The sequence below is a fragment of the Neofelis nebulosa genome, chromosome 6 (assembly GCF_028018385.1).
Source record: "Neofelis nebulosa isolate mNeoNeb1 chromosome 6, mNeoNeb1.pri, whole genome shotgun sequence".
Lineage (NCBI taxonomy): Eukaryota > Metazoa > Chordata > Mammalia > Carnivora > Felidae > Neofelis > Neofelis nebulosa.
This window is the reverse complement of record NC_080787.1, coordinates 42,710,527-42,934,080: the sequence shown is the minus strand read 5'-3', so window position 1 is coordinate 42,934,080 and position 223,554 is coordinate 42,710,527. Positions and strand designations below refer to the sequence as shown.

Genomic DNA, 223,554 nt, shown 5'->3' with positions numbered 1-223,554 from the left:
CCCCTCACTGCACAGAAGGGAAACTGAGGCTCTCGAGGGAAAGATGTCACCCCAAGTCCCCAGTAGAGCCTGGAAGTGCAAATTTCACTTCGTGTTCACGTTGCCTTTCCCTCTAGCTCCATCCTACTCATTTATTTCATGAGAAAATGGATATGTTCTGCGCCAGGTACCATTCTGAGCGCTGGAGACAAGCAAGAACCAAACAGGCAAAGATTCCTGCTCACACAAGGTCCCCGGACCCGGGGGAGGGGAGGGAGACAGACACAAGTCAGTCAGCCAGATGGTATGCTGAAGGGCAAAAGTGCCCAGGAGGAAACGACCAGTGAAGCCAGGCTAGGAGCACTGGGGGTGCACAAGGGACAGGGATGATGTAATTTAGAGGGCAACAGAAGGAACCTGTGCAGGAGAACCACATCAGGGGGAGAGGACCAGGCCAGAGGGACTCATCTCTCCCCGGGGAACACACACACCACTGTGGCCCAAGTGAGGGGAGTGGGGACGCAGACTTGCCCAGGGAGGGCTGCGGGGGGAGGAGCCCATCCTCAGGCTTTCTGTCCTGGGCCTCTGTGAGGTGGAAGCCTGGGACCCTCTGTGGCCATGGCCACAAGTGGCAGCTTTGCCCCCCACCGTGGGCTTTCGGATCGTTGGGAAGGACCCCCGATGCAGCCCTCGTGCCCAGCCTCATGTGCACACATCACTCCCCGGAGCCAGTCTTGCCCAGCCCTGCTTGGCTCACTCCCTGAAGATGCTGGGCCGGGCTGTGTGTCCCAGGCCCTTAGACTCAGCCGCATGTGAAGCTTTCTCATCGTGTCCCAGGCACCAGTCTCCTTCCCGCAGACCCGAGGCACTGTCTAGCGGCCAAGATGCGCGGCTCCCCCAACCCTGGCACGAGAACATGTCTGCAGTGCCCCTGTTCTTGGGAGCTTGGCCTTTTCTCTTTCTTCCTCCCCCACATTGGAGATGTCCCCCTGGGGACTTGGATCACCACTGGGATCCCCTGCCTTGGACTCTCTGGGGTGCACACTGGACTGAAGGGGGGATCAGGTACTTTGCCTCCTACTAAGAAACCCCTCTGAGCCTCAGGGTCCTCACCTAATAAAAACACAGAACAGGGGCACCTGGGTGGCTCGGTCAGTGAAGTGCCTGGCTCTTGATTGCGGCTCAGGTCATGATCTCACGGTCATGACATTGAGGCCCGCATTGGGCTCTGTGCTGGGCATGGAGCCTGCTTAAGATTCTCCATCTCCCTCTCTCTTTACCCCTTCCCCCTCCTCGGAAATCAATCAATCAAACAAACAAAAAACAAACAAACGAGCAACACTGCTTTGCTGAAGTTTTGTGAGGTTGAAAGAAATACCATTAGTGAAAGTCCCAGGGCCAATGTCTGGTGCAGAATAGGTCCCGAATAAACACTGGCTTCCTCCCTCTTCTCTAATGCCCACCTCCCTGAGGCCAGGATCCTGCCTGGTCACCTCTGTCCTTTGTGCCCAGTGGTGGACCATTTTAGGCACTCAGTCAAATACTGAGGACAGGTCTCGCTTCACAATACTTCTGTGGACTGTTAGTGTAATGACTTACCCGCAAGGAAATCAAAGAAAGCCTGATACGTACTGGCAGGACAGATATAAGCATTTCCACATCACCCACGAGGCTGACCCACCTGTCTGGTTTGCCCAAGACTTTGCTAGTGTATCACCAAAGACCCATGTCTCCCAGGAAAACTCCTAAGTCTGGGCAGATGGGACAACTGGTCACCCTCTCACCACTTCCAGCTTAACGCACTGTCTGGCTTTCTCAGGCTCCTGTTCCCAGTTCCCATTGGCAGCTTCCTTGTTCCTGAAGGAAGGAGAGAGCAGAGAGAGGGAAGGAGCAGAGAAGGGAGGGGAGAGGAAGGAGGGAGGGTAGTTTCTTTAGCCCCTTTCTAGGTGTGATGTCTAGGTCAGGCGCTGGCTGCCCCTTCCAGACATCCTCACCTTACCTGCCTTTGTCTCTCTGAGCACCAGTGCTCCCCCTGGAGTCCCAGATCAGGAGGTGTATCGTTCACGTTCTGTGCAGGGTCCCCACACCCCAGTTCTGCACAGGGGGACATGAATGGGGGCCAGATGTTTCCTGTGCAGGCAGTGGGTTCCTGTCATGGCAAAGGAACCCAAAATTATGAGGCTTGGAGTTTACACATGGCATCTGGCACATCGGCCCATCTTCCTCTCTGGAGAGACAGATAGTAGATAGATACATAGAGAGACTGATAGACAGACTGATAGCTAGATAGATAGACAGATAGATAGATAGATAGACTAATAGAGAGATAGATAGATAGATAGATAGATAGATAGATAGATAGACAGATAGATAGACAGATAGATAGACAGACAGATAGGTAGATAGACTGGTAGGTAGATAGATAGATAGATAGATAGATAGATAGATAGATAGACTGATAGATAGATAGATAGATAGATAGATAGATAGATAGATAGACTGATAGATAGATACATAGATAGATAGACTGGTAGATAGATAGATAGATAGATAGATAGATAGATAGATAGATGTTAGGTACCTTTACTCTGGAAGGTAAAGAGATCTTCTCTAGGGAAGGGGGTGGGGGTATAAGCAAATCCCTCAGGAGCTGGTACCCTCTCTCTAGCTTCCAAAGCACGCTTGCTATTTGATAACCGTCGAACAAAGCTTGATCAGTGCCCAGACCACACAGAAACGTGAAAATATCCATGGAGAATGATCTCCCCACAGAGAGGATAGTGCATTCGTGAAACAAAAATAATATGCTGTAAAAAAAGTTTGGAGAATAAGAAATCTTGTAAAGTGAAAATGCCAAGGCATAAAAATGTAAAAGGGATGAGAGAAAAAGATGAGGGTACCTTCTGGAAATCAGAACGCAATGGACGAAATGATGGGAAAGGAGAGAGAAAAGTTGTGCAAAGGGGATGAATACATGAGGTTCAATATCCAACTCATTAAGGGGTTCCAGAAAACAGGGGGAAAGAAGAAAATGGAGCATAATTATCAAAGGGTTGATGCAGTTGCCAGAGCTGGAGAGCGTGGGTCCACACCGGCAGGGGCTGGAGGGCACCCAGCACAGTAAATGAAGGTCGGTCCCATCCAGGGTGCCACCAGGGTGGGGTCTCTGGGTGTGAGGTCGTGTGGCAGGACTGGACAGTCCCCTGAGGGCTTGGCCGGTGCATTCCTTACAGAATTTAGAACCCAAATGGCCCTTCACCTTCCTCCTTCACAGCTCTGCATCCTCAGATTCTATTTCTGGAAGACCCTGAGGATCATCTGCCTCCCCTGCTTCCCAGTTTCCACCATCCTCCTGTCACCTCATCCCTTAGCTGGGCCCCAGGATCCCAGGTCCCGCCTGTCCTTGGGCTTCTTCTCACCCTGCCTCACCCACCCCTGCCTCCTCTCAGGGTCTCTTCCCAAGCCCGGAAGCAGCCAGGCTTTGGAAAGGCGCCTTATCCCCACCCGTGGAGGGGCCCCCAGTGTCCGCCTCCCACCCCATGGCGGCTGAGCGCCCCACGTGACTGTCCAAGGCAGATGTTTCCTGCTCCCTGGGGAATGCTGTGTCAGTGGCCAGGCCAGCCGCAGAGCTGACATCTCCCTGACCCACCATGGGCCCCAACCTGCTCATGCTGTTGCTGGTGGGACTGGCAGGTAAGGTGACGCGGGTGGGCTCTGGGCCCCATGGGCTCCGCTTGGTGCCCAGGAATAATTGACATCATGGTGGCACCAGCAGCATATATGTAGGGCCCTGAAGGGGGACCTCTAGGCCCCTGTGCCCCTGTGGCAAGTGGGTGGGCTGGAAAGTTCCCGGGGCTCCTGCCCCGCATAACCACATCCCTTCCTTCCCCAGGCCAGGCCTCCACCAGCTTCCCGGAAGTGCTGCAGGCCCCCGTGGGGGGCTCCATTCTGGTGCAGTGCCACTACCGGCTCCAGGACGTCAAGGCTCGGAAGGTGTGGTGCCGGTTCCTGCCCGTTGGGTGCCAGCCCCTGGTGTCCTCGGCTGTGGATCGCGGAGCCCCGGCGGGCAGGCGCATGTTTCTCACGGACCTGGGGGGCGGCCTGCTCCAGGTGGAGATGATTACCCTGCGGGAGGAGGACACCGGCGAGTACGGCTGCGTGGTGGAGGGGGCGGCGGGGACCCAGACGTTGCACAGGGTGGCCCTGGTTGTGCTCCCTCCAGGTGAGTCATTCTAGGCTGGCCATTGCCCCTCCCCGCCCCACCTGCTGCTCTCCATCCTTGGGGAATGGGGACCCTTGGGGGCGGGGGAGGGGGGAAGGGGGCGGGGCTGGGAATTGGAAGGAGAGAGTTTTGACAGCACCCCGGGGAGCGGAAGCAGAACTGGGTGAGCAGTCAGAGATAAACGAGCCAGACGGTGGGTCCCTTCCCCCTCCTGCTCTAGCGGGGGTTTCCCGGCTGAAAGGCATGTCTTCACCCATGGCCTTGGCCCGCCTCATCCCGCATTTTCAACATACTTGATGCTTTTTTTTTTTTTTTTCCTTAGAAAGGTTTTAAACAAAGTTTTTTTTTTTAATTTTTAAAATGTTTATTTATTTTTGAGAGAGAGAGAGAGAGAGAGAGAGAGACAGAGCGTGAACAGGGTCGAGAGGCAGAGAGAGAGGGAGACACGGAATCGGAAGCAGGCCGGATCCGGGATCCGAGCTATCAGCGCAGAGCCGGACGCGAGGCTCAAACCCACAAACTGTGAGATCATGCTATGAGCCTAAGGCGGGCGCTTAACTGACTGAGCCACCCAGGCACCCCTTAAGCAAAGTTTTAATTTGGGCATTTATCAACTGGAATTTGTTCTTTAAACCTCCCAGTTTATTACTCCTGCTCTAATGGGTTTGATGGCTTAAAATGACTGAATTCGGATTTTATTGAATTTTATGTCTTCACAGAGCATCTAGGATGCGCCTCACCTACATGCAGGCACATTCGGTACCTGGATTACTTCAACTCCTTTAGTTTTACTCATGAGAAAAGTGTCACTCCTGGTCCCTCCAGGGTTGTCAACCCCTATCCTCGGGAGAGAAAGTACTTTTATATAGGCTGTGGTTTTCTCTCTCAGCCGACAACTTTCTAACGTCTGAGCATTTATTAAAAGAAAATTTTAAAGTAGGAGAAAGAATTTTCCGGAGAAATTGGATGTTGTAAAACAAAAACAATGTTTTGGAGGGAAAACGGCCAGCTTCCTGCTGAAATGGAGCCTGCTCTACCTTTCTCTTAGGAATGATGATGTCTTTTTTGCCTTCACGGCTTCCTTTCTCAAGTAATTTGTGCCCAAGCCCCAAATAAGGAAATGAAGAAAGGCACTTTCCCTGCTCGTGGTTTTTTTCCCCACTTGTTACTTATGAGGACGGACTAAGGTGTCCTTAGAATCCCTCTCATCTCCGGTCCATGATTATTACTTTACATTGTAAAGTGTACATTGTAAAGGACTGTTGGTCCTAGTCTTCTCCTGTCCTCCTTCTTCCTTGGCACCGTAAGGTCTGGTAACTCAAGCCTGTAGGACAAGATGCACTGGGGAGAGGGGCAGGTGCTGGGGACCCGACAGCTGTAGCGTGTGGATGCTCAGGGCTGGCTGGTGGAGCATGGCTTTCAGGGAGGGTGTGGGTGGCTTAAACAGCACTAGGTGGGCAGGACGCATGCAGGAAGATGGGAGACACAGCATCTCCAGATCCTGGTTTGGCTTGGTGGGGGTGGTGGGGATGGTGAGCCTCTGAGAAGAAGGAAGACCACACCTGCTGAGAGTCTAGAAGGACTGGCCAGGTTCCCAAGACAGATCATCCGGCCCAGAGAAACCAGGCCTGAGTCTGACAGCCAGAGAGGTTGAGCACAGTGGTGTAGGGACAGTAGAAGCCTTGTCACAAAACTGAGTCTGGGGGTCTGAGCAAGGGTCTGAGCAAGGGTCCCTTGGCATTGTTTCACATTAGGGGTGACCCTAGAGTTCTTTAGATCCTGAGGGCAGAGCTTGGGTTGCCCCCCTCCCCCCCGGCTTGCAGGGGGTCACATGGTTGCAGGTAGGTAGAGAAGTCTAGCGGGCTATGCCCCTTTAGAGACCTGTGGATGAGCGACAGGAGCAGGGTTGTCACTGCAGGATAGAGTGGAGAGCCTATGCTGCGGTGGGGTGGGGAGGTGGGCGCAGATTACCCAGTGTGTGGTTCCGCATAGGCTGAGCAGCCCGAGAGGCCAGGGAGAGGCCAGCAGGTGAAGAAGGAAAGCAGGGGCAACAGTTGGTGGTGGAGGGGCAAGAGGGCCCCATCACAACTGGGTAAAGACAGAAAGAATCCACCTCTGATCTCCAGAATGAGGGCCCCTAAGGAATATGCCAAGCCCCCATTTGTGTTTCTTGCTTGGAACCTCTCCTTCCTCGGCCCCCCTCCCCCAGTCCCTTGGACCTCAACAGGCCCGTGACCCTATCCACACTGGGTATGTGCTCATGACTGTTTCCTTCTGACTCAGCTCCTACCCCGAAAGAGGAGGAAGAGAACTATAAGGTTGGGAGTCTGGCTGACGGCCCCTTCTCAGACATCGTGGGCAGTGCCAGCCCTTTGGAACCCAGCCAGGATGAGAAGAGGTACTGACTGAGAAGAGCTGTATTCAGGGTCCCGGAAAAGGCTGGTGGTGGGAAAGGGTGGGAAAGGCTTATTCAGAGCCCCAGGCTAACTCAAAGGGAAACCTCACAGTTCCTTCCACCTCTGGAGAACTTCTGATCAGGCAGGAGGTCAGGCAGACCCTCCTGTCCCACCTCCCCCCCCACCCCCAGTTCAGCAATGGCCCCTTTATGCCCGCGGGTCTCCAGCCAGGATAACCTGAAAATGTGTTTCTCTTCTGCTCTGCCTATGTCTGCCCTCCTAATTCCACCCCCAAATCCTCTTCTCCCAACCATGGCTCACCGAGAATTGCACCTTTCTGCTACCGCTCCGGGGCTCCTGGTGAGCAGCTTCCTGCCAAGTTCAGGCTTAAGCTCCCCTATCCCTTTGTATCCTTCAGCATCCCCTTGATCTGGGGCGCTGCGCTCCTGCTGGGCTTGCTGGTGGCAGCAGCCGTGCTATTCGCTGTGATGGCCAAAAGGAAAGGTAGGTAGCAGTCTACCTGCACACCCCAGCACAGCCCCTGCTGGTCCTGAACCAGCCAGTCTTGTAGACAATGTCAGGAGTCTAGTTCTGCTTCCCCTATAGATGGGCTTGTCTGGGCTTTAGGGGGGCCCCCAGGCCCTAGAAGTCCCCAGTTGAGGGGTGGATGGGAGGAAGGAGACTCAGTGAGAGCCAGCCTGGGGACAGACAGGAATTGGACAGGGTGGACCAGTGGAATAGAGACAGGTGACTGGAGATGGTGGGGGAAGGGTCTCAGGAGACTGGCTGAATGTTGAGGTGGGTTGGAGGAAGCTAGAAGCAGTAAGTGGGTGGGTGGGGTCTCCTGGCAGGCCGGGGTATAGCTGGTGTCCCGTGGGAGTAGACTGGAGAGTCTGGACTAGGAAAGAGGCTTCTGAAGGGAGTGAGGAATGGGCACTGAGCCAATACAGGAAGGAGACTGTGCTGCCGTCCTCTGTCCTCCCAGGGACCAGGCTTGGTGTCTGTGGCCAATCTCAGAGCAGCAGAGTTTCAGGCAAGGTAAGAGGCATCAGTGGGCCCCCAGCCAAATTCTGCAGACCTTCCGTCTGCGCGGCTCGCTGAGAGGTCCCAGGATGAGGGGGTGGTGAAAGACTGGGACCCAGTCAGAGTCCAAACCCTCTTCCTTAATGCTGTGAACTTGGTGCCAGTGGTCTTCTGCCTTCCTACCTTGGTATTTCACCCTCCCAGATTTGGGGAGAAACTTGGGGCTTGAAAATTTCAAAGTGAAGCCTTCTTGCCCACTGACATCCTCAGGATTTGAGAGACAGATCCAGTGTGGTCCTGGACTTCCCCGCAGAGGGAACTGGGGCAGAAGAAGGCATACTCTCTGCCTCATTTGTCTGCTTTTGTTACAGGCCTCCTCCTCAGTGGTCCACCACATCAGTGACTCTGGCCTTGGAGTTGATTTTCCATCGGACATACCGTATGCTAGGCTCGACTCGCCACCTTCCTTTGACAATACCACCTATAGCAACCTACCTTTTGATCCCCCATCAGAGGACTCTCCATCCCCAGCCCAATCCTCATCGCCTCCTCTGCCTCCTAAAGTCCTGATGTACTCTAAGCCTGTGACATATGCCACAGTTATCTTTCCTGGAAGGGACAAGGGTGGAGGGGCCACCTGTGAGCCAACCCAAGATCCACTGACTAGCCAAACGCCACCCAGCTAAGCTGTTCATCATACTATTACCACAGAGACCATCCCCAGAGTTCTATGCATCCAGCCAGCCAGCCCATACCCTAGATCCTTAGTATATCAGAACAGCTAGGGACTTTAGGATCTAATCTAACATCTTGACTTTTCTGATGTGGAAAGTGATACTTATATGTGATTGAGATATGCTAGGAACGAACCCCCCATGCTGGTTCCTCTGCCCTTAAACCACTGAGGTAAATAAACTCTGAATGATAATATATGAGCTCTTGATAGTTGACGGGGAAAGAAAGGGCCTGAGTTTGACTATTCACATGGCCTGGGAACTCTAAAGATTCTAGTCCAGAGTTTGTGCTATGATTTCCTGCCTGTCCTGCCAGTGAGGGCATGGTTTCATTCCTGGTCAGAATTCCGGGATGCAGTCTGATTCAAGGGGCACCAAGAAGGCATCTTCGAATGTATTTCCTGCCTTTCTCAAGATACCTGAAAGTACAGATCCATTAGCTTGAGTCTAGAAATCTCTTCTGCCTTCTGCTCTGCACCTTGTAAACAAGTGGTACCTTATGACGTGATGACATAAGATGGGAGGAAGGGGATAATGATAAATTAAGACTCAGGACAGATGGGGTGGGAAAGATGGAGCTGAGGAGTAAGATCAGAAACTGAAATAAATCCCAAGTCTGTTTCTTGACAGCACAAAGGATTTCCAAGCACCAGGAGATAAGAGACCTTTGCAGACATGTTTTATCAGAGCTGGCTCTCTCTCAGCTGGGTGGACATCTGGTAGCACTGTTCCCTTTGGCCTGAAATTTGGGGCCTGGGAAGAGCCTGGTGGAGAAAAAGCATGGCATGGGAAGAAGGGGAATGAGTGGTAAAGGTGTGGCCGTTGTTAAGTGTACATGAAAACTAGTCCAGGCTGGGGGTGGAAGGGCCTTTAAGGTCTCTGCCAGGATTTCTTCTGAAACTGTTCAATTTGGAAATATTTGCCCATATTGAGATGAGAGACAGGTGGGGAGGATGAGGTGCTTGGGAACCAAATCTTCTTATAATCATGGAGAGTTAGGCATAAAGAGGTTGTCACCATCGGAGGGGCCCAGAATTCGGTATAGGTACCTGAGGAGAGGGGACAGGCAGGGCCTGGCTCCAGCTGAGGAAGTCTAGTGATGCTATTTTCAGGGAGCTCTGGCAGGATATTTGGAGCTTCCCCTGATAGTCTCAACCTGTGACAGAACCTAAATTTACTTCCATCCCATGTGGAGGCAGCAGCTGCCCACCAATCAACTAAGCCCTCACTTTCCCTGGATAAGATGCTGGTGGGGGGGGGAGGGGTTGCCTGCTGTGGAGGAGGGGTGGTCAGGGTGGGGAGAGAATACAGGGGAAGGTCAGGATAAAGTCTAAAAAGAACGCCTGTGGGAAAAACCCTGGTCTGAACATAGTGTGAACTTTTTGGAGCCTGACAGAAGTAAATGTATATTTAACAACACAAAGGAAAATACTAAGATCCATTGGCTGGTAGAGAAAACAGAGGAGAAGGGGAAATATATGAATTCCATCATTGCTTATGGTAGAAGTCTATGAATACCAACCCAAATCTCCTTTATAAAAGTAACTTCTGAGATGAAAATACGGATCTTCTATATTTTATCATAAGAAACACATGAAAACAAAGAAAATGCAGGTGACATGACCAGCCCATTGCTTCATATCAGAAACCTTTGGAGTGCAGCTAAAGGAGTTCTCAGAGGAAAAGTCATAGCCTCAACAATAAGAACTAAGCATCCTACTCAAATTGCTAGTTCATTTTAAAGGAGAAAAGTTATATAACTAATACACAAATAAAAGAGCTTATTCTTTGAAATGAAACATAAAAGACACTGTTAGCTAACTTACTCAAAAAGGATGAAATATGAAATGACAAGGGGGAAATAATCACAGATATAAAGACAAAGAAAAAAAATAATGAGAATATTTTGTGCTGCTGGTGGTGGTTAGGGTGGGAGGAATGAATATAGAGAAAGCCTGAAATAATTTTTTCGGGTGATTGAAATGTTCTCTGTTATGACTGTGGTAGTGGTAACATGGGTGTATATATTTGTCAAAAGCTACCATTAAAATAGGTGCAGTTTCTTTTATATAAATTATGTTTTGATGAAGTTAATTAAAAAAAAATACTTGAAAGACAATCTTAGAGAAGAAAACGCTCTTTATTACACAAAACTCAGAAGCCATAAAAAAATTCATAGATACTTTAAAACTGACACATTAAAATAAATTAAGAAAAGACTGATATCTTTTTCTTCATGACAAAAGCACAATACACAAAGACAAAACACAAAATGAAGAAAAATTCTGCAACTCATACAAAGGCAGAAATCTCATTTCTCGAACACTTATAAATCAATTAAAATAATAGGTTATGGTCACAGGATATATACATATAGCTCACTAAAAAAAGGAAATATAAACAATAAAGATGTTTAACTTCATCGAAGGGAAATGCAATTTAAAAGTACATTGAGAATGATTTAAAAGAAAATGGTTTAAGAACTCAGAAAATTCTCTCTTCCATAAAAGCAACAAGAAAACTGGCAAAAATAGTCAGAATCAACCTTGTTAGAGCTCTGGAAACCAATGCCTGCACCAACCCAAGGAGTCTATCCTTATGAAAATTGGCTTTTTCCACATTGTATCTGATTCAAAACACAACTTCATAATGCAATACTTACACATCTGTGTTGATAGGCACACCATTTATTAAGATGTAACTTTTATAACACTTATAATTTGTAAGAGTGGGGAGGGAATGGTGCTATATAGGAGCAAAGTCTTGTATATTGTTGAAATTAAGCTGGTATACACGTAAACTAGATTGTTTTAAATTAAAATGCTAATTGTAATCCCTAGAGCAAGGAAAAAAAACTCAAAAACATAGTAAAAGAATGACAAGGGAATTAAAATGAAATTAAAATTATGTATTTAATATAACAGAAGACAGCGGAGGAAGAGAGGGGCAACAAGATATAAGACAGGTAGAAAACAAATAACAAGATGGAAGACATAAATCCTATCTTATCAGTAGTTACATGGAATGTAAATAGATTAAACACTCCAATTAAAAGCCAGAGATTGACAGAATGTATTTAAAAACACATGATCCAATTATATGCTTCCTAAGAGACAAACTTTGGATTCAAAAACATAAGTAGGTTCAAAGTAAAAGGATGGAAAAACATGTACCATGCAAACTAGCTAAAGAGAGGTGGAGTGACTATATTAATGAAGATAAAAGAACATTTTATAATGATAAAAAAGTCAACCCATCAAGAAGATATAACAATTATAAATACATATGTACCTAATAATAGCATTTCAAAAGACATAAAGAGGGGTGCCTGGGTGGCTCAGTCGGTTAAGTGTCTGACTTCAGCTCAGGTCACGATCTTGCGGTCTGTGGGTTCGAGCCCCGCATCGGGCTCTGTGCTGCAGCTCAGAGCCTGGAGCCTGTTTCCGATTCTGTGTCTCCTTCTCTCTGACCCTCCCTCGTTCATGCTCTGTCTCTCTCTGTCTCAAAAATAAATAAACGTTAAAAAAAAAAAAAAAAGACATAAAGCAAAACTGACAGAACTAAAAGTAATAAGTTGTAGATTAAATAGTAATAGTTGTAGATTTCAGTATCACACTTTCAACCACTGATAGAACAAGGTAGGTAGGTGAAGATTGGCAAGGAAATAGACATGAACAATACTATAAAAAACTAGACTTAACAGACATCTGTAGAACACTCCACCTAACTCCTGGAAAATACAATACATATTCTTCCAAGTATACATACAACATTCTCCAGTATAGACCATATATCTGACAATAAACAAATTCTCGATACATTTAAAATGATTGAAATCAGGGCGCCTGGGTGGCGCAGTCGGTTAAGTGTCCGACTTCAGCCAGGTCACGATCTCGCGGTCCGTGAGTTCGAGCCCCGCGTCAGGCTCTGGGCTGATGGCTCGGAGCCTGGAGCCTGTTTCCGATTCTGTGTCTCCCTCTCTCTCTGCCCCTCCCCCGTTCACGCTCTGTCTCTCTCTGTCCCAAAAATAAATTAAAAAAAAATAAAATAAAAAATAAAATGATTGAAATCATACAAAGTATGCTTTCAGACTACAATGGAATGAAATTGGAAATAAATTACAGAAGTAAATTTTGGAAACTCACAAATATGTGGAAATCAACACACTTTTAAATGGCAAATGGGTCAAAGAAGAAATCACAAGAGAAATGATAAATTCTTTAAGATGAATGAATACAAAACATGATGTAGCAAAACTTAGGGGAGTCAGCAAAACCAGTTCTTAGAGGAAAATTTATGGCTGTAGGTTAACCCCTATTTTAAAAAAGAAGAAAGATCTCGAATCAACAACCTAACTTTCTACCTGAAGAAACTAGAAACAGAAGAGAAAATTAAGCCCAAAGTGAGCAGAAGGAAGGAAATAATAAAGATCAGGGCAGAAATGAATGAAATGGAGAACAGAAAAAGAAAAAAATCAACAAAATCAGGTGTTGTTTCTCTAAAAAGATCAAAATTGACAAATTTTAGCTAAAGTTACTTACTTAGCCAAAAAAACAAAAAACAAAACCAAAAACAAAGAGAAGCCTCAAATTACTAAATAAGGAATGAAACTGGAGGGAGAACTACTGACTTTATGAGCTTAGAAGGATTATAAAAGGAAAATTGTGGACAATTGTATATTATCAAAATAGATAACCTAGACAAAATGGACAAATTCTTAGAAAGACACAAACCACTGAAAATGACTCAAGATTAAGTCTCAATATATCTATGACAAATAAAGAGGTTTAAATCATAGTCAAAAAGCTTCCCATGAAGAGAAGCCCAGGCCCAGATGGTTTCACTGGTGAACTCTACCAAATATTGAATGCGTTTTAAAACCAATCCTTCACAAACCCTTCCAAAAAATAGAAGGAACACTTCTTAACTCATTTTATGAGTAAAATCACCAATTTTACCTTGATGCAAAAGCCAAACAAAGAGATCATAAGAGAACTACTGGCCAACATCTCCTATGAATGTAGATGCAAAAATCCTCAACAAAATACTAGTAAACAGGCCCCAGCAACAAAGAAAGGATTGTAACACTGTGACAAGATGGGATTTACATCAGGAATGCAAGATTGGTTCCATACATGAAAATCAATGATATACCATATTAATAGAAAAAAAGGACCAAAACCACAGGATCCTTTCAACAGATGACAGAAAAAGCATTTGACAAAATCCAACACCCTATCATGATACAAATATTCAACAAACTAGGAAGAGCAGAGAATTTCTTCAATCTGGTAAAGGGCATCTACAAACAAACAAACAAACAAACAAACAAACAAACAAAACCCAAAAAACTCACAGCTAACATCATACTTAAAGGTAAAAAACTGAAAGCTTTGCCCCTAGGATTGAGAAGAAGACAAAGATGTCCACTCTTGCCCCTTTCACTCAATACTATACTTTGGTTCTAAGGAGTATAATTAGGCAAGAGAAAGAAATAAAAAGGAAAGGGAGAAATATTGGAAAGGAAGAAGTAAAATGATTTCTATTTGCAGATGATATGATCTTATATATACAAAATCCTAAGGAATCCACACAAAAAAACAATAGATCTAATAGATGAGTTCAGCAGTTTCAGGATACAAAATCAATAAACAAAACTCAGTTTTATTTCTATGCACCAGCAATGAAAAATTCAAAAATGAAATTAAGAAATCAATTCCATTAGAAGAGAACCAAGAGTAAAATATTTAAGCATAAATTTAACAAAAGAGTTTAAGACCTATACATTGTAAACTATAAGACATTATTGAAAGAAATTTAAGAAAACCTAAATATGTGGAAAAGATATGACATCTTGATGGATCAGAAAATTTAATATTGTTAAATTAGCAATTCTCCTCCAATTTATTTACAGATTCAACTCGATCCCTATCAAAATTACAGTTGTCCTTTTTGTAGAAATTGACAAGCTGATCCTAAGTCATATGGAAATGGAAGGGACCCTGGACAGCTAAAACAGTCTTAAAAAATAATAAAGTTGGAGGACTCACATTTCCTGATTTTAAAACTTACTACAAAGCTACAACAATCAAGGTTGTGTGTACTGGCATTAAGGATAGACACAGAGAGCAATGGGACAGAACTGAGAGTTCAGAAGTAGACCCATACATTTAACAAAATCATACATCACCAAGAGTATCATTTAAATGGGGAAAAGAGTAGTCTTGTTAACAACAAGTGTTGAGATGAGTAGATATCCACAGGCAAAGGATGATTTGAAAAATTTCTTCACACTATATGCAAAAAAAAAAAAAAAAAAAAAAAAAAGAAATCAAAATGAATCAAAAACCTAAAAGAGCTAAAACTATATAAAACTCTTAGGAAAAAACAGAGGAGTAAACCTTTGTGATTTCTAAGAGAGAACACTTAAAGCATGAGCAACCAAAACCAAAAAAATAACCCACATAAATTGGACTTCATCAAAACTTAACACTTTTGCACTGCAAAATGATAGTGTCATGAAAGTGAAGAGACAATTCACAGAATGAGAGAAAATATGTGTAAATCAAATCTGATAAGGGTCTAGTATAAGAATATATATTTAAAACTCTGAGCTCAACAATAAAAAGGCATTATAACCCAATAAAAAATGGGCAGAAGATTCTAAAAGACATTTCTCCAAGAAGATCAACAAGTGGCCGGTAAGCTTGTAAAAATGATCCACAACAAGGAAGGCCTGGATGGCTCAGTCAGTTGAACGTCTGACACTTGATTTTGGTTCAGGTCATGATCTCACGGGTTTGTGAGTTCAAGCCCCGTGGAGGGGTCCACACTGACAGTGCAGGGCCTGCTTGGAATTCCATTTCTCCCTTTCTCTCTTCTGCTCCCCCTCTCATTCTCTCTCTCTCAAAATAAATAAACTTTTAAAAAGGACACGAGTGGTCCTAAAGGAAATGCGAATCAACACCACAACAAGATACCGCTTCATACCCACTAGAATATGCCTTTATTAAGAGAAGCAAGAACAAGTGTTGGTGAAGCAAGAATGTGGAAAACTGGAACCTTCACACATTGCTGGTGGGAATGTAAAATGGTACAGCGTTTTGGAAAACAGTTTGACAGTTCCTTAAAAAGTTAAACACAGAGTTTCTGCATAACCCAACAATTCCATTCCTAGGCATATACCCAAAGAGAAATGAAAATGTATGTTCATACAAAAACTTGCACATAAATGCTTATAGTGGTGTGATTCACAATGGCCAAAAAGTGGAAACAACCCAGGTATCCATTAGCTGGTGAATGGGTAAACAAAGTGTGGCATATCCATACAATGGAATGCTATCCAACCATGAAAACGAATGCTAAACATGGATGAGCCTTGGAAAGACAATGCTAAGTGGAAGAAGTCTGACACAAAAGGCCATATACTATGATTCCATTTATACAAAATGTCCAGAAAAGGCAAATCCACTGAGACAGAAAGATGGTTACTAGGGGTTGGGGGAAGAGGGACTGGGTAGTGAATGCTAATGGCACAGAGTTCCTTTTTGGGGTGATGAAAATGTTCTGGAATTACATAGTGGTGATGGTAGCAGAGCTTTGTGATATTCTAAGAGCCACCGGATGGTATATCTTTCAAAATGGTGAATTCTATCTCCATTTTAAGAATTGCCAAAAGGGCAACAAATGGCAAGAGAAAAAAAGACAAGGCAAAAAGGAAGGAGCATCACAGTATGCCTAGTTTGTACCATTTGTGGGAAAGAAGGGTGCAGCAAAAAATATATGCTATTGCTTGCATGTGCACAGAATAATTTTTTAAGGATACACAAGGAAGTGGTGACACAGATCCTGGAGGACAAGAATGGGAAAGACTTTCACTGTTAGACACTTTTGTTCCTTTTGAATTCTGGGCCACATAAATGTATAATCTATATTTACATATAAAAATTAAACTGATAATAATTGCTGACACTGAGCGCTTACTTTGTGGCCAGGTACCGTTCTAAGCACTTTGTGTTTATTTTGTCTTCATAATGATGCTCTTTTGTTCTATTTTTATCCTCATTTACAGAAAGGGAAAAGGAAGTGTAAAGAAGATACATTTTATGCCCAAAGTAACACAGCTAATAAGTATCCGAGCTAGAATCTGAACACAGGCTGTGTGGCTCTAGGGCCTCTTTACTGTCGCTCTATGCTGCCTCTCAGAAATTTAAAGGAGTGGAAGAGAGGAGGACAGGGGGAAAGTGGGTGACAAGGAGAAAGGAAGGAGGGGTCAGAGAGAGGAAAGGAAGGAGGAGTAGGGTGGGAGTAGAGGGAGAGGAGGAAGAGCAACAAGAATAAGGAGAAAAGGGGGAGTAGGGGAGAGGGGCCAGGGAATGTACAGACAAGACAGCAGGATTTAAATGGCAAGTTCAGGGCTCCTTTCCCCAGACACTGACCTGTCCTTACAGTTCTGATCATGGTCATTTGAACAGAATATTGAAGATTGGGTACAGGATAGCCTACCCATAGGCTAGGTCCCATGGAAGCCTCTATAGCCTAGTGTGAAACTCTGGAATCACATTGGAGTTAGAATCCCACCTCCACCATTTTGTGGCTGTTTCCTGTAGTATGGCCTTCTTAAGCTTCGGTTTCATCGGTAATATGGGGATAATAAAAATACTCGCTTCGCAGAGGTGCTAAAAAGATTTAAAGAATGTATTTCAAGCATTTAGTATAATGCTTGTCATAGAGTAAGTGAACAATAAATGGTAGCTATCATAATGTTAATTAACAGGCTGTCTGAACACTAGATGATTGAGTTATAAAGTGTAAAAATCAGTGAGAAGGCAATGCTCTGTGTAAGAAAGGCCATCAAACAGATAAAGGTCAAAAGTCAAAGGCAGCAGCTCTAGAAAGGGAGAATAAAACAGAGGAGGGCTAGAGTCATATACATTTTGGCAATTTCAGTTTCACACGAGAATCCCCAAGTCACACAATGCAAAAGAGAAATGGGTTTCTCTGTTGGTACACAGCCATATGGGCCTCTCCAAAGATTCCTTGACTTTTTAGGAACTCATTACCATGTCTGCGCCAAGGGGGTAACATCAGAGCACTAGTATTGCCGGCCTTAAGTATCCACAACCTCTGTATCAGGGCTGAGTTTTCCATCTGCTAATGGATCTCGCCTTACATGAGAAGCAATCAGTTCATCTCAGAGCCTCCCAGATGTCCAGTCGACTGCTGGTTCTAATTTCTGCCTCAGTTGTGCCAGTAACTGTTAAGAGTTAAGAAAGATCTACATTTCATGCTTCAGAAACATAGGCTTTTATTTTGACAAAGACATAGACAGTGGTGAGTGTAAACGGCTAGTGTATTTAATACATATACTGTCCAGTATCTTAAAAAGGAGAACTTGGATCATTTCTTTGTGTTATATACAAGAGAACAATGGTCCCTTCAAATGATTTTTTTTAACATATACATTCTTGAATTTCTTCTTCATCTTTATTCTCCCTGACATCAGCCACTCTGTCAAATCCTGAAAGCAGGAACATAAAGAATATCACAAACCCAAAGAAAGTCCTCAGTGCTTACAAATCTAACTCATTGCCCTAGAAAAGGAGGAGATTTGCTGGGCCCTGAGGCAAGGAACTATATTCCTTCCTCTCTTTTCCTTGCCCACATCTTACCATTTACCTTCATAGATATTACATTGTGAATTCTAAGGCTTCCTTCTCCCTTAGTGACCATCCAGCTCCTCCACAGAAACAACCCAGTGGTTTAAGCTGAGATCAAGGAGGAACTTCCAATGCTTGAGGGTACAGATGTGGAAACAAAGGGCTGAGAGGCTCTCATATTATTTAACAGTATACGGAACCCCCTCTGTCTGGGCTGGGTCCAGCACTAATGAGAGGATAATTACCCGTGGAGCAAGGACTAACTCCTTACAGTTACGTTTCCCTTCTTACTTTGGAGCAGACTTTGACTGCCTGTAAGAATCTGAGGCTGTAACGTCTCTCAGACAAGGGTTCCAGGAAGGAATGCTTACTCTGTATTCCTAAATTTCCTCCGAAGGAGTTGTTTTCCTCCAGGAATTCTCCCTCTATCCAAATCCTGGTCAAGCAGGTGTCAAAAGGTCTGATGATGTCAGTCAAGGACATGGATTCTCCTTTTCCAGATCTCATTACAGAGGCTTTAAGCTCAGAGACCCACTGGTGATAGACGGGGCAGGTCACACATCTAGAGAAGAACTCCTTGAAGTACTGAAAGGAGAGGGAAGTCCATGAGTTCAAGGATGAGCAGTGTCTTCCTCCAGTCTGCTCCACCAGGAATTCTGACAGTGCACACTCACTCAGGGCTCGGGGGACAGGGAGGAGTTACTCAGGGCACAGCACGCCCAGAAAGTTGGTTTTGAGATACAGGGGAACTGGAATGGCTTAGACACAGAAGGCAGGGTGGAAGAGAGACATGTCAAACTGAGCCAGAGTGGGTCCACGGAGAAGGGCTAAACGTTAACATCTTAACGGTACTGGGTAGTAGCTGTGCAAAGGCAGAAAGTCAGGGAGTCCGGTCCTGACCTATATGCAAGAATATCTGGGAGGGTACATGAGGCATGTGGAAAGACTTTCTAGGTGGAGGAAGAAAAGGGTTTGAGGAGGAAAAAGAGACAGAAGCAGCAAGGAGAAGAGGAAGTGGGAGATGTAGGCATCAGAAAGAGCATCATAGGATCAAACTAGAACTTAGGTGTCAGGGGAAGGACAGTAGAGAAACAGGTACCTTGAGGGCTTGGCTGCGAGTCTCTGGGAGAGTATGCATGAAGACATCTTCTGGCATTTTTTGTAACATCAGCACATGGCACTCTAGGAATCGGACAAAGCCATGTGAACCAAACAGTGAGGCATTGGTTCTTTTCACCAACTGGCGAGCTTTGGAGAAGTGCTGCTCAAACAGATTCCACTGAGAGTTCTGGGCAAACCTGGAAGGAAAGAGGCACAGCTCGCAGCTCGATCCCCTGCTTACCGACCTTGGCTCTTTCACAGAACCATCACTTCTTTCAGGCCGTAAGACCCCCTGCGTGCTCAGCACTGTGATGCTGGCAAGTGGCCAAGGCTGCTGACTCACATGAAGGAGACTTAAAAGGAGACTGTGGGTTACCCAGCACTTAAATGTAACCTTCAACTTAGCTCTCAACCTATAGGCCTGAACCTGCTAAGGGACGAGAAGAACCCCTCTATAAGATGGGAGGGATGAGAGGGAAAGGTCTTTAGGAGTAGTTTAGAGATGCAGAATAGCCCTGCCTGGAGGGGTAAAAGGCAGTAGCTTAAATGACCCCCATGATGTCCTTAATTTTCTAGCTTGTCCCACCGAGTAAGACTCTGGTACCCACATTACCACATGGCCAGAGACGAGTGGACCCCCAGCATGACATTACTCTGAGAGTTCAGAATGCAGCTGTGCTCATAGCGTTGAATGAAACACAGACACTCGCCGAAGGGCCGACATAGCAATCCTGTGGACAGAGAAGGTAACCAGGTGAGGATCAGTTATCTACCGTAGGAACTGGTATAGGTGTATGTACAGGGGAGCGGATAACACCTGAAATGCAGACATCCTGAATCACAATGTGATTCCTAGACTTTAAGGAACCAGGGGTTGGAGCAGGGGCCATGCCCAAGGGACAGGCTCATGACTACCTGTGTTCCAAACACAGAGCCATATCCAAGGTCTGAATCCTTCAGGAGTATAGCAGAGCCCTACACAAGATTTACCTTTTCCATAGAGCAGCAGATCTAAGCAAGCAGAATAGAAGCAGGCCAGGCCAAGGACATCATGACCCTGGGAAATGAGCACCCACTGGCTCTCCAGCACATGGACACACAGGTCAAATCTGCCAAGAGACAGAGCTATTGGGACCAGCTAGAGAGTAGGGAGGATGGTACAGGAGAGAAGGGGATCTTACATCTTCAAAGAAGCCTAACATCTCTATATTTCCCCACCTGGGCTCTATTTATATATAAAGTGTCTGTGCCTGAGATCAGACCTGCCTCTAAGCAAAGGAAGTGGGGGAAAATGCCTGAGACAGTTTCCAGGTTCTTTCCTGAACTACTGCAATTACGTACCTCTCTGTAGAGAAATGGAGGAGGAGGAGGAGGAGGAGGAGGAGGAGGAGGAGGAGGAGGAGGGAAGGGGGAGGGGGGAGGGGGGAGGGGGAGAAAGGGGAGGATGAGGGGGAGGAGGAGGAGGAGAAGAGAAAGTGGGAAAAAGGAGGGGAAGGGGGAAAAGGAAGGAGAAGAAGGGTGAGGAAGGAGGGGGAAGGGGAGAGGGGAAGAGAGGGGAGGGGAGGGGAGGAAAGGAGAGGAGAGGAGAGGGGAGGGGAGGGGAGGAGAGGGGAGGAGAGGGGAGGAGAGGAGAGGGGAGGGGAGGGGAGGAGAGGGGAGGAGAGGAGAGGGGAGGAGAGGAGAGGAGAGGAGAGGAGAGGAGGGAGGAGAGGAGAGGAGGGAGGAGAGGAGGGAGGAGAGGAGAGGAGAGGAGGGAGGAGAGGAGAGGAGAAGAGAAGAATATGTTGCAGCTCAGATTCTGCCTTTCCATTCCTGAACCCCACACTTAAGACAATGCTTCCTGGAATGACTAGAGAAGAGACAGCCTGGCTGTAAGAATGGAACAGCATCTCCCTCTCCATTTCAGATACCCTCCCCTCTTAGGCAACAAATACAAATGGCCGAAAATGATCTTAATACTTTTTCTTCAGAAATGCAGATCTGAAGAGAACTGAGAGAACCAGAGTCTCCAGAGCTGGTTTCTTGAGGTGTCTGCATATCTCACGAGCTTGAAAACCTAAGGAGGTTAAAGAGCATTGTGTGAGGTCTAGCTGTGAACCTGGCCTCTCTAAAAGCCCTAGGACCGCCAGCCCCAAGCCCCATTACCCAGCTTGATGGAGAAGTCGAGATGGCCGAGGCAGAGCTTGGTATAGGCCAAGGCCTGCATGAGCTGGGCCGTGGCCAACAGTCCCTCCCTGGAGAACCAACATAGGCTGCTCTTCTGAATGGCCACCTGCTCACAGTGCAGCCACCTGTCCCTGTCACCCATATTCTGGGAGAATTGGGACAGGGCCACATAGGTAGAGACAACCTGCGGGTGAAACAAACATGGGCCAAAATATTCTGACTGTGCATTCATGCCACACCTCCACCTTGTCCCTTTCCTGCAGAAGAGCCCTCTGTGGTGCCTTGCTGCCCACTTGCTTGGGACCTGCCGATCATTCCCACCACCTGATCTTCAAACAAACTACTTTCTCTACTGCCCCTCTTTTTGTTTTCTGAGCCCAGACTTCCCCTTTAAAACACTGGCCAAGCTGTACTTCTGTGTTTTCTCTAATGAAGGCTTCTGATGCTTGCTCCTTAGCACTCTTCAGAACTGCTGCCTAGATGTCTAGTATAAGTATGTGCACATTTGACGTCATTGATGACTCTCTTCTTAAAACACCGTCTTCGCTAGGTTTTTGAGGACATGAGATTCTCTTTGAAACTGCTCAGTTTCTTTTGCCAATTTCTGCTTATGACCCTGAACTCCTAACATTGGAACAACCATTATGTGCCAGGCACTAATCTTGATTCCAGGAAAACAGACAATAGATCAGTGAAATATACAGAATGTTAGGTGATAATAAATGCAATGGAGAAAAATTACCTAGTTTCATGGCTTTTAGTACCATTTACACACTGATGACCCATGAATTTCTATTTCCCAGCCCAGACCTCTCGAATATACCCCACATTCATATATTTAATTGCCTACTTAACATCTCCATCTACATGTCTAATAGGTATCTCAAATTAAACATGTCTAAAACCTGGTTCCAGTCTTCCCCCCCCACCGCCCCCCACCGCCCCATCTGCTCCTTCTGCACAGTGCCCCATCCCAATTAAGAGCACTTCTATCCCACTAGAAGTCCAACCAATCTTGGGATTATCCTGGACTCTTTTCTCTCTCCCATCCCAGAACTGATCCAAGAGTGAATCCTGTTGGTTCTCTCTGGACAGAAGACCACCCCTCCCCACTTCCTCTGCCACCACAATCCAAGCCAACTATCTCTTGCCTGTATCATTTACCATAGCCTCCTAACTTGCCTTCCTGCTTCCTCTCTTGCCTCCTTCAGTTGATTCTCAACACAGCAGACAGAACGATCTTATTAAAATAGAAGTAGACTCTGTCACTCCTCTTCTCAGAACCTGCCCCCGGCTTCCTGTCTTCTTTAAAGTCCAAACCCCAACTGTTGCCCCAGAGGCCGGCACCATCAGCCATCAACCCCCTCCCTGGCTCTCTGACTCATCTCCTGGTTCAGTCTCCTCCCCTCTAGTCGCACCGGCCTCCTCACCGTTCCTCAAATGCAGAGAGCATGCCTTGTGCATTCACTGTGCCTTCTGCCTGTCCACTCTTCTCCCTCATAGCCAAGTGGCTTACTTTCTCATCTCTTCAGAGATTTGCCCAAATGTCACCTGCCCAGTGAGGCTTTCCCTAGCACCTTGTTTAAAACTGCACCCCACCCCCAGCTTCCAGAACCCCATGGCCCCCTGTCTCCCCTTAATTTTTCTCCATCAAGTTTATTACCACCTAGCATTCTATGTATTTCACTGATCTGTTGTCTGTTTTCCTAGAATCAAGATTAGTGCCTGGCACATAATGGGTGTTCATCAAATATTTATGGAACATATGGATAAAAAAGAGAGACAGACAGATGGACACTAAAATTAGGAAGATGTTTCCCTTCCTTCTTTTTTCCTAAGTCAGCAATTCTAATCCTTTTTTAGCTCATGGACTTCTTTGAGAACCTGATGAAAGCTGTGACTCCTTCCCTAACTCCCACCACTTCTGAACATACGCACAAAAGCTGACATTCAGTTCAGGGAACTCACAGATAGCCAAACCTGGAAACCCACCTAAAAACTGCAATATGAGAGATGCTGCTCAAGCATATGATCAGTATGTCCCATTAATTCTGGGTTATTGTGGAACCGTGTTAAACCCAGGAATCTCTCTCCCTAGCATTTTAGGTTTCTGAGTGAGGTCCAGCGGTAAAGCAAGGACGTGCTCACCGGGGCTCCGCTTGCCAACTCCTCAGCAGAGTTCTTTTGCATAAGAGTGGCAAGGCCAGCGAACCTGCGGCTGCTGGTCGTGGTCTCCAGGTTGTAGAGCTGCCAGAGCAGGGAGAGACAGCGCACCCGCTGCTGCAGGACTGCCAGCTTCTTCTTACTGTGAGGAAGCGCAGAGTGATTAGCGTTCCCTCAGCCTGCACCGGTGCCCAACTGTCCCTCCCCACAAAAATCCAAATCTACTCATCAGGGGACCTTCTACAGACTTTCAAACTCAGAAATGCTCCCAGGATCCCATTACTTCTAACCCCATAAGCCTTTTGAAATCATCTTTTTTTTAAGTAGGCTCCACACCCAGCATAGGGTGTGATTAATAATCATGTGCTGTACTGACTGAGCCAGCTTAGGTGGTCCAAGCTGACTGGAAAAGTTCAGAGAAGTATTTTTAAAAAGTTCATTCTTTGAATTGCTATATTGAATATATTTCCTATTATTACAGTTCAATAACTGGGTAGCAATTTAATATTTTTATATAGAACAGAAATAATATTAAATTGCTACATATATGTATATATGCCTGTGTGTGTTTGTATACAAACATACATATGTGTATCTTGATTTGAAACAGACAGGGTAACTTGTATCTTTGTTTGAAAAATACAGTGTAACACCATGCTTCAAAAAGAAAAGAAGTCCTGGGACACCTGGATGGCTCAGCTGGTTAAGCGTCTGACTCTTGATTTTGGCTCAGGTCACGATCTCACAGTTCTGTGAGTTCGAGCCTTACACTGGGCTCTGCGCTGACAGTGCAGAGCCTGCTTGGGATTCTCTCTCCCTCTTTCTCTGTCCCTCCCCCACTCATACTCTCTCTTTCTCAAAAAAAAAAAGTCCTCATTCTGCTACATTTCATTGGCTCAGAGAGTAAGGTAGAGAAACTAGGACTGTTATATGCTTGAAAAGCAGAGTCTTAGGTCAATATGGGCAACACTCCAAGTTGGGTCCTAGTTTAGTTCTCTGTGATCATAAAGGGACCGCGATAACTTGGCCAGGCTCCTCACTTCTCACTAGGGTTGTCTGGAGATCGGCTGAGGCAACAGGAACGCCAGTATTTTTCCAGGAATGTTTGTAAAAGAACACCAAACCAGGTCCAAGGGAAACTCCTTTTCAGCAGTTGAAGGCCTTGCCTGGCCAATTTTTTGGCTAGGGTGATCTGTCCCATGTTGAAACATACCTGGAGACAGGGAAAATGAGAAATGGTAATGTAAACATGGGAAGAGTACTATGGATGAGGCTCTGGACTTAACACACTGGCTCCTTCATTTGGGGCCATTTGGGTACTTGGGCTGCTGAGGTGCTGGAGTGAGTGAGCCACAGCAGGGTTTGGCTGCACTAAGGAGCACCAGGAGGACTGTGCACGCGGAAAGGAGAAAACAGGATTGTAGAGAAAACACACTCCTTTCTCATGTCCCACATGTTTGTCAGTGAATAGAGGAAGGCTGTGATTTAGAAAGTGATACTGCCAGACTGAGACAGGACTGTCATTTGAGTAGAGACTCAGATGCTTCAGATGCTATTGAATGGATCTGAAATATCACCAAATTCTTTCTCTGTCTTACTAAATAGTGCACCCACCACTGTGTATTGGGGGCGGGTGTAGGAACTGAAGAATGTTGAGGTTATCATAGCCTTCACATTTTAAGACTAAACGCTCCAAGAAGGTGAGAGAGCCTATGGTGATTCCAGAACAATCTTGGGAAGACTGCACAATAACTTCTTCTTGTAAAGGGAAAGAAATAATTATTTAACATTGCTTCAAAGACATCTGGATTGAAACACAAATAATGTGGAAATCTCTAATAATTCTTTTTGGCATTCACAGGCATTACACATGTCAGGTAAGGTTTATACTGAAATTAGTTTTTATTTAGTTTTCTTTTTTAATTTTAAAGCTCAGCTCTCTAAGAAAACACCCTCCATGGTTTTATGAAGCTATTATGTATAAACTGATAATTATGCCAACACCTTTTGCTCTGTTATTTAATAGTAGTGAGGCTGAGAAAAGTTGCTGAGCTGTCCTGAGTTATTCTTACACAATAAATAAATTCACTACTATATGTCCTTCGTAAATAGAATGTCTTATGGCATGCTTTCCCCAGAGTTTCTATTTGTTATACAAATCTCATTCCCTGGGGAAATCTGATATGATACAGAATGATCTATGAAGTATATATATTTCTTTAAGTAAGATGTAGAATGGGACATAGAGAGCTCCCATTTGTATGTAACAAAGGAAAGAGACCATTTACATTTATGTGTGCCAAGGCAGAGTACATAAAGATACATAATCTGGGGAGGGGACACAGTAGCTGAGTGATGGGGTTGAGGGGGTACTTTCAAATATATGTTCTTTTCTCCCCCCTAGATTTATTGAGATGTAGTTGACCATAATATTGTGTAAGTTTAAGGTGTACAACATGATGATTTTTTATTGATAGAACATATAATGTATTAGTTTTAGGTATTCAACATAAATTTTTTTTCTCGATGAGGACTTTTAATATCTATTAGCAATTTTCAAAAACATAATAAAGTATTGTTAACTATAGTCACTATGCTGTATGTTACATCCCTAGGGCTTGTCTTATAACTTGAAGTTTGTACCTTTTGACCACTTTAACCCAAATTTTGTCCACCCCCCCAAACTGTCCTAAAATTAGTTTACATATACTCTATTGAGCAAAGGGCATGAATAAGCAATTCACAGAAAAATAAGTAACTGATAAACCGATAAAAATAATGTACCTTATTAAGAAATACATATTAAAGTACAATCTAACTTTCATCTACGGATTAGCAAGTTAAAAAATTTTTTTTAACATTTATTCATTGTTGAGAGATAGAAACTGAGCATGAGCAGGGGAGGGGCAGAGAGAGGGGGAGACACAGAATCTGAAGCAGGCTCCAGGCTCTGAGTCGTCAGCACAGAGCCCAACGCGGGGCTCGAACTCACAAACCATGAGATCATGACCTGAGCCAAAGTCGGACGCTCAACCGACTGAGCCAGCCAGGTCCCTGGATTAGCAAGTTTAAAAAAGACTGATAACATCTGGTGTTAGTAAGGATGTGAAGAAATGGGGAAAATTGGATTTGATAATCAGACAGTTCCCATCTTACAATGGTTTGACTTGATTTTTTGACTTTACAATGGTGTGAAAGTGACATGAATTCAAAGAAACTATACTTTGAATTTTGATCTTTTTATGGGTAGCAACATATGATGGTATGACACTCTTGTGTGCTGGGTGGCAGCAGTGGGAGCACTCCCAGTCAGCCCCAGGATCATAAGGGTGAACAATCAATGCATTTACACTTCTGTTTTTCACTTTCAGTACACTACCCAATAAGTTACATGAGATATTCAACACTTTATTATAAAACAGGCTTTGTGTTAGATGATTTTGCCCGACTGTAGGCTAATGTAACTATTCTCACCCAGTAATGTTTAAGGTAAGCCAGGCTAAACTACAATGTTTGGTAGGTTAGGTGTATTAATTAAATGCATTTTCAATTTGTGATGGATTGGGTTTGGCTAAATGATATTTTCAACTTATCATGGGTTTATTGAGATGTAACCCCATCATAAGTTGAGGAAAATGTGTCATTTTGATGGACAATTTGGCAATATATTTATTAAATGTAAAATCATTTATCTTCCACCTTAGCATTTCTACCTCTGGAAATTTCTCTTCTAGGAACATTCTTACAAGAGAAAAAAAGAGCTATTTACAAGAATATTCACTGTAGCAATGTTTATAGTAAGTAACCTCAAATTAGAGACGACCTAAATGCATATGAAGAAGGGACTGATTAAATAAAGTTTGATACATGCATACAATGGATTACTTGGCAACTGTAACTGGATGTGTACCAACATGCAAAAATGTTCATTCAGTCTGTACTGTTGGGAATATAAATCAACTGCAGACGAAAGAGAATGTAGGATATGATTCTGTTTAAAAAATAAGAGGGGCGCCTGGGTGGCTCAGTCAGTTAAGCGTCCAACATCGGCTCGGGTCATGATCTTCTGGTTTGTGAGTTCGAGCCCCGAGTCAGGCTCTGTGCTGACAGCTCAGAGCCCGGAACCTATTTTGGATGCTGTGTCTCCCTCTCCCTGTCTCTCCCCCACTCATGCTGTCTCTCTCTCTCAAAAATAAATAAAACATTAAAAAAATAATAAAAAATAAAAAATAACAGAAAATAATAATGATATGACCATGTGTATATATTTGGTGGAATTTGCACCACATTATTAACCATGCTGGGGATAACATGGAGGTCTTTTCACTTTCTACAAATTGTGTATTGCTAGGTTTCAAATTTGTTAAATCTATTATCACATTATCACACTCGTTATTGCATACAAAAAACCCCAGAGAGATCTTTAAAAAGAAATAATAGCGGAACCCTCAAGGAGAAATAACTCAAACTTCAGGGTCACCCCCTGCCCTCACCTCTGACCGAAGACAGCAGAAAGTGGCCTCCTCAAACTGACAGATCTTCACCTTGTGCTTTTTCAAAAACGAGAAGGCTGAAGGCTGGCCCAGAAGACTGCTTGCCTTCCTCAAATAAAAGAAGGCCTCCAAACAAGACAAGGGATGGAGAAACAGAATTAGGATTTGGGTGGCGCTAGTGGTGCGATTAGGATGAAGGCTGGAGTAAGGTTGTGCTGAGGTCAAGATGTGAATTGGAATCACGGTTGGGTTCAGAGTTATGGGGAGTGGACGGCACGTGCAAGTCAGGGGCAGGGCCGGCAGCAGTTGGCACTCTTGGACTGGCACCTTCCCACTTCCTGTTTTCTCCTAACTCCCTTCCAGCTCCTTTCTCTCTCCACTTTCCTCCGTTTTTCACCCAAGTTCACTCTGACAGTAAGAAAGCCCACCCAAACTCCCCAGGTGCAAGGGATCGGCTGAGGGGCAGGGAGCAGAGCTTGCTCACCATGTAATTATCTGACAGGTCCAAGGAGGCAGCAGCGGCCTCCAGCAGGTAATAAAACGCACATGTGGCTTCTCCGATGACCAGGCAATGCCGGGTGAGCGGTGAGAGCACTAACTTCAGGATTTCCTCACAGTGACAGGGCTTTGTGGTCAACATGTCTTTCTCGGGGCTGGTCTGAGCCAGCTTCCTGTTCATCTGATCCAGGAACTCTTCCTCTGTTCTTTGTGGAGAGAAGATAAACTGAGAGTGGCCGCAAAGCAGCCACTCTTCTCTGGGCATCCCCAGGTCTCCGAACCACTTTTTCCAGAAAGCTTTCCTTTATAACTCATTAATTCTATGTTTAGCCTTCCCCTCCATCACTCCACGAGTTTTTGAAAATCAGGGACTTGATCTATTATGTCAAAGCCCTATTAGGGATTTTTTTAAAAAACCTAAAGTCAATTTAAGTACCTCACAAACTAAGTGGGGAAACAATCGCATTGAAGAGTAAACTAACAACGTATGAAATAAACACATGAAAATGACACAAGGCAACAAGCAATAATACATTTGTCTATTAGCATATCTGAACTTTGTCATAGCACATTTGAACATTATTTTACACAACACCATCTTATCCTACGATGACCCTTTCAGACAGGCAAAAACTACCTTCCTTTTACCGATGAGGAAACTGAGGCTTGGAGAGCCTGAGTGCCTTCTGAATGACCTCACAGCTACTGAATGGAACCAAGACTAGAGCTCACTTCTCTGACTCCTAGTGCAGTGAACTTTTCACAGGCATGAGTTCAAAAGAATTTAGATCTCTCTGAGATGGACATATGGGAACTGAGGAGGGCTTTGAAGAATGGTGAACACTCTGATAAGTAGGAGGATGTGGAAGCCACTTAGTATTTCAGAAAGGGGGGATTGTGTGAGTAAAGATATACAGGTTGAGTGTGGGAAGGATTCATGTGGAATACAGATTTTTGTTTGAAAACCGTAAGAAATCAGGTTGGATAAAAGGACAGAAAACTCCAGCATGGCTGGTGAATTCAAGGTAGGGATATTTAAAATTGATGGGCTAGGCATTAGAATGCCAGGAGGCACGTGATTAGGAAATGTAAATTCATTTTAATATCATCCAGAGCCAAACATAACTGAGAAGGCAAATTTTTAGTGGAGAAAACAATCTGCTATGTGTACAATGCATTTGAAAGCTATTAAATGAAGCTTTTTCTAAACATTAAGAAATAATTTCCCCACAAAGAATCAAAAATTGCCTTTCCAATTCTGTTAACTTGAACTCTGGGCTGAGTACAAGGCTCACTACTCCTGGGTGGTCAGAAGCCTTCCTGGTCTGCAGTTGAGGTGAGTGCCCCAGGTTAATAGTCACCTGTGTCTCACTTCCCGGCCCCCCACACCCACTGTCAGCATCTCCCTTTACCTGCAGTGTTCACTTGTGAAGGCCTCCTGACTTCTGCATTCTTTTGTCTGGAACTGAAAACTATCTGCAGGGAAAAAAAAGATTATCATCTTTAATTATCCATCTTTGTATTAACTGAGACATTTTGAATTCCTGACTACCTCTCCTCTGCAGCTTAGTTCATGAGCTAATTGCCTCCCCCATTGTTCAAATGGTAAGTTAAGGTTTAGTGTCAGCCTACACACAAAATACGAGGGTAGATTACAAATTCCTTAATCCTTCCAGTAGTAACTCCTCTCAAACCTCCCGAACCAGTCCCTAATTCTATTTGCTAGCGAGATGAATAAAGAATATGTCCATCTGGTTTGACGGCTACTGCTATTTTTTTTTTTAATATTTATTTATTTTTGAGAGAGAGTAAGTGAGCAGGGGACGGGCAGAGAGGGGGGTAGAGAGGATCTGAAGCAGGGTCCGTGCTGACAGGAGAGCCCGACGCCGGGCTTGAACTCACAAACTGTGAGATCTGAGCCAAAGTCAGACATTTAACCTACTGAACCACTCAGGCTCCCCGATGGCTACTTCTAACAGAAGAAATCCCTGAATACATGTGTATCAAGTTTATGACCAGATGGCAGTGGGCCACAGAGCGAGGCCTAGTGAGGAAAATCATGAGGGCACAAGATGCCATAGTCCACTGGAGTCTCAGTGGCCAGTAGGGGTTTTCAGCTTTACCTATCTGGCCTTAAACAGCCTTTATCACTCAGATTTTGACTCTTCCTCTGCAGCTGCTTTCTCACAGATCAAAAAGCAAAAACTGGGATTGATGTGGAGATATTACCATTAGGGCTCAGAAGCACTGCTGGTGGGTTTGAAAGGGCACCTCAGAGAATTGTTATAGGGAGGACTTGTGTAAAGTAAAAGGACCAGTTGTCTGATTACTGAATGATGTCAAAAAGGTAGGGTAAAGTAAGGCTAAGGAAACCAAGGAACCTGGGGTTTGGCAGCATTACCACAATACACAGTTTCCAGGGGCACCATCACATCCTAGCATGATTAGCACCCTCTAGATTTGTGCAGTACCTGGTCTTCACAGCCATCCACAGAGGCCCTGAGTGTAGCAAGCATCCTCAGGGTTTGGTTGTGCTGGGAAGGTCCTGAGCCTCTCTCATACAGACGGACCAGGCTGTGTAACCTAAAGCTGACACTGACCTCTCAAAAGGAAAGAGTCATATAGGAAATATGAATAATAGAGTAATTTCTTCACAATCCTAGACCAGGACATTCACTGTTACTTTCCTCTTTTGTCCTTGGAAAGCACAAAAGTGCAAATGCCCAAAGAGCTCATCAGCCAATGACCAATTTTTCCAAGTCACCAGTTTACCTTCACAGAGTCATCAGAATGTATAGCTAGGACAGACATTAGGATAACAGATTAACTCCCGATTTTAGTCCTTTACTACCAACAATTCACCATCTCTTCCCTACCCCTCTCCCCTGTCAACACCAGCTTCTATCAAAGTAGAAAAAGATAAGATCTGGTTGGGGCTTGACGGCTGTCTTCAATTATGGAAGAAGGCATGACTCGATTTGCATTTCCTTGATGATCAGCGATGTTGAGCATCCTTTCATGTGTCTGTTGGCCAGCTGTATTTCTTTGGAGGAATGTCTACTTATGCCTTCTGCCCATTTTTTAATTGGATTTTTTGCATTTTGGGTGTTGAGTTTTCTAAGTTCCTTATATATTTTGGATACTAACCCTTTATCAGATAATGCCATTTGCAAATAACTTTTCCCATTCCGTAAGTTGCCTTTTAGTTTTGTTGATTGTTTCCTTCACTGTGTGGGAGTTTTTTATTTTGATGTAGTCCCAATAGTTTATTTTTGCTTTTGTTTCCCTTGCCTCAGGAGACATATCTAGAAAGAAGATGCTATGGCTAATGTCAAAGAGGTTACTGCCTGTGTTCTCTTCTAGGATTTTTATGGTATCAGGTCTTCACATTTAAGTCTTTAACCCATTTTGTTTATTTTTTATTTATTTATATAATTTATTGTCAAATTGGTTTCCATACAACACCCAGTTCTCATCCTCAATGCCCATCACCCACCTTCCCCTCTCCCCCACGCCCTCATCAACCCTCTGTTCTCTGTATTTAAGAGTCTTTTATGGTTTGCCTCCTTCCCTCTCTGTAACTTTTTTTCCCCCTTCCCCTCCCCCATGGTCTTCTGTTAAGTTTCTCAGCATCTGCATATGAGTGAAAACATATGGTATCTGTCTCTCTGCCTGACTTATGTCACTTAGCATAATACTTTCCAGTTCCATCCACGTTGCTGCAAGTGGCCAGATTTCATTCTTTCTCATTGCCAAGTATTATTCCATTGTATGTAAAAACCACAACCTCTTTATCCATTCATCAGTTGATAGACATTTAAGCTCTTTCCATAATTTGGCTATTGTTGAAAGTGCTGCTGTAAACATTGGGGTACAAATGTCCCTATGCATCAGCACTCCTGTATCCTGTATCTTGGGTAAATTCCTAGCAGTGCTATTGTTGGATCATAGGGTAGATCTATTTTTAAGTTTTTGAAGAACATCCACACTGTTTTCCAGAGCAGCTGCACCAGTTTGCATTCCCACCAACAGTGCAAGAGGGTTCCCATTTCTCCACATCCTCTCCAGCATCTTAGTCTACTGATTTGTTCATTTTGGCCACTCTGACTGGTGTGAGATGATATCTGAGTGTGGTTTTGATTTGTATTTCCCTGATGAGGAGTGACGTTGAGCATCTTTTCATGTGCCTGTTGGCCATCTGGATGTCTTCTTTAGAAAAGTGTCTATTCATGGCTTCTGCCCATTTCTTCACTGGATTATTTGTTTTCAGGTGTGGAATTTGGTGAGTTCTTTATAGATTTTGGATACTAGCCCTTTATCCGATATGTCATTTGCAAATATCTTTTCCCACTCCATCGGTTGCCTTTTAGTTTTGTTGATTGTTTCCTTTGCAGTGCAGAAGCTTTTTATCTTGATGAGGCCCAATAATTCATTTTTGCCTTTAATTCCCTTGCCTTTGGAGATGTGTTGAGTAAGAAATTGCTGCAGCTGAGGTCAGAGAGTCTTTAGCCCATTTTGAATTTATTTTTGTGTATGGGGTAAGAAAGTAGTCCAGTTTCATTCTTTTGCATGTTTGCTGTCCAGTTTTTCCAAAACCATTTGTTGAAGAGATGGTCTTTTTCCCAATGAATATTCTTTGCTGCTTTGCCGAAGATTAATTAACCATGTAAGTGTGGGTTCATTTCTGAGTTTTCTATTCTGTTCTATTGATATATGTGTCTATTTTTGCGCCAGTAACAGTTTTGAGGACTACAGCGTTGTAATATAACTTGAGGTCCGGAATTGCAATGTTTCCAGCTTTGTTTTTCTTTTTCAAAGTTGCTTTGGCTATTCGGTATCTTTTGTGGTTCCATACAAATTTTAGGATGGTTTGTTCTAGCTCTGTGAAAAATGCTGCTGGTATTTTAATAGGGATTGCATTAAATGTGTAGATTGCTTTTGGCAGTATAGACATTTTAACAATATTTGTTCTTCCAAGCCATGAGCATGGAAGGTCTTTCCATTTCCTTGCATTATCTTCACTTACAATCAGGGAAATGCAAAGCAAAACTACAATGAGATATCACCTCACACCTGTCAGAACGGCTAAAATCAACAACATGAGAAACAACAGGTGTTGGTGAGGATGTGGAGAAGGGGGAACCCTCTTACACTGTTGGTGAGAATACAAAATGGTGCAGCCACTGTGGAGAACAGTATGGAGGTTCCTCAAAAAGTTAAAAATAAAACTACCCCACGATCCAGCAATCACACTACTAGGTATTTACCAAACGAGTACAAAAATAATAATTCAAAGGAATACATACATCCTGATGTTTATAGCAGCATTGTCTATAACAGCCAAATTATGGAAACAGCCCATGTATACGTGGTATATGTATACAATGGAATATTAGTCAGCCATAAAAAATGTGAAACCTTGTCATTTGCCATGACATGGATGGAGTTAGAGAGTATTATGCTAAGGGGATAAGTCAGTCAGAGAAAGATACATAGTTTATGATTTCTCTCATATGTGGAATTTAAGAAACAAAACAAATGAGCAAAGGGGAAAAGAGAGAGAGAGAGAGGTAAACCAAGAAACAGACTCTTAACTATAGAAAACAAACTGATGGTTACTAGAGGCAACTTGGGTGGAGGAATGGGGGAAATAGGTGATGGGCACTTGTGATGAGCACCAGGTGTCATATGGAAGTGTTCAATCACTATATTGTACATTTGAGGCTAATATCACACTGTACATTAACTGGAATTTACATAAAAACTTCAAGAAAAAGGAAGGCACAACTCTGAAAAATTGGTGAAGTTTCAAGAAGGTAGATTTCACCTTGATGTAAGAAGCTTTCTAACAGCTGTTGGCAATGAAATAGGCTGTCCAATAACTGAAAATGTTAAAACAAAAAGGATGAACACTAATTTAGGATGTGGGAGAAGGGCTTTGGGAAACACCCATTCACTAATCCAAACTTCTTCAAGTAACTAACTCCTATTTATCCCTGAATTCTCACTTCTGGCATTATTTCCCTCACGGGAGAGTTCTCTCCTACTCACTTTTCAGACTGGGAGAAGGGCCCCTTCTCTATGTACCTCAATGCCTAGGTATGCTATTTTCATTGCCTTTACCATGCCATATTGGAATTCTCTATTTATATATCAACCCCAAAACTGGTAATTTCAGGGACCCAGGCTTATTCATTTTGTATTCTTAATTTTAGATGAAGCATCTGATACATACAAGGGCCCCATATATGTGTACATCGTTGAATAATTATAATAATAAAAAAAAACAGTAACTAAAATGTATTGAGCACTAACCATGTGCCTGGCACTATTCAAAGCACATTATATATATTTTAACTTATTTCATTCTCATAGCAACTCTATGAAATTGGTAATTTTCCCCAATTAATTGAGGTTAAGTAACTTGCCCAAGACTGCCACCCAAAACAAGCGTAATCTCTAAAGTTCTTTTTAACTCTGGGCTTACATTTTTATTTGTGATGCTTCAGGGATAAATGGATCTTTCTGCCTATTTTTCTCCCTAATCTGATTCCACCTTTTGGATAAAGAGCTCCAAGTACATGAATAAAGAGAAGTGCTGCCCACATGTCCTCTTTCTGTCTCCTGGGTTTACCTTGGGGAGAAGGCAGCTGCAGTCTGTCTGTGATCACCTGTGTTAGTACTGAGCCAGTATCTTTGTAACTACAGAACCGGGAGGTCCCACTGCAGCTCTTAGTAGAACAGATGGCGAAACGGTGGAAGGGGACAAAGTCCCCGCCATGACAGTTCCCGCAGCGGCAGGCCAAGTCTCGGAGAAAGCAGGCACATTCGAGGTGCAGGGCTATCTGCTGTGCCCGGGGCCACAGCTCCCACGCGGCTTCCCGTAAGAGCGGCACTCCAAATTCTAGCACCTTTGTCTGAGGTAGGGATAGTTCCTCTTGTGGACTGAGAGGAGAGTCAGCATCTGAAATACAGGAAAATCCAAGTCTCCCTTAAAGGTCTGTTATGCTATCAGTAGAAAACTCCCAAACACATGCTGCTAGTTTATAAGAAAATTTTATATGTAATTCCTCTGTACAAAGTATATTACACCAATCTGACAGTGGCATATCTAGTACCCAGTACCACAGAGAAGAAAGGATCAGTGGTATGGAAGTACACAGAATAGATTTCTTAGTTGTTCTTCCTAAACTGAGTTTTACTACAAATTACTATAAGCATCAAGTCATCAGAAATGCTCTATTCAAATATAAGGCCCAAACTATTTCAAACGCAAAGGGAAATTGTGTGTGGAGTATATGTGCTTTGGATAGTCTATGCCACAATTTTATTCTTTCATGTGGAGAATTCAAGATTGCAAGCCATTTAATGTATATCTGGCTTTGTTCATGACTGTTTTGGTCCCAGATGTGTTTATTTCTAAAATTCAGAACAGTTTATCTTTTTTTGGTAAATTTCTAAAATTAGGAATAGTTGATCCTTTTTCTTATTTATATCTAGAAGGCAATAAAGGGTTATAATAAGATTTTCTGAACTAAAACACAGATACTTAAGACGGGCTTAACAAGGAGCTAGAATTCTTGGAATTAAGACAATTTGGAAAAATACAGGTTATTCACTCACTATAATCATGGCTCCTTTGTGATTAAAATGACCACCTTCCCCCATTTCTCAGCCATAGTTTTAAGACACTGAGGCCCGTGATATAGGATACTGATGTTGTTGCTGAACACAGATATTCCCTCTCAAGGCTCTGTGCTCAGGTGAGAAAAAGGGAGCAGCTCTTCCTCACCGGACTTTTTCTTCTTCTCCTCTTTGGTTTGTTCAATAATCTTGATAGAGGAAGGCACTAATATTGACTCGGCAGGAAGCTCTTGACTCTTGTTGAACCAGAGGAACACATGAATATCCACAAGAACCTTCAGCACCTGAAGCAGCTTATTTTTATCCCAGCCAGGCAGGAGGTGCTGCAATAGATCTATTTGAAAGCAGTGACCAATGACTGCAGCACACTTAACCAGCAACTGCTCCTCTGGGCTTAATTGATCCAGCTGGTTTACTGCTATTTCTGGGGGGAAAAAGAGCAATGAATGAGCTTTCTACAAACATAGGATACATTGTGTTGATAATCTGTTCACTTAAAAAAAAGGGCTTGCTTTTTGTCCTCCCCCTTCCACACTCAGTCTAACCTCTTAAAAGAGTCTTCTCTCCAAGTCCTTATTTGCCCTCATTACCCATTCATTGTTCAGCCAACAACAACAATCAGGTTTTCGCCACACCACTGAAACTGTACTCTCCGTGGTCACCAAAACCTTTTGTTGGTAGACCGAAAGCTGTGCTCTGAATCATTCAGCTATGTTAACAATTCTTCCCATTTTCATGACTAGTAAGTACCCACCCAGACCCTTTTTTTATTACTGCCCACTAAAAGTGGGGGCCAGGCTTTCTGATCCCAGAACTCACATAAGAGTAAAGATCTTAACTAACTCCAAGCATAATAGCAAATCTCTCCATATTCTGACCCATACATAAGAGCAGTAGGTATTGAACCAGTAAGTCACCAAACCCCAAATCTTGGAATAATTCGAAACCTTTTCTTTTCCCTAACAACCAATTAGTCACCCACTTATCTTCCTTCTAAATGTTCTTGTATGTTTCCTCCTAAGCAACTGTAGTGTAAGTAGTCATTTCCACCTGGATCACTAGGATACCCTGTTTGGAACATCTCCAATTTCCTCTCACTCTTATCCCAATAATATATTAACTAGCAGTAGAATCATGTATATAAAGTACAGATACAATTATGTCAGGGCCCTTTTTAATACTTTTATAACTTATGTGGCCTTTTACAATCTAGCCTTGGCATTTCATTTATGCCAAGGCTTTGCTGAATGAGCTATTTGTTTTGGCTTACAAGTTAACAAATCTTTTTAACAAATCCCGTGGACAATACTGACCTTGGGTTAACTTTTCGGCTGTTTCCCAGGATCCTGATTAGATGAGAATGCCAGCTAAGTTATCAGGTAACACTGCTTATGCTAACAATGATCTCTGATTGGAAACTGAATTTGGACCAGGACAACTGTGAATAAGCTATAAATAACTGGTGGTAAGCCACAGTTCTAGGCTTGTGTGTATTAATTCTTGTCATAGGTCATGTCCCTTGCAGATCCTGGAGTCTATGCCTGTGGGGCTGTTATAAGAGATACTAGTTCCTAGTTGGGACATGGGGCTTCTAAGCACCCATCCATCGTGGCCTCATTCCATTACACCTAAGCCATTCCTTGAGGCTCCAGAGAATAGCAGTAGAAACTGCTGTGAGGACTTCTACTAAAGAAAACCACCTGATGCTGTTTTCTGACCTGTATGCTTCTAAGTTAGTAAAGTCAATGCCAAGTAAGGCCTGTTGTAGTTGTAGGAGTGTAAACTATCGAGATGGACCTACAGACACCAGAGTGCTAGCTTATAACATTCACTGAATAGCTATTATGTATGATGACTAATCCCCTTAAGGTAGGGGCTATCATTATCCTCACTGGAGTGATGAGAAGACTGAGGCTTAGACAAGTTTATCTGAGCATTCATAGCCAGTAAGTGGAGGAGTCAGTAGTACCCAGGTTTTTCTGATACCAGAACCTTGGCTCCTAACTAACTAGCAAGGTGTTCTGTATTGCTGTTTCGTATGCATGCCTTATATTCTCAATAAGATCATACTGGACTTGAAGGCAGCCTTATTCACCATAATATTCCCAAAGAGTGCTTAATATGGTACCCTGGCCACCAGACACTTGAACAGAGCATGAAATAAACCCAACTTCCTCATTTCTAAGAAGAACGTCCCTTGTCTGACTATGCCTACTCAGATCTGATGGTTTCTTCATTCTTTATCTCAGCAGTCATTATAAACTTGCTTTCCACTTTTGATTAAACTCCTGCTATGTGTATAACACTGTCTCTTCAGTAGCACCATAGATTTTCTTAAATCTTGGCCACATTATCTCCCTTGCTTACTGCCTCTTCCAGCACAGGAAGGAAGGGAAACACAGGACATAATTTTTATTAAATAACGAGGAGACTGTCCTCGGTCATTAGCCCCAGGGAACAACAGGCTCACTCAAGTAAAATACGGTTCAAGTAGCATTACAAGTCTCTCAGGGGCTCTTTGGGCAGTGCCTGAACTTATTTCTAGAAGGCAGGTTTCTTTTTTCTGAAGAAAAGGAAGCTCACATGACAATGAGAGACCTATATTCAATCAACCACCAAATTACTAAGTGCAATGACATCTGCCATTGACTCACTTGAGGTTTTCAAGTGACCTGCCTTTTAATAATGGTGGGAGAAGCACGGTATCCAAGTTCACATCATCCTTGACTGTGCAGATATAAAGTTCCTGGTCTTCAGAGCCAGCAGGAGGAATGTTGTACATTGTGGATTTCACGGCATTGGCTGCACGAAAAGAAGACTATAACTGAGACAACACCATGCTCAGTGACTGTAGTTTTAAAAGCACAAAAATACAAGAATTTAGTCAAGAAACTAACAGGATGAAGATAAAAGAGCATTATGTTTAAAGTGGCTTACCCCTCCCATCCTGTTTTCTGATTTTCTCTCACAAACTGACAGCACTTTCCGTACAGTATGGTATCCAGCATTCTCACTCTTCCTGTTTACTTTCTAGTAGCTCTCTCTTCTATTACATCACAGCCCTAGGATGCCTTTCCAGATCTGTACATGCTGCACCCCTTCCTCCTCTCTCACCCTCCTCCTTTCTCCCATCCCCCATCCATCCTTCTCATCAGTAATGTGTAATTCTCTATTGAACTCTCCTGCTTATAAATCCTCTTCTCCTATCCCACTTCCTGGGCTGCTCAAAAAGGAACTATAATATAGTAGATTGATTGACTCCATTAAGCTCTCTGAGGCAGGCCAAGAAGGCTTAATCTTGCTTATAATGTTAGCAGGGAATAGAATAGGCACATGTCTCATAAAGGTCTGGTGATGCCATGTCAAAGAATAAACTCCAGCAGTTGGACCAGGGTAGAACCCTGGAAACTAAGCTCACCTGAGAGGGTCTCCCACTTGCTGTTCTCCTCCTCCTTTTCGAGATCATGAAAGACCAATATGTCTTTAGAGAGAAGGTCCTGGCATAAGACCTCACAGTAGAGGGGGTTTCCAAAGCACCTGTGAAGAAGGTAGCTGTGGAGAGGTAAGTAGGGGATTGCTGACTAAAGATGCCCACTTGAAGAGAGCCAAGCACAAGGGTATTTCATACTGAGGAATATTTCTTCTTTTTTTAAGTCAGTTCTTGATGATATACACTAACCGAGGTAAGCAGCAGCACAGAAATGTAAAAAGAAAAATTGATTGTTTTGAAATGTATTTTAGCAGTAACTTTTCTACTTTGTTTCTATCGCTGTTAAAAAGAACTAACATCCCCTTACCAAAGAGCCCCAGAAAGTGGCCTGACCACATATAAATGACACGTTAAGCAAGCCATCCAAGTCCTAGCTGTCTTGTGAAAACCTGGATGGATAGCTCAGGGAGGTAGCCCTTTATTGGTTTACTAGGAGATAGATAGTCTATCTTTAAATCTGGCCTCATTACGGTTATTAATGCCATTCTCTCCCCCAACTCTGGTAAGTGAGACGTGAGCCTTCTCACTTACATTATGGCACTGACTCTGCCCTTAATGAAATGCCCAGCTAGTCCTAGCCACTCACATCTGCAGCTCTTGGGGGATGCTCACCACCCCCAGTTCCCAACATGCCATTCTCAACAGTGAGGTCGCTGCCAACTTCAAAATGGGCACAAGGACAGCTTGAGAGCTCTGCAGGAAGTGCTGGGCACAGTCACACAGGGTGATGGTAGGGGTCAATGTCATCACCATGATGATGGGCACAGAGGAGAGCAATGTTTCCAAAAACTCCCAGGAAGCTGCATCCATATATTGGGCTTCGTCAATGAGGAAAATCAGCGGTGTTTCCCTCACTGCCTGAAAATAATAGCAAAGAAACAATGACAACCTCTGATTAGAATGAAGTCACCTGATTTTCAAATTTCACCATGAATTTCCCAACAGCAGTTTAAATAAAATGTTAATACAGGCTGGGGTTTTCAGAATAAAATGTGTCCTAAGTCCAGGTAATATTTTACTTCACAAATATAAAATATAACCATTGTATCTAATTTCTAAAGCAATGTACTGAGTTTCTTTGGACAAGAAAATACTCTTACTGAAAAACAAAATAAACATCAAAATATTCTCCAAATCAAATTTGAAGCTTTCAAATATTTAATTTTGGCAAAGTCTTCAAACTGTGTGGGAACGAATTCATAAGACTTTATATCCACAATTTCCAAACCAGGCTGCACATCAGAATTACCTGACTGCTTGTTAAAACTACCAACCACCAGGCCCCACTTTAAAAAAACATACTCATTTTTATCCACATTCCCCACTCCCCTGCTGCAGCAGGTACGGTGTTTACTGTAATACTTTTGTTTGTATTGTGTTCTTATAAAATGTGCGTCATTGTTTTGTCAAGCAAACTGTTTTTATGTAAATGCTACTGTATTACAGATCTCATTATTTCTCTCCTTTCATTCAGGATTATTTTTAAGACCACTCTGTGTTGCAACGTTTTCATCTATTCCCTTACTTCTAAACTTCTGTATTACACTCCCCAGTGTTCATCCACGAGTTCATGCCAATACCTCCCTCGCCTCCACAATCACTGCAGTGAGCAGACTCCCTGGGACACAGATCTAGGAGGGGAAGCGCTAGGTCTAGAGGATGCATGTTATTAAAGTTTGACTAGTTACTTCTAGGCTGATTTCCAGAATGATGGTATCAGTTTCTGCTCATAGATATTTTTGACTCTGTAACCTGGGTTAAGGCTTGAGTGTATCTGTAATTAATAGGAGGTAAAACAGCTATCCACTTGTGTTTAGAAACTACTGTTTTAAAATTAACTAAAATTTCATTATGAAACAAGGATCAGGGAAGAGCAAAGCATTTTTCTTGTATGCTGCACAACAGGATTGATTCAAGGTTAAAGATAGATACAAACAATGAAGATATCAACAAATAGGCAGGCTTAAGTCAAGGTGTGCTATGGACAGATTAAAGTAAGTACAAACCATCTCCACATAGTAAGAGTTAAGGGTATGTAGCAAAAGTACCCACCTCCTGGAGCACTTGAAAAAAACATGCCTTAACCTTCTTTTGTCTGGTCAGGTCATCCATGTGTGAAACTTTGAAGGATAAGGGAAACTAACCAAGAAAATTATTCATATATTAGCTTTTGCAGTGACAATCTAATAAAAATATACAGGTTCTCCAAAGGGAACAGAAAATGATTCTATCTTGAGTGAGAATGCGTTTCTTCTATTGGACTGGGCATAGGGACACAAATCCCAATCCAACATCAATATTTAGTTCAAAGAGTAAGATGGAAAATCCACTGGCAGTTTTGGAGAGATAGCTCCTCTCCATACCCAGACTCTGGCAAGCCCTTAAAGGGTCATGACTAAGAAGTAAAGGGACAGGTTGGACTTAGTGATGTCACTTTGGACAGCTCCAGTACCCCAGTTATTCCAAGCATACCAGAATGAATGAGCACATGAGACTTGTCAGAAAGAACTGCAACGAGTATCTCCTAACATTGTGCTAGGCCTAGGCACATGAGTTACCATGGACCTGAGAGTCAAAGTTAGGTTATTCCTCCACCACTTTGGCAAGGGTGAGTGAGGGCCTCGGGCAAGGCCTAAGACAGGGCTATGCTACGGAATTGGAGAAATTTTCATTTTCTCTATTTTCCTTTAGATAGAATGCCCTGTAGGGTTGGCAGATGAGGAGAAGTGATGGAGGATGAATAAGAATTATAGACCAGGGAATTCTTAGCCTGCTTACTCTTGGGTACCACATAAATCCTAGACCACTGGAAGCTTCTGAGATTCAGATGCTGGTTCAAGTGACATACTCCATGGTCAGGGTTAAAGGACAAAATATTGCAACCGGCTTGAGAACACATGGATACAATTGCTGGGGATGCTCAACTGGCCAGTATCACCCAGACAGATTTAGCATTCTCACATTTATACTGTGATCTCTTATACTACTTCCTTTAAAATGTATGTGCAAATCACATAAAGTACTGTAATTATCATTTCACGGGCAAAAAAATTTAGGCTCAGACTAAGAGATCTGTGCCATGACATATGATTAGTATTGGAGCCAGTCCTAGAATCTATTTTCAAAAAAGAGAAAGTCTGGGTTTTGGTGTCGAAGGGATTTCAAATCTCAATCCTGCCACTGCTAACTAAATGTTCTTAAGCTATACAGATATGGCCTAAGGGCATTAGATTAGAAAACAATTTGGAGTCCAACTATTCATCAAAAATAACATCAGTAATCCAATTCAGAAAGCCACGGCTTTCATTACCTTCACAAAGAAGAGGTCATTAAAAAGACAGTGAAGAGGTTCCTCCACCATCCCACAGAGCTGTTTGTGTAGGCACTCCTGGCGGTAATAGGCTGGACATGTGTCAATCTCAAAGAAGATGGCCATGAGGGTCTGGATGGCATAGAAGCACTGCTTGAAATCTGTTTCCTTCAGCTTCAATGGCAACACCCTGGTGAATGTCACTATGGTCACTGGGAGTCCCTTGACCCACAGAGAGGTTACTCACTCCACCAGCCCAAGGATGCTGAGTCTAATGACAAAAGAGTCTTACCAACAAGAGAAAGGAGCCTCAAGAGAAGCATTCAACCAGAAAGCAGGAGTCTTTACCTGTGTCCTTCTTTCTGGGCCAGGAAGTTTATTTCAGCCAACAGCTGACTTTTGCCATAGCCTTTTCCACCTTCATACAAAACTGCGTGCCCCTCCTTCTGGTGCAAACACCCCTGCTGTGCCATTCGAAAGGCTTCCAGTTCTTTTTCCCTATCTGTAGAGAGACAGGGAGTACCTAATACTCCTGTGCTTTTTGGTAGACACTCTATTATTTATTTTGCAAAGGTAATTCTCAGAATGGCTTCTCCCCTAGAACCCTGGGTAGAATCCCATTCTTTGATGAGGCTTCACATCGCTTTCCATAAAATCAACTCTGGACTATACAGAAGTGTGCTGGGCTTGGGGGTTCGCTCCGGAATTTAAGTAACAACATTAAGAATAATTAGACATCACATAGACATGGGAGCTACTGTATCTTCTTAGCTTTTTGTAAAAATTTCCATTGTAACAATTTAGTCCTCAAAGTTGGTCACTGCTATGTAAAGATAATAACCTAAGAGATACAAATTAAGACAAATATAAAGACAGGGAATACACAGTGTGGGACTTAACAGTCTTGGTGTTCTCTTTCCTGTCTCATGATGAGGAATTTCCCTCTAAAGATGATCCACAACAAGCTGAGCAGACCTCAACAGCCGAACTCTGACTTACAAAGATTCTTACTAAATGTTGGTACTTCTCAGGCACAGTGAGAAGACTCCATCTGAAGTGTAAACATTCAGCAAGGAAAAGAAATGGCAAGACTGCTTCAAAATGAACATAAATTCACTAAGAAGGCTGCTCTCTATTTTTTTAAATACAGGCTTAGAAGCATTTTGGTCTTGCATTTTTTTTAAAATCACATTTAACCGTCAATAGCTGAAAAAAATACGAATTAAGGTAGGAAAGAAAACTCACCTAACAAAGGGTGATTTTTATTTCTCTCTCTGGCCAAATGTCTCTTCCCAAACATTCTGGGGAAAAAGGACAAAGGGAAATGTGTCTATTAAAAATAGATTGGGGTAGACAGAATATATATCTCTAAGTAGATAGAGAACAATTTGTGCTCATCAGCAAGTACCTTCAGATAACTAAAAAGGCCCAGAATTCTATATAAAAGAGTTTTAAAAAATTAAGCATCTTTGGGAGGAGGTAGGGGGTAGTTATTGATTGTTCCAGGCTCAGAGAAGTAAATAAATTGTGAAGTACCCAAAGGAAAAGAAGAACATCCAGATTAGTGACCTACTGAATTCTCTTCCTGTTGGATAGCACTATAAAAGTTCACTGAGGAACTAGCTAAGAGCTAAACAAAAAAGCTAAAGATCTCAGACACCAAACCCTCCTCTTATGTCTCTTATTCCAGCAAGCCAGGACTAGAAGCATCTTCCTTTCTAGTTTCATACAAACACTGGTTATTCCTATACCCTGACTGTGTAAAAGAGAGGAGAACAAACTATCACATAATGACACTCACATACATCTTCTATGGCCAAGGTATTCATACATCTTCCCCGGGTTGGAGATGTTTTTCATCATTTTCTCTGGGAGCTTCTTGAAGTTGTAAGCAGGTAGCATGGATCTTAGATATGTTACCTCATCACAGGACACCAAACCTGGATAAGCAGTTATCATTCTGGCCACAAGGCTCACCTTTGGGCCAATAACTGTGTCAGGGAGACAGTAAAGGATAGAGAATTTTTGGACCACCTCCTCTACAATCATCCCCTAAGTCACAGAGGTAACAGGCCAATGTCCTATTCTACCTGTATATTCGTGTCTTGCTACTGCCCCAATCACACCGCAGAATACTGGTCCATTGGTGATACTGATGGAAACAAGCCTGGGGATCGGAAAAGCGACAGTGGGTAAGTACAGTTAGAAGCCTCCAAGTCAGGCACTCGATCTGTCACTCCTCAGATCAAGATGTCTAGTTTTAGAGCTCAGAATAGAAAAGGTCAGAGACTGCTGTCCGTCTACATCATATGATGCATACAAAGTACAAAGAAACAAAATAGTCCCCGTACTCAAGGAGTTTTAGTCGGGGAGCTATTATCAGTAGAAAAACTAAATAAAAGTACCTTAGATCTGTTAGATCGTTTATATATGTTTTATATGTTTTTTGAAGTACTTTCAAATTGATTACCTCATCTGATCCTTTGAGGGGTAATTAACAACAAATACGTGAGGTATGCAGGGCAAATACTTTAACCCCATTTGGCAAACAAAAACAAAAGCAAAACCCACAACTGAAGGAGCTAATTAACTTTCTTAGAGTTACATAGCAGGAGTCAATAGTAGAGTCAGAATGAGAACTCAGGCCTCCTGACTCCTAGACCAATGTTATTTCCTCTATACAATGCTGCCTCAAATAAAACTCCAAAATTAAAAGTAGATCAAGAGGTATCAGTACAGGGTTAATGGATCAAATAATGCTAGAATGTCAGAGTAAAGGAATAATCAGAAGGTCAGGCTGTTGATGGAAGCCTTCCAGAAGCAAACTAGTCTTTGGAATGTATTTTAAAAATGAGTAATATTTTCTCATTCATTCATTCATGCATGCATGCATAGGTTCATTCATTTAACAAGCACTGAGAAGTATGTATAGTACCAAGAACTGGCCTAGGTGTTTAAAATATCTTGCTCTGGAAAAGTTTAGTGTTGGGCAGAGGGAGGGTGGTAGAAATTGAGGGAGGTAAAGAGACAAATTTATAAGTTAGCAAGACAAATACTACATATTAGAGCTCAGTACAGCAAATTAACAGCAAACAGAATGGATGCATTAACTCACACTAGAGAGTTAGAAAAAGCACTCAGAAAGGAGAGGACATGACTGGACGTTTAAACTGAAGTACTGCCAAAGTGGGGCAACAGCATTGCATCCAATGGGGAAAGGCAGAGACTCTGAAAAGCTTGCTGTGTTTGTGCAAAACGAAGCAGTTCAAGATGGCTACAGCACAGACAGTGTGTTGGGAGTAGGGAAAAGTGAAGGGAAAGTGGTCCTCCCTATGCCAGGGATGGGGAAGCACTAGACATATGAATTATTTAAAAGGGGGACATATACTGTTTCAGGTGAAGCAAAGGCTCAAAGGTGGCAAATTCATACAGCAGCAAGGGAATAATCAGATTTTCTTGATGTGAAAATTTCATGTGACAGATAAGATAGGCAGATGGACAAAGGAGGGTACAATGAGGCATAAATTAGTTTCAAGTTCAATCCACATATAAGCCATTTTCGCAGAGGCATGAAAAGTGGCAACAATGCTAACATTATTGTCTCCTATTCCATCAAAACTCTCCTGCCTTGCTCTAAGGCAGGATTGAAGGCAGGATTGAAGACTCTTACCTGGGCCCATTGCTCAGGGTGGATAAGAGACACCCAAGACAAGAACCAGGCAGCTGACTCTGCTGCCACAGCAAGAGTAAGACTAAACATCTGATGTTTCACCATGCTTCCTTGGTCTGCAATGCCCTTTCTTGCTTTCTCCAACTGTTGAACTCCTTCCCTTCTCAAAAGTTGCCTGTATAGTCAAGATTTCTCTGAGACCTCTAGGGAAAACTAACTCTTTCTTCCCAGAGCACTTTGCTGCAGCTCCTATAGCATTTTATTCCTGCACTTACATTTCAGGTTATTAAAGTTAGTTGTTTACTTAGTGAAGGGGGTAGTGTCTTATTTTTCTCTACCTCCATCACAACTAGCACAGTGCCTGGCTCAAGAGTAGTGTTCAATGAATGCTTGTTGAATGAATGAGTTTATGAATGAGGTAAACTCAGCTAATTAACAAGGCTGTGGGAACAAAGCAAGTAATACTTTTCTCACTTGGTCATTTCTTGTATCTTTCTACTGCACTTTAGAATCCCCCCTTGTTCTTCCTGGCAGTCCATATTCCTTCTTCCTTTTTAAAAAGAGATTCTTCACTGATGAAAAATACACTCTTTATTCAACATATATAGAGATGAATAAAGAGGTGCTGAAAAACTATAATGATGAGATTCTGAGACTCACTCCCTGAATCTCAAAAATACCCTGGAGAAATAGTCACAAGCCAGAAAACAGAAAAGCCTGATCAATCATAGGACTCAGAGAATCCTCTTTCTTCTGTAAACGAACTGAAAACTGAAGGTGTTTCCTCGGTTAGAAAGGGGAATTTAGATGACCTGAGGTGAACAGGGTCATTGAAAAAGGAGACATGGAATGTGGTTCTGGGTCTGGGTGAGGCTGATGTGATGCAGAGAGGCATGAGCAATAGTATTCATTACTGACGACATCACACAGGCAACCCTGAGGCTACATCTCTACACTTGAATTTCAGGAGAAGGCGGCAAGCTTTAGCATCTTGTTAGTGCAGCATTTCCCAAAATACGCTCCTCAGAACATTCATTCTTCTGGATGTTTATAGGTCTTTCTGGAGAAAAGTGGCCATCAGGTAAATTTGGGAAATGTTGATTAAAACAAAATATAACAAATTTCTTTAAGTCTACCCAGAACCTTTGACGTTAATTTATATTGTGAACCTTTAAGAAGGAAATATACTTTGCGTATCTTCCCAAACATATTTGGCCATGAAAATCTTCTTTTCATGATTTACTAAGGAACTAATGTTACTAAATTAGTAATTACCTTCAAGGAAAAAAACACAGACCTAGGAACCAGCTTTCAGGCTCTGGTATTGTCAAGCTATGTGGCTTACCAACATAACCTCTGGATCTTAGTTTCTGGATTCTGAGTTAAGAAGAGATCATCATCACATGAAATGAACTCTCAGATTCTATCTAGCTCTTAAAATCTACTATATTCTAAAATAAATAAGACTGAAAGCATAAACTAGGCCTAAGAAATGACTATCTCATTCAGGAGTAAGGGCCAAGGGCAGGACTCTTAAAGGCCACAAGCCAATGTAAAATTCAAGAGCACACAAGGACCAGCACTAGAAGCGATGGCCCAGCACACCCATACTATAGAGATAAGTGGGAAGTGGGCCGTAGGAGTATCTGCAGATCCCATCAAGTTTAAAAGAAGTGCCAACACATATCTACCTTGGGCTAAGAGTTTGACTATCTGTGAAGCAACCTATGTATCTTTCTTATTTGTAAAATAAAAAGTTGGGTCAGATAATTTCTAAGTTACTACTCAGTACTAATATTCTATAAGAATATTATAGATATTATAATGCCTCTACAATGGTATCACATTAGTAATATATACTATGCCTTTTGGAGAGTATTTGCCTTTTATAAGAGGCAGCTGTGAGGTAATGAAAATGACACAAGATTTGAGGACAGAAGTTCTGGGTTTCATTACATGCTCTGCTATATGCTAGAAACTCCTCTTCTGTGGCCTTAGTTTCCTCATGTGTGAAAGAGGGATAAAAAACATTCACACTGGTAGCATATACTAAAGTATCCTACAAATGTTGGAGCACTATACAATTTTTATGCATTTTTGACTCGATGTTAATATTAAAAATAACTTTTCAAATCTATGTATATACCTTCCTCAGAGCTTTCTATTAAAAAAAAAGTCATCTGAAAAATTCTAATCCACATTGTTATAGTGTGACTAGTGGAAAAATGGAATTTTCTTTACCTTCACTGGGACAAGGCTTTTGTAGAAGGTGGGAGGGGGGTGGATATGCAGGTGGGAGATCAGCTCAGTGAGAATTCCAGAAAATTCAGTGGGACTAATAAGATTGAAAGCCAAGAAGGAGAGCATTAACCAGTAGTGGTCCCTTCCTATCTTGGTAATTGCCCCACAACTTCTCTTCCCACATCCCTCCTCCCTGTAGATAGGCAGCCTTTGTTCTACATTCCCACCACATACAGATATATTATTTGTATTACACTAATTTGTACATTTGCTTCTTCCTTTGCAGTGTTCTTGAACCTTGCTAGGTATATTCAGTTCCTCCCCCTTTTCCACCCACCCCATTAGATGGCAACTTATCTTCATTTTCCCTGAGTATCTAGTACATAATTCTGTACCTAATGATTTCTTAAGAGATCTTATTTTCTGACTTCCCTTAGCATGCTCCCTCCCTTTTAGGCAGATTCTGGACACTCTCAACTCCTGCTACTTGGTACTCCCTTCTACCCTGGCTGAAGAGCCCCCTGGGGCCCTGCGCCACCTTCCTCCTTACTTGGTCTCAGCAAGCTTCTCCCAGCAGAAGCTGAAGATGCTGAAGGAGCTCTCCAGGGCATGTGCGCACTCATCTGGCTTCTTATCCCCAGGAAGGCCAAAAACACAGAGGAACATGCAGCCCTGGGACAGACGACGAAGAAGGAAAAGAAAAGTTTACCTGGGGAAAGACTACGGCTTGCCACAACTGCACCAACTCCCCGGAATGAAGCCAGAGCCTTTCCCCACTGGTATCTGCTAGGAATGGTGAATTCTACAGGATTCATGAAATGGACACTCAGGGCCACATCAACATGGAGATTAAAAAAAGAAGAAATAAAATCTTGATTTAACTAACTATTCAAAGGACTGAAACTTAAAACACAAGAAAAACTGATGCCCAGAACTTTTCAAAAATTCCATTTCTACTGTATGCCTTGAGCTAAGTCTACCTGCCCACGTTTTATTCACCTATAATGTCCTACATTATGATACTGCTCTTTTCAAGCTCCTTGATTATCAGAAATATCTGATTACATTTACTTTACTAATAGAGGCAGAAAAATATTCTTTTGCTCTGACAAAGATTTTTCAACTAGAGTTGAATGGAAAAGGATATGGAAAGTAATTCTCAGGTACCCTGAAAATGAAATTAACTAGAACTTCCCATTCCTAAACTATTATTAGTTGAACTTTCAATGTCATATAGCTTGTCACAAAAGAAAAAGCAGGGAATCTGACTTACATGCGTGTTATGCGAGATACAAGACTATTATTCCTCCCTCACTTCTAATGCTGATGGGTCAAGTTTCCTTGTACTTACTTTCTCAAACATAAAGATCCGGCTCAGCTGGCCACCCCCTTTCTCTATGACTGTGGAGATGTACAGGGCAGCCTCCTGGATAAGATGACACAAATGCAACACCCATGCTGACTTGTGGAACTCTAGGCTGACCAAAACCATAGTCACGGTACGGAATTCGGATACATACTCCGTAGGCTGCCCTTCATCAATCTGCAAAGACAAAGTGAGTTATCGGGCCTGTATCTTCAACTCTCAGTACCATGTTTAGGCATTTAAATCCTATATTCCACGGTGAGTATGAGAAAAAAAACTTACAGACAAAAAACTTAAAATTCAGGTTTGAGAGGTATAGAAGATGTACCAACCAGTACACTTGGAATTAAAACTGACTTTAAACCTAATTTACTGATGAAATCTGCCAGGATTTTATGTTTTCTTTACATGACTTAGTTTGATATGTCCATTCTATTAGTCATTGTATCACTTACTACGGGATTCACATAAATTCTATATACACAATCAATGCATATTTACCAAGCATATACTCTCTACCCTGTTAATAATGTACTAGCTTATAGAGGGACAAACTGAAAAACAAATATGGCTTCCACTTTCCAGAACTGAGAAATCTGAAGTGGTAGGACATGTCTTCATAGTAACTGGTACAGACAGGGAAATCTGCTGGCATTACCATGGAGAGCAGGAGATGAACTGGATCAACATGAGAAGGTCATCACATATAAATATACACTTGTTGACATAAACACACACACACAGTCTACACGATGACTCAAGAACTAGAAAATAACCTTTTTCAAAAGGTTTTTCATTATGTGCTTCCGCAGGGTTTGTTCAAGTGCAGAGTCTGGATCCAAATCCAGGGCAGTCCTTAAAGTATCTGAGAAAAGGAAAACAAAATGTCTCCAACCACACGGAAAATTTAACTTTAAACATTTTGGGCTTGGGTAAAAAGGACCAAGTAACTTACCAGCACTTGTCTGGTAATGTGGCAGGTAATCGAGGCACTTGTCAAAATGCTCATCAAAATCAAATGCGTCAATGATCCGCATATCTCTTAACTACAGAAAGGAAACTGCTCAATTATGTGCCCAACCACCAAATGGATCACTGATGCCATTTCCCTTTTTTATCATTTATCTTTCCAACCTTATTGTTCTGCTCTATCTTCCTGGGAGCATATCCCCCACCTCCCTCCAAAACAGAGTTCCAATGGTCATTGGTTTGGTGAAGCCATATTTGACCACCACCAGAGCACTGCCCTGTGCAGTAGAAGGGCCTTTTCAGGATGTGCAATGGATGGGACCAGCCTCCTACCTTCACAGCTTCATCCTCCCTCATGATTTCCACTTCAAACATGTACTGCTCACAGAGCTTCCAGCAGTTCCAGGACAGGACAATCTCATTTGCCTGAGCCAAACGCTGAGCTAACTGGACATCATCTACATCCTGCCCAACCAGCAAGAGGTACTGTCGTTGCTCATTTCCAACAATAACCTGGGAGATCTGGCCTGCAGACAGACCTATCCAGAAAAAAAGAGACAAGTGGTGAACAGCCAAACTTAATTGGAAAATCATGAAAAGGATGGGTCTGGAATCTTCACATTGCTGTATGCATCAAGCCAATCTTGTTATTGCAGAAATATTGGGTGAGCTTACCTTCAAAAATATTACCTTGCCCCAGATTTCCTTCTGTCTTAAGCACACTTAGAGATATTCAAACAAGCCCGGGTTGGATGGGGGAAGAAGCAAGAGATCCTAGGTCTCTCAGAGTCTTCTCTTTAAATTGCTTTTGTAATAATCAGTTAGGTCCTGATGGCAGAGACCATATGGTTATGCTCAGAAACTGCTGCCATGGTGACCATACCATCCCTCCTCAATGTGTAATCAGGACTAAGTGAGAAGACAATCAGTATTTTACCAGACTTGGGCTTTGCCATACACTTTTATTCTACCTTCTGTTTTTCTTACCCTAAGGCATTTCTTACTTGCTAATATAGCTGAAAAACTGGTTTGCTTGCCAGGGAAAAAAAGGACTATATCCAAGTTAAGTCTGCTCTTAGCTAAGTTATCCAATCTTTTTACTTTCCTTCTTTTCAAAATTTTATTTAAATTCTATAGTTAACATACAGTGAAATATTACCCAGTCTAGGCTAAAATCAAAGGGAAAATAGTTTTAAAATAATAGCAGAGACATATACTTTTGGCCAACATGGCTTAACAGGTCATGAATTTAGCATAATGTCTGGAACAACTAAGAAACTAGAAAAAACACACAAAGCAACACTTTTCAAGATAATGAAGGACAATGATGCCTGAGAGATGGGGAATAAACAAGGTGAGCTTGTTTACCTTACTGCAGCTTACTGCATGGAAGAGTTTCCAGGACATCTCAGGGTGGGGAATCCCAGGTATAACCCAGAAGACTCAAGTTAGGGAAACAGAGCTAAGAGTCTGAGGGCCAAGGTGGCTAGAGTTCACAGGGCATTGTGAGTACTGGAGAGAAGTGTACATAGAGAGAATTCCAGAGACCTTTACCAGGTCCCCCACAAGTCTTGAGCTGAGTACTAATGAGTGCATCAATGTGAGGAAACTACCTGAAACCAGGGAAAGAACCACCTGAAAAGATTAGAAGGAACAATCCCCAGTATCGCACAGGGCTTGCCTAGTCTCACTGGCCATATTGTCAAACTTAGTAATTCACAGGAGATTAGGTGTAGTACTCAGAGGGGTTTGCCTCAGCAATGGGGCAAAACCAGCCCTAGACTAAACACTGCTCTGGTCCCATTCAACAAAGTTTAAAAACAAAAGAAAAAAAAATCAAGCTAACCACATCCCAGAATAATGCTCAAGAATATTTATAGAAGTATAAAAAAAAAACCAGCACCCAACAAGGTTAAATTCGCAATGTCTGGCACCCACCCAAAATAACCAGGCATGCAAAGAAAAGGAAAATATGATCCACAATGAGGAGAAAAATCAATCAATCAAGCCCAACCCAGAATAACACAGATGAAAGAATTAGTAAATAAGAAAAGTAAAAGTTATAACTATATTCCATATATTCAGGAATCTAGAAAAAAGACTAAACAAGTTTACTAGAGACACTGCAAAAAAAAAAAAAAAAGTCTATTCACTTGAAAATACAGCAATAGGAACTATCCAAAATGAAACACAGGGAGGGGCGCCTGGGTGGCGCAGTCGGTTAAGCGTCCGACTTCAGCCAGGTCACGATCTCGCGGTCCGTGAGTTCGAGCCCCGCATCAGGCTCTGGGCTGATGGCTCGGAGCCTGGAGCCTGTTTCCGATTCTGTGTCTCCCTCTCTCTCTCTGCCCCTCCCCCGTTCATGCTCTGTCTCTCTCTGTCCCAAAAATAAATAAAAAACGTTGAAAAAAAAAATTTTAACAAAATGAAACACAGGGAGAAAAACGAGAGAAACAATGAATACAAAATCAGTGAGTTGTAGGACAATTTCAAGCAATCTAATATGTGTGTAACTGGACAGAGGAGGAAGAAGAGAGAACAAATTATTTGGAGAAATAATTGTAGAATATTTTCTAAATTTGATAAAAACCAAAACTGTATACATCCAAAAATCTCAATGAGCCACAAGCACAAGAAAAATGAAGAAAACTATACCAAGGGACATCATAACCATATTACTTAAAACCAACTGTAAAGAAAAAAAAATCATAAGAGAAACCAGAGGGGAGAAAAAAAGAAACAAAGATAAAGATGAAAGCATATTTCTTATTGGAAATGCTGCAAGCTAGAAGATAGTAGAACAACAATTTTAACATAATAGAAAAAAATACCCAGCAACCTAGAATTCCATACCCACTTTCAAAAACCGAGGTGAAATAAAGATTTTTTTTTTTTTAGACATACAAGAGCTGACCCACCTCTTGCAAACCCATACTATGAGAAATGTTAAAAGTGTTCTTCAAACAGACAATAAGTGTTAACAAAGACATGGACAAATTGGGACTCTCATACATTGCTGGTGAGAAAGTAAAACGGTGCAATCACTTTGGAAAAAAGATTAGCAATTTCTTAAAAAGTTAGACCTATATCTACCATATGACCTAGCCCTTTCACTTCTACATAGTATATTTACCCAAGAGAAATAAATGCATATGTCTACTCAAAGACTTGTACACAAATGTTCATAGTAGCTTTATTTGTAATTGCCAAAAACTGACAACCCAATTGTCCATCAAAAAGTGAATGGAGAGATTTCAGGAAGATGGCGGCTTAGAGGACACTGGGCTCACCGTGCACCCTGCTGATCACTTAGATTCCACCTACACCTGCCTGACTAACCCAGAAAACCACCAGAAGACTAGCAGAATGGAGTCTCCGGAGCCAAGCGCAGACGAGAGGCCCACGGAAGAGGGTAGGAAGGGCAGTGAGGCGGTGCGCGCTGCACGGACTGGCGGGAGGGAGCCGGGGCGGCCCCCCGGCCAAGCAGAGCCCCCGAGTCTGGCTGGCAAAAGCGGAGGGGCCGGACGGAGTGTGTTCCGACAGCAAGCGCGACTTAGCATCTGGGAGGTCATAAGTGAACAGCTCTGCTCGGAAAGCGGGAAGGCTGGAGGACAAAGGGAGGGAGAGTTGCTGAGCCCCAGGAGGACAGAGCTCAGTTTGGCGGGGAACAAAGGCACTTGCCAGCGCCATCTCCCTCGCCCATCCCCCAGCCAAAATCCCAAAGGGAACCAGTCCCTGCCAGGGAACTTGCTCGCTCTGCGCAAACACCCAATGCTGTGCTTCTGCGGAGCCAAACCTCCGGCAGCCGGTCTGACTCCCTCCCGCTGCCACAGGGCCCCTCCTGAAGTGGATCACCTAAGGAGAAACGAGCTAAGCCTGCCCCTCCTGCCCCCGTGCACCTTGCCTACCCACCCCAGCTAATACGCCAGATCCCCAGCACCACAAGCCTGGCAGTGTGCAAGTAGCCCAGACGGGCCACGCCACCCCACAGTGAATCCCACCCCTAGGAGAGGGGAAGAGAAGGCACACACCAGTCTGACTGTGGCCCCAGCGGTGGGCTGGGGGCAGACATCAGGACTGACTGCGATTCCGCCCACCAACTCCAGTTATACACCACAGCACAGGGGAAGTGCCCTGCAGGTCCGCACCACTCCAGGGACTATCCAAAATGACCAAACGGAAGAATTCCCCTCAAAAGAAACTACAGGAAATAACAACAGCCAATGAACTGATCAAAAAGGATTTAAATAATATAACAGAAAGTGAATTTAGAATAATAGTCATAAAATTAATCGCTGGGCTTCAAAACAGTATAGAGGACAGCAGAGAATCTCTTGCTACAGAGATCAAGGGACTCAGGAACAGTCACGAGGAGCTGAAAAGTGCTTTAAACAAAATGCAAAATAAAATGGAAACGACGACGGCTCGGATTGAAGAGGCAGAGGAGAGAATAGGTGAACTAGAAGATAAAGTTATGGAAAAAGAGGAAGCTGAGGAAAAAAAGATAAAAAAATCCAGGAGTATGAGGGGAAAATTAGAGAACTAAGTGATACACTAAAAAGAAATAATATACGCATAATTGGTATCCCAGAGGAAGAGAGAGGGAAAGGTGCTGAAGGTGTACTTGAAGAAATAATAGCTGAGAACTTCCCTGAACTGGGGAAGGAAAAAGGCATTGAAATCCAAGAGGCACAGAGAACTCCTTCAGACGTAACTTGAATCGATCTTCTGCACGACATATCATAGTGAAAATGGCAAAATACAAGGATAAAGAGAAAATTCTGAAAGCAGCAAGGGATAAACGTGCCCTAACTTATAAAGGGAGACCTATAAGACCCGTGACTGATCTCTCTTTTGAAACTTGGCAGGCCAGAAAGGATTGGCACGAGATCTTCAATGTATTGAACAGAAAAAAAATATGCAGCCGAGAATCCTTTATCCAGCAAGTCTGTCATTTAGAATAGAAGGAGAGATAAAGGTCTTCCCAAACAAACAAAAACTGAAGGAATTTGTCACCACTAAACCAGCCCTACAAGAGATCCTAAGGGGGATCCTGTGAAACAAAGTACCAGAGACATCGCTACAAGCATAAAACATACAGACATCACAATGACTCTAAACCTGTATCTTTCTATAATAACACTGAATGTAAATGGATTAAATGTGCCAACCAAAAGACATAGGGTATCAGAATGGATAAAAAAACAAGACCCATCTATTTGCTGTCTACAAGAGACTCATTTTAGATCTGAGGACACCTTTAGATTGAGAGTGAGGGGATGGAGAACTATTTATCATGCTACTGGAAGCCAAAAGAAAGCTGGAGTAGCCATACTTATATCAGAAAAACTAGACTTTAAATTAAAGGCTGTAACAAGAGGGGCGCCCGGGTGGCTTGGTCGGTTAAGCGTCCGACTTTGGCTCAGGTCATGATCTCACCGTCCGTGAGTTCGAGCCCCACGTCGGGCTCTGTGCTGACAGCTCGGAGCCTGGAGCCTGTTTCAGATTCTGTGTCTCCCTCTCTCTCTGCCCCTCCCCTGTTCATGCTCTGTCTCTCTCTGTCTCAAAAAAAAAAAAAAAAAAAAAGGCTGTAACAAGAGATGAAGAAGGGCATTATATAATAATTACAGGGTCTATCCATCACGAAGAGCTAACAATTACAAATGTCTATGCGCCGAATACCGGAGCCCCAAATATATAAAACAATTACTCACAAACATAAGCAACCTTATTGATAAGAATGTGGTAATTGCAGGGGACTTTAACACTCCACTTACAGAAATGGATAGATCATCTAGACACACGGTCAATAAAGAAACAAGGGCCCTGAATGATACATTGGATCAGATGGACTTGACAGATATATTTAGAACTCTGCATCCCAAAGCAACATAATATACTTTCTTCTCGAGTGCACATGGAACATTCTCCAAGATAGGTCATATACTGGGTCACAAAACAGCCCTTCATAAGTATACAAGAATTGAAATTATACCATGCATACTTTCAGACCAGAACGCTATGAAGCTTGAAATCAACCACAGGGAAAAGTCTGGAAAACCTCCAAAAGCATGGAGGTTAAAGAACACCCCACTAAAGAATGAGTGGGTCAACCAGGCAATTAGAGAAGAAATTAAAAAATATATGGAAACAAACGAAAATGAAAATACAACAATCCAAATGCTTTGGGACGCAGCGAAGGCAGTCCTGAGAGGAAAATACATTGCAATCCAGGCCTATCTCAAGAAACAAGAAAAATCCCCAATACAAAATCTAACAGCACACCTAAAGGAAATAGAAGCAGAACAGCAAAGGCAGCCTAAACCCAGCAGAAGAAGAGAAATAATAAAGATCAGAGCAGAAATAAACAATATAGAATCTAAAAAAACTGTAGAGCAGATCAATGAAACCAAGAGTTGGGTTTTTGAAAAAATAAACAAAATTGACAAACCTCTAGCCAGGCTTCTCAAAAAGAAAAGGGAGATGACCCAAATAGATAAAATCATGAATGAAAATGGAATTATTACAACCAATCCCTCAGAGATACAAACAATTATCAGGGAATACTATGAAAAATTATATGCCAACAAATTGGACAACCTGGAAGAAATGGACAAATTCCTAAACACCCACACTCTTCCAAAGTCAATCAGGAGGAAATAGAAAGCTTGAACAGACCCATAACCAGCGAAGAAATTGAATCGGTTATCAAAAATCTCCCAACAAATAAGAGTCCAGGACCAGATGGCTTCCCAGGGGAGTTCTACCAGACGTTTAAAGCAGAGATCATACCTATCCTTCTCAAGCTATTCCAAGAAATAGAAAGGGAAGGAAAACTTCCAGACTCATTCTATGAAGCCAGTATTACTTTGATTCCTAAACCAGACAGAGACCCAGTAAAAAAAGAGAACTACAGGCCAATATCCCTGACGAATATGGATGCAAAAATTCTCAATAAGATACTAGCAAATCGAATTCAACAGCATATAAAAAGAATTATTCACCATGATCAAGTGGGATTCATTCCTGGGATGCAGGGCTGGGTCAACATTCGCAAATCAATCAACGTGATACACCACATTAATAAAAGAAAAGAAAAGAACCATATGATCCTGTCAATCGATGCAGAAAAGGCCTTTGACAAAATCCAGCACCCTTTCTTAATAAAAACCCTTGAGAAAGTCGGGATAGAAGGAACATACTTAAAGATCATAAAAGCCATTTATGAAAAGCCCACAGCTAATATCCTCCTCAATGGGGAAAAACTGAGAGCTTTTTCCCTGAGATCAGGAACATGACAGGGATGCCCACTCTCACCGCTGTTGTTTAACATAGTGTTGGAAGTTCTAGCATCAGCAATCAGACAACAAAAGGAAATCAAAAGCATCCAAATTGGCAAAGATGAAGTCAAGCTTTCGCTTTTTGCAGATGACATGATATCATACATGGAAAATCCGATAGACTCCACCAAAAGTCTGCTAGAACTGATACATGAATTCAGCAAAATTGCAGGATACAAAATCAATGTACAGAAATCAGTTGCATTCTTATACACTAACAATGAAGCAACAAAAAGACAAAGAAACTGATCCCATTCACAATTGCACCAAGAAGCATAAAATACCTAGGAATAAATCTAACCAAAGATGTAAAAGATCTGTATGCTGAAAACTATAGAAAGCTTATGAAGGTAATTGAAGAAGATATAAAGAAATGGAAAGACATTCCCTGCTCATGGATTGGAAGAATAAATATTGTCAAAATGTCAATACTACCCAAAGCTATCTACACATTCAATGCAATCCCAATCAAAATTGCACCAGCATTCTTCTCGAAACTAGAACAAGCAATTCTAAAATTCATATGGAAACACAAAAGGCCCCGAATAGCCAAAGTAATTTTGAAGAAGAAGACCAAAGCAGGAGGCATCACAATCCCAGACTTTAGCTTCTACTACAAAGCTGTCATCATCAAGACAGCATGGTATTGGCATAAAAACAGACACATAGACCAATGGAATAGAATAGAAACCCCAGAACTAGACCCACAAACATATGGCCAACTAATCTTTGACAAAGCAGGAAAGAACATCCAATGGAAAAAAGACAGTCTCTTTAACAAATGGTGCTGGGAGAACTGGACAGCAACATGCAGAAGGTTGAAACTAGACCACTTTCTCACACCATTCACAAAAATAAACTCAAAATGGATAAAGGACCTGAATGTGAGACAGGAAACCATCAAAACCCTAGAGGAGAAACAGGAAAAGACCTCTCTGACCTCAGCCGTAGCAATCTCTTACTCGACACATCCCCAAAGGCAAGGGAATTAAAAGCAAAAATGAATTACTGGGACCTTATGAAGATAAAAAGCTTCTGCACAGCAAAGGAAACAACCAACAAAACTAAAAGGCAACCAATGGAATGGGAAAAGATATTTGCAAATGACATATCGGACAAAGGGCTAGTATCCAAAATCTATAAAGAGCTCACCAAACTCCACACCCGAAAAACAAATAACCCAGTGAAGAAATGGGCAGAAAACATGAATAGACACTTCTCTAAAGAAGACATCCGGATGGCCAACAGGCACATGAAAAGATGCTCAACGTCGCTCCTTATCAGGGAAATACAAATCAAAACCACACTCAGATATCATCTCACACCAGTCAGAGTGGCCAAAATGAACAAATCAGGAGACTATAGATGCTAGAGAGGATGTGGAGAAACGGGAACCCTCTTGCACTGTTGGTAGGAATGCAAACTGGTGCAGCCACTCTGGAAAACAGTGTGGAGGTTCCTCAGAAAATTAAAAATAGACCTACCCTATGACCCAGCAATAGCACTGCTAGGAATTTACCCAAGGGATACAGGAGTACTGATGCATAGGGGCACTTGTACCCCAATGTTTATAGCAGCACTCTCAACAATAGCCAAATTATGGAAAGAGCCTAAATGTCCATCAACTGATGAATGGATAAAGAAATTGTGGTTTATATACACAATGGAATACTACGTGGCAATGAGAAAGAACGAAATATGGCCCTTTGTAGCAACGTGGATGGAACTGGAGAGTGTGATGCTAAGTGAAATAAGCCATACAGAGAAAGACAGATACCATATGTTTTCACTCTTATGTGGATCCTGAGAAACTTAACAGAAACCCATGGGGGAGGGGAAGGAACAAAAAAAAAAAAGAAAAAAGAGGTTAGAGTGGGAGAGAGCCAAAGCATAAGAGACTGTTAAAAACTGAGAACAAACTGAGGGTTGATGGGGGGTGGGAGGGAGGGGAGGGTGGGTGATGGGTTTTGAGGAGGGCACCTTTTGGGATGAGCACTGGGTGTTGTATGGAAACCAATTTGACAATAAATTTCATAAAAAAAAAGTGAATGGATAAATAATAGAATTCAATAGAATACTACACAGCAATAAAAAGGAATGGATTACTGATACATTCTACAACAGTCTTTAAAAATGTAAAATAATCTCTAATGACAAAAAAAGGAGATCAGAGACTTCTTGAGGATAGGGAGGGGAGTGTAGGAGGAAGGGTTATGAAAGGGCATGAGGAGAAGCATCTGGTGGCTCAGTAAGCTGAGCATCTAACTCTTGATTTTGGTTTAGGTCATGAGCCCAGGGTGGTGGGATTAAGACTCGCATTGGGCTCTGTACTGAGCATGGAGCCCGCTTAGGATTTTCTTTTTCTTTCTCTCTCTCTCTCTCTCTCTCTCTCTCTCTCTCTCTCTCTCTCTCCCTCCCTCTCTCTCTCCCTCTCTCCCCCTCTCCCCCTGTCCCTTTTCCCCACTTGCACTCACTCTCTCTCTTAAAGTCCATCAACTGATGAATGGATAAAGAAATTGTGGTTTATATACACAATGGAATACTACGTGGCAATGAGAAAGAATGAAATATGGACTTTTGTAGCAACATGGATGGAACTGGAGAGTGTGATGCTAAGTGAAATAAGCCATACAGAGAAAGACAGATACCATATGTTTTCACTCTTATGTGGATCCTGAGAAACTTAACAGAGACCCATGGGGGAGGGGAAGGAAAAAAAAAGTGAGGTTAGAGTGGGAGAGAGCCAAAGCATAAGAGACTCTTAAAAACTGAGAACAAACTGAGGGTTGATGGGGGGGGGGGGGAGGGAGGGAAGGGTAGGTGATGGGCGTTGAAGAGGACATCTTTTGGAATGAGCACTGGGTGTTGTATGGAAACCAATTTGACAATAAATCTCATATATTAAAAAAAAAAGGGGGAAAAAGAAATTTTAGTGAGTGATGGATATGTACATTATCTTGATTGCAGTGCTGGCTTCAAAAGTGTACAAATGTTATTTATGTACAGTTTCAATTATGAGTTATCCATCAACAAAACAAAAAAACAACAAAAAAATGCTACAACAGGAAAGATGCCATATAATTCAGAATAGAATTCTTCAGACTCCTCCTCAAATTGTAAATGAATAGGTCAAAGCAACTTTTGCCCTTCATTCAGAAACCCCTTAATGTTTCTGGACTTCTGTGAAGGAGCATTGTGTATAGAGCTCCCCCTCCAGTCCTGGCTCTGTCATTGATGAAATTTTTGTCTCTGTGTGCAGCTTTTTAATCTTTATCGTATTATAGTTTTGATTATGTAATACAATAACATAGTTCAAAAATCAGACTATGGAAACAATGTACCTTAAAAATTCTTGATTCTGACTTCTGGGGAAGATGGTGGAGTAGGAGGACCCTAAACTCAACTTATCCCAAACATACAACTAGATAATACTCGCATCAGGGCAAACAACCCAGGAAAGGACCCAAAGAGTGGCCAAAACAAACCCCACAACTAAATGCAGAGAAGATGCCACATTGAAAAGGGTAGTCAGGGTGGAGACCTGATGGGAACCTAAACCCATGGGTGTGACCATTGGAGGGAGGGAGCTGTGGGCAAGAAGAGGGGCAAGAAGCACACTGGGGAGGAGCCTACAGGGGGAAGAAAAATCCCTACAGCATTCGGCTTTGAAAATCAGAGGGGCTGAATTTCATGAGTGCTTATAACGGGTGGGACTTTAAAAATAAGTGGGCGTGGCTCTGAGAGAGCTCAGCTAGTGATAGGAAACTGAGCCCCTGCCCTGAAAGAGACAGCACAGCAAATAACGTGTGGAGATACAGCTTGGAAGCAGCAGTTTGAAAGGCACCTGGGGCTTATGGGAGGGAGAGTTAGTTATTAATCTCAGAGTTTGCTGAAGGACTTCTCCAGAAACAAAGGAGCTGGCAGGAGCCATTTCCCTTCTGAACCCTTCATCATAAATACACAGCCAGCTGTGAGAAACAGTGTAGTGACAGCACTTACTACCTAACATGCTTACACTACACCCTACCCCCTCTAGCCAGACAGACCTGCCTCAGTCCTGGTGCTGTGGATCCCCTTGCCCAGAAAACCCAGGCAATCCTCACCAACAATGCATCTCCTGACCTCCCATGGAGGATGCACACACCCTGTTAAAACTGCATACCCTGCCTTTGTGTGCTGTCCAGAGGACCCAGACCAGCTGGCCTCCGCAGCAGCTGTGTGCGCCCTGTAGAGGAGAACCAGTGCCACCTAGTTAAAAGTGCACATCCTGCCTGCTACTTTCAAGAGCAAGAGATGTAGCTGACTTTCCTAACACACAGAAACAGACACAGATAGGCAAAATGAGGGGACAGAGGAATATGTCACAAATGAAAGAACAGGACAAAATCACAGCAAGAGACCTAAGTGAAATGGATATAAGTAACATGGCTGACAGAGAATTTAAAGTAATGGTCATAAAGACACTCACTGGACTCAAGAAAAGAGTGGAGAACATCAGTGAGACCCTAAGGAAGAAGTAACAAACAAAAAAGAACCAATCAGAGATGAAAAACACAATAGATGAAATTAAAAATAAACTTGATAGAAGAGCAGGCTGGAAGAAGCAGGGGAGCAAATCAGTGAACTAGAAGACAGAGGAATAGAAAGTAATCAAGCTGAAAAAATGAGAGAAAAAAGAATTATGCAAACTGAGAATAGACATAAGGGAACTCAGTGATGCCATCAGGTGTAATAACATCAAGTGTAATAGGGATTCCAGGAAAAGAGACAGAAAAGGGAGCAGAAAATTTATTTGAAGAAACAGTAGCTGAAAACTTCCCTAATCTGGCTAAGGAAACAGATACCTAGATCCAGGAGGTACAGATCCCCCAACAAAATCAGCCAAAGTTATTTAGACAGTTAGATAGGAATCACAATGCCAGGAGGCACAGAGATCCCCCAACAAAATCAACCAAAGTTAGACAGTAATCAAAATGCCAAAAAGTAATGATAAAGAAAAAAAATTAAGCAGCAAGAGGAAAGAAGACACTTACATACAAGGGAAATTTCCCCCATAAGACTATCAGTGGTTTTTTTCAGCAGAAACTTTGCAAGTCAAAAGGGAATGGCATGATATATTCAAAGTGCTGAAAGGGAAAAATCTAAAGCTAAGAATACTCTATCCAGCAAGGCTAGCATTGAGAATAGGAGAGATAAACCATTTATCAGACAAACAAGAACTAAAGGAGTTCTGACCACTACATCAGCCCTACAAGAAATATTAAAGGGGACTCTTTGAGTGGAAAGACCATAAGTGAGAGTATGAAAAAGACGAAACACAAAAGTGGTAAACATAAGTATTTCTTTTTTTTTTTTTTAAATGTTTATTTTTGAGACAGAGAGAGACAGAGCATGAACGGGGGAGGGTCAGAGAGAGAGGGAGACACAGAATCCGAAGCAGGTTCCAGGCTCCAAGCTGTCAGCACAGAGCCTGACGCGGGGCTCGAACTCACGGACTGCAAGATCATGACCTGAGCCGAAGTTGGCCGCTTAACCGACTGAGCCACCCAGGCGCCCCAAACATAAGTATTTCTGTAAAAACAAAACAAAACGTTCACAAAATAAAAGGATGTAAAATATGATACCATATACCTAAAACATGGAGGGGAGAGGAATAAAGAATAGGTTCGAACTTAAGTGACCATCAACTTAATATAGACTGCTGTATGAAGAGGTTATATACAAATCTGATGGTAGCCATAAATCAAAAACCACAAATAGATATGCAAAGAATAAAGAGACAGGAATCCAAGTATATCACTAAAGAAAACCAGCAAAGTATGAAAGAGAGACAGACAGGAAAGGACCAGAGAAAAACTACAAAAATGACAACAAGTAACAAAATGGCAATAACTACATATCTAACAATAATTACTTTAAATGTAATCATTTACAATCAGAAGACATAGGATGACAGAGTGGATAAAAAAACAAGACACTCATTTCAGACCAAAAGATACCTGCAGATTGAAAGTGAGGGGATGGAGAAATATATATCATGTAAATGCATGACAAAAGAAAGCTGGAGTAGCAATACTTGTATCACACAAAATAGACATAAAACAAAGACTATAACATGAGACAAAGAAGGACACTATATAATAATAAAGGGACAATCCAATCAGAAGATACAACAATTGTAAATATTTATGCACATAACATGAAAGCACCCAAATACATAAAATAATTAGTAACAAAAAGAAAAGAACTAATCAATAATAATACAACAGTAGGAGACTTTAACACTGCACTTATATCAATGGACAGATCGTTTAAACAGATCATCAACAAGGAAACAATGGCTTTGAATGACACACTAGACTAAATAGACTTAACAGATATATTCAAAACATTCCATCCTAAAACAGCAAAATACACATTCTTTTCAAGTGCACATGAACATTCTCCAGAATGGATCACATATTAGGCCATAAAACAGGCCTCAACAACTTCAAGAACACTGAAGTCATACCAAGCACCTTTTCTGACCACAATGCTGTGAAACTACAAGTCAACTACAAGAAAAAAATCTGTAAAGACCACAAATACATGTAGGTTAAATCACATGCTACTGAGCACTGAATGGGTCAACCAAAAAATCAAAGAAGAAATCAAAAAGTACATGGAAACAAATGAAAATGAAAACACAACAGTCCCAAACCTTTGGGATGCAGTAAAAGCAGTTCTAAGAGGAAAGTTTATGGCAATACAGGCCTGGCTCAAGAAGCAAGGAAAATCTCAAATAAACAACATAACTTTACATGTTAAGGAGCTAGAACAACAAACAAAAACCAAAACCAGCAGAAGGAAGGAAATCATGAAGATTAGAGACGAAATAAATGATACACAAACTAAAAAACAATAGATCAATGAAACTAGATGGTTGAAAAGATCAACAAAATTAATAAATCTCTAGCCAAAGTCATAAAAAAAAAGAGCACTCAAATAAACTCACAAATGAAAGAGGAAAAATAACTAACACTACAGAATTACAATTATAAGAGAGTATTATGAAAACTATATGCAAAAAATTTGGAAAACCTAGAAGAAATGAATAAATTCCTAGAAATATATAACCTACCAAAATTGAAGCAGGAAGGAAGAGAAAATTTGAACAGACCCATAACCAGCAAAGAAATTGAATCAATAAGCAAAAAACTCCCAACAAACAAAAGTCCAGGGCCAGATGTCTTCACAGAGGAATTCTACCAAACATTTAAAGAAGAGATAATACCTATTCTTCTTAAACTATTCCAAAAAATAGGACATGAAAAACTTCCAAATTCATTCTATGAGGCCAGTATCACTGTGATACCAAAGCCAGATAAAGACAGCACACAAAAAAGAGAACTACAGGCCAATGTCTCCGATGAACATAGATGCAAAAATCCTCAACAAAATACAAATACTGGCAAACCAAAGTCAACAATACATCTGAAAAATCACTCACCACAATCAGGTGGGATTTATTCTCAGGATGCAAGCGTGGTTTAATATTTGAAAATCGATCAATGTGATACATCACATTGGTAAGAGAAAGGATAAAAACCATATGATCATTTCAACAGATGAAGAAAAAGCATTTGACAAAGTACAACATCCATTCATAACAAAAGCCCTCAACAATGTAGGTTTAAAGGGAACATACCTTAACATAATAAAGGCCATATAAAAAAACCTCACAGCTAACACCATCCTTCATGGGGAAAAGCTGAGAGCTTTTCCCCTAAGGTCAGGAACAAGTCAAAGATGTCCACTCTCACCACTTTTATTCAACATAGGACTGGAAGTCCTATCAGACAACAAAAGGAATAAAAGGCATCCAAATTAGTATGGAAGAAGTAAAATTCTCACTATTTGCAATGACATAATACTATAAACACTCCACCAAAAAACTATGAGAACTGATATATGAATTCAGTAAAATTGCAGGACACAAAATCTACATGCAGAAATCTGTTGCATTTCTATACACTAATAATGAAGCAGTTGAAGGAGAAATTAAGAAAACAATCCCATTTACAGCTGTACCAAAAGTAGTAAGATACCTAGGAATAAACCTAACCAAAAAGGTGAAAGACCTATACTCTGAAAACTATAAAACACTGATGAAAGAAATTGAAGGTTACACAAAGAAATGGAAAGACCTTCCATGCTCATGGAATGGAAGAACAAACATTGTTAAAATGTTTACACTACCCAAAGCAATCTACAGATTTAATGCAATCCCTATCAAAATACCAACATCATTTTTCACAGAGCTAGAACAAACAATTCTAAAATTTGTATAGAACCACAAAAGACCCCAAATAACCAAAGCAATTTTGAAAAAGCAAAGCAAAGCTAGAGGGATCATGATTCCAGGTTTCAAGTTATATCACAAAGCTGTAGTAATTAACAGTACGGTACTGACACACAAACAGACAGATCAATGGAATAGAACAGAAAACCCAGAAATAAACCCACACTTACACAGTCAATTAATCTCTGACAAAGCATGGAAAAATATCCAGTGGGAAAGACAGTCTCTTCAACAATGGTGCTGGAAAACTGGTCAGTTACATAAAAGAATGAAATTGGACCACTTTCTTACACCATACACAAAAATAAACTAAAAATGGATTAAAGACTTAAATGTGAGACCTGAAACCATAAAAATCCTAGAAGAAAGCACAGCCAGTAATGTTTCAGACATTGGCCATAGTAACATTTTTCTAGATATGTCTCTTGAGGCAAGGAAAACAAAAGCAAAAATAAACTATTGGGACTACATCAAAATAAAAATCTGCACAGTGAAGGAAACAATCCACAAAACTAAAGGCAATCTACTAAATGGGAGAAGATATTTGCAAATGACATATCTGCTAAAAGGGTTAGTACCTAAAATATATAAATAACTTACACAACTCAACAACAAAAAGACCCAAATAATCCAACTAAAAAATGTGCAAAAGACATGAACAGACATTTCTCCAAAGCGGACATATACAGATGGCCAACAGACACATGAAAAGATGCTCAATACCACTCACCATCAGGGAAATACCAATCAAAATTACAATAAGATATCACTTCGTCCCTGTCAGAACAGCTGAAATTAAAAACACAAGAAACAAGTGTTGGAAAGGACAGGGATAAAAAGGAACCAACTCTCTTGCACTGTTGGTGGGAATGAATGCAAACTGGTGCAGCCACTGTGGAAGACAGTACAGAGGTTCCTCAAAAAGTTAAAAATAAAACTACCCTACTATCCAGTAATCACACTACTGGGTATGTATCCAAATAATACAAAAACACTAATTCAAAGGGATACTTGCATGCCTACGTTTATAGCAGCATTATCTACAATAGCCAGATTATGGAAGCAGCCCAAGTATCCATCAATAGATGAATGGATAAAGAAGATATGGTGTATATATACACAATGGAATATTATGCAGCCATTAAAAGAATGAAATCTTGCCATTTGCGATGACATGGATAGAGCTAAGAGTATAATGCTAAGCAAAGTAAGTCAGAGAAAGACAAATATCATATAATTTCACTCCTATGTGGAATTTAAAACAAAACAAATAGGCAAAAGAAAAAGAGAGAGACAAACCAAGGAACAGACTATAGAGAACAGTCTGATGGTTATCAGAGGGAGGTTGGGGTAGGGGGATGGGTTAAATAGGTGATGAGGATTAAGGAGTGCACTTGTGATGAGCACTGGGTGATGTATGGAATTATTGAATCACTATATTGTACACCTGAAACAAATATAACACTGTATGTTAATTATGCTGGAATTAAAATTAAATTCTTGATTTCATCTATGTGACTGTCTACACTATTTTCCTCCAATAGTTAACTTTTATTCATTTCTTATATATCTTGCCAGTGTTTCCTTATACAAATATGAACAAACAAGAAAAATTCCTACTTTTCGCCTTTATAAAAAAGGTAGCATACCAAACACAGTGCTTTGCATCTTGCTTTTTCTCAACTATATTTTTAAGATATTGTTATAACAGAATATCTTTTTTTAAGGTTTCAGAAAAGCTGAGTAGACAAATTGTTGTTTATTTAACCAGTCTCCTGCAGATCATTTTCAATCTTTTATTACAAAACATATTGCAATGAATAATATCGTACATACAACATTTCATACACACTCAGGTATATCTATAGGATAAATATTCAGAAGTGGGACTGCTGGGTTGAAGAATAATGCATTTGTAATCCTGACAGAGATTACTGAATTATTCTTTAGAAGTTGTGCTGCTGTTGACTCTCACCAGCAATGTATGAAATGTTTATTCTTATTGCCTTATCAACACTGTGATCAGCATCTGAGTTTTTGTGTATCTATAGGTGAGAAATAGTCTCAATGTACTTTCAATTGGCATTTTTATTGAAATTGAACATCTTTTCACATTTTAAAAGATGTATTTGTCTATGTAGTATCAATTCATGTGCTTTGCTATTCTTCCCTTAAAATGTTAGTCTTCTGTTGATTTCGAGGTATTCTATTTCTAATATTCACCCTTTGTGTACATGATATAAGGTGCAAATATTTTTTTGCCAGGTTGTCATTTATAATTAGAATTTTTTATAGTTTTTTGTTTGTTTTAATGAGCACTCTTTTAGTAGCTACTACCTATCTTTAGCTGCAGGTCCTGGCCTTCTTTGGTATGGTAGATCCCAAATTTCTCCTGTATCTCCAGACTGCATTTTGCCACCAGGGTAATGATGTCACTCAGTTGATTCTGTTTCACCGTCCAGAGTGCTAGGAGCACATTCCCTACAGAGACAGAAGACAGGCTAACAGGGATTGAATGTCTGGGTTCACCTGATCTGGGCAGAGCCCCCAGTTATGCAGAAGGTATCATACAAGGTGTTAGGCGAGGTTTCTTGGACCTGTACATTATGCTTGGTTAAAATACTGCCTTAGAACCTCAAAACGACTCATCATACAAAACCATGACGAGGCAGAAGCTGAAATGTTCCTAATGTTTAAGAATACTTTTTTTAAATATTAGAAATATTAGAGGGAAGAATCTTCTCCTAAGGAATACTTTTCTTAAATATTAGAAATATTAGAGGGAAGAATCTTCCCTCCACCAGTATACTAATAGAAAGGGAAGGGTACTAAGAGGTTCATAAAATATAGGTTCATGTTCAAATCTAATTTCAAGGGTGGTTTAATTAAGTTTAACTTAAAAAAAGAGGCCAAGTGCTCGCTTCGGCAGCACATATACTAAAAAAAAAAAAAAAAAAAAAGAGGCCAACTCTTTGGCATATAGCTGTTAATGTTAATGATCCTAAGAGTTCTCCAGATAGGAGATTTTGACTCCTCCCTATCTTACATATAGCCTCTGCTCTTGAGGACAAAGTTTCTCATTAATTTTCTCATGAATGCTTTATAGGCACTTATTTTTCTGTCACTCAATCTAAGCAAATTGTTAGGCACATATGAACTTAATACAGGCAAGGCTTTTCCGCTAGATTGAGAAAACTTTTGAGGTACAGAGTGTGTCTTCTTCATCTTTGTTTCCCCAGGGCCTAGTACATATTAAATAATCAAACAATGCTGATTAATAAACAAATATGCCAAATTCCACCTAAATGCAGTCTTCCTCACTTACAGTCCTTTAACTATTCAGAAAAACTGAAAAATACCTGTGATATTTAGGATATCTCCTCCAAAACACAGCACATCTGAAATCAAGGAGAGAGAGGGAAATGCATCAAAATCAGATATACTAGGGGCACTTGGTCTTGGTTTTGGCTCAGGTCATGATCTCCTGGTTTGTGAGTTTGAGGCCCAAGTCAGGCTCCACAGCTGGCAGTACAGAGCCTGTTTGGGATTCTCTCTCTCCTTATGTTCCTCCCCCACTCACACTGTCTCTGTCTCAGTCAAAATAAATAAATAAACTTAAAAAAAAATCAGATATACTAGAGCATGGCAGAATCATACATGATCGAAAAATTGACCTATTCTGAGTTTTTCCTCATATCTTCTCTGGTCTATTTATTCACTCCAAGGTTCAGACTCTTTCCCTTCGTTTCTCCCCAAATCTGTTTCTATCTCCATATTCTTTTTTTTTTTTTTTTTTTAACATTTTTTTATTATTGAGAGACACAGAGTGTGAGCAGGGGAGGGGCAGAGAGAGGGGGAGACACAGAATCCGAAGCAGACTCCAGGCTCTGAGCTGTCAGCACAGAACCTGACACGAGGCTCCAACTCACAAACCATGAGATCAGGACCTGAGCCGAAGTTGGACGCCCAACCAACTGAGCCACCCAGGAGCCCCTCTATATCCATCTTCTTGAAAATGAAAAAACTACTACTGTTCTCTTTAAAGCCCCCCCCCCCCATTTGTGTTCTGGATGCTAGCCCCTCCCATCCTTTCAAGAACTTCACTCCTTATCTCCTCTACTGGATCATTCCCATTAGTATCTTAAAAAACAAAACCAAAAAACAATAAAATTAACCCACCTATCCTTGACTTTACTTTCTTATTAGCTCCATTTTCCTGCTATACTCCCAACAACAAAAATTCTCAGAGTTGGCCATATACCATTTGTTCGTCACATCCTTTTCACTCTGAAATGTTTTCTCTACCATTCTCAGCATTCTCTAATCTGACTTCCAACTCCATCACGTCACTAAAATTCTCAAGATCATCAACAGCATTCATCTTGCAAAATTCAATATTTTTCTCACATCACACTATACTTTATACCTTTCATTTCCAGCCCAGCCAGCCATAGCCCTCTTCTCCTAGAGACACTACTTCTTTGGCTTCAGGGACACCACAGTATCCTAACTGGGTGCTTTACAGTTTCTTTGGTAGGTTCTTTCTCTCCAATCATAATCTATCCTGGTCAAGTCCCTCAAGCCTCAGTCTTAGGCTCTTTCTCTTTACTTACACTCTCCTCATGTGGACTCAAACAGTTTTTAACTTTAAGTAACATCTTTATGCCATCGACTCACTTTTTGTCTCTAACAGAGATCTATTCTCTGAGCTCCAGTCTCAATCATAGCTACCGACCTTCATTTCTCCATTTGAATGACTTACTGACATCTCAGATTCAATATATTCAAAACATAACCCTTGATTTTCTTTCTCAAAGCCCAGTCTTGCCCATCTTGGTTAAGTGACACCACCATCAATTCATTATGAAAGCCAAAAACCGTAGTCATTTTCCTCTCCACTTCCTGCTGATATCAATATATCAGCAAATCCTGTCTGTAGAACCTGCAAAACACATTTCAAATCAATTCATCTCTTTACAGCTCTGCTGACTTATCTCTAGACAGATGGTTTCAACCTTGGCTTCAACACTGGAATAGCCTGTAAAACTGAAAAAAAAAAAAAAATCCTTATTCCTGGGCCTACCTACCCCCCAGGTATTCTGATTTAATTGGACTGGGGTGAAGCCTAGACATCAGGACTTTTAAAAGCTCCCCAAGTGGTTATCTAATATGCTGCCAAGGTTGAGAACCACCATCCTAGACCAAATTGCCATCATCTCTCCACAGCTGCTACAACTGCCTCTTCCTGCTTCTGTTCTTACCACCTACCCCCCCATCAGCTCCCTATAATCCAGTCTCCATGAGGTAGTTAAAATAAGCTTTAAAAAAACGTATATCAGATCACAACACAACCCTGCCAGAACCAGCAGTTTCCCTTTGTACAAAAATAATATAATCCAAACTCCTTGTAGCCTACAGAGCTCAATGATCTCCAATCTTACCTCAAATCACTCTCCTCCCTGTGAGCCATGCTCTAGCCACACTGGCCTTTCGTTCCTAGAACACGCCAAGCTTCCTCCCATCTCAGAAGCTTTGCACTTGGCCTTCTTCTGCCTGAAGTGGTTTACCCCTTGTTCTTCACAAGGTGTTCCTCTCATCCTTTATGTCTCAGCTTAAACACCTTCTCAGAGGAGCCACCCTACCTAACAGAAAATCTCTCACTGTACAATTCTTTTTTTACCATTACACTCTTATTTCCTTTGCATAATACATAACCTATAACTATCTTGTTTACTTATTATTTGTCTCTTCCGCTGACATGGACAATCCAAGAGGGCAGGTACCATATCTTATTTTCCCCTGTATTTCTAGTACCCAGCAATTCCTGGTGTTATAATACATACATAATATATAATTTCTATCTCTCTCTTTCATCTAAACTTGATGAGAAAAATTTAAAGATCTTTCATAAACGTTCCTCAGGGGTAAGGGGTGAGTGAAATTGACAAGTTCCTAAAGAAGATGCTACAAAGTAAGTATTCTGGTGCATCTCAGAATTATGGACATGACTGTATTGGTACTGACAGTAAAGGAAGGGAACGTTACATAAGTACTAAAGGACTAGAGTAATTTCTGTTGGGCAGAAGTTTGGCCAAGATCTTTGGCCCAGGGCATGATCTGATGGGCAGATTTCAGATTAAGACTGAAATCTCCTCAAGGGCAGGTTTTTGCAAACCTTGCACGTTTCACAGTGCATATTACAGAATATGTACTCAATGTTTACTGCACACGTAAGGAGCTGTTTTTTTTTTTCCTCCCGGATTAGGCAATTTTCCACAAACTTAATGGCAGAAAATGAAGAAGACACTCATTCCTACTTCACAGGATCAGAATGCAATAAAATGGGAAGGTGTTTTGTAAATTACATCTGATATAAACATAGGGGCACATTGCATTATTGTTAGAAGAGACAACCAAAGGAATACTTTATTTAGAAACAAAATATAAGCAGCAAAGTAAAAACTCAAATTAGTATTTTCCTCCCTTTCTGAACATCAAGTCAACAGGATGTGAGACTAGGTAGAATGGCAGATACAGGCAAAAATCTAGCTTGTTAGTGGCAAGAAGAAGAAATAAAAAAGATGGTTAACACTGAAGGAATGACCCTGTAGTATTTTTTAAAGTAGCCCAGCCCCCCTTTTGTTACAAACCCTCGGGAGCCCAGGACCACAACTCCTCGCTTCCCTCCAATAGTCACTCACGCTCCACGATGTCACTAATGTAATAACTGAAGATGTGGGCCAGTTTGTCCATGTCATGTTCCGACTTGCAGGTCAGGCTGAACCTGTCCATTAATGCTGTAAACCCTAGCCGACAAAACAAAAATTACGTTAGCAGAACTTTCGGGCTCTATTCCCTCTACGCCGCAGGCCCAAAGGAAGCAGATCTCTTGCAGGTGAGTAATTTCATTATCCTTGGAACAAGTGTTACTCAACGCAGTCAGGGCCACGCTGGCTGCTATTGCCTCTGAGAATCTGGAGAGACACCCCCTCTGCGTTTCCAGGAGTTGCAGATGAAGATTCGCCCACAAGCACCCCTTTCATCTCTAGCCAGCTACCACTTCTGCCATACCCTCTTACGCTCCCTGGCCAAGGGAAAAATGGGAATGACATGGGGGGATGGATAAAAGCTTTATGGAGAGCCTAGATGCTGAGCTCCTTGAGGTCAGGCACCTTAATCACTCATCTTCAGATCCAAGACACAAACTCCATAAATATTTAAATGAGCAACTCTCAAAGTAGCTGCTGGATCTCTAATTCCTAGAGCGGTGGCGGGCACACACTTAAGGACGGACTCAAAGGAGGAATTTACTGAGCGAATAAAAGAACTGGCTGAAGCAGTATGCCTACTGGGAGAAGTCGTGGATTCAAAGCCTCCCATATTGCCCTGTAAAAGTCCTTCCCCTTTTCTGGGTCTTTCATTAACTTAAGGGTTCCACCAGACCATCCCGAAAGACGTCTCCCCGCTCTTAAAAAGACCGTCCAGGTTTCCCGAGGAAGCAGCAGCGACAGCGCGACTATGCTGCTCTCCTGAGGCCAAGCCTGTAACCGCCCCTCTGGCAGGGCGGGAGAGCGACGCTCCACCCCTCACCCGTCACGTGGACGCCAAGGAGGACGCCCTGGGCCGTGGCGAGCTCGGGTTCCGGTCCTCGGGGCTTCCTGAACACCAGCAGGTCGGGAAGCAGCGCCGCCAACCGGGCCTCTACGGGCCACAAAGAGGGAACCGCCGCCCGCTCGCCAGTCGCCATGGCGGCGGCGCGGTTGCCCGCCAACTTACCGGAACCGGGAGGGGGGGGGGTCCACGTAGCAGCCAATCCGCAACGACAGCCCTGGCAAGTTCCTCCCACCCACCAATCAGTGCAGGCTTCCTCGGGGCCCCGCCCCACCTGCTTCTCGCGCCTGCGCTCTAGCTCCTGCCTCCCAGGCAACAGGCCTGAGTGCAAGCGCTTTAAAAGGAGTCGGGGTGACACTTAGAAGTCTCGAAATATGGAGCCTCTGACTTTGGTCCAGGGCATGATCTCCCGGTTCGTGGGCTTGAGCCCCGTGTTGGGCTCTATGTGGACAGCTAGCTCAGAGCCTGGAGCCTGTCTACAGATTCTGTGCCTCCCGCTCTGTCCCCCAGCCCCACTCACACGCTCTCTCAAAAATAAAAAGCAAACAAACAAAAAAAATCTTGAAACGCGAAGATGCTTCTACAATAAAACATCATCGCAGATAGTGTCAATGGGGGGGGGGGTCTTTTCCTATCACCTCTGAATATATAAGGACAATGTTCGATTGGCATCTAACGCAAACTCAGTGTGTGTGTGTGTGTGTGTGTGTGTGTGTGTGTGTGTGTTTTAATACCCTTAGGCTAAGGTTATTTAAGTCAGTCCTTTCCCCCTGGTTAGGTAGTGTCTCCTATTTCTTTTATCTGCCAGGACGGGTCTATTGGGTGTCTCTAGCTCCTTGCTCCCTGCATGTTAATAGCGTATCCGAGGTTGCCCTTCAGTTGCTCAGATTCTTGGGAGAACTCACATTACTAATAGGGTGAGTGTGTTGTGAATTTTTAACAGGAAAGCATCCTTGTTTTTCTGCAGAAATAAAAGCAAAATCTAAAAATGCATCTTCATTATCTTTAGTTCTATAATACCTAATCAACACCTATCACTGTTTCGGTGATAACTTAAAAGGGTTCATTTTGTGCCTGTAATTACTTCATCAAATTCTGGTTAACACTTTCAGTAGTAAAGCCAAGTATAGATCTGCACACAGGTGACGGGAAAATACCTCCTTAGCAGGGTGGAGGGCCAAAAGGGAAGAAAAAGAGATTAAGGGGAGACACACAACTAAGAGGCCTGCACACCAGAAGTTTAACACTGTTCACAGAACTCCTGTGTCTGTCTACAAAAAGCACAATTTCAACATTACAAACACAGACCAGAACCCAAGGAATGTCAAAATTCAAATCACTTTTTAGTATTTTTACAAATTTATTTTAAAAAATAACAATTGCAATGACATCAATGATTGATCATCTGTACTCCCCCCTACTGCTGGGAGAAAAACCTTTATAGTTGAGTCCCAAAGGAAAATCAAGACATTATTATCAGGCACCCAACAGCCAGAAAAAGTTCTGTTGGTCCAGTGGTATAGACACTGACATGTTCAATGTACCAGTGCAATTAAAATATATACATTTACAATTATCTTGCCAAAAAAAAAAAAGCACTCAAGAAGTGAAATAACTATGCATTAAACCAATTATTCACTCATCCATTCACTCTTTCTGCATCTATGAAGTCATCACTACAGTTACAAGGACAAGTAAATGAACTTTTAGTAACAAAGAAAAAAATCCAAACCTCAACCCACCACTTTGCGGGTTATTATGGTGTGCTAAAATGGCCACAATAAAAGGGCCATGAGCTATCTGAGCAGTGACAAAATGACAACTGAAGCATTTTGTTTCAAAGAAAGCAAAACTCAAACTCATGGAAAAAAAAAACTGCAACAATATGAGGTTGATATTACTATGTACAAACTTACAGACACAAATAAATAGCATTTTAGAACTGCTGTTGGCTTAGGTCTGATGACTTTCTTTCTGAACTCTGCATCTTAAAGACTCCTGAACAAAACAAGGGATTGAAATTCCTCATTGCTTTTAGTAAACTAGCATCTGAAAAACTTGGGGCTTACTGAATGAAGTCAATGTCTGAAACCTAAGTCAAGAGCCAGAAGTTTCTAGTGAGCCTACCAAAGGGTGGGCCTCTCCTTATCTCTGGAAGCCAGGGCAGATGACTTAGATTCCAGGGACTAGAGAGATTCTTTCTTTCTTTGCATAGCTCTGTACCTCTATTTCTACCATTACAATTATTTCCCTTTGTGATATTTTCTTCAGAGGTTTAACTTCTTTTCCTTCTTAATACAATTAGGGTGAAATCAAAGAAAGTGCCAATCTTTGTTCTTGGTTATTTAAACCAAACCCAAATGTTCTTCAAAAGAATTCGGTCTTCCTTGTTATAGAGAAAGCAGCGACTTTTTTTCTGAAATCCTATCAGAGTTCCCCAAGGTTCAGCATCTAGTAAAGAAAATCGATTTCTGAGGCACAGTCCATTCTGGGAACTGTGGCCCTATTCCTGACCCTGCGGGCCATCACTACCACCAGTCTGTAGCTTATCCCCAGAAGGTGGATGCAATGTAAAAACCTTTCTGCTGGACAAGCCTATGTAGAAAAAGGGAAACATGGAAACTGGCACCAAAGAATCAGCTTCCAGGGGAATAAAGAGAATGTTTGCTCTCTGGGGCCAGCACAAAACAAAGTGCTGCAGGAGTGAAGCCAACATTCACCTTAAACTCGAGCAGGTAACCTGGAGTATGTCCAGGAGAATGTGACTGAATAGTGCTTTCCAGACAGAAATTGTCAAAGACCAGTTCTTGGACTTCTCCCTTTCCATGCGTTGTAGTTGAACTGTAAGTTATTCTTTTCATAATCCATCCCATGCATCCATCCACTGGAGAATCATGCTATGTGACAACACATGGGTATATATACTACCCTCTCTTCTTCGCTAGACTGAAACACATATGAACCCTTCTATTCCCCAACTGCCATCACAAAGCCTATGATTGAAAATCTCTAGTTTGGCTCTCTGTTTAGGAGTTACTACAAATGTCCTCAGCACTCAGCACAGAAGTTGTTTTATGGTTTTGTTCTCTACTTAGGAAAGGCAGTTTCAAGGTCCAATGCCCTCTACGTTGTCTTAAAAGCAGCGGAAGCAAGAAATACAGTCCAGATGATCTGTCAACAGACCACAACTTTAAAGTCAAGGCTTTAAAAAAAAGAGAGATTCAGCAATTTATAGATTTAGTGCTTGAGTCTTGTCATTCTATCCCCAGAGTTAGCTTTTTCTTGGCTGGAGTCCAAAAATACCAACCAACCATCTGGGTAGAAAGAGATTCCTATTATTACCACAGATTAGATGAATGTATCTCAGAGAATTTATTGTTTCCATATCACGAGATGGAACTTCCTTGCCTGGAGGCCACCTCTGAATACAGAGTGTCCGTTCAGTTAGTCAGCCTGCGATCCCCCGTCAGAGGGATGGATGCTGCTTAGATTCCATGGAAGGAGCGGGCTTTGGCTTCCCTGATTGCAGTCCTGGTGGAGAAGGTTGTTCTCTGCTAAGATGGCTGGCTGGCTTCACTAGCCAACATAAGTGCTGTGTGTGTGCACTTATGTGCATGGGTCCCTTGCATCATCCTAATCCATGAAATGTCAATGTCATCAACAGTCTGAAATAGGCCCTGACTGAAAGGGCGAGACAAAGGCCTGCAACTTCAATTTGCCAGACATCACTGCAATTATAATACTGAGCCACTTATTAAAAATTAAGTGGTTTCTGTCCTGTAGAAAAGGGCAGAACGTAATCGTCAGTGTCCCATCGGAAGAGGTGATCAATTTCCTGGAACAGTGGGAAACAGTGGCGAGGAACATAACCTTGATCTGCTCCCTCACGTGGCCTGGGGTTAGGACACTCGGATGATCTGTGTCATTGCTTCTTCATCTGCTTGGTTTGGATCCTAGAGACAAAACATAATAGTGATTAAAGTCCTTTGTGAAAGCAGCAGGGAACTCATGGCTCTCACTCCCGACCATCATGGGAATACATACAACTTTGCTAAGTAAACCAAAGGCCTCTAATGCATCTAAGTCTACATATATGGATTAAAATGCAGCACCGTTAGGAAAGAAGAGACAATAAACATTTGTGTGAAAGGACTGTTAAGTGTGGCCTGGCAATCCATTTCCAAGCACTCCAGAGTTGACAGTGTATCTCTTTCTTAAGAGAATGTATGTTGTACTTACCCTTCAGGTTTAAGGGTCCTTATGTGGTCAAGAGGAAATCATGTCATGCTGTATTTTTATGCCTTGATTTTCTGATCACTGTATTTAGAGACTGAGCACTTAGCAGGGCTGGAAAGGACACTGGAATTTATTTATTTTAGCACACTCATTTTGTAGCTAAACCTGAAGCTGGATGGATAGTGATTTGCCTGGACTAGAGTGAGAAAGTCAGCTGCCCAGCTACAACTGATACCCCAATCTATTGGCTCCCATTTAACCCTTTTTCCACTAAATTCTGCCTGCCGTCTCCCACTTAAAACCTGCAGTGTTAAGACAAGGATCAGTCCTTGGAAGCTTTCTGCAACACTCCACAATAACCACTTTCACTTCTTGCACACCAAGGCTCTGAAGCTTCAACTGCCACAATCAAAGAAAAACCTGAAAGATTTCTGGAGGTAGTAGGACTGCAGCGGGGTCTTGAACAATGAGTAAGAACAATAACCAGCATTTACGGAGCCCTCACCATGCACTACATAATGTGCTAAGTAGGCACCCAATATAGCTTACTGCCTGGACTCTCCACCACAGCCCTGTTAAGTATCAACAGCATCCTACTTTACAGGTGAAGGAACTCAGGCCAAAAGTGGCTAAGTAAGGAACTTGACCAAGGTCCCATCGCTAGTACACAGAATTGGGAGAGTCCCTGGCATAATGCCCATAGATGGCACTCTACATCTGTACACCGCATGAACCAAAGAGGAAGAAGGAAGAGCTCTCAGACTACAGGTAGGAATTAACAGCACTGAAGGAAGAGTCTGTGCTCATGTGTGGATATACTGAGGACTCCTAGTCTGACACTGAAAGGGGTTGCTTGGAAGATATACAGAAACAGTTTGGGATCTGATGCAGTAAAAAATGAAAGCCAGCATGCATCCTTGAGCAGGGGATGAACATGATTAATTAACAAAGCACTAATTTAGGAAGACTGATTTGGCAATACTGCAGGTAGGCTGTAATGGTCATACAGAATAAAGTATCTGGAAATGGGGTGGGGCGGGGTGGGGGGTGGGGGGAGGAAATCCATTTATTCAACAAACATTTACCAAGTGTTTGTTCTGGACTGGGCATTATACTAAGTCCAATCAATACAATGGAGGACAAGCCTCACCTTGAGTCTCTACGTGGCTTACAGTCTAGTGAAGGAGACAATTACACAAATAAAACAAGTCGGTTATTATGATGCTCAAAAGAAAAGGAAGACGTGAAAAAATAATGGGGTAGAAGAAACCTACTCTGGCTCCAGTCTCAGATTTAAATCAAGACCTAAAAGGTAAGAAAGAGATGGTCACACAAGAAGACGGCAGTGAAGGGGTGCCTGGGTGGCTCACTTGGTTAGGTGGCTGACTCTTGGGTTTTGGCCCAGGTCACAATCTCACGGTTTGTGAGGCTGAGCCCTGCATTGGGCTCTGTGTTGATGGCATGGACCCTGCTTGGGATTCTGTCTCATTTTCTCTCTGCCCCACCCCTGCTTGCTCTCTACTTCCCTCTCTGAAAAATAAATAAACATTAAAAAACAACAACAAAAAAGATGGGAATGAAAAGCTTTACAGATTAGCTATTTCCAAGACAAAGGTCCAACAGAAGACAGACCAATGAACAGTATAGCGAGAGCATAAAGATGAAGAGTAGAAAGAATGAAGCTGGAGGTAGGGAGGAGCTGGATCACACAAGCGCCTTTTTGGCCGTGGTAATAAGCACTTTGGATTTTAGTCTAAGTGCAAACGGGAAATGGCAGAGGGTGGAACGGGTTTAACCAGGGCAGTGATGGGAGATGACACCCATTTTAAGAAGACCACACAAAGATGTAAAGAATGGACCAGAGGGGCACAAGGATGGAAGAAGGGAGGAGACCAGCAGGCTGCTGTTACATTAACTGAAGCAAAAGAAGAAAGGATTTCTCAAAACTGACAGCAGTTGGAAGGGGAAAAAAAAAGGTAACTGATTCAGGTAATATTTTAGAGGTAAAACCAAGAGGACTTTTTGAAGAATTGGACAATTCAAGCTTTAGCAACTGGGTGCATGGACATGTCACGGGGATTGAGTAACTGCTTTAGGGATAAAAAACAAAATAAAAATCAAGAGTTCTATTTCATATATACTGATTCAGAAATGCCGGTAAGATACAATCAGTGGAATCAGATGCAATACAACAGTTGCAAATTAAATTCTGGAGTTATACTGCCTTTGAATTTCAGGTGCATCATTTTATTAAGCATTTTACCTTGGGCAAACGACTTAACCTCTCTAAGCCTCAGATTCAACTGTAAAATGGAAATAAGAATTCTCACCTCATGGGGCTTGAGGTTGCTCCAAAGATTCAATGAAATAAAAAATGCTTATAAAAGTGCTTAATGTAATGGCAGGCACATAGCAGTTAAGTGTTGGCTACTGGTGGCTGTGCTACTACACTAAGAGACAATAAAACTTATTCTTTTAAAATCAACAAAGATGAGAATTTCAAGAAGGAATTAATAGTAATAATCTGCAAAGATCGTGAGGGAAAAAGGCCACTGGATTAAATACCTTCAGCGCTTTAGGGCAAAAGAGAATCTAAGAGATACAATGTTGCATTCAACATAGAACAGGTAATTAGTCCCTGGTGTGAAAGTTACAAGAGGACACTGAATGGTCCTCCTGAGAAAATACAAGGTAAAAAGAGAAGAATGAAATGTATACTCTACTTACCTGCATATGGGGACTATCCTTTTCCTTTGGAGAGAAAAACCGTCCACCTTCACCCCGCTTCCGAGCCATGGCGTGACGGTGCCGAGACTCATGCAGGTATTTCTAAAACGAAAGAAATAAAGGTACTAGTTGGAAAGAGCATAGTTACCTAATGCCCAAATTCTATGCTCTGAAGTTCAGGAGAGCTGCCATCAGAGCCACCAGGGGTAATTATGACCTTGAATTATGGAGGAAGCTTTGGAGGAAACACTAGGCAGCGGCTAACTATATATTAACTATCATAAAAATGTGAATGCTAATGAATGACAAATAAAAACGATTCCCCAAAGGCAAAGCAACGATCACTACCTACACCTCCCCATATACGCTTCAGTAATAGACCAAATGGCTGTTCAGTAGAAAGACTGCATTTCCTGACCTTATTCGCAGTTAAGTGTGGCCACGTAATTAAGTTTTGGTTAATGAGATGTAAGGAACTTCTTCAAAATTTCCTTTAAAAAGAGTGCCTTTCCACAGGACTCCAGGGTGGCTCAGTCAGTTGAGCGTCTGACTCTTGGTTTCAGCCCAAGTCATGATCTCATGGTCATGGGATCGAGCCCTGCATCAGGTTCCATGCTAGGTGTGGAACCTGCTTAAGATACCCCCTCTCCTTCTTTTTCTCAACATAAATAAACTTAAAAAAAAAAAAAAAAAAAAAAAGAGAGTACCTTTCTTGTTCCCCTTGTTCCTAGGCGGGAGCCCAAGCAGTCATCTTAGACTAGGACTAGCACACTAAGTTTATCAGAACAGTGAGACAGGAAGAGAGAGCATCATGAGGACGGACTCTGGAAATTTGCTATAGGCTCAGGATAATTTCTCTCTGGACTGAATTTATGTAAGAAAATAATTAACTCTTATTTAACCCACTGTTACTGTTTTGTTATTCTAGTTGCAGCCACAGAGAGCAATATCAAATGCTAACTTTTTACAAAAGATCACAGCTCTTTACTTTCAATTGTTTGGAAAGTACTCAAGGAAACAAACCATATGAAAGGGAATTTCAAAAGTAGAACCCTGCCCTTTCTCTTCCTTCTCCTTCCCAATGGTATACACACCCTTCTTTCCTTTGGAATTTTCCCTTCGGCCTCTAGTTTAGCCCGGGCTTGCCTCCTCTTCAGTATACGGTGGTACTGTTTGGCATTCACATAGAGAGGCTCTTCTTCCAGCATCTCTGCCCCAGGGAGAGGGATTCTTTGGATAGCAGGCACAGAGCCAGCACCAGGCACCATCTGTGTGAAGAGAAAACTACAGCTTATTAAATAGTGACACAGGAAACATTTTCTTGGTCTCTGTTAAACTTTTTTTTCTAAATGCTATAAAAAGTAGCTTTCATACAGCACTTAAATGCAGATTCCTGGAAAACATTTACACTAAAAGGTCTTCATTTTATTTATTTTTTTTTTTTAAAATTTTTTTTTTCAACATTTTTTATTTATTTTTGGGACAGAGAGAGACAGAGCATGAACGGGGGAGGGGCAGAGAGAGAGGGAGACACAGAATTGGAAACAGGCTCCAGGCTCCGAGCCATCAGCCCAGAGCCTGACGCGGGGCTCGAACTCACGGACCGTGAGATCGTGACCTGGCTGAAGTCGGACGTTTAACCGACTGCGCCACCCAGGCGCCCCTAAAAGGTCTTCATTTTAAACAAACATTCCAGATGATTCCATCATAGGGAGCCCAGAAGCCACACTGACAAGGACACCAGCACGTCCAAATTCTTGTCCACCTATGACTCCATTTTCTAGAAATGTCTGCTGCCATCTAATGGTCAGGAACAGTAATCACAGAGAATGAAACAGTACAAAGGTAGGTAGGTAGGCAGGCAGAGGTTGACCAAGTGCTACCAAATGCCTACAGTTACAGAAACAATTTAATTAACAACTTAGCTTAGTATATAATTAAATTCTAATTTTTCTAAGCAAATTAAAACTAAAAACACTGTATAAATGTCTGAGGAAACCAGGAACAGGTTCCCATGCCCCAATCCCTTCTCGACCTTTAACAACTTTGGATGGGTGTGTTGATTCTTCTGGTAGCTTCCTCCACCTCTCTGCAGGATTCTACTACTTGTTCTTAATTTACCCATTTTAGGGACCGTGTACTACTCATCTTTCCCCTTCCCTATCTTCCTCATGTATTTGTAGCACACATTTCTTGGTTTCTTTAAGAATTACAATCTAATTTTGAGTTTACTTCTTGTTTCCCTCACTGGGGGCAATGTATTTTCCACTTTCCAAAGGTCAGTAGTCTATGCCTTCATTATTTGAATTCTGAAGATTACACAAAAGCAGGTATTTCTGTTTATCCTCTGCTGTATCTCCAGCACCTAGAAGGTGCTCAGGATGAATTATAGTTCATTGTAATGTTTCTTGTAAAAGTAGATCTCTTTAAGTGCCTTAAGGATCAATTCAATCCTAAGCAGTCAGCAGCATCAACAAGCTTTATGAGAGACATCAAAGTGCAAGGTCAAAAAAACCTTCAATGACAAAAGAGACATATGGAAAGATAAATGACAAAAGAACAGTGAGGTGAAGAATCAGTTTCCTTACCATGACCATCCCTCCTGAATTGACCACATTGCCTGCCACCGGTAGTGTCACAGTGACAGTCCCCTGTCCACTGCTGGTGGTGTTGGTGTTGGCTCCTGTCTGAACAATCTGTGCTCCTGCCAAACTGGCTGCTGGGATGGTGATCATGCCTGAAACAGGGACTGTGACTTTAAGAAAATAAAACACAAAACAAACAAAAAACAGGTACACAGAAAGAAGGGAACACAGTTAGTCCCTCTTCTACCTGGCACACACTTCCTTACCCTGGAAAAATATACTACACAGCACATGGGGAGAAGCAGCACTCTCCTACTCTGCCTGGTTTGCTGCATGTAACCCAAGTAATCATGATCCTTCATATTCTATTAAGTGTCTGGATTCCAGTTCTGATAAAACTTATCCTTGAAATGGATACCTCCCTGGGTATTCCAGTAATAGTTTTCAACAGCTGGTGAGAAAGTCTGGAGGCCTCCCTTTCTGCGAGTCGGTCTGCCTTGTGCTACACTATTTTTGTATATATGAATGATCTGCCTCAGGACAGAGATTCTTTAAAGTTGTAATTTGTTTATCCTCAACTGACAATAGCTCAACCTGTCGCAGAACTAAAACTTAAAATTAAACCAAGCACTCCAGGCTCCCCAACTATCACCAGCACCACTTAAGGATTTGGCTCAGCATTTTCTATTCGAGCTCCTGCCTGGGCTCAGTCCAGTTCTTCAATCTCAGGTCTTCTCCTGAGTCACAGGAGAGCACACTTCCTGCCCTCACTGGATCTTGTATACTGCTACATTTTAATTACAAGTCAAACGTTTAGTCCTAGACTCTGGGATGTCCCTTCCAGATTTAATGATCTGACAGATGCTTCCCAAAGCTCTCAAGTTCAGTTTGAGCCATCTCCTCTTGTCTGAAGTCCATTCTCCTCCCAAGCCACACAGATTTCATGGCTCTGTATTTATGCATTATCTAGTCCTAGAACCTACCTCTATAAAAGCTCCGCGCTGCGTTTATTTGGTCACATGTATGTCTCCCATGATAGATTTAGAAGCTCTTCGGGAAGAAAATTTGTTTCTTAGTAAAGTAAGCATAGTGGGCATGTAAGTCTTTTGGACAGAAACTAATAATCAAGTTGACCGGAGAGAAAAGAAAAAGACCATAAGCAGCAAAAACACTAAATGCCAACTTGACTTCTGATCTACTTCTTCCACTACCAACTATGAAACTCCCTATTTCCAATCTTCCATTTAGAAACATTTTTTCCCAGAAAGGATCAAAAGCTTATATCATCCCCAGGACCAGTCTTTAAACAACCACAGTAGGAACTCCTACAAATGTTACTATCACTGGTCACATATTAATGACAAGAAAACAACCAATGGAGACTTAGAAAAAATTTTTGTTGTTGTTCACAAATATGTTGGGCGGAGGTCACCACAAAATTTCTGAAGTAGTCACTTGCCCCAAGGATGAAAAAGACATGCTCTCCCAAGTCCTCTGGAAATGCAGATGCACACTTACCTTGCTGCAGAATGGTGCCATCTGCATTAACTGGCTGATAGACGATGGTCTGCCCTTCAGCAGTCTGAGCCACTTGCTGGCCCTGGACCGCAATCTGCTGCTGGGTCTGAAGGAAATAAATCAGGACAATTTAACAAAGGACCCCTTCTTTTTAAAAAAAAAAAAAAAAAAAAAAAGAAAATACAACATTTGTGATGGTTTTCTTCCCCATTTTTACTTACTACTTATGAAATATTTGCCTCAGCTGTCTGACCCTTTCAAATCAGTTGTGCTCTTGTGTTGACAGAGAGAATGGAATTACCTGGGTCTGGCCAGCAGTGACTGCCGTCTGGGGCTGCTGGATGATGATCTGCTGGGTCTGGCCCTGCTGGCCCTGCACCTGCACAGCCTGCCCACCCTGGATCTGGATCTGTCCAGGTGGCACCAACTGTATCTGTGCAAGAGAACACAAAGAAAGGTTAGTACCCTGCTGGCGTTGGTCTCTTTTTGTCCTGGAGTATTAGTTATCCAAATTCCTCCAGAAAGCAAGAAAGGCTTGGAAGAAGGTAAAAGAATCTTGTTCTGCTCTCTGTTATAAATTAGACATAAGTTGTTTGCCATTGATGAAACAATGGAGGAATTTTGGCTGCTGTCTAGATACAGGATTATTTTTAAGGAATCAGAGCCAGTTGTAAAAAAGAGGATATAGAACCATGCCGGCATGGTTATATGTACTGTTAAAGCATGTTCATTTAAAAATACATTCTGAAGTATTTTTTAAAGATGAAATAATATATGTATGTTCAAAAGAATCCTTGAGAGAGTAAGGGATACAGATGCAACCAGAAGACTGATTATGTGTTGATGACTATTGAAGCTGCAAAATAGGGATTTAGCACATGGTTCTCTTTGGTTTTGTCTGTTTAATGCCTTCTATAATAGAATGTTAAAAAACAATCAAGTTATTCCCAATTTTTCAAGTGGGGGTCTATGAATATGTATATACAAAAGCTTTAAACACACAGAGGAATCAAGACTATCATCTTAGAAACCCATGCAGACATCACTCAGATTTAACAAGTTGCTTCATTTAACATTCCCTTCCCATCTAAAAGTTATTCACCGCATTAAAATGTGGTCATCCTTACAGAACATTTCACACATGTATATCCATAAAAACATATGGTACTCTTCTGCGTTTGTTAAGTTTCACATAAATAGTAACATACTGTATCTCTCTACAATTTGCTTTGATCAGTCATCATTTTCAAAATTTAGCCAGTTAACAACTAGTTCACTCATTGTTTAAAGTATGTATGTATTTTTAAGTAATCTCTACACCCACCATGGGGCTCGAACTCACGACTGAGATCAAGGGTCACATGCTCTTCTGACTGCGCCAGTCAGGCGCCCCAGAACTAGTTCACTCATTTTAATTGTCAAATATCACAATAAATGATTATGCTGTAATCTATTCATACGTTCCCCTTAATTTGGGATTTTCTCCAACAATCTTAATTTATAAATTTTATTTTATGAAAAAAAATCAATGAATGCATATCCTTGTGCAAATATTGAGTTTCTGAAGTATTAAAAGTAGGATTCCTGTGTTGAAGTAGACAGGTGTGTGGTAGGCAGCCTCTAAAATGGGTTTCCAGCTGCCTTCTGGTAATCACTTCTTTATGTGATCTTCCCCATGAGTGTGCTGCACCTACGGACTCACTTCTAACAAACAGAACATGGCAAAAGTGGTGGGACATCACTTTCGAGATTAGGTTACAAAGATGGTGACTTCCATCTTGCTGTTTCTCGCTCTCCCTCACACAGAGGGATGATAGCTGTTGTGTCACATGCTACCCTACGGAGAGGCTCACATGGCAGGAACCGGTGTCAGTGGCCAAAGTTGGGAAGGAACTGATACCCACAAAGAGCCACGGAAGTGGAGTTTTAAAGTGGATTCATCCCCGGTTGAATCTCCCTCGGACTGCAGCCCACAGTGCATCAAGAGAGACACTGAGTCAGAGGACCCAGACAAGCTGTGCCAGAATTTGTGACCCACAGAAACTGTGAGATGATAATTTGTTTTAAATCACTAACATTTAGGATAATTTATCTGCAGCCAAAGATAATTAATACACGTGTCCGATTATATTCCTCCTACATCTATTTTCCAACACCCTAACACCCAGTACTGTCTAGTGTTTGCTAGTTTTGATTTAATTTGCATTTCTAATTTGATTCCTGGGTTTGGACAGCTAAACCTCAGCTAACGATTTTGGACAGAGAGGGAACCTGTGCTTTTCAAATCTGTTTTCTTTCATTTCTCTTTTTAATGGCTATGGTTAATTTATTAGAAGTGTCATCATAAATGTGACAAGAAATCTGAAAAATATTTAAGTTTTTTATAGTTAAAAAAACTAGTAACATTTTGACTGTTGGGTGCACAGAATCCTGTTTTCATGTAACAGCAAATGTACACATTTCTTTAAGAACAAGAGAATGCATTTAGGAAGGCCCCACAACACAAAATTTCCAGCATTTTATATACAAATTCACACCTAAGCAACAGCCAAGGGTATAGAGCAAAAGTTTCTCCTAACAACTCCTTCATCTCCCTTCTCATTAATTCATTCATTCCATCACCAGACATTTTTGATCTGGGTGTTATTTCAACAGAGTAGGGATTTTTCCCCTTCATTCTGTTACTGTAGTATATATCACACTGATCAGTTTTCTATGTTGAAGCACTCTTATCTCTAGGAATAAATCCCACTTGGTCATGGTGTGTAACTTTTAATATGCTCTGGATTTGGTCTGTTAGTATTTTGAGAAGATGTTTGATCAATGTTCATAATGAATATTTTTTGGTAATGTCTTTGTTTGGTTTTAGAATCAGAATAAATGCTGGCCTCATAGAATGAATTACAAGTGCTCTTTTCTAACTTCAGGAAAAAGTCTGAGAAACTGTATTTGTTTTTCAAATTTTTGGTAAAATACACCAGGGAAGCCATCAGTGCTTTTATTTATTGAGAGATTTTTGAGTACTGATTCAAGCTCCTTAGTAATTATAGCTCTATATTCTGGTTTCTCTTCAGATCGCAAAAATCTTTCACCTTTTACTAACTGTGGGTCCATTTAGATCTTTTCAGGTTTCCTATTTCTTTGTAATTGAGTCTTGGTAGAGTAGGTTTTGATTCTAGGAATTTGTCTATTCTTTCAGTTATTCAATTTGTTGCATTTGGTTGCTCATACTTTTTTTCAAGATTTTATTTCAATTCTAGTTAGTTAACATAATGGTAAAATTAGTTTCAGGTGTAGAATTTAGTGATTTGTCATTTACATGTAACACTCACTCAGTGCTCATCCCAAGTGCCCTCCTTAATCCCTATCACCCATTTAGCCCATCCCCCTACCCATCTCCTTCTATTGACTCTCAGTTCTCTGTAATTAAGAGTCTCTTACGGTTTGCTTCCTTTTTTTCTTTTCCCTACGTTCGTTTCCTTAAATTCCACATGAATGAAATCACATAGTATTTGCACTCTAGCTCCATCTACATTTTTGCAAATGCAAGATTTCATTCTTTTTTTAAAGTTTATTTATTTTGAGAGAGCACAAGTGAGGGAGGGGCAGAGAAAGAGAGAGAGAGAGAGAGAGAGAGAGAGAGAAAGAGAAAGAGAAAGAGAAAGAGAAAGAGAAAGAGAAAGAGAAAGAGAAAGAGAAAGAGAAAGAGAAAGAGAAAGAGAAAGAATGAATGAATCCCAAGCAGGCTCTGAGCTAACAGCAGGGCTCAATCCCATTAATTTTGGGATCATGACATGAGGCAAAACCAAGAGTCAGGCTCAACCAACTGAGCCACCCAGGCACCCAAAGATTTCATTCTTTTTGATGGCTGAGTAACAGCATTCCATTGTGTATATATACCACATCTTTATCCATTTTGATGGGACATTTGGGCTCTTTCCAAAGTTTGGCTATAGTTGATAATGCTGCTGCTATAAACATTGGGGTGCATGTGCCCCTTCAAATCTGTATTTTTGTATCCTTTGGGTGTATACCTAATAGTGTGATTGCTGGGATGCAGGGTAGTTCTATTTTTAACTTTCTGAGGAACCTCCATACTGTTTTCCAGAGTGGCGGCACCAGTTTGCATTCATTCCCATCAACAGTGCAAGAGGGTTCTTTTTTCTCCACATCCTTGCCAACACCTGTTGTTTTTGATTTTAGCCACTCTGACAGGTTATCTCATTGTAGTTTTGATTTGCATTTCCCTGATGATGAGTGATGTTGAGCATCTTTTTATGTGTCTTTGCCATCTGGATGTATTCTTTGGAAAAATATCTATTCATGTCTTCTGCCCATTTCTTAACTTGATTATCTATTTTTGGGGTGTCAAGTTCTTTATAGATTTTGGATACTAACCCTTTATCTCATACATCATTTGCAAATATCTTCTCCCATTCTGTCAGCTGCTGTTCAGTTTTGTCGGTTTCCTTAGCTGTGCAGAAGCTTTTTATCTTCATGAAGTTCTGATCATTTTTGCTTTTGTTTCCCTTTCCTTCAGAGATGTCTTAAAAAGCTCTATGGCTGGGGCAACTGTGTGGCTCAGTTGGTTAAACGACTGACTTACGCTCAGGTCATGATCTTACAGTTTGTGAGTTTGAGCCCCACGTAGGGCTCTATGCTGACAGCTCAGAGCCTGGAGCCTACTTCAGATTCTGTGTCTCCCCCTCCTCACACTGTGTGTCTGTCTCTCAATAATAAATAAACGTTAAAAAAAAAAAAAGTTCTTATGGCTGAGGTCAGAGATTGCTGCCTGTGTTCTCCTGTAGGATTTTGATGGTTTTCTTACAATTAGATCTTTCATCCATTTTTAATTTGTTTTTGTGTATCATGTGAGAAAGTGGCCCAGTTTCATTCTTCTGCATGTTGCTGTCCAGTTTTTCCAATACCATTTGTTGAAAAGACTGTCCCTTTTCCACTGGATAGTCTTCCCTGCTTTGTCAAAGATGGCAGGTGACCATATTGTTGTGGGTCCATTTCTGGGTTTTCTTTTATGTTCCATTGATCTGTTTTTGTGCCAGTTCCGCACTGTCTTGATGGCTACAGCCTTGTGATATAGCTTAAAAGTCCGAAATTGTGATGCTTTCAGCTTTGCTTTTATTTTTCAAAATTGCTTTGGCTACCTGGTTTTCTTGTTTGTGTGTGTGTGGTTCCACACAAATTTTAGGATTGTTTGTTCTAGCTCTGTGAAAAATGGTGGTGGTATTTTGATAGGGATTGTATTACATGTGTAGATTGCTTTGGGTAGTATACAAATTTCTACAAGATCTGTTCTTCCAATCCATGAGCATGAAATGTTTTTCCATTTCTTTGTGTCCTCTTCAATTTCTTTCATAAGTGTTCTATAGTTTTCAGAGTACAGGTCTTTTACCACTTTGGTTAGGTTTATTCCTCGGTGTCTTATGGTTTTCGGTGCAATTGTAAATGGAGTCAATTTCTTGATTTCTCTACATTGATTTTGTATCTTGCTAAGTTTGTAATTGCTGAGTTCTAGCATTTTTTTGATGGAGTCTTTTGAATTTTCTACATAGAGTACTATGTCATCTGTGAATAGTGGAAGATGGACTTCTTCCTTGATGATCTGGATGCCTTTTATCTCTTTTTGTTGTCTGATGGCTAAGGCTAGGACTTCCACTACTATTAAATAACAATGGTGAGAGTGGACATCCCTGTCTTGTTCTTGACCATAGAAGAAAAGTTCCTAGTTTTTCCATATAGAGGATATTAGCTGTGGGTCTTTTGTATGTGGCCTTTATGATGTTGAGCTACCTTCCCTCTATTCCTACTTTGTTGACGGTTTTTAATCGAGAAAGGATGCTGTATACTGTTAAATGCTTTTTTTTTTGCATCTATTGAAAGAATCATATGGTTCTTATCCCTTCTTTTATTAATATGGTGTATCACGTTGATTGATTTGCGAATATTGAACCACCCTGCAGTCCATGAATAAATCTCACTTGATCGTGGTCAATAATTATTTTTTTTTTTTTTCAACATTTTTAATTTATTTTTGGGACAGAGAGAGACAGAGCATGAATGGGGGAGGGGCAGAGAGAGAGGGAGACACAGAATCGGAAACAGGCTCCAGGCTCCGAGCCATCAGCCCAGAGCCCGACGCGGGGCTCGAACTCACGGACCGTGAGATCGTGACCTGGCTGAAGTCGGACGCTTAACCGACTGCGCCACCCAGGCGCCCGGTCAATAATTATTTTAATGTACTGTTGGATTCAATTTGCTAGTATCTTGGTTGAGAATTTTAGTTTCCATGTTCATCAATGATATTGACCTGCAATTCTCCTTTTTAATGGGGTCTTTGTCTGGTTTTGGAATCAAGGTAATACTGGCCTTGTAAGAGTTTGGAAGTTTTCCTTCCATTTCTATTTTCTGGAACAGTTTCAGAAGAATAGGTATTGACTCTTCTTTATTTTATTTATTTTTTTTTAATTTTTTTTTTTTTTTAACGTTTATTTTTGAGACAGAGAGAGAGCATGAATGGGGGAGGGTCACAGAGAGAGGGAGACACAGAATCTGAAACAGGCTCCAGGCTCTGAGCTGTCAGCACAGAGCCCGACGCGGGGCTCGAACCCACGGACCGTGAGATCATGACCTGAGCCAAAGTCGGACGCTTAACCGACCGAGCCACCCAGGCGCCCCTATTGACTCTTCTTTAAATGTCTGGTAGAATTCCTCTAGGAAGCTACCTGGCCCTGGACTTTGGTTTGTTAGGAGATTTTTGATTATTGATTCAATTTCTTCGCTGGTTATGGGTGTGTCCAAGTTTTCTATTTCTTCTTGTTTCAGTTTTGCTAGTTTTATGTTTCTAGGACTTTATCCATTTCTTCCAGTTCACCCAGTTTGTTGGCATAATTTTTCATAATATTCTTATAACTGTTTATATTTCTGTTGTGTTGGCTATGATCTCTCCTCTTTCCTTCATGATTTAATTTATTTGGGTACTTTGTCTTTTCTTTTTTGAGAAGTCTGGCAGGGGTTTGTCAATTTCATTAATTGTTCTCAAAGAACCAGCTCTTAGTTTCACTGATCTGTTCTACTGGGCTTGTTTGTTTCTATAGCATTCACTTCTGCTCTAATTTTTATTTCCCTTCTTCTGCTGGCTTTAGGCTTTATTTGCTGTTCCTTAGGTGTACGGTTAGGCTGATATACATGAGACTTTTCTTGCTTCTTGAGGTAGGCCTGTATTGCTACATACTTCCCTGTTATAACTGCCTTTGCTGCATCCCAAAGGTTTTGGACTGTCGTGTTTTCATTTCCATTTGCTTCCATGTCTTTTTTTTTTTTTTTTTTAATTTCTTCTTTAACTTCCTGGTTAACTCATTTATTCTTTAGTAAGATGTTCTTTAACCTGTAAGTATTTATGGTCTTTCCAAAATTTTTTGTGGTTGACTTTCAAGTTCCGTAGCATTGTGGTCTGAAAATATGCATGGTATGATCTTAATCTTTTTGTACTTCTTGAGGTCTGATTTGTGACCCAGTATGTGATCTATTCTGGAGAACGTTCTGAGTGCACTGGGAAAAACGTGTATTCTGCTGCTTTAGGATGAAATGTTCTGTAGGTATCTGTTAAGTCCATCTGGTCCAGTATGTCATTCAAAGCCATTGTTTCCTTGTTGATTTTCTGCTTAAATGGTCCATTGCTGTATGGGGCGCCTGGGTGGCTCAGTCGGTTAAGCGTCTGACTTCGGCTCAGGTCATGATCTCACGGTTCGTGAGTTCGAGCCCCACGTCGGGCTCTGTGCTGATGGCTCAGAGCCTGGAGCTTGTTTCGGATTCTGTGTCTCCCTCTCTCTCTGCCCCTTCCCTGCTCATGCTCTGTCTCTCTCTGTCTCAAAAATAAATAAACGTTAAAAAAAATTAAAAAAAAAAAAGATCTGTCCATTGCTGTAAAGGGGGGGGGGGTGTTAAAGTCCTCTACTGTTATTATCAATGAGTTTACATTTGTTAATTGATTATATATATATATATATATATATACACACATATACACACACACACACACACACACACACACATATATATATTTTTGGGTGTTCTCAATTTTTACCTCAGGTGTGTAGCTGGATTTCAAAACTCCAAATTTTAGGGGCACAGTGCAGACCCATGCTGATCCTCTGGGGGAGGGTCTCACCGTGTGGTGGCTGGTGCTGGTTTGTTCTACACAGGATTACATGATGCTAGGAGTTTATGGTAAAGCGCAGCTAAAAGCTGGCTTCCAGGTTAGCTGCTTTCAGCAGGTGCCTCTGCTGCTATGCTAATTAATGCGGCCGCTCAGTGGCACCCACCTTCTCTTCTGTCCCAAGAAGCAGTGCCACCTCTCCTAAATGCACTCCAAAAAGCGGAACTGTTGCTCCCTGTGCAACCCAGGAGATCTTCAGAGCATGCTGTCTGCTCACAGGCCTCTGCCCTCTTCCCCCACGGGAGAACCACTAAGCCAGCCAGGCAGGATTCTAACAATGGTGTGGACTTTCAAAACTTTAGACTCTTAGCTCCACTGCTTGCAAAAACTTGCAATAACCAGCCCTTCTTCCTTTCCCAGTCAATGGTTTTGGGGAAGAGCTTTTCTTGTGCATTCCCCTGCACGCTGCTGTCTTGCTTTCTCTCTCCATGATCAGTGCTCCCTCCCCTCTGCAGCACCCACAGTTCTTTTTTCCCCCAAATCAACTCTCTGCAGCTTCTACCTTCCACTATGTGGCCATTTTTCTCCCTTTGCATGTGCAGTTCTCTCAGGCCTCAAGATTTCTTAAGTGTTCAGAATGGTTTGATATTTATCTGGCTGTGTTTGAGGGAGGATGCAAGCACAGGGTGCCCCTACTACTCTGCCATCTTAACTCCTCCCTCACTCATAATATTCCTATGATCTTTTCATTTCTGTAGAATTGGTAGTAACATCCTCACTTTCATTTCTTTTTTTTTATTAATTTTTTTAAGTTTATTTATTTTGAAAGAAAGAGAAAACACAAGCTGGGGAGGGGCATAGAGAAGGAGAGACAGAATCCCAAGCAGGCTCTGTGCTGACAGCACAGAGCCCAGCATGGGGCTCGGACTCACATCCTGTGAGATCATGACTTGAGCTGAGATCAAGAGCCAGACACTTAACCGACGGAGCCACCCAGGCACCCCTGCCTCCACCACTTTCATTTCTGATTTTAGTTACTGAGACTTTTTCTTTAGTCTATCTAGCTAAAGATTTGCCAAGTTTGTTGATTATTTTCAAAGAACCAACTTTTGGTCTCATTTGTTTTCTCTATTGTTTTTCTATTTCTTTTATCTCTGTTCTTTCTTTCTTTTGGCCAACCTTAGGTTTAATTCATTCTTTTTCTCATTCCTTAAGTTATAAGGTTAGGTTGTGGATTGTCAATCTTTCTTATTTTTTTTTTTAATTTAAAAAAAAAATTTTTTTTTTTAACGTTTTATTTATTTTTGAGACAGACAGAGACATAGCATGAACGGGGGAGGGGCAGAGAGAGACGGAGACACAGAATCGGAAGCAGGCTCCAGACTCTGAGCCATCCGCCCAGAGCCCGACGCGGGGCTCGAACTCACGGACCGCGAGATCGTGACCTGAGCTGAAGTCGGACGCTTAACCGACTGAGCCACCCAGGCGCCCCAATCTTTCTTATTTTTTAATGTAGGCATTTATAGCCATAAATTTCCCCCTAAACACTGTTTTTGCCATGTCCTGTGAATTTTAGTATGTTGGCCTTTGTTTTCATTCACCTGTACTTTCTAATTTCTCATGTAATTTCTCCTTTGATCCATTGTTTATTTAAGAGTATACTGTTTGATTTCCACAATTTGTGACTTTTCCACTTTTATTTCTGTTGTTAATTTCTAACTTCATCCCACTGTGGTCAGAGAAGATACTTTATATGCAATCTATCTAAGACTTAATTTGTGACCTGACATATGGTCTTTCCTGGAAAGTGTCCCAGATGCACTTGAGGAAAATGTTTATGCTATTGTTGATTATTCTGTATATGCTTGTCTTATCTAGTCAGCCTATTGTTTTATGTAGTTTATTCCTTTACTTATCTTCTATCTGGTTGTTCTGCCTATTGTTAAGAGGAGGAGGGTACTGACGTCTCCAACTATTATTGTAGAGTTGTCTATTTCTCCCCTCAAATCTGTCAGTTTCTGCTCCATGTATCTTGCTGGTCTTTGCACCTCTGTGATCAGAAACAGCAATCAGTGATCTCTGATTTTAGAGGACAAGGTCCACTTTGCTCACCTTGGCTCCTATAAACTGCTCATAAGCTCCTCTAAGACACGTGTGCAGCTGCCTGCTAGGGTACTGGGTAGCTGGTACTGGGCTAAAAGCAGAAACTTACTGAAATTAACTTCAATAGAAGTCTATGCCTTCCCCTGGAAGTAAAAAAGTTTTCAATAAACTCCAGAGTTCCAAAATAGTTTATATCAAATTCTGCCAATGCAATTGTTGTGTAGGTGGGGACACAGATTCCTGGTATGTCCTACTCTGCCATCTTCCCAGAATCCGCTACCTAGGTCTTCTTAACTACTTTTCCCAAAGACTCAGCTCATAGTTGGCACTTAGGAAGTAGTAGCAAATAAATAAGTAAACAATTTAGTTATCTGAATCTATTTCCTGAGTTTCAAATAGCAAGGAATACTTATTTTAGTCATTAGGTTTCTTTTTCCATCTATTCATATTCTATGCCCATTTTCCTACTGGACTGTTATTTTCGTATCAATACATAAACGTTCTTTATGTATTTTGGGTACAAACCCAGCTTTATGTGTTAATATCTTCTGCACACCTGCACCCTTTTATTTACATTTTGATATATATACGTTTTTAAAGTAGGCAAATCAATTTGGTTTTTATGTCTTTAAAAATATTCTTCTCTACCCCCACAATATAAAGAAAATTCTCCAGGAAATAAAGTCTAACAGTTTCCAAGTATGCTTTTTTACATTTAGACCTGTGAATCTACCAAGTATATAGTATGAAGTAGACATCGATTCTCTTTTTCTATGTCATTCTTAAACTACTTCTTCACTGATATTTTATACTATTTTTGTTAGATATCAACTTCCAATATTCTTGCCTTTTTTTTTTTTTTCCTCTTTCTACTTTGGTTCTACTGTCTTTATCAAGCCAAGGATCTTAATCCAAAATTACACTCAAAATTAGCATGTATCTGGACATCTGCACCTTTTCTAAGGGGATACAGGTTTCACTGGAATTCTAAAATACAGCATATAATCAAAAAAAAAAAAAAAGGTTAAAAAAAAAACACACAACAAAACAAAGGCTAAAAAATACTCTTCTATAGACTTGTACCTAGAGCTTTATACAGGTTAACAGAAAAGAATTTCTCCAGGATGGTGTGACTATAGTCCTACTTGGGAGGGAAGGCAATGAAATAAATAACCTCTCAAAGTCTCTTAAAGGCCTAAAAACCCCCTCATAAAATCACAGAATTTAGAGCTGGAATGAACCCTAAGAATCACCTGATATAAACTCCATTTTTGGATGAGAGTAAGGACAATCAAATGACTTGGCCAAGATCAGAAATCCTGTTTAATGGCAGACTTGGGAATGAAAGTCAGGTCACTGCACTCACAGTACACTATTCCTGGTGTTCTATCACACTGTTTCTATTTGACAGTGGAGAGGAAGGTGTGACAAAGAGGGCTAAGAGGAGGCCATGAGAGGAAGGACAGAAATGAAACAGCAGTAAGAAGCTGCGGCAAGCACACTCACAAAACACATTTAAAGCCTCATACATTCATGCATGTAGCAATGTGGAAACTATTTTTAATCCTAACTACAACTCTATCTTGGCAAAAATATGCCAATAGCCTTAAAAATGATCTTACCCTTTGCTCAAGCAATCCTCCCACTCCAAAGAAATTACCTTAAGAATTCAACTGAAAAATGAAGCAATCGCACTCAAACACATTTACAGTAACCTTACTCATAAAAGCAAAAAACCAAAAATAAAGCAAAAAAAAAAAAATTCTCTGAATACACTTTGCAAATTATAAATTCTGATTCATCAAATTGACCAATCATCATAAAGGGATTAAAGGTGGTAAGAAAAACTAAATTATTAATGCGATCATTTTAACTGTTAAAATGAAACAGATATACAAACCTATACACCCACGGGTGTTTGGCTATTCATTACAGAAATCACTTAGTATGTATTTCTCTGCAAATTATTTTTTACTAAAAATACTTCAATATTGACTACCTCCCCAGCCAACAATTCATCCTTTTCAATAAGGACAAAATATTCCATATATGGAGTATGATGTATTCAGCCATTTCTTTATCCTTATTGATGAAATGAACATTCAGGTCACAAATTTTTTTTTTTTTTTTTTTTGCTAGTACAGTGTTGCAATAAATGTCTTTGTACATTTCCCCATACATGGATGCTCTTCTTCTTACACAAAAGATTCTCAGAAGTGGGGCAGAAAGAGCAACAGTTTATGCTTATGTACTTAACAGCGGGATGCCTTCAGAATTTTAAATTATCTATAATGATGAGTGTTTCCTTTTCCCTGCATACATTCTAGCATGGATATAAACTCTTTTTAATTTTTACCTACTTGATAAAAATTACTCTAGTTTTTAAAAACTTGATGCCACAGAGGTGCATGTCTTGTTTTTTACCTGTTTTCGGTTTTGGAATCAGTCTCTCCTGTGGCTTTACCTAACTACTTTACTGATCTGTTTAAAGAATCCGCTTCTATTTACCCTTCCGACATTTTTGGTATTTTTCTTCTTTAATTTTAATCTACTGTCTTGCTCATTTTATTCTTTTCCTAACTTTATGAAAGAAATCCCAGCTTTCAGTTCTTTTAAAATAAAATATTTAAGGGTTATAAATTTTGCTCTAACTATAGCTTTACGGGTGTGCAATGGGATTGGACTGAAATACTTTCTTTTTCATCACCTACTAGGTAATTCAAACTATAAATTACTTGGAACGAAATGAAAGGATGACATCCCTGACCAAAAACTACAATTTCCAAAGCACACTGTGAATTCCCTCCCTCAGTTCCCAGAAGCTCTGACAAAGATCAAACCAATGAATTACTTCTATTAAACTAGACTCTCATCTTTTTGTATTCTTAACGGGCTCAAGATCATGTCTCATATGTTAGTCCTTCCCAGAAATGCCCAATTTCTATACAGCTCTGCTTTATATCACGGATACCACAAAAGTAGAAAAGTGACTGTGAATGTAGGCTGGCAAACACTTAAACGTAACATCAATTGTCTAACAGTTTCTAACAACCTCTTCTTTAAGACCTCTATTCTGATACTCTGTTCAAACATTTTTTGCATCACTCACCTGCTGCAAACCCTGTGTCCCAGACACAGGTACTTGCATGATGGTTTGACCTTGTCCACCAGGGACAGCTTGGACCATGATGGGTTGGCCAGTTGATGTGATTAACTGGCCTCCACTGACCTGTACCATTAATGGCTGCCCCTGGACCTAGAATGAAATAAAATAAGAAACAATGAAGTAACATGAGACACAAAATGGTTTTCACCAAAAGATAATCACTGGAATTATTCTGTGGCCTTGGTGGAGGGGGAAAAGGTAGGAGAGACACCAAGGAAGTAAGTCTCAAGTCCTTGTCCTTAAGTTATCTTCTTCAAAAATACTCTGTCTTTGACTAAATGCCAAGTTGAAGACTTTAAGGTCAGATATAATGAAGTATATTCAGGGTCGTCAGGAAGTCTCCACAGATATAAGGCATTTATCAGCAAGTACAGGCTAAATCCACACAAAGTACTTATCAAAATATTCAGACTATGTATCTTTTGAGACCAATATTCAGGAATAGTTTCTAGGGAAGGCTGGAGAGGAAGCAATGACGGGGGGGGGGGGGGGTAGTTGATGGTGGTGATGGTGGCTGAGTGTAAATTCTAAATGACCTGGAAGGAATAAATCAAACTACCCAGCAGAGACTGCAGGAGGCTGGGTAGCAAGCAGCTCTGGAAGCTTATGGAGAAGACCCTTTTTCTCCATAGTCTCTCAGGCATAAATGAAATACACAACTTCTACCCTCTTCATCTCACTCTGGGACTTCTAGTCCTATGGTTGTTTCAAGAGCCCACTAGGAAAAGGCCCAGAAATAGCTTCTGGTCAGTTTTCAATCTCTGTGGGAGAATTCCTCACACTGGACTCTGTGATATCTGCACAGCTGTTTCAGTTTTAACAGAAGCAGTGATAAATATGGGAATTACACACTCAAGTGTACCAAAAATCTCCCAACTTTCAAGCTCTTCGAGTAAATGGACTACTCTAGAAGTCAAGGCATTATACATGCTCTGTAACATCCTGAGTCCCAATATAAAAATACCTAACTGAATGCATTCTGGAAACCAAAAAACAAGCCATGTTAGAAGTAAAATGGAATGTTCAAAAGAACAGCTAGAAGTCCAAAACTTTCATTTACAGATGCTATCTTTGTTTTGAGGAATTATTCATAGCAGAACACAAGACTTTTCACATGACTAAAAGATTCATTCTTAATGCCATTGCAAGTATGTTTAAATAACAGTAATTGGTGAAAAGATTAATCTGCCCTAGACGAACCAATTAGATATTAAGGCCCCCTCCTCACCACCACCACTGCCAACACCAAATGCGTCAGAAGCTTCAGGAACGCTGAAATCCTAAGTTTTATAAACTGTTCAGAGAAATTCCACTTTACTTTTTAAAGGACTTTACAATCCGATTCTCTCATGTTTTCTCCTTTCCTTATCAAATTAAATTCCCTTTGCCACAGTCATGCTTGCATATACTCCATCAGAAAGGACTGTTCTGAATATTTATTACATGAATAACTGAGAGAAGTATTTAAAGTTCTTCAAAATAATGAGACCCCTAGAGGAAAGGTCTTCATCATCTCCATAAGGTGTCGCCATTTCTAAGAAAATCTACTAAGTGAGAAACCCACGTTTTAAGGCACAACTGTTCATAATTTTCTGACTACCCATCATCTTAAACTTCTCCCCTTACTGACATGCTAAACGTGTAACTGATAAACTGTTGGAAGACTCCAAGGAGCCCACTGTGTTTACGACATGAGTGATTACAACGACACATGCATCAGACAAGAAGCCATACAGTTAAGAGCATGTTACATTCCCATTCCACAAGTGGTTAATGACAATACTGTTTTATATATCAAAAAGATGAAGCAAGCATGAGAAGCATGAACAACAAGCTGTTGAAGTCAGAGGTTCGAACATAGTTTGGCAGCACCTACAAGCTTAGCCTTTTGTGGCCTAATTTATGTTCCAAATGGACTGCAGGGCATCATCAGACACAGTGGCAGGTGTGGGGCTGGGGCTGAAAGGTTAACGTAAAAGGATTGCAGCAAGGGGCATGTAACTGCAGGACGTTGAGCAGCACTAATGAGATGCCAGTTCTGCATTCTAGGTCCTACTTTGAATCATTTCCATTCACTGGAGGAAAAAAGGCAGGGCACTCAAATTTTGCCAATTTCTCAAAAATACAGTCATTTTAATCAAAGTAACGGGAAGACACAGAGAAGACTTATGCTTCTACTCTCGTTTTTACATAGGAACTGGCCAAAACATACTTCCAATTTCGGACATTTAACTTGGCCATATATAACGTTAGGGGAACTACACTGGTTAAGTAAGAGTTCTTATAGTGGCTATAAGACTTGAGACTTCTAGAAAGCATATGCCACCTCTGTCCAACCAAGAGGTATAGGATAGTCTTTGCAAATCTAATAATAAAATAGGTCATGGTTTCCCCAGGAAAGGTAGCAAAAAGGCAACAGTTAAGAGATTAACAAGATTCACTGATTAGATAAACCTTGCCAAGTACAATGATTATTTTGAGCTGAGTTGCCCTTTTAATGAAAATAAAACGCTCTCTAACTCTAGGTATTTTCTGTTCCACTATAACACAAATTCACAAAAGTTTACTATGCAATCTGATTACAGAGCTTGAGCTCCAAACAGATTCTAATGCCACTTGTAAGAATTTCTTCGTGTCACTTACACCATTTCCTTGCCAGGTATCCCCAAAGACACATAGCAGCCAAATTCAATTTTCAGGAAATGGACACTGAGGTCACTACATGACCAGGCATGAAATATGAGGAAACTGGAATCTTATAAGCCTCAAAGACAAGTTAACAGCATCAAAGACATGCAATTGACTTTGCCATTCCTGCTTGAGACCCTACCACAAATAGCACCAGACGTGAGGACAGGAGAAGTTCATGCAGTGCTTACAGAGAATCAGAGAGGGCACCACTACCTGGAGGGTCTGGACTTGCTGGCCTGAGGCGGATGCCACCTGGGCCTCAGTCTGCAACTGGACAGCAGTGACACCACCCTGCTGCTGAGAACAGGAACAGGAAGAGCTTGAAATGTATCAGGAAGGAAATGTATAGGTCAAGACATGAGAACACACCTTACCTCTTACGGGAGAGGGAGGGAGTCTTCTTTGAACAGTCCCACCCAGCGGAGGACTTTCAAACTGTACAGCTCCCTATACTGAAGCTCTTTTGTTGTGGGTAGCAAGCAGGATTAAAGATATTAGCCCTTGTCCCCCGAGTGAAACTCAAAACACACTTCCATGACTCAATCATCAAAATAGTTGTCATCATTAACACAAAAATTTTTAATGCAACCCTTCCCCCCAGAAATAAGCATTTGATCCTTCTGCTTATCGTGATTTTAATGCTCCTTTTATTTCCTCAAATGAGTTCACAACCACAAAGTTATCAGGTTTCTACAGCTTTGAAGCTACAATGAAGAATTTCTGGGACTTAAATACAATCACCAGATAGAAAGAATGAAGCAATCACTGTGAACCAAAATCATCTTCATGCTGGTCAATGCTCTCGTGTCCCCAAACTAAGATTACTTCTACTCAACTGGATTACCTGGGAAACACTGTTTTCAGTGATTTAGCCTAATATTTATAACCTCTAATGGTTAAGTTCTAACAGAATAAGAATTTGTCCATCAAGGCACTGGAGTGAATAGAGGGACCTTTGTGGAATCCCCTTTCCTAAGAAGGCGGTTGAAGGAAGCTGCCAGAGCCACAGCAGCTGTGTGGAAGGAAAGCCAGTGAAGGAATTTAAATAATTACTCTTTTAATCAAGAGTCAGCTCTTTCCTTTGATCATTAGATGGTAGATGTCCTACCATCTACTTTTCTCTATTCTCCAAATTCCCTTTTGGAAACAAAACATTCCCAATCTTGGCCTCAGGTCCAGTCAATGAATGACAAATTTCTTTTCTTCGAGGGAGAAAAACAAGTAAACTTTTTACTAAAAGGAAGCCAGGAATAGAGCGTCAGAAAATGTCATCTCTGTATAAATTCAAGAAAGGAATCTATCTTAATTAGGAATAAACCAGCAGGGAATTCCTTTCTAATATGAGCTTACCCATAAGAGTGGTTGTCTAAATATTAACCTCATGTTGATCTAGAGCTTTTCAAAATAAGCATCGTGGCGGATCGAATCGAAAACCAGTGGATTTCTTGGAAGTGGGCTATCTTGGTTTATCTACTGTGGCCAAAGCCTTAAAAGATCACAGGCTAGCTTCATCAAGAAAAGAAACAACAAAACTGAATCCAGAAAAAACGCAAAGTTCCGAATTTCCATCTGAGAACAGACTATTTTGACTTTTAGTAAAATAAAATGGGCAATTTCATATTAAACCAGGTTCCTGTAAAGAGCAAGTTCTATGTGGTTACAGACTGACTACAGACTACAGAGCTCTGAACATATGATGAGAGAAAGCGCAACAAATCCAATCTTCAAAAAGCACTTCAGCACAAGTCACCAGACCTATTATTCCTAAGATCTGGTACCTCTAAATCCCCACTTAAGCAGTGCCAGTATCGGCCCCATCGCTGTGCTGTTTAAAGCAGTTTTACGTCCATACCTGCTGCTGAATCTGTCCAGCCTGCACAACAATCTGCTCTGTCGAACTATTGCTGTTTGCTGTATACTGCTCCATGATCCCTCCAAGTTAGAATCCTGGCCACAGTGAGTTTCACTCTGGAGGTCCTAGAAGACTGCAAAACGCACTCCTATTAGAAAGGTTGGGAAAGAAACTAAGTGAGATTGTTAACAAAAGCCTCGCCAGACGATTAACATCGATAACTTACTGCTGTGCTTCATTTGTAAGAAAACTGGGGAAGAGAATAGGAAATGTTCATTTTGATATCATTTGTATCTACGATTACAGGGCACACTCACGCCAACAACATCATAATGCCATTTCACATGCCTTAAAAGTGCTTTTAGTCATTTCTTACTGGCAGCCTTACCTTTCAATACTACCAGTAGTGCAACACTTCCATCTTAGAAAAATACTCCTTAAACTACAGTGTCACTTTGTTGCAAGACCCATTTAACACTAGTTCCCAGGTCTGCACATGACTTCAGAGGAGAAACAGTTTCTTCAATTTATAACATACATTTGCTGCCTGCCAATACTATACCAAAGGGGTTACTCCAGTTCTCTACATATGGTCTGCAATTTAAAACTTCAGGGTTTATTGCTTAGTAAGTCAATTACCCAGACCTGAAATCAACCATTTTGCTTATCAAAATCTTCATTAAGTAGATAGCTCGAACAAAGGCTTATTAGCGTTTTGCATTTTAATTCAGAGGAAGGAATAAGAAGTTATAGTAATGGCAAAAATGATGTTTACAGATTAAATAGAAGGAAAGTTTTATACAACATATTGAGGCTATGAGTTCCTCTAAAAAGAACTTAAGTTTCCCTCACTCTTGCATTTGAATGCCTAGTAATAGCCTACCCTTTATTATATAATTTTAATTCTCTTTATGGCAGTTTCCAAACCTATACAAGAGTAGCGAGATCATTAATGAACCCCACACAGCCATCTCCAACTCTAACCCATGCTCAATCCTGTCTCACACAACTCGTCCACTTTCCACTCACCCCTGAGTTACTTTGAAATAAATCCCAGACACTGTATTATTCCAAAATTCTGTGAACACTTCAGCATCTATCTCTAAAGAGTAAAGGCTCTTCTTTTGTCTTTACCAGGTTATCACAATATTGTCTCTACAGTATCATTTCAAACATTACAAAATTACTAAGTCTTTAATATTATTGAATATCCAGGCCTTGCTCAAATTTATCCTTTTCACAACCCTTATCAGTTACAGACTCTTCTGAAATAAGGACATGATTAGATAAATGGAAATATTTGAGAACCCTGGATAGACTTGATTCGAAATTTAAAATTATACCAACTGCCAAAGACTAGTTCACCTTGGAAGTATGGGGAAGGTACAGGCATATATATAAGCAAAATGTAGATAAATCTTTGCCCCAATTTTTCTCTAGGCCTTCATATGTTCCAAAATTTGAATGATAAACTTATGTCAGCCAAAATGAACTGCAGGTTACATAAGCAAAGTGATGCACTACTATCCATAAATCCACACATGCTAGATGAGATTAATTACTTGCAAGCTGTCTCAATATGGTGTGAAAGAAATAAAATATATTCAAGTGCATGTGCAAGTATTTAGGAAGAAGTATACTGAGGTCTAACGTTCACTTTGAAATGCATCAAAAAATAGGATGGATTGATAGATGAATGGATAGAAATACCCGCTAAGTCAAGTATGGTACGACGTGAACAGCTGACTCTAGGGAATGGGTATGCTGGTGTTCATTGTAAAATTCTTTCAACTTCACTATATGTTTGGAAAACGTTTGTACTAAAATGTGTGCATAGCCTATTACTCATAACCAAAAGGGTAGGCAGAGTAAGAGAGCCATAAATAAGGACAGGATGACTATGCTGCCACAGCATGATGTTCTGTAGCCATATGGGAGCCAACTCACTCCCCTTGCTCTGATAGAATGCTCACCAAGCAACTATCTAATTTGGATTTACATACAGATATAGCAACAGAGAGCAAATGTGATCAGCAACACAAGTAAACTTGATGGTTATTTCTCACTGCATACGAACAAACTGACTTTCTGATTTTTATACTGGTTCACTCCTGAGCTAGTTGACAAAGCCAGCTCCTGAGAGATTCTGGGAACAGTACAGAAAATCGGGTTTTCAGCAAGACTAAGTGGCCCTGCCAGGGAAGTTAATGGTCTTCCCTGAACTATCTTGTCTTTAACTGCAGTACAATAGATTTATGTTTGTAAACTAATGACCCTTAGGTCATGATACAAAAGAGCAAAGGATTCCACTTATATGAAACCCTAAAAAGACCACAATAGTCTAGAGACAGAAAACAAGTCAGTGGTTTCCTGGGATTGGAAAGGGGGGAAGGGGTGAGGGTGGGAAGTTGATTGGGATATAGCATCTGAACTTTTTGGGGTGATGAAAATGTTTTATATATTTTTATTGTTGTGGCGGTTGCATAGGTGTATAAACTTGTCGAAGTTCATCAAAATGTACACTTAAAAAGATTACGCTTTGTGTCTAAACTATACCTTAATAGTTGATTTAAAAATTTAGGATCATGAAGGGATGTCCTATTTCAATACCTCCCCCACCCAAATCCCATTCCCGTAGATTTTTTTCCTTGATCACTAATTTCCAGAAATTTATCAAGTACATGAGCAATAAATAGAACGTCGTACAGATTTTCTTCTTACCTAGTTTATCCTGGCAATACAAACACTCTAATTTAAAGATTTTTCAATCCATTATGCCTTGACGGGTGAAAAAGGAAGCAGTTCTCAGTCTAATTCTGTCTCACATTAATGAGAGATTCAGATTGCCGCATGATACTGAGACTGCTAATGGGGAGAACGTACCCAACCGGCTTCACTGAAGCCACGTGCTCCTATCACCACAAGCTTCAGTTAGCAAAACTGCAATATAATGTGACACTGTCTTTCCTGGAGTGCTTTTCTGCCCAAGCTTTGAACAAAATTAAGTCAGCCAGATTTACTCGGTCCAGCTCTTGATCCTAACAGTTTCTCCCTCAAAAGAGCGAGTGTGTCTCTATTTTGGTGAGCACGAAAATCCCCTTCTTTCCCAATTCAAGGTGCAGAACTCTAAATGTAGCTAACTACTAGGAATCCATTCTATGTGGCTCTATACACGTTTTAAAATGAAAATTTCCCAAAACTCAACCATAAGCATGTGAAAAGCCCCTCAAAATTACCATACTTAATAATCACTACCAGGTAAAGGCTATAACAGTGCTTCCAAACTTTTTTGACCACAATTCACAGGAAGAAACACATTTTCTATCACGAATCACTGCATACATAACAGAGGAAAAAAAGTAACTGAAACAAGTTCTGTGAATACTTAGATTTGTGTAACCTAAGGTGCACATTAATATTTCCTATTGCATTATAAAAAATTAGCAGCACTACTCAGCAAATTGACTTCACAACTCAGCAAATGAGTCCTGATCTGTTTGTGAAAAGGCCGGAGAAAAAAATAACTGTCCCTCCCCTACTGTCCAAGAGATTTCTGGATTGGAGTTCCTAACTCGCTCCTTGTCTCTACTAATGATGCACCACCTGCGAGACACCACCCTCAAGGTTTCAGAAATAAAAAGAAAACCCCGACGAAGATCCTAACTTCAAAGAATCTTTAAGTTTGGTAAAGTAAAAATCTTTACTGGAACCCTAAGAGAGAAACAGGTAATATGGAGAACAGACATTTCTTCCACTTGGGGACAGTTAAGTCAAGGAAGTCCCTAGGAAAATGTGGCATCTGATCTGGTCCAAAGTGTGAGAAGGATTTATAAATGTGATGATGTGGGAAGGGGTGGAGTACTCTAAATGAAGAGACAGCATAAAAGCAAGGACAGAGTAACTGCAGGATATGAACAGCGGACTAAAAGCCCCATGTCAAGAGAAGAAAGCTAGATGCTAGAATATAGTCTCTTAAAATTCCAGGCAAAGAAGTTCTTCTGCAGACGGTGGAGGCTCTAGAGATGTGTAACACAACAGAGACCAGACTCTAATTTATAAACTGCCTTTTGGAAAGAAGTCTAGTGAAAGTGCTTGGTGGTTTTGAAGTGACTAGATGTATCTGTTTTTACATGCCAAGGTTAAAACAATATTCAAAAAGCAAACATAAATGTTTTAAAAAATGCCTTAGACATGGTGCCCACCTATTAATGTGGACAATGTCCAAAGATTAAATGAAGTTAAGATGACTTAAACATCTTTCATGGTAGAGGTAAATAGTAAATAACCTTATTTACTACTTATCATCATCTTTAAAGATGATTTTAAAAAATGAAAACAAAAAAACCTGTCTCTGAAGTTTTCATAGTGGAGAGAGCGCTGGATCAGTTTTCTGAAACCTACCAGTTGTATGGCCTTAAATATGATTATAAAAATGGGCACCATATACTTAAGACCTCCTCTATGTGCCAGGGACTGTAGTAGGTGCTTGAGTAAAAATTTCTTTTTTTTTTTTTTAAATTTTTTTTTTCAATGTTTTTTATTTTTTTTATTTTTGGGACAGAGAGACACAGAGCATGAACGGGGGAGGGGCAGAGAGAGAGGGAGACACAGAATTGGAAACAGGCTCCAGGCTCCAAGCTGTCAGCACAGAGCCCGACGCGGGGCTCGAACTCACAGACGCGAGATCGTGACCTGGCTGAAGTCGGCCGCTTAACCGACTGCGCCACCCAGGCGCCCCAAAAATTTCTAAAGTCCTAGGAGAAAAATCTCCCTTTCTGCCCCAAAACTCAGCTGCTGTTATGGAGCAGAAGCTCACAGGTCAGAAACTTGTTTTTCCAACCCTGGGGGAAAAAAAAAAACACATACTTTCAGATTTCTTCCATCTGAACCTCCAAAAAATTAACTGCTTCTGAAAATTCTTATCAAGATATACAGGCACTTTTACCAACTGGGCTTTCCAGCCTAAATTCTCATCAGAACTGCCCAGTGTCCTAGCCCATCCCGCCGGGTCCCCCACTTCCAAAGCACAGTTTGGTGCCTCCGCACATGTTCTTTTCTGTGAGTAGTGCTCTTCCATTCCTTCCTGTCTGCAGAAATTCCATTGTCCTCCAAGGCCGATGAAAAGTGTGGTAACACTGAGTCTTCCACTGAGGCTGTGGGTAGCTCACACATCAGTACTTTACAGAATTGAACTTGGCCTCATTGTACCGTTAGGATTAATTAGTCATTCGCTTGTCAATCTCCAGCAGGGAAGTAAGGTTATTTACTATTTACCTCTACTAATTCCTCCCCAGCACACAGATCGCTGCTTGGTACAAATTAACTGCTAGAGACATGGTTGTCAGCATTCTTCTTCTCACCCTAACGAAAATCCCACAACACTGTGAAGTTTCTACAAATATCCGCTTACAAAACGTTAACGTGAAGTTAGAAAGTATACAAAAGTAAATAAATCAAAAGATGCCCATGGACTGAGCTAATGGGTCAAGCCTGACACATTCAAAGGGTCACAAAAAGGTGAAAGGAAAACAACAACAAAAGAATTCTACATTCCCAAAGAAAAGAGAGTTCACAGGATGAGCAATGGAGAAGACTACTGATGTGAGAAACAAGAGTTGCTCCGGGAAAAGGAATGAGCAGGGCTGGCAATCTTCTAAGAGTGACGCTCCAGGCACCGAAGGGGCTGGCCAGCTGTACAGCCAGGACAAGAAAGGGAGACCGCTTGGTCGGACTCCAACACGGAGGTGTGCGGTTCTGCCCCGGCGAGCGGGGCGGGGAGGAGAGGAAATGACGAGCCAAAAGGGGGTGGTAACGGCGGCGGGCCGGAGACCCAGGCCGAGCGTGCACAGAGGAGGGGCGCGTCGGGGCAGGAGGGTGGGCGCACTAACCGACCCCCTCCCCCGACCCGGGAGACGGCGGGGGCGGGCCTGCAGGGCGCCGAGGCGGGGGCGGGCCGACTCCCTCTCCCCGCCGCTCTCCGGGCCCCGTGGCCGCGGCGCGTACCTTCCCCAGGCCTCACTCGCGACCCAGGTGGGCTGCAGACAGGCAGACCCAGCTCTCGGAAGGCTGGGGATCGCGGGCCCTAGCGGGAGATTTCCTGTCCCGAGGGCCGCAGCGTGGAGGGTGCAAGGGAGGGCTTCAGTATGAAGCCCGAACGACCTGAAGGAGATCGCCAAGGCCCCGAGCGTGTGTGCACCTGCGTGTATGGGCGTTCGTGGCAGGCAGGCCCACCAACCCCGAGCCTGTGGCCTAACAAATTGGGCCTAAGGGCCGGGAGAATGCGGACGCATCCCCAACTGGCACAGCCACCCAGCAAGGGTCTGGACCCAGAGGTGCTCGCTCCCGAGAGCGCCATCCCCGCGCGGGGCGGCCCCCTGCAGGCCTCGGCCGGGAGTGGCCCGGGGCGCTCACAGGCCCTCGGCCGGGGCCGCCGGCCGCCCCGCTCGGCTAGGCTCAGCTAGACTCCCGGGGCTCGACGGGCGCCTGGGCCTCTCCTGAGTGGTCAGCGAGACCCGCCAATCGGGGCGCTGGGGCCGGCTCTGGGCCGCTGGATATTGGCTCCTCACACTCACCGTGCCTCGCTCCCCCGGTTCGCTGCCCGCGCTGATTGGCTCCAGTACCGGACCCCGAAACCCAATCAGAGGCTCCAGCCGCCGCTGCCGCCGCCACTGCCGCTGCCTCGCAAAATGGCGAACCCGAACAAAGGGGAATCGGGCCTCCCTCCAACCGCCTCCGCGCAGGCGCCCCTGAGACCACGCCCCCTAACCCCAGCATCTGGTTCGCCCCACCCCCAGTTAAGGGAGCATCGCGCAGGCGTTCCCTGGAGCCACGCCCACTTTCCTGATTCGACACCATCTCCAGCAGAAGGAATACGCAGGCGCCTTCTGGACGCGCCAGATCCTTGAACTCAAACACCGCCCTAAACATAGTACTACGCAGGCGCTAACTATCTTCTTTGCCAACTGCCCACCCGCTTCTCTGCGGTGGCTGGAGACACACCCCTGGGGCTAAGGCGCAAGCGCCGTTCTTCCCCACTCGCGGCGGGCTATCTCGTTACGCATGCCCGGGCAGCGGCGGGACTTTCCACGGATTTTACCGCCGGAAGTTCGGCGGCCATTACCAAAGAGTGCGAGTTCGGCTGGCTTGCTAGAGAGGCTTGTTTCCGCCCCGCTCCCGGGTGGTGGGCGGCCATTTTAGGTGCGTGCAATTAAGGGCTGTGGCTGGATTGGTTCTGTGTCTGGGTTCGTCCGCTGCTTCCCACCTACCAGGGCTGGATCCGGAGCCCTTCCCCGCGGGGCGGGACTTCGCAACGGCCGACTCCTTTCCAGGTGGAAGGGTAACCCCGGTATGTTGGGGCTTGAGGGAGCCTTCTCTCTCCTTCCCACGGGACCCTAGGACAGGCCCTGTTCCCTCGCTGACCTGCCCTAGGGTGGGAGACAGAACAGGAGGCCTCTCTAGACTCCTTCCCCGTCCCTCCTCACGAGCAGATGGGGGCGAGCCTTCCTTGAGAGGCCTCTTTCCCTCTCCACGCCTGCGGTTCGGTGGTACAGCTACCCTGGTCCAGACACTCCTCGGTTGCTCAGCGGGACTGGCCAAGCCCCTCCTTTTGTCTCGTGTGCCGGACCCACTGGGGAAGTACTTTTGGTTTTGCAGAGAAGAGACAGTCCTGAATCCGCCTTGCCCGGGCGCGGAAAAAGGAGGAGACGAGTCGTAGGGACCGCCTTTCCTTCCCCTGGCCGAGCGGGGCGCCCCCAAGGAAAGCGCGAAATGCGAGCGGGGCCCGGCCGCCTCCAGACCTAGCCATCCTTCCTCATTCTTGCCCCAGAAGAATTTTGTCTTACTTTCTAGAGCCTGAACGAACTCCCATTCAGCGATAAATGGTGGGGGAAGAAGACTACCAAGTGGGTGGTCAGGGAATTTGAATATAATATGTTCAGGCTGCCTAAGCGTTTTTCCTTTTCCCTTCTCGTAGCTGAAGAAACACCTAAGTTCTGGAAATAGCGACTCAGTATCATGGCCGGCAGCCCTAATGAAGATCCAGACGGAAGCAGAGTGCGTAACAACTATTAACTTATTAGTGAACTGAAATTCAGAATAATTAAGGTCAAAAGCATAAACACTTTAATTAAAGCCATAATTGAATTGTCTTCCTCCCTCCCCAGCTGATTTGCTTCAGAAAGGCTGATACAGTACGAGGCAGAGATCATGATCACTTTTCTCTTACACATGCTTTAATTTGTTTTAGTTAACTCCTTAAATTCTGCAGCTTTGGTTTTATTTATTTTTTAATGTTTATTTATTTGTTTTGAGAGAGAGCGCGTGCGCACAGGTGCGCATCCCAAGCAGGCCCCACGCTGTTTTTGCAGAGTGGGGCTCAGTGTCAAATCATGAGGTCATGACCTGAGCCGAAATCAGGAGTCGGTCTCTCAACTGACTGAGCCACCCAGGTGCTGCAGCAGATTTGGTTTTAAATCAAGGAGGGGCAGTGGTGGGAAACACAATAAAGGAAAATGAAAGAAATATCTTAGTGTTTTTCTGTATCAAATAAAACCTTTCTTTCCCCTTCTTCACATTTTAGATCACTTATGTGAAAGGAGACCTTTTTGCATGCCCCAAAACAGACTCTTTAGCCCACTGTATCAGTGAGGATTGTCGAATGGGTGCTGGGATAGCTGTCCTCTTCAAGAAGAAATTTGGAGGGGTGCAGGAGCTGTTAAATCAACGTGAGTTTTGAAAAACAGCTTTACTCGTCCGCCTTGGCTAGACCGTCTTGATCACCTGTTACATTTTAATTATTAGACAGGATATACATGCAGTGGTTCCCAACCACTGAGAACTTGAACTCTTCAGATTAAGGTTTTCCTCTACAAAAATGGCCTACAGTTTGGGTCTTCATCACACCAAACTTGAATTCTCATAAACGTTTCTAATCTCTTCCTCTGTCATAAAACTTTGTTGATATTACTTCAGTTTTCTGAAACTTTTAATAACGGAAGTGCTTAACAAAGTCCATAGGTGTTAACTAGGCATTCAAGATTCTGTCTACCCATATTTTACTTACTTCTCAAAGAGGAGTTTAAAACCTCTTCCTTACGAATCGTTCCCATCACTTTACCAGTGATTTTAAACCAGAGACAGGAGTTAGAATCACATGCAGAGCTTTGGCAATAGTTGCTCAGATCACGGTCCAGGCTTACCGGGTCAGAGACTCCACTGGTGATTCCATTAAAAGTTTATAGTGCTTTTTATTGTAGTTCTTTGTAAACGGGACACCTTCCCTTCATTGAAAGCTCTTCACCAATTAGGAACTTTTACACATCTCTGTGCTCCATAATGCTTAACACAGTAACTCTTTATATGTAAAAGAAAAAGTTATTAAAAGTTTTTTAAGTGAATAAGTAAGGGTGTATTTGAAAATATGGGCAGGACGGGATAAGAGGAAAACAAGACTGAGAAAATGGATAAGAAAGCTGGAAGTTAAGGAAGGCTGATAAGAAACAAAGTGTTAACAGAGACCCTAGGTTTCTTCAGAGTTGAAATTATTGTTTAGTACTAAAGTCAACTCAAATCTGTAAAGATTTTATTTTAAATTGAAGAATGCAAATCGGTGTTGTTTTTTTAAATACCTTTCTACTATTAAATAACTTTTTTGTAGAAAAGAAATCTGGAGAAGTGGCTGTTCTGAAGAGAGATGGGCGATATATATATTACTTGGTAAGACGAGGGTCAGTTCTTACGGTGTTCTAAGGACTGGATGTGGGCTGCTGCATTTGTGTTGCTCGTGATGTTCCGTTCTAGACAGACAAAGATGGCCACAACTTCTGATCCATGCCAGCTCAGATCCAGTGGTGGTGGCTATTGGGAGCACTGCGTTAGAAAGGAGCACGAGGCTGCCTCCCAGCTCCACTGTGACAACTACCAAAAGCCTGTGTTCTAAGACTTGGAAAAATTAGGGATGTCCCCTGTGCCTTAATTCTTTCCTAATTATGGTGAGATAGAAACATATCTCAAAAGATGGATATCCCAAAGGAGTTTTTCTTTTGTTCTTCCCTCTCAAATGCAGTGCCTAGTATTACTTAGCTCTTTTCCTGCCTTCTGCCTCAATGTGGGATTCTTCCACTGTCCATATGTCCTTTAGGCCCTGGAAGGAGTGTGGCTGCTTGGTGATGGTGCTGAGTGACTTAGAGCAGCCAACCCACTACAAGTCTGATCTGGATAGCACACTGAACTGGGACATGCCTTAAGCCCTTGGGATGCTGTCCTTAAGGTCGATGTGACTTCCAGTCTTGTTTGGAACACTACCAGTTTCTTTTTGTTCTTTATAGAGAAATGAAAAGCAAACAACTGTGGTTTCTAAATAAATAGACTTAACAGGAAGTTTTTAGGTGGTATGGGTTCTTTCTTGTTACAGATACATTGCTTATCTCTTGGAAGTGGCACAGAGACTTTGACCTACCTTGTTTAAAAACAATAGACAATAGGCACGGCCTGCTAATCTCCTGGGCTTCTTGGGAAAAGGAAGAGTTATTACATGGTGCTCTCTGGGTTTCTCAGGCCCTGTTTAGTGGATTTTCCTGAGGGCCTCCCATAACTGGAAGGGACAATATGAGATTTGTCCTGCTCTAATGAATTCTGAAAGTATATAGTTTTTTAATGATCAGGATGTTGTGAGAATGTGATGGCTTTCCTTTGGCTATCATTTTGGACTAATGGAAGTTTTAAATTCATTCTTTTACTCAGATTACAAAGAAAAGGGCTTCACATAAGCCAACTTATGAAAACTTACAGAAGAGTTTAGAGGCCATGAAGTCCCACTGTCTGAAGAATGGAGTCACCGACCTCTCTATGCCCAGGCAAGGAAATCCAGGGCCCCGAATGAATACTTGTAATCGAGTGGTGACATTTGCTGTCTTACCGGGAGACAAATGACTTGAAAGCCTAACTCAAAATACAGGCTTAAAAGTGGACAAATTTAAAAGCTTTTTAACATCACCAGTGAACCAGTTGTCAGACCTCAGGCCACGTTTTACCCATTTCTTAGCCTGTGTTGAATGAATCAGAATGATTAAAACACACAGCCTGCTTAGTCGGGAGGACATGTTGTTGAGTCCTCTCTGTTGAATCTGGACATCTTCTATCTAAGGCTGAGACTCTGTTCTTGAAGGAGTAAAAGCTTAAGAACCAAATCTGAGCAATTGTGATTTTCTTCTGGGCCACTTCAGGTATCCCAAGCCCATTAATCTGGTACAGAAAAAGTTGTAAATTATCACTGCCTTCTAATCTGCATGCTTGTTTTGTAGTCCATGTGGGTAGGAGCCAGAGGATACGTCACTTATGTAATGTCTTAGACCCTAGCTATTGGGAACTTAAGGGAATGATATTGGGGGTTCAACATGCTCTTTACTTTCATTTTAGGAAATAGGCTTGGGGTCATTTCTCTTCCTGTCAGTCTAGTTTTTAGTCAGTGCTGACCATGCATGCAGGTTTGTTCCAAGCTCCACGTTAACTATAAATGTGGCTACAAGGTCCCTCATCTTACCTTGGGCTTTAATGTATTCGTGTCTTATGTATCAGAAATTGTTGGGTGTTTTTATCACAGTTTTTTCAGGGATTTAATTATGTGAAATTAGCAATATTAAGTCTTCTTTTTTTCTCCTGTAGGGATATTGAGGATCAATAAGGTAACATCTTAGAAGAAAGGTGCCCCAGGTAGTAGTAGAGTTTTATGGGCTGATTGATGTTTCACCAGGGTGTTGCAAAGACTGAAATGCAATCAGCTCAGGACTTCCCGACATTTTGTTTTGATTTCCTTTTTGCAGAGATCCTGTCCTTTGTCCTTCTTTTTACCTTCCTTCACCTTCCATTCCTTTATCATAAGCGTATTTTAAAAATACCAGCTAGTTTTTATCAATAGATCTAGAAGGATAGTGAGGTTCCCATATCACTGCAGTTATACATTTTCTAAATGTAGCCTCAAACAATTGAGAAGTGGTACCTTATTAGGCAAAAGAGAAGTGACAGCTATTGGATGTTGGGGCTGTCTAGGAACAGCCTTAGGTGACTCACAACAGGAATTAACTTGCGGACTCCCGCCATAGCTGCCTAGGTGTGAGGCCAGATCATTTGTCTTTTTGCTTTCAGTGGGTACAGCCTAAGGGAAGTGGAAAGAAGTGACTTCTCAGATAGCTTCACCACAACCAGCGGAGATGTTTTGTCTTTTTCAGGATTGGATGTGGTCTTGATCGTCTGCAATGGGAAAACGTATCTGCAATGATTGAGGAGGTGTTTGAAGCAACAGACATCAGAATTACTGTGTACACACTCTGAACAGACGGGCGCTTTGGATGTGTCCACATTTTCCTGTTTTAACCCCTACTGGACCATAGCACTGGGTGAACTGGCCTATTTAAGTCCTCGGTCAGGGGAAGTTTCATGTGAAGTAGTCTGTGTCACAGGCCAGACTTGGGTTGCTGTATTCTCATGATTGGACTGGAACTGTGGAGGAGGGATTGCTTGGGAAATGTTGCTGTGATGTTTTTTGCAAGAAGGTAAGGAGTAGATGGCCTGATAGGAGGCAAGGAAACCGGATGTTGGGCCTCTGACCCTGTTTTCTCCGGGATGCTTCCTGACTTGTTTGGCTTGCCACTGGGTGGCAGCATTGATTATACTTCTCTGCTGTTTAAGAGAAATTTCAGGAAGGATGAACATTTCAGTTAATTTTCCATCTTTTGTCATTTGTGAGTTTGCTTAGTGTTAATCTAATGTCATGTTCATCCTAGGAGAGAGTGATGGGTTTTGTTTTGTTTAAATTACAAAGATGAGTGTTCTGTTGTTAACAAGATATTTGTGGTGACAGAAATGGAAGAATAAATTTCTTTTGGGGTCTAGTGAGGTTCTGTACACACATCTGTTGTTCTGGACCTGGGTAATGGAAGATTCGCCTAAAAATTAATTGGGAGAAATCAGACAAAGGGTCCAGGGGGAAGAGCAGCAAGGTGAGAAGAAATCAGAATGGACAAGAACTGTGGGTCAGTATTTCTGGAAAGGAGGGTTTAGAATCCCTTCCTGGTGAACTCTTTCTTCTTCCACCACAAAGCTTCTGTGACTGAACGTGTATGAATTCAGCCATGAAACAAATGAGGTAACATATAGTAAATGCCTGCTGAATTGCTCAGGGCAGAGTAATGACTCAACAAATCAGCGGCTCTCAACAAAATCCTTATGAATCTTTTTAAGAAAAAGGCCCACTTCCTTCAGAAATTCTAGTTTGGTAGTTTGGGGTAGGGTGGAGGGCTGGCTATATTTCTTTGTGCTTTTAAGCAGCAGAAGGTTATGGTATGCAGCCAGCTGGGATGGAGAATAGTAAATATTAGTCCCCTTTTCTTTCTAAGCTAAGAGAGCACCACTTTATCCACTCCTGTGCTCATGGTGAAAGAGTATGTCCCCGGATTCAGTATCAAAGATGTTGGGAAAACTCGTGGAATTTTCTGTTTTACCGTTACTATGGTATTAAAACAAGGGCACCTGGCTGGTTCAGTCAGTAGAGCATGCAGCTCTTAATGGCAGGGCCTTGCATTCAAGTCCCACATTGGGCGTACAGCCTACTTGAAATAAAAAAAATTAAAGTTAGGGGTCCCAGGGTGACTCAGTCAGTAGAATGTCCCGACTCTTGGTTTTGGCTCAGGTCATGATCTCATGGTTCTTGGGTCTGAGCCCCACATCACCACGGAGTCCGCTTGGGATTCTCTCGTTCCCTCTCTCTCTGCCCCTCCCCCGCTTGCATGCTGGCTCTCTTGCTCTCAAAATAAATCAGCTTTTTTTAAAAAGTTAAAATAGCGAGATCAACTATTGATTTTCTCCCTAGAGTGAATTCTGGGTCTGTCCTGGGACTTGCTGCTTACTCAAGATAAAAGAACTGGTTTTCAGAAGGGGGTTGCTGAAACACTATGGAAACACCAGTTAAATATAATCTCTGTACTTTAGACTCGTGTTCTTATCACACTGCAGCCTGATAGGAGGCAGCAGTTTCAAAAAGTACTTCACTTTTGTATCTCTGGAACAGACAAGTTCATGTTGTTGGGTAGGGGTAGTGCAGGGCCAAGTTCATTGTTAGGCTTTCTTGAAGCTTCACTTCTGTCCACATATGGTAAAACCGAAGGGGGAGAAAGAAATGTCTAAATACACAACAGAGAGAATGAGAGTGGGATGGTAAGAGCAAACTTAGAATGAAAGTATTTTGTTTATGCAAATAAATCTTTGCTTTTGGCTCAAAACATTGATTTTGTAGGCTTCTACATTTAAAGGAATTAGGGTTAATTTTTTTCATGGAGTATGAGCCTTGATGATTCTTTGAACAAAGACTAGTCTTGTGGAGGACTGGCTGTAAGTGGAATTCTGGGACTCAGCAGGGATACGATAAAGTGCTTTGTCATTTGCATATAGTCTTGGGGTCAAATTCTGATGATTTATCACACTTGAAGCTTGGGAAGAAGAGGCATGGTCTGATACAATGAGCACATTATTCCTGGAAACCTAGTTAGAGTTTGGCAAACACCCAGAAATTCACATGTGAAATTTTGCTTCTCCATAAGACTCAAGCCTTTTAAGAAACGAGACTTGACACCATCCTGCCATCACCATCGAGTACCACATACCAAGTAGTCCTACAGTATGTGTGTCTGAACATTGAAATCCTACTTATCCTCTCCTTAAGACGCTAATTGCTTATTAGTTGGCAGTCGGAACATGGATATCTTGTAAACAGATTTCCCCTGCCTTTGTTTCACCCTCTGCCATATTCCTTGTCTTCAGAGAAGGGAAAAGGCACTCAATTACAAGTAATCACAGAAGAAAATACTGGATAAAGGTCAAGACTGGGGTGGGAAGTTCGCCTAGGAGAGTTAGTATCCTGTGTTGCCTGGACAAGCCCTGGATTAAGCCTCCCTTCCACTTTCTAATATCCTGGCTTGGCTCATAGCCTGGGAACGTCCCTATTCCTAGGACTTGTTCACTGTACATAGTAACTTCTAAATGTCCAAGTTCCCTAAAAAACCTGGTCACAGAAAAACCACACCACTTCTTTTATTAATGTTGCTATCTTTCTTTAAAAAAAAAAAAAAAAAAACAAATACACATCCGGACATATTTCAAAGATCTGCACAAACCTTGGGTCTGAGGCTCTTTGCCTCAAAGCAACCCATTTGGGGGAATAATTAGGCCCCTCAGCCCCACAGATGCCTGCGGCCCATATACAGTTGTCATTTTCCTTGCAACTCACTTTTCCCAAGAGCAGCCTTAGAGCAGCCTTAGAGAGAGCCATGGCTTAAATGATTTACAGCATGAGCAGTATATTTAGAGTCCTTGGAGGGCCTGTGCAGAAGGATTGGTTGGTGTCCAATGTTGTCCAGCTCAAGTGGTATTAGGAAGTCAGACATGTCCCAGATGGCCATACATGTCACTGCTGTCTCCTGGTGGCAGCAGGCAGACCTTAGTGAGAAAACAAGAAAGCATGTTACTGAGAGCTCTGCTGGCCCCAATGAAGAGTTTCTTTTGAGCTGAGGTCTCTGTGTGCCCTCCCCAGCAATCTGAATTTCTCCCCCAGTTGCCTGTGATTTCCACTGTTCCCAGTGTTAGGTTTGCTCTATTCATGTTTTGGTGTGGTTCACACAGGGAAAACCCCAGAAGATCTCTACTTTAATTCTATTCTCTTGAGTTAGATACATGGTTAAGTTCTATTCTGTCATTTTTTTTAAAAAGATGGAATAAGAAACGTAGGGCAAATTTTCTTTAACAAATGCCCATTTCTTAGTATTCTAATTAAGCGGAGTTGTTCTTTAGGGCTTTTAGATTACAACTGGATTTCATGCCTTTTTTTTTTTTTTTTTTTTTTTTTTTGTTTAACTGGGTACATTTTAACCTTTCCCTTCATGAACATGAATAACTCAAATACAGTACAGAGAAGCATGTTAATGGGTCCAGATAATACGGTCATGTACACTAATGGAAAGAGGCTTATAATGTGGAACATGTCCAATAATATTTTATTTTAAAATAATTTGACTTGGAAATGGACTTTCCCCTCAAACTGATTCATCTATTTTACTTCTGTTTAGATTAGCGTAAGATACAACCCTCAATTATCCAAAATTAAAAGCTCCTTTTAATCCTCCTTGAAATGCTTACTTTTTATAGTAGATTTAGCTATCTAATTATTTAACTTAATGGAAAAAACAACGTGCGCGCACAGGTGCGCGCGCATGCACGCACACACACACACACACACGCATCTCTGAAGACTTGCTGGTTAGGCAGCTGGAAGAAGTGGCCTGTGACTCGGAAAGGCATTTAAGAAGAAAGTATACTATAGTTAAAATTAAGCTACCACTCATCATTCTGGAGTCTGAGTAGGGTTTATAATTACAGTGATAGCACCTACACTAATATAATCCTCAAGGTATTTAAAAGTTTGGTATTTTCAGAAGTCACCCTTAGAAATCTATTTTTATCACTCGCCACCACTAGAGCGGTGTCATATTTTATGTGAACAGAATACCATGTGGCATTACGTGACCATATTCTCACTGAATTCAATGGGCCCTGCTTTTTGTAAAAAATGGCCAAAAATCATGTCCTCTCGGATTGGCAAATGCTCAGCTGGAGAATTATCAGGCACCCTGTGTGTATGTCTAGTAGCAGACGTCTGGCAACATCGAGCTCCAGAACGTTGATACTTCCAAAAACGTGTCTATGAAGCCACATGTTCTCTTAAGAATATTAAGGGTGAGAGACACCAAGAGTAAATTGAATAGCTTCATAGAAGCTTCATAGCTTCATAGAAGCTTCATAGAAGCATGCTGCATTCACATTTTGTTAATATGTGAATTGTTCCAGAATTTAAGTTGGAGAAGAGGGTGGTAAAGACCCTTTCTTCGTTTCTGGAGGATCTTGATCAGTAACTCAGGCCTTGCAAAGGGACTTGGTTATAGCATTTCTGCGGGAGCAAACTAGATCAGACCGAACTCAAAAAAAGTTAGCAAAGGATCTTTTACCCTCTTTCCTGAGGGTAATCGGCCTGTTTCTGTGAGAGTCTAATTTACCCTCAGCAAGAGGCCAAGTTGGCCTTAATTGTGTCCTAATTATTTGCCTAAATAGCTAATCTTTACTTCCAGTTCTATCACATCTTGATGTCTGTAGGAGGCTACTTCTGAGCTGCTGTCTCATTTACAAACATCTTTTTAACCCTTTCTATATTCCTGCATAGAGGAACTTGTTGCTGTGGTATCCCCATTCCTGAATACAGCATTTTTCTATGAGTTCCGCTGAGGTCTTCTCAAAGTAAGAAAAATGTTCTTGTGTTGTATATTCACACCGAAATTATTGGTCTCCTTCAAGGCTGAACCATTTATTTGAAAACATGAAAGCCTCTCTGGCAAAATTAATAATAAGTTGAATACAAATCCGTTTGGGGACTTTCAAAAGTACCCCAAATGAAAAAATTACATTTGAAGGAATGAAAAGCCTACATTACAGGACAATGGAATGGTAAGATTGCAATTGGGGGTGGGAACAGGGCCTCCAGAAGATGTCCAGAGTCAGTAAGTCTGGACTCAATGCCAGTGGGGGCATGCTTCTTGAGGGACAGTCTGACCATGGCAGGTCACTCGGTCTCACCAAAGCTTGAAGATTCCTGTGAACCTTTGAGTATTCCAAAGTTCTGGGGAAAGTTCGTTTGATACAACAGGGTAGGAACGAAAAGGGTTTAGGGAGACAAATTTGCAGTTAAGAGAAAAGGAAAACTTGGGATCTTCTAAAATGTGTTTACGGGGCGCCTAGGTGGCTCAGTCGGTTGAGTGTCCGACTTCAGCTCAGGCCATGATCTCATGATTTGTGGGTTCGAGCCCCGCATTGGGCTCTGTGCTGACAGCTCAGAGCCTGGAGCCTTCTTCGGATTCTGGGTCTCCTCCTCTCTCTGCCCCTCCACCACTCGGGCACTAACTCTGTCTCTCAAAAATCAATAGATGTAAAATGTGTTTACAGCCACCGCAGAGAAGGGAAATTCGTTCCTGGCCAGGCCAAACCTCCCGCACTCTGCCACCTGCCCGCCAGCTTTCGACCCAAGTTCAAGGCTAACAAGACCACAGGGGCGCCGTGACTCACGCGAGGCTGGGCCCAGTGGGCCTACTTCAGGATGTCCGCCAGCTTCTCTTCGTAGTACAGGAAGTTTTCCTGAATGTCCTCCCAGGGCTCAAAGGCCTTGGACTCGCCCTCTTCCTGCTCCACAAAATTCTGCCAGACGTACTCGAAGTCCTGGGGCTTCATGATGCGCAGCCGGCAGCCGGCCTCCTTCAACCTCCGCAGCGCGGCCTGGACGTCGGGCTCCTCCCACATGAAGAGGCGCCCAACCAGGATGAGCAGGCGCAGGTTCTTGGTCTTGCCGAGGGTCCGCACGATGCGGTCGGCGCAGGCGGCGCAGGGGCTGGACGACACGTACCAGGTGACGTTGTAGCGCACGGCCGGGTCGCAGGCCGGCAGGATGGTGTTGAAGAAGGCCTCCTCGGCGTGGGCGGCGGCGTGCTCGTCCTCCAGGTACCCGCGGGAGGCCTGCACCTGACCCCCCTTGCCCTGCGCTTCCACCACGTAGCAGAGGAAGGTCTTGTTCCGCCCGGAGCTGTACTCCACGTTCCGGAACTGAAACTTAAAGAAGTTGACGGGCAGCCGCTCCCTGTGGGGCGAGAGGGCAGAGGGGACAGGGGAGAAGAAAGAAGGATGAGCGCTTATGTCTAAGAGCAGGTGGCTCTCCAGCCTCGGTGCCTCAGACACACGTCGGCTCTCCCGGGCAAAGCCGGCCTTGCCCTGGCTAGCATCAGCGACCACACGGCGTGAAAGAATTCAGAAAGGTGTTATCTGGAGCAGGGGAGAGAATTTGGAGGTGTGCATTCAGGTCACCCCAATAGTGAGGGTCTCCAAACGCCCCACCATCCCTCCAACACACAGCACGCGCCTGCATTTCTAAAGCAGTCACTCTCTCGCGGGGGGCTACATAGCCGAATCACCCAGAGGACTCTACAAATGTCAGTGCCTGGGCCCCATGCCAAGGCAATGAAATCAGAAGGTCTGGAGGGAACCCAGGCACCAGCATTAAAAAAACAAACAAACACACCCTCCAGATGATTCTAATAGGTGGCAACGTTGGAAAAGCAGTGTTCAAATAGCAATCTTACAAAGTAGCAAGCATGTAAAATTTCTCATGATAGAGCAAGAGGAAGATTTTGCGGAACATTTCCTGCTTCCATTTCTCCTCCTTGTCACTCATGGCTGTTTCATCTTGGGCCTGGGCTGGCCCACAATGCACAGTGCCTGCCTCTCCAGGTGACTTTCTCAAGTCTGTTTTTTCCCTCAGGTGAAGGAGGGTTGTCACACAATAAGTGTCCAAGAAGCTTTTATCTTTGAGGTCAAGCTATCCAAGAGTACCTTGATAGAGTTTAGGTTACATGTAGTATTGAGTCATGTCAAAGTCAAAAAAGACTTGGGGGGTGCCTGGGTGGCTCAGTCGGTGAGGTGTCCGACTTCAGCTCAGGTCATGATACCATGGTTCGTGAGTTCAGGCCCTGTGTCAGGCTCTGTGCTGACAGCTCAGAGCCTGGAGCCTGCTTCGGATTCTGTGTCTCCCTCTCTCTCTGTCCTTCCCCCACTCACACTGTTTCTCAAAAAAGGAATAAATGTCAAAAATAAAAAAAATAAAAAAAAGACTTGGCCTCTACCCTCCAGATGCTTATAAGCTAGCAGCTCCACTCTGGCTAAGACAGCTGAGAGCATTTTAATTTTAAATGCACAGGGAGCCATGGAGGACAAGGCACCAAGGTTCTTGAATGTTTAGCCCTGATTTAGGCGGCAGCAGAAAATTGTTACAGCCTCTTGAGTAAAGAAGGACGTAATAAAAGTGACGAGAGGAGGGGATTGAGTACTGGCTTGGAGAGGCTGAATGTTTTTTTTTTTTTTCTTAAGTAATCTCTGCAGTTGCCCCAAAAGATACCCTGTGGCAACCATGAACTCTGCTGTTACTGCCCTACATGTCTTCCCTTTCTAACTCCCAGGGCTACAGGGAAATCCCGGATGCCCCAGGGCCTTGTCTTCTTAGGGCTAAGCAGCCAGGTGCCAAAGAGCTTAAAAACATGAGCTGTTTCCCTGCTGTATTCCCCACCCCCATCGCAAAATTTGCTCCACCCAAGTTTCCATATCTCTTACTGTCAAGTTCAGTTTCCACTGTGGAGATGGATGTGTTTGAGGACCTGGCCCCAGGATTCTTTTGGGTACTATACTTAGCTCTCTAAACCCCTCTGTCCCCAGTCAAATGTGTTTATTATTTACTTAACATTTGGGGAGAATGGATGGCCTAATGGTTCTCCTCTCCTACTTCAATCCCTGTTGGGAATTCATTTATAATGAGCTCTCCCCAATGAAAGTCACCCTTCAAGACCACGCCTAGATTTTACTGGCTGCTAAATGGTACCTTCACTTTCCAGAGTGGATTTTTTTTTTTTCTCCTGAGAAGCACAGAGCCTACCTTCCTTGTCCAAACACTTGATGCTTTTCAAGGCCATTTGCCAGACACTCCCCTGCCCCCAAATCTATCCAGAGCCAACCGTATGGTGGATTCTCAAAACCCTTGGAAGTATTCACAACTGTGTGGCTGGTTGGGGGCTTCACCAATAGCCCCCTGTGTGGCCCCTTGGGTTTCCTTCTGGAGCCCCCAAAAGTGTTGCTCCAACTTGGCCAAATGCAGCGCAGTGAGAGTATGAACTTGGCCCAGCAAATAGTTACGAGTTGGCTGGCTAGTGTGAGGCTGCTATTTCTCCCAGCCTCTCTTAAGCTCTGATGCTTTCCCCTCCTCCTCTTCCCTTCACAGGAGGAGAAGACCCAGAGAAACCTGAAACCCAAGGGAGAGGAAGAAAGTTCACCTCTCTATAAATATCAGTTTCCCACCCCTCTGGCCAGCAGCCCAATAGCCTACTCTGTGCTTCAGCAGGGCCTTCTGGACTAGGTGCATAAGGAAGGGAAATGCTTTCAAGGGGCAAAGGAAAGTCAATATTGAAATAAAAGTGGGAGTGTGCGGGGGGAGCTCCTGGGTGGCTCATAGGTTAAGCGTCCAGCTTCAGCTTGGGTCATGATCTCACAGTTCATGGGTTGAAGCCTTGTGTTGGGCTCTGTGCTGACAGCTCAGAGCCTGGTACCTGCTTTGGATTCTGCGTCTCCCTCTCTCTCTCTCTGCTCCTCCCCTGCTTGCACTCTCTCTCTCTCTCAAAAATAAATAAACATTAAAAAAAAAAAAAAAAAAAGGAAAGTCAGGGAAGGTCTTGGTTCCCAGTCTTTCCTTTCAGCTTGTTCAAAAACTGGGCTTGCTTGGCTTCTCAATGGGCTTCTTGGTTTTCCAGAAGGAGCATAAGGGGCAAATGAGGTCCTTTGGGCCTCCCACAGGCTGAAACAGCAGGCCCTGAAGGGGAACAGAGGTGGGAGAGGGCTGAAATCTCTCCAGGGAGCTAGACAATATGGTCATCTTGGGTGATTTTATAGAATCACAAAATAAGTCAACACTGTTATGCCTGCTAGTGGAAGGAAGGAAATAGTGACACTAATTTCTTAGATAATCACAAACATCTTTTTTTTCCTAGTAGCATGATGCCTGAGTACCACATTTACTTATAGCCCTTGCTGTCGCCCCCCAGCGGGTGTTTTCCTGCTGAAGTGGTGTGTGTGTGTGTGTGTGTGTGTGCGCGCGCGCGTGCACACGGGTTTATTGGCATGGTGGTCAGGAGAAACATGTGGGTAGCAGATTTCTTCACCTGGGCTCAGTCACTGCTTCAGGCACAGAAACCAACAGTGTTATTCCTTCCCCCCCATTCCCCCTTCTTTAAGCACCCCGTCCTCATACTTCCTGCACACAAGTCAATCACACTTCATTTGCAGAGACCCAGGCTACTGGGCATTGCAGTTCTCTAGGCAGGAAACCAAGAATCCTAATATCTGGGAGAGAACATTTGGAGCATGGTCGACTTGATGGAGGGAGCAAGGATGTGAACACATGCAATATATTTATACCGTATTTTTCTCACGTTCACGTTTAAAAATATTTGCGTTCCCTAAGCAGAAATCTATACGGTGAAAGAAAGCAACCCGGAAGGCAGCAGAGACTGGTCTGAGATTAAACATTTGCTCCAAAATAATCCATGGAGTGGAAAATCTACTCACAGGTCATTGAGTGTTGACTTGTCTCAGCTTTCCTCGCCAGACCTTTTGTGCCCTGCTCAAAAGAGGCAAGAGTTGCTGGTTTCAGTTTCCTTCTCCCTTTTCCAGACCACTTTCAAAGTGGATGCTGAGGAGTGGGCACAGTCAGAAGGAGACTAGAAGCAGAGAGTTCTAACAGCCTGACTTCCTAGAGCCCAGATGGGGTTTGCTGGGCTGCTGGCTCCTGATTTGCAATTCTGGATGGGATTTTGCCCTTGGTGAGCCCTGAGCAGCTCACTGCCTTTTTCCTGGGAGGCACTGTCTTCATGCTGGAGCTTTGACCTTCCCCCAGCCTCGGTGGAAGCCAGGGAGGCCAGAATCAGTGGCTGTCTTCTATTCTTTCTGGGACAAGCCTTCCCAACATGCTCTGGAAACCAGGGCGAGGCGTGAGAGGCTTGTGGCATTCACAGCGGAGTCGAAGGCCCTCACTCCTTGCCCTCCCTTCTCCTCTGAACCCTGCATGTCCTCTCTGTGTTCCCCATGTGGCCAGAGCCAACCTCTGGTAGCTAAAGAAGTGGTTGAAAGGAGTCACTGTCTGTGCCATTTATGTCTGTTCCATGCAAATCCCTTTGATAGCAGGTTCAGCTTTATGCAAAATCATATACAACACAACTAGAGACCAACAAAGACAAACACACAGCCAGGGGGCCTACTAGGTAGAGCCACAGTCGCTCATCACGGGGATAGAGAGATGAGGGGACAACTAGCTCTGATGCCCCAGAGCTTCCCTCAAGCATGCCGAGTTCAGAGAGAGGCACGAACCCGTGGAATTCTCCTCTACACCGAGCGCTGCTGGGTCTTCATGTATCCTGAACTTCTCTCCTCTCAGAAGCCCTCCCTACAATTAGTGCCTTATCCCGATGCCTCGCAGGGAGCCGGACATACAATAGGTGCTTGTTCGGGGCGCCTGGGTGGCGCAGTCGGTTAAGCATCCGACTTCAGCCAGGTCACGATCTCGCGGTCCGTGAGTTCGAGCCCCGCGTCAGGCTCTGGGCTGATGGCTCGGAGCCTGGAGCCTGTTTCCGATTCTGTGTCTCCCTCTCTCTCTGCCCCTCCCCCGTTCATGCTCTGTCTCTCTCTGTCCCAAAAATAAATAAAAAATGTTGAAAAAAAAAATTAAAAAAAAAAAAAAAAACAAAACAAAACAAAAAAAACAATAGGTGCTTGTTCATCAGTTCAGTTATTTACTTACTCAACAAATACCTATTGAGTGTCTATGAGGAGGTAGGCACTGTTTTTTGTGCTGGGGATAAAGCAGTTAAAAGGCAAAGTCCCTGGCCTCATGGAAGTTAAATACTAGTGGGGGAAATGGGCAGTAAATAAATGATTCCTATTCAGTAAATATTTGTTGAATATAAAAAGCCTCCCATTTATGGCTTTTTAAGATGCAGTGTGGTGATTTGGAGTCAGACAGCCCTGGGGTTACACCCTACTCCATCCATTAACTTTGGGCAAATTACTCATCCCTTTGAGGCTTGGTTTTCCCATCTGAAAGATAGGCCGAGTGATCCACCCTCTTAGAGTTTGGACAATGGTCAACACGCAAGAAATTAAACCTGGTACTGATGGATGGTGCCTTCTCTGGGCCTCAAATCTTACCCCTCAGAGCTCAATCTTAAGCATAACCAAATCTGAGCCCTTTCTACTCTTCCTTTTGTGTTTAGAGGGTTCTTTCTTTCCTTGGTGTGCTGGTTCAACACCCAGTTCTATGAGAGAAAGAAAGATAGAGAGAAAGGGGGGAAGAGGGAAAGGAAAAGAAAAGAAAGGAAAGGAAAGGAAAGGAAAGACAAATGAAAGAAAGAAAGAAAGAAAGAAAGAAAGAAAGAAGAAAGAAAGAAAGAAAGAAAGAAAGAAAGAAAGAAAGAAAGAAAAAGAAAGAAGAAGAAAAGGAAGAGAGAAAAAAAGAAAGGAAGGAAGAGAGAAAGAAAGGAAGGAAGTCAGTCGTGATTTCTAACATTTGTTGATTTCTGCAAATACTCCCACTATAGAGATTTCAAGAAACCAACATGAAGTCACTGAATGCAAAATTGGAAAGAGATGCATACAGGCCATTCTCATCGTGAGTTGGCTTTGGCACACCACGACAGTTTTTGACCTTTTTCTAGCACTTCCTACCATGTTATTTTGTTAATGTTCTTAGGTCTGCTTTCTATCTTGAGTGCCGTATTCAAGCCAGAATCGTGACAAATGGGGCATATCTCCTTATTCCTACCTGGTACGCCTTCCTCACCTCACCTCACCTCTGTCTGCTCCCTCTTCTGCTAGCTTGTGGCCCAAATCTAAGGAGCCGTGTAGACAGACCCATCCCCTCTGGGAGTCTAGGCTAGGAGAGGAGCTGCTTTGCTGACCTCCTTGATGCCAGGGTATCTGGAGAGGAAAAGAGGGGAAAGTTGTTCCCTCATCCTGTCCGTGCACAGACACACCCGCACCTCTGGGCTATTTTAAGCCATCTGTTTACCCAGAGGGGCCCAGGAGACAGATCTCCACAGCTGTTACTTATGGCCAGGAAACTCTCAGGGCTCCACCTCCATCCTGAACTGCTTTCAGAGCACCCAGAAGACTACCTTGCTGCACCTCTTTTTCTGCGCCTTGGGTCAGAGAAGGCTCTGAGTAGACCTCACAGATGGAGGCAGGTGGAGCCCTGTTTGGGAAATCTGGGACTCAGAATGAATAAGAGGCCTTGGAAAGAACACTTGGCTGGGGTCAGAAGAAGACTGCTACGTACTGGTTCTGTGGTCTTGAACAAATTACTGAGGCTCCCTGACTCAGTTTCCCTATCTGTAGAGTGGCAATAATATAAACCCCTCTCCCAGCCCTGTGCTGAGGGTTGAATGGGCTCATGCCAGTGCGAGTATATGTAAACTGGATGAATGTAAACTGGATGAACGTAAACTGCACCAGAGGATTTAACCCTTAGGACCAACCACCCTGGGGCCGCAAAGCATGTTCAACTGAACACACATGGTCTAATTCTGTTCTGGACCTATCCTGCCCCTGCACTGGGGAGATCATAACACTGCATAGAGTGGGTGTGCACGTGCTGGTGTGTGACCAAGGGCAGCACAGACCAGCAGCCTTAGAGGTCAGAAAATGGATCTCTTCCATAGGGAGCCACTGGATTGCGGCCTCCTGGCCTGGTAGCCCTAGGCCCTCCCTAGGTCTATATTAGTCTGTGCTCCTCTGTTCCTTTAATCCTAGGGGGAGGGTGACATTGGTCGGTTGGGCACGGGTGAATGCAAGTTCCAGGCTCTCGCCTGAATTCTTCCTTTAGGAACTAGGATGCATTTTCCCCTCAGGTTCTCGTAGAGATCAGAAAATATCTGAGCTAGAAGGGACCTTAGGGATCAACTTAGTGTAACTTCCTCATGTTACAAATGAAAAAACTAAGGCCAGGACTGGAAAATCACTTGCCAAGCTTCAAACAGCAAGTCCAAATGGCCACCCAGGCTCCTCTGCCCCCTGAGGACATCATGCCTCCATTTTTCCTGAAATTTCTCCTAGTGTGGACCCTCCTCTGTTTGTGGTTATTGTTGGGACTCCCATGAAGGAAGCCCGGGAGCTGAGGGAGGGAATATGGCTCTATGTATCCCCTTTTTCTTTGCCTATGATCTTTGCAGGGTCTTCTGCAAAAGGAACAGAGAGGAAAGAGGAGGAAGGACCACTTGGTGCTATTCCTGGAGATGTCATAATCTGGACAAGACAGAGGGACCCTGTATGTAGGCCTCTCTTTGGGGCCTGGAGACCGTTTGCTCAGGGTCCTTGTTCCTCTGGGCTGTGGCTGAGGGTAGAATGCCTCTTCTGCCCAGAAGCTTCTGGCCCTGGACTGTTACCTGTGCTGTAACTATTGTTTCCCTGGGAGTGGATGTGAAGAACCCGTGGGCAGATTCAATTCTATAAGGGGAAAAAAAAAAATGCTTCTCACTCAGCCTTGGGAAAGGGTGGGTCTGTTTTCCCTGTCTCAGGATCTTTCATTCCAGAGAGAAGCTCTAAAGAAAGAGTGAGAACTATACAGATAGAGGAGAGGCCCTCTCAGCAACAGAGAGAAGTCGAGGGAGGAGGTACTTTGGGGCCATCTTTAAATATGCCTGTGTCATCCCCTGTCCTTACCACACTCCCTAGGACTCGACAGCCTGTATCTGGAGAGGCAGGTGGCATCCTGGTACCAGGAGGCCCAAGCGGTGGTTTCATTCTCTGGGCCCTTGCCTCTAAGGAGCTGCCCTCCCTCCCCTGGTTAGAGGGTCCAAAGTGTCACCCCGAGAGGCCAAGCGAAATTTGCAGCTGTGTCCCCCGCAGCCCCTACCATGCATGGTAGGCTCGTGGCTGCAGGTCTGTGACCCTGACCCCTACTATTCCCATCCTAAATTCCCCCAGCCTGCCCCAGCCCACACTCTTCTAGGGAGAGGGACCCGGCCCACACCCAGGTCTCACCCTGTGACGATCTCAAAGGGAGGCAGTTCAATCAGCTCCTTCAGCTTCTCAGGGTCGTCCAGATCTTCCAGATCCTCACCGTTCTGGGAGGCGGGTGCAGCGGGTGCAGCGGCCGCAGCAGCCGCAGCGGCCTCTTCTTTCTGGGCCATGGAGGGGCTGTGGCTCCGCAGTCACTGAGAAAGGGGAGAGGTGGTGAGTTTTCCGGGCCAGGGCCTGGCGGCAGAGGCCCAAGCAGCTGTCAGCAGCTAAATCTGCCTGGGGACGACGGGAAGAGCACTGGGCAGGCCAGGCTTAGTGTTCTCACCTCCTGGCCACAGGCTTTATAACCAGAGCCCTCTGCCCCTCCCCCAGGCCCTCGCCCTCTATCTTTTTTTAATTGAGTGACAGCGGGTGCCGGGATGGGGGGAATGGAAACTCTGGCCATTAGTATCCCCTATTTATCAGGAGGCAAAGACAGGAAGCTGGCAGGTGGGGATGGCGAGCCCTGCTCTCCCTTCCCCCACTAGCTCACACATGTATTCATCCTCTTCCCCTCCACCTTACATCCTTCCCTCTGTTTCCCATGCAACCTTTCCAGCTTCACTGGCGGGGGTGGGTGGGGTGGAAAAAGGGGCCTACAGGTGAGCATCCTGAGATTTAGGGGAGATGCTCTCAGAAGTGTAAGCAGGATGAGGCTTGTGTTGAACGGGGTGCTTGTAGAGACCCACCCCCTCCCCTACTGGCGGGTTCAGGAAAGGAGCATCCTGAGACGGGGTGGGATAAGAGCTGCCAATTTGGAAAGAAACTGTGAGCTGTTACTTAAAGGGAACAGACGCCAATTTGCCTGTTATGAACCCATAATGCAGTGTCGGTTTGGGAGCCTCCAGTAGTTAGCGATATTGCTGTTTACGAGCTCCGAGGGTTTTGAAAGAAGACAGGCAGTGAGTTTCGTGGTTTATGTGTGAAATCAGACTGTCAACAGCCGTGGGAGGCAATCTGTATCATCCCGTGTTTCACATAGGGAAACTTGGACTCCCAGAAGGGCTGGTTAAGGGCCTTGCCTAAGGCCATGCAGCCCCGAAAGTGGCAAGTCAAAATTCCAACCCAGGCCTTTGTATCCCAGAGGCCAAACATTTGACCTCCATGGTATGTTCCCTCTCGGTCAGTCCTTTATTCCTTTAACAAATATTTGTTGAGTACCTACTATATGCCAGGTGCCAGTTCTGGTATTGGGACTATGGCACAGAACAAAACAGATGAAAACCCTTGCCCCCACAGAGCTTGAGGGGGCTGGACAATCAGTAAGATAAGTGATATACATATAGGCTATTTGCGGGTGCGAAGTGCCAGGGAGAAAAGGCAGGTAAGGTGAGGGGGACAGAAGTGACAAGAGGTGATGTTATATTTTTATAGAGTGGCCAGGCAAGCACTTTGAAAAGGAAACAACTAAGAGCTGAAGGTTGTGAGGGGAATAATCATATGGATATCTAAGGGGAAAGTGTTCCAAGGGGAGGAAAAGCCGGTGTAAAGACCTTGGGGAGGCAGCGTTCCTTGTGTGTTTGCGGAACAAGCAAGGACACCTGGGCGACTGGAGAGTCCTGGGAGATGAGGCCAGAGACATAAGTGTGGGCGAGATAGGTGCGACCTTATGGGCTACTCTAAGGGCCTTGACTTTTTCTCTGAGTGATATGGGAAGCCCCTGTCTTTGAACACATGAGAACATGGTCTGACTTATATTTTTACAGGATCAGCCAGGCTGCTTGGTTGAAGATAGACCAAAGAGCAGAAGCAGAGGGACCAGTTCTAAGCCTATTGAAAGTAATGAGAGACCTGGGGCCCCTAGAAAAATCCCTGAGCTGAAATAGCATTGGAAGATGGACAGATACCTTTTTGCAGATTCATATCATGGATGCTTAGCAGGGGCCACAGGCATTCATGTTTGGGGTACTGCAAATACTCTAGGACATTCTCAGGGCAGTGGAAGGGTGGGGTCACGGTCACTAGAGGTTGAAAGTGAGGAAACTGAGAACACTGGGCACTGGTCAGAACCATGCTCCAAGTGGGGCTGGTGGTGGTGGTGGAAAGGGAGCATACCTTTCCACAGTCTGACTAGACAATAGGAGTCAGGTCAGTTTGGAGTATTGGGGGTTCTCTTCCCAGAGAATCCTGAGCAGCACAGTGCCCTGTATGATGCCCAAGCATTGTGGTTTGCCTGGATGGTCATAATTTCTACCTGCTGTCCAGGTATAGTTTCTACTCATGCCCCATCCACTCCCCATAGAGCTCTGGTATCGACAATCAACCCTATGGTCACCCGACCTGATTGGCTGATTACTGAAGGCACTTGTGCAGAGATTATTTTTCTCAGGCGTTTTTCCGGGGGTGTAAAACAGGGTGGTAGTTGTAGTGCCTGAGTCCACAAAGAAAAGGCAGTGATCACGGGTACAAGGCAAACACACGTTATTACGATTCTGGTCATCACACACACACACACACACACACACACACACACACACCATTTAAATGCGAAGGGTTCACTTCCTTCACTTATTTGACCAACACTTATCAAGGGCTCCTGCATGCCACGCACTGTAGGAAATACCAAGAACACAGAGACGCAGGAGGTACAGCCTCACCGGGAGCTCACAGGACTTGTTGCAAGGGGGGCACTCAAGCATGCATCATTTCATTCCGTTCTCACGCCAGTCTCACACGGGCGGGTAATATTGGCCTCGTTTTGCAAGTAGGGACCTGCCGCTCTGGGAGGTGAAGTGATTTGCACAAGATCACACAGGGATTTAAGTCTGGGTCCTCTGAGCATACTTCTTATCCCCAGGACTGCACCCAGCCAGCTCTGATGAATATATGTCTTTTTTTTTTTTTTTAACATTTTATTCATTTTCTGAGAGACAGAGCATGAGTGCGAAAGGGGCAGAGAGAGGGAGACACAGAATCCGAAGCAGGCCTCAGGCCCTGAGCACAGAGCCCAATGCGGGGCTCAAACTCATGAACTGTGAGATCATGACCTGAGCCGAAGTCAGACGCTCAACCGACTGAGCCACCCAGGCGCCCCTCTGATGAATACATGTCTTAATCAACATCTGCGTGTGTCCCTCTCCACTTCCAGGTCACGGCTACAGCAAGGGGCTTGGAGTAACCAAGGAGAGGTCAAAGGTCTGGGCGGAGGGAAGCGAGGAGGAGGGATTTTTTTTCCAGCGCCTTATTCCCCCTGTGGGGAAGACTTCCCCCTTGAGGACAGGGTCTCCTACTTTGGCTGTCGTGTATCAGGATTGGGAGAGGGGACAAAGTCCATATCCATGCCCCCATCTCAGCTTTGATTCACTGTGTGATCTTGGCCAAGCCACTAAGCATCTCTGGGCCTCAGTGATGCCAGCTAAGTTACTGTTCTCTATTCCAGGATGGTCAAACAGATGCAAATGAGAAGAGACAGGGCTGGCTCCCAAAGACCTGTGGGGTGAAAATAACAGTGTGGTGCAAATTCCCTGACTGAGTGATGGTAGAGCTGATGCAGGGGTGGACCCAGGCTGGTCCCTTTCTGAAGAGGGGACCCCTTGCTCCCACCACACCCACATACAGTTTTTCCTTTGACACTTGGGAGAGCACCCTGGGCCTTCCCCTGGACTGATAACTGACAGCTTCCTTTTCCACTGCTCCATTCTGGCCCCTGCCCCACCCGCCATCCTTAGAAGCCCTCTGAGCTAGTCTGGCTATATATGGCACCTCCTGGGGGCCTGGTTCCTGGCTGGTCCCTGGCTCTCCTTTCCAAGTCGGACCAGTTTCCCCTGAAGGTCCCAGAAGGCAGCCACTAATCTGGAGATCAGGTGCCAGGAGCTTGGCTCCACGTCCTGCAGCTGCCAGGATATTCTTTAGGGCAGGCGGTCCCCAACCCCCCTGTTAACACTCTTCAATTCAGTAGGTTTCTATCCATTTGCCCCTCCTGCAGGGGAGGAGACTGGGAAATAGGTTATTTAGTTCAAGATCACAGTAGAGGCCTGTGTGTGGGGTGCTGGAATTTGAACCCAGCCTCCAAGTTCTAGGCTTTTCCCAGTGTGTTATGCTGCCTGGGATTCAGTAACAGTGAGAGCTCACACTAGCATGGCCCTTTCCTGGGGGCCTGACACCGGTCTAAGTAGGTCATGTCATTACCCCATTTATTCCTCACCAGGATGTTGGGGTAGGTGCTACTGTTATCTTCATTTTACGGGTGAGGAAATTGAGAACAGAGAGCTTAAGTGACTTGGCCAAGGTCACGCAGCTAGTGGTAGCTGAGCTACGTGCTGCCAGAGTCACATTGTTGCTCCTTAGACATTCAGTCCCTACTGATACCAGGACCCCTGAGGTCAGGCTCTGAGGAAGGCGGGGCAAGAAGGGGACTAGAGTGGAAGAAAGTGTTCTTCAGGGAGATTGGGCTCTGGAAGCAGTTGGTATAGGAGGGATACACGTGCACGTGTGTGTCTATGTGGGGGGTGTGTCTGTGTGTGCATGTGTGTGCGTGTGTGTGTGTGTGTGTGTGTGTGTGTAGGGGGTATAGGTGCAGAGACAAAGCAGCTGGTGAATGGGGATGGAAACCAAAAAAGGAATTCTTGTGATCTGTCCCTGCAGGCCTCAGCCCCCTTCACTCCGGGTGGCAGTGACTGGAAGGAGCCGGATTTGGCCCAAGGTGAGCCGCAGGCTGCCTCTCCCTGTCCCTTTTCCCAGGGTCATTTCAGAAAAAATTCAGGGGCTCTGGAGGTGGCTGAGGAGTAGGGGACAGGACCAGGCACAGCTCTTCCTTGGGTCTCAGTCTGCTGCCTCGCTGCCCTCGCTGGGAAGGGAGTAGAGGCCAGGAGGGGGCTAGTGGAAAATAGAAGCCTCACCAGGGGAAGGTTTAAATTCTCACTTTGTGAAAGAAGACACCTTGGGAGCGCGTTGATGGAGTGGGTGCTTTATGTGCAGGGACAGCTGGGACCCCAACAGCGCGTTGCCCCAGAGACCCAGCCTGGGCGTGCCCGTCTCTCGGTCACTACCGAGACGAGGTACACAAACAACGGGCTGCCGGCACCAGACACCCGCCTGGCGGGCAGAAGTCTGCACCCTCCAGCAACCGCTCTGTTGACATAAACACGGGGTGTCTGGAGCTCCGGCCAGGTGGGGGGAGGGGGCCCAAGGGTCTCCCAGAGGTCTAAGGCTGAGAGCAGAGAAGACACTAGAATCACCGGGCAGGGCAGGGGTTTCAGTATCCTCCTGTTGCAGGACACAACGCTTGGCTCGCCTTGCAGAACACGCTGCTCCTGGGGACTTTAGTCCTGGTCACCGTGGTCCTCCATTCCAGCAGCCACTCCCGGCACCGCCCGGCTCCTGCGGCCGGCGCTTTGAGTCTTTGAGGAAAGTGATCTGATAACAACCACGCATATTAAGGTGACTAATAGTGTTCCTCTTTGAAGGGGTGTTTGCAGGGCCAAAGAACCTACTAAGGGGAAGCAATAAACTTAATCAGTGTTTGAGAGGAGAATTTCAGCGCTTCCAATGCTCAACGGGTGAAGCAGGTGCAGCTTAAGGGGACAGGGGAGTTTTTGGTTGTCCTGTGGGCAGATAATTTCTGGGTGCGCTGGGGATCTTGGAAAGAAAGACAGTGGAGGGATGAATGAGGCGCCTGGTGTGACAAAGAGGGCTTCTCCCGGCCCTGTACTTATTGATCAACAATAAGTACTTAAAACAATCAGGGTCTTGTGCCTGTTTTCCAGAACTACAAGAAAGAGGCCTCTGAAGCTCAGCTTGGGGTGCAGGGGATAGGATGGATGTGGCCACCACAAAGGAAGACTTTGGAGCCCTGGCCCAAGCCTGACAACACTCAGGGGGCCTTACGCTGCCACCAGGGCATCGCCTCTGCCTGCCCATAGGTAAGAGGGGCCAGAGACGCACAGAGCAAACACTTCCTGCACTCTGCCCCTTCCAAACCAGGCTGACCAAACTTTTGTCCACTGGACAGACATACACCTATTGGTCTCCCTGCCTCACCTCGCCTCTGGGTGTCTCCATGCTGCAGACTTGGCAAAGGGAGGAAGAACGTGGCATTCCGGGGAGCGAAGGAGGGGCGGAGATAGAGTAGAAAGAGACGTACCTCCTCCTGGGGTTGCTGTTTTACCTGGTGCAGCTCCCCACCTCTCCAGATACTGGGGGGAAGGGCGGGATCTGCACAGCCCTGGAGGAGCTCATCTCCCCCTCCCCCCCCCGCCCCCGACCCCGCCACTCATACTCACATACCATGTGCCCACTCAGAGGCAAATGGAAAAACACCACTCAGGGACAGAGATGCACACACACATGTTTGGGATAGTGGGATCCCAGGACACGTCTAGCAGAGACATGAGGAAACTCTGACCCTGTTCAGGCACAACTCTAGGTAACTCTGGTGGTCTAGGAGGGGCCAAGGGCAGTGTGTGCTCAGAACCGGGAGGTGGGGTAGGGTGAGGTCGAGGGGTCCAGACAGATTAGGAGAGTGAGGGATTAAAGGCACCCACCCAGGAGCCAAGGAGCAGTGCAGAAGGGAATTTTAAGGGTGACATCGAGGACCGAGGATGAGAGTTTGATGTTGGAGTCCTGCCCTTTCTGGCTGTTTCTGCTCAAAGCCAGGAAGCCTCTGAGACTGGCTCATTCTATCGGGCAGTCTTGTTACTCCAGGGCTTGGGACGCCACCCAAATCCAGCTTTCTTCTAGAGCGGAGTGTCCAAAACTGGAGGTATCTGGACGCCTGGGTTTGTGGGTCGACTTGCACTGGGGAGGGGGAGGTCATGCAGTCGGCTTGGATGGACTCTCCTCTTCTTGGAGGATCAGTTAAACTTCTAGAAGTAGCTGGCAACACAAATAAAATTCCTAGCTGATATTTGTACTGTCTATATGAGATGATGACAATGAGAAATAATTCTGGGGCGTTCACTCGTCTAAGGTCACACGGCGATAACAGAGCGGGGATGAGAACCCAGGCGGTGTTCTCAATCGGTATTTATAGGTTATGTTTCTATGTCTCCAACAGTTCCACGTATAAATGAAGTTATACGTTCAACTAAAAGCAGCTTTAGGAAATTTGACGGAGGTGAAGATAAAATCCACCTGAATGTGTGACCTAAAAAGGCAGTCATTTTGTGCGTGTGACACTGGTCAGGCTAGCCCACAGGCCCGAGGAGGAGGTCACTCGCTCTCCTGGCTCTGGGGAAGTTTGGGAAATATTGCCAGGGTTTTGGAGCAAGATAGGTCTCCAACTGTGGTGGGAATCAGAACCATGTGTGCTTGGTAAACATGCGACCCCTGGGGTCCCCACCTAAAAAGCTAACATTTCTGAAGCACTTCCTCTGTGTCAGACGACTTTGTACTCATTATCACCTCTCTTCTTCCCGAGGGTTCTATGAGGGCCCCATCGCACAGCTGAGAAAAACGAAGCACAGACAGTGGGGTAAGTTGCGCAGGTTACCGGTTCATAAATGACGGTCAGTATCCACACCCAGGCTGGCCTGTCTCCGCGGCCAGAACCGCAAACCACGTCACCCTCTGCCTTCGTTCCCCAAGATGATCTGATTCCGGTGGGTCTGGAGCCGGCCTTCGACAACCGCCCCCGGAGGTCACTGGGCCACACTTTGAGAACCACTCTGGCTTCCGTTTCAGTCAGGCTGAACATTAGAGCCACCTGAGAAACTTCAGAAACTATGAATACCGTTCCCTTCCCCAAACACAGGCTTTTTCAGTGGGTCCAGAGTCGCCTCGCAGGTGTGGGTGACGTTCTGGTCAGCATTTTCTTTTAAGGGGACAGACAGAGTGTATATTTATCCAACCAATAACACATATGAAGACCTGCTCCGTGCCCTGTGCTGCACGGGGGCTGGGGACACAAAGGGGGGTGGGACACTGTGTGTGCCTTCCAGGAGCACAGGTGCCTGACACTTCTGGTGGGGCACAGCATGCCCTTTCTGGGGGGAGGAGGAAGGATGCAGCTTCCTTCTTGCTTGTTCTCCTCTGGTGAGCTCCAGAAAGAGCCAGTCTCCTCGAATGTGAAGTCCTTCTGGCTTCTCCCCGATGTGGTCCTTCGCCCTCGCCTGACAGGTCACGGCTGGTTCTCCACCCAGAACTCAGCTTCCAGAAACACAGCCCTGAGAGACCACCTATATGTGGAGCTCTCACATTTTAGAGGGAGCAGACAGCAGGCAGGAGACCCTGGAGAGTTTGAAAAACACTGATGCCCAGGTCCATCCCTGGAGAGACTGGTCAATACTTTCAGAAGTTCCTATGCAAGGCGTCTGGGCCTTCCAGCTGACCTTGTTTGGAATTTGGAGAGACAACCCCAGGGACACTCACTCCTTGCTGCCACCAGGGCCTTGAAATAAGAGGAGAAAGGGCACCTTGGTGGTTCAGTTGGTTAAGAGCCTGACTCTTGATTTCAGCACAGGTCATGATCTCACGGTTTGTGAGTTCGAGCCCTGCATTGGGCTCCGTGCTGACAGTGCAGAGCCTGCTTTGGGATTCTCTGTCTCCCTCTCCCTGCCCCTCCCCTGCTCACTCTCTATCGCTCTCTCTCTCTCAAAATAAATAAATAAACATTAAAAAAATAAAGTTCAAAGGTCTTCATCAATTAAAAAAAAAGAAACAAGAGGAGAAGAAAACAATAGGAGGGAAGAGACGAAAAATAAAAAAGGAATAGATGAAAATAAAGAAGCCAATGAGAAGATGTGGGACAAGAGAAGTCTGGACAAGAAGTCTCTGCTGAAATCACTCATTAACTCTGAGGCATTCATCTCTTTTTCTTAATGTTTTTTTCTTATTACAATAGTCATTAATTGATTTTGAAAATTAACAGTGAAAGTATATGAAAACAAAAGTGAAAAATGATCTATAATCCATCTGAACAGAGATGATCACATAAGGTCTTAATATGACATAGAGAATGTATAATATAATATATTGTATAATATTATAATAACCATAATGTAATATGGTATATGTTATACATACTATAATATTATTATTAATATATATTAATTAAAATACAATGAAATAGGTGCGCCTGGGTGGCTCAGTCAGTTAAGCCACTGACTTTGGCTCAGGTCATGATCTGGCGGTTTGTGAGTTCGAGCCCTGCGTCGGGCTCTGTGCTGACACTTCAGAGCCTGGAGCCTGCTTTAGATTCTTTGTCTCTCTTTCTGTCCCTACCCTGCTGGCACTCTCTCTCTCTCAAAAATAAAGAAAGATTAAAAAAAATAAAATAAAATAAAATTAAACTATTCTATAATAAGATGTATTATATAAACCTGGCACTTACAATTGGTATCCTTTTTTCGACTTTATTTACTTTTCTGTTTTGCTTTTATAGAACTTATCATAAAGATTTTGTGTTCCCAGCAGCTGAAAATCTAAGTCCTAAAAGACTCGGCTTGATGCAGGAGGGTGTGTGAGTGGAGCCGTGACTGGGTACCCACTTTTCCCTCCCCGTGCGCACACTCCTGCGTTCATTCCCGCAGAGGTGCGGATGATGCGACCCCTGCCCTACGACCCTAGACATCGTGTACCCAGATATGCACTTCACATCATACCCTCAAAGTTAGTAAAGGATCTTATTAATTGATATCACTAAATTAATTTATTAGTGCAGGATTAATTAATTCATATTAAGTGTAAAATAAGTTTCTTCCCTTTCTTCCCATTTCTGAAATCGGAATGAAAATTGGCACCAGGGGACCTGGGACGGTGACCACCCTGGGCCGAGTCTGGGATTCATCGCTCCCTGGCCCCCCACCTTCCCTTTCTCCAGAATAGCTCCACAGCCCTCCTTGCCATTCTCTTCTACCCCTACCCTGACCATCCTCCCTCCTCTCCTGTCCCTGGTGCCTCAGTCGCTCTTCTCCCCACTGGGCTGAGCCTGCTGGCTTGGACAGAGGCTGTCCCTCCACAGGCGGTAGGCGATGGAAGCAGTCACGGTGAGCCAGGCCAGGTAAGGCAGCAGGAGCACGGCAGCCAGCTTGTTGACGGGATGCCAGATCAATGCTGTGCTCACCACCAGCCCATAGAGCAGCAGCAGGTGCAGCAGGGCCTGGAGGGGGGGTGGGAGTGAGCAGTGGGGTCAGGGCAGTCAGGCAGGCTGCCCTGAGAACTGAGCCCTCAACCTTTCTGCACCCCAGACCCAGTGAGCCAAGTTCCTGAGGTCTGGGCACTCAGCCGGAGCTCAGAGAAGTGTGCCCACCCATTACCTGCCTGTCCTGCATTGGTCTCTTGGGCTATCTGCTCTGGGGGCCCCAGTAGTCTCACCTGCTCCTATGCTACTTCCACTGACGAACACGGTGTGCCTTACCAGACCATGGGTGCGGGCTACGAAAAAGAGAATCAGGACAGTCCAGCTGATGGCAAGCTGCACAGCATAGAGGCCGAGAGGCAGGACCAGGGGCCTCCCAAAGCCCCCTCCCAGGTCCTTCCACACCAGGTAGGAGGCATAGCTGCAGAGAGATGGTGGCAGGACACTCAGAGGGAGGGTGTTCCATGGCAAAGGAAGGGAGCCCTCGGGCATAAGGTCTCTTGGTTTCCCAAAGGAAACCCTGTGGGCTGCTATGGGTACAAGAGTGTCAATGCATCACTTGAGGGCCAGCGAGGAGGTGGTGGGGGGAGCCGGGCATGGTGAGGTGGGGGAGGCAATGGGGAAACTTGGAGAGGGGGAAGAAGAAGGCTGGCTGGAATCCTAGGCAGGTGCAGAGGGGACCCCCTCCCCCCACCCCACTTAAGCGTTAAGATGGCGCGTGCTATCCCTTTGGAGACCAGGATACAGCAGTAGCTCGGGTACAGGGCCCATGGTATGCGAAATGGGTGCTCACCCTATGACGAAGTAGATGGTTATCCACCCTGCCATCAAGACCTTGTGAGGTGGGCACCAGGGTGGCTTCTTTGGGCTGTCGTACCAACCAGATGTTCGACGGGTGAGCAACCAGACCAGGATGGGCCCCAGGTGGGGAAGAGCCACAAAGATGGTTCCTTGAGGCCGCATTCTCCTCACAGAGACCAAATCTAGGACGGCAGATGACACACTGGTGATGGGCCTCCCCCTCAGTCCTTTCCCTGTGTCTGCTTGCCTGTCTCCACCTCCTACCCAATGCTATTTCCTGGCCAGAGCCCCCTCACAGGACGTCTAGTCACAGAGGCCATTCTCCCCACCTTGGGCCAGCTCCCATCGGCTCCTGTGAGCCCACACCGGGCCCTTTCTCTGGCTTCAGTGGACTTGTTTTTTCCACACCACTCATCTGGCACACAGAGGATACCGTCCCGTATTGATAACCGCTTCTGAGTGAAAGGCTCCCTTCCCCCAGCACGTATCTGACTCCTAGAGTTCAGGCCCATGTATGACCGTCCCTCCTGCCTCCCATAGTGGGTGGCACTCGGTCAGGTACATAGCAGGCCCTTGACAGGGATGGTGCCTTAATACTGAACTCAGTCAAGCTGATATAACCAACTACGTTCAGAAAGGCAGGAGCCAGGGATCCCTGGGGGTCTTTACTAGTCAAGAACCGGCCAGCCCATCCGCCCCCAGGCTTATCTCGATATACCAGACTGGCAGACTTGGGGAGGCCCACCCAGCCTGAGCTGCTGCCCGAATTCACACTCAGCCGAGTGACACCGGGCTCCTTTCTCTGAAGGTTTCCGTCTCGCCTGCCCTTCAGGGGCTGGGACGGTCCCTCCTCCACCTCTCCCCTTCCAGAGGGACGGGAGCCACAGACATAAGCGCCCAGCTTTCCTGTGGCCTGACATCTCAAGGAAGCAATGGCCTGGTCTTTGATTGAAAAGCTGCCATACTCATTTGAATGTGGAGTTGTGCACAGACCCTCCTCCAGCCAAGACCCCCATCCATATCATTCTCAGTGTCCTGGAGTGACTGCCTACTCCATCTTTTCCTGTCAAGGGCCCCTGTCCATGTCCTGGAGGTTCCGGACACAGGGCTGACTAGCCCGCCCACCTGTGCATCTCTATTTATATTCCTCTGGTCCTCACTGTCCATTTGTTCATCTTCTGCCTTCCTGTCTCTTGCTGTCTCCCTCTTTCTGTTTTTCTGTTCAGCGCTGGAGGTGCCTCCCGCACCCTCCCCCATCAGGAGAAATCCTGTTCTCCACCCTCCCGATGCCTCCTCATTCCCAGGCCTGTGTTCCCCTTACCTCAGGCAGCACACTTCTCAGGCCAAGTGCTGGATGCTATATGTTGTGTGCAAGGCAGAGGAGGGTGGGGGATGGGAGAAGGGCGGAGTGAGGCTCCCATCTGGTCTGCCTTTCTCCAATGACAGGGTGGTGGCATTGGCTGGGGTGTATGGAAGGCTGGCTGCCTGCGTGGTCCTGAAGGGTTTCATTTAGCAGAGCCCCCCTCCCTGGTCTACTAGACTTGGCCTCTGGAGTGGGCCCCTTGATAGAAGGGTTGAGGCTTTGGCTCTGTGACACCTGGACTTCTGGGCGGGCTCAGCCTCAGGCTACAAGACTTCTGAAACCTGTGGTGTGCACATTCCATGAGCTGGCTTTGTGTCCACGGGTGGTGCAGACCCTCAGATTTCCCCAGGACTTTCCTGTAACTGGGATTATCCCCAAGGGGGGCAAGCATCAGCTTTGGAAAGGAGTTCATGATATATGGACACAGGTTATAGCCTAGTTGGCATGGGCCTTCCCCTCTCAGAACTTGAGCTTGACGGATTTTCACAAATCCCTACAACTTCATGACTCAGAGGAGAAAGCAGCCTCCTGTGTGACTCAGACAGAGCTTTGTCCAGCAAAGACTAACACCTACCCATTTCATACCTATAAAATTCCAAGCACCTCTCCTTTGCTAGTCCTTTACTCATGAGGTCCCCTTCCCAGATTGGCTGCTCGCCATTGCTCCTTTGCCCCATCTCTCCACTCTGGGGACCTGGGCACCCCTGGGAGGAGTTTACCCCATCCTCCCTCTTCTACCTTGGGGAAGGTGGTGGAGGGGAGGGGGTTGCAGTAGGGGACAGGAGGCTGGAGAATCATTAACTGAGATGAAATCAGTGGTGGTTACTTATTTTCTATGAGATAATTGGGGCGGGGGTGTGCTGGGGAGCTCACCATGGTCCCCAACTGCAGGAGGCCAGCCCTCGGTGACAAGAGTTGCCGCTCATGGAGCACCCATTTTGGGGCGAGCATTTTACAGTTATTAGCTCAATAATGACCATGCTTATCCCTCATAAGGTAGATATTATTGCCTGTATTTGACAAACAAGGGAAGGGAGGCTCAGAGGGGTTGGGAACTTGCCTAAGATTATACAGTGGACAAGTGAGTCACCTGTGTTCAGTGTCAGTAGACTGGCCCCAAAACACATTCTCTTTGAGCTGGTCTGCACATTCATTCCACAAGTCTGCCTTTGTTTTCTTTCTTTCTTTCTTTCTTTCTTTCTTTCTTTCTTTCTTTCTTTCTTTCTTTCTTTCCTTCCTTCCTTCCTTCCTTCCTTCCTTCCTTCCTTCCTTTCTTCTTTCTTTCTTTCTTTCTTTCTTTCTTTCTTTCTTTCTTTCAAGTTCATTTATTTATTTTGAGAGAGATTGAGAGAGAGACAGAGCACACGAGCAGGGGAGGGGCAGAGAGAGAATCCCAAGCAGGGGCCGCACTTACCAGCACAGAGCCCGATACAGGGCTCGAACTCATGAACCATGAGATCATGAGCTGAGCTGAAGTCAAGAGCCAGAGGCTTAACTGAGCCACCCAGGAGCCCCTCAACAAGTCTTTCTTAAATACCTGCTATGGACCAGGCTGTACCAGGAGCTAAGAGTACAAGAGCAAACAGCTGAAAACAACAACAACAACAACAACAACAACAACAACAAAAATCCATCCATCTTCACAGGGATCCTTCATTCCAGTGGCACTATCTTTCCCAGGCAGAATTTCTATGAAAGGACTCAGGTTGGCAAATAGCCCAAAGACAGCTCTCCCCCAAGTGCAGTGTCCCTGCCAACTCTGAGTGTGGGCAGGGAGCAGATAGGGGAACACCCAGTGCTGCCAGCACCTTGTGAGTCGTTAACCCTCTCAGTGCCTCCTCTGTCATCTCTGTGCAGGAAAGGGTGGAACTAGACAAGGTCTAAGCTCCTGGACCAGCAGCACTGGCATCACCCGGGAGCTTTTTAGAGATGCAGAATCTCGGGCTCTGGCTCAGACCTATGGGATTGGGACCCACGTTTTAACCCAATGCCTCATGTGGTTTGTGTGCACACTATAGTTTGAGAAGCTCCTGTTAGGGGTCCCTCTTTTACCTTCTGCCGGCTGTCGGTTCAATAGCCTCTGGCTGGGGCAGCCACTCACCAGCAGAGGGCATTGTAGGGAGGGGTTCACCTGTCCCCAGGTTTTCTCTTTCTCTGTCTCCTCCCTCCCACACCCAGACTATTAAGACCTCTGACTTCTGGGATCCTCAGCTACTCCACTCCCCTGCCTTGGCTGGACTTTGCCAATAGACAGGGACAGATTCCCCCACCCCTCTTTATGTCACTGGGAGGGAGGACTTTGCCGGGAAGCTCCGGGCCACTCCTGCCCGGATTCCCCGCCCACCTCCACTTGTCTGCTGGCCCGGTGACAGAGTCTGACTGACTGCTCTGTTTCCAGACAAGGAACTGCTATTCCTGGATGAGCAGGGGGGCCTCTGGGAGCACCCACACAGTAAGGTGAGCACCCCCTGGGGCAGATAGACATGGGGTGGGCATTGCAATGGAACCATCTGGGGTACGGGGGAGGAGCCAGGCCAGCTGAGCCAGCCCTGCCAGAGTGTGGAGAGCCTCCACTGGAGGAGGAGAGGGGAGAGGGCAAGTGTCCAGTGGGCGTGAGGACCCGAGAGGTAGTTGTATGCACTATGGAAATGTACACTACGCTGAAAGAATGTTGCCCATGACAGGTTTGGACTCATCCATCCTGGTACTTTTTACATGCTTCAATAACGAGATCTACCAGGGCTTGAGTGGGCATGGTAAAAGCCAGTGATGTGGGAGAAGGGTTGAGAATTTCCTCGAAGGACATGAGAAAAGCTTTGCAGCAGGAGCCCAGATCTTCGTGCTGGAGGAGGCAACTCCCTAGAGACAGGTGAGGGCAGCATTCTAAAGGACCCTTATCTTGGGGACCTGCTACCTGGGATGAGCTGGGGGCAGGAGCAAGACAAACTGGAGACACGGGTACTAAGGAGTCAGGGGGCCGGGAAGGTCCAGGCTACATCTAGCTGGTTATCCTGCTGTAGATTCAGGCCTACCTCCTCTTGGGGTTAGGGGGCCGATGGAGTAAGGGCCTAGCAGCTTGGAGAGCTATGAACCTGGGGGAAAGGTGGCTGAGCTGGGGGAGAGTTAATGAGTGGGCTTCCCATGAGAGGCCCCTCTAGGCTTTAGGGAGGAATATGCCAACTCTTCCAGGTTGGCAGGCTGGACAAGGAGATTCTGCTTCGTCACCCAGTGGGGTGGAGGGGGTTTGGACTCTGGTCCTTGGAGGCCCCGGGAAGGTTGTTGCTACAGAAACAAAGCAGAGTCCCTCTTTTCTTTCCTACTAGCTAGCCCATCACCTGCCACGGGTGCCTTTGTGGGCAGGGGGCGGTAGGGATATCACTCCCTATGGAGCCGAGGTTATACTGTTCGGTGTTTTTATTTATTTTTACTTTATTTGTGTTTCTTGCTCTTGCAACTTCCTGTCATCTTGAAGTGCAAAGGAAGAGAGACCCTGGGGAAAAAGAAGGGGCCTGGAGAGAGAGGTAGTGTTTCTGGAACACCGCTGTCATCCCTGTTCATCCTTCCTTCTGCCTTCGCTTGTAGCTTAATAACCCCTCATACATCCTCACCGTGGGGAGAAAACTTGGCTTCCTTATCTATGACATGGAGATAAAAATAACACCTAGCTCACAGACCACTGTGAGGATCAAATGAGTTAGGCCCCACAGAGCGCTCTAACACGGTGGCGTAGAGCAAAGCTCCATAAAAGTTAGCTGTTACTAGCGCAGTTATAATTCCAATTATCTTTAATGTCAAAGAACCAAAAGGAACGGATGCACCATAAAGGGAGGCTGACTGCTCCAACCCCCCTTTCCCACCAGATGGGGGGGTCCTGCCAGCTCATCCACTTGACTTGTGTGCCCTGCAAGAGGCTTGGCTGGGGCACTTTTTCTGCAGGGTTGAGTTTTAAGGCAAAAGGAACAACGTCACACCTTCCTCCCTGGCTACGTTTTCAAAGAGGACATGGGTGTGGGGCGGCGGGGAATAGATCCCACCCCAGTCCTTAAGCCTGAGGACACAGATGAATTTCTTCCCCTGTCTGGGAGAACCTAAGGAAAGGGGCTTGGGTTTCGTGGGCCCTGAGGAAGGAAGGAAGAAGGAGGGCAAGGGAGGAGCTGGTGGTGTCTTGGGGCAAGGCCTGAGTGCCGGGTCCAGGTGTGAGTGAAGGGGCTGGAGATGAATGGATGCCAGAAGGCTTTCTAGCGCAGACCCTAGTGAATCAACCCCGGGGATCCCGAGGACTTTGAAAGAGGCCATATATCTCACAGAACTCAGCGACAGAGTGAATGAGTCACATTCCCTCAGAAGCTCCGCGTAAGACGTCATCTTTGTCACGACTGAACTTCCCGCAGTGTGTGCTCCACGTGTTCTGAGCACCAGCCCGGAGGGGGTGGGAAAACCACGCGTGACAGCATGTAGTCAAGGGTTGCTCAATAAGGTGGGATGACAGCAGGGAGAAAATTCCGAGGGGTGAGACTGTCAAGGGTGGGTGAGCCGGGGGGAGGTGCTGTGGAGCAGGAGGGGGGTCCAGGTGGGTGGAAGAGGCAGGTGGGGAGAAGAGCGGGACAGAGCAAGGGCCAAGAGGTTGGAACTAGACAGGTGGGAGGCGCACAGCCTGGCAGGGGTGCAGGGTGCTGGAAATCAAGGGAGGAAGCGGGAAAGTATGAGCGAGAGGTGGTAGACCCTGGAGGGCCCCCCGAAGGAAGGTGTGGCATCCTTATGGGGGAGGCTGCTGGAAGGGCCAGGTTCCAGTCTGAGGCCCCCCGCTGGTAACCAGGTGAGCAGGCAGTGTGTGCTTTGGCCTGGCCTCAGTCCAGCCTCACTGGAGGCTCTCACTTGTGTTTTTCTTTCTCTTTTTGCTTCCACTTTTGACTTTGTTACCCCTATCATATTTCACATATCCCTGTGAGCTGCCTTCAGACCTTTCTGGTAGCAGGTGGGGGGGGGGGGGAGGGTGGAGGCATGAAGAAAGAAACCTATTTGGGCCAGTGCTTTGTCATCTACAAATGCTTTTCACATGACCTCGTGCTATCCTCACAATCACTCTGCTCTCAGAGGTAATTATGTTTTTGCTTTGGATAGCTCTTAAACAGAACGACAAAGTTAATATAAAAGGCTTGGGGTGGAAAATTCAAATACAGAAGAAAAGAGTTCGAGAAAACGGACGGTCCTACTTTCCACCTTCCACCCTCTCAATTTCCTGTCTCTTTCGGTAGTGATGGGTGGGAATAGTTTGGGGGTGTATCCTCTCAGCCCTGCGTTGCCCAAGACAGGAGTCACCAGCATGTGTGGCTGCTGAGCACATGAACTAGAGTACGTCCCAACTGCGATGTGCTGGAAGTGTAAAATACACAGGGATTTCAGAGACCTAGTATGAAAACAGAATGTAAACTAATGCAATAATTTTATATTGATTTCCTCTCAAAATGATGATGTTTTGAATATATTGGGTTACATAAAATATATTATTAAAATTTAATTCCTCCTGGTTTTTTCTTTTTGGCCTTTTTAACGTCCCTAGAAAGTTTAAAATTACATTTATGGCTTACATCGTTTTTACTGCATAGCACTGCCCCAGACCTTTCTCTGTAATTGACATGTATACACCCATAAATATGTATCTATACTTGTATATAGTTCTGTTACCTACATTAACGAGATCGGAGGATGTCTACTTCTCCGTAACTTGCTTTCCCCCTTAAAGATTTTTCTGTAAAGATCAAGATGGATATTCTGACATATGCAGAAACTACGGCACATTAAGCAATATGGCAAAATCTCTCAGCCAGTGACCAAGGCGGCATTTGAATTTATATCATGTAACTCCAAACCCAAGCTCTTTCTGCCTCAGAGGAGTCTAATTTGACATAATAGGCCATGGGGAGCGACGGTAGGCTCTTGAGTAAGACGCAGATAGGTGAGGTCCCGTTAAAGGAATTGATGGAGGAGTCACTACAATGAAGACAATTTGCTCCCTCATCGCAGCCGCTTGGGGGCCAAGTCTTGGCCTCCATGATGTTACAAAGGTTTACCTGGCACTGACCTCTTTTGTCCTCCAGGTTCTTGGCCTTGGCTGGCACAGGGGTGCACGGGGGCTGGCAGCATCAAATGACCAGGTGGATGTGCTCCCATGAGTGCTCCTTCCAACCTGCCCAGTTCCTACTGCTGGTGGGGGTCCCGGTGGCGAGTGCCCTCCTTCTGGTCCAGTGCCTCCGATGGCACTGTCCTCGCTGGCTGCTGGGGGGCTGCTGGAAGCTGGATAACCAAGAGGAGCCAGTGTCCCATCCCACTCCCCTACCAGAAAATGAGTCCCCAAGGCAGTGCCCACCAGCCACACTGCCGGAGATGGCTGCCTTCTACCAGGAACTGCATACACCCACTCAAGGCCAGACCGTCGTCCGTCAGCTGATGCACAAGCTGTTGGTGTTTTCGGCCCGAGAGGTGGATCACCGTGGTGGCTGCCTGATGCTCCGGGATATGGGCATCTCTCTGCTCATCCCGCCAGGTAACAGCACCCTCTCCCTTCTCAGCATATAGTTGTTCGTTGCGTGTTGTACAAGGGCATCGCGCCTAAGGGAGCATCATTTGTAGACATCGCCATAATTTTGAAAATTGTTTATATTTTTAGTATGGCTTTATTGACTCCAAAGACGGATAGATTACATATTTTTATGACAGCTTCCTGACAGGTGGAAGTAGAGTGCCTGGTAGTAACGAACGGTGTGTTATGACAATTCTCCATCAAGGAGAGTGTCTGGAGCAAGAGCACCTTTTGCAAATTTGCAAACTCCCACAAGCCCCCACTGGGCTGGCGGCATCCCTGGAAGGAAGGAGGGTGGCTTGCTGAGGCTTACACCGCAAGCTGGCTCACAGTCTTTCTCTCCTTCCACACTGCCTCGCCCAGTGCCCTGCGAGGCACCCTCTCTCTTTGGCTCCTGTCCCACCTCCCCTCCCGCTGTGGCCTGGCCCATTCTGGGGTGGTGGGGTGCCTGCCTGCCAGGCCCGTCTCAACGCTTGTTCTCCCCAGGTGCTGTGGCTGTGGGCCGCCAGGAGCGGGTATCGCTGATCCTGGTGTGGGACTTGTTGGATGCCCCGTCGTTGTCCCGAGCCCAGGGGCTGGTGAGCCCTGTGGTGGCATGTGGCCCCCACGGGGCCTCCTTCCTGCAGCCCTGCACCCTCACGTTCAAGCACTGTGCCCAGCAGCCCCGCCAGGCACGCACCTACAGCAGCAACACGACCCTGCTCGATGCCAAGGTCTGGAGGCCCCTAGGGCAGCCAGGGGCCCACACGTCCAGGGACGAGTGTCGCATCCGCCTCTCTCACTTCAGGTAGGCCTGTCGGCCCAGTCTTCCTGCCTGTGTTCTCTGTCTGCCTCACCCCCATCTCTCTGTATGGAATTGCCCCTTGATCTGTTCCAGATGCCCCACAAATCCCTTATTGCCCGGTGTCCCTTCCTGGTCCCTCTGTCCTAGTGGGTAGGGCAGCTTGTCTCACTCAAACCCTGTCCATGATTAGCAACCTGCTGTAGTCTCTCTGCCTGCCTGCAACCACAACCCCAGCCCTCGGTCTGGAAGGGGCCTGACCCATCCCCACCTTTGTCTCTTTAAAACTGTTTCTACCCTGTGCCCCTGTTCAAGACTGTCCCTGAACTGTCCAGGGCCGCCTGTCCTCTCCAGTTTTCGAAGACCCCCTCCCATCGCATGTCTGTCCTCAGCTCTGTCTTTTTAGAACCACCGGCCCTTCTGCTGCTCCTTCCCACCCCTGTGCAGAGCAGGGCCAGCTGTGTGTGTGGGTCCCCTGGGAAGCATAGTGACCCTGGAGCCCACCTCTCCTCTCTCTCGTGCTGGAGGACGCTTGATGGCTCTTCTCCCCATTCGGTGATGCTCCCCATTAAAAGTGACCTGACTCACTTTTCGTCCCCCCACCTGCCTGACTCCCTGCCACTTCCTCCCTATCCACGCCCTGCACTGCTCTCCTTGGATCCTCGCACAGGAGGAGCCTGGCGGCAGGTGCACCGGGGTCCCAGCCTCTCCTGTCACCGTCTTTCTCTGCAGCCTCTACACCTGTGTGCTGGAGGCGCCCGCGGGCCGGGAAGCCCGCAAATGGCTGCAGCTGGCTGTGTTCTGCTCGCCGCTGGTGCCGGGACAGTCCCACCTGCAGCTGCGCATCTACTTTCTCAACAACACGCCCTGCGCCCTTCAGTGGGCCATGGCCAACGAGCAGCCCCACGGTGGTCGCCTGCGTGGGCCCTGCCAGCTCTTTGATTTCACGGGGGCCCGAGGGGATCAGTGCCTGAAGCTCAAGTACATCTCTGAGGGTGAGGGAGGGGGCTTCGGGGGGGGCACTAGAGGGAGGGGTCTGGACCTCCCCCTGGGTAGAAATCTGGGACCCTCAAGGTTCTTTTGGAGACTCCTGGGCAGGCAACAGCTTCCAGGGGACCCCTGGTTTCTGTGGCTGCCTCCAGGAGCCCCAGGCTTTGCCCACTCCCACCCTCTGTGGCCCATTCAGCCCTGGCCCCTCCGTGGGAGGATAGGATGATGCAGGGGTGGGGGAAGGGGAGGGGAGGCTTTTATTGCCCCACCTGGCTGGGGGCCCGGTATCTAAGGAGGAGTCCTAGTCTTCTCTGCCCTCCTTCCTCTGTGGCACCTGCTGGTGCACTTGCTCACGGGGCCTGGGATGTCTGTGTGGTTTGTGGACAGATGCGTGGCTGCTCAGTGGGAGGCGGGAGGCCTGCGCGCTGTGTGCGTGTGGGAGGTGTGTGGTGCTAGGGAAGGCTGCTCATAGGGTCCTGGCCAGGCTCTGAGGACTCCCATCCACTTGAGACCCCCTCCTGCTTTCGCTCCCTCCTCATCCCTCCCCACAGCACCCTGCACAGAATAGGACTCCTCCAAACACTTGTGGAAGACCCCACTTTCTGAGGCCCTCCGCTCTGCCTCCTCCCCAGGTTGGGAGAACGTGGATGAGAGCAGTTGCCAGCTGGTTCCCCATCTCCACATCTGGCATGGAAAGTGCCCCTTCCGTTCCTTCTGCTTCCGGAGGAAAGCAGGTAGTTCAGGGGCCCTGTCCCCTTCCCGCCCCTTCCCTTCACCCCTCTGTGGCTCCCCATTTGGTCAGGCCTGCGTGCAGACCTTCTCTAAAAGGCGAGGAGCCACAACTGATCTTTGCGGAGAGAAAGATGGAAGGTCCTGCCCAATGTCTTCAGATTTCCAAAGCCTTACTGTGGAGTCCCTTTCACTTCCCCTGCTGTCTTGCACTGGGCCTTTCCCTCTCATGCCTGCCATGTCCTCTCCTCTTTGTAGCCAATGAGAATGAGGACTGCTCAGCGCTTACCAATGAGATCATTGTCACCATGCATACCTTCCAGGACGTGAGTTGGAGCTGAGGGGCAGAGGGGAAGGGCAGGGCCTGGAGGAGTCCTGGGCAAAGTGGGCGAGGGGTCTGGTGCCCAGTAAGTATGGCCCCAATCACATAATTCATCAGGTGGTTGGCATTCTTCCAGGGGCTTAGACCACCTGGCCTCCAAGCTACCCTCTATTCCCTGACTCTCTCTTGTCTATCCATGGATGAATCCAGTAGGAGGGTAAAAGAACCAAACCCTGGATGAAACTCTTCTCTTGGCCCAGAGGGACTTGGGCATCCAGGAGAAGTGGTTTCTTTCTAGGCTGACTATATGCATCTGAGAGATGATGTTGTGTATCTTCAGTGAGAAGAGCGACCAGGGAGAGGATCTCGAGTAGGTGGGATGGGAGTTAAATATCTGACTCTCTGAAGGGGGAAGGTTTGAAGAAATCAGGGTTGAGAATCTTTGGGGAACCATGGTGGTATCTTGGTGGAGAGTAAGCAGATAGCTCTCAGGTTGTCCCCTGCAAGGAGGAACCAAGGGCTGGGGGGGAAGGAGACACATGTGCCTGAGTTCAGGGTCCCTATTTTTGGAAGACTTTCCCCTGCGCTATGACCTCACCCAGACTTCTCCTGGTATGTTAGGATGCACCATGTTTGGTCTTCATGTCTCAGCTCCCAAAGAGCTCAGTAGGGAAACTTAAAGGTGAAAGTTCTGGGGCCAGGGAAACAGAGGGTAGGGGGTCCTGACGTCTCCCGGTAAAGTAGCTCTGGACATGGGGAATGGAGGCAGGTTCCCCAGTTTCATTCAGGGGATGTCTCATGATGCCTAAATGGGTTCCCTGACCCTCTGTTGGATCAGGGCATGGAGACCAAGTACATGGAAATCCTCAGATTCCAGGCATCAGAGGAAGAATCCTGGGCAGTGCCACCCTCTGTCTCTCAGCCACCCCCATGCAACAGGTGAGGTGGGGTGGCCTGGGCTGCTGGCTGGGGGACTTTTGAGATTCCTGCCCCAGTGCCCACAGAGGGCGCATACACAGTTCAGGGTGTGCGTGGAACGGACTGGGTTTCTCTGATCCCCCTCTCTGAGGAACCCCTCTGCCCCAGGCTGCCTCCAGAGCTCTTTGAGCAGCTGCAAATGTTGTTGGAGCCAAACAGCATCACGGGCAATGACTGGCGTCGACTGGCCTCCCACTTGGGGCTCTGCGGCATGAAAATCCGGTAAGAGGAGTGGGGTCTGCACATGGGAGAGGAGGGTGAACTGGGGTCGGGGGCTCTCAGGACACCTTGAGGACTGCAGCACAGATAAGGAAGCAACTTAAAAGTCCGAGAATGGCTACTCCCTACCCCGTTCCCCATGATAGAGCAGCTCTATTTATTACTGTATTCTCAGTACCTAGAATGATGCCTTGGCCCATAAGTAGGTGCCCAATAAATATTTAAAAATGAATCAATTAACGCATAAGTCATTGGGTACATACTGAGTGCTTGACATGCTGTGCCCGTAGAATGCACACCGTAAGGTAATGTGTATAAAGCATGTAGTTGAGTGCCTGGCACATGTTAATTCAATACATGTTAGTAGTAATGGGGGCAGGGGCAATGCAACCATGGTCTCTGTCAACAGCAATCAGTAGGAGAACAATTCTGAGCTAAGCTCCAGAACCCAGACTGTGAGTGTGGTGGTCAGGAAGGACTTCACCCAGGAGATGGGACTAGGACTGGACCCAGCTGAAAGCAAAGTGGATTTAAAAATCACCTACCTATTAAATGTTTATCAAGTACCCATCTGTGTGGAGGGAAGAGCACAACTGTTTGTGAGTGTGCTGTGTGCAGGGTGGGAAGGGGATGGGCGCACAGAAGGATGGGGGCTGGGAGAAAAGGTCAGAAGAAAAGGGCAACGCCAAGCTATGGATGAGCCCGGGGTCTGGAGTATGGGTTTGGTTGGTACTGGAAAGAGACCCCGAAAGGTTTTTGAGCAGGGGAGGGTCATGGTGAAGCCGTGGTTTCGAGCAGCTGTTTCCTGAGTGGTGGGCAGGATGTGGTGGCCTGGGAGAGAGGGAGGGGGAGGGGAAATGGAGAAGGCAATTACAGAGCATGTGAGCTGGAGGCAATTCTCTTGTCCGAGCCCTCGGTGAAGGAGGAGGAGACTGGGGCCTAGAGAGGAGTAGCCTTTGAGCCAGGACAAGCTCAGATCTCAAGGTCCGGGGCCCTCCCACCACCCAGGTGCCCTGGAAGGCAGGCAAGAGCAGGATGAGGGCCAGAGCTGGAGGGCGGGGTGGGGGGGGGGGGGGGGAGGGGTGGATCTGGTTCCAGTGCATCGCCCATCCCCCATCCCGCCAGGTTCCTGTCCTGCCAGCGCAGCCCAGCCGCAGCCATCCTGGAGCTGTTTGAGGAGCAGAACGGCAGCCTGCAGGAGCTGCACTACCTCATGACCGTCATGGAGCGGCTGGACTGCGCCTCGGTCATCCAGAACTACCTGAGCGGGACGCACGGCGGCGGGGGCGCCCAGGAGAACCAGGGCTTGGAACTGGACGAGAAGCTCTGAGCGCCCCCAGGGGGCAGGGTGGGGACCTCCTCGCAGCACTTGGGGCACCTGGGGGCCCCGACACCGAGGGAGAGCCCGGCAGCTGCTTCTGGCCGCGCCCACCGACCTCATCAGAACCCTCAGACGGTGGCTGTGGCCACCGTGAGACCAAGGGGCGGTGGGAGGGGGGGCACTGTCAGCTTCCCTGGCGCGATCCTAGAGACCAGCTTCGTGCTGCGAACGGGTCCCATCCTGGTCGGCAGGGGGCGCAGGAACCCAGGAGATGGCCCTGGCATGGCCAGCCTCCAGGAAGCTGTTGCATAGACCCAGTGGACTGTTAGGCTACCCTGTCGGCACTCCTGGGGGACTGGCCAGTTCACAAGGATTCGCTGCGCACTTAGTGATACTCCGCATCGGACTGGGTATCACGGGGAATCCTGGCATGGAGGAAATGGGGCTTGGAGCTTGACAAACCCGCAGTTCTCTTGTGGGAGTCAAGATGCCCTCATGGACGAGAGGCTATTTCCAAAACAGCAGTGCCCTGGGGTTAGGGGATGTGGGCGTGCTTTAGGAGCTGAGACGGGAGGCAGCGGGGCGTGGGCTGGAGCAGGAGAAGGCTTCATGGAGGATGCTGGAGAAAGGGTTGGGACGAGCATAGAGTGGTTCAGCCGTCTTTGGGTGGGGATAGAGGATGATGGTGGCTGGACTTACAGTAGGAGCCAAGAGTGAGCATGGGTGTGTGGGGAGGGTTCAAGGTCAGTCATGCCCGGCTGTCCACCTGTCTCCTTTGTCTTCCTTTGTCTCTCTCTCTTCCCATCCTTGCCTTGTCTTCCTTTCTTTCTGCCATTATCTCTGTCATAAAACATCGATGCTGACAAGAAACTACAAGATTAACATTTGTGCCCAACCTTTTTACCTCTTTATCTGGAACTGTGTGAGTTTTCAGTGTCTCTGGTTCCATTTTGCTGTCACCATTTTCTGCAGTCTCTGCATCCCTGAATCTGTGTGTTAGTCTCTGTCTTAGCATCTCTTTGCCTCTACCGAGTCACTGGGCCTGCCTTTGAGGGTTTCCTTCACCCTCGGAAACCCTCAGTCATTCCCCTCAGGCAAGTGTCTCTGGGCCAATGTCATGTATCAAAGGCAATGAAAGGACACTGGGCTACCCTAGGAATGAGGGTGGGGGTGTGGATTTTACCCTGTGAATCAAGATCCAATTTAGGGTCAGGAAATAAACAATAGGGATTAAAGAACACGCCATTCAGTCAACAAATATTTATTCCGTGCCTACGATGTGTTAGACACTGTACAGAAAAGAGATCAGTGGGCTGGGTCCTGAAAAGAGAACAAAGGATTTGACTGCATTCTAGCAATGTTTTTGTTTGCAAACAGGTATTGTTAAATTTTTTTTTTAAGGGCAGGCAAGCAATCTCTCTACTAGCAATTTGCTTTTGTATTTAATGAAAAGATATTAAAGCTTTTTCTATGATAAACAATATTGTATAATAATAAAATATGAAAATTTCGTTTCTTTGTTACTAACTGTATTTTGCTCAGATTGATAAATTTGGATGTGGGTATGAATGGTTTTATTTGGTCAGACTATAGCAGTCGGGGCTGCTTAGAGGCAAGCATTTGGTAGATTGTGCTTCTGGTAGGCATATCGTCTGGGTTCAGCATGGTCAATCAGGGAGGGTCACTTCCCTTTCTGTTAGAAGTGAGCCTGCAGGGTGGGGCCCTTTCACCTCTTCCCTCTTGCTTGGTGTTCCACCCTTTTGGTTGGTGCCTCGGCCTTCCCCACTTCTTGGCTCAGAAGCAACTGTCTGTCCTGGAATCCGGGTAGGGCTTCCTCCTTTTCTCCCATGTCTCTTCCTTACTCTCCACGTCAGCCCAAGGCATCTTTATCTTGTGTTCCTCCCTACCCTGGAACAAATAATTTTAAGAGTTTCAAGTCTTCTGGTGCATCAAAGTCACGGGGGTTTCTGTGCTGGGACAGGATGCCTCTGGTCCCCGCTCTAATTCCTCAGAATGGGCTGGTACTTGCAGTGCCTGGAAAAAGGAGCTTGGAAATCTACAGGTGGGTGGCAGGCGGCCCCATCCCTGGAGGGTGGATTCTTCCTTTCTTAAATCGGACCTGCTTGGTGTGTTTTTGCCAGCACCCAAAGCTGAGAGCTGGCGTGTTCCGGGGGCGTTAGGAGACTTAGCGCTCAGTCCATGCTTGAGTGCCATTTAGCACAGCTCTCTCCGCTCTGGCTTCAGACTCTTCACCCGTGGATGAAGCGACCATGTTTGAGGCTCAGGGCCTCCTTTTGATTCCAAGGGCCTGTGCAGGGATGGCTCACTGGTGACCCAGGGATATCCACTTGGGGAATTTTTCTTTGTGTATGGCCTATAAATAGCACAGCTGGTCACTGCTTGTGGCCTTACCTCTGGCCCTTTTCCTAGTAGGCCACCTGCCTGGTTCCTAAAACACCAAACTTGTGACTTCTGCTCTCACGCATGTTGTAGGGCCCGTGCCTAAACTTCCTTCTTTTGGGTTTACAGCTGGCAGGGGAATGAGCTGCAAGGATTGGCCAGGTCTGCAGGGTTAGAGGCCCCAGTGCTCAGAGGTAAACTGTGTCCTCGACACCCCATCTGCCTGCTGAGTGACACTGACACCAATGTACAGATTTGTGCTGTCTGACAGAAAACTAATAGAAAGCCACATATTTAATTCTGTGTTTTCTAATAGTCACACATGAAAAAATGTAAAAAGAAACAGGTGAAATCAGTGTTAATAATATATTTTGTTTAACCTAACATGTCCAGAATATTATAATTTCCACATGTAATCAATATGAAACTATTAATGGCATATTTTGCATCCTTTTTTTCATAAAGTATTTGGAATCTGGTAGGTAGTTTACAATCACAGCGCATCTCGATATGTATTGAACACGTGCTAAATTTTTGCTGGAAACATTTGATCTATATTTAGCCTTCATAAAATCTAGTGCTGAAAAAGTACTTTTACATAACACGTTCAACAAGCTAAAAGTTTTCCAAAAATGGAATTGGATATAAATTTAAAAATTTAAGTCAACTGAAATAAAATAAAATAAAAGTTCAGTTCCTGAGTTGTACTAGCCACATTTCAGGTGCTCAGTAGCTATGTGCAGCTAGTGGATACTGTCATGAATAGCACAGGTCCGGATTGTGGAACCACCTGGGCATAACTTTATAGTGTGCTTAACCGGTCGTTAAATCATTCCTCAAACATTTACTGAATACCTGCCCGCACAAAGTGTTGTTTATCAAAATTCGATGAAAAAGAGCATGCTTGGGCGGTAGGAGCCCCTGGGATGGGGGGAGTCAGAGAGAAAGGACACTTTTCCCCCCGACCCTCTCTGCACGTGACTCAAGAAGAAGATGGGGGACGAGGCCTAGGTAGACACCGTCTGCTGCAGGAAAGGTAGAGAGGCCATGGATTCAGAGTTGGGTGTTCGTGGCTCACCCAGCACAACAGGTCACTCCACAGTTGCTTACAGCAGCATCCACTCTGGCAGGGGATTATAGACGCGGGATTTTATTCTGAAGGATAAAGTCATTGCAGGGCCGAGAAATAGGACTGAGGTAAGGTTTCTAGGAATGATCCCCTAAACCGTGCTGTAGGACCATCCCACGGGGGGAGACTGGCATTGCTGTGGCTGCTACAACTGAGCACTAGGTAGCAGGCACTTCTACCAGCACCACCGCCGCTTCTGAGCTGGGAGTCAGACCTTATCACCACCCCTGAAGGCTGAGCTTCTGCTGCTGTTCATGTCAGTACATGTGGAAGCTCCACATGCTCCTCGCTTCTTTGCGCCACCCTTTTCCACATCAGATCTCAAGTGGGGACATCAAGACTGGCAGAGCTCAGATCATTTGCTGAATCCTAGCTGCAAAGGAGTCTGGAAATTTGAATTCTGACTTTCCTATTGGAGAGATGGGATTCATTACAAGCAAATATTCCCAAATGTGGAAGAAAGCTACCCAAAAGGCGATGGGCAGCCATGAATACAACAGATATCCACTATGGTGTGGTTAATGCTGTGGTTCCAGGCAGCAAACTCTCTTTATGAGAAGAGTCACAGTGCCAGTGTGAGTCTGTTGACCTTAAGGGCCTTCTCAATAAAGCATGACTGCACACATCCCTCAGGATGGCTTTCATGCCCAAATTTGATTCTGTGGTCTAGCATCAGACCTTGACGCGTTTCATGAGTATGCCACCAAAGCTCACCAACAGTGGCAAATTGATTTATTCCATACCTTCTATAGCCCCACATGCCGTCCTGTAACTGCAGAGGCTGAAAATTGAACATATGTTTCCCAGACACCTTGGCAGATGGAGATCCAGGGATGTGGTACGTTTAGGTTTTGCCAATTAGCTGAACTCATGCAGGGCTTTGATTTGCCATTGGATAATGTTGGAAGTTGAATAGAACATGGGGATGGTGGTTATACTGAGGCACCGAGGGGCTCCAGGACCCACCTGTTGTGGCAGCTGCTGGTAGATTTGGTAGATTCCTCAGGGGCCTGGTTCTCTGGTGTGGTGTGGGGCATCAATACTGGAAGTCATTCAGCTCTTCCAATGATTCTGTGGACTATCTAGACTCTGTAATACATCATTTTGTGCTTAAACTAGCTAGAGGGAGACTCTATAATGTACAGTTAAGACCCCTATCTAACGTGCCGATGATCCTGTCTCTGGAAAGACTGTCCTTCATTCGGTGATTACACCCTTCCTTCTTTGCTGATGTCAAAGAGTCTATTATCTCATGAGAGAGTAGTAATAGAGATGATAGTTTTCTGAAAATGTCCTTACTTGGAAAAATAAAAAGGTAGCAATCCTTTGTTGATTTTTCCTTTCCCTATTTAAAAAACAAAACAAAAAAATTTATTGGTCTTTGAAATACAAAAGCTTTGTAATACTCTTTTATGAGAACTGTCATCCTTATTCATCCTTTTTAGAGCCTTACACAGGTACGTTTGTTTATTCATCTACTTAATAAGTAGTTGACTAGTTATTATGTGCTTTAAATCATGGTGGTCCCTCATTTATTTTCCTATTTGTAGTTAATCTTCCTTATACTGGCCTTATTCTAGCCTATGCTAAGTTCTTGTTGGTAGAAATGTATGGCTCTTGGCCCAAAAAAAGCTAACATCAATACTAGCCAGTTAGTGTCATAGTGTCATAAAGACATTAGCCTGAGGACAGGATTATGCTTTAAATTAGCTATTGGCCAGGTGGGAATAGATTTGTTTTCCTAACAAACCAGGAAAGATGCAATCATAAAATTGAGAAAAATATTTAGGAAATGCTAAGTGGGTAAATATAGGATTGTAGAAAAGTTCCTTAGTGGGATAGAAAGTAAGGATGGAGATAGAGAAGGGCCTAACACCTGATCCAGGGAAGGGCCAGCCATTCTGTCCCTGGGAATCCCATAAAACATGAGGGGAGTGTGTGATGGAGAAAGGGACCGACCCAGTGGTGGCATTGGTTATTTTGGAAATCTGTCAGGAAAACATCTACATTTTGCTTGTGTCCATCATGTACCTACCCATGGGGCTTCCCCAAAGTTGGGATTTTTGAGCTCTGGCTGAAGGAGCCATCTGTGGGTAGGTGGAAGAAGTGGACCACTTTCAGCCACACGACCTGAGCTCTTAGAAGCTTCAATTTCTGGAAGATCTTTTTTTGTGTGTGTCTGTACTGTCCTTTCTGCCTATGATTACCCCCTTCTTTCTGGGCTAAGCTTCTCAGATATGAGTCAGGTATATTCCCCCTTGAGAAGGCAAACTGGTGCAGTCACTCTGAAAAACGGTGTGGAGTTTCCTCAAAAAATTGAAAATAGAACTACCCTGTGACCCAGCAATAGCACTACTAGGAATTTATCCAAAGGATACGGGGTGCCGATTCATAGGAGCACATGTACCCCAAACTTTATAGCAGTGCTTTCAACAATAGTCCAATTGTGGAAAGAGCCTAAAGGTCCATCAACTGATGAATGGATAAAGAAGATGTGGTTTATATATACAATGGAATACTGCTTGGCAATGAGAAAGAATGAAATCCTGCCATTTGCAGCAACATGGATGAAACTGGAGGGTATTATGCTAAGTGAAATAAGTCAGTCAGAGAGACAGCATATGTTTTCACTCATATGTGGAACTTGAGAAACTTACCCAAAGACCATGGGAGAAGGGAAGGGGGAAAAAAGTAGTTACAAACAGAAAGGGAGGGAGGCAAACCATAAGAGACTCTTAAATACAGAGAACAAACTGAGGGTTGATGGGGGGCAGTGGGGGAGAGGGAAAAATGGGCGATGGGCATTGAGTAGGCTACTTGTTGGGATGAGTACTGGGTGTTGTATGTAAGTGATAAATCACGGGAATCTACCCCCAAAACCAAGAGCACACTGTATACACTGTATGTTTGCCAACTTGACAATAAATTATATTAAAAAAATAAACAAATTCAATCACAGCAAAAAAAAAAAAGGATAGTCCCCTTTGAGAACAGATCAGGTGACCCCCCCCCCAATTCAGCCTTTGTTTCTTTCCTTTAATGAACTCTTTTCAACTTATTTGATGTCATCAAAGCAGAACATGGTTCCATTCTCTGGGACATGATCCATGCCACTATCACTCCAGACATTGAAGCCCAAGAGAGTAGACTGAGGATGTGCTATGAACTGAGTGTTTGTGTCCCCCTGAAATTCATATGTTGAAATCTGAACTCCCAATGTGATAGTATTAGGAGGTGGGATTTAGGGGGTAACTAGGTTATGATGGTGGAGCTCTCATGAATGGATTTAGTGCCCTTAAAAGACACAAGAGATCTTGCTTCCCCTCTCTCTGCTATCTACCATGTGAGGATACCACAAGAAGATGGCCATCTGAAACCAGGAAGAGAACTCTCAGCAGACACCAAATTGTCAGCACCTTGATTTGGGGCTTTCAGCCTCTGGAACTGTGAGAGTCAAATACTTGTTGTTTAATCCCCCTAATCTGTGTTATTCTGTTATATTCTGGTATTCTGTCTGCAGTCTGAACTAAGACAGGATGTGTGGGATGGTTAATGGCTTTTCAGAGCCATGGAACTGTGGCTACCTGGCTCTTCCTTTTTCCGAACCCAGGTTACCAATAGACCCTCCCAGAAAATTCCCTCCTGGCTAACATTTTCCAGAATTGGTTTTTCTTTCTTGGAATCAAGAACTTGGATTACTATCCCTTAACTTTATACTTAAGCCATGAAATAGCATAGACTTTTTATCAGTTATCCATTGCTGTGTAAGAAATTACCCCCAAACTTAGTGGCTTAACACAATAATTATTTATTATCTCTCACAGTTTCTATCAGTCAGGGATTCAGGAGCAGCTTTTGGTTCAGGGTCTCTCTTGAGGCTGCGTCATCTGAAGGTTTGACCAGGGGTGGAGGATCCACTTCCACAGTGAACCCATTCATGTGGCTGACTAGTCAGGGCTGGTTATTGGCCAGGGTCTCACTTCCTTTCCACAAGGGGCTCTTTACACGTCTTGTTGAGAGTTGTCATAACATGATGGCTGTGTCATTGATTCCTAGATGTTCTGATGAGGTGGTCAGGGGTAAAAACAACTCTGAGCTCTTAGGGCTTGGAACTGTTCTCTGCCAGGAGAGTCAACAACATCCTTCCTCCAAAATTGTTTATGAGTACAGGAGGCTTATTTTAATCTTGCTACTCCTGACTGTTTTGTTCTCTAAAGTAAAATAATCTTAGCAAAACTTGGAGCAATGCTGGTTAATCCTTTTTCATAAGGCTCTGTAAATTTACAGAACTCTTTGGCAATCCTTTTCAGTGGATCCTTACAACAACACCGTAAGGCAAACAGAGCTGGATGTAGTGGTCCTATTTGACAAATGAGAAGACTGAGGCCTATAGCTAACAAGTGGAAGTCAGCCACAGTGGTTAGGGTACAGTATTGGGAATCAGACAGGCCTGGGTTGCAAACCTGAACCTGCCATTTACTAGCTGTGTGACCTTGAGTGGGTTGCTTAACATCTGTCTGCCTCTGTTTCTGCATCCCTAAAATGGGCTAGCAATAGTGCCACAATAATAGTGCCAGTCTTCAGCGTTGTTAGGATTAAATGAAATAGTGTAGAGAAAACACTTAGCATAGTGCCTGGCACTTAAGAAGCACTCAGACGAGGCCAGATTTCGTATCTTAGTAGTTTGCACAATGGGCCGGTTCATTCTTATTGGCAAACACACTCATTGGTGCTTGGAAACAGGAAGAACGGACCAACCTTCCCTCTCCTCCCGCCTGCCTCCCCACAGCCCTTCCATCTCTAGTGTTTGCTCTTCCCTCCCCTTCTTCCTCAGCTATCTTATACTATCCCAATATTTGAAGAATGCGGGGTTATAAAAATTTATAGGGTTCCCATATACCTATATAGCATCCAATTTACTGCAGGCCTTCAGGAAATTGTGTCCAATAAGTACTTGTTAACTCAATCAAAAATCAAGCCATCCATGTGAATAAATGACTAGACGCCCAGCTGGCTGAAGCAGCCACACATGCACACACAGGGGAGAGATACTGCCAAGCTCTTTCAGGCTCACCTTTGGAGACCTGTTCATCCCAAGCCCAGACTTTGAGAAGGAACACCTCTGGCCTTCCCAAAAAGCAGCTTTGGTGGTAAGATGTGCGGGTCCCCTCAGACTAAAATAATCCTAGGCATGACAGCCCCTCTCAGCTCAGTTGGCCAAGATAATTCATTATCTTCTTGGATCCTCTTCTGCAGAGAACTGAAGGCTGGGAGGTTCAGTAATCTTCTTCCTAAGTGAAGGCCCTGGACAGACTCACATCCAAGTCTCTTTGTTCTAAAACATACACTGTGCTGCCACTTGAAAAGGTCTGTCCCAATCCCCACCCTTGTTAGAGCTATATCTCTGGGTTAAGTCTTGCCTCTCCATTAGATCCTTGTTAATAAAACATGTGAAACACACATTTTATCTGAAAGGGATTCAGCTCTACCTTAATGGCTAAAATTAGTTTTTCAGATCAGATAGCTATTACCTAAGGGTGAGCATTTATCCATCTGAGCATCTTTGGGCGTAAGTGTGAGAGAGAGTAGAGCAGGCTGACAGCTGTCCACCAGAACATATTTCCTTCTTTTTACTCTAAAAGAGTTGTGTTGGGCACCCATTTGTTTCCCAGGATCCCTGGAGTTAGCTGAGGCCGGGTGATGAAGTTCCCACCCGCAGAATGTGGGTGGAGCGATGTAGGGGGCTGACAGGCCCAGGGCCTGAGGGCAATAAGCATGCCACCTCCATGTTCCCATTCTCCTTTTTCCTGGCTGCAAACAGACACAGCAGCGGCTGCCCCTGTAAGGATCAGGACCACGTCTTGGGGAATGGAGGGAGCCCGGGTCACTGACTCTCTGCCTGAAGCAGAGCTGCCTCCCGACCAAAGTGCCTCTCTCCTGTGTTATATGAGAAAGAAAGAGACTTGGAACTTCTTTAAGCCACTGGGTTACTGTCGGGTCTCTTTGTTACAGCAGCCAACCTAGCTGTTAGAATTAAATGAGTCTGCCCACAGGAACTGCTCGGCACAGGTCCTGGCACACAGTAAATGCTCAGTAAATGGTAGTTCCTACTAGGACTGTATTTGTGTCTCAGAACCCTGTATTCTTCTCTGACTCTCTCAGTGGAGAGAAGGGCTCTGCTGGGCATGGGCTGCCCTGTTCTGGTGACCAAGTGTGGCCGGGAGAGGCATCTGCCCTCCTACTTCATGAAATGCTGAGAGCCTTCAGGCCAGGGCAGTCTGGAGGAGTTGGTTGGGTTTGCCAATATCAGGAGGTGGCTTCTTGGGTCCACGCCCTGGAGACTTCACACCTGGTGGAGGGGCCCCTGTGAGGCAGACGGGAGGCAGTGAGCAGGACACAGTGGACAACACAAGCAGGCTTGTGCGGGAAGCCTCCAGAGGTCCCCAGGAATCACTCAGTAGGACTTGGGGTTGGGTAGAAGTTCTGTAATAGCAGTGAGGGCAAACACTGGTGAAATATGGATGACACTTGTAGTTGGAAGTCCCTCTATAGACAGGTGAGGCTGAAAAACTTGGGTTTCCTTAAAACAAAATTACCCCCAAGTTAAAGGGTCAGCTATGGTATTTCACCCTTCTTAGGTTTGGGAGGAAGGCTACTACTGTGCTATTAATGTTCTTGTGCTGTTCTTTACTGGCTTGGAACTATCTAGAGTCTCCTCACACCCACCCTGGCCCTATATTTTCAACAGGGTATTTCTTTTTTTAAAAGTTTATTTATTTATTTTGAGAGGGAGCGAGAGAGCAAGAGTGGGCATGAGTGGGGGAGGGGCAGAGAGAGAGAATCCCAAGCAGGCTCCGCACTGTCAGCACAGAGCCCCATGTGGGGCTCAAACTCACGAACTGTGAGATCATGACCTGAGCTGAAATCTAGAGTCAGTCACTTAACCTAGGTGCCCCTCAAGAGGATATTTCTATACATATGTGTGTACGTACATATGTATGTATGTATGAATGCGTGCATGCATTTTCAGTTTTTCATTTTGAACAAACTATAATTCAATGATATTTTATCACATGTATAGATTCCTATCCCACCACCACCTCATCTAAATATCTTTTGTTTCATAGTAGGCATGAGAATGTTTAAAACCTACCATGCAGTGAGGAAGAATGTGAGCCCTGTCATGGGACAGACCTGGTTTGCAAATCCTGGCTTCTGCACTGGGTAGTTACGTGACCCCAGGCAGGAATGATCTCTTTATCTTTCTGAGCCAGTTTCCCCATCTGTAGAATGGGGCTGATAAAAATAGTACCTGCTCCCTGGGTTGTCTTGAAGATTAGATGAACTCGTTCCCAGCAGAGTATGTGCACTATGTTCTGCTATGATCAGTGCCCTGGTGTTGGTGCCTTCTGACTTTATAACTCAGCGTTGTTGATTCAGCTTCTGGGATAATTAATAAGAAATAAAAAAAAAGTAGGGCAGCCTGCATGTGAGATACTCAGCACAGGGAGGCTACACTTCTCAGCTCCCCTCCCTAGGACATTTGCCTGTGATAGCTCCATATCGATGTCCCTGCCTTCAGCCTCGCTGACTCTGTTTCACTGTGCCCCTCAGAGATGCCATGGGAGCTCCCCAGAGGCACCTTCCAACTCTTCCTCAACTTCCCTAATCTTTCCAAGGATCTTTGCAAAAACTCTCCCCTGCTTTGTATATCAGCCTTACCACCTTTCACCACTACTTACCCCCACATCCTTATTTTTTAATTATACTCAGTGGATGCAACTCATGTTGCGTGTATAATGAGACCATAATATACAGAAGTACATATGTGCAAACCAGGATTTTATTTAAGAGGAACTTGGTTGGAGAGAGGTAACTGTACCCATATGGATATCTATTTCTCTGTCTCTATTGGTCTGTCTTATCAGACTGTGAGTTCTTTGAAGGCAAAGATTCTTTATTTGAGTTGTTGAGGCACATTTTGGGCACCCACCCATGCTCAGCTCCCAAGTAATAATCCCACACAAATAATGGCACCTTCCATTGACTGAGCATCTCCTGTGTCCTTGTGACAGTGCCTGAAGCCCTAATTCATTTAACATCCTGCCCAGTAAGTGTTAAGATGATCCCCACTTCTTGGATGCAGAAAGTGGGGCTCCACATGATTAAATGACTGGCCAGAACCAGTTCTGTGTTCTCCCCAGAACCATGCACTGTCAACTTTGACATGTTGCCTCTCCACTCATGTCTGCTTGATTAAAAACATGAAGCCCCTTATCCTGCCCCCGGGATAGTGTGAAATAGTGTTATGCACCTTGGTCTTGTTTATGTCACAGGATCCTAACTGAGGATCCAATGATCCGCTGATGGGGACTGCCCACTGCCAACCATCTCACTGTAAACAGCACACGTGAGTGAAGGGACCTGCCACCCTTCACTCCTTGTGAGACAGACACTTTTGACTTTTACTTCTCTTTTATCCCATGTGCTGTCAGTCCCTAAGCCCACCCTGAAGTGCTGTCCTAGGCAAATAGGAGGAAATATGTTCATATTTATCTTGTCGAAAGCTGTCTTAGTTGCAGCTACTTCTACATGGGGCATTTAATTTTATTTATTTTTATTTATTTATTTATTTTTGGGGGGGACATTTAATTTTAAACACAGTCTCAGTGAATGCTCACATTATTATTATTATTATTCTCACACTTATTTCCCGTATGGAAAAACCAAGGCTCAAAGAGAGTAAAATTACCTGCCTAACATCACACAACTGGTAGGTTTGGGTTTTGAACCCAGGTCTGGCTCCAGGTCCAGAGCTGTTAAACAAAAGCCTGTATATTTTCAACATCTTAAGATTCAAAATATATAGAAAGGAAGTCAGTGACTGTCTTGTCTTTTGGCTCCTTGGTTCTCTTTCTCAGAGGCAATAGTATCATTTCTTCAGTGTTCTTCCACAGTTATTCTAAGCATATCAACTAGATATGGGAGTATATGACTTTTTCTCACTTTCCCCACAGTCTTCTGTACTCTGCTTCCTTCACTTAACAGTGGATCTTGAGATGTTTCCATAATTAGTTTATAGAAATGTCTTCATCTTTTTCTATAGTTGCCTAATATTCCATAATTTCTTGAACAGATGAATGGATATTGAGATGTTTCTGTTGTATGGTGAATAGCCTTGAGCTATGTCATTTCGTACATATGTGAGCGTATCTGTAAAAATAAAAATCACTGAAGCCAAGTTTTTGGGTCAAAGGGGATGCGCATTTAAAATTTGAGAGTTATTAGAGCATGTGGCTCTCCGTAATGGTTACACTGATTTACATTTCCCCCGTGATTCTTCCTCTTCATGACACCATCTCAGAACAGGTGCGAAACTTGGAAAGCAGGGTGTGCTGCTGGGACACATTTGTTCTGCCTTGCGTGCCGCAGGCATAGCTAGGCTTTGGGTCTTCTTGTGCTTCACCCTTTCCTCTCCCAGAGGGTCACTCGATGTTACCCCTGCGAGAAGGGGAGATATTTCCTTCGAACCGAAGACACAAGTGTATCTGTTTACAAGTGACTCATGCCTAGAGCATCAACGAACCCTAAGATGCTTGGCAGACTCCATGGGAAGCTCATAGATGGTGTTGGTGGTGGAGGCAGGTGGCAGGCTTCTTCAGTTAAATATTAATAATATTAAACATTTACTGTGCATTTTTTTCAGTGCTGGGAACTGTGCTAAGCACCTTACTTGGATTACCTTGTTGAAGCTTCCAGACAACAGCATCCAACATGCATACTATCATTCTATCTGTTATAAGGATACAGAAATAGAGCTAATGGGATTGAGTAAGTTTTGTAAGACCATATAATTAGCAAATGGCACCGTTGGGATTTGAGCCCTCACTGTTTGATTTCACACTGAATCACTACACTAAACCACAGCTCTTAGGAGAGCAGAGAACAATCTTCCTGACTCCTTCCCTCTCCCATGCTTGGCTTCTACCCTTTCAAGAGATCCTCCACCTTTCCCTGGCCCTGTCTCTGGGTTGTGTTTTCTCTGGAAAGACTCAGCTTGTCCCAGTCTCTTCTCCCTCCACCAGCACATTTGATCCCTCCATTGCCCCAGTCTCCCAGCTTTTAGAAACCAGCTTCCCACCAGTGCAGTGTTTATATTAATAAACAGTAACAACTACACAGGTCTCCACCGGACCTTAACTTGGCAGAATTTCAGGTGCTGAGGTGAGTCAGTGGGGGAGATCTTTTAGAGATGGGATGAATATGTGTGTGTGTGTGTGTGTGTGTGTGTGCATATGGGCATGTGTGTATGTGTGTTTGTGTGTGCATACGGGCATGTGTGTGTATGTATGTGTATGCGTGTGGGCATGTATGTGTGTGTGCATATGGACACATGTCCATGTCCACACACGTGTGTGCCTTCTGTACTTGAACATCACATTGTGTGAGCAGCCTCTGGGAGAAGGTTGGCTGAGAGGCTGCTGACAGGGTCAGGAGTTAGCTCAGGAAGCTTCTGCCTCTGTGGCAGCGTGGACTAAGGAAGAGAGTGCTCTGGTTGCTGGCCACAGCCCTCCACCTGCTGGCCTGAGCATCCCAGCAACTGGCAAATGTGATCCGGGAAGGGCAGAGGGGAGGCCCAGGTCAGCCTCGTGGCACAGGAGCAGGAGACATGGAAGGAGAAGGTGGTGCTGGGATGCCTCTAACAGCCCCATGCCTATCCTCCCTTCAATGATAAAGCTTCGCGTGGTGGCTGAGAAAGGCCAGCCATGGAACTTACCGTATGGCATCTGGCAGACGGAGCGCTCGTTGTAAAGTGGGGTCTGCAGTGCCGTCCTCGCAAGATGGCAGAGGGTGGACTGAGCTGCGCTGAGCCAAGAGATGATGTCAGCACATGGCTCAGTGCCTGGCCCAGGACAAGGGCTCAGTAAGTGTCATGATCGCTGTGGCTGTTGTATTTGTTGTTATTTTGTTATGGTTCAATGACTTCAATTCCTTCCCCTGTTAGAGCCACATCCTTCTCCTGCTCCGGAACATTTATGTCTTCTTTCCTTTCCTTTGGTTAATGGGGGATCCAGAAATGCCCAGCTGACCCTCCCGTCCAGTGAGGCCATCAGAAGCCTCGCTGGACACTGACACTGTGAGAGAGAAGGACTCGGAATGGTAGGCGTGCTGTCGTTGGAGTCTCTGGAGCCCTGAGCCAGGACCTGAGGAACCAGGAAATCCCCAGCCCTTGTCCTGGCCACGAACAGATGGGTGTTTTGACTGATTTCAAGCCAGTGGATTTTGTCTGAGAAAAAGTTGTATGCTGGGGAGATCCAGAGACGCAAGGAACACAGACATGCCAGTTGGGGCTTCTCACTGGCGCTGGGGTTCTTCGCTGAGGTAAACGACCCCAGCACTGGGAACCACCTCTGGTCACTCTCTCCCTTCCTCCCTTTCCTCCTTCCTGTTGCATCTTCTACAGTCTGGACTTGTCCGGCACCCTCTCCCTGGATTTCTTCTGCACTAGCTGAGACTTCAACTATCTCTGCTGGGACTGAGGGTTTCCTGGGAGGTGGGACTTTTGGTGCTGATACTGGGCAAGTCCCGGGAAGGCCGGGGCAGCTTGGCCACCCTAGCTTTGCCCACCACCACCCAAGTGCTGGTGTGTCTCAGATTTTTCTGCCTCTCCTTCCTCTGCCTCCTCCCCTCATACCTCCTCGCCCCCAGGAAGGCAAAGTTCTCACACTTTCAATAGCTGAGGTCCGTGTAAAAAGCCCTGGGCTCTGATGCCACCCTGGGGAGGCACACACAACTCTCCTTGCACAAAGAGAGGCTCTGATCCCTGCAGAGAAATGTCTGACGGGCTGGGGGAGGCAGTGCCGTGCAGTGGAAAGTGGCTGAGGTCGGAAACACCCTGGTCTCCAATCCTGGGACCATCACATCCTGGCAGTGGGACACTGGACAGGTCGCTCTGGGTCCTGCACACCTCTAGGAGGTGTCTGGTCCTCAACAGAATCTGAGTGCCATTTGCACAGAGCGCAGCGCAAATGGTGGGGCCTTTCAGCTTGTGCAACGTGACTGATCTGAACCGCTTTATCTCAGAGTCCGTTTCCTCAGCTTCATCAAAAGAAGATAAGACCTACTTCATGGAGCTGCAGAGAGAATTCAACAAGATAACGTGTTAGCAGGTGCTTGATAAGCACAAGCTCTTCCTTTAAAACTCCTTATGTAGGCACAGCACAGTGGTGAAGACTGAGCTTTTGTCGATTGCTAGAGTTCGAGCTGTGTGATGCTGTGCAAGGTAATCAACCTTCCTGGGCCTCATAGTCGGTGGCATAAAATGAGGATGACGGTAGTACATACTTCACGAGGCTGGGCTGTTGGATGGATTCAGAGTAAGCGAGTGTGACTGCTCTTTGGAAGACCTTATTCCTTCCTTCCTCCCTCTTTCCTCCTTTGACCCTCTGGGTTTTTCTGGACAAGGCAAAATCCTTTTATGTGCCTTCTCACTGCCCCCCAACAAAGGTGACAGTTGGGGATGCAGTGGGAGTGGGCCTTCCTAGCACGCATTTACTGAAGGTGTGCCAGGCAAGGCCCTTGCTGGAGGCCACGGAAGCACAGGGAGAGGAAGACATAGCCTCTGGCTTCGGGGTTCTCAAATGCAGCCTTGATTGGCCCCTTAAGGGGCCTTAGAGGACAGAGGTGCTGGGAGGGCGCTCCCTGAAAGGAGAGACCTTCACCTACAGGAAGCCAGAAAGACTTGAAAGTGGCCAGGGTTCCTGTGCTAGGTAGAAACTTCTACAAGGGCGTTCATGCTCTCTTCCTCTGCCTGAGCTTCTGAGGCCTTTGAGGAACTTATTTCCAGAGGCCAAGGGCAGATGATAGGGGTGAAAGATGCCATCACGAATAACGCGGGTCAGTAGTTCTCAATCCTGGCGGCACAGTAAATGTTTCCGGAGAACTACAGATTTTGATTTAAATGGTTTTAAGTGGGGCCTAAACTTTTCCTACTTCAGCTTTTAACGTAGAAAAAATTCGCATCTACAGGTAAGTTAAAGAAGAGTACAAAGAACATCTAGTGCCTTTCACTTATATTTGCCACACGTACCAATCTCTCTCTTTCCTTATATGTGTGTATATACATAGGTATATATGTGTGTATGTGTGTGTGTGTGTATATATATACACATATATGTATTATATATATACATATATAATATTTATACATATATGTTATATATATATATATATTATACATATGCATATATACATAAGTGTACTTTAAAAATATCTGGATCCTTGGAGTATAAGTTGTCGACATCATAATACTTCCCCTTAAATACTTCCACACTTGCGCAATACTTCCGCAAAGATATTTTCTTACATAACTGTAATACCATATTATACTTGAGAAATGTAGTAGTGAGATAATAATGTGTAATATACATACTGACCATATTCAATTTACCCTGTTGTCTCCAGAAAGTTCTTTGTAGCTCCCCCCACCCCTCATTCAAGGATCATTCATTTCTAGTCTCTTTGTTGTCCCTTGAATCTGGAATAGTTCTCTCCAATTTTCTTTGTCTTTCTTGACATTGACATTTTTGAAGAGTCTATGCCATTTCTGTTGTGGCACATTCTATATTCCACAATCTCTCTGATCACTTCCTCGGAATGAATTCAGGTTATACACCATGGTAAGAACACTGCATGGGCGGGGTGTGCTTCCCATTGGGAACCATTTCATGTCAGTTGGTCCTGCTGTGAGTCATGCTAAGTTCATCATTTGTTTAACTGGTGTCTGCCATATTTCTCCATTGTAAGTAATTTGTAATTGTAATTAATTGTAATTATAATTGTAATTGTAATTAATAAGTAATCTGAGGGGATTATATTTTGGTTGTATGAATATCTTATCAACCTCTTACCCAATGTTAACAGTACACCGATGATCCTTGGTCAAGCAGATGATAACACTGTAATATGGTGAATGATTATTTTCGAATTCTATTTTTCCATATACTTCATGGGCAGACTTTGTTTTGTAAAGTGTCTCCACCGTTTGAGTGTCATCATGAGTTCAAAGATTTTTTTTGATTGACTATCTCATAATTCATGACAAATATTGAAGCTCAAATTGTTCCAAATTTGGCCAGTGGGAGCCCCTTCAAGTTGGCTCCTGGGTTCCTTTGACATGTCTTCATTAGAGTTTAAGCACTTTCTGAATTTTCAGTATATCCTGAGGTTGTAAGCTCACCTTGTACTTTCTCTGCTGTAGCACTGAATCAGGCATTTCTTCCAGGAGCCCTACCTGGTTCCTTTTAAAAGAGAATGGTTTTTAAAAACCAAGATCTGGGGACTCAGTGTACTCATTATTGTTGGGATATTGTTATTTCTAGGCCTTTTCAGTGGACTGAGTGTGGAAATGCTTTTCTTTATTTTTATTTTTTTTAGGTTTTTTTTAAAAAAATGTTTATTTAGTTTTGACAGAGAGACAGAGCACAAGTAGGGAGGGGCAGAGAGAGAGAGGGAGACACAGAATCTGAAGCAGGCTCTAGGCTCTGAGCTGTCAGCACAGAGCCCGACGCGAGGTTAGAACTCATGAACCTCGAGATCATGACCTGAGTTGAAGTCAGACACTCTTGTGCCACCCAGGTGCCCCTTTATTTTTGTTTTTTAAAAAAAGTATTTATTTATTTTGAGGGGGGAGGGGCAGAGAGAGAGAGAGAGAGAGAATCCCAAGCAGGCTCCCCACTGTCAGTGCATAGCCCAACGTGGGGCTCAATCCCATGAACGCTGAGATTATGACCTGAGCCAAAATCGAGAGTTGGATGGTTAACAGGCGCCCCTAAGTGTACTTAAAAAATCTTTTTTTAAAATGTTTATTTCTGAGAGGTGGGGAGGGGGGAGAGAGAGGGAGAGAGAGAGAGAGAGAAAGAGAGAGAGAGAGAGAGAGAGAGAGACTGTCAAGCAGGCTCCACGCTGTTCAGCTCAGAACCCGACGCAGGGCTTCAACTCATGAACTGTGAGATCATGACCTGAGCTGAAATAAAGAGTCAGATGCTTAACTGACTGAGCCACCCAGGAGCCCCTAAAAAAACAAATCTTGAATTCACTTTGGTACTTCGAATTGAAATCGAACACCACAGGGTCTTCCTTCCTCTCCTTCCCACATTTCATCTTGACATTTCCTTTCTCACATAGCAAGAACGTGCTTCTCAATAATGTCACTGTACTTACTAATTGTCTCTATCCTGCAATGTACACAAAGTAGTTTTAGAATTACTACTCCAGAGGGGTGGTTATTGCCTGGGTGGTTCAGTCGGTTAATCGTCTGACTTTGGCTCAGGTCATGATCTCAAGGCTCAGGTCATGATCTCATGGTTTGTGAGTTTGAACCCCTCATCGGGCTTGCTGTTGTCAGCCCAGAGCCCACTTGGATCCTCTGTCCCCCTCTCTCTCTGCCCCTCCCCTGCTCACTCCCTCTCTCTCTCTCAAAAATAAACATTAAAAAAAATTACTGCATCAGAAATAACACTAACGACAAGTCTACTAAGTCAGATATGAGCCTTCTGTGTAGTTCTTTTTTCTCTCTAGAATATATCCATTAAGAGTATAGAGTCAGGGTACTATGGCCCAAGTTACTGGAATGTTTTTTTTCCTACATGATTTTATATAGAGTTAGCTGTTGATTTAATTTTATTTTCGAAACATGTAAAATATTTAAATGATTGAAAAACAAAAAGTATATTAAAAGGCATATACGTGGAGAAGTCTCATCCTTAACATCTTCCACTGCATTCCCACCACCTCCTGCAGATAACTGCTTTCATTAGGTCTTATTTCCGCTTCCTGACATTGTTGTTGCTGTTTTAAAATAGCATTGATCCAGCTGCAGAGGAAAAGGGGATTTTAGCTAAAGAAACCAGGTGAATCTCCCTTATGGTCTGGATTAAAAGAGGATAGTACAAAATGGCAGATAAAGTTCTAGTTGGAAATGGGAGTGGGGAGACTGGGGGGGCATACAAGACAGAAGCCATGGAAGCAGGGAGTCCTTCAGGCTAGAGAGTCTCAGAGAGACAACCCTAAAGACAATTGCCTGGGGGCTAATCTTGTAGGAAGTGAGTACTTTCTGAATCAGGGATACCTCCCCTCAAAGTGATGGAAGCAGGTGATTTCATAGGCCCTGCCCTCAGGAATAAAGCAAAGGGGATTGGAAGCATGAGCCAAGGATTATGACTTCACTCGGGCTCTTAGGGAGAGAGGTGACAAGGGATAAAGGCGGGACAGCTGTCAACAAGAGAAACAGCAGGCTGGATCCCAAAAGAGCTGACCTGGGATTCAGAAGCGGCTATGGAGGTTAGGTTTGTGTAAAATGACCGCCCCCCCCCCCCCACCTCTCCGGGTCCCCTATATGACATGGGGCAAGGGCTGAATCCAGCAGTGTGTCCCTGTTTGTAAGAACAAAGGTGGAGGGGTCCAGTGTGTTGAATGAGCCATGGGTTTTGAACATTAAGAGGAATCCTATTTATCTCTGTTGAGCATATGCAAAGATTAAGGCAAACATTGCTTAGAGAAAAATGATCTGCTGTTCAGGGCTGAAGTCACCCTGAGGGCAGTGCTTGCCTAATGACTATTTTACCTCCTTCTTCTCCAGTGAGGAAAATGGTCTTCCACTTGGAAAGGGTAGGGTAAACATTGCAAGGAGGAGATTGAAGTCACGGATAGGTGAGGAAGCAGGAAAGTCAGCCCAAGCAGCTGTAATGAACTTGGAGCCCTAAACCTGATGAATTACATCCTGCAGTCCTGGAGGGATTTGACATGTGATTTCAGAGCTGCTGTCATTAATCTTTGATAAATTATAGAGGAGGGGATTTGTGCTCAGAGACAAGAGATGGGCACATGTGCTCTTGACATTCAAAAAAAGGAAAAGAGTATGTTCTGGAAGTTACAGTGAAGTGTGCTGGGCTGTTCTCACCAGTATGGTTACAGGAAGGTGTGTGCATCTTCAGGAAAGTTGGTTTTGAGTCCCAGCTCCAATCCTGGACTAGGATGGGACCAAGGCAGAAATTTGGAGGTTAGCTCCTCATTTTCAGGACCCGGGTTGCCCACAAAGGGTCAAATCAGGGAGAAGAAGGACAGTTTGGGGATGTTCTCATGGCCCCTTGGATAGTGATACTTGATTTACCACTGTGCACCTCCAGCAACCATGTCTGTCTGTCTCAGATTGGTTTTCCCAGAAGCAGACCCTGAGATGAGGGAGTGGGTAAAGGTATTAGAAAGTGTTCCCAGGAGATATCAGTAGGGGTGTGGGGAAGTGGGACAAGGGGAGAAGGCCTACGGTTAAGTAACTTGAATTTAAATTAAAAAAAAAAAGTGAAGGCCTGGGGTAACTTTGGGTCAGCCCCACAGGGGAATTCAATAAATAATGCAGGTATCACTTCCTTGTCTTGATCCTAAAGGGGACTGAAGTTTCTTTACTCCTATATTGTCACTGATTGTTTATGGGATGCCCTAGGGGGATGTGAATTTCCAGGGACGGTAGCCTACAATAGCTCTCTGACAAAGAGACTCAGGTGCTGGCTGACTCAGGAGGGTGACTACTAGGAGCTGGTTGGGGCTCAGAGGGTATGCGGGTGGGTGCTGACTGCCTTCACACACTGCCCAGACCCACAGCCCTGGCCCAGCTAGTTGAGCCAATCAGATTCCCTAAGGTTAGCCAATCAGATTCCCTCTCCTGAGAGCCTGGAGCAGGGCCCAAGATCTGCAGGTGGAGTCTGGGCTTTGTGCAGCAGCCGTGCTCCTCCATTTGGGCTCCTGGGACATTTGTCGTGGAGTCCGACTTCTCCCCATCCTTTGAATACCGTTCTAAAACTCGCTGGAGGTCTTGATGTATGGGAGCTGCTGGCCCGAGGCAGAACCAGAGAGCTAAAAATTTGAGCATCCGTTGTAGCTGGGACCGGGCATGGGACTCAGGCTGCACCAGTTGGGAGAACCTATATGGTACTTCTGTTTGGGAGCAAACACAAAACTCTGCATGGTGTCTGTATTTTACTGGTTCTGCTGACAGCCCAGGCTTCTCATTTTGGAGATATTATGTCAAATTCCTGACATAGAGGTGGGAGCAGCGCAGTTTCAGAAGGGTGGAGTTCCTGGTATCCAGTGCCAAGCTATTTCTTTTTTAGGGAGGACGCATTAAATGTGACAGACTGAGGAATGTTGTGGGCATTGGCTCCTAGGAGTCCAGAGAGGCATTCGACCAAGTGTCCTGGCCATCCCAGTGGACAGATGGTGGAAAAATGAGGAACGAATCACTAGTTCAATCACAGCAAAGGGAAAAGGTGGCTAATATGTCAATACTGGCTGGAAAGAGGTCTCTAGTGACATACCACAGGGATCTCTGTTAGTCCTGTCCATTCGACATTGTTATCAACACCTTGGATAACGACACTACAGGTAACACAAAGCTAAGAGAACTGGAAGAAGCATCAGGTCCCAGAATAAGTTTTCAAGATGATCTTGATATCCTAGAAAACTAGGAATGAAAATAAAACTTAATCGAATATGCATTAGTTCTATACTGAGTTAAGACCAAAAAAAAAAAAGGCAATTGCATAATGATACTTGAAAATGGTGGGTGGAGAAAAAAACTTCAGAGGGAGAAGGAGGAAGTATTCCTCTTTACATATTTACACCCCACTTATTCCACAAAGGATCTTAGGGAACTTGCAAAACTACACGAAGTAGAAAAGAGCTAAAACATAGTTGAGAGAATTGCAGTAGGAGTTAAAAGTAGCAAAATAGTAAAAGCACAGTTCAGACCGATCCCCAGATGTGCACATCACCCCATCCTGTAGATGTGACAAGTCATGCGTCGAGCTCCCTTGTGGCTGAGGCAAAGAGGGAAAACTTGATTTGTTTGAGATTTTCTAGCACACATAAAAGACAAACAAACCATTTATTCAGTAGAAGCACTGCTTTTTCTATATAGTCAGACCTGAGAGAAAGATCTCTTCTGGGTCCTTATAAAAAGAGCACCTTGTGAAGCAGGGGATGGAGTCCTCAAAAGGCAGGATATCAAAGCGAATTCAGTGAAAGCAATTCTCCATGGAGCCAGGAAAATGTCTCAGCAACAGACCTAGAACGGTGTCTACCTCTCTAACTCAGTGTTTCTGAACTCGTCCTCATTATCACTTCCCAGGGAGGTTGCGGGGGGCGGGGGGGGGGAGGCGGGGGGGGGGGGGAAGGCGCAATCTCACTTCATCTCATTTCATTTCTCCCTCCCCTACATAAATTAAATGCTAAGGAGTAACATTTACTGGGTAGAGTTGAACTTAGGATCATAAAGCTTTGAAATATCTAAGGATTTTTGCTACCCTCCCTAACACCTGATTTCCACCCTCTTGGGCCCCTTCTGACCCTGAGAATGCACGTTCTACTAGGGTGGAGGACTACTTGTCCTTCACAATCCTTCTCAACACTCAACTTGCTCAAGGTGCATGCTCTCTAGAAAGTTTCTGGATTTGGTGCACTGCCCCTCCTGGTGTAGGTTTTGTTGTTGTTGTTTAACCAGTTTGACTCACTGTTGCACAACTGGGAAGTGGCTTTATTTTTCTCCATCTCTCGTTTTCAAGCTCTCTGTTGGAGTTCTCTTCCTCACCCTTTGACACTGTCTCAGGCAGAGCCTCTGTAGCTTTGGGCCCCCATCAGGTATAATAACTAGCCTTATTTTGGCTGCTTCAGCTCTCCTTCAGGCTTCAAAAGGTCAAGCTCAGGCTAAATCAAAACTTCTATCTCACACCAAACCCCAGGCTTCTCCCCGCCCTGTGCCTCCCCTCCTGCCTGAGCTAGGGACCTGCCTATGGGAGGGGACATTGTTTGCTTTTTACCACTTTCTCTCCCATCTCGCCTGTCCTTCTGGGCCTCCCTTTTGTGTGGAGCACTCCCCTGGAGGAGGGGCACATTCTGCAGAGGACTTGCTGCTGGGTTGTCACACCCAATGATGAGAGGGAAGCCACCCCCATGTCCTCTCTGTTCCTCTGCCACTGCTGGCCTCTCCAAACAGCTTCCTACACTCCTTTATAGTTCCCTGGGAAAGAAGCAGGCCTTAGCCTCCCTGTTCCAGAGCCTGGGAGCAAGGACAAGGATGCTCCTCAAGCTTCTGTCCAGTGGGCAGAGCATGTTGGCCTACTGGTTTCTCTGGTTCAACCAGTGTCCAGCTGGGCATTGAGCTCACTCTCCCCTTTTGAAGGCTTGCCACCCTCCAGGTGCCTCCCCTAGACCCCTGTGCTTTGCTTGAGGGCTGGAAGAAGCGTCTCCCTCCCTTCCTTCATGGCAAAGGGAGGGCTGGGGAAATATCCCAGCCTTTTTTACTAGACTAACAACTCTCTACTCCTAGCAATGCCCCTACTTTGGGTAGCTGGGTGGCTCAGTTGGTTGAGCATCCAACTCTTAATTTTGGCTCAGGTCGTGATCTCATGGTTCTTGAGTTCGAGCCCCACATCGGGCTCTGTGCTGTGAGTGCGGAGCCTACTTGGGATTCTCTCTCTCTCCCTCTCTCTCTGTTCCTCCCCCACTTGTGCTCATGCTCTCTCTCTCTCAAAAATAAATAAATAAGCTTAAAAAAAAGAAATGCCCCTACTTTAATGGATGCTCTCTGAACTTCTCATGTTCTCTTGTGGTGCTGGAGGTGGGATGGCAGGCCTGAATCATTCACCTTTGAATAAATCCTGTAGGTATGTTCTGATGCCTTCCTCTTTAGAGTGTGGGGGACACTTTTGCTACTGTCCTCCCCTTTGGAGGCAGTGGCAGAAATTCTGAGACTGGAAAAGTCCCATCCAATACCCCACTGGGTGTTCAAACTTCCTCGTTGGTCAGGACCCCTTCCTAGGACTTGCTTGCCAAGCTTGTTTAACCTCTAGCTCAGGGAAACCCCTTCCAGTGGTCACAGGCTGTGGCCACAGCCCCTCCTGGCTCAGGGATTGCTCCAGACCCTGCCTTTCCACAATTTCCCAGAAAGTATCTCTCTTCACTTCCTCTCTGCTGCTGGTAAGGTTAATTTCATAGCACCTCCCCCATTTTGGTGTGCACTCCAAGCTTGTTCCTTTTGTTAGGAACAAAACAGGGGAGAATTCAGAGGCTTACTTCTCCTGCACCCCCTGAGGTTGGCCCAGAAGCTCAGTTGACCTCTTCTGGTTGGGATGATGAGTGAGAAGGCGAATGGGAAGGAGCTGAATCTGGGGCTCATGAAGGAGAAGTAGGGAGAAAGGAGGTGAGGAAGCAGGTGGGGGGTGGGGTAAGAGGTGTGGGTTGGAGCTTGGAGGAAGGAGAGACATGGTCTGTGCTTGTTTTTAGGTTCTGTGGTTTATTTATTTATTTATTTATTTATTTTTGAGAGAGAGAGACAGAGAGAGAGAGAGAAGGGTGAAGGGCAGAGAGAGGTGGACAGAATCCCAATCAGGCTCCACACCACCAGCATAGAGCTTGACGTGGGGCTCAATCCCATGAACCGTGAGATCATGACCTGAGCCAAAATGAAGAATCAGATGCTCAGCAAACTGAGCCACCCAGGTGCCCTGAGACTCTGTGGCTTCTGAACCACACCGGGCAGCAGAGCCTCCGAGCTTCCAGCCCCCATTTCCCAGAAAAGGGAATCCACAGGGCGACATGTCTGAATTCTGAGTGGGCCACCTAGAGAGAGTAATGACTTTTCTCTAGTGGTGAGCCTGTGGCCAGGTAGTGAGAAAGGCTGGGTAAGAACAACTCCAGCCACGTTTTAGTTTCATGAGAGGCCCATTAATTCGTCCGATAGGCTTTGCTCTGTGGCGCTCACAGCGTTTTGTTTCTCACCCTTGTTGTGTGTCCGCTGAGGTCCAGTTGTAGCTCTGCTCCATGTTTTCTTCTCTTGGGGACCGCAGCTATGGGATAAGGCACTAAAACGTTCCTGGTCTTCATGACAGCAGGGGGAAGGAAAGCCAGAAAACCGCTACTAGCTCTTAAAACTTATGCCTGAAAGCAACGTGGGTGACTTCCGCTCACATTTCATGGGCCAAATCGAATCATATGGCAGTGGCCACATGGACGCCAGGATGGCAGTGTGTAACGCTGGATCCTGGAGACAGTGCTACAGTCTTTCATGGGAGGCTTAGATACAGCCGTTGCATGCTGTCTGAAGTCTGACAAACAAGATCGTCAGAGGAGTTGTGAAGGAAGCTGCCACGTGGGGAATTGCATTTTTCCCCGAAAGATGACTTCATCTTGTTCGATCGCCATCTTATGAAATTCTTTGGCTGTCCAGCAAGTATCGATAAGGGAAGCTGTCCAAGCACATGGCTATGAGCCACATTGCCGCATAAGTCCCTGACACACACCTACCGGCTGGCTGAGGTTTTTTCCCCCCAATTTCCGTCTCCCTGATGCCCCATCCTCCCCCTGTCCCCCCACCACAACATTTATTTTTCACCCACTTCATTCCTTCTTTGAGCTCCAAAATCCGGATGACAGTGACTCCTCTGTGGTCACCGAAGATTTTCAAACTCCTCTCTCAAGAGGCTGGTCATTTCCACTCAGGGCACTTTCTTACAATTTGTCCAGCGGAGCCATGGGGTCTTAGGAGGTCTTTCTGTCTGAGGAGCCGATTTTCTACCATAAATGTGATTCGCTGAAAGAGGTTGGCATGCTTTTTTCTTTTTATCGTTCGGAAGAATTTTAATATTTTATTAAATCATCTGGCTAGAAAAGAAATGACTAAAAACCATTGCTATGAAAGCACCTTAATAAAATAAATACCCGGGACCTATTTTTTTTTCCCCATCACCCCTTCCGTTTATGAGCTCAACTGATGTTCACCCTTGATTCACACCCAGGTTGGATCCTAAAGTGTCTGTCCTGCTCCTGTGGGGGCCGGTGCTCTCTCTGTCTCTGAGGCCCCTCACACAGCGATGAGACACCTTTCCTGGAAGGAGGTTTCATTCTGCCTCCAGGGATGTTTCTGGGCCACAGCCATAGGCAGCCCATTCCCCTTCCGGGTGGGGAGAGCTCATGAAAGAGGCAGCCTCATTTCATGTTTTTCTGCCTCCTTATCAACTGGGACAGTTTGTTTTCTCCCTCTGACTCAGGGATTCAGAATTTCAGGACTGGAAAGGGACTTCCCTGCTGTTTCCTTCAAGTGACAAAAATGCAAAGCTAGAGTGTGGCTGCCTATAGTGAGCCTTGTTACATTTCATCACTGAGAAATATTTAGAATTGTCTTTTCCAATCAGACATTTTCCTAGCCAGTTTATTTACTTGATTTGGATTTTGAGGAGGCTCATTTCCTACCATGCCTTGTTTTGTTTCTTTACTGGCCTTAGCCGGGTCTTTTGTGAGTTGGTAATTTGCTCTCTGGTCTCTTAGCAACCAGGAACTTTTCCAGCTCACCCAGGAATCAGACCTTGGAGTTGCAAAGTTTATGACAGAACCTGCTGAAGGACAGCACCTCTCCCAGAGCCAATAATTTTAAACCAATGTTTGAACAAGGAAATCAACCAGGGTTTCAGAACATGTACATTCATAAAGGCAACAGCTAACAAAACACACATCTGACTCTCCAGAATGGTTCGATTGTCTCCTGGTCCAGTCCCAGCTGGCTGAGTTCTCCCTCTTTCTTTGTGGCCCTCTACAGCACAAGGCACTTCCCCTTCCTCGCTCTTGGGCTGATGTGAAGCAGGTGGAGCCTGCCTGGAGAGAAAACCCCAGTACCCTGCCTAGAGGAGGAGGATGAGGAGGTCCTGAGTCTGCTCTTGTTATCCAGGGTGAGGCAAGCAGCTGGCCACATGGTCTCTGCCAGTCTCATTCCGGAAACATGCATTATTCCACAATTTTTGTGCCCACTATGTGCTGAAAACCGCCCTAGGGAAATGCATGGAACATAGCCCTGTAAAGCTCACAGTCTAGCAAAGACAGACATAAATCAATCAGTTGCTATCCAGTGTGATAAGCCTGACATCTATGATACACACAAAGGAGGGGGAGGAGAGAGAATTCAGCCTGGGGAGTGCAGTGGGAGCCCATGCGCATGACTGCACTGGAGGCAGAATGGGGGCTCATGGTGGTAATTGAGGGAGGAAGCAGGGAATACCTCTCTCCACCTTTAGTATGCTGAATCACATACTTCCGGCAGGGAGCCCCAAGTTCAGGTATTAGCTAGTGTGAGAGTTTACTAATTCTTGGGGTTATCTATGGCTAAAAATCACCCCAAAACTTAGGGATATAAACCAGCCACTCTTTTATTGTGCTTTTGGATTCTGTGGGTCAGGAGTGAGAAAAGGACATAGGGGATGGCTCTTCTTTGCTTCTTGGTGTCTGGAGACTGGGACACCAGGGGAGGACTTGAATGGCGGGGGGGCACCTTCGACTGCAGCATGTTGGGGGCCATTTCCAGTATAGTTTCTACACTTGGGTCTGGCAGCTGGGCTGGGCTGGCTGATGTAGGGACTTGGCCAAGACCAGCGTCTAGATTGTCTCCATGTGCCCTCTCCAACATGGAGGTTTCAGGATCATGGGACTTCTTACATGGAGGCTCAAGGCTCTGAGAGCAAGTATTCCCTGAAGGCAGAGCGGGAGCTGCATGGCCTTTTGGCCCTTGTCTTGGCAGTCATATAGCATTACTTCCATGTGGAAGCCAAGGCCAACCAGATGAAGGCAGGGGACATAGACCCACCTCTCACTGGAAGGAGGGTCAAAATATTTTCAAGTGTGCTTAAAGCACACCACACAAGGAGCTGGAGCTAGTGAGGTTTAGTCTGACTCTGACCCTTCCTTTGCTGTGTGACTTTGGGTTAGCTACTTCATCTCTCTGGGATCCAGTCTCTTTGTCTATACAATGAGGGGTTCACCTGGTTAATCTAAAATTACAAGGAGCAGTTATTACCCATTGATTGCCAAATTTTGACAATAGGAATGGATCACCAGTTGAATCATGTGGCTCACTGAGTAGGTATGATTTTTAGAATTAACCGCTGGAATGGATTTGAAGAACCACGGTCTAGCTCCCTTGTTCTACAGAGGAGAAAACTAAGGTCTAGAGAATGTAAAGGTTCAGGAGTAAGTTAATGATGGACATTAACTAAAGAATAGAACCTGGGTCCCTGAACCCATCACCCTGTGTGTTTTCTACACACCTTATTGCACTTGGAATTACGTATGGGATTTCATTCGAACATCCGCCTTCAGGAAGACATCTCTTAATAAACTTAAGGATATCTATAAGTGGCCATATGGAAATTTTCCACTGGGTCCAACCTGAGAAGCTGTTAATTGGGCAGATCTGTGCTCACTGGCTGACCCCTCTGGGGGCCTTGCCAGGTCAGAGCAGAATGACAATGGACCTGGGAGGGGGGGCTGAGAAGGGGTGAGTTTACTTCCCGTTTGGGTCTTAATTTTTTTTCATACTAGCCATATTCGGAAATGGCTCCTGCGCATATATAATAGGGTGATTGAGTTAAATGATAAATGACAAGAGAGGCCACAGCAGGTGGGAAAGCAAAGCACTAGAGAAGGATTTCAGCTTAAATTGCAAAGGACCTTGAGCTGCTGAGGGAAAGACGGGAGGGCAGGAGGGCCCCGTGGTAACAGGAACAGAACAAGAACTGGTGAAAAGAGCCATGTGGCTTGTTACAGCCCCAGGAAGGCGGGGGGGGGGGGGGGGGGGGGGGGGAGGGGTGGTGGGGGGAGAGAGAGGGAGAGAGATAGAGAGAGAGACTCAGTATGGAAATATAAACAGGGGCTCCTGCGTGGCTCAGTCAGTTGAGTGTCCAACTCTTGACTTCTGCTCAGGTCATGATCCTAGGGGTGTGGGCTTAAACCCTGTGTGAGCATGGAACCTGCTTGAAATTGTCCCTCCATCTCCCTCTGTCCTTCCCCCCTCTCTAATTAAAAAAAAAAGAAATATAAACAAGACGTGAGGTATTTAAAAAGTGGGGGATCCTGAAGTCACATTTAGTGTTGGGAGGGAGTAAAGCAAAAAAAGTAGATAGTAGGTTATGGAACATTGTATCTTCATGATAAACGGGCTTTTCCGGAGGAGGCTCCATCAGAAACATGGCCTTCAATAAAGTTAGCCCGGCAGGGCTGTTTTTGTCGCGTTGTTTGGGGACTGATTGGGAACAAGGCTCATCTGTGCTCAGCCACCAGTCAGGATGCTGGGGGTTTGGAGAAACAAAACAATGAGGAGGAAAACCACTGCGCTTTCTGGCAGGAACCTGGCTCCCCACCCCATCCATACCCTCCCCAATCCCTCACCTCCTGCTATTGTGCAGCTAGGTCCGTCACCCTCGCCCTTCTGACCCATCCCATCCTCATCCCAATTCAACACAACTTGTCATGACTGTCGTCCACCTGCCCATTCTCATCTCTGCCTGCATTTTTACCCCCTTGCATTTCATTTACAGATTCCTTTCTTTGATGCTACGACAGCCTAAGCCTCTGTAGGATTAAATGCCCAAGACACTAGACCTTAGGGGTGTGGGAATTTGACACCTGTAAAACAGGGCATTTTGATCTCTTTCTTTTCGTGATTATGCAGACAATGATATTTGTACAGCGCACTGGGATGGAGGACTCCAGCCCAGCCCAGGGGCTGAGGTGCGTAGGCAAAAGCTGAGATCCGTTCTCACGACATGGTTTTGGAGGCTCCACAAAGGACTGTAGGATTCTGCACACTCCCATCACAATGCACTGTCCCTGTAGACTTGTATGTTGCCTGTTTGCCCTTTGGCTGACTCACCAGGCGATATCAGTTCCAGGGACATGAAGGCCTCATCCCCCTTCTGGTATCTAAGGCAGCAGCAAAATGGAAGAGCTGGATGGTGATGCAGTCACAGCTGGATTGGCTGGTTTGCCAGGAAAAAAGCAGCAATGGTGTTCAAATGTATTCTGAGGGAAACTATCACATATGTAATGTATACATGTATATACATATGGGCCCTACACCCAACCTATTGAATCAAAATTCCAAGCAGCGGGACCTGTCAATTGGGATTAAAAACCACCTTCAAGTGATTCTAATGTGCAGTTGGGGTCACACATGCTGGCTCGAATCAAAATGGGATCTCCCTAGAGGTGGACATATCACTCCCTAACACCTCAATAATGTCAGTGTTCTCTGAACAGGAAACAGGGGGAAAGGCCAGCCCACGGTGGTCGCCACCAGGAGTATCACAGTACTCAGAGCAGTAAAGGAAGGAGCCCGAGGGGAGTGGGGCTGGGGGATGACAGGAGGAGCACCTGTGAAGGCCTTTGCAGGTGGAAGTGGCCATCCTTGGACACTGATGGGATGTGGAAAGAGAGGGCGAGTGAGGAGATGATGTCGGATGGGGTTTCCAGAGAGCCCTGGGGAGAATAGGGAACCTGGAGGGGTGGCTTCTGTGAGGATGTGACAGTTCCAGTCGGACGTGTGGAGCTGGAGATGCCCATGGGACAGATCTTGTGGGACAGACGTACAGGCAGGTGAGTGGGATGGAGGCTGGAGACACATGGCTGAGAAGTGATGGCTGAAGATGGCCACACGCAGCAGGGGTCTCTCTCCCGGGAGTATCCCACCCACCCCCAGAGTCATCCCTGACCTGGGCCCATTCAGTAGAACCCCGCCCGGACCTCCTGCTTCCAGTCTCTCACGTCCAATAATCCATTTCCCACACAACCTTCTGAATGATCTTCCTAACACAGAACTGTGATCTTTGGACTCATAAAGCTCTTTTCCAGACTCCTGCTACCTGAGCGAAGAGGTTCTCAGCCTTGGCCACACATTAGATAACTTGTAGGAGTGCTTAACGAACTCTGGGCTCTGGGCCACCCTGACACCACCTCCTCTGACTTTCTGATTTAACTGCTCTGGGATTGCCCCTGGGCATTGTTATTTTTACTACATTAAAAAAAAAAAGTGAATGTTTATCTATTTTTGCAAGCGAGAGAGAGAGAGAGGTGGACAGAGGATCTGAAATGGGGTCTGCGCTGACAGCACAGAGCCCGATGTGGAGCTTAACTTTATGATCTGTGAGATCATGGCCTGAGGCGAAGTTGGATGTTTAACCGACTGAGCCACCCAGGAACCCCGGTACTTTTAAAAAAATGTTTACTCATTTTGATAGAGAGAAAGCATGGGTGGGGAAGGGGCAGAGAGAGAGAGAGGGGGAAACAGAGGATCCAAAGTGGGCTCTGACCTGACAGCAGGAAGCCCAATGTGGGGCTCGAACTCACAAACTGAGATCATGACCTGAGCTGGTCGGATGCTCAACTGACTGAGCCACCCAGGTGCCCCTGGGCATTGTTATTTTTAAAATGCTCTTCTGAAGACTCCAATGTGTGGCCAGCATTGAGACTACTGACCCTCAGGATAAAGTCCAAACTCCTGGGCATGGTGTCCAGGACTCTCCCAACAACCTTCTGCTTACCTCACCTGATTGATCTCCCTCTGCTTATTCCTTGAGCTCAAGCCCTCCTGCCCCCTCCCATTCCCTGAATACACCATGCACTTTCATGCTTCTATGACTTCACACCTGCTCTTCCTCTGCTCAGAAAGCCCTTTCTGCTTGTTGGCTACACGCACATCTTTATTCCAGGCTCACTCAGCCTAAGCATCATCTCCATCTGGAGGGCTTCCTCGGCCTTCCAAGGTAGTGATTGCTTTTTCTCCAGTGCCTCCACCTGGTCCTGTTCATCCATTTCAGTGCCCAACACTAAATGGCACAGATGTTTTTCATCTTTTCTCTGAACTTCGCTCATCCATTTACTGTGGGACTTGGGGCACTTTGCTTTAGACTTGCTGGTCACCACCTTAGCTATAAAAGAGATAATGAGGCCTACTGCGTGAGTTTCTTATGAGGATTAAATGAAACGATTTGTGTCCAGTGTAGGGCGTGTGTACAGGGCCTTGTACAGAACAAGCCCTCTACCTGTGGACCAGTGCTGCCCAACAGAAATATAACAAACACCAAAGTGAGCCACATATACACATTAGCAAAGTAAAAAGAATTGAAATCAATCTCAGTAGTATATTTTATCTCAACTCAATATACCCAAATATTACCTCTGAACATTTCATCAATATAAAAATTATTAATGAGCCAGATTTTCATATAAGTCTTTGAAACTGTTTATTTTTATATTATAAGTCTTCAAAAGCTGTTATTTTACAGTACTAACACATCTCATTTCAGACTAGCCATGTTTCACGTGCTCAATAGTCGTACGTGGCCTGCAGCTACTATCCTGGACAGCGTGGTGCCAGATTCAGGAAATTTCTGTGAATTTCACGAGGATACGCACAGTATCTGATTTTCCTCTGCGTCACTCAATGCTTCTCACAGGGTCGTGTTTAATACATGTCTATGAGATACTATTGAGCTAAGTCAGGTAGTTACAGTCATATCATTGGGCAGCTTGCCAAGGACAATAATTGATAAAAAAAAATCACAAGCTATAATGACAGGCTGGGGAAACCAGCCAGTGACTGAAAGTGAGGCAGAGCCAGAGTGGAGGAGCGTGGGCCATCTCTGCTGAAGGTCTGAGGTTAAAAACCCAGAAGGGGAAAGGTCTAGGTGTTGGTCTTGATGCTATGGCCACTGATGCTTGGGTTCCTTTCAAATTAGTCTCATGCTAAATGACAGGCAACCAGCCTTACCCAATGACAGAATGGGTGGCCTTTTTTTTTTGGTGTGGGATCTTGAGACCAAGACAGGAAAATCACTTGACTCCAGAAACCTCCCTGACTAGGCTGAGTTCCAGGGAATGGTTATTAACACAGACTTGTGTTTGAGGTCTGAGTTCCACCATCAATGAGCTGCGTGATCATGGACTACTTACTTCACCTGAGTTTTAGTTTCTGCCATCTGTGAAATGCAGAGGGTAATAGTAACATCTGTATCATAGATCAAGGTCTTGCCTTGCCAAGACCATGTACTTCTGACACGGCTTCTGATTATCCTCACCTCCTGGTATTCACTCCCTGGGTATCCCCTCCCTTTGGGTGTATGTGGGTCTTGGTGGCTTGTTTCTAACCAGCAGAGTATGGCAAAGTGTTGGAATGGCACCTCCATGAGTAGATTCCAAAGGCTCTGACTTCCATCTTGCTGGCACCCTGCTTGCTGGTACTCTCTGCTCTCTGAGGAAGCAAGCTGCCATGTTACGAGATGCTCCATGGGGAGGTGCAAATGGAAAGGGATAGTGGAGGTCTTGAGCCATAAGCTGGAAAGAGCTCCATGAGGAATGGACTCCAACAGCTCAAGGGGAAGTAAGTTTCCACAACCACGTGAGTGAGCTTGGAAATGGAACCTTCCTGTTGAGCTTTGAGATAAGACTGAAGTCTCCTGGGAGCCAGAGGACCCAGCTAAATTGTGCCTGGAGCCACAGAAACTGCCAGGCAATACATGTGGATTGTTTTAAGTTGCTAAGTCTTGGGGTAATTTGTTACACAGTAATAGATAACTAATGCATGCATGAAGCAGTCTGACATAGCATCTAGAACATAGAAGGTACTCATATCACTTTAAATATCACTCTTAATAGTGGTAGTAGAGAAGTTGCCTCTCAGTAAGGGGGTTTTGTCCCCTACCACAGAAATTCTAAGCTAGGCAGCCTATCCACAGCTTTAATGAACAGCCAGGATGAAATTAGACTTGCTTATGTGGAGTCATAATTGTATTTTTAAAATTACATTCATTCCTTCGCCCCGGAGTCGGCATGTGCCCGCCCGCCCCAGGCTTGGTTCCCACCCCATCCCATCACATGCCACTTTCCCCCACATCGTCATATCACACCATGAGGACAAAAACCACACCCTTTCCTGGGATGGAGAGCCACAGCCGACCTGGAGGCTGAACGCGGCTACGGGCCCGAGAATAAGGTACCATCAGCCCACAGGTCTAAGGAGTATTTCACTTTTTTCCCTTTTTTTCATAACTTGGTTGTCCTAGGAAAGAAAAACTAGTAAGAAGAGTCCATGCATAATGGAGTTAAGCACCTGCGATTGTGATACCCAATCAATCGTGAAATGTAATCGATCACAACGTGCCTTGTCCGGGAAACAAATGTTTAACTAAAGGGGGGGGGGTGTGGTCTGTGCATCGTCCAGAGGAAAGGGACTTCAAGGAGCAGTGATTTGTCAGTGTTTTTCCTGCGCTGTCCAGAGCAAGGGGGCGCATGTAGCTGACAGAAACATCCGCTCTGCTTGACAGGCAGGCCCGAGAGAAGCCGGAGCATCAGGCAATCATAACTCACCGACACGGGTCATTAAGATCATCCCGCCATTCTCTGGCAGAGTCCTTGCTTACTACGCAGTCTGGGGATGGGAATCATTCATTTCCCACGCACGTTGGCTGCCCACCAATGGACGTGAGGTTCTGGTTTTCTCGGAAGTTATAGCTCTCTCTGGAACTAATGAGATGATATTCTGGCCTGTTCATCAGTCTCTTGAGAGTTTACACAGCCTGGGTGAGTCCCTGACCTCTCAGGCACCGACTAAAGAGAGCTGCTTCCTCTCAAAGTGGAGAACAAGTCCCTGGGACCTGGCGACCTCCTGTCCTTCTCTCTTCCTGCTTTCTCTCCCCCACCTTCTCCTCCCTTCTATCCTTTCTCTTTTCTCCTTCTGCCTCATCCAACTCCACTCTGTCTCTGTCTCTGTCTCTATCTCTGTCTCTCTCTCTGTTTCTGGTGTGAATCACAGCATCACATGTTTGGTTGAGCTAAGGGATTCTGAATCCTACAGGGCTTGAGTCCTGGTTCTGTCATTGAGTAGCTGTGGGCTCTTGGGCAAGTTACTTGAAATTCTTGGTGACTCATTTGTAAAATGGGAATAGCAGCACTTGCCTCTTAAGGCCGATATCAGCATGAAATAAATCAAAGTAGCACCTGGCACTGGTTAGTACTTAGTGTTAGCTAAGTGACTAATCCTAAACACTGGTCATGTGCCAGGTCTGTGCTGGGGGCTGGTCATAGATGATTGAGAGACACAAACCTGCCTCCAGGTCACTTACAGGAAGAATGGGAGTCAGGGACATGAACAGGTCATTTCAAAGCATGCCCCTACCAGCTGGTGGCTCACTATGAGGGCTGGTGTCCTCAGATGACATTTGAGCCTCATTGCTTTCTATTTTTTCACTGCCACAGGGGTCACTGCCCAGAGCCAGGAGGGTGCAACATGTGGGTCCAGGAGCCACATGGTCTGGGGGAGTGGTCTGGGGGAGGAGCAAAGCCTACAAGGAGAGGCCCAGAGGGCATGGGGGTCGAAGTTTGCGTCTGTTGCAGCCTTCCAGACATGCCTCTTCTGGGGTGTTTGGAGCTGGCCCTCACATCTGTACTGGTCATTTGATGAGAGGCTCAGTGATGAGGTCTTCCTCTTGGCTTATGACCGCTGCAGCCCTGGTGAGCCTGCAAGCAGACAGGTAGGTGTGTAGGTGAGGATGTGAGAGCAACACGATCCTGATGAATCTGTGTGATGGCGGCACTGACAGTGGTCTGATGCCCAAGGTTGGCAATGCCCAGGGAGACCTGACGTCATTACTAAGAAGGAATGAAGAGATCTGATTGTCTCCTTAGAGGTACAGGAAGAGAGCCACAAATGCCACCACTATTCCTCCCTAGAGGCTTTCGTCCCATTCCCCAGAACGTCCCACTCAGGGCTTTGCTACTGGAATCTACTCTCTGAAGACCACGGTCACATTCTACTTTTCTGTTTTGTCAAACACATGGGCTCTGTGTCTTTGCTAATAGGGGTTGCACTTCTAAGCAATTTAAAAAATTAAAGTAGTTTCTTTCTGGAACAAGTGATCTGTTGGCACGCATAAAAGTCAAAAGATACTGAAGGATAAGCAAACAGTGTCTCCCCCGCTTCCTCTCCCCAACCACCTGGTTCCTCTTCCCCAAGGCAATTGGTGCTAGCAGTTTCTTGTGAGGCTGTCAGATCTCTAGACAAAAGAGACCAGGATTTACATGATTTCTATCAATTCAACACTTCTTTGTTGAGCACCAACGAGGTGCCAGGTGCCTGAGAAAACCAACAGGGAATGGTCTCAGCTATCCGAGATCCCACGATGCAGCAGGGGACCAGCCAGATTGGCCAACAGTTATGAGCTGATTCTATTAAAGGAGAACCAGAGATATGTGCGAGGTGCAGAGGTAGCATTAAGGGGCAGGGAGAGGAAAATAAGCCAATAGTGGAGACTGTGCCTCAGTTTTCTCACCTGCAAACTAGCATTATAAGGGTACCCATTTCATAGGTTACTGAGGATTAACTGGATCAACACATGGAAAGTGTCTAGAACAGCGCCTGACACATGTGAATGTCTGTAACCCACCTTTCCTTTTCGAAAGGAAAGCTTTCTGGGCTTTCCACAAGCCATCAGGATTGGGGTGTTCTAGAATTCACTTCTTCCTTGACGAATGAGTTTTTGATTCTTTTTCTTAACTTTTTCTTAACATAGAACCGAAGTCTATTTTGGACCATCTGCCAACTTTAAAAAAACAGCTTTATTGAGATATAGTTCATAAAACACAAAATTTACCTTTTAGAGTGTACAATCCAATATCTTTTAGTGGATTCATAGAGTCTTGCATGAACACTGCCATCAATTTTAGAACAATTTTCATTACCCTAAAAGGAAACCTCATAACTCTTTGTTGTTACCCATAGTCTCCTCAACCCCTCAGCCCTTGGCAGCCACTAATGTCCTCTTTATCTCTATATATTTTCTTATTTTGGACATTTAAATAGATTTACACGGAATCATGTAATAGGTGGCCTTTCGTGTCTGGCTTCTTTCATTTAGTGTAATGTTCTCAAGGTTCATCCGTGCTGTATCACGCATCAGAACGTCATTTCTGTCTATGGCTGAATAATAATCCATTGTGTGGATAGACCACATTTTGTTTATCCGTTCATCCGTCAACGGCATTTGGGTGGTTTCTGTGTTTTGGCTATTGTGAATAATGCTGCTATAATCATTTGTGTACAAGTTTTCGTTTGAAAACTTTTTTCTAATTCCTTTGGGTATGTACCTGGGTGTGGGATTGCTTAGTCATATAGTGATTATATATTTAACTTATTAAGGAATCACCAAATTGTTTTCCATGGCAGCCACACCATTTTATGTCTCCACCAGCAGCACATGAAGGTTCTAATTTCTCACCTTCCTGCTTTTAGAATTTTTTCTCCTAGATTCTCCTTCTGGAATCACCCACTCTGCTGCCTGTGGATTTTTAAAGCTCCTGAAGTCACCCCAGGCCTCAGCCCCAAAGTATCTGGTAGCTGACACAGACAGAGTTTCTACATTGTGTCTATCTTTAAACTTTCAATGTGAAACCTACAGGCCATCACACCCATACTCACAACTGGAGAGTGGAGATCTTGGGAGCCAGAGAAAGGGAGTGGGGTCTACACAGTGGCTGTATAAGCTCCCTTTTGACCCCAAGGCAGTGACTGATTGCTTCTTTCTCTGGTTTCTCCACTGAAGGTAGCACAGAGCCTGCTCTAGGTGAGTCCAGTGGGCAGGAGAGGGAAACTAGGGAGCCAAGGACAGGGACAGGCAAGCAGAAGGTCAAGGACCTTGTAATTGTCCAAGGTTAAGCCAAGAAGATTTGGAGGCCTGATGGTATCTGGAGGGGCTATAATCATTTGTGGTTATTTCCCTGTGGTTAGCAGCAAGTCAGGAGCCCTGGAGTGAAAAAAGAGGAAGATCAAACCATGGTCCATGCTGGGAGAAGGCATGCAGGCCAGTGTTCACAGTGCACCTCCAGCAGAGGGCATCATAGAGGCTCTGGAGCCCCGCTTGATCTAACACCAAGCTGTGAGCTGCATTGAGGATGCAGAGGTGATTGCAGATGTTGGGAAGGAAGACTCTTACTGCTCCTGGAAGAGGCAGAGATGGGGAGCTGGGGTGCTGGGGACTAGGAAGTGTGACTCTTGGGGAAGATGGTGGCCCCCAAGAGAGCCCACACTGCATTCCTGCAATCCTTAGCCAATCAGTCTTCAGGTGTGCTGTGCAGCTATCCAACAAGGCACTTACTGGCAGAGAAGAGGCAAACTTAGTCATTCCCACTGGCCTGGGAAGCCACGAGATAGAGGTTGGTGCTGATTGCAGACCCATGCTGGCTCACCTCTGCACATGATGATAACTGACATTCACATGTGTCAGGCGCTATTCTAGGCACTTTCCATGTGTTGATCCATTTAATCCTCAGTAAGCAATGGGTACCCTTATAATGCTAGTTTGCAGGGGAGAAAACTGAGGCACAGAATGATTAAGCAACTGCTGCAAAACAAACAAACAAACAAACAAACAAAAACAAAAAAACCCCACCCACCTGGTGAATGCCAGAGCAAGGGTTACAATGTAGACAGTCTGGTTTCAGAGCGTGTACTTTTAACCACTAGGACTATATTGTTTGTGTCCCTCTTTCTCTCTTTTTTAAAGTTTGTTTGTTTATTTATTTAACTGAGAGAGAGAGAGAGAGATGCAGAGAGAGAGGGAGACAGAGAATCCAAAGTGGGATCCTTGCTGACAGCAGAGAGCCTGATGTGGGGCTGGAACTCACAAACTGTGAGATCATGACCTGGGCTGAAGGCAGATGCTTAACTGAGCCACCCAGGCGCCCCTTGTTTGTGTCTCTTAATCACCGTTGTCCAAGGTCCCAAGGGCCCAGAGCCCGTTGTTGCCTAGGTTTGGCCGAGATTACTCCTCCTCCAGTGTTTTGGCCAACATCTCTCTCTGCCGCCATTCTACAGACCTTAGGTCTGTCTACTGACAGCTCTTCTGATTCCCTCCATTTCTCCACGTCTAAGGTCACCAGATTTAGCAAAAAACAAAACAACACACACACACACACACACACACACACACAAAAAAAAAAAAAAAAAAAAAAGCAAGCAAAGAAGAACCACGAGACTCCAAGCTCCGTATGCCTAGTTACAATTGTGTTTTAGAAAACCAGCGAGGGGCACCTGGGTGGCTCAGTTGGTTAAGCAGCCGACTTCAGCTCAGGTCAAGATCTCGCGGTCCGTGAGTTCAAGCCCCGAGTCGGGCTCTGTGCTGACAGCTCAGAGCCTGGAGCCTGTTTCAGATTCTATGTCTCCCTCTTTCTCTGACCCTCCCCAGTTCATGCTCTGTCTCTCTCTGTCTCAAAAATAAATAAATGTTAAAAAAAAATTAAAAAAATAAAAAGAAAACCAGTGAATAATTTTGTAGTATAAGTATGTCCCAGGGACATACTTATGTTTGGGATGTACTTGTGCTACAGTTTTTTGTTGTCTCTTTCAAATTGAAATATAACTGGTAGTTCTGTATTTTACCTTTAACCCTCTCCCTGTTTTTTGAGCTTTGTGTTCTGGTCACATGTAGATGAAGAGTTGCTGTTGTGAACACCCTCTCTTCCAGATAGTTCACAAAATGTTCACTTCTTATCTGTCTTATAACAATTCCTGGCGGGGGGGGGGGGGAGTCTGCCATTAGAAGTCTCTATTAAAACATGTACTTATTTAGTCCTATTTCTCTGTTTCTGGATCCAAGGCCGCAGCCTCACCAATCCCAGAGCAGATGAATGTTTATGAGCCTTTGCTTTCAAGCCACACCACGGAGTTTTTGAAATTCTAAATATGTGCTGTCTACTGGTCTCCTCCCTCTCCTTCCCATCATGCCTCTCCACTTGCTCCCCTTTGAAAGAGAATTTGGAAATCAGCTTTTTCCGAGTCTCCTTTAGGAAGAGCCATGCCAGATTTCCACCAAGTTTATGATCTTCAGGTGTCCTGTGATCTCTCTTACAGATTCTCTCAACATGTTTGGAATAAAAGGCACATCCATTGCTCTTTGGTTCTTAAGCTCCTCTGCAGTTCCCCACCCTGCCCCCCAATACCTTTTATAATAAGTCATACATGTTGGCCAACGTTTCTGCAATTTCGTCCCTCAGAGCTCTTGGGTGGATGCCATCTGGTCAGCAGGATTTATTTACATCTAATTTTTCAATAGGTCTAGAGCATCTCATTTGTTTACCACTATTTCATCTAATGCCTGTGTCTTGCCTGCTTCGGTAGACACTTTGAGGGGTAGAAAATTCTCTCCTGAGCTTTCCCATCTGCTAGCAGATGGTTATCAAGGTTGGTTACAGGGTAGCCCTATATTCGATGCTAGAAGAAGCAAAGATGTAAAAGATACAGTCCCTGCCATCAAATTGCTCACAGTCTGGGAAAGGAAGATGATTAAGTTAGAAATTCTTTTAGCTACAAGTAACAGAAAAATTAGCTAAAAGTGGGTTAAATAAATAAGTGTGTTTTATTTATTTATTTTTTATAACAAGCAGTCTGGAGGCAGATGGATGTTTGTCCTTAGGGACTAGGCCCCATAGGTCCATTTGTAGTAACTAGTTTCTCATCTTTGTGCTAATTGCCTCATGGTCACAAAATAGTTGCTGCAGCCCCAAGCATCATGCCCATGATGTTCTTTGTAGGAACATAGAGGAAATGCAGGACACCAACTGTTTCTGTCTCTTTCATTGGGAAAAATTCTTTTTAGAAACACCACCCTAGCCACTCCTCCCAACCAACCACACAAGACTCGAGTTCATTTATCATTGGTTACAACTGTGTCACGTGGCCACCCAAGCAGTAAAACAGGCTGGTAACAGGAGCGTTTAGGCTGGAGGTAGACAAGTTTGGGAATGGGTGTTGGCAGACAGCCAACAGCATCTGCCTTAGAGGGGAAGCCCTAAACATGCAAATGTCACTGACAGCCTAGGACAGTTTCAATGCCAAAGCAGTAACACAGATTCAGACCCAGAAAATCAGTTTATTCTGTGGCTTCTTTTTTCACAGGGCATTCAGAAGGAAGACAATTGCTTACAAACTGGAGTAGCCATAGAACTTGAGCTGTGCCAGGAAGGCTGGATGAGAATTAGGTATCATTAGGTCAAGGACAATGTAGGCCAGGGAAATGATTGAAAGGACTAGAGAAGGGGACAGGTGGCTGTCTGGAAGGGTAGTGAGCATGGAATGTGGGCTCATGCAGAGGAGAAATGCACCCACGGACTGATTTTGGTTAATTTTCCATAAGCTGCACTCTTGCCTCTGTCGGAAGCTGTAGCTTGCCTTACATGCTTGGAGAAGAGTAAATTCTCTGTGGGCAGCAGGTTCCCAGCAAAGCTGGCTTCAGATATGCTGTGTTTACCGATATCAGCCTCATAGGCTCTGAGTAAGCATGCTTCTGACCTGCTCATGCTAAAAAGCTTCTTTGACCCTCACTCCAGCAGTAGCTGGAAGTCCAGCAGGTTTTTATTTCTGAGGCCCACCCTTCTACATCTTATCTTGGTACTCCTTTGCATCTCTGGATGATTCCATTGCCTTGATCCACCTTGGGATGTTGTCCTTTGTGCTCACGTGTTGGCAATTATATTCCCTCACCACACTTGACCTTTTTTTGACAATTAACAATCCTGCTCACACTCATTCAGCTCTTGACAGCTGGTAACCCCAGGCTTCATGCTTTAAATCTAATCTTGGCCACCATCTTTGATCCAACCCTACAATTGGACTTGATCAAGCCATTCATCCAGATCTTAGCTAGGGCTCGACAGCTCTGAATGCCAGGCAAGTATTTGTTCCTTATCCAATAGGCACAAGGCAGTCATTGAAAGCCTTAGCTGGGAGAATCCAAGTCAGGAAAAGATGTCTTAGGAAGCTTTCTAGACAGTGGCATTTAGAAGAGACTTGGGAGAGAAGATCCAGCGATGAGCAGACCCATCAGGAGGCTGCTTCAGTAGCCTATAAAGATCTGGACTGGGAAGGGGCAGGGGACATCCCTGATATAAGAAAAATACCAAAGGATGTGTATGTGTCAATAGGATTTGGGACATGATGATTTTGGTTTGGGAAGACAGGAAGAAGCACAAGAGGAAGCCAGTGTTTCTAATGGGAGCTATTATCAGAAACAGCAGATGAGGATCCATTCAGCCAGTTCTGGTTTATTTGGTTGGTTTTTAAGAAGATGCATTTGAGGGGTGCCTGGGTGGCTCAGTGACTTAAGCATCTGACTCTTGATTTCCGCTCAGGTCATGATCTCTCAGTCAGTTCGTGGGATCAAGCCCCATGTCCAGCTCCTCTTGCTTGGCATTCTCTCTCCCTCTCTCTTTCTGCCCCTCCCCTGCTCATACTCTCTCTCTCAAAATAAATAAATAAACATTAAAAAAAAAAAAAGAAGATGCATTTGCCTTTAGGCAAGCTTAGTGTGGAGGCAGCAGGGCTTCTAAGGGCTGTGTCCAGAAGGCAGTTGGAAAGATGGTGTGGGAGTTGAGAAAAGAACCCTGGTGGGGTTCTACAAATGCAAATTTGTAGCAGTTAGCTGGGAACAACGAGAAAGTGGGATTAGGAAAGAGCAGGGAAACACAAAGGGCCCTGGGAGGTCGGGAAGGAGGAGGGAAGTTGGAGAAGTAGTTGCAGGCAAGCAGGACACGTGAGGCTCTGGGAAACTAGAAGAGGAGAGAGTTTCAAATGGGAGGGAATGGGCCACAGTAGCAGGCCACAAGCATCTTCCCTTGCAAGGTAAAGAATTCGAGTGCTTTTGCTGGGTCCTTGTCATTTCTAATTCTAGTCCTGGCCTCATGATAATTAAGAACCTTTTCCCACTCACCAGTCTTCTCCCTTGGGGTGCTTATTTTTACTTTTGGAGCCAAGTCAGATCCTGCAAGACACTTTTCCAATACATTTTAACCTTAGTTAATTCTGATTTTCATCTGCCTGTCACAATGAGTGAATTTCCTCTTCCCTCTGATTTGAATGAATATTTCTCAGTTTGCAGATTTTCTTAAACAAAGGCAGAACATCTTATATGGCCAAGCAGCAGGGCTGTTAACATTTGGTTGCCTTGTAAGGTTTCTTGTTTGTTTGTTTTTGCTTCTTAAACATTTTCCCTGGATTTCCTGAGAGATGTTAGCGAACACTCTTCAGGATTCCTGTGACCTTTTTCCTTCTTTCTATTCTCAGCTCAATCATGTATTTTCCTAGTTCCTGGTCAAAGTCTGAGGTATGTTATTATGATTTCTTTCCTTTTCTCTCCGATTGTTGGAGTTAATTTTGTGTTATAATGTTAACAGTGGCTAATATATGTAAAGTGCTTTACAATTTACAAAGCATGTCACATACATTTTCTTATTGTCACATATATTTTCAATTCTGTGAGACAGTTTGGGTGCAATTGTCCTTCTTTTCTTTTCTTTTCTTTTTTTTTTTAACATTTATTTATTTTTGAGACAGAGAGAGACAGAGCATGAACAGGGGAGGGGCAGAGAGAGAGGGAGACACAGAATCTGAAACAGGCTCCAGGCTCTGAGCTGTCAGCACAGAGCCTGACGCGGGGCTTGAACTCACGGACTGTGAGATCGTGACCTGAGCCGAAGTCAGCCGCTTAACCGACTGAGCCACCCAGGCGCTCCCTTATTTTCTTAATAAGGCCACTGAAGACTCGGTAGTAGAAGGGGCCTGAGTGACTAAGATCCTTGGCTTCCTTCCTTCCTTCCTTCCTTCCTTCCTTCCTTCCTTCCTTCCTCCCTCCCTGCCTCCTTCTCTCTCCCCCCTCTCTTTCTTTCTTTTTTTTTCTTTTTTATTTATTTATTTATTTATTTTTTAATATATGAAATTTACTGTCAAATTGGTTTCCATACAACACCCAGTGCCCCCTCTCTTTCTTTCTTTTCCTTCCTTCCTAAATCATATCACTCCTGTCTTTCCTTTAAAAAAAGAAAAAAAGGCAATACACGATCATTTGAAGAAAGTTGAAAAATCAAGAAAAGTAAAGGTGGAAATACACATTATTGGCCACTCCACTTTCCAGGAACTGCTACTGTCAGCGCTTTGTGGTATTTCTTTCCGGTCCTATTTCTATGGATTGGTGAAGACCTCGTATATTTAAAAACTAACTGCGTCTTGATGTTTGAGCTTGACTTTTGAGGGTAACATTATATTGTGTGCATTTCCCCATGCCATTTGACTATTTCAAAATTGATTCTAACATGGGGATATTATAGTAATCTATGTAACTCTTCTCTTGCAGGACCTGGAGTTGTTTCCATTTTTTGGCTTGCACAAAAATAGTTTGGGTGAACATCTTTTCTACCATACGTGCATATCTGAACTTCTGTGTTCGAAGCATAAGGGTGGCTGTGTGAAAGGGCCTATCATTCAATCACACTCCACAGATGTACCAGCTTTTTTTTCCAACAAAAAGCATGTATTTGTGCCTGTCTTACCACACCATTGCCAGCATTGAATATTATAGTTTAAACTAACTGGTAATTTTATGGATGAAAAACCAAGTTCTGTTGTTTTGTTTCACATTTCTTTGATAGCTTACGAGACAGCGCTCTCCCCCTTTGTTTCTTGTCCGTTTGTATTTCTTCCAATCCTGTTGTTCTTGTGCTCTTTGTTGGGGAGTCTGTGGCACTTCCAATTTCATTATTGATATTTTTAAGACTTTATGTCAGTTAAATGCCCCCCTAATTCCTGATGCTCCCCAGACACCCCATGCGTTCATGCAGTCTTCCCTCACCATGCAAACCATGCTGAGAAGGGGGATTCCAGCCCACTAGTGGAGGAAGAACTATGAACTGGATCAATTCATACTGGAATGCATGTGATGTCTTGGCTCTCCTTTTCCCATCAGCCCTCCTATGGCCTCCTGCCTGCCATATATCATATACAGATACAAATAGGTACAGATATGCTTTAGATACTTGTGGAGTGAGTCCATTCATGTGGTTCCCAGGGATGAAATCATATTAGGATTAGGATGGAAGGGAGAAACTCTGGTGAGGTGGTTTTCAAGTCAAGATAGTCTTTCTAATTGACTCAGTTGCTCAAAGATGGGATGAGCTACAACGAGCAGTGGTGAGATGTCCAGGTAGGGACATCCTGGTCCTAGAGGGACTTTGTCATCTCAGGAACTGTCATAGGTTATTACATTGCCCTAGAGGTTTCCTGTCTGCCCATGAATGTGGCTTCAGACATTACCCAAAATTTTCTCTTGGTATCATTGTCCTAAGTCAGAAAAGGCACACACATTTCTTTCCATGTGCCAGTCCCTATGGGCTGGTAGCGGCTGCCCAGAGGGCTAGTTGAATAGTATTATACTGCTGTCTCTGGGTTCGGCAGGGCAGGATACTGTGACGAGCAGTATCATGACTTCCACAGGTGCTGGAACAGAGCAGGTCAGTGTCTGCATCATCCTTGTCTTAGGGAATCGATCCACCCCGTCTCCTGCTCCCATTCATCTTGATGTTCCTGTAGATTTCCCATCATGAATCAAGTTCTTATTCTTCCCTCACCTGTTATATTTGGTAGTTGAAAATCACTCTTGTTTTCTCGGTTCCTGACCAGCTCTAGTTCCTGGGAGCCCCATCTGGGAAGAACTTGCACAGGATTGGGTTTTGGACATGGATTCCTTTTTTTTTTTCCTTCTTTTAAAAAATTTATTTATCTAAATTCAAGTTAATTAACATACAGTGTAGTATTGGTTTCAGGAGTAGGACCCAGTGATTCATCACTTCCATATAACACCCAGTGCTCATCCCAGCAAGTGTCCTCCTTAATGCCCATCACCCATTTGGGCCATCCCCCTACCCACCTTCCCTCCAGCAACACTCAGTTTGTTCTCAGTATTTAAGAATCTCTTGGGGTGCCTGGGTGGCTCATCTGGTTAAATGTCTGACTTCGGCTCTGGTTAAGTGTCTGACTTCGGCTCAGGTCATAATCTGGCAGTTCATGAGCTTGAGCCCCGCATTGGACTCTGTGCTGACAGCTCAGAGCCTGGAGCCTGCTTCAAGATTCTGTGTGTCTCTCTCTTCCCTTCCCCTGCGTGTGCTCTGTCTCTCTGTCTCCCTCAAAAATAAATAAACTTTAAAAAATTTAAAAGAAAGAATCTCTTATGGTTTGCCTCCCTCTCTCTTTTTTTAATGTTTATTTATTTATTTTGAGAGAGAGAGAGAGCACAAGCAGGGGAGGGTCAGAGAGAGAGAGAGAGAGAGAGAGAAAGAGCACAAGCAGGGGAGGGTCAGAGAGAGAGAGAGAGAGAGAGAGAGAGAGAGAGAGAGAGAAAGAGAGAATCCCAAGCAGGCTCCATGCTGAGCATGGAGCCCAATGTGGAGCTCAAACTCAAGACCGTGAGTTCATGACCTGAGCATGACAAGAGTTGGCCGCTTAATTGAATGAGCCACCCAGGTGCCCCAGCTCCCTCTCTATTTTTATCTTATTTTTCCTTCTCTTTCCCTATGTCCATCTGTTTTATTTCTTAAATTTGTGGATTTCTTTTTAAAACAAAACAGCTTTATTGAGATATAACTGTCATATCATAAAACTCATTATTTAAACCATACAATTCAATGGTGTCAAAATATATTCACCATAATCAATTTTATAACATTTCTGTCACTCCAAAAAGAAGCCATTTACCCATCAGCAGTCACCCCTCCCTTCTCAAACCATCCCCCTCGCTAGCCCCAGGAACACAAATCTGTTTTCTGTTTCTATAGATTTGTCTATTTGGGGTGTTTCATATAAATGGGATTATACAATATGTACTTGTGACTAGCTTCTTTCACCTGGCATAATGCTCAAGGTTTATCCATGCCGTGTTGTAGCATATATCCTTATTATGACTGAATAATATTCCACAGTATGGATATACCACATTTTATTTATCTGTTCATCAGTGGGTGGTGGACATTTGGGTTGTTTATACTTTTTGGCTTTTAAAGATAATGCTGTTATGAACATTCCTTACAAGTTTTTGTACAGGAATATGTTTTCATTTCTCCTGGGCAGATAATCCTGTGTTTAACCTTGGGGAGAGCTAGCAGCCTGTTATCCTAAGTTGCTGTATCATTTAACATTTCCATCAGCATTTTGTGAGCATTCCATTTTCTGCATATCCTCTCCAACACTTCTTATTGTCTTTTTGATTATAGCTATCCTAGTAGGCATAAAGTAGTATCTCATTGTGGTTTTGATTTGCATTTCCATGATGACTAGTGACGTTGAGCATCCTTTCATGATCTTATTGGTCATTTGTATATCTATTTTTTAAGTTTGTTTATGTATTTTGAGAGAAAGAGAGAGAGCATGTACAAATGAGAGAGGGGCAAAGAGAGAGTGAGAATCCTAAGCAGTCTCTGCACTGTCAGCACAGAACCTGACTTGGGGTTGATCTCACGAATCATGAGATAATAACCTGAGTCAAGATTAAGAGTTGGACACTTAACTGACTGAGCCACCCAGCTACGCCTATGTCTTTTTTTGAAGAAATGTCTACTAAGATTCTTTGCCCCATTTTTAATTGAGTCATTTGCTTTTTTATTGTTGCATTATAAGTGTTCTTCATATATATCTTGGATATAAATCTCATCAGATGTGTGATTTGCAAAAATTTACTCCCATTCTGTGAGCTATCTTTTAATTTTAATTTCTTTGAAATACAAAAAGGTTTATTTTTGATGATGTCCAATTTACATATTTTTTTCTTTGTTTCTTTTGGTGCCATCCCTAAGAAACCATTGCCTAGTTCAATGTCATGAAGATTCATGATTGTGTTTTTGTCTAAGAGTTTAGTAATTTTAGCTCTTACATTTGAGCTAATTTTTGCATATGGTGTGACGCAGGATTCCAGATTCATACTTTGCATGAGTATAAACAGTTATCCCAGCATCGTTTGGTAAAAAGACTATTATTTCCCCATTGAATTGTCTCAGAACCCTTGTTGAAAATCAATTGACTCTATATATGAGGGTTTATTTCTGAACCCACAATTTGATTCCATTGGTCTAGATGTCAGACATGGGTGACATTTAAATTTCCTCCCACATTCTAGGATTTTTGAATTTTCTGCACAGACTCCTACCAGATAATGTTAGAAAATTTGCTCTTCAATCTATCTACAACATTTAATCCACCTCATTTTGATGGAGTTCACAGTGGGGAGACTGATGCTTATCTGATAAAGCTTTGAAATGCCTTTGTCTACAAGTATCAGAACTTCTGACTCAAGGTGACTTAAGAAATATGAATGACTCCTTGTTTCTTATAATAAGAAATCCAGAGGCTGGTGGCTCTAGAGTTGGTTCACCTAGTAGCTCAGTGTTGGTAGCTTGTGGTCAGTATTTCTGCAGTTCTCCTGTTCTTTTTGTCATACAAGTGGGTGGCTGAATGTCTAAGCATCAGAGCCTCATATAATTGTACCCAAGGCAGGAAGAAATGGTATTCTTTTGAAGATTCCTCTGTTCTATTAAGGAGGAAAATCTTCCAAGAGGTCAGCCTTCCACCCTATGTGATCAAGATCGGTTCACACAGTTACCCCTAACCACAGAAAGGTTGGGCAAGTGAATATAAGCATTCCTAACTCTTAGAAATTAATCAAAGATGGCAAGGTGAAAATGGCAGGAGTTGAAGTCTTGGGAGGAGTTGAAGGGGTTGGGGTGTGTGTGTGTGTGTGTGTGTGTGTGTGTGTGTGTTGGAGGGCAGGATAGGAGAGATTCCCTGGGGTTGAGAACTGGAACCAGTGGATCTCCCTTGAGTCAATGATACACATTTGGGATGGAAAGGCCTGGAAATATATGGGGAAGAGGTTGTACAAAGTGAGAAGGCATGCAAGAACACTCAGAAAGAACACCAAATCTGGGAAGTCCATGGGCAGGGATTGAAGTGGTAGAATAGAGTCAGGACTAAAATTTGAGCAAAAGCTGGTGAGACTCAGCTTGAGAAGTTCCTTAGAATCCCACCTGGTGGGGGCGCCTCGGTGGCTCAGTCAGTTGAGTGTCTGACTTCGGCTCAGGTCACAATCTCATGGCTCATGAGTTTGAGCTCTGAGTCAGGTTCTGTGCTGACAGCTCAGAGCCTGGAGCCTGCTTCAGATTCTGTGTCTCCCTCTCTCTGTACTCCTCCCCTGCTCATGCTCTGTCTCTCTCTGTCTCAAAAATAAACATTCTAAAAAAATTATTTTTAAATAAATACAGGGGCGCTTGGGTGGCTCAGTTGGTTAAGCAGCCGACTTTGGCTCAGGTCATGATCTCGTGGTCTGTGAGTTTGAGCCCCGCGTCGGGCTCTGTGCTGACAGCTCAGAGCCCGGAGCCTGTTTCAGATTCTGTGTCTCCCTCTCTCTGACCCTCCCCTGTTCATGCTCTGTCTCTCTCTCTCTCAAAAATAAATAAACGTTAAAAAATTTTTAAAACAAAAAAATAAATAAATAAAAAGAATCCCACCTGGACAACTGCAGGATTTCATGAGCTGGCAGACACAGGGTGTAAGTGGTTGAGCCTGGCTGGAAGACCCAGGAACAAGGTCACCATTTGTGCTCAGCACTATGTCAGGCAACACAAAGATGTCTAAGGCTGTCTCCTGCCTTCAGGAACTTTTAATCTTATCATCTGTCTAGGAAACACGGCTGCCAGCTGGGTGGGGAAAAAGAGGCCATTCCTGTCTTACACAGGCTGATTTTCAGGGCAGTATGAGCTCATGTCCTGCATCAGAGTTGTAGGCCAGGGAAGCTCAGCCCCTCTAGTAGCAGCTCTTAGCCCCAGGGACAATGTTTTTGAGATAATGCCCATCACTAACGTTTATTGAGCACTTACTGTTTGTATAATTTTAATAGTTTTTTTTCTTTTTTCTTAATATTCATTTATTTATTTAGAGAGATGAAGTGAGAGAGAGACAGATTGGGAGAGGCAGAGAGAGGGAGAAAATCTCAAGAAGGCTCCGTGCTGTCAGCACAGTCCCAACGAGGGGCTTGATTTCAGAAATTTCAAATTCTTGAAATTTCATGAATTTCAAGATCATGATGTGAGCCAAAATCAAGAGTCGGACGCCCAATTGACTGAGCCACCCAGGTGCCTCTAGTTTTTTTTTTCTGTGTTATTAAAGCTTCTGATAACTCAAAGGAGCAGATACTTTTATGATTATTCCCACTGTATACCTGGGAAAGCTGAGTCACTAAGAGGTTCAATCAACTTTCTCAAGGTCTTACACAGGGCCAGATATTCAATCTCAGGCAGTCTGATGCCAATGCTACGGGCAGGGCAGCACTGCTTCTCAGAACTCAACACGTTTCTGTGGAAGAGATTCTTGTGTATCTAAGTGGGATGCACTGATGCTGGTCCTATGCTGCGTGGCCTCTGCCTCTCTGCACCTCAGTTTCCACATTTGTGAAATGAGATGGTCACCTGGTATTCACTAGCTCCCTTCGGGCCTGAAAGTCCATGAACAGTCCTATAGAAGGCACAGCAGCCATGGGTGATGCTTGGAAGAAGTTAAACTACTTTGGGCTCTTAAATCTTAGCTGCACTGAATCCTCACAGTCACAGTGATAAAGAGCATCCAATAAAACCCCTGAACATCTCCAATGTTGTTGACAAGAGGAAGGAGGATTCCCCATGGGAGGACCATGTGCAGGGGAAGGATGTGATGGAGCTGAAACCAATATGTGTCTCTCATGATTCCTTTTCCTTAGGAAGAGGCAGGGATTGTGAACAGGGTGGTTCATTATAACTGTATTCACCGTATTGATTTCCAATGCTTTGATGAGGAAAATTTCCGACAGGAGATGCAAGTTACCTTTGGCATTGTCAGACCAGAGCAGCCAGTATGTTGGTTTCTTCTCATATAAAGAGGTGTCTTTGATTTAGACACCTAGAGTGGAAAAGAAGGGCTCCATATAGTGGGAAGTTGCGGCCCTGGGGTCTTGGTCTTGGGAATCTCTGCTGGTGAGGATCTCAACTTCCCAATCTATGGTCACAAAAGGCTCCTGCTAGCAACATGCTGCTGTGAGTCAGACAGCTAGCTCTACCACTAACTTTGAACAAGACACTTAACCACTGTAGACTAGGTTTCTTCGTCTGTGAAATAGAGATAATAGTGGTACTTATAGAATTGCTGTGAAGAGCAAATGAGTTACTCTATGTAAAGCAACTGGTTTGTGGTAAAGGACTATAGAATATTGGCTCCAAACATGTTTCCTTGCCAGCCTGGAAGCTTCCTGAGGGCAGGGGTCTTGACTACCTGGTGTTACACCATGCCTATGATGCTGGCCACAGTGCCTGGTTTGTAATAGAACCTCACATATATTTGTTGACTAAATGTTGAATGAATGAGAGTGTTTTTCTTTAAATGTTTATTTTTGAGAGAGAGAGAGAGAGTGAGCTAGCAGGGGAGGGACAGAGAAAGAAGGGGACAGAGGATCTGAAGCAGGGGTTCTGGGCTGATAGCAGAGAGTCTGATGTGGGGCTCAAACCCCTGAACTGCAAGATCATGACATCAGGTGCCCCAAGAGTATTTTGCAAACTAGTAAGTGCAACTCAGGAGGGTGGCAGAATTATTATCTATTACTAGTTGTCAACCCTGGTTTCTCTCAGGATTATCAGGTAGCTCAGAAACTGAGGGATACAGGACATTTTGAGTCCGGTTCGTTGGTCTGATGTCTCCTGTTAACCCCTTCCAGGGTCTTGGGAACCAGGCAGTGCCATTGGGCAGGGTCTTGAAGACATAGGTCAGTTGAGAAGGAGGAGGCAGTGACTCTCAGTAGTGTAGACTCATGCTATAACTTTGGCCAGAAAACTCCTCTGTTAGCCCAAGCAGGCATCTCCCCATTTGTCAAGTGGGTGTCACATGGTATAAAGGACTTTTGCATGCCTTTATACCATGCCGTGCCTGATACTTGCTCATGGAGGTAGAATGGCAAGGGTGAGGGAACCAAAGCTCGGGGAAACCAAGAGGCTGGTTGAAGGCCCAAAGCTGAGACTCAAACCCAGGGCTCTGGACACCAATCCCTCCCGATCAGCACACTGGTGTTGCTTGCAGATGAGGGGCCGGCTACAGCTCTGCCCCCCTACAGGATGCGTGCATGTTCTCAGACAAGTGACTTTTCTCTTTCTAAAATGGGAACAGCAATAAAACCTATCTCTCAGGATTGTCGCAAGAAATATATGAGGTCGTGTGAGAAGAGAGCTGAAGTCAGAACCTGCCATGAAGAAAAGTGCTCAAGCTTTCATCATCTTGTAGCCTATTGAGCAGCATGTTATGTGTTAATGGTATGCAGAGACAGATGTCGCACACGGGGAGGGGTAGGGGACCCATGCCTTCCCTTAGCAAGTATTTGCTAAAGGCCTACTATGTACTAGGCATGATGCCAGGCATGGAATATCCACAGAGACAAAAGAATGCCTGCCCCTCCTTGATACATACATAAAAGGATCCCTCCTTTATACATATAAAAGATAGTATTTAGAATGCCTATACGTGGGCGCCTGGGTGGCTCAGTCAGCTAAGCGTCCAACTCTTGATTTCAGCTCAGGTCATGATCTCATGGTTCATGGGTTTGAGCCCCACACTGGGTTCTGTGCTGACAGCTCAGAGCCTGCTTGGGATTCTCTCTCTCTTTCTCTGCCCCTTCCTGCTCACACAGTCTCTCTCAAAATAAGTAAATAAACATCAAAAAAAAAAAAAGAATGGATACACAATTCTGAGGAAGTGATGTCTTAGCTTACATCTGAAGCATGCAGCAGAGCACAGAGGGTTCAGAGCCTCATTTGGGCATTATTAGGCCTGAGATGTCTTGAAAGGTGTGCGTGGTGAACCAAACAGGTGGCTGGCCCTGTGATTACAAAACTCAGCAGAGAGGCACTAGTGAGGATGGAAACGTGGGGCCTGTCATCACACAGGCAGGATTTGACCCACGTGAAATGAGTTCACCCAAGGAGTAAGTTCTCATATTTGGAAAACGGCTGAAGGCAGGCTGTAAGGAACGTAAGCCAGAAAGTGAAGAGGCCATTGGAATCCAGTGAGTAAGGAAGGATGTGGAAAGGCATATTCTGCCAGCTGGGGTTCATCATGAAGAGACACTGGGTGAGGCTAGCAGTGCAGAATGCACCCAAGATTTCTGTGTTGCCCCAGCAACAGCATCCGAGGCTTTCCAGCACCAGGAAGGATTGTCGGTGGCCAAGGAGTCGGCACCAGAGCAGATGACAGTGTGAAAGCCTAGTGCTCTCGTGTGTATATGTGTGTGTGTGTGCGTGTGTGTGTGTGCACGTGTGCCTGCACAGCTCATCTATTTAAAACAAACAAGTTTTTAAAAGCTCACTTTGAACCTTCTGATGTCTAAGTGGTGTGTGCTATGTGTGAATGCTTGAAAGCGCGAAGTGCCCTTAATTTGAAAATGTTAATAACTCCTGCAGGTGCCGTTTCGGTTAAATACATTTTTCCTCCTCGGTGCAAAGTGTTTAAATTTTTGGAAGTCTCTTGTGCCTGTTTCAAATGTTTGTTTTTAGGTCACTGCCAGCGTTATTTGGCTTAACGACAAAATGTATTTGCAAAGCAGTTCCTGAGGGGCGATGGTTTTTATTGGCATTAGGCAAGATTTCTAGGTGGCCTTTCTTTGACTCTGTGATCTGTCATGATCTAAGCACCTATACGTGGGGAAGGAAAAGTTCTAGAAGAGCTAGAAGGAAAAGGCTCAGGTGGGACGGTCTGGGATACAGAGATAAAGGGGCTTCAGCATAGGAGAGAAAGAACAGAGGACACAGATCAATCACATATGCCTAGAAGAGAGTGCGGTGATGGGTATGTGCCACAGTGGGTAGGTAAGAAACAGGAGGCTTTCAGCTACAAATAACTAAGAGTGGAATAAACCAGAAGCTTAATTTAACAAGAAGGCTGGAGGAAGGCCATCATAGCACATCATTCCTATCCAGTTCATCCAGGCTTGTGGTTTATTCCATTTTCCTGCTCTGCCAATTTGCTTGTGTTTGTGATGCCTCATGGCCTCAATATGGCTACTATATCACATGCCTGTAAGGTAGCATCTTGAGCATGTAGGAAGGGAGAAGGATTTTTCCTCAGAGAGCTTTCCTTCCCCTTTTCTCCTACTCTCAAAAGATTGCCCAGTCTTTGAGGTCCAGATCAAATGCCTCCCACTCAGTTATCCCATGAATATAGCCCACCTTTCTCTCAATTTTGGCAGTGTTTGGTTTGTTCTGCCTTGCCTCAGCATGGATATAGTGTTTTACATTATAATTATGTGTGCTTGCAAGGAGATCTTGTTAGTCCCCTTTGAAGACTCCTGACAAACGGTCGGGAACATAACGGTATTTTCCTCTGGTGAATAAGAATCTCAGTGTGACACTGAGCCATCGTTCTGGAAGCCCATTCCTATGGTCTGGGGCCAGGGATGTGGAGGATCACATATGAGAAAACATTACTGCTGGAATCTTGAGACCGCTTGGATAAGAGCAACCTCTCCTTTCATCCACAAGGAGATTGATAATGAGGTTCAGAAGGCTTAGGAGGCTTTCCCAAAGATACCCAGCTGAACTGTGATCTAGGCCACAGCATATCTTGTATATTCTGATTTTAAAAAGTGCCAAAGGTTTTCTTATGATTGGCCTGGTTTTCCCAAATAAAACCTGGTGGGCAAAGTTACTAATGAAGTATTCTGATTAGTTGGAGAGTGACTGGTAATGTGTTATCGTTCCTAGGTGTTTATGTGATTATGAGCTTTGTTTCATGGTGTAATTTCCTCAAGACCTTCACTACCACTTTCTCCTCTTGCCATCTTGCTGAGTACATAGTATGTGCTCAATAAAGAACTATTGGATTAAATTATACCCACACCCATGTGCACTTCTCCTCCTCCATATTCCTTACTGATGGACTGTGGTGACATGATTCAATTAAGAGATTGGGATTAAAAATGGAGCCCTGATGAGCAACCATGGTAATATATAATGGAGGGGATAATTTACTACCTTCCAGCCCCCAAAGTTTAATGGGTAATACCATAAATACCATTCCTGTAATACCATTTAGTGCCACTGGATACCCACCATGGGGGAAGGCCAGCTCCCTGCAGGAAATATAAAAAAAGATAACAACATTCAACCTTCCAGGATTCTCAATGGCTGAGGCCCAAACAGGGCTATTTCTCCTTAAAGAGAAAGGAGGCCTAATGGCTTCCTCACTAGGTACTTTTGGTCCAGAATTTACTTTTTCTGCAAAGTCTGGCTTTAAATGCACAATTGGCACCAAATGATTCTTCCCATTGTACTTGTTCTATTTTCTTCTTTCTTTATCCATTGATGTATAATATTTATTTTATTTGAGAGAGAGAGAGAGAGAGACAGACAGACAGACAGAGAGTTGGGGAGGAGGACAGAGGGAGAGGAGAGAGAGAGAGGATCTTAAGTAGCCTCCAGACTCAGTGTGGAGCTCAACAGGGAGCTTGATCCCATGACCCTGAGATCATGACCTGAGCCAAAATCAAGAATTGGATGATGCTTAATTGACTGAGCCACCCAGGCACCTCTTTTGGTGTATGATTATTATCCATATATTTGCCCATCCACCTATTCACCCATTCACCCATCCCTCCATCATCCATCCATCCATCCATCCATCCATCCATCCATCCACCAACCCATCTATCCATCCAGCCAACTAGCTTTGAGTACTGTTTTTGTACCAGGCATTGTTTAAAGATAAGATTCTACACAATCTGGCTCTTCCTTGTCTCATCTCCTACCACCTTCTCCTTTGCTGAGTATTATAGCAGCTGTCTTGTTATTCCTTAAACAAGTCAAGCTTGGCCTGCTTCTCTCTAAGTACTCTTCTACCAGATTCTTGCAAGGTTTATTATTTTATTTCATTCAGGCTTTTGTTCAAATGTCCCCAATAATACCCCTACCTCCCATTGTAGTTATTCCATTTTCCTGCTTTGTTTTTCTTTGGGCCACTCACTTATCACTTGAAATTGTAAGGTTTACTTGCTTATCTTCTATCTCCACCCCTAAAATGCAAGATCCCCAAGGACAACAATTTTCTCTATCTTTGGTGCTATATTCCTAGTACCTTAAAGAGGGTCTGGCACACATTATGTGCTCAAGAAATATTTGTTGAATGACTGGATAACTATGGCCTTAATTTTGCCCTAGACCAATATACAGTATATCTGGGGAGACAGAAAAGATATCTAAGGACATTAAAATAAAAGGAATAAAAGGTGGCCTATGGTAAAAACCAGATAAATCATTTCTGATGATCAGCAGACAGGATGATAGTGTTTGCTTGGAGGGAGGGCATCTTGGAAGGCTGGGGGCATTTAGACAAGGGTGGTGTAGCCCACACTATGGCTGCCCCACCCATATCTTCTTGACTTTCTTCCTGATTCACCTTCATCTATGATAGTAACCATGCATACTCATGAGCTCAGGTCCGTAGTTCTCTGGGTTTTTTTTTTTTCTGGTAACACAGGAGCTTGCTCAGCTTGGGTGCAGGCTGACCCAGAGGCGCTAGACATGAAATCCCCTGGGAGTAAGTGAATAAATACTGCTTCTCTGTTCAGCATTGGGACAACGTGGAGCCATGTGTTCTACGGTCCCCTCTCCTGGTGGGAGTAAGCAGTAACCCCCTCATTAGCATCCCCCCATTTGCTTTCCCCCTTTCCTGTCTCACTTCCCATCCACCTAACTTGGTTGTCCTGGAATAAACCACCAGCACCAAAAATCTTGCCTCAGAGTCTGCTTTCAGGAAGCTCAAACCAAGATAGGGGTTGGGTAGAGGCATTTCAGATATAGTAGAAAAAGTCAGTAACCCAGATTTTTCTGTGGCTCTGACTTCCCAGCAATTGAGGGACCTCCATCAAACCTCCTGCAGGCACCACTGCCCACTTGCTCAAGAGAGAAGGGAACTCTTGATTCCTGGTGGCAAGGAAGTAGCACAATGTAGGGAAAAGACAAGGGTCTGGCAGCAAGAGTTTGCCACTAACATGCTGTGTGCCCTTGAGCAAGTCCCTTTCCCTCTCTGGACTTCAGTCTTGAACCTTGCCCCATGATGTGGATAGACTGCCTAACCTCTAAGCTTTCTTCTTGATCTGGGGCTCCATGACAGCCTCCTGTTTTGCTTTTCTTTCTTTCTTTCTTTCTTTCTTTCTTTCTTTCTTTCTTTCTTTCTTTCTTTCTCTCTCACGCTGGTTCCAATCATCTGCATTTTCCTATCTCTCTCTCAAGGTCCAGTTTTGGCGGGGGGGGGGGGGGCTGGCTGGTAAAATACCCAGCTTTAGTTGTCCCTGGTAAAGATAGGTGAGGCTTAATCCATGCAGCATTCTTTGGGATCCTGGAGAAGACCGTTTTCTCTCTGCTTGAGGTGTCATTATTGTTAATAATGATGACATCAATCTACCTCATCAGGACCCGCAAGTGCTTAACTAAGAAAAATGCTTTTGTCGCTGTTAGTAAATAGAAAGCGTGCCTACTCAATCAGAATGCCACCCCCAGACGGGTGAGTCTGCTCCCTTCCCTGTGCCCTGACTGCTCGTTTGCAATCCTGCCCTTCTTCAAACGACAGCGTTTATTTTTTATTGATGTTTCAGCATTTTGACAAATACATTTTTCCATGAAGAGAAACATAATTAACTGAAGTCATTTATATTAATCACAAGGGGGGAAAATCATGCAAAACAGGGGTAATTTTGTATTGAACAAGGCACGTTATCTAATGAATATAGATGATGCTGATTTATGTGTTTATCCAAAAAGCATCAGTAGGGAAAAAATGCCAGCCCCAAGCCCCACCATATCCGTCCCCCCCCCAAAAGCTGAAAAACAAAATCCCTCAAGTTCTATTAAATGATGCTTCCTGGTTTGGTGGCATCCTGCCCACAGATTGAAAAATAAAATGACTTTTCAAATGTTTACAGAGCTTGAACAGCAAGAGAAATTCTCTCCCAGCGTGGGTGTCCTCTGCCTGAATCCCAGGGAAGCTGTAATTATTTATTCCAACCAACATTGGGTGATGTGGCTGGGTCTATGCAGGTGGGATGGTGTGGACCACTTCCTACTGAAGCTTTGGGACAGGTCCGAGGGCTACCATTGCAGGCTGGGGTCCATGGGGACCTGGCCACCAGAGCTCAGATTCCCCAGCTGCATGGATTAACCCAGGTGGATCCATTCATTGGGCAAGTTGCAGTTGTAATAATTTGTTCTTGTGAAAAAGAGTGGTAATGCCTCCTGTTTCCAGCCTCGCCTCCCCACATGTGTGAATACAGCAGCTGGCCGGGGCTCAAAGTACAAGGAAGAAAGGGGAGTGGGAGGAGATAAGGACACACCACAGGAGTGTCACCACATCACACAGGGTTCAAGCCAGAAGCCCAGACTATAACAGCATGGAACCCACTTCCTCTTCCCCATCGAGTAAACTGAAACCCAGAGAATAACAACAGTGGGCATCTACCAAGCTCTGCCCATGTGTCAGGCATTGTTTTAAGTGGTTTGTGTGTGTGTGTGTGTGTGTGTGTGTGTGTGTGTTTTAATCCTCACAATAATTTTGTGGCATAGGTGCTGTCATTGTCACCATTTTACAGATGAGGAAACTAAAGCTCAGAGAAAGGAAGCTACTTCTGCAGGAGCCCACAGCGAGTGATTGACTGAACAAGACCCCAGATTTTCTGACCCCTACTCCCCATCCCAGAGGCAGGGAGCAGCTTATCCTGTAAGCTCTGTGTGTGTGTGTGTGTGTGTGTGTGTGTGTGTGTGTGTGTATGTGTGTGTGTGTGTGTGTGTGTGAATTCCCCACAGGGAGCTTTTGAGCAAGACTTTGGAAACTTTTAGAGCTTGGTTCTGTCTCTTCTTGTTTTATGCAGGCTGTTCCCTTTGCTGTCACTATCCATAAACATCCCTACACTATCTCTGAGGACTGCAAGCTTGCCTCAGGGACACAGAGGTGACAGATTAATGAGCTATGAGATGGTACTGGGGGGTGAGGATCTGGGCTGGGAACTCTGGGTGGAGGCAGCGAATGCATGAAGGCAGAGGCGCAAATGCTGAGGGCTCCTGGAAGAGCAGAGATGGACCAGCCCCGGAGCTCACTGGGACCCCACCGGGCCGTGGACTGGCTGTGGCTGCTCCTTTCGCAGGTAGAGAAATAGACAGGGAGACCTGTTTCTGCTCAGGAAACTGCATCCTTGGTTTCTTCTTCCTGTTGTCTGTCCTGGACCTACAGTGGTATCCCCACTACTCAACACCCTCAAATAGTAGTCCCAAGGGGCGGTGGAAACAGACCATCTGGATTCAAATCCTTTCTCTACCGCTTGCTGTGTGACCTCAGAAAAGTCCTCTAACCTCTCTGGCCTCAGTTTCCTATACTTCCACCAGGGGATGGCTAAGGAGAAGTGCTCAGATTTAGGACAGCGTAGCATACATAAGTGTCAGCTATTATTATAATTATGAAAAGAACTCAAATCCCCAAAGCACCCACCTCCTTGTCTGTGACCACACAGAAGTCCTAAGTGGACATCAGGTTTGGGCATGCTTGGCCCAGTGGGAAGGAGCAAGGAGTGCAGGAAGGGCTTTAGGGGTGGGTGCACGGAGGTGGGACTCACTAGAGCATGGTCTCCTGGTTTCCTCTGCACTCCGTGTGCTCTGAGCCACCATGCCCACTGACCAGGCTGCAATTTGTCTCTTGCCTGGTCTGTGGCTCCTTGCGCAGGGCCGGGCCAAGCAGGAGCCAGGGACCCATCCATCCTCGGCTGCTTGGACAGCGGCGCTGGAGAGCGCATCTGTCACTGTCTCCGTGGCATGGATGACTGGCGTGTCATTTTTGACAAATGTCTATGCCAGTGAGCTCTGCACGGCTGTGGATAGTTACAGACATTGAAAACTCACAAACACAGACGGGCCGCTCCATATGCCAGCAAACACAAATGAGGACCAGCACTATAGATTGGAGGGGCCGGGGAAAGGGGGGGGCGGTGACAGAGGGTGAGACCTCAACTGGGAAGACTTGGGATCTGCCTCCTGCTCTTCACGAAACTTTGTGCAGACCGTTTCTTCTCCCTGTGCCTGGGTTTCCCCACGCGTGAGTTGGGGATAAAAGTCCCTGCCCTGTCCTCTGTGGTGTTACAGGAATCAGTCATCATGTTCATCACCCTGTTAGCAAAGATAGCAGCTACCTCCAATCAAGCACCTGCTTTGGGTCAGGCATTTTGCATATGCATGCACGAGCTCCCCAAATTCCCCACACAAGCCCGTTGTGCAGATGAGGAAACTGAGATTCCGAAAAGCAACTTATCTGGGGTCACATAGCAGGCGACAGAGCTGCCTTGGGACCCAGGCAGTGCACACTCTAGGCTGGGAGCTGGCAATCTAGATCTGCAAAGGGCCCGACAGTTGATGCTTTATGCTTTGCAGGCCACGTGATCTCTGCTGCATCTACTCAACTCCGCCGGTGTTGTCTGAAAGACGGACAATAAATAAATGTGTGTGGCTGTGTGCCAGTGCAACTTTATTTACAAAAACAGTTGGCTGGCTGGATTTGTCTTTGGGGCTCGCAGGCCATACCTTGCTGATACCTGCTCTAGGCTTCCAAATCCAAGGAGATGACGATGACCGAGGCTATCTGCACTTCAAAGGGGTGTATTGGAGATGGATGAGCCTGGGCTTGGGAGCCAGACTGCCTGTGTTCCAGCCCTATCTGGGCCAATTACTGGTTGGGGCAAGTGACTTGATAGCTCCACCCCTCGTTTCCTCCATCTATAAAATGGGAATAATGGTATTGCCTACCTGATAGGCTTGTTGTGAGAATTACATGGTTAACCATGCAGAACCCTTGGAGCTGTGCCTAGCACATCATGGACACTGGGTAGACGTCACCTATTATCACATGCCCAGGGAACATTATCATCAACACCCAAGAGCCTGATGTTAATTTCAATGGTGAGTTGGACAATATTTCCTGGTTCAGCTCTCTTGGTTCTGGCTTTCTGCCACCAGCCCAAATTCTCAATAGGGGAGGTGCCTGCTTTATCATGTGTTCACCTCCTGTGCCCCCAGGATGCCAGACAAAGGGACCTTAGGGACTAGCCCGCTTCTTACCATTTCAAGGACACTGAGGTCCAGAGAGGAAGGAACTTGCTCAAGGTCACACAGCACTTAGGTGTCAGATTCACTTTTCCTGTTTCCCCAGTCGATGCTCCTTCCCAGGTCATTCATACTGGTTCTCCTGGCTCAGCGAGATGCAAGGCATCTTCCTGCAGGTGAGGTCATCCAGCAGGGGACAGTTCTCCAGTGTCTGGGTCTGATAAGCACAGCCGTGGAGGGCAGGGACCGAGGCCTGCCTCCTCCTGTCCAGACACAAGCCTTGCAGAACCCTCTGTCCATGCAGACACCTGAGCCCCAGCTCTTCCCGGCCCAAGGCCCTGTCTCCTCACCCATGATGAAGAGGCCTCCGTCTCTGGCCTGTTATGCTCCTTGGGTAAGACTGGAGGTAAGATTCCCTGGAAAAAGCTGGGAGTAGACACTGTGTAGGATATGCAAACAAATCACCCTTGAGTCAGGGGGCAGTGAGTTCTCTAGTAGTCAGTACTTCTGGTTGTATACTGAGAGAGAGAAAGAAAAACAGTCCAGACAGCCAGCATGGCAACTATTAGCTAGCTAGGCCTCGTGGCTCTTGTTGAACAGAAATAATTTGACACCATATCAGCATCAGACAAGGTCTCTCTGTGACCATAATGGAACATGATAAGCACAAGTCTATTAGGAAATCCCCCCAAAATGCAGGAACATCCTTTTTTCTACCAGCTGATGTAAGGGATTCTTTTTTCTTCATCAATGACAATTCTAGCCTCGCTTTATTCCTCTTGCCTCCTAGATAAAAAGGATTAAGGTATCCAGCCCAAAACATGCTTCTGCTCCCAGACCGCATGCCATCCAGGACAAACACTTGCTCCCTCGGCCCTCTCTAAAATCATGCAAAGTGAGGCCCAAACCCTGGGATGACCTCTCACTGAGGCACCCCACGGTTCCCCACGGTGTGTGCTCTCCTGTGCTGACACAAGTTAATAAACCTATCTGTGTTTGAGGATGAAGAGGTGGTCCTGGTGATCTTTGGACATCAGGCTTTATTGGCATATTTATCAGCTTTGGCATATGGGTGCGTGAGGTGGGGGAGAAGTGTCCAACAATGAGGTAGAAGGTGGAGTCAATCCCCGAGTCCTAGAGAATCAGATGCTTTACGTGTGCTATGTAGCTTTCATGAGTGGATCCTGCCATGAATGTTACTTCATTATATTCTCTTAATAACCTTGGTGGAGTATTAACATTTCCATTTATAGACAGATAAACAAACAACTGCCCTCCCCCGCTTCTCAGGTTCAGCAAGTTTAAGGAACTTGCCTGCAGTCTTGCAGCTGGTAAGTGGTGGGTCCAGGAGCCAGGAGTCTTTTGATACCAAGCCCCATGCTGATGATGTGATATAAGGCTAATCTGTTGTCTACATGGCAAGAAGGTCCTAGGCACCATCTGGTCCTCACTACTGACAGCATTGATGACCTTAAGATGGGCGGTCTTCTCTAGAACATGGCAACCACATGATCAGAATCAATCAAGGGGCTTTGGGGGCCACACAGTCTTTCCATTTTCAGAGAAGACATCCAGGGCTAGTCATCCAACTACTTGGTCTGAAGGATGCAGCTTTGTTGCTGGCCAGGCACTGAGAGTTGAGGAGCAGGGAGGAGCCCCATGGACATCTTCCCTTTAACTCTGACCTTGGCATCCAGCACCCCACATTCACTTGCTTAAGCCATCATGTCTGTAGAGAGAATACACAGAAGGACAACCTAACCTCATCAAGGAATGTCTATAATAGAACCTTCATGGAGCTCCTCTTCCAGCTATTTGAAGAGCCACCTTCCCTATTAAGTTCCATGGGCCTGCACGTTCCATGTAGAAGAGAGGACATCGGTAGGGTTACATTGCAGAAAACAGAAGAGGCAGAGGGAAGGGCAGGAAGGGGAACTTTATATGTGCCCACTCTATGCTGGACACTATGTTGGGGGTGCTTTTCATAGGTGTGGGAGCCTATCAGAGTTGGCTTTTAGTGTACCAGGAGAATTGTCACTTGGAGGAGGTGGCAGCGTGAGAATTTTGGATGTTGAAAAGTGGGTTCATCTTTGACGTGGGCTTCAAAGGTTTTGGACCCCTGCTAGTCTCTAAATATAGACCAAGCACCCAGCCATTGTTCTTGGAGAACGTGGTGTTGTCCCCCAACAAACAGGGTGTGTTTTGTCTAGCCATGGAAGTTTTACCAGTCTATGCCCTTGAAGTAGAAAATGAAGTTTTCCTAACTTCATAGGCCGTGGGAGTCCCTGGAGACACAGGGTCATTTTGGGCTGAATAACTCGGATTGGGAGATGTAACTATCAGCTATTGTGATGGCTTTGTCTGGCTTTGGGAGTCAGCCTAGCCCTGTGGGTCTAGATCTGGGGTTCCCTTGAAGAATGGTGTCTTCTTACCTTTCATTGGCTCTGAAGTTGCTCCTGGGAACTTGGGAGAGGAAAAGGTCTGGTGATTCTGAAGCAGGAGTGCTCAGTGGGCTTGCCACATGGTGCCCACCAAGGGTGGACAGAGGCCGCGAGCTGAGTGCTCAGTCTGTCACTTCCTGTGTTGTCCTTGCTATGCCACAGGTGTTCAGCGGAGCTTTGCTGGACATCCATAATCTGGTCACAGAAACTGGGTGATGACCCTCTTGTTCTCTACTACCCCGTGGAACACTGGTCTTCTGGAATTGTTTCTCCAGGGCACTTGTGCCTGCCCCAGGGTCTTCACACGGTGGCTCCCTGTGCCTGGACTGTTCTTCCTTACCTAACTTTCTTCAGATATCACTTCGTAGTAACACTTTCCCTGACTACCCTAACATGCTAATTTTCTATCCCTTGTTACAATTTTTTTCTTCTTAGGTTTAACCCTAACATAATATATACTTTCCTTAGGCATGCTGTGTATTATCTAGCTCTCTTACTGAGAAAAGAGGACCCTGAGGGCAGGGAATTTTTGCCTGATGTGGTCATAGTTACAATCCTCACGGTTTAGAACCCAGTTAGATGCAGAGTAAGCACTTGATATATATGTGTTGGAAGAATGAATGGGTTTCTGTTTTACTCAGAGTTTCATCAAGCACTTTCCTCATTTATTGATATGATCGCATTTTCCCCTTAAAGATGGCATAACGACTTATGTTAATCGATTTCCTGTCATACATCTGTGTGTGACTAGGATAAATCCCACTTGATCATAATGACATTTTGCCAGATTCCATTTACTAGTATTTTATTTTGTATTTTTACGTTTACGTTCAGAAGAATGATTGGTCCACAGTTCCTTCTCCTAAGCCATCTGTACCAGGTTTTGGTACTAAGACTATGCTGGCTTCCCCAAATAAATTGCAGTGCTTTATCTTTTCCTATGATTTGGAAGAGTTTAATTAACGTTGGAATTATTTGTTCTTTAAAGGTTACATAGAGCTCAGCTGTGAAACCATCTGTTCCTGGTGCCTTTTGTGATGGTGGATCTTTAACTGCCTTTCCAGTCTCCCTGTGGTACGTAATTGGTCTTCCTGTTTTCTACTTCTCGTTGGGTCAATTTAGGTAATTTATATCTTTCTAGGTACATATCCACTCCTGGGTGTCCTGTTTTGTTTCTGCAGAGCTGATATAGAAGTCTCTTGTTATGTTTTAGCCCTCAGTGCATAGGTGCCTGTCTCCTCTCTTGTTCCTAATTCTGCTTGAGTTCATTCTCTTTTCCCTGGAATCAGGCTCCTGAAGAGTTTAGGTGATCTCAGTGCTTTGGAGAACCAGAGAGGCCTGTGCCCAGACTCGGAACCCATGGGCTGGTGGACAGAGGTGCCTGTGGGAGTTCTGGCAGGAAGCAGCCCCAGAAGGAAGATGGCTGCAGGACCCCAGCTGGAGAGGGTAGGGGGATGGGGCTGGTGGGTGGGGTTTGACTCCTGGCCCTCCCACTTCCTGGTTGTGTGACTTCAGAGAGACACTCTGCTTCTCTGCCCTTGAGTTTCCCTCTCTGTGAGGAGGGAGGGCAGTAGCAGTGCCAAGCTCTCACATGGGTGGGGTGGAGAGCTGGATGCCCATACTCCAGCAAAGTGCTGGGCATAGTACCTGGCAGGGGGTGCATGTGCAGTTAGCATCAGCCTGCGTTATGGAGAGAACATGGTGGAGGGAACAAGAGGCCATGAGGATTTCCAGAAATCACTGGGCGTCCTATGGAAGAATGGATTTTGAGCCTGGAGCCTGCAGATATTTGTGAGGAGTTATGGTCCAGGGGACTAAAGGGAGTGTAGCTTCCCTCTGTGGTACTGGGCTGGTTAGATATGGGGCCATCGCAGCGACACATACAATCATCACATCTTCCCTATGGCCCTATAAAGTAGGTATTGGGTGGAATCCATGATGGTGCCAATATTTGGCCATACTTAACATACAAAAAGGCAGTTTCATATGGTTCACTCTACTGTTATTATTATCTTCATTTCTCAGATGACAGGTTCAGAGAGGGTGAGCAGCTGTCCTAGGGTCACACAGTCTGCTAGTACAGGGTACCTTGGTCAAACCAGAGCCATAAAATTCCAAAGCCTATAGGATACTTCCTAGCACAGTCAGAAAAACAAAAACCCACAAAAGCCATTACAAAGATATGTTCTGCAAGCCCAGCTTGAACATTGGCTAATACCAGTGGCTGCAAAGCAGTAATTGAGCATCTAAGAAGCTGATCTAAACAGGTGGGGAGGTACAGATCTCTGACAGAGAAAGCTCCTGGGATCTAAAAAGCCAATCCCTAGTGCTCTGGCTTATGAAGGTAACCAGTGTCATCCTAACCTCCCATTTATGGAACTATTTCAGCCAGTATCCTACTAAAGAGCAGGTATTTATTTATAGGACCTGGGGGCTCTTGAAAGGCAGGGATCCTCTCTCATTTATCTTATAACCACCTTCCAAGTTACAAGTTTTCTGATCAATGGTCAACTGTACACATTTTAGCTTCTTACACAAGGGACTGCTCATTGAGACAAAGTTTGGGGAAAGAGGGATGGTACTATTTATGTAGTTTTGCTCAACACAGGCAAGAGAAAATGGGTTCTAATAGTTACATGGGGTCTGTCCCTCCAGGGGTCTATGGTTGATGATACCTAAGATAGTCTTAAACTTGGGACTTTATGAAGATGACAGAATGATTTGTTGATGGGAAGGTCTGGGTTTTCGTAAGGATGCACATGTATGCATGGTTCACGTGCACATACAACAGATTGATGTTGAGAATGTACTGTCAGTCTTCAGGTCCCCACTCTAAGGGATGAGGCTAATCCTTAACTAGAAGGGGGAGGATGCTGACTCTATGGGTTGGTCTGAAGCTCTGTGCTGGGACATCCACCTCTTGCTCCAGAACCTTCCTTTCTGAACCTCAGCCACTTCTCATGCACTGACTCAAACCCTCACTAATGCCTAAAGAATTGGATCTCAGTCAATTTCCAAGGGGGTGTCGCCTCTCCCCAGCACACTGCACAATTCTGTCTCTAGTTGGGCATCATGCACCCTGGTCTTTAATCTGAGAGGACCGAGGGTGTCTTCCCTCTGTTGGGACCAGTGAGACTCTGCCCTGGCTTTTCTTTTTTTTTTTTTAAATTTTTTTTTCAACGTTTTTTATTTTTATTTTTGGGACAGAGAGAGACAGAGCATGAACAGGGGAGGGGCAGAGAGAGAGGGAGACACAGAATCGGAAACAGGCTCCAGGCTCCGAGCCATCAGCCCAGAGCCTGACGCGGGGCTCAAACTCACGGACCGCGAGATCGTGACCTGGCTGAAGTCGGACGCTTAACCGACTGCGCCACCCAGGCGCCCCTGCCCTGGCTTTTCTATCTCTGTTTACAGAAATGATAAGAGTCATTCACCTCAGCCTGTTTTTTGGGGTGCAGATGGTTTGCAGAATCCAAGCTAAGAACGGAGTGCCCACCCATGGGGCCCAGGCTATTTCTGTGAAACCTGCTGAGGTCGACTCCATGTCCTGTCAATCCCTCTTGGTACTCTGGTTTCAGTACATGCTTACAGCTTCCTACTACAAACACTTGCTGCTCTCTGCTCCCGAGCTTTCTCTGGTTGCAAGAAAGTGGAGGCTAGGGTAAGGTACATTCTAGAAGGAAGTATTGAGAAGTTAGAGTGTCTGGAAAGAACCCTCCCCAAATGACGGATAAGAGTTAGTGGATAAACACCCCAGTTCCTTGCCCCTCAGGCGGGACGCCCTGTGACGTGTTCTATGCAGTCTCCCAGAGGGTGGCCAGAGGAACGGAGCTCATTAACACATTCATTCCTTCTCTTATTTCTCCATTCTCTTGCTGCTGGCTCACTTCCCAAATAAGCACCTTGTAACCAAATCCTTGTCTCAGGGTCTGCTTCAGGAGAACCCTGCTAAGACATCCTTTAAACACCCTTCCATCTCAACCCAGCCACCCACATGCACCTGCTGATTGACTGGGTGATGCTCTGCAAATACCAGCAGGCAGCTGCCTTTCTCTTAGCTGTTCTGTCCTCTTTGTAGCTCAGACCTTTGGGATTTGTGAGTCTAGAGAATATTTGTCAAATGTGCTCATTCTGCTGCCTGAGCAAGGTTTAAGCAAACCCACACCACTTACTTCTATAGCATGCTCCCTGGTGTCTTCAAGGGTGGAAGCATTTGCGGGAAGAATTTGGCCTCACTTGTATATGGACACAGTGTGGGCCAGAGTTGAATGTCAGCACTCTGCTGTGACAGCATTCTGGTTACCGTGGCTCCTCTGTGTGGTGTTGCCCCAAAGACCACATGGAGATTCTCTATCGCCCATCCAGCCTTTCCCAAGTGGTAGAATTTTTGACACTCCAGAGCATGGGACTTCCCCAGCACTTCTGTCTGTCTTCGGTTAGAGACGTGGAGTCTGTGAGTCTTCATTCAGGTGCAAGGCCTAGCCGTGCCTCAGTGAGCTGATCTCTGACCTGCCTCCTGTGCTCACCGGCATCTGGATGTCTAAGGCATCTCCCACAACATGCTCCAACTGAAACCCACTCTCCTGCAGTCTCCTCTGTCATGGTTAACAGCAACTCCTTCCTTCCAGTAGCTTGAAACAGGACCCTAAGGGTCATTTAGACTCCTCTCTTCCTTTCACACTTCACATCCCATCCTGCTGCCTTCATCCTCCAAGTTCTGTCTGATCACTTCTCCCCACCTCCCCGCTGCCTCTCTCATCCAAGTCATCATTTCTTGCCTAGACTTTTGCAGTAGCAACGCCTCCCACACTGATGTCCTGATCCCACCCCCACTATCCTTATGTCTATTCATGACACAGCAGCTGTTGAAACCAAGAGAAGGTCCCACTTCTGCTCAGAGGCCTCCTGCAGCTCCTACCCTGGTGGAGTAAAGCCAAGTCCTTAGAATGGCCACAAGGTGCCATGAGAAACTGGCCACCAAACTTCTCCATACCTCTCTGACTTCAGCTCCTACGACTCAGTTCCTGGCTCACTCCACTGCAGCTACACCGCACTCCTTGCTTTTTTCTCCAACATTCAGCCATGCCCCTGCCTTGTGGATGTTACACTCACTGTTCCCTCTGCCTGGAACATCCTGCCCCCAGAAGAGGCTCCCTTACCTCCTTTAGGCCTTCAGTCAAATATTTTCTTGCTTAAAACTGTCTTCACCTCCAGAGCACTCTCTATCCCCATCCTCTGCTTTATTTTTCTTTCCAGCACTTATTGCCATCTGACACCCAGTTGCTTTACTTGGTTACCTTGTTATAGCTAACTAGGATGTAAACTCACTGAGAGTAGGGACCATTCCTGTTCACCAGTATACCTGCGATTAGAACAAACCTTGGCAAGTGGTAGGTGTTCAATAAGTGTTTGTTTGAA

The 223,554-nt window shown here is 44.7% G+C and overlaps 7 protein-coding genes and 3 long non-coding RNA genes across 39 annotated transcripts; 6 read left to right on the top strand and 4 right to left on the bottom strand.

The window, feature by feature from the left end:
* Nucleotides 1-3,525: 3,525 nt before the first annotated feature.
* Nucleotides 3,526-8,550, top strand: TREML1 (triggering receptor expressed on myeloid cells like 1). Its single transcript, XM_058733865.1, has 6 exons — nucleotides 3,526-3,672; nucleotides 3,872-4,201; nucleotides 6,485-6,599; nucleotides 7,016-7,101; nucleotides 7,583-7,635; nucleotides 7,992-8,550. The coding sequence occupies exons 1-6, from the start codon at nucleotides 3,630-3,632 to the stop codon at nucleotides 8,304-8,306; spliced, it is 942 nt and encodes a 313-aa protein (XP_058589848.1). The 5' UTR covers nucleotides 3,526-3,629; the 3' UTR covers nucleotides 8,307-8,550.
* A 9,086-nt stretch (nucleotides 8,551-17,636) lies between these two features.
* On the bottom strand, nucleotides 17,637-75,005 carry LOC131514169 (adenylate cyclase type 10-like). Of its 16 annotated transcripts, none has more exons than XM_058733831.1 (32): nucleotides 74,396-74,994; nucleotides 73,507-73,611; nucleotides 70,165-70,203; nucleotides 69,143-69,286; nucleotides 51,458-51,663; nucleotides 51,111-51,201; nucleotides 50,932-51,020; nucleotides 50,141-50,332; nucleotides 49,340-49,461; nucleotides 44,969-45,045; nucleotides 44,680-44,869; nucleotides 44,124-44,179; nucleotides 43,227-43,380; nucleotides 42,879-43,068; nucleotides 41,621-41,707; nucleotides 40,155-40,426; nucleotides 39,497-39,630; nucleotides 38,755-38,880; nucleotides 36,227-36,502; nucleotides 35,069-35,398; nucleotides 29,847-29,910; nucleotides 28,421-28,640; nucleotides 27,937-28,062; nucleotides 24,484-24,656; nucleotides 23,429-23,585; nucleotides 21,260-21,464; nucleotides 21,074-21,170; nucleotides 20,105-20,223; nucleotides 19,728-19,845; nucleotides 19,113-19,311; nucleotides 18,385-18,598; nucleotides 17,637-17,874 (listed from the first exon to the last, which is right to left on the bottom strand). In XM_058733831.1, exons 1-32 carry the CDS (start codon nucleotides 74,550-74,552, stop codon nucleotides 17,807-17,809), a joined length of 4,797 nt encoding a protein of 1,598 aa, XP_058589814.1. In that variant the 5' UTR covers nucleotides 74,553-74,994; the 3' UTR covers nucleotides 17,637-17,806. The 16 variants fall into 16 exon arrangements, 13 of the variants coding, with proteins under 13 accessions (XP_058589814.1, XP_058589817.1, XP_058589818.1 ...); XM_058733834.1 differs by lacking the exon at nucleotides 74,396-74,994 and adding an exon at nucleotides 74,231-74,317; XM_058733835.1 differs by lacking the exon at nucleotides 74,396-74,994 and adding an exon at nucleotides 74,249-74,302.
* Nucleotides 75,006-75,752: 747 nt separating this feature from the next.
* Nucleotides 75,753-110,180, bottom strand: NFYA (nuclear transcription factor Y subunit alpha). 9 transcript variants are annotated; one of them, XM_058733847.1, is made up of 10 exons: nucleotides 110,040-110,180; nucleotides 103,468-103,600; nucleotides 101,826-101,912; nucleotides 98,868-99,014; nucleotides 85,784-85,915; nucleotides 85,483-85,588; nucleotides 83,968-84,134; nucleotides 82,474-82,647; nucleotides 81,380-81,481; nucleotides 75,753-78,369 (listed from the first exon to the last, which is right to left on the bottom strand). In XM_058733847.1, the coding sequence occupies exons 2-10, from the start codon at nucleotides 103,540-103,542 to the stop codon at nucleotides 78,316-78,318; spliced, it is 1,044 nt and encodes a 347-aa protein (XP_058589830.1). In that variant the 5' UTR covers nucleotides 103,543-103,600; nucleotides 110,040-110,180; the 3' UTR covers nucleotides 75,753-78,315. The 9 variants fall into 9 exon arrangements, with proteins under 9 accessions (XP_058589830.1, XP_058589837.1, XP_058589835.1 ...); XM_058733854.1 differs by having other exon boundaries at nucleotides 83,968-84,116; XM_058733852.1 differs by having other exon boundaries at nucleotides 101,829-101,912.
* A 160-nt stretch (nucleotides 110,181-110,340) lies between these two features.
* OARD1 (O-acyl-ADP-ribose deacylase 1) lies at nucleotides 110,341-117,740 on the top strand. Of its 4 annotated transcripts, none has more exons than XM_058733862.1 (6): nucleotides 110,341-110,664; nucleotides 111,440-111,519; nucleotides 112,046-112,190; nucleotides 113,123-113,181; nucleotides 114,208-114,320; nucleotides 115,692-117,740. In XM_058733862.1, exons 2-6 carry the CDS (start codon nucleotides 111,481-111,483, stop codon nucleotides 115,792-115,794), a joined length of 459 nt encoding a protein of 152 aa, XP_058589845.1. In that variant the 5' UTR covers nucleotides 110,341-110,664; nucleotides 111,440-111,480; the 3' UTR covers nucleotides 115,795-117,740. The 4 variants fall into 4 exon arrangements, with proteins under 4 accessions (XP_058589845.1, XP_058589844.1, XP_058589847.1 ...); XM_058733861.1 differs by lacking the exon at nucleotides 110,341-110,664 and adding an exon at nucleotides 110,671-110,812; XM_058733863.1 differs by lacking the exon at nucleotides 110,341-110,664 and adding an exon at nucleotides 111,323-111,347.
* A 792-nt stretch (nucleotides 117,741-118,532) lies between these two features.
* APOBEC2 (apolipoprotein B mRNA editing enzyme catalytic subunit 2) lies at nucleotides 118,533-130,472 on the bottom strand. Of its 2 annotated transcripts, none has more exons than XM_058733857.1 (3): nucleotides 130,177-130,472; nucleotides 121,624-122,188; nucleotides 118,533-118,953 (listed from the first exon to the last, which is right to left on the bottom strand). In XM_058733857.1, the coding sequence occupies exons 1-2, from the start codon at nucleotides 130,323-130,325 to the stop codon at nucleotides 121,645-121,647; spliced, it is 693 nt and encodes a 230-aa protein (XP_058589840.1). In that variant the 5' UTR covers nucleotides 130,326-130,472; the 3' UTR covers nucleotides 118,533-118,953; nucleotides 121,624-121,644. The 2 variants fall into 2 exon arrangements, with proteins under 2 accessions (XP_058589840.1, XP_058589841.1); XM_058733858.1 differs by having other exon boundaries at nucleotides 118,533-118,957; nucleotides 121,629-122,188.
* Nucleotides 130,473-134,508: 4,036 nt separating this feature from the next.
* LOC131514176 (uncharacterized) lies at nucleotides 134,509-139,031 on the top strand. Of its 2 annotated transcripts, XR_009262966.1 has the most exons (4): nucleotides 134,509-134,836; nucleotides 135,409-135,573; nucleotides 135,900-136,055; nucleotides 137,552-139,031. It is a non-coding gene; the product is annotated as an uncharacterized LOC131514176 (long non-coding RNA). The 2 variants fall into 2 exon arrangements; XR_009262965.1 differs by lacking the exon at nucleotides 134,509-134,836 and having other exon boundaries at nucleotides 135,237-135,573.
* A 45-nt stretch (nucleotides 139,032-139,076) lies between these two features.
* TSPO2 (translocator protein 2) lies at nucleotides 139,077-142,950 on the bottom strand. Its single transcript, XM_058733860.1, has 4 exons — nucleotides 142,332-142,950; nucleotides 141,003-141,192; nucleotides 140,489-140,630; nucleotides 139,077-140,230 (listed from the first exon to the last, which is right to left on the bottom strand). The coding sequence occupies exons 2-4, from the start codon at nucleotides 141,170-141,172 to the stop codon at nucleotides 140,030-140,032; spliced, it is 513 nt and encodes a 170-aa protein (XP_058589843.1). The 5' UTR covers nucleotides 141,173-141,192; nucleotides 142,332-142,950; the 3' UTR covers nucleotides 139,077-140,029.
* A 1,594-nt stretch (nucleotides 142,951-144,544) lies between these two features.
* Nucleotides 144,545-155,804, top strand: UNC5CL (unc-5 family C-terminal like). Of its 2 annotated transcripts, XM_058733845.1 has the most exons (10): nucleotides 144,545-144,830; nucleotides 145,058-145,242; nucleotides 148,472-148,917; nucleotides 149,440-149,740; nucleotides 150,467-150,729; nucleotides 151,357-151,458; nucleotides 151,712-151,779; nucleotides 152,614-152,714; nucleotides 152,862-152,975; nucleotides 154,098-155,804. In XM_058733845.1, exons 2-10 carry the CDS (start codon nucleotides 145,127-145,129, stop codon nucleotides 154,300-154,302), a joined length of 1,716 nt encoding a protein of 571 aa, XP_058589828.1. In that variant the 5' UTR covers nucleotides 144,545-144,830; nucleotides 145,058-145,126; the 3' UTR covers nucleotides 154,303-155,804. The 2 variants fall into 2 exon arrangements, with proteins under 2 accessions (XP_058589828.1, XP_058589829.1); XM_058733846.1 differs by lacking the exon at nucleotides 145,058-145,242 and having other exon boundaries at nucleotides 144,546-144,830.
* Nucleotides 155,805-174,091: 18,287 nt separating this feature from the next.
* On the top strand, nucleotides 174,092-180,468 carry LOC131514177 (uncharacterized). The gene is made up of 2 exons (XR_009262967.1): nucleotides 174,092-174,163; nucleotides 179,764-180,468. It is a non-coding gene; the product is annotated as an uncharacterized LOC131514177 (long non-coding RNA).
* Nucleotides 180,469-197,127: 16,659 nt separating this feature from the next.
* Nucleotides 197,128-199,129, top strand: LOC131514175 (uncharacterized). The gene is made up of 3 exons (XR_009262964.1): nucleotides 197,128-197,360; nucleotides 197,802-197,841; nucleotides 198,868-199,129. It is a non-coding gene; the product is annotated as an uncharacterized LOC131514175 (long non-coding RNA).
* Nucleotides 199,130-223,554: the final 24,425 nt, after the last annotated feature.

Excerpts from the sequence above, each read along its gene's own strand:
- TREML1 (XM_058733865.1), top strand. The coding sequence starts at position 3,630 with ATGGGCCCCAACCTGCTCATGCTGTTGCTGGTGGGACTGGCAG. Across the intron at positions 6,600-7,015 it reads CCCAGCCAGGATGAGAAGAG|CATCCCCTTGATCTGGGGCG; the intron begins GTACTGACTGAG and ends TGTATCCTTCAG. Across the intron at positions 7,636-7,991 it reads GCAGCAGAGTTTCAGGCAAG|GCCTCCTCCTCAGTGGTCCA; the intron begins GTAAGAGGCATC and ends CTTTTGTTACAG.
- LOC131514169 (XM_058733831.1), bottom strand. The coding sequence starts at position 74,552 with ATGGCGACTGGCGAGCGGGCGGCGGTTCCCTCTTTGTGGCCCGTAGAG. Across the intron at positions 51,021-51,110 it reads ACATTACCAGACAAGTGCTG|ATACTTTAAGGACTGCCCTG; the intron begins GTAAGTTACTTG and ends TCCTTTTCTCAG. Across the intron at positions 40,427-41,620 it reads TTTTTCAAGTGCTCCAGGAG|GCAGTGAGGGAAACACCGCT; the intron begins GTGGGTACTTTT and ends TATTATTTTCAG.
- NFYA (XM_058733847.1), bottom strand. The coding sequence starts at position 103,542 with ATGGAGCAGTATACAGCAAACAGCAATAGTTCGACAGAGCAGATTGTT. Across the intron at positions 81,482-82,473 it reads AAATTCCAAAGGAAAGAAGG|AAATACCTGCATGAGTCTCG; the intron begins GTGTGTATACCA and ends CTTTCGTTTTAG. Across the intron at positions 78,370-81,379 it reads AGGATAGTCCCCATATGCAG|GATCCAAACCAAGCAGATGA; the intron begins GTAAGTAGAGTA and ends TTTTGTCTCTAG.
- OARD1 (XM_058733862.1), top strand. The coding sequence starts at position 111,481 with ATGGCCGGCAGCCCTAATGAAGATCCAGACGGAAGCAGA. Across the intron at positions 113,182-114,207 it reads GGCGATATATATATTACTTG|ATTACAAAGAAAAGGGCTTC; the intron begins GTAAGACGAGGG and ends TCTTTTACTCAG. Across the intron at positions 114,321-115,691 it reads ACCGACCTCTCTATGCCCAG|GATTGGATGTGGTCTTGATC; the intron begins GCAAGGAAATCC and ends TGTCTTTTTCAG.
- APOBEC2 (XM_058733857.1), bottom strand. The coding sequence starts at position 130,325 with ATGGCCCAGAAAGAAGAGGCCGCTGCGGCTGCTGCGGCCGCTGCACCC. Across the intron at positions 122,189-130,176 it reads CCCTTTGAGATCGTCACAGG|GGAGCGGCTGCCCGTCAACT; the intron begins GTGAGACCTGGG and ends CTCGCCCCACAG.
- TSPO2 (XM_058733860.1), bottom strand. The coding sequence starts at position 141,172 with ATGCGGCCTCAAGGAACCATCTTTGTGGCTCTTCCCCACCTGGGGCCC. Across the intron at positions 140,631-141,002 it reads ACCATCTACTTCGTCATAGG|CTATGCCTCCTACCTGGTGT; the intron begins GTGAGCACCCAT and ends ATCTCTCTGCAG. Across the intron at positions 140,231-140,488 it reads TAGCCCGCACCCATGGTCTG|GCCCTGCTGCACCTGCTGCT; the intron begins GTAAGGCACACC and ends CCCCCCCTCCAG.
- UNC5CL (XM_058733845.1), top strand. The coding sequence starts at position 145,127 with ATGGTAAAAGCCAGTGATGTGGGAGAAGGGTTGAGAATTTCCTCGAAG. Across the intron at positions 148,918-149,439 it reads CTCTCTGCTCATCCCGCCAG|GTGCTGTGGCTGTGGGCCGC; the intron begins GTAACAGCACCC and ends TGTTCTCCCCAG. Across the intron at positions 152,976-154,097 it reads CTCTGCGGCATGAAAATCCG|GTTCCTGTCCTGCCAGCGCA; the intron begins GTAAGAGGAGTG and ends CCATCCCGCCAG.